General features: G+C 40.6%; 11 protein-coding genes across 13 annotated transcripts in view; 7 read left to right on the forward strand and 4 right to left on the reverse strand.

The window, feature by feature from the left end:
• LOC110975569 (uncharacterized) overlaps positions 1 to 31,227 on the forward strand; it is a 37,094-nt gene extending 5,867 nt beyond the window's left edge. Inside the window, exons 7-18 of the mRNA XM_022228152.2 lie at positions 885 to 965; positions 1,126 to 1,206; positions 3,722 to 3,793; positions 4,921 to 4,992; positions 11,961 to 12,101; positions 12,546 to 12,614; positions 18,429 to 18,503; positions 23,903 to 23,974; positions 25,404 to 25,457; positions 25,722 to 25,897; positions 26,136 to 28,025; positions 29,101 to 31,227. Coding sequence (XP_022083844.2) covers positions 885 to 965; positions 1,126 to 1,206; positions 3,722 to 3,793; positions 4,921 to 4,992; positions 11,961 to 12,101; positions 12,546 to 12,614; positions 18,429 to 18,503; positions 23,903 to 23,974; positions 25,404 to 25,457; positions 25,722 to 25,897; positions 26,136 to 28,025; positions 29,101 to 29,276 — 2,959 coding nt within the window. The 3' untranslated portion in view covers positions 29,277 to 31,227. The remainder of the gene's footprint in view (positions 1 to 884; positions 966 to 1,125; positions 1,207 to 3,721; positions 3,794 to 4,920; positions 4,993 to 11,960; positions 12,102 to 12,545; positions 12,615 to 18,428; positions 18,504 to 23,902; positions 23,975 to 25,403; positions 25,458 to 25,721; positions 25,898 to 26,135; positions 28,026 to 29,100) is intronic.
• A 6,922-nt stretch (positions 31,228 to 38,149) lies between these two features.
• LOC110975519 (lactadherin-like) lies at positions 38,150 to 46,358 on the forward strand. Its single transcript, XM_022228066.2, has 5 exons — positions 38,150 to 38,413; positions 38,614 to 38,763; positions 40,154 to 40,328; positions 42,519 to 42,687; positions 44,376 to 46,358. Exons 1-5 carry the CDS (start codon positions 38,368 to 38,370, stop codon positions 44,517 to 44,519), a joined length of 684 nt encoding a protein of 227 aa, XP_022083758.2. The 5' UTR covers positions 38,150 to 38,367; the 3' UTR covers positions 44,520 to 46,358.
• A 2,578-nt stretch (positions 46,359 to 48,936) lies between these two features.
• Positions 48,937 to 55,780, reverse strand: LOC110975491 (uncharacterized). Its single transcript, XM_022228026.2, has 3 exons — positions 54,886 to 55,780; positions 54,465 to 54,626; positions 48,937 to 53,644 (listed from the first exon to the last, which is right to left on the reverse strand). The coding sequence occupies exons 1-3, from the start codon at positions 55,199 to 55,201 to the stop codon at positions 53,388 to 53,390; spliced, it is 735 nt and encodes a 244-aa protein (XP_022083718.2). The 5' UTR covers positions 55,202 to 55,780; the 3' UTR covers positions 48,937 to 53,387.
• Positions 55,781 to 69,949: 14,169 nt separating this feature from the next.
• Positions 69,950 to 85,395, forward strand: LOC110975482 (retinoschisin-like). Its single transcript, XM_022228016.2, has 4 exons — positions 69,950 to 70,473; positions 76,069 to 76,213; positions 78,078 to 78,252; positions 82,729 to 85,395. The coding sequence occupies exons 1-4, from the start codon at positions 70,146 to 70,148 to the stop codon at positions 82,873 to 82,875; spliced, it is 795 nt and encodes a 264-aa protein (XP_022083708.2). The 5' UTR covers positions 69,950 to 70,145; the 3' UTR covers positions 82,876 to 85,395.
• Positions 85,396 to 92,321: 6,926 nt separating this feature from the next.
• On the reverse strand, positions 92,322 to 101,407 carry LOC110975598 (uncharacterized). Its single transcript, XM_022228185.2, has 3 exons — positions 100,162 to 101,407; positions 96,863 to 97,024; positions 92,322 to 95,495 (listed from the first exon to the last, which is right to left on the reverse strand). Exons 1-3 carry the CDS (start codon positions 100,475 to 100,477, stop codon positions 95,242 to 95,244), a joined length of 732 nt encoding a protein of 243 aa, XP_022083877.2. The 5' UTR covers positions 100,478 to 101,407; the 3' UTR covers positions 92,322 to 95,241.
• Positions 101,408 to 101,546: 139 nt separating this feature from the next.
• On the reverse strand, positions 101,547 to 164,184 carry LOC110975554 (uncharacterized). Its single transcript, XM_022228129.2, has 45 exons — positions 164,029 to 164,184; positions 163,336 to 163,520; positions 162,346 to 162,450; positions 154,717 to 154,827; positions 151,827 to 151,961; positions 151,264 to 151,368; positions 150,230 to 150,502; positions 148,692 to 148,730; positions 148,402 to 148,595; positions 147,799 to 147,975; positions 146,739 to 146,883; positions 145,712 to 146,025; positions 144,760 to 144,907; positions 144,078 to 144,418; positions 143,296 to 143,443; positions 142,043 to 142,444; positions 139,918 to 140,040; positions 139,440 to 139,600; positions 138,206 to 138,407; positions 136,661 to 136,808; positions 135,779 to 136,020; positions 134,496 to 134,682; positions 132,671 to 132,885; positions 131,514 to 132,022; positions 129,897 to 130,035; positions 129,059 to 129,143; positions 128,553 to 128,725; positions 128,273 to 128,314; positions 125,842 to 125,970; positions 124,837 to 124,947; positions 123,808 to 123,936; positions 122,880 to 122,993; positions 121,898 to 122,047; positions 121,253 to 121,369; positions 113,245 to 113,379; positions 112,812 to 112,920; positions 111,982 to 112,122; positions 111,160 to 111,231; positions 110,512 to 110,583; positions 109,270 to 109,341; positions 108,885 to 108,953; positions 107,723 to 108,287; positions 106,212 to 106,767; positions 105,521 to 105,804; positions 101,547 to 103,647 (listed from the first exon to the last, which is right to left on the reverse strand). The coding sequence occupies exons 2-45, from the start codon at positions 163,409 to 163,411 to the stop codon at positions 103,423 to 103,425; spliced, it is 7,989 nt and encodes a 2,662-aa protein (XP_022083821.2). The 5' UTR covers positions 163,412 to 163,520; positions 164,029 to 164,184; the 3' UTR covers positions 101,547 to 103,422.
• A 2,793-nt stretch (positions 164,185 to 166,977) lies between these two features.
• On the forward strand, positions 166,978 to 189,449 carry LOC110975580 (uncharacterized). The gene is made up of 24 exons (XM_087130259.1): positions 166,978 to 167,355; positions 167,740 to 167,785; positions 170,502 to 170,670; positions 173,176 to 173,336; positions 174,012 to 174,287; positions 174,918 to 175,208; positions 176,053 to 176,186; positions 176,723 to 177,989; positions 178,284 to 178,366; positions 178,461 to 178,662; positions 179,777 to 179,893; positions 180,625 to 180,706; positions 182,176 to 182,287; positions 182,623 to 182,669; positions 182,795 to 182,930; positions 183,146 to 183,249; positions 183,621 to 183,720; positions 184,548 to 184,698; positions 185,303 to 185,369; positions 185,494 to 185,560; positions 186,493 to 186,581; positions 186,934 to 187,060; positions 187,343 to 187,384; positions 188,598 to 189,449. Exons 1-24 carry the CDS (start codon positions 167,284 to 167,286, stop codon positions 188,769 to 188,771), a joined length of 4,116 nt encoding a protein of 1,371 aa, XP_086986385.1. The 5' UTR covers positions 166,978 to 167,283; the 3' UTR covers positions 188,772 to 189,449.
• A 2,901-nt stretch (positions 189,450 to 192,350) lies between these two features.
• Positions 192,351 to 242,613, reverse strand: LOC110975395 (branched-chain-amino-acid aminotransferase, cytosolic-like). The gene is made up of 11 exons (XM_022227851.2): positions 242,403 to 242,613; positions 236,237 to 236,302; positions 235,258 to 235,458; positions 234,370 to 234,480; positions 227,766 to 227,885; positions 225,223 to 225,386; positions 214,477 to 214,622; positions 211,824 to 211,909; positions 210,311 to 210,379; positions 200,136 to 200,282; positions 192,351 to 196,240 (listed from the first exon to the last, which is right to left on the reverse strand). Exons 1-11 carry the CDS (start codon positions 242,457 to 242,459, stop codon positions 196,199 to 196,201), a joined length of 1,209 nt encoding a protein of 402 aa, XP_022083543.2. The 5' UTR covers positions 242,460 to 242,613; the 3' UTR covers positions 192,351 to 196,198.
• Positions 204,851 to 208,738, forward strand: LOC110975394 (uncharacterized). The gene is made up of 2 exons (XM_022227850.2): positions 204,851 to 206,077; positions 207,455 to 208,738. The coding sequence occupies exons 1-2, from the start codon at positions 205,316 to 205,318 to the stop codon at positions 208,004 to 208,006; spliced, it is 1,314 nt and encodes a 437-aa protein (XP_022083542.1). The 5' UTR covers positions 204,851 to 205,315; the 3' UTR covers positions 208,007 to 208,738.
• A 4,852-nt stretch (positions 242,614 to 247,465) lies between the features above and the next one.
• Positions 247,466 to 263,602, forward strand: LOC110975587 (prostaglandin reductase 1-like). Of its 3 annotated transcripts, none has more exons than XM_087130424.1 (10): positions 247,466 to 247,611; positions 251,645 to 251,768; positions 254,671 to 254,716; positions 255,427 to 255,483; positions 255,798 to 255,962; positions 256,982 to 257,099; positions 258,607 to 258,762; positions 259,330 to 259,435; positions 260,008 to 260,126; positions 262,274 to 263,602. In XM_087130424.1, the coding sequence occupies exons 2-10, from the start codon at positions 251,663 to 251,665 to the stop codon at positions 262,382 to 262,384; spliced, it is 984 nt and encodes a 327-aa protein (XP_086986550.1). In that variant the 5' UTR covers positions 247,466 to 247,611; positions 251,645 to 251,662; the 3' UTR covers positions 262,385 to 263,602. The 3 variants fall into 3 exon arrangements, with proteins under 3 accessions (XP_086986550.1, XP_086986549.1, XP_022083864.2); XM_087130423.1 differs by having other exon boundaries at positions 247,471 to 247,611; positions 251,622 to 251,768; XM_022228172.2 differs by lacking the exon at positions 247,466 to 247,611 and having other exon boundaries at positions 251,567 to 251,768.
• Positions 263,603 to 263,744: 142 nt separating this feature from the next.
• Positions 263,745 to 270,987, forward strand: part of LOC110975517 (prostaglandin reductase 1-like) — an 18,510-nt gene continuing 11,267 nt past the window's right edge. Inside the window, exons 1-2 of the mRNA XM_022228065.2 lie at positions 263,745 to 264,716; positions 270,102 to 270,147. Of these exons, the coding sequence (XP_022083757.2) occupies positions 264,611 to 264,716; positions 270,102 to 270,147 (152 nt within the window). The 5' untranslated portion in view covers positions 263,745 to 264,610. The remainder of the gene's footprint in view (positions 264,717 to 270,101; positions 270,148 to 270,987) is intronic.

A 270,987-nucleotide genomic window follows, 5' to 3' on the forward strand; every position in this document is an offset into this window, starting at 1 on the left:
AGAGTTGAAAACAAACGGCAATTCTACTATTTCAGGGTACCGTGCACAATTCTCCAGCGCTGGGTTGCCGGTCAGGTTGCAGAATAAAGTAGAGTCCAAAAGATTCCAACATGTTGGTGTAGAAGTGAAATGCCTTTTCTGAAAATTCGACCCCGTTTTTTACATCTGATGTTATTAAAGTTTTAAAATATCAAAATGCATTTCCAACACTGAAGAAAAAGTTACAGAACTAACATATTTTTGAGATTCCAATACATTTTTTGCTGACCAAATTCGAATGACATTCTCCAGACATAACGCGTGCTTCAGATTATAATAATTTTACAGACCTAATGTGTTTTGAAAACGCATTTGCCTTGCATTTAGCTATTCCGAAAGTGCATTTCATCAAACTTTGGAGAGCATCCGAATTTATTTTGTTCTGTTCGGCCCGACATAATCCAAGGGTCTGAACCGTTTCTGACCCCAAACTCTAGCCTGGTTCCCGCTACATAAACCGTTGCGTAGTGCCCTTTGCCCCAAACTTGAAGTGAAACAAGCGACGAGAGAGCAGTGTTTTGTCATGTCGGTTTCCCTATTACTCACCACGTAGATATGAACAACAGGCATCGGGCGGCATTCACGATGGGTGCAGTCCACTATTTCTACATTGTTTAGCGTAAAAAAATAGCTTCAAGATGTTTGGTCTGCAGATTGGTGAGGTTGTGAAAATCTTCGCCAGGATCAATTCCCTGGTTCTTCAGGCCTTCATCTCATCTGTTGTCATATAAAAAAACTGCATACACACTTCCCTAAAAAGGGAATAATTTTCTGTATATAAATTACCTCGTTCATCATTGCTACTTTACCATAATGTGTTTTATTTACAACATTTCTTCCAATAGCTGTGAAATTCAGCTCTCCTCTAACAAGTTGAAGAGCTTGAGCCCTCTAACATTCAGTGGACTTGCAACACCTTCGATAATGTAAGACCTACATAAAGCACTTGGATGTGATTTGTTTGTTTTAAAGCTATACCCCTTTATCCCAGTATTTTATCACTTTAAGGCCGCAAACGTGATGTCTGTGTCATATTTTGTGATGCATGCAAAACATAAAACATTGTCTTCTTCTCCCTTTTTGCAGTGCCGTTAGCAATAATAGTATCGAAAAGATTCCACCACGGTTGATATATCAGAGAAACAAAGAGCTCATCTTGCATATAATGTAAGTTTTAATTGTGCCCTATAAATGTACTTTTTAGGCTGCAATATCGTTTACCATAACGACGTAATTGTTCGTACAACCCCGCCTTCAACGTGTGCTTTTTGTGTGTGGGTCAGAAATGTTGGCGCCAAACAAAATGGCTAGACGTAGCACTAGTCGTCAATCTAGTCATTATGCTTTCGTCAGATACATTCACACAAACGCGTATGCGCTCATTGCCATAAATGGGCAAATGGATCAGTGCAGTTGTGGCTACATAACTAGCCTCTGGGAACCCTTTGACAGGAGCTTCTGAACGGAACTGGTCTATCATTCAGCAATCATGGTGGAAATGTATTGACGCATTTCGACCCTTCTTCTTTCTGCAGTTCTGTAGGCCCCTTGTTTTCTTAGACTTGAAGCGGAGTATTCACTGTGCCTACTGAATAATATCGCTCTGAAAATGAAAACATTTAAATAGAGCCCTCCTATTTGAACTGTTAGGACTATTTTGTTCGCTAAAAATCTTGTCAAAGTATTTCTGACCACATTTCCCCCAAATTAGCATAAAGCGACAAAATCTCCAGTGATATTTAATTGTTAATTTCACAGGTTATTTTAAACACGTTTGTTTCCGCATGCAGAGATTTCACAATACAATACAACCAGGAAGTGATTTTTGTGATATTATGTGCTGTATTCTTTCGGTATCCATTGACACTTACTTTAATCATGTATAAAGAAATGTGTCTCTTTGTCGTTTATGGGAAACCGTGGTTTGTATGGCCGCCATCGTGCAGGCCAGTGCTTTGGTTCCATAGGGTGTGCACGGAGTTTTCCTTTAGTAAAGAACTACCCTGCCTGAATGCTACCACGCAAAACCTCTCTGCCATTATTATTATTATTTATTTTGTTATTTACAAAACAGGTCAGTATTCCCAGATGGGCCAGGGGTAGCAAAAGCAATAACATTACCGTGATCCGTAGACCTGCTGCCCCACATCTGGCTGTGGACCAGTAAAAAACCTTAACATTAACTATTTAAAGTTAATTGTTGACTATTTAAAATATATAGGAGATCAGAATGAGATAGATACTTCCGGGCATGATACAGACATTAAAAACAGGAGATCATACCTACAAATTGCAAGAGAAAGTTTTAAAATCATATTATGAAAAGGGATAAATTAAATATTAAAAACGGCAGATTAGTGTACAACTACATCTAAAAACACTAATGGGCATACTTTAGAGTACATTAAAAACCAGCAAAAGCTGCCTCGTATTTCAGCGATCGAAAAAAACGAGGGAGGATATAAGGAGTTGATATTTATTAACTTGTGGATTTCTGTTGCCAAATTTGACCAGAGAGTTTTTACACATTCAAGAGATTCGAGAGGAAAATGTGTTTATGAAGAATTCAAAACAGTTACACAGTAAGGATAATGTAGCCCACGGCACTCCAATGCCGGGTAATCCTTGGAAACATACACCACCTCTTGGTTGGTTTACTCGAGCCTCATGAGTTTCGAGTGTTTAGAACTGATGACCACGCCTTGTCTATTCTCATTCATCTGAGCACCCAATCCGACTACCCACCGCTACTTATAAGTGGGGCTTTCACACCAAATACGCCATGTTATAAGCAGGATAGTATCATAGGACCGTAGTATGGACTAGGTCGGCACACTAGTTTAAGCTTGTGCACCACAGCAGCGGCTCTCTGTTGTGTGGCAAGTGGGGGCGCTTTTCATGCTATGCTTACATAGCGCCCTCTAAAACATACTAAAGGAAGGATTTTCTAGGAATGGAGGAGCTACTACCTTCTTTTCACATACAACGAAACGACCATTTAGATTAAATTTGTAAAACAGTATAAGAACAGGTTGAGCTCAGTGCCCACTGCATGTTTCCTTTAACAAATAAGCGTATTTTAGTATGGTATCGTGGTTTTTGTGTTTACCCATTTATAAAAGTTGAGGTTAGCTTCCACTCAGTCAGATGTTTATACATTTAGGGTGGAATTTTTTTGGGGGGGGGGGGTTGAGTGGTTGGCTGTTTATCATACCTTATGTGAATTGAAAGCAAAGGAAAATATATTACAGGATTTTAAGCATGGGCAGTAATCTCCGGGGGATGCTTCGCATCGTAAAAAAAGATCTGCAAAGGTAACCCCATTCCGGCACGTAGAGGCCATTGAAACCGCTGGACAGACATGTGACTGTGCTACACATGCTACAATGATAGTGCAAACGCTTGTTCGTTACGACGGCAAGCATGCCAACCATCACCTTTGTATTCGGCCTGGTAAAAATGGCCTCCAGTGGCTTCCTTCGGTACAATAAAGGCCTTGCAAATCCAGATTTTTTTAATATAATGACGTCCGTTTGACAGCGAGTTTGTTTTAAGGCTAATATACCTAAACTTTCACCCAAAATGAACGCGTATCTAGCCGACTAAAGGCATTTTGTTCTGCCGATAATGCACTTTTGTTCTGTTCTGCAAATGTTAATGATGTGTCTGTTTTTTCCAACAGGGACTTTAGCAGTAACCGAATCCAGAGCGTGGCAACTGACGCATTTGAAGGAGTAAAATATATAAGTGAATTGTAAGTGGCTTCACATAAAGCTTACAATTAAGGCTACAGTTAACATGAGTTAAACTTACCTTGAAATGACATACCAATCTTATTATGCAAAAGTAGCATGCTGCTTTTTTAAAGTCATTTGTTTTGCGCTTATTAGAACATCCAAATTATCTAACTAAATGTTTAAAGTTCCCAATAATTGCCAAGTTCATTTCGGTTGCACCTATTTGGTTTAGAGTTTTTACTGTTGTAGACCGTTAGCTATATATTATACCTATCGCGTTCCTCTTAACATTCACATTAGTCGCAACGTTTGTACGCAGCCCGGTTTTGAGGTTGTAGGCCAATCGTATGTCCTGTAACTTTAAAATTGCATTTCATGAGAAAATTGAGTTCAAGCTGTGTGCCTCTGCCAGCATTAGAGAAACGAGAATTGAAATTAACCACGACCTAGTGCCACTGCAGCAGCGTTGTAATAACGCAGCATGTGGGCACATTGTTACTGCATACTGCACTCAAAAGCACTTAGGGTAAGTTGCGCTTGTCACAACACTGAGCCTAAAAAGTACAGGGCAAGCCTAGTGAGAAAGATCTTACGATCAGAAATTCAACTGTTGGGGAAAAAACATCGCGGTGAAAAAAAAAGCCTGTCTGATCACAACAAACCAAACCCGAATACATATAGTGCAAATTGCACTTGGTTCACAGAATATAAGAACATAACATGAAATAGACTGGAGTCAGAATTGGGTTGCATTTCAGTGAGGCAGAGACTGAAGTTCGTGTCACTACATTGTGCTATAGTAGTCTATATTACAAAAGATTTTTGGCACAAAATCTGTTCGCATGCTTGACATTTACCTTTTCAAAATGTAATGCTAAAGACGTCTAACAATTTCCATTTTTAAAAATTATATATCTTACATCGCAGTAATAGTATGCTTTATCATTCAACAAAGATCTGGTATATGACACTGCCAAGTTCATTGGGACTGTGCGATGGTCCAGAGAACCTAGAAGCTTCAGTGAACCTTATCTTTGGCTCGAGTGGATTGCGAGCTTGCTGTATATACTGGCCAGTCACTTATTCAATACATTGGTATATGTAACACGTTCATAACATGCAAATACTTTATTATTTTTTGCAGATATCTTTCCTCGAACAGCATAGCATATCTCCCCGAAACTGTTTTTATCAATACAACGATAGGGAGAACTTTGTAAGTAAAACGTTTTTCTAAATAGTTAATCCGTAGAATGTTCAAGAAATAATTGCGTTGTCAGAATTAAAGTTTGAAATACCTTTGGATGTGAAAGTGGGGTAATTTCTGCTGAATATTCTACAGAGTTAATGTACTGTTCTGAAGTACTGCCCCAGCCCCCACTCCCTCAAAATCGCAAGAACGTTGCAGCGACGTTATGTTTCTATTGTGGCGACGTTGTGGTGTAATGTTGTGGCCACGTTATCGAGTAGACTCCATTGTATGTTGTGGCATGCCTGTTCCAAAGCTGCAAACACTCTACAAACGTTCGTCAGACGTTTTGAACCATGCACTGTATAACGTAAACTAACGTTCCAACAATCTCACAACAGATTTGAAACTAACCTTCCGAAAACGTTCATCATTTGTTAAAAAAATTCAACGTTCAACATCCATGCAAATAACTGTAAAATAATCACCGTGAATTAAACACCTGTTAACCAAAAGAGGCCAAACAAACTGGAATGGAACGGTTGCGCGATAAGAGTTCATTAATTCAAAATATCATTATTTTTCTCTTTATTTCACACATGGCAATATAAGAAGAACAAACAACTGTGTGTAACACATTAAACAAATATGGTATGTCAAAACGTACTTTGATATAAAATGGCCGGTTAGAACTGTCCTTAACGGAGAAAATGTTTATTATGCCAAGATGAAAAGTTTCCATCAGAGAGTTAACACCGATGCCACGAATTGTTCTCCAACATCAATCGGACAACACTGAATGTAAAGTGTTTTGATTAACCTTGGCGTAAAGGCAGAAGTTGGTAAATTTTTCATCATCCACAGAAATTCAAACAAACTTAATGATGGCATTCCTGAAACGTTAAAACAAGGAAATAAGTAGATCTATCAAAATAGTTGCATGCCTTTTACAAAAAGAGAACAACAAAAAAACAAAAAACAAATGTTCACCCTTTGAACAGGACTTGACCTTTAAGCCTAGTTTGTACATGTGACATTGGCATGGGCTAGTTGTAGGACATTTCTTTTTAATGCCGTTGTTCCGGTAACTGGTCACTCTTGCTTTCAACAATGTAGCTATGCGTATTGTGCAAATAGTTAATGTGTTGTCAAGAAACTCAGAACCACTTTTTCTCCAAAGAGAGACATATTCACGTTGGCACTCGAAATCTATTATCAATCTTTGTTTGTTATAGGCCTACCTTGCAAAAGTTCAGTCGTACATGATGTATGTGTTGTAACAATTAAAAGCCTCCCCCACATTAAGTGTGTTTCGAGTATACTAGAGAATACCTACCACAACAGTCACTGCATACGCAAATTTATCATGCGCCGATTATTATTCACTGAAAATATTCAATCACCCGTGTTGCACCCGACCTCCCACAACGCAATGCGGTCTTGCCGCCACGATCGTCTTTCTTTTCGAAAGCGACCCAACTCGTTGGAGCTAAAGTTGGGAAGACGGACTGGAGAGGACTGTTTTGGTAGGTATTCTGTAGTAGTTTCGACCAATACTTAATGTTAATGTGGGGGAAGATTCTACGTTCTACCTATGCAAACAGTCACTACATACGCAGAGTGCCACTGCCGGGGGGGGGCGGCTACGATATAAATGCGATAGCCATTAGCACAAGAAGTAAATGGTACCATATGTATGCATTGGATGTAATAAAGGCAAGCCTAAACAGAAAGAGATACCAATTCAGCATACTTCCCCGGCACCACAGTCTGTCTGCTTTGTTTACAGTATGCAAAGCAATCGTTGATACAAAATGTCTAGTGGATTAAAAAATGGAGTCTGGTTTTTGGTCAGAAAGCCAATGGATGGAATGAGGCACACGCCGTCAGGCTCCCAACGTAGATGTCCCTCAGTGACGGAGAGGGGTTGAAGTTCACCACCCCTTCTAGAGTTGACCTTGGTTAGAGAGAAAGCCAGTTTAACATTGACGCGTATCAGGGATACGCTACCTAGAGGTATGAAGGGGCCATCAGGGAGCATCCGTAGCACTTTGTTTAGGTCCCACGACATGACCAGACGCTTACTGCGCGGGTTTTCAATAAACATATACAAGGAAATGTTTAAGGGAAGTGTTGTCGGAAATTGTGGAACCGTCCCTGAAGCTGGAATATATGACAAGAAGAGCCCGTAGTTGTGGATCGTGGAGATTTGCATACTGGAATTGAAAACGTACATGAAAAAGTCAGCAATGATACCTAAAGGTGCATGTTCGTTGCTTCACGTAGCGAAATGTCATACTCTGCTGTCGTACATATTTCCGGTGGAAGAGCGTCGTCCCAGTGCGCCCATGACCGCCTTGTCGCTAGAAAGTCCCGTCCAAGCAGAGGGATAGTTGGACAAAGTCCTGCACGTTAAGTAAAGGTCTTCCGGTGTTGGATTGAGAATCCCCAACTTTGGTCGACGGAGGATGCCTGGTCTTGCTGGAAGGACGAACGGCTGGTGAACCAAAAGTCTGGTCAGCCTGGGAAACCACGGCAGACGCGGCTAGAAAAGAGCAATTAGCACAATCTTTGAGATGACGTTTTATAAGAGAGATGGGGTAAAGGCATTACGCCAGCAGGCCGGTACAATCGGTTGACAGGGCATCAGTGACATGGGTGAGGTGTCCCTGGGGCAAAACAGAAAGATTTTTGTCTACGTCTGATAAAGGGTCCATTCCGTCGGACAAACTTTGCCCCGGGAGAGGGCGTCCGTTATCGTGTTGCCGGGCCCAGTGATGTGGATGGCTTTCATGTTGATTGAGTGACTCATTGACCAGCAGAGGATCTCCCAAGTCAGAACGCACAGCCTAGGGGGAGCGTGTACCACCTTGATGAAAGATGTATGCTACCGCCGTGGAGTGGTCCATTTTTCCCCTTGATGTGCGCGAAAGGTATCGCAGAGCGTTGAAAATAGTATGCAGTTCCACGACATTGATGCAATTTTGCTGGCACTGGGTGTTCCAGTTCCCTGACGCTGCCTTGATATGGAGGATGGGAGGGCCCCATCTGAGAGATGACGCATCAGTCGATATAACTACTTCGGGTTTCGCTCGACGGAAGGGAGCCTGGAAAGGAAGTGGTCCTTTCTTAGCAACTAGAATAGGTATTGATGAACATCCTCGGAATTGTGGACTGGCAGGTTGATCGGTCCGTACGCGTCTTGGGCTGATAGCAAGAAAGTAGATGGATCTGGAGTGGTCTCATGTGGAGTTTGCAGCACGGTACGAGGTCCACAATACTGGCCATTAAGCCGAGAAAATCGAGCCAGGCAAGGGCGGGAGGAGACTACGATGAGCGGAAAAAGGGAAACGCAGTTTGGAAGATTTGCGTTTTGGAGCGATCTGTCGGTGCGATCATGCCCTTGCAGAGATGGAGTATTGCCCCCAGATAGGAAGCTGGGATGTATGTTGCTTAAAAGAACCGTGGCCGGTGTTTTCTCCGGGGGGGGGCAGCTGATGGCAAGGTGAGCATTTGAATCATGATCCACTGAAGTAGGCGGATGCGACCTTTGAATGAGATGAGGATGCCAATGGAATCAGCCTCGTTCTTATCGGAGGACCATACCGGATGTCCTGCAGTTCCACGGGGAGAGATATGCTCCGGCAAGGGAACGCCTGGATGGTGTGATTAAGGTTGGGAACATTGCATGTCCGGTGTCTTGGAAGCTCGCAGGGGAGGAAGGTTACCAAAGGTGTCAAACTGGATAGTTTAAAGTAATCTGAATCTTCCTCTTTGGCATGCAGCAATACTATGTCGAATTTCGCATTTATATTTAGTGATAAGTGGCTCTGAACACGCAAAAGTTTGTTTCCTCAACGTTAAATAACGTTGCAAATCATGTTGGTCCAGCAGATTTCAGTCACCCCAAAGACCCCTTCCCTGCACATGTTCATTGCCAGCACTGTAAATTATGAAAACAACCAAGGACCGGTGCACGGTCAACTTGCAGTAAAAAAAAAAACAAACAAACAAACAAAAAAAAAACAATCGCTTAGGCCCCCGAAAAGTATGTTATTCATTGTTAGCATCCGAATATGAAATTAGTGGATGTTGTGGTACGATTTGTCGATAATTCCGTGATCAATTCAGTCAATTGGCTTTTGTTTCATAATTCACTATCAGTAATTTATGGTTGTGAAAAACCGTTTCGAAAGAGGGAACTTAAGTTAAGATAACACGGACGTTATACCAGCCGCGTAGAGAAATCGTTGGTTAGTTGATATTTACCCTATTAAAAAGTATGGCAGACACAACAGGAGGGCATTATTTGAAGTAGTAAGTTTGGAGCAAAGGTAAACGATTTTGCCAAAACCGAATGGCACCTGCCCACTGTGTCCGCTATTGCTCTAAAAGGCTAATGACAGCTCGCTAACCACAACATGCATGACTAATGGCAAGTTCATACTTCAGGCGCATTCGAAAGTGAAGCAAATTTGACGTCACGACAACTTTTTTGGCGAAATATGGCTCGAGTTGAAATGTGTTCAACTGTTAAAAATTCGCAACGCTTACATCTGATTCGCGCGAAGTATGAACCGGCCTTTATGCGTGACTGGGACCGCCGTGGCCACGGTGATTGCATATAATTTCTACGGGCAACTCCAACCACGTACTGGCGCACATGCGAACGCTGCATTCTTGACTGGTTTATCTTGAATAAGTAGATTACCATCGGATGGAATTTTAGGCTATTCATGGTGAAAGACATATTCATGAGAGAATTCGATCGGACCTCCATCGTCACCGCAGACCATCGTCCCATAATCTGGCTCCGGTATGTGGATGACACATTTGTCATCTGGCAGCACCTGCAAGACAACCCCTGACACTTCTTGGATCACCACAACGGGCTTCACAGCAGCATCCAGTTCACCATTGAACAAGAAAGAAATGACAGCATTTCCTTTCTTGATGTTGAGCTGTCCAGATGTCAAGATCGCCTCCTCACCTGCAAGGTGTACCCCAAAATCAAGTCGCCTTTCAACCGAGCCCTTTTTCGCAGGGATTACAACATCTGCGACAAGGAACACCTCACCGAAGAACTGTACTACATCACCACGGCACCTCAACACAACATCTCCAGCAGATCAAGACCCAAGACCCCCTCCCGACCGAAGGATCTCCCATACCCAAAGCCAATTAAATAAGGTCCTTAGTTCTGTTACTCTCCCCTACCTAGGTTGTGCTTCCCACCAGCGTATATATCCAGCGTATCCTGAGCAGGCATGACATCAAGGTATTCCACACAGCCCCCTTCAAGATCCACGGCATACTAATCCCACAAAAACAGGCGAACCAGGGGTGCACAAGATCACCTGCTAATGCTGCAAAGTGTACATTGGCGAGACTGGTGGGGACCTCCTCACCAGACTCAAAGAAAACCAAGCCCATTACAGAAAAGGAGAGTATGAGAAGTCAGCGATAGTCAAGCATTCCCACTATGAAGGCCACCGCATCAACTGGGACGAAGCCCACCTCATCACCACCTTTGAGCACTGGAACCCAAGACGCACCCGAGAAGCCTTGGAGGTTCTTAAGCACTACACTGTTCCTTCTCCATTTTCTTAGTCAGTGACATCTGGCAACCCCTGCTCACTTTCCGATCCACGGACCCTGGGTCTCTTATAGCCCCGGCTACCTCACCCAACCCCAACCACTGCCCAACCGACACGCCTCACTGATCTGCTGGACCCGTCCCGAATACGTGCCAAACTGAATCCACCACTAGCATCCTCGTCACACCCCACTGCGTCCAGTCACTGTATGTAAACAGCTCCATCATCAGCATCTCTTCAGTCTCCTGGCGGTGGACTGAGCATGCAGTTCGAAACGGCAAGCATACTCCTAGTTCTTTTCAGAACCACACATACTCAAAAGGGATATATTCCTTTGCATGGTGCTACTGCAAACCTTTCCACTTACAGATTGCCATCGCAACACTAAGCCCTCATTACTATCACAAAGCCTCGAGGTCCAGCACGGTTATGACATCACAGGAAAAAGGTCCACACAATATTTGTATTCTCGGATTCTTTAAGTAAATAGTTATTTCCTTTGTGTATTTTCAAACTTAAATATTGGAAGCAGCCATTGTTTTCCGTGTGCTTTCATTTGCTGTTTGTTAAGTGAATGATCCCGTGGCCTGGCCTACTCTGCCCCTTACAATACCACTAGTTGATACAAACACGTTGTTATAAAACATTATAAATCTGTAACGTTGTAGGCATGTAACGTAAAAAATACTATAATGAAAAACAACGACGCTGCAGTAATTAGGCAACACACAATGGAATCTTTAGTCGATGTAACATTGTTACTAAGTTATGTGTATGCTGGCATATTGAAACAACTTTCATCCAATATTGGGATAGAACGTTCGCACAGTCTTGTGATATAACGTCAAAGCGTTGCATAGTTCAAACGTTGAGTGCTTGTGAAACTAAGTAGGTAGCATGACGGGACTACAACCTTTAGACAAGGTTGTGGTAAAATGTGATAAAACGTTTGTGCGGTGTTAAGATTGAACACTGTTTCAATGTTGTGTTAAGGGTAGGTGTCAAAGCTAGAGCACGTTCAGGCAGCGTTATAATAAAAAGTACATTCAGCGTTATGACACAGTGTCAGCGTGTGACGTTGTTGCAACGTTAAAGTCACGTTACTGTGCAATGCGGCAAAAATAGAACTTTCCGGCAACCGTTGCACTAACGTCGTGTGCTTGCTAGGTTATTATTCAGTTAATATCCAGAACATCTCGCTCTGCGTAGGTAGACGAAATAGTCCTCAAAAAGTCAAACATCATACGAAGGTGTTTTCCCCCTCGACCTCAAATTTGTGGTCTTTTGAGTTTTGTTAGAGGGAAAAGCTGTGGAAAATAATGCCGTTTTCGAGCTTGGCTTTAAACTCTTAATTTCTGTTTGGTTATACATATTGAAACATTTTGTCTTTTTTTTCAGGGACTTGTCTTCAAATTTGCTCAAAACTATTCCACGTGGTCTGCGGTATTTGAGAAGACTGCGTAATTTGTACATCCTTAGTAATAGCTTGTCGGTGCTCTCGATGGAGATGTTCGACGGGATGCAATCTTTGGAAGAATTGTAAGACACGTTAAGATTCACAACCCTTAAAATAATTATTGCTTTTTTGGTTTAACCAGTTAAAATAACCTCAAGCACAGTACACACCAATATTCTCTGCCCCCAATTACACCTGGATCCCCGACATACACGCCGCCTCGTCACCTACAACAACCCAATCATGAACCCGGCATCCTAACAATTTTGCCTGAGGTTGTTGCAAGTAAAACGTTGTCATTGATGTTTTGACCATCATGTCCAATATACATATTGCTCTCTAACAATCTTACCACAAAGTCTTGTCAGTGTTGCCATTTCAAATTTGCACAGGTATCCCGGCCAAGCAAATCATTTCGTTACCCCATATCCCTATCATGAACCCACCATATCAACCACTTCCATGAAAGCTGTAATAAACACAACAGAGCGTCAATCAGGTGTCAATTCTATCTGTTTGTTCTACAGGATCATCTCGGGCAATCCAATCACCAAACTGGATGACAGGGTTTTCTCTGACACTCAGCTTGTCAACCTGTAGGTATCTTGATACTACCATTGAAGGAAAACAAATTGACGTTACTGAAAGTAGTAAATGTGTTATACATTACAGCCTACACGCCGTCCACAACGCTGGGATTTTCTGCGCGCTGTTTCTGCTTTGAAACTCTGAAAGTGTTATGTTTCCTGTAAAAAAAATTACAAACTCAATAAATAACGACATTAACCCTGATCGAAGATGGACTTTCAGCAAATGTTGCCTCGTAGTTAACTGTTGTGTTTAAAACGATTTTTTAGTACAGAATGTTAGTTCCAGTAGCCACCACGGTAACATACTCTGTAAAATCTTCATCTTCCAAAAAGTTCCAAAGCTTGCTGACATTGTATATCGATGTTATTTAAGGGGTGATTCAATTCAGGGTGTATGAAGCCTGTAAATTGACCATTTAAGGCAAGTCCAAACCCTTGGTCCATTCATTCGATTCTTTAAAAACTAAATATGAAAAGGAATTTGTAAAATGTGTATAGAGATATGCATATATGGACATTGACTCATTTTCCAAAGTGAAAAAGAAATCCGGTACGACAGGGCCTCTCTCTTCCAAAAATATTAAAAAAAAAATTCTACCAGTGTCGCTTAGTGTACTCGTGCAACGACGAAATGTCCCAAAACCATTTAATGGTGGTATTTACATTAAACACAGGAGTTAAAACAGGAAACAAGGTGAAGTCAGTAGAACGAGTAGAATTTAGTACAATTTTTTAAAGAAATATACCTCAAGAAATAATCATCTGCATTCACGACAACTTCATAAGTCTAATAACATCTTAGTGACAAGACCTGAATCAAGCCTAGCAATGGAGGCCTCTTTGGTGGGAACTGCACTTCTCTGGTTCACAAACGACCACACATTACGGTATATCAATACTAAGAAAGCGAACTCTCCCCACGAACATGGCTTTTTCAACCGATGAGGGGAGGTTTCTGCTCAAGGCGGACAGGGAGGAAAATCTTTTCATTCTGGTTCTCACATACGTTTTGTAGACCATCGTGTCCAACGATTTAAGTTGCTGTGCAGTCTTGTCGGTGGGTCTAGGTATGACTGACTAACCCAATCCTTGAGTCGCAAACTCAGCGCTACCAGGGAAACTGAAATGTTGCCATATCGGAAAGGGTTTTGTTGGTCCTTCTTGCGTTGTATGGCCGTGTAATGCGGCTATTTTAGCTGTCGTCTAAATCCACGCAGGCTTTAGATGTTAGAGAATGCCATTTTGTTCGGTCATGAGAGCACTACTCCAGTTGTTTCGCTGGAATACTACTGCCATTCTTGAACCTGTCTTTGATGCGTTCCTTTAGGCGATCCCTGTTTCTACGTTCCCCTTGCAAGTACACCATAGACTAGTTACTGAAGCATGCAAGTACTTTCTATGCATGCGAGCTATGAGGCCGGTCCAATTAAGCTTGGCCGTGAGAAGCATGACCTTGATACTACACACTTGTGCTCAAACGTATATGAATACGTTTGGAAAATAATACCCTTTGGAAAATAACACACTTTTCTAAATTCTTCATTTCTAAAATCCATTTTGTTGGCACTTCCATCTTTCGTCTGTTTGTTGCAATTCCCAAATCCATAAGAGTATTGGCTCAACTTCATTTGCATAATAATAGGTATGGCTCGGGTTTCGTTTTTGCTCCTGTTCAAAAATATTCATACCCCAGGTTTACATAGTCCATTGTCCTTTCTTATTAGTCACTATTACAGCCTTTGTTCTTGATGACTAACTCAAGACGGTTCCTATAAGTGTCCACAAGCTTTCTGCATGTCTCCTGTGAGATGTTGGTCCACTTTTCCTTGGCGAAAGCCTCCAGCTGGGTCAGGTTGGATAGTCTTGTGGCCATTACTCCGGTCTCTGGCTCCCTATACAGAATTTATATTTGATTTACATATAGGTAGGATTGCCCTATACAGAACGTCTAGACTAAACGCCCTGTCTTACCACGTAATGCTCATAGGTGAACGCAGAAACCTGATGTTGAAGTGCTCAAGAAATCTGATGCGTTTCCTGAAGAAGAATCGCGAGAAAGACAACCTCGTACCCCTGGTATTGGTCTGAACTGAAGCGACGCGTGTGCGTCGGTTCGGGGTTCGAGGGCCCAGAGCCCACGTTGGTTGAGGTGCTATCCTCTGGTAAGGAAGACCAGTTTCAGAAACGGACATAAGCTTTGTTTTGATGATACGATCTCTTTAATTCGTCGAGAAAAATCCTAGCGCAGACAAATCCCAGCGAAGAAAAACCCAGGCACCTTGTCTTCAAAAGACTAGTGGAAGGTTACATGTACATGTGCTACCTAGCACTCTTTGAATACAAGGATGAGCCAACGCACGGCGGAAAACCTTCCACCGGACAAGGCTAAATCCAACAAAATAGGCAGAGCTTTGGCTGACTGGCGCTTGGACGCCCATGTCTTCCGACAGAGCGAGAAGGCGGAGCGTCTAAAGACGCTAATTGATATTTATGACCCCTACAGGTCGATAACTTGATGTTATTATTGTTTAACACCTGAGACTTAAGAAGGACCAACGTGTGGCTGACCTTGCAGATTCCTGCAGCTGTGTCCTTGTCAGTGGAGCGATCTAAATAGAAAATTCTTCCCAGGTAGTTAATTTGGTTGACTGTTTTCTGCAATGTGGCTTAAGTGCTTGTGGATTTCTGAAGCAGGTTTGTGTAGGACCTCTGTTTTGCTGAGACTGATTGTAAGTCCAAAGAGCAGGGAGGCTTAAATGAGTTTGTCAAAAATAGCCAGGTTGTTATCATCAGCAAACAACGCTTCAATGAAGAGTTACCGGAGTGTTTGGGCTCTATGATTCGGCTTTGGACGGTGGAAAAGAAGCTGCCCAGTCGGTACTACGAGTAAACGCCTTGCGCGAGGGGGGGGGGCATTATTCATGACACAGGTAAAGACGAAGTTGAACATAGCTGGTGCCAACATAGAACCTTATTGTATGCCATTGGATATGTTGAAGGATAATACCCGCCGTGCCATCATGGAAGAAGTGGTTTTTTGCATAATTGTTCGGGACAGCATAGCTTTGACAGTGCTTTCCTACAGGTCAACGAAGACAGCATGACAGTGAATGGGTTTTCAATGCATTTTTCATAGACTTGTCTCACTGAGAAAATTATACCAACAGTACCCACCTCGTCTAAAGCCGCACTGAGTTTCTGGCAATATTTGCTCCTATTATAGAATTGATATGACAGCTGAGGATAACTAGTGCAAGAGTTTTCGTAGTAACAATTAATGGAGAAAGTTGCTTCTGTAGTTGCCACTGTCTACTTGCTACCTTTGATTTTGGCGAGGTAGACAGTTAACGTGTCTGTAAAATCATGTTGCACAGGCACATTTTCCAAAATGCCAGGTAAGATGTCATGGAATGCATCAAAAGTCACCTGGCATGCTGCTTTGAAGAGCTCAGTGGTGAAAGCATCCATGTGGGATACTTTTCCAGAACTGGCACGATTGGTTGCTCTCTTCACCTCATCCACGACAGGTTGGATGTCAAAGACATCCTATATTTGTTTCTGGGGATATGGCTACAGGGCTGCTGAGTCAACGGTGGACGATATATTGAGAAGGATGGAGAACTGCTACTTCAAAGAATGCTACCTTCGTCTTTGAATAGGGGAGTAATATCATTAGCGGGGAGTGAAGTGGTGCTGGGCTTTTTGTAGGCAATGCTGAACACCCATTAATGTCTTGCATAATTGAAAGCTCTATTTGTGCGCGTTTCACCTCCAGAACCTGTCTTGGGGAGGTGGCTTTCTAGACCCAATGATTGTATTAGTTGACTTGGTCGCCATTTCCTCTAGTTTGTCCCAGTTAACAGTTGGGTCTAGAGTAAGTGGTCGCCAGCAACCAAGGCATCATCAAGGTGAGACTGGAACTTCAATCGGATATCCAGGCGAAGTAGTTTGGCCATGTCGAATATTGTTAAGTTTTGCGGTGCACTGGGACTATAAGGAGGCCGAGCACCCAATCTGATCAAGCAAAGATCTGTCCAACAACGACGCAGTCCAAGGGATGCCATTGCCTCCATGTGAGACAAATCCAAGTGGTCCTGCGTTTTCTCCGTTGGAAGGGGTGTGTTGGTGATAGCAACTCCATTCCCAGCATAAACAGACAGTAGAAACAGCCATTACTCTTTAATTTCCCCAAATAGTGAGGCCCACATTATATTAAAGCTCGTCTGGTCTTTCCCACTCTAGTGCTAAAATTAACAAGAACTATCAGCCTTTTATCCGTAGGATTAAACTTCCAAGGAAGGCAATATTCTTGCTAAACACCTCCCTGTCTTCAATGTAACTATTCAGGGTGGCAGCATAGGCGCTAAAAATGGTAATGTGACAAAATGACGCACTGAGAAAACGGAATTTCATTAGCTACTCATTTTCATCAGTGGGAAAGTCGGGAAGCTGTTTGAGAGGTTAGTGTAGATGACATATCCAACGCTATTTATCCTATCCCCTGCTTCTGCTTTGCCCTTCAATAAGAAATTGTGACCACCCTCGGGTTCAAATATTGATCCTTCATCGGAGAGCTGTGTTGCGCTTAAAAAAGCGATGTTGGCGAAATCCCTGGCTTGGTATCTGGCAACGAGTGTTATTTGCCTCTCCCCCTTTGCTGTGTTTTCCCAATTTAAGAGCACGCATACATTGCTTGTACGTAAGAGGAGTTAACTTCGCTTGACTGGGAAGCTTATTAGGTGCGAACTGCGGTCTGTAGTCTGCACACTAGTTGCTTGCAGGTGCAGGCAATTATGGGATATTTCTTTCTAGTCCCCTCCGTTACCAGACTGAGCAGCGCTGGCCCTGAAGAGGGACGCTCAGTCGCTTATACTTATCATGCCGCTATCCGCCTACGTACTGGTTTAAAACCATGAGTGCCAGTTGTAACCTCTGCCTCTCCCTTTCAGAGTGAGCGAAGGTATACACAACTCCTGTTTGTAATGGACATTTTATGTGGAGAAACTGTGCACGGAAGCAACATCGGCCTCTCTTGGCCGTGAAAGTTGAGGTCCAGTGGCATGACAAGTTGTTACGACTCTGGCCTCCGTTGATTGCATTGGATGACGAGGATTCTTTGCGTCTCCGCCCCTTTGCGCTCCACAGCGCTGTTGGGACTACCCAATTGGCGGTTGGACTTTAATTAGATCTCTTCCACCAGGTCCTTGAGAGTCAGCGTTCACATGCTGGAATAAATATTTATCTTGGTTGTCCAGACCCGATACATTGATAACATCGCATCCTAAAAGTACCAGGGTCTGTCCACACCCCTGTTGGCCTGTATACAACATTTTTGAGGGCCAAGCGCTACTTTCAGCCTGGGGTTGCAAGATGCCCGGTTACTGCGTGTTGCCACGACTCCTCATAGGATCGAGTCTTTATAGTTTGGAAGCTATGTACTGACAGGGAAGATTTCCACACAAGTCTCCCCTCTTCACTCCTGGCGGGATGTGCAATACATGTATTAGCCACGCCTACCCTATTGCACTAGACGCATCACACCCTACGACAAAGCAACCAACACACTTGGAAAAACGAATATAAAGTCCAAATTTGTGTTTCTGGGGGTGGCTTCAATTACATACCATTCTTTTCAAATAAATACATAGAACAGGCTGCCCCAAATGCTGGCCGCGCTAGGATCCCTGAAGCTCGGTGCATGACATTTTAGATTCGGGCTCGATAAGGTAAAGACTGATTTTTACCTTTGAAAGATTTTTAAACCAATAAGAGACTAATTACAGACGAAAGTTGACTATTCACTGTTTCTCCTTTTTTCAGGTACATTTACAACACCCACCTGAGGTCAATTGACGGCAGGCCCTTTGTAACAAGAAACAATTCCATAATATTTGTGTAAGTATCAAAGTAGGAGATTTACACACTATCATAAAAACTGAACTATCACGGTGAAATCAATCTAAAATAGGTGGATTCAATAAGAAGTGTTATTATGTGGAAGCATTTTGCGTGGTATTTGTTGGGTTTCAGTGGGAAATCACAAGAGTTATTTGCACTTAGCGTACTGTGGGATACGTACGCGTGGTACGTTGCTGAAGCTGACACATAAAGCCGGCAGTTTGCGAGGTGATATGTAGGAGTATAATAGCTATACAACATTTGCATTGCTGTACCTCAGGGTGTGGTGAATTAAAAAAAAAATAGTTCTGAATGGGGTAGAATGCTTGCCCAACCTAAAAATGGACTGAAAATGTCCTTACAAAGTGCTAAGTCGTGATGTATTTGCACTTCATTGCCTGACTTGTTACATGGTATATTTGTCTTTTCTTCTTTTTTTTAGTATTAAAACAGTCATATAAACAATTTATATCATTTATTTAGCACCCAATCCGACAACCCACTGCTACTTATAAGCGAGGTCTGTGCAGCGAAATACCCTGCCAGAGCTGTAACTGCTTGCAAATTTTCGTGACGCTGACCAGCCTCACTTATAAGTTTGCCTACTGTCTTGCATCATAAGATAATATATATGCATTCCAGTTCTTGCAGGCTATTTTGATGCACAAGCATCACTTATAAGTAGCGGTGGGTAGTCGGATCGGTTGAATTTAGTTAGATGTAAAACTTATTTAGTTTTGGCATCTAGGGCCTGATTTCCTAGTGACTGGTTTTTAAAAATGTGGTATTTTGGTTGGTTCTGTTGAGTCCACATGTTCCTTTTAAATATGTTAAACATTACCATATACATTCTGTTGATAAGCAAGCCCAGAGTCCAGCTAAGGTGGATTTGATACCTGAGATATTTTCTGGTCAGTAGCCTCCATTTATTATGGCGATTTAGCAGTACATTCAAGGCCGCACAACAACATGACATCTACAAGTACATGCAATGTACACATGCATTCTGTGTAAACTGAAAAGACAGTGCCGTCATTACACTAGTTGCACAGCTCATTATGGCCTTACCTTCAGAGAGAACCTGGTGTGCTACAAGCCATGATGTCTTGGGGATGTCCTTCAGAGTTTGAGGGAAATGTTCTTCCCAACAGATTGGACTCCTGCTGTAGAGTGACTGAGCTTGGGTGAAGTGAAACGTCCCCCAGAGGTCAACTTTTGTAATGAGTGAGATTTATACTGAGGTGGCAACTGAAGTTGTGACGACTTGGCAGTACGCTTTTCTGAAAACATCCAATTCTGATGCAGTTGCGAAGAACATTAGAAAGTGGTACGAACTGGGATTGAAAATCAGCCATATGTCTGGTGAGCCCAATCTTCAAAATCTTTGGGATATCTGTATAGCTTTCAATTTCTCCAGACAACTGTATCACAATCCTTTACAAAGATGGCTGCAAAGCATACTGCAGTTTTACCCATTTGAACTGTGATTGTCGTGAAAATAAGGTTCCAGAAAGAGAAGTTCGGTATTTGTTGCCACAGAGGAAAAATCGTATTCCTCAAACCTGCGCTCATGGTATCTCCAGCAGTTGAAAAGAACCATCGAAGCAAACAAAGAGGGAAGAAGAGAACAATCTCAAGACTGCAAAAATGGCTCACAAAACAACCACTGAAGGAACCGAGAGTATGCCACTTATTTCATATCAAACGGGCTTTTCACCCACACCAGGGAGTGAGATGATTGAGCCTGAGAGCAGTGATATTGAATTTGAGCCCCATCGTCATCTAAAAACACAACAAACAAACACAACTCCTCTGCTTAAGTTTGTGACCGATATGGACTCATTATTAGAGCTGTAGAAGCTGCTGCAACCGCAACACTTATTAATTTCCACTTTGTATCAAAAGATGACAATACAACAATAATTAATCACCACAAAACTGGCAACAGAAAAGAAATGTTTTCGAGGGCAAATACAGAAGGAAGAAAAGGCCAATTGGAGGGAGAACGTCAGTAGCATATACTTTGACGGAAAAAGAGATGCAACGCTTTACCCATCAAGTTTGGTGACAAAGTCTACCCAAGTTCAGTTATAGAAGACCATTATGTGATTATTGCAGAGCCTAATGGACATTTCTTGCAGCATTATACCCCAAAGTCAGGACATGTAATGCAATATTGCCAAGAGAATTTTCTAATTTCTTCTTTCAAATATTTACAGGACAAAATAATGGTTGCTGAAGGAGATGGCTGTAATGTCAATGTTGGATGGAAGTCAGGTGCTGTCTATCAGCTTGAAATGTTCCTAGGTAGACCATAACAGATATGCATGTTGCATGGCAGTGGACTACCATTCAGGGTCCTCTTTACTTTCTATGATGGTCGTACTACAGTACAGAAGACTTTCAGTGGAAAATTAGGAAAAAAAAAAACATCGGCGGAAGAGCTGTGCAAATAGGAGGTTGAAACGTGTAGAGAAATACCAGCTCCATACTTTCCTTTTCTTCCAGATGAAATAGTGGAAGACGTTAGTTGGGATCAACATATTCTGTATAGGATGTGTCAGGCATTCATCTCTGGGAACATGGAAGATGGCCTTTCACTCTTGGGGCCTGGCCCTTTGTCCCATTCACCATGACTGACCTTAGCTCGGAGAATTTGTGCCTTTATGTGCGAAACGAGCATCTCAACACTTTCTACGATGACTTGCTTTCATTGTGGTCAAGTTCCAAGCCCCAAGCTGGCTCACGATCGAACATCATTTACTTTGTACTGATGGGCTCAAGAACACGAACGCAATGCTTTCTATACTCATCCAGAGAACCTGCTGCTGTCTCTTTTGTCTGACAAGGAACCTGAGATTCGAGACAAGAGATGGCCATACTCCACGTCCTGGAAACTCGTTATGAAGTAGGGTCCTAGTTAACAAGTAGCACAACACGGGCCAGATGCAAGGAGAGGAGACCCTTGATGACATGGATATTGAGAGATACAGTGATGATGAAACAAGTGGAGATGTGATAGGGAATAATGAATTTTCACAAGATACATGTATTCGGTCCTTCAGAGTACCCATACTACGATTCCATGCAACCTTGTATGATCAAAGGATTGACTGGGACAAGGAAGCACTGACCGAACCACCATTGATAACAAACAAATCAAACGAAGAAGTTCAGCAAATAAAGTTCCAACCCCTTGTAATGCCATGATATCCCTGTCACACGCAGTCAGTAGAGCGGGCAGTCAAAGTTGTATCAGAGACCAGTCAGGCGGTGTGTGGAACGGATCAACGGGATGGATTCATCAGATAAAGATTCTCTTGAAGATTGCGAATGAAATTTTTAATCAAAACAGGACCTTGAGGCAGACTTGTGAAGGGAGTGTAATGCAGTGGCATCTGCTCCCATTGATATAAACTATGCTGTTCTCTTTGCGGATGGAAGCATATGTTCTGTGTGTCCGGGCAGCCAGGAAATAATTAATGTTTCATTGGTTGTTGTAAGTGGTGAAACTGGTTTAAAGTATTTTTTTAATTACTTTTTTTAATTACTTAATTAATTAATTCAAAATACATATGAAACCAGTGAAAACTAAAAAAAAAATATATAAAATAAAGTTGAGTTAAAAATCTAGAGAAAACAATACGAGTTGGTTTACCATTATTCAGCACTTTTTAAGAGACATATCAATCCATTTATTTTAGGTTGGGCAAAGTGTTTTTTTAATTTTTGTTCGATATTGTAGGTTTTAATAAATATTGCAAAAACATCATACCACCCTATTCAGAACTAAAAATTAAACCATTTTTTTTTAAAGCCATTACACTTTACTGTACAATATACACTAATTGAAAAGTTTACCTACACGAGTATCGTTGAAGATCTCATGAAATGACAAAAACCTGCAATATCGACATTTTCCAATCTGGAGATTGTTGCTATTTGGGTTCACTTGAGTCAAGAAATGGAATGGCAAAGTATTACAGTCAAATGTTTTTAATCATTTTAAACACATTTGACCAAAAAAAGTTGCTTTCTAGGATTTTTTGGTCTCGCCAAGTGACAAAAAACTTCCTCAGTACCCGGGCAAAAAGAGAGACCGAACAAAGCTCTGGTCCCGTCAAGTTGCCATGTGCATGCGTGCTAACAATATTGAACCTGAAAACCTGGGGGGTGTTGAATATAACAAAATGTAATATTTTTTCTTGCACGTATAATCTCATGAAGTGACACAAACTATGTGCAATGTAAATTTTGCAAAATAATATCGTAAGAACTCCAGGTTTCACAATCACAAATGTAAACAACGAATGTTGTTAATGACTTACTGTTTTAATTAAAACAACAAATCTACAGATTGGTGTGGATGAGCATTTTCAAAACTACCTTACTTTTCATGACCTTGCAAAAAGAAATCTCCAATTCGTAAAACAAAAAATGGTCGAAAATGTACGACAAAAAGGGTCATTTTGTGAAACACGTTTTTTTTTTGGTTGTCTGTTTTCCTCTATAGGGAGGCTTTGTCACTTCGTGCGATCATCAACGATATTGCTAAATAGATTGTATATTTTAGCTCTTCTCTAATAGGTAACATGCTTTTAGTACACTAGAGGAAACAGCCTTTTGCCAAAGCTTTAGGGCAAACTGCGAAACACAAATGGATGTGTGTTTTAGCATTAAAGGTTGGAACGTACAAATTTTATGTCACGATTTTTAGCACTTACCAAATAAAACAGCAACTTCTAGGCACATAGTGGAGGATTTATTCATAACTTGTGCTTATAACGTTTTACATTTGCTCTATCGGGAAAAAAAAATGTTTCCCAAATTTGTTGTCGGCGTTTCACTCGTGAACATAACGTTTTAAAATAAAACGTCCAATTTCCAACCCTTCAATTTATATTTCACGGTATATTTGCTTTGGGGGGTTCTGTATTCAACAATCTGAACATAATTGGTGGAATATGCGCACAGAAGGCACCTGCATCCCTGGCCTTTTAGTCATGTGTCGCTAAGACTGTTTCTGCCTGGGGGAGTTCCAGAGATCAAAATTCTTATTGGGTAGCTTGTCTGATTTTTTTTAATAGGTGATTTCCATCCCCTTTCACTTCTAATTGTTCAGTTTGTTTGCGTTTATCCCTCATTCTTCTCGTGTTTTTATTTTTCAACTTCTTCCAAGGGTAAGAACAAGCTCCTTTTTCATCTCCCCTCGCGACGCCTTTGTTTTAGGTAACTCTGCAAGGGTTCTTATTACGAAGGAACCAGGGGTTGTGAATTAAAATCGTCGTTACCACAGATGCTGCCAGGCGTGATCTTCAAAAGGGTAGGCTCTGGAGATCAGCTACAGTAATGCACTTTTGAGCCCATAACGAGTAATTGTTTATTCATTATTTCAGGGCAATGTATGGAAACAGCATCGAAAGCATCTCGGATTCTGTTTGGCAAGATATGGGAATGAATTGCAGAGTGTGAGTATGATATCCAATAAGCCTTTTGTGAATTAAATTTGAATAAAATCTGGTAAACTGGGTTCTTTGAATTCACATGAACATGAGTTGAATTCTTCACACTTAAGTCACTGTTGCTATATCTCGTGATTCGGGGCAAGCTATTCTTAGTCATAATCAGAGACACCTTGCACTAATACACTGTTTTTAAATTAATGGATATTTAGGGCATAAATTAACATTCCTGAGATGGTGGTCACTATGCAAAAGCTTGCCCCAGATGACAAGGAAAAGCCTTTAAATGACAAACAAATCGTGCAGGCCCTACATTTCACTCATCTAAGTTAAAGAACAACGAATAAGGTAAATTATTAACAGAAGGGGGCACAGTTCCGTAAAGGTTGAGCAATTAGCTGATTAAAAAACTGTCTCTTTAATGGTAAGAGTTTCTGTTTAAGAAGCACAAACTACATGGCAGTAGTGTCTGAGCTTGAAATCAGTTTTCCAACCAACCAACCAACCAACCAACCAACCAACCAACCAACCAACCAACCAACCAACCAACCAACCAACCAACAAAAACTGAATCTTTTGGCTATCTGATTTTCTGCCAGGGCTGAAATATTGTTGGCGTGGCCGAAAATGTCATAGATGTATGTTATAGCCGGAATAATGACCCATGATTCGTTGTCTTTCGATCACAGACCATTTACACACGAAATGTGGACCTAATATAAACCGATTGTGATCGAAAGAAGGGTTTCAGTTTTGCTGTGAAAACACGTGTGAAAACATGGGAACATATTATAAATTCACCTTAAATCAGGTGATGACGTCATTATGACGCCATGTTTCGGTAGACACCTTTGCTATAAATTACTTGAGTAACCTTTTAAAGTCAAATGACTCTGTTAATTCCCAAGGAGGTTTCGAGAAAGAGGACTGGAAGTTTCAGTCACTCTGTGTGGCTCTTGAAAAAAACGAGTGCAAAACATAGGGGAAAATAAACATCATGACGTCGTGTTTCGCAAAAGACCTCTGCTATAAATAACTTAAGAATGTAAAGTTTCAAAGTCATATTACTTTGCTTAATGCTCAAAGCGGTGAAGCTAGTCCGTCAGAGAAAGATGAGTAAGAACAACACGTGTCACATGGTCAAACGGAATCTCAAAAAACGTTGCAAACAATCCGTAAGTGACCGAGGTCGTACGTGTTTTTTCACTAGAACGGCTTGTAGTGCAGATTATCCGTGTGTCGATCAAGGGTCACAAAATTCTGGTGAAGTTGATTTGATGAGAGGCAAAAATATATGGTTGTACTTAATGTCTGGTCAAATATTACCCGTGAAGAATCTCCTTCCTTTGAACCACCATTTAACCCCTTATCCGCTCAAGCAAGAATGAAAACTTCACCAAGAAGTACGGTCTTCATGTTATGCTTGATCCCACAGATTCGTAGGCCCTACTTTACGAAGAGCTCCTCACACAAGATCCGACCTCGAAATGTAAGACGCATAACAGAGAAAAGAAATTCCGTGGCTTGCCATTCATTCTCTTCATAGAAATGGATTACACTGCAGCCAATGTTTGCTGACTTGACTTTATAGTTTTCATTGTTCTGAACAGTGCACGAAAACATTCTTACGTCTTAATACTCTTCGTTAATTTTCCTATCTATAGATATTTTCACATGCCCATCTATCATGTTTATTTCTTTAATTTTATTCTGCTTGCTTGCAACTTACTTAAAGTTTTTCATTCCACGACAGTGGCTTCGCTGGAAGTGGATTCGTCCAGTCAGTCACCGTTTCAAAAGCTACAAGCAAAGCCTTAGGATATTCTGGATTTAGCTGTTCAAAATTGACCCATTTCAAGAGGAATTGCACACCATGTCTCCAAGGTACCTACGGTGGCCCTTTTAGGACATGCAGGGCCTGTTCACCTGGTAAGGTTTTCGCGTCAACTAAAAGAGTTGCTACAGTGACACTAACAGACGCATTTTTAAGTAAAACTCTTTTTATCTTGTGTGGGAGGGGCTTCAGAATAAGGATCAATTGTTTGTGAAAATTTTGGCGTACAAGAACTTCGAAACACCGAAACATTTATTCTCATTGATTCAACATTTATCTAATACTAAAATATGTTTAAACGTCTGAACTGCTACAATCTTTCATATCTTGCAGGAGGTTTTTTTCAAAATCGGACTGGACAATTCATAAAAACAGAAGTTGGCATGAACTGCCTTTCATGCAACAACGGCACTTACGTTACACCGGAGACTCACCCTGGAAGAAATATCGGCGATTGTGTGGTTTGTCCATCAGGCACGGATAAAAGTCGCCACGCTGGATTTCGCGCGTGCCCTTGTGTATCCAATTACTACCGCCGAGACCGGTTTGGTGAATGCTTCCCTTGCCCCTTGGAAGGTGTCAACTGCTCAGGAGAATACCAACACCTCCTTCCTGGATTCTGGTGGACTTGGGATTGGAATTCAACAGATAATTTCCAATCCTACAACAACTTTGTGAAGAATATTCTCATGGAGAACGACTACTACAACAGATTTACTCGCAAGTTCCACGGAGTTCTTCCTAAAGCTCACCCATGCCCGAGGAACAAATCGTGTCTAAATCTAGGTGTAGGAATAAATGCGACCTGCCAACATGGTTATGAAGATTTCTTGTGTTCTCAGTGCATAACAGGTTACTATTCTTGGCTTGGACAATGTTTTAAATGCCCGAGGTGGTGGGTGTTTCTTCTTGAAGTCCTTGCGTCAATTATTGTCATTATTGTAGTGGTCCTCGTTGTTGCGTGGGACCTTCGGAGGCATCGCCAAAGAGGCCGCTCCGTGGTCAGTGTGCTATTCTCACGATTTAAAATTTTGCTTGGCTTCTATCAGATCCTAGGCGAGATCTTCGACGCACTTCATGACCTTCCCTGGCCAAGGTCGCTTATAAAGTTTGGTTCATTCTGCAAAGTGTTGGAGGTGAACATCATGCAGCTGATCGTGAGTCCTCGCTGTTACTTCCCAAACTTCACCTACCCAACAATTTACTTAGAGTTTATAGCTGGTCTGAGCTTTTCAGTTCTCGTCATTATGTTGGCGTTGAGTGCTTACAACCTTAAACGATTTTATTTACACCTTAAGGAAACACCACGTGATGTTTGCAACGATGTGCTGACTAAAATGAAACAAAATTGCTACTTGGCTGTTGTAATTCTGCTCTTTATTACGTACCCAAGCCTGTCAAGTGCCATCCTGGCCCTTCTGCCATCTGGATGTGATGAATTCTACCTGGATGAAGCTGAAAAAGTCAAAGTTCTTCTTCTTCGATCAAACTACTCCATTGACTGTGAGACAGATCAACATTTAATGTATAACTACGCCGCCGAGGCCTCCTTGTGCTACATTGTTGGTTTTCCGTCAGTGTTACTGATTACGCTGTGGATGAGTCGTCGGCGGAGAATGAAGAATGAGAGTGATCCTTCTTACATGTTAGGGTCAATAAATTACCTAGATCAAATGTCACTGTTCGTTGCAGATAACACGGCTGATCAGGATGCTGGGGCTCAAGTTAATGAGATCCCACCCGACGATTTTTCCGGTATGGGTTCTCCAGATGACACACACAGTTTGAATGATGCTGCAACAAGCAACAATCAACCCTTGCTCATTCCATCGATTACCTCTCCAGCTGGAAGCATTACTTGGGAAACATTCCTGTGTGAAAATTACAAAGAAAAGTTCTGGTATTGGGAAATCGTAGAGCTTGCGCGCAAAATCTTCCAAGTCCTCTTCGTTCTATTGTTCGGTGCCGAGGATCACTTCACCCTCTTCGCGACCATTGTTCTCTCTGTTGGCTTTCTCGTCATCCATGCCTATGTGAAACCAATGAAGCATGCTGCTGAACATCGCCTGCAGATGTGCTCCCTGGCAAGCATCTGTCTGAATCTGTTGACAGCTTCACTGTTGTTGTTGCCTAATGAGGGAGCTTTCACCAGCGAAACGAGGAAGGAGGTTTTAGCGGTATTTCTGGTTCTGCTCAATCTCACCCTCGTTGCTTTTGTGGCAGGTAGGTTGCAGGGTTTTTGTCAACAGACAGCATCTTACGTTATTGAAAGGACCGACTTTCAAACTAAGAGCTTGTTGCCCCTTCAAAAATTTAACACAGCGACAAACTGTATCCTCAACGGAAACATTTTAAAACCCTAATAAGGTTACACCCGACCAACTTTGAGTAACCATACTAAAAAAAAATGGACAGAAAATGTGCCTGCACAAGCGCACGGACACGGGTGAAGGCAGACCTGTTTTTAGAAAGCTCTTGGAAGTTCCTGGACAATCACTGAGTATAAAGTATTGATAAGTATGTACGTTGGGTAAGGGCAGAAAAACGGAAATTTAATGACATTTCCCTTACGCAGTGTACATCTTGAAAAAAATGCATTCACAACTTCTACCAAGAAGACGATATATGTCACAAAATTATGTCGAAGATGTATTGACATAACTCCATTAGTAGTCCACAAACACCTACATATGGCTTAGTGAGGTGTAAACTGCACTGTTTGGTGTCAAAGGCTCACCTTCGAATTGACAAAAACAACATCTTAGATACTTAGCTTCTTTATCTTTCTAAGGTCGTAGGTAAGGAAACAAACCCGATTTCTTTATTACTGGGAGACAACATACGAAACTGTGCATGTTTTACACGGCAGCCATTTTAAAGTAAAGTTAATCCCGAAGAGGAGCCGCAAACTATGAGAGCATCGAATCTTTTACCTGTTGAATTTGCAAAAGGAATTCAATGCCATTTTTGGGCAGAAGCCGTAGGCATAATAGTCCCGGACGGAAGACCGATTAGCTTGTTTAAATTGAACTATGGGAGCGGACACCTTACCGACGCTTTATGTTGCAGCAAAGTCAGCAAGTTTGCACACCTTCAAACGCAATGGAAGCCGTCAAAACTGTTGTTTTAAGAAATCACAATTAATGATTTTTACCCCATTATAATATACACTCAGCGACGTTTATGGGGTACTTTTGTAATGAGGGCACTGGAGAAAGCCATATTACTTTTTAAAGATGTACTCTTTGCAATTGAAAATATTATGACTTTTAAAGTGTTTCTCGTGTCGTATTTACAGGGAGCGCGATTTGGACATTTTTAAAGATGATTTTTAAGACTGCGTGTTGCCGTCGTGCTGTCTTGTCCACCACTCACGTCTACCGCCAGCTCCGGCCACCCCGACAGTACTCCACACAGAGACGCTGTCCCGGTCTTGATACCAACGGCGAGACGCAAGCTTTGTTAAGCGATTGAATGGAAGCCCTGATCATTCGTGAACGAAAGGACGGCGTGATTGGCTTGGTGAACGGAGCGGAACTGGCAAACAGGTTTTGCTCCTGTGCCACTATTGTTAGAGAGTACTTTGGTTTAATCTCAGTAACTTTTAGTTGAATTTATATACATATGTATTTGTTTTGTTTTTGCTTGTTTTGTTGCTTTTTTGGGGGGGAATGGGGTTCTCTTTAGTCTAGTTTGGAAAACTTCAAAAATTGTTGGATGTGTTTTTACGGTTATCCAATCTCTCACTTGCACGCTGTCACACACACAAACAAATTCTGTTGCATAGGTGATTACGAAATTTCTACCTTCAATCATCCCGCAAAAGACGTGTGTTTAGTAGTGTATGGGTTTTAACTGCAGTGTTATCTAATTGTGCAGTGCTTGTAACTATTATGTACACTTAGTAATAGTTATGTTATGTTTATGGTACCATGCACCGGGGGTTGCTACAGAGTCTGGGTTTGGTCACGTTTTGCACGCGCAGTTTAATTAGATTAACTAGCTTGCGTAAAGGGGTACCGATATTTTGCTGCAGTTTGCATTTTTTGAGCGGGTGGCAGATTCCTCTCGAAAGAACTCTGTGTCCTAGACCTGATATTTGATAAATATTTCAAGTATATAATAAAGGTTGCCACTGAGTCTCCAAAACATTTGCAAGTGATGATGTTTAACCTTTTATGGGCAGGTTCGCACTTGGCACTCCTGCCTTTAATCAAGTACAAGTTTTCACTTTGATGATATTAATCACATAGTAGAGGGCCACAAGTTGTGTTTAAGGTCATGTTAACATTGTATTGCTAAGATATAACACAAAGACATTAATATCGTTTAATACACACATTTAATGTAACCTTTAATGAAAAAAAAGAAATGTGTGTTTTGCGGTTAAATTGTTATATGCAAAATACATTGACAGTCGAATGAGATGATTACTATAATCTATTAGGTTTAAGCTAAAGGTACGTGTATAGTTGAAGAGAACATACATGTGAATAGAGAACACCTCTGCACTGTTTATCGTCCAAGGGAAATCTAAAGACGAGGTTGAACTTGGTGCTGTATATGATACAGATTAAGAGTTACTAGATGTGGTTGCTTGCCACCTTTTGAACAAAGAACGTTCGGATTCATTGCCGACTGTGTTGTGATTCAAAATGCTTTGTTTCATTTTGTATTTGAAGATTCGTATTATTGAGCTCGTTTACTGCTTGTTACCGTTAGTGTTTTTGGTGAGTTTTTCTTATACCATTTTTGTTGTCGGCCAAAAATTTACATGCTGTGCATACAACAAAATTTGTGGTGGGAATTATATGCCTGCTGAGAAAATTTGCAGGAGTAAAGACTGAGCGGCAGGATTTTTGTCCTGTTAACCAGAGCCAAAGCTGGATCCAGAACAATATTTTCGGAGGCGGGATAAAATTGGGGGGGGGGTTCCAAACTGTGCAATTTAGTTTTACTCTCCTGGATTTTCTATCGAAGGAGGCAATATTTGGCGGCATCTCTTCTCGTTTAAAGCGAGAAACAGAAATGAAACAATCACTAAAAACCTTTTCTCTTCATGTTTCATGTTTAAAATTCTCCTTTTGGGGCCTGGCACCCTTGCTCCACCCTCATTTTTCTGAAGTTAGAGGTTGATGTTGTCACACGTTTTAGTCGCTTAGGCAAGTAAAGAAAGAAAGTCGGGACTGTGGAGACGATTAGACAGAGTGCCTAAACCCGCAGTTCAGATTGTGGTCACCAGCGCCTTATCCGGTACGATTTTGAAGAGAGAGTAAACGTAGACGCCTTTTATTCCACTACGAGTAGCCGAAATTAATGCTAGCTATTTGTTTAGACTGTAAATTCACAGGACTTACAAACAAATTTCCTTGACTGTTTCTAATGTATTGATTTAATGCAATATATACAGTACAACTGAATGCTGTGTTGACTCCCGTCACTTAATTCTTTGATGAACCTGCAAACACCTTAACATCGTATTTTGTTTACTAAACCTCCCCTTCTCCCCGAACTCAATTACCTGCATTTGAGTTTTTTTAATAGAGCGATTTGAAACTTACTTTACGATCCTCTTGTTATACTGATCGCCACACCGGTCAATGAATTGGGACTGGGATCTTATTCATTTGTTATCATGCATAACGTAAACAACGACGGTCATGTTGGGAGTTAATCAGGGGTGGAGCATACTTGGCAAGCAAAACCTCTCATTGGCACGACACTGCGAGAGGACAGGCGGCAGAACAAGGGGGCGTTCAGGTATTCTGCAAAATGAAAAAATAAAACAAAGCAAAAAAAAAAAACACACACACACACAAAACGAACAAACAATCAGACCACACGACGGGCGACGACACAACGCGGCCCACGACGCAGCGCGTTTTGTGTATACACAAATTATGACAACGGAGATACGACAAAGGAAGGAAGCCGCCGTGCCGTCGCGTCGCACAATTGCGTCGCCCATAGAACAGGCGAGGATGTGTGTCTGTCACCGCTTCTCTAAACTGAATTGTCGTCAATTTCAAGCAGTATACCATAAAACTAAATATTCAATCACCCATTTTCCATTATTTGTCAAACCATTTAGTAGGTTAATTCTAACCCTTAGGTTGTGGTTTTCTGCTTATTGGCCGACATTGGCATCGCTTTTCAGAGAGTCTGTGAAGATGATAGACGAGCAACCGCACCAAGGCAGTATATGAATCAACTGCCTAAGGCCTGCAGTATTATACGTATGTACGGGAAGCATCTAAAGCTGCTAGGCCTAGGGACTTCAATGGGCGCAAGTACTATTTCCAGCCGCAGTCACAACTTCTAGGCACGTATTCCGGCTGCTCGTATATTCCGAGGGGAAGCCAATGGAAAAGTAACGCTTCATGCAGCCTTTTTATCACCTTAGCACTACTCTGTCTGAAATTCTGCAAAGTTCTCCAAAGTTCCACTGTCGTGCTGCTTTCAGACGTTTCTACAGGTCAAGACTTTGGTAGATTGTAATGCAGAATATCTAATAGGTCAATATATTACCCTCACACGGTAAACCAAAACCAATCAGATGAAAACGGCCAGCATATTCCAATTAATAGGATGTTTCGTTATATCAAACCAACAAAGCCTTGGACATTCCTTTGGTAAACGAATAAAACTATAAAGAAATAAATAAATAGAGAGCCTACTGGTGAAATTATACATTCAAGTAGGGTAACAATTTGGGATTTTTTTAATGAAAGAATTCTTATATTTTGTTGTCTCTATAAAGATAATGAGGTTTGCCTTCTCTGCCAATACAGGTTTTTCATTTGATCAGTAGTCTCTGTTGTGTTTAATTCATTCAAAAAAATAAGAAAAAAAAGATTGAAAGCTTTATCCTTTTCCAGAAATGTCCAGTCTGGAGCATTTGGTTCTGCTGATTGCCCTCCCTCCTTATGTTTGGGTAGAGCTAAAATTTCCGCCCCTGTTGTCTCTGCCATATACGAAAAGGCTAGGTGTACTCTTTGGTTTAACGAAATGTTGGCGATACATGAGGCTAATGCTTACGAGGAATAAATAATTCACCAAGGTTACTTTTTAACACAGGTCTTTAACTGGTCCACAATTAATCTTTAACCAAAAAGGGGGGGGGGGTCGAGGCGTGCAGTTGGCAATTATTAGCCGTGTCCTAATGAGTTCCTTTCACTGTTACTGCATTATAAATGATGGAGCTCATTCCATCTTCGTTACAGAAGAAAGACATAATGCTATCACTGCAATGATTGGAGATACCTAACTGATGAAGCGGTTTGGAAACATAAGGTGAGGTAAAATGGTAAAAGACTGTCAGACTGTCAGTTCTTGATTATCTTCCTTTGCTTTCCTTCCAGTAGTAAGTAATCAGTGCCATTGACTTAATAAGTCTAACTTCTTGAAACCAACTCACATCCTGACTTGCTTCATTTACATTGATCATTAATTGTTACAATTACAAGATTAACGTAGTGAGAACACGACTTTATCTTTTATAGTATTAAACTACATGTATACGTATTTGTTGCTTTTGAGCCTGTATCTTGCAAAAACTGTGGTATTATAACAACATTACCTCGAAATGGCAAAATTATGGATACTTGCAGGGTTCGAAATTTCAAACCGTATTTTTTAGCACACAAAGAGTATTGTCTTCCCGTTATTGTATTTCAAGAACACTTTTTTACTCATTTTGAAAGGATTATTAGTGCACATGGTCCTCCTGGATCTTTATTCAACAGAGCCAACTGAGCTCCAAAACCGTACGGTTCCCTCGATCGCTACGAGAAGCAAAACTTCCAGTATGCTTAAACTAGGAAAGGCTTGACCCAGAGTCTGGATGCAAGCCAAGGGTGCGCAGTGGCTTATATCTCTGCCAGCACGCCCAATCTCAACGCGGCATCTTATGATTTCATCTTAATGGCTAAAGAGAGATTAGGAACCGTGACCTTCCACCTTAAATGTGAGCCTGTAAAACATTTCCCTCGTATACGGTTACTGTTCACGGTGTGTGCATGTACGTGTACGTGTACCAGCCCTGCTTTGTGGTATTATCACGTGCGCAATAATTGAACTCGCTGCTAGGCGACCGAAGGTTTGATATTAAGTATATTATGAAATAAATTATAGCCCATTTGTTGAATGATAATACGGTTGTTCTTTGAATTATGACTATACTTGCACGCGTTTGTAATTCAGGCGGAAAGCCCGGATAACGCCGGAAGCGGCTCCATCATCGCAACCGTGTACATCATGATCGAGGGACAGCAGGAAACCAACGACATCTTGTTGACGGTATCTGAGGGCGATGTCGCCTACCCCTCTACCCATCCACGACCAAGGCACCAACCACGTTGGAGGTGGTCCCTATTACAACGCAGGCCGTCCCCACCAAGCCTGAATCAACCATTGGCTGCAACCTTGGGGCTGCTGCCACGACATAAGTATCCCTGTACGCCCTCTTTCGGGCTCGGCTGGCAAGAAGATGACTGTACTAAGGAAGCGTTCAATAGCTTACACGGGACAACCCTGACCTGGGGACGGCCGTGTACGTGCTGTGTGAAACGAAGTAAGCTTTGGGGACGAGGGTATATCCCAGTCTACTCTTGCAAGCCCACCAAGCACAACCTTTGAAAGTTTTTGGACTGGTGACACGTGGCTCAAGGCTTATTAAGAATCTTTTGTGCTGTTATTCCAACTTTGGGTTATTTGATTTCACCCATCACTTCAGTCAGATCATATGCAGAATTAATACATATTTGTTTTGAGCATACACATTTCTGGTAAAAACAACCAGACACAGACACACGGAATTGCAGTGCATGCATCCCGTCGTCATGCAGGAATCATTTCCTTTGAACATATTCGATAACCGCAGTCTGTTACGTCACAATTCGTTGACACTTCAAGCTAGGCATACTGAAGTGTCACAGCAACAGTCGCTTGTGCTTGCTATGATCTGCTAGTGCAGTTTTATTAGATGGCTAATTTAATACCATAAGCTTTGCTGCCTCATTTATCCAGACGTTTAAAACCCTCCAAGGAGGCATCTAGGTCAATTTGTTTTACGCAATTCAGCACGTTGTGACCAAATTGCCTCAGAATTAGTTGTATTTCAACGATCCCATGATTCAACGTCTTTTTCTGTTTCTTTCAAAATAAATCAGACAGAGGCCTTCCTAGGCAGACCTCTCAGTATATTTTGAGAGGGGTGTGTCCTTTTGGGGGGGCGTGGTCTGGCTTGAGGCATCTACGTCAATTTTAGACACAATCCTGCGCTCTGTGATCAGGTTTTCACCGATTTAGTTGTAGTTAATTAAACGAGTCATATTCAATGTTTCTTTTTATGTTTCTTTCGAAATAAATCAGACGGAGGCCTTCCTAGTATGTTTTATGAACGAAGTGTCCTTTTTGGACCGTAGTCTGCAGTGGGGGGGGGCGGAATCCAACAAACTAAAAAGCAATATTAAAATACACGGGAAATTCCCACTTCACGTTCTTGAAACACCGTGACTCACTCATCCAAGGCCAACCCTTGCATTTGTGTTCGGGCTCGGTAAAATGACCGCTGGTTGGCTCCTTTTTTATACTGAGACGTTGCATGTCCAGGGTTTTTTGTTTTTTTTTTGGTTTTGTTTTGTTGTGTTTTTTTATATATATATACGTCAGTGGTTTCAGTCACCGCCAGGGCAATCCGATGATTGACACCCCTCTCAAAAGGTAGGTGGCGGAAAAGTCAGGAGAAGTCACAGGAGTTCGATCAGGTGATGCGTGGCAGTTGGTAGAACAATCAGATCACATGATTTCTTAGGTTGTTTGGTCACGTGCTGTCTCGCCAGAGGGTCTTAAATACTTAAATTACTGATGTCCATATTTGTGACCAAATTCACAATTTGCTCTCTGGTCGTTAGTATGCTGTCAATATTCTCCACCAAATTTGCAACTCGCTCTCTGGTCGGAAATATTGCCACGATTTTTTTTACAGCAAGCTAGCCGGAAATGAAGAGTTCACACGTATGCGCACTTTTTTGGAATGACCTCAAGTCATTATTCGGCTTGGCAGATTTGACACAACGCAGGGGGCACAATGTTAAAAACCAATTGCTGTGTCTATAGCCGTGCAGCTTCTCTCTCCACCTGGCTTGCTGAGAAAAAAAATGCGGCAATATTTTCGCCCGGAGAAACAAGTCGTGCATTTGATCGCACATATTGACGCTAACATTGACGATTGGCGATGTCCCTCTAGGGCCACCATACTTCGCGGAAGTTCCCTATTTCAAAGTTTCAATTATCAAAACCTTAGCAACAATCAAACTGCGCTCACCTGTCGCTTTTGGACGTCACCGTGGTTCATCTCTACCGAGAGGTTGCCCTTATTCAAGAATTGAAGACTTCCACCCTGCCCTGCCCCCGTCACCTCCAGGCGGTCGTCGTGAAACGCCTTATTGGGGTTGGGTGTGGTGTGGAGACGTACATGACCACATTGCCCTGATCAGCTTCAATGGCCAGGGTAACTCCTTCCTCGGGGGCGGTCCGCTGCAGGAATTGGGTGTTCCCCTGGAGCAGCGCGTTGTTGACTACCGGTCCACAGATGGGGCAGGATTGGGCTTCAAGAAAATTTATTCAGATAAATGAAAAGATCCCAGTTAGGTTAAAGGATAGAAATGAATTTCAACGATAAAAACATAAGCGAAAAAGAAAACTGGAAAGAGAAGGGGAAATCCTTGCCCACGTCATAGTGGTGATGGAGATAACGTTTTTAAGGAAATGTGCCGCGTTGCAGTTCTTAAAATTCCTGTACACAGCCCAACGTGTGACAAAAGTGACTGTTTTCTAACTGTGTAACCAACGTTGATGTTTTGCATGTTGTGCATTTAAAAAGGGATCCTAAAAGTGACATTTCAGATAATTTTAGCACCAGAGCATTACATCCTACATTTCTTAAAAGTAGTTTTCTATTTTAAAAAGTAGCATTTATTTAAAATATCTTTTAAATATCATTTTTTTAAACTGCCAGTAGGATTTTGTTTTCTAAAAAGCATTTGTACTTTTCCCCTATTGAGTCATTTATGGCCCCTGTGAATACGTGTAATATGGAATTAATTAAGAAAATATCAAAAAGTGCCATTGTTATTAAATTCTTCCACTATTACTCTTCAATGAAACTTTGAAAAGTAATTGAAAAACAGTTTTCGTACTTAGAAAAATTGTGTTTTATCAGTATTTTATCACTATTTTCTATAAAGCTATTTTTCCCTAGTTATTTTTTCCCTGTTTTTTAGAGGGGAGAAATCCAAATAGGAAAATGTTTTTAGTAATTTAATAAAGTAATTTTGCCGTTATAGTAATCATTATCTAGGTGTACTTTTTTATAAAATTACTTTTCTAATGTTTGAAATCCTGTTCGATATTTACGATATTTTAACTTCTTTGTTGAAAAAGGTGTATCAGTCGGATTCTTGTGTAAACATTTCAAAATTATGCTCATCTCCACGGGTGAACTGTGCAATTTATTGATGAGCACTAATAAAACTCGTTCTACATCACTGAAAAAAACCCATTAAGATTCCAAAAAGAGACCAAACAGAAAGCAGACCAAGTAGTTAATGGAAGGTTTCGCTGATGTATATTCGCGTTGCCACTTTATTATTAACCGGTAATTAGCTTTACTGATGAATAAAACATGTTACCGTACGTTATGATACCGTAAAATAAAATACGTAATCTTGTCTAGATGGCTTAGCCCCTCTAGCGTTTAAGGTCATACAAAACGCTAAAAACTTTTTTGGAAATATACTTATTGGCATTTCATTTCTTTCCCGTTTGCTTGGTTTGTACAAAATCAAGAATTGAAAAAATTGTAACGAGTGATACCTGGTTATAGTCTGTCCCAACTAGGGGCATTTCGATTTAGGTGGACGATAAAAATGGATTGTGTTCAACATATTTGTAAAGAATTTAAGAGAAAACCCTTAGAGGCTCTGGCCGACCTTGAAATATCGAAAACCGATTGTATGGACCAGGTTTAGTGTAGTTGGGCCTTTGCCCACACCCCGAAACTTTGTCCACTTCCGACAATGGGGATATAAGAAGAAAACGGCCTTGACAAGGTGATGGGAACATATCACTCTTGCCAATTTTTGTTTTTAAGATGATGCTTCTAAGTGATTTTATAGATGAGTGTGTAACGTAGGGACGTGTGTCTTTGAAAGGTTTCATCGAAAGCTTTCAAGATGGAGTCTGGTGGACCAGTGCGTGCATTGCACTGACACTCCTTTGTCTATTAATGAAGACTCAAAAAATATATCACATAACTTGCCTACCACTCAGGACCGCGATGGAGCGGAGCACTGTTTTACAACCACAGTGCCTGGGGCGGAATACGCCCCGGCCGCTCCAGCTTTGAGATGATCAGAAATATTCACTCATGCAGCAATTGGACCGCCCTTAGACGTCAGACCGTTCAATTGTCCATGCGGGCGGGGTAAGCTGGTTTGACTTTCATTGATAAACAGGAACCCTCACAGGCCTAGCAGAAAATTCAGTCACAGCATTTTCGAAAATGGATGGAGCTGCAATTCTCACTGTGATTGGTTCCACAATGGCAGGTATACCTCTTTTCTTCCATTTTATAGTCTTATTCTCGTTCCTCTTTGTTGTGAATCTTTTGAGATCGTCAGCCATTCCATCAAATTTCTTTTAATCCTATTAAATAACGTCCGGAAAGCAAGTACCATTCCCAGCATAGGAGGCATCTCTGTAGATTTTGTTGATCATTATTTGATCATTATTTGTCTTTGAATTCAAGTGCTGTTGAGTGGAGCGGAGAGCACAGCAAGGACATGTTACTTTGGTCCCCCACCCAAACCTGATCCAAGTAATTTGGACAACTGGAAGAAGCAAGTCCTGCAAAACATACGTGGTGGTTGTCCAGAGAGGAGGCTGTGTATCCTTGCTGGTAAGCTACCTAACAACCGGCAAAATAAGTGCAGTTTTTGAATAACCTTAACCATTGGTTTTTATATTAATCAATCTAAATAGGCAGTGGTTTGAAATCAGAAGTATTTTATCAAATTTCTTAATGTTTAAATTATGATTACATTTCTAATTCCGGCTTTTGGTTTTAAAATCATGTGCAGGCAATTTAGGTAATAGAGTCCTCAACCGTTTCACCCATTCAAACCAAAAACCTGCAACTGGCTATTTTTGTAAATGGATTTATCATTTTGTTATACTTTTTTCGGCAAAAAAAATATATGAAAATAAATATCTTAATTCTTTGGGGCGAGGAATTCGGGAATGGCCAGTAACGCAAAAAAGATTCTAAATATATCAGGAATAATATCTTTAGAGAAAAATTGTTAGAACTGGATATTGAAGCGGAAAAACTAATTTCCGGAGAGTGGCAGTAAACAAGCCTTGATCGTACGAAATGTCAAGTCTTCAACGTTTTTGGTTTATATCTATTTGTGAGTCAGAGACAGACAAATTTTTTCCAATAATATTTTGTATGGCAATTAGCATCTTATCATGGAAAAAAGCCTTTTATTTGAACTTGTAGTTTACACTTCAAAAAGGAGCAATGACACTCGGTAATTAAGGCAGTACAATTGTTATCCAATAAGGAATAATTGTCATCGCTTAACCAAATACTAAAATAAATAACGAAACATAAATAAATCAGACTTGTGATACTTGATCGTGTACTATCTTAGCACGAAATAATAACTTTTCCAGGAAAATTCCATAACTTAAATAATGCCTTGTGTTAAAATCGAGCCTCGTGATTGCAGACGCCGCTATTTGAACGCGCAGCTCAGTAACGAACGACACAAACGCACATAAAATTGGACACTTATCACAATATAGAAACGATCAATATCATGCCCATTCAAGATCCTGCAATTATTGGAGAGCACGCGCTCTGCAACAACTGATTCTTTGCTATTTAAGTGTCTGCAATGTACAATCAAATGCATTGACGAATCTGCCCTTCCTAGGAAAATTTGTGGAAAAACTACTTCATTCCTTTTCCAGCTATATATTAGAGCCTTCCTCACAAAACACCTGGGCGGTCCCATAGAGAAATCCCAATAATTTGGTGCCCGAGCAACAGGATAACGCCTGGAAAATCTTGTTCTGGATCTGCCTTTGCCTTGATGAAAAGCACTTTACAGGCCACAGAAGAAATAATTGAATGGCATTGTTGTGTCTAAAGGAAAACATTTATTCAGATGCATCTCGATCCCCCACACACACATATATAAGTTTTGTGTTGATATTATCGTACTTGTTAGGAGTCTTCTGAACGTTTCTCAACTGAAAACTGTGTGGTTGTCTTCCCCCAGAGGAAAGACCTACCGAGCCTGGACTCACGACGGTGGATTGTTCAACCCCAAGGCCTTTAGGGATGGAGGACAAGACCATTCCAGATAGAAGTATCAGCGCGTCGAGTACTTGGGGTTCGTCCTACCCTGCTCGGAAGGCTCGACTCAACGGTGCGGGCATGTGGGCAGCCGACAGGTATAAATATAGGTATAGGGAAAGACAGAAACAAAACGGACATTGTAAGCGGATGAAACCTTTCCATGGGGGGAGCAAATGGCAAAAAGCCCTAGCCGCAGCCACAAAGCACACGGTTTACACATGGCCCCATCGAAAAGCGGAGACATAGATTTTGGTCTACAACAGGCAGGTGACTGGAAGATGATGAGTTTTTTTTTTCCTTTTTGAAAATAGACATTCAGAAGAGCCTGGGTGGGAAACTGTACGTTAAGTCCCGAAGCACTTTTTAGTTGCATATACATGCACGTACTATGACCACATAATGTGGCCATAATAGCTAATATTAGTAGCTTCGTCCTGACCATTCGACATGTCCCCTTACTTCGTTTATAATAGTTGACCTTTCAATAACCCATTGATACAAAAACCGAAAAGAGGTGATTTTCCTTAGTCGAAAGCTGGGACAGGGGGGTACATTTTGACAGGATCGTTCAAACGGTGGTCTGTGATTAAAAAGAAGCCCTAGGATTTGTCGATGACGGCAATGTCATATGAAAAATGGGAAATTTCTAGGCCCTAGGCCTACAGGGTCATGTCCCACCGGTTAAGCCGTTTGAAATCTGGAACGAAAGTTTACAGCCAAAGCGTATAAACCAATCGCATTTAGAGGAATACTGCGGTTTCTAGAAATAATAAACATTGAACAAGCATTCAAACAATTACAAGAATGAGCTACAAGTGTAGAAGGGTAACCTCTGGAGAACCATAACAGATAATGCTCTGAACAGTGGAGAGGAAGAAATAATTGTTTCCAAATGACTCTCCACAGTAATACTCGTGAGTATCCTCTAAAATAAAGCAAGGCAGCTATATTTTTTCAAAATAAACAAATGATTAATAAATGGAGAGAGAAGTACTTCACGAATTCTTCACCATTCAACTAAAGAACTCACAAAATTTATTACTTTGTCTCTCAAAATATCACCACTAGTGGTACTGATGAGTATCCCCTAAAGTAAAGCACACATTCAAATATAAAGTTGATAAATATATGTAGAGAGAAAAACTACACAAATTCTTCACAGCTCCACTGAAGAACATACACAATTTATTAATTTGCCTCTCAAAATATAACCAACAGTGATACTCATAAGTATCCTCTAAAGTAAAGCAAGGCAACCATATATTCAAAAATAAAATTGATAAATATATGGAGAGAGAAGTACTACACGAATTCTTCACCACTCAACTGAAAAACTCACACATTTTTTTACTTTGACTCTTAGAATATCACCGGACTTTCATGTCCTTAAAACTTCCTAAAGGTTTCCCAAGGCCTAATACGGATATACAAACAGTATTATAAAATTCCTTGGCACAAAAAGATAATTTGACTATTTTAATTGTCAAATCTGATATTAAGTGACCGACAGACGTTTCCATACCAATAAGTTCCTCATACCCCCAGAGATCTGAGCTCCCGAAAGCCTGTCAACCCTTTATCGTTCGCCGGGACTTAAAAGCGTCTCGAATATTCCCTTGTTATCTGCTTCCTCTTTTCACCTTACTATTTCAATAGAAATGTTCCAATCAAATTGCTCATATGTAGCATTGCACTCGCTCCTTAGCTTTCGTCATTTTGTGCCATTGACATTGAGCACCATAAACACACACCCTGCAGTAGTATTCAGTTCACACCAAAGAGTTAGATTGATTGTACTTCTTGAATCAATATTTCATATTATCTACTCGCAATTCCGAGTGAGTATCTGTATTTGGAACTTACAATGCAGTTTTATTTCAGAAATATTCAAGATAATCGCCTGAACTGTTCAGGAATGTAGGCCTACGTAACATGTTATGAATAAAGGTAAACGCACCCAAGATTCACTTACAAAAATAACTGACGTCATATTTACTACAAATATCCATAGTCACCTGATAATCTGCTTGAAAGATATGGAAAAAAAATCAACTACAAACCGATTTTCCCGTCGGTTCTTTGTCTGAAGAGTATAACTGAAGAATTTGTAATCACATCTCAATTTTACAATCTCAATAAGAATCGACTTACACATTTCACCACTAGAGATAGTTGCAGTACGTATAGTTGCAGTTGCAATTTTTGGACAACCTCTTTTTTACAGATGAGTTTATTGGAGGAGTGTCGTTATCCCATTATTTCTTTTCCCCTTTCATTCAATATAGTGGCGATGCAAACGCCTGGATTGAGGTGGACCTCGGGGAGAGTACAGAGGTGAATGGCGTGGTCACACAAGGAAAAGACGCTTGGTATGTGACGAATTATAAAGTGGCATATCAGGAGCAGCCGTCGTCCGAACGTGTACACGTAGCAGGGGAAAGTGGAAATGCCAAGGTATAAACTGTAAACGCCCACAGTGTATATACTGTAAAACAGGTGAACACATAAAGCGTTTAGGCCTGCCCTCAGACTCGAATAAATATCTACTGTATCGCAGAAAAAGAACGGTTTAGGTTATGTCAGAGCCGCGTGTTACTTTTATCCCTTTTAGCCATGATGACACTGGTATATGCTCTCAGCCTCATGTTGCTTTTAATCACTTCCACTCATTTTGCCAAAGCCATATGTTGTTTAAATTCACCTGTTAACATTTTGTCGGACACCAGGGGTTGGGCAGACCGGCCACCTTAAATTCCAAACTAGGTTCAGATCCATTCACAAAACGAAAATGATCTAAAGCTACAAATTGTACAAATGCTTTATATACCTAATTATATTGTGGTAAACAAAAACAGTTGTATTTCCACTTTATTGAACAATTTGGTCAGAAAAAAAATAATACAAAGTAAGAAGAGCCCAGTGGAAGTTGCGAAAAGTACTGCAACTATACGAGCTTCACTCCCCGAAATTACATTTAAGAATTGCAGCTGTATATGCATATTCAACACTGAACATACTACTCTTATAACAATAAGAGCATGGATAACGCTCCCTCTGTTATACAAGTGCAGTAATGAAGGAATGCAATGACGCAGATTATCAAAAAAGTCTTTTCCCAAGATTTGACATGTGTATCCTGTCATAGTTGAAAGGGGATCCCAGACCACACAGACTGTGCATGATGAATGCAGGGGCCTGACATGCATTGCGCTCACTAAGTCGTGTGGTAGACTGATAGTGCATGGGCATAAACATAACAAACGTGGCTTCCTCCCACGGCAAAGTGTATCTTAAGTGTTATTTACCAACAAATAAAGCCGGTTGGCAAAGTACTCAGACTATGGCTGAGTACCATACCGAAAATCGGCTTTATGTATGGTAAACAACACTAAAGACATATTATGTTACGGGAGGACACCAGGTTTTGTTGAAGTTCATGAGACCTTTGCAGGTGCAATCGGTTTATTGCATGACATTTCCCCTCTATTAGTGATTGGGAACGGACACCTGTATACTAAAAGCAATGAAGCGTCGGGATGTAATTGTAAACAGTAACGTAAAAGAACTGCATTTTTTTAAATGCAGGATCTCTCGTAATCACAGAAAACCAGATCATTTGTGCTGCTGCGAGTTAGCAATGCTGACGTAGCTGTTAAAGTACGTTGAATTCTACCACCTGTCGTTCAGAAGTATCCTGGCTTGGAAAATACTTTCCCATTTCCAATATTAAAACAAAACTCATCTGGAGTTTTAAAAACAGAGGTTTTGTCTTATCTGCTTGGCTATACAAATGTTAATTTCAGCAGGAAGAAATACTTTGATTTTTTAACTATTTTAATAAATGAACTTCCATTTCATATGTAGTTTGTACTCACCAGTTTTGTGGTTTTAGGAGAGGTCCAACTTCCTGATGTCTGACCGATAAGAACCTGGACACGTGTGTTGCACGCAGTATATGGTTTTACTGCGCTGTTATTCCACAGGGTGCGTAATTGCGTAAATACGGCGTGCACTGCTCTCCCTTCCGCCTGATCTTACGCAAGGACGGCAAAACTTATCTGTTTAACTTATAAAAAGTCGCGCAAATCTACTTAATAAAGCAAATAATTAATGTAAACCGTAAATATTTTGTTTCGTTCCAGATATTCATCGGTAACAGTAACGGCAACACCCCAGTCACTAATATGTTTAATGAGAGAGTAGACGCCGTAACAGTGCGCATTGAGCCTACTGGATGGCAACGTGGAGTTGCTTTACGATTGGAGTTGCTTGGATGTCGCCGTTAATAACTCGAACATACCGTGTTTAATGCCTTTCTTGGTAAAAGTTTAATATAAATGCAGACAAAATTGCTTCAACAAACAAATATTGACGGATCTGTGCCTTTTGAGAGACTCTAGATTGTGCGTGTTGCTACTAACGCGAGAAAATACATATACAGTGTATAAATACATCTTTCATCTTGCTTTAAACAAATTATATCATATACATGTATTTGACTGCTTAATTGAACGGACTTATGCAGACTGCGCTAAAGAAATATTAGCATATTGGAAGTTTTCAGGACATTAGTTTTATAGGCTAAATGGTTGTTTTGTGGCTTTACCCTTTCTTAATCATGTTTTAGTATCACATTCACTAATAGATTATTTGATGTAAAGAGTTAAGGTAAAACACTATCTTGTATAAACATTAACAACTCAGACCACCCCTTTAAGAGATACGTTACCTTTTTAGGTTCAAAATTCTAACGCGACCGTTGGCTTAGCCTATGATTCTCATCATTGCAAATGTGGGCCCTAGGTTTTTTTCTAACCAAAATCAGATTAGACTTTATAGCAAACATTTTTTTCAAACGTATTCTTTCACAGTGACATTTAATTTAACATATCAATGATACTGCTGTTCTCCAGCTGCCTTTAAATTTGCACTCGTTTCAGAACACAAGCGATTCAAAAAAGTGCCTCCCCAAGAGTCTGCATTGCGTTGGCAAATCACAGCGCGTAAAATCTGAAAACCCTTTCCAAAAGCGCCCTGGGTCGAACGATTTGGCGCATCATGATTGACCAATGCGTTTCAAACTCTTCGAAGACCGCTATTGTGAAACGCCCGTATTTAGTTCAAACTTTAAGTGCTTTCAGAAGGCAGTAGAGTCATCAAATCAATTCAGGACTAGTCATCAACTGGTACATTGAAAATACCCAGGTATTATTAAATCAATCCCTGCGATTCTCCAATCAACGCTTACAAACTCCGAACTTCGCTAAAATTGCAACTCAAATTATAAGTCATTTAGGTCCTCAATTCGAAGCAGAGAAAACGGAGTAAAAGCTAGGAGACATCAATAGAAGAGGTTTTGTCAATGGCTGAGCAACCACCGTTAGAATATTACATAAATATATTTGTCGCTGATATCGTGGAGTCTTTTTCCTTCTTGTTGTTTTTTGTGGGCCAATCGACTCCACATTGTTAAATCATTTTTGAAGCAAAATGCTGTTTCCTTCTCAGTACAATTGTAATATAACCATTATCAATGCAAATTGTTTTTTGAAAAAGCAATCCTTGTTGACTACTTTTCAACAACAGTCGAGGACAAAAAATGCACTCATTAATATTTTAAATTACTGCCTGACTTTACGCGGTAACGAACGAAGTGTCAGCGCTGATTAGAAAGGAGCCATGCTTCAAGTTTCGCTGTCCATTGTTCTGGATGCCATGGGCCAATAGATTCTGAATACTGTGTCTGCTCTAAAAACCCCATAAAAATTAAATAAATAACAGACCCAATAAGAAAAAGTTCCAATATTGAAGTCCCTGAAAGCAGCTCCATATCTACTTCCCAAAGACATGGGTATTATTCGCAGGTGCAGCCATTCAGAGACGGCCTTTGTAAGGTTGGTCTCCAATCATCCATACGCAAGCAACACGAAAACAACTACACGGAGTGTGCTTTTCATAAATAAGACTGCCTGATTTCGTCGATGCCCACGCTAACCGTGGGATCCTTTTATTTCTTAGTCGGTTTTTGTTCGTTTGTTTCTTTGTGTATCTTCAAAGCTCAGCTGTGCAGCTCGACTTTTTGGTCCAAAAGAGAGGTGCCAGTGCTCTTGCAACTTTCCTTCAAAAGAAATACTGGGGTATTTTTAAAGGCAAACGAGCGCCTTTATAAAAGAGAGAGAGAACAAAAATTTAAATCGATGCCACGCATGTACATCGTTTCTATATATGGAATCACCAAAATTGTCAAACAGAGTACAGAAAAAAAGCAGAGCCCAGCCCCTCCACGTAAACAAAATGAAAGTAATTGCTTCCGTGGAAATTGCAAGTGACCAGTTTCATATTACAACTGGAGTGCTGGCAAAAATTAAACGCGTCCGAGGCCATTTGGAAAAAGCAGTGCGTGTCTTGAGTGACCTAGCTTGTTTAAAAAAAGGACCCTTTTTCCCATTTCCACTCTTTGTCGAATGTTGCATGGGAATAAGGCTGAACAACCTGCATAATGATACCGTGACAATTTTAGTAACCCGGATGCCCTTGACAATTGCCAAAGTAAAAGTTGTCCTTAAAGAACCACGTTGTCTCTTCTGTAATTTACAGCGATTTCAACATTTTCGTATATTGCTCGCTCCCTTAAACCCCTACAGTCGATTGTAAGGTATATGTGTATTTGGGGTATTTTGTTGACTGCCTCTTTTCCCGAGAAAAGCCCCGTGACTAATTTATAAGTTGTTGCTTTTTTCAAGCTTAACGCTTATTTTAGTGCTCCCACCAAATGTTACGAAACAGAAGGCTATCAAATAGAAAGCGACACCACGAGAGCGTACGAGCGACAGGTCATGCGGTGAGCTTCTGGAATCCTTGCACAACCCAAATATGGAGATTTAACATGGCACTGCTCCTTCTAACAATATATATTTTGGGGGAAATGACTCATGTTACCGAAACCACCTGAGGAAATACCAATATCAGGATTGGTAATCTTAAGTTAAGAGCACTAATTCTGACATGAGTATTTTAGAAATGTGACCGAAGACAGACATAACACTACCTTTATCAACAACCTCCGACTTCAGGCGTTAATGTTTTAAATGTAAAACCCTGTTATGTTTCGACCTAAGCCATTATAAACACGGCATTGCCTGCTTTAACAAAAAGGGGAATATCGACACAGGTATCCCCTAACTAAACCAATTGAGTGATGATTCTTTGGAGATACGAGTTCCTCTATCTGCAAGCTGAACGGTTTCTTACCTGCTGACCTGCAGATATCATTTCTCCCTACGTTTGCCATTATTTTCATTGAAGAAACATTCAATGAAGATACAATAATAGCTATAGAAAGGACTCTGTTGTCAGTGATTTTGCAGAAAACAGTCTTTTTCTCCTGTTCCACATCAAAGATCCTAGAATCAGTGGCGAAGCTAGGATTGTACTGCTGGGGGCACAAAGGGGCACCAGGTGTGGGTTTTTGGTTCAGGTTAGCTTTGTTCAATATCCATTCCTCCATTTGTTTGTTTTTTTAATTTTTTTGGGGGGGGGGACCTAAGGGACATGCCCCGTGGTTACGCCACTGCCTAGAACACTTGTCACAGGAAAACACAGTTAGTGGACCTGCCGAAGCCTGTGGCTTGCCTCTAACACCATCAGTAAATGGTACAACAAAATGGGGCTGCAAACATTTCCCGGATCTGCCACTCACCTGCCATCGCTTGCAGTGACGTCAAAATGACCATCGTAAGCCTCCCAAAAAGAGGATGGGAAATTTTCAAAAGGCTAGCTGGAAAAAGTTCTTTAAACTCATTAGACAGCTAATACCAAGGGTATCTGAATATCACCAGACCTCAATGAAGCCTACTCAGCTGTCTTTACAGTGCTGAACATACAATTGTGCTCAAAATTAGCCACAACCTTTAGAAAATAACATACTTTTCTAAATTCTTTATTTGTTAAAGCTATTATGTTAGTACTTCCACTACATCTGTTGCAATACACAAACCCACATGAGAGTCGACTAAACTCCAGTTTGCATACTAACATATAAGGATTTTTTTGCTCCTAGTCAAAATTTTTCATACCCCAGACAAAATCCACAGAAAAAAAGTCATTTCATTCATACTGATCATTTCACTAAGACTACAAGAATCTTTGGCATGAAGTTATTTCAAGATGTTCCGATAGAATAAAATTTAATACTTTCTTTTGATGCAATGATCTGGACAATGTGTACTTAAGTACTACTGAAGTACCATGATGAGATCCACCTTAACCATGCACTGTCTCTCTAAACGTAGTTGCAACTGTTCTAGTCAATTATTAACCCTACGTAGAGGCCACCACGTAAAAAAAAATCATACCGCGTCCCAGGGTTAAGACTGAGGCGAAAAAATCCGTCAAAGCAGGCAACTAGAAATTAAGAAACTCAACAGCATACTCCCTTAGTCCAGCTTTTTGCTGGAGTCAACGGCACTGAAAGAGATAATTGTAGCGCTTAAATCTCTGGGAAAGCATAAGGCTCCAGGATACGACAGATCCCATACAGTGTTACTGAGAGTCATAAGTCATGATTCACAGTCGTGGGTCTAACTGCTTATAAAATCTGACTGTTCATTACATTACATTGCATTGAGCTATTACATTATTCCTCACATTACGACTGTTGAAGAGACTGGCTAGTACGAGATGGGCGTTAACCTCACACATCCTAACGCCCCTGTCCACTTGTTCTTGCTTATTTCAAGCCGATTTGGCGGTACCTGTTCTGATCTACAGCAGCTACAATGTAAAACCCAAGCGTTTAACTTCTAAACGCAAATCTTACTCGTTTACACATTTTGACACGTTTTAAATGAACACGTGACACGTTCATGCACTTAACATACCATTTTATTTATTAAAAACAACGTCTGTTTATTGTTAAATATCTTGATGTGTTTGGAATTATTTGTGAACACTTTTTAATTATAAATCCGTTTGTGTTAATTACACAAAGGACAAATCGTGTGTACAGGCTGTAACACTCTTTATACACTTTGACACGTTTATAAATGGTGCAGTGTTTATGAACTGCACGTTATTTGGTAATGAGAATACACGTGGGCAGGTATACACAGTGATGTGAGGAGTGGCAAGCCAACGGGCACAGCTTAACACGGGGGAAATGGGTGTCAGACTGTTGACAGACTTTATTTTTCTTCAGAAAATTATCACCCCCCGAGATCCTGAAATATCTATGCATGTTATATGCAAGATCATATGGAGGGAACGAGTAGATGTAATCTGAATGGTCGGCTCTCTCTATATTTGAAACCAATAACAGCCAGCAGACGTGCAGGGAACGCGGAAAGCGATTGAAGCACGCATGCACGAGTGTGTCGTGTCTCAAACGTTGTGCGGTACAACTGAACTGTTTTAACACAGTGTATATTTTTTAGCATAAAAATTAGGTGATAATCCTTCTACATCCATATATAACACTTACACCGGGAGCTTTGAATTTCATAGGCACTGAAGAGTCCTGACGGAAAAAAATAACGTTTAATAAGCTCTAAACAGGCGTTTAATGTCCCGATGATAAACACTTTTTGTGTTTAACACTTCACGTCTCAACGCACTAAGTGTTCAATTGTAACGGGTTTAGTTTATAAACGCTGGGGAGTTGCCGAAGACCGAACCCAACACTGTCTGCAGAAGATTAGAGCCTGTCCGCTGATTTTTGTTTGAAGTCCACCAACCTTCCCAGAAACCTAACCCACAGGCATCCCATCCAACCAGCAGCCTACGAGACTGTTTTAAGGTTTGGATTTAGTTTGGAATAGGTTCGGTTGCCGTTATGGGCTGACAAGTCCAGAGTGGTTGATTGCCAACAATAACAGCAGAGGGAAGGTTGCTGAAGAAAAGGGATTACTTCTCTGCACACTTCAATGAGGATTTTTTGGAATGTTAGGATTCTCAGAATTGGTAGGGTTTTTTGGATGTGCCCCAGATACATAGAGGCTCAAAATAGGAGGTTGCAGGAGGACTACATTTGGTTGTAGCCCTATCGGTTCTATAACTTTGTAGTAATAATAGAAATACATCCTTCTGAAAAGCAGCCAACTGCGCACGTAATCTGTTCGTACGCATTCTTCTGGCAGGCCCCCAAACAGTAAAGGTAATGACAAAGTTAGCAACCAAGACTTTTAGATTAGAAACCACTGTATATTTTAGCAGACGTTTAGGAAACCAGTGAAAAACGATGGTAATTGCTTGTGAAAAACGATGGTAATTGCTTTCAAGCATTAGGAGATTATACATATATAGTTGAGAAAAATTCAGTCTGGCTAAGAAGTCCAATCAAATTGTGCCACAACACAGTCCTACACAGTTAATGAAATAACTGACCAATCGATTAATAAGAAATGTCAGTGGTCACATGAACACAACGATCAATAATATTCACACGTTTCTTGAGTACGACATAACGATCAATATATTCACACACTACTTGAGTACGAACTCATTGATTTCAAATTTTGATTAAGAACAACAAGAATGCAGTCGATGTATTTACCAAAACACTACGCTCTACTGCAAAAACATAACCACACCTTTCCACAAATTTTTTCTCTCCAGGCTATATGACCTACTACAATTTGTCATACTTAGAGCCCAAAAACTACTACCCATAAGTACCAGAGAGATAATTCTTCAGTTCAACATAAATTTCAATGTCAAACAGAATGGGTGTTCAAGGACAAACAAATCAAATTACATGCAGGGTTTTTTTCACATAAATTTCCCTTGAACGTCCAAATTCGAAAAAGTGCTAAAAGAGAAAAGACGTATCCTCGAAACCCTTGGATAATTATATTGAAGCTAAAGGCTGACCTTAGAGAGTATCTTGTCGCAGTTCTTTAATTTATTTTATTTTTTATTTCAGCGATATTTTATTTGTAGCGACACTTTAACTGTGCACCCTTGTATTCCCTTCAAAATACTGTTCATGTGAGATCAGTACCATTAAACTGCGTCAACTGCTGGAGCTACCCCATAGCTAGCAAGTACTGTCCCAACAGTGTTGCCACCGACCAATGTCGGGAAAAATTTAGTTTGTTCAGATTGACTTCAGGCCTTCGATTTCAATGCATTTTTTTAATGTGGGGACAAAATTAAGGAAACAAAGTTTGGAGACACTAGTCAAGCTTAGGTGCCATTTCCTGGCGACAGCTTGTCTGCTGTGGTAATTAAATCGAGAGCGAACATGGGTGCTCACACAGCATTCCTAATGTTGATGTTGGTGGCGGGGTGCGTGCTCTTTTTTCAAAGCAGTTTTTTTTTCTGGAAAGGATGCTTTGATAGCCGTGGTATTTCCTGTCATATTTCTCGTGTCATATCTCCTCAAGGCATTAAGTTACACGCAGTTATCTGGTATCACAAGAGAACCCGTTTCCTACTCGTTCTTCCCATGTACATATCTTGACAGGTCCTAATCGGGGGTTATTACTCTTTCTGCCTTAGCAGGTAAGAAGTTACTTTTCTCCAAATGGACCAATGTATAATTCATTCAAAACATTGAAAGGCGGGGGGAGTACTTTCATTGCTGTCCACCTGTTGCAGGGTGTTTCATTATCAAGGCATATTGACATATATTTATTCGGCAAGCCCAAAAAGTAAAGGTAACAATATCAAACACGGACTTTCATTCTGGAAAACTATAAACCAAAAAGGTACAGTACACGTTTACCTCTGGATGTGGATATATGTTCTACCTAATATTAAAAACCAAACGATTAAATGTCACTTTTTTCCTGCAACACTTTCATGAAATTTCATAAGATGTGGACAAGTTAGGCATTTGGGTTAAACGTTCATCCACTGGACGTTTGAGCAGTCTTTTAACAAGCCAGTGGACAACAACGGTGATTAAAATAAACCCCAGTCACATGATCTTACTACGCCTTCAAAAGAAATCAGGATGGGTGGCCAATCGTGGTGATGTCTTGTGTCTCGTTGTTAGAACTCATTTAGCAACTGATAGCGACGTAATACGGTAGGGTCGTAATACACGGGACGTTGGTGCCAAAGTATTAAGCATGTTCAAGGCTTACGTTGGACGGTTGTAATATGGTTTCAAATCGCCTTGACAGCGTATTAACAACCTAGTCAAGACGGCAGCGTCGTGTTTCGATCCATAGACATGGTACCAATGCATCTTCAGCGGAAACAACTTTTGCCGTTCCCACAACGCTCTGCTAGGGTGCACCCTTCCATCTAACATATACATGTATTGGAAATGTTCGGTAACGTGACAGCAGATTGCTTATTGGAGCGTACCGTACACATTTTTTGCAGCAACATTGTATTACCATTATCATATCATATCGAACTCTTTTACATCGCAGAACGATCTGATCGGATCTTAGCAGAGTTGGGACTCACGTTCAGCTTGATCGTGCCCAGATTGTAAGCAAACTTCAAGCAATTGCCGACAAAGCAGGAAAAACATAATACAACCTTATTCAAAAAATGATTTTTGCCAAACCGTAGTTTTACCCAGTCTTAGCTACGTCTTACTGTAGTTTTACAGCAAAATGGTTTCTTTGTGGTCGTCGTCGGAGTGTTTTATTGGAGGCATCTTGGCAGATATTAATTTTGCCTATTAAAACATGCATATATATATACATGTAGATGAGAATAAAATCTAAGTCTAGCTCAAACATCCCTTCAAATCGTGGTATAACACAGTCCAGCGATGTTAATAATTTCTATAATGCAATTGGACGTGAAGGCCGATGAAACAGGTGGAACTTGGGACCAATGGGACAATACACAATGGGACGTATCACCATTAGGGTGTAGGTCCAATGTGACATGGGACTAACTGCATATATCATAAGTTGGGAAGTAGGACAAATGGGACTTAACGACCAGTGGGACAAAGAAACAATGAAACGTAGTTGGACGCTGGATCAATGGGACGAAGGTTCAGCTTTGGGTAGGACCAGAGGGATGTAGGTCCAGTTGGACATAAAAAAAAACCGATGAGACAACGAAACAGGCGGACGTATGAACCTACGGGACGTACGCGTAGAGGCCGATGGAACCAAAAATGGAACATGAGACCAATACGAGGACGTAAGACTTTCGAGATGTAAACGACTTAACGGTGCAGGCCTTCACTCACAGGTATGATGGGCTACCCAGGTCGCGGGCTTACCCCAGTTAGAGAAGCCGACGAACTGGGCAGCCACAGGTGTCGGGTCAGTCCACTGCAAGAATGGTGCATCATTGTGTCTGCCCAAGATGAAGGTACCGTGGTTGTACCTCATCCAAAGGCGTCGCATCTCATACTGACTCACTAGACCTGGGGTCTGTACACTTTTCAACACGGAGCACTGAGTGCATCTGCGGATCTTGGTAGTCCCACCAAGTACTGTAAATTCAAACCGGGAAAACAAACAAATTTGTATTTTTCCCTCAACGAAAGATATTGAACTAACCTCATGGATTTTCTTGACGTTGTTTATGTTATTCCAAGCTAAAGAACCATCTGGTACAAAGTAGTTATCGGATGATGTATCAGCAACCGATAATAGCATGTTGGCCAACAATGTAATAACGTATCAAGTGTAATAAATCACTCTAATTAGAGCAGATGGATTCTTATTCCAAAAAAAATGTAGCCGAGAAAGAAGGGAGTTAAACTTGTAAATGAACTGTACACTTCGCTTACATTAAAGACGTGTGTAAATATCAATGGAAATTGGTGTATATATCCTTCCGATGTTTGAGGCTGGGAGAATAAACTGTCGAAATACCCCCACACTTTCAGTGGTAAGCAAAACGTAATGTGGATTTTAATTAAAGAACTGTTCGGACTTCCCCAAGACTAAAATGTATTCAATACTACTCAAAACGGAAAGCCCCAGATATGCCATTCTGGTGTAAGATTTTGCACGACTCTAATACGTATTACAGATGTACATTAATATCATGAATTTTGACCTCTATATTAAGTCATATGGGGTTATGCCCCTACCCAGTTTTTCACATTTCCATGGCCAGGCATGTTGCCCTCTCCGCCTTTACCTTGTTCCCCACCCTCCAAAATGTCTGGCACACATTTGCGCTTCTGATTATAAAGATGTATCTAAGCTTTCGACCACTGCTGCATGTTAAATGCATCTTCTAGATGAAAGTATGAGACGATCTTTTTTTCTGCTAGGATTTGATCAGAGCCATATTTGTCATACTTATTTGGTACTTGGTGCCCGCCTTGGTGCCATCTTCAGACAAGATGATCATAGGGAAAGCCTGGCACTGTACGGAAGCGTCTAGCACAAACTCCTCATTGAAAGCCGGGAATGGGAATACGTGCTGGTGAAATGAAGTCAGCCTGTACGAGCTGTTGCACACTGTGGAAAAAGCGAAACCCATCGATGAATCATTTTACATAAAAATACCACTTCTATTACATTGGTTAAATTGAAGGGAGCCGTAACCATAAGGCCTATGTGAACTTATAACTTATTGGACCACCCTTATTTTGAACATTGGCATGGTAAAAATTAAAATTGCATGCTTTAGTAAGAGATGGCTTAACATTTTGGAAGAAGTGATGCTCCTCCATTACGACAACTGGAAAATGAATGCAATTTACAGTACTATTCCTACCTCGTCTGCTGTAGTAGGTGCAGTTGTCAGTTCCACGTCCAGACAGTGACATGAAGGAGGCATCCTCCAGGATGCATTGCCCTGTGGAAGGCCCGTAGCAGAACTGCCAGCATCGATCTTCCTGCAGACAGGCTGCCGCGCAATGCCGCCTCGTTTCCTGGACCAAGGAGGCGATAGCACGGTGTTGTACCGTCTTGTACTTCCCGTGCTCCGCCAGCACAAAATAACTCGAATATGCTGCTGTCCCCGTTGCGTATACTTTGCAGACCTCGCTGCACCACACCATAGCAATAAGAATCCCGTATTCAAATGTCATATCTCAGGCAATCTTTTTGGTATCACCGGTGACACAATTTTCTTCTTCTTCGCTTTCTTTTTCGGTGCTTTTTCTCACTTGATGGTTTAAACGTGCAAATATTCTGGATTACTCATACCTTGTTTTGACCATATAAAATAAGGGTGTCCATTGTATGACAAGTGTGTCTATAGGTTCGTCAGAGCACAATGTCTGTGACTGGTAAAATGCGGCTGAATGCCAGTGCACATCCTAAATATAAACAAGCGAAACGCTTTCTATCAAGGTCTCTTTTCTAATCGGCCGATAATTGCACAGTGAGTTCTTTGCTTATGCGAGAGCGGTCAATAATTTTTGTAGGACCTTGAGGCTATTTGATGTCTCTGCTTCTGTTGCTCTTACCACTGGAGATATTTTTCATGCAACACACCACATATTTCATATCTTGTTTTCGAGCCTTTGGAAAACAAGCATTGGTGAGCATTTTATTTGTAGGCTTGAAGTGCGACCGCTCAATTCTTTGACTCAGTGAAATGGAATAAAACTCTTCCTGGTTGATTCGGGCTTGTCCCCAGTCCATAAAGAAACCTACCACGATTCTGATATGCGAAAACTACCTGTATACCGTCTTTACTCTGTCGTTAAGATGCCTTCACTGCAATCTCAAGCAGCTGGGAGCCTACTACATAAAGATTGAGCATATTCAATTTTTACATGACTGTTGCGAAAAGTTAACTTTATCGGAAGAGCGCCACCGGACATTTTTGGTATCCCACCACTTCGTTCCGCAACATGGCCATGAAGACAGTACCACCTTGCAATCAGTTTCCACTAAGTTCTTACTACGATAAACATAATGTCACCACGACGGGCCACACTCCCGATTTTTTGAGGACGCAGTAAGATCTTGTTTGGGTGTGATGGGTTTTGGAATAGATTTATAACCATTCAAGAATTTTGTGGCATAACAGTTACGAATCAAGCTGAAAAATAAACTAGCTAAAATATATCACAGTGTATACTTGCTTGCGATCAAGTATTGGAACATGAGAGACGCTGCAGCAGAAAGATTAGCAATATGAATCAGAAGTTCATAAAACTGCATACTTTTGACCATATTGATATCTGATTTGCATGTATTAGTTTTTGTCAGCTTTTGCAGTGTGGCTTTAGGTATAACCTCTAGTTATTTTTTGGGGGGGCAGGTATACAGCATGACTTTTTCTTCATTAAATTCCAGCTAATAACTTGCACAAATGTCTCCAAAATTGTTTCTAAATGGTTTGTTTATATTGGTTGAAAATGTGAAATTGCTTATTGGAAATGGGTGTTATAGTAGTCCAAATGATCATTTCGTCGATCAAATAACCAGATTAACCAAACTGTGCTTTATAGCCGCAGTGTGTGTCGACCGTAAACTTCAAAAGTGGCTTCGGCAAAGCCTTAGTGGTGCGCTGTGAATCGCCCGCATTGATATGTCTCCGAATTTGTAATGACTTGCAATATTGACTGCTGTTGTTTCAAGACACTTAGCCTGTTAGGAAGCCAGACGAGAATTTCTTCTTACCCTTTTTCAAGAAATGGTTGAAAAAATGAGGTAGTTGATCAGGGTGGTGACGGGTGAATTCAATAGTTTACCCCTTTCTTGCCCGCACGATAGCACCTGCCTAAGACAACTAATATATGTGGACCCACCTTGTCCACTGTGAGTCTCTGTCACTTGGTGGACCTACGCAGCAGGCAATGGGTAAACGCTCTAGAGACTATTCAAGGCTACATAAGCAGCACGTCTAACCTCAATTGTTGGACGGATCGATAGCGTGATAAGGAACACGGTTTCCATAAGTGTTTCCAATGTTGGTAGCAAAAAATATTTTGCGTTATGGTATATTGTGTGCTCACCAACCTAATAATGAGGGTTAGTGATTCTAACAAATTTATAAATCGTATTTTTAAAAATACAATCAGATTTGTCTTATTTTAATCGGATTTTGTTTTATTATTATACGAATTGGACTCAAGTTCAGCTTAGTTATTATTCCCAACCACGACAATTTCCTGCAAATGTGTTAAGGCTTTTGTTAAAAAAGCTAAGTAAATTCAGATTTAAGACGTGACGTAAGACGTGAAAGTTGACACTTTGATTTAAAAAGCTGCGTACAATATTTGCCAGCAGTATAGCGGGGCTTTACAACCATAATTACCAATTAAATAGCATGCTATTCATTAATATGATCAAATTTAGCATATCCTTTAAATCACCAACACTCGGGTCAGTAGCTCATATGTTCAACTGGGTGCAGTAAAGTTGAATAATTGGCAAGGGTGTCAAGGAATAATGGTGGGCTGTTGATGCCAAGTTTGACAAGCAGCAGGCATACCCGGCTGTTGCAGTGGCGTGCCGAAGATTTGAAAACGTTTGTTTGAGACAAATTGTTAGAAAAATTTAAATCATCCGTATACGTAGCAGTTTTTCAAAGTTTAAGCATTTGTTAATCAAGTTTAAAATTTGTCACGAAAATATGAACTAGGGGCCCAAATGGTTTTTAAAAATGTAATTATCGCTGCATGCATTTTTGCATTATCTGTAAAATAACTATAAATTATAATCAAACATTAATACAGGAGGATATCATTAACATTTAATTGTGAAAATGAATAAGAATATCACTTGTAGTTTAAACAAACGATGGGCAGTGAGTATAAAAAAACAATGTACATTGTTTATGCTTTATTATGCTCAGCTATGGCAAAGGACTCAAATTTGAGGCTGTAGAGTATTTTGTTGTTTTGTTTGTCTTTAATAATAGCTTCAGGAACCAACTATCGTTATGTCACGGGTCAGGACAGGGTAGTGCAGTTTTGCACTTCGTTGTGGTGAGTCCGCCAGTGTTTTATGACCGGATGCTCCAAGGGAAACAGACAACAGACCAGAAATAATCAATCGTCAATCACACTAGTATCCAGTTTTAACTTCACTGTAATATTTGTTAACTTATCTCCAGATCACAAAAAAAAGATGACAAAGTTACCCCAATAAGGTTCTGATACAAAAGACAATTCCCCAAAGATAGGTTTCTCTAATAAATTCCCCGGACTTAGTAAATTCCTAATCTAAATTCCCCGGACGCCGGTCGGGACCGCCCTCGCTCTACACAATGGCTGCGTACACAAGAAAAAGCACAACATGACATGAGCATGCAGTACGGTACACATATGGTCGCACATGTAACGAACGGTCGATCACATGTGATGAACACACATGTGATCGCTAGAATTGTTGACAGGATTTTTGGGCACAAAATATCTCATTTAGGAGACGTCCAATTGGCTGGACAGTCAACCAGCAATCGTAGGGAGGGTGAATGCACTCTCCCAACCTCAAGATTACAACAACAATGGCATATGTGAGAAACAAAAAGCAGAAAAATAGGCCCAATTAGAAACGCTTGTCTCACCATTCGGTGTCAGCCAGAAAAGGAGCGAGCGTTCGTCCGGCGTACCCGGAAGACACATTTCCCTATAATATTCATACGCTAGAACAATACCAAAAATGTTGCAAAATGAAGACACGCAAGTTTAGACCCAATATTAATTACTGAAAATTTTTGTAGGTTAATTACCTTTACATTGGCACGTAAATGATAGATTCCAACGAGACTTTATTACAATATAATTGGACTAAATTGCGTAAGGGCGACAGGCCCTTGGGCGGTAATTCGCCTTCCAGAAGTTTCCAGAAGACAACACTACGGTGTCCCTGAAAAGGCTACCGACCCTCACAGTTATAATGTGCAAATTAAAACATGTCACCTGATCGACTACCACAGCTGCTGCCGTTAAGGAAACATAAGTGAAAATAATGGTTTTCAAATCAGTTACCCCTCTTCCCTTCAGATACCTCTCAGAGAAGAAAAATACGAATTATTTTAGGTTTCTCGAGCTGCGTTGGTCAACTAAATAATTCGGTTTCTTCCAAATTTTAGGTATTTTTTTTCTGGGTAATCTTCGGTGTTTGCAGAAATGTTGGTACAAAGCTTTTGGAGTTCCCATAAGCAAATCAGTCTCGTCAGTTACAAAATGGATAGATAGATTTCATAGTGAAGGGCTGACAGGTTGCGTAAAAGACCGTGAAGGTTGTTACGCTGCACAAAAAGCCTCCGTTTACCAAGATCCAACAGCCCCTCAGGAGAAGTTAACCAAGGAGTTCTGCATTGAGGAAAATAGCTTGGTAGAAACTTCGTATGCCGCAGTTAAGGACTTTCCAAATAATTCCAATTTTGAAAAAAAGGTTTCACTCAAGCCTGTAATTTTTAATATCCCGTGCCTTTAATTGAACCGAATTCGTTAGAAAGCACATGCATTTTAGCAAAGATTTGAGTTAATTTCTGTAAACATTTCTGATTACCATCTGCACTGCACTGTACAATGTTTCATTTCAATTTGTTGTTTCTTGTTGACAACTAACAATTCGAAAACATAATGTCTTGATTACAATAAGTCACTTTCCAAAATGAAAACTGCTCTTTCTGCAGACAACATATGACATGGTAACAAGCTGTAAGAACTAGATCAGTGTAAAACAAACACACAAACCATTCTCACAAAAATAATTTATTATCTATTTACAAGCAGTCCCCAGTTTCTTCTGTTCACAGTTATGTAAAGTTAAACAATGTCACGCATGTTAATTAATACCACAAAGGTTCAATAATGACACAAAAGCTAAATAATACCACACTGCCTGGCGTGTCACAAAATTAAGTATAAAACAAGGTCTTGTAATCAAGTTCAGAATTAATAGTCCATCTTGGTCCGAAATGGCCTCTGACCTCCACTGGCAGAAGTTAGAGCGCTCGGCCAACGTAGGGGAGCACGCCCTCACTAGACACAGCGCAGAGGAGTCAGCTTGGCCGGACCCAAAGGTAGTAAAGTGAGAAAGGGCTCTTACGAAGCAGAATTGGGGAAAAAAGATTTGAGTATGTTTTTGCTAAACGGAATGTCTTTATTCAAAATCGAGCCTAATTTTATTTTTTTATTATCATTTTTAACATATCTTTAAACCTAATGTTATTTTTAAAAAGATAGTATTTTTTACTTTTGGAAAGCATTTTTAGAGACCGAGCTACGTTTTACATATGCAATGCATGTCTTGCGATTCGAATTAATTAAACAGCAGATAAATTAGTATCGACGGAACATGTTTACTGGATTGGAACAAATGTTCAAAGCATGAACATGTTTTCAAAATTCGAATAAGATTTTACATTACATTAGTATCACATTTTCTCAAGATCGGAGCGAATTTCAAATTACAAACATTCTTTAATTAGGACTGGCATACATTTAATGACTCCGAATATATTTTTATATTGGAAAACGTTCCCTCACGTAAAGCAGTCATTCAAAGCAAGCATTTTACCAGGAATCTCATTTTAGCTGAATTGAGAAAGTATCCATATTGAAAACGCAACCTAAAGCAGCCAAATTCTTAAATTAAAGAATGCGCGTTTAAAAAGCCTCCCATCTTTTTGATGGTGTTCAACCCGAAGTTTCGAACCCGAAGTTTTGGACCATTCGATTATTTTTGGCATGTGCTTGCACATTTCTAGAGCGGTGTCCAATACCTTTTACGGACATTGCCTTTGGGGACTAATGAACGTTCATCGCTTCCACTTAGTTTAAAATTTCTAAATCAAAATTCTCCAGTTTTTCCACACATTCAATTTAAGGCCTTTGCAGCTTCGAATATTTTATTGACACTGGACAGTGTGTTTGGTTGTGCCGTTTTAGGTTGGCCTGCTGGAAATGAGTTTTCCAGGATGTGGTCTCCACGGAGAAAGTTAAATAACCCGCTAATGCGGCCAGCCTTTTGGCGTGTAGAGAGGGCACAAATGGTTTCAGGTTCACTTTCTTTGGAGCAGTCGAGCTGGTCGGATCATTGTTCATCGAGCTTCTGGTATTAAATTTTCTAACGAACCCACCCCCTTCCTTTTCAAGCACCTGTTGGAAATACAATTTAGAGCGTCTTTATTTCGGGCTAAACGTAGAACACACAGTTTGGTTGCTAACTTGGCTTGGTACCGTCTGCTTTAGGGCTGGGAGGGCATCTCCTCCTATTCCCTCGTTACACAAAAGTCAGAGCAAACAATTTTGAGGTTTTGGGGTATTTTTCCCTCCCCAGAATTGAGTCCTTGCGTTTTGTGGAATTTCATTACACCACCAGAGACCACCTTTGCGGCGAGAATTTAATATAATCTCTAGAGGGTTTCTCATGCTATCTCTGTACGGGGACTATCAGTTAATTTATCAACAAATTGTGCTGTTCAATCGATAGCTATACAGGTAATTGTAAGTCTTGAAAAAGTAACGATATTCCGCGGGGGGGGGGCTTAACGACCGGGAGCACGCTATAAGCAGTTTGTTAATTGGAATAATTTGGGATGTTATTCCGCGAGGGGAGGGGGCTTAATGACCGAGAACACGCTTGGCAACAGGTTGGATAATGTGGGCGTTGTTGTTCTGCGGAGGGCATAAGGACCGGGAGCACGCTATAAGCATGTTGTTAATTGGAATCGTTTCAGCTTGTTGTTCCACGAGAGCGGGAGGTTACGACTGGGAACACGAATTGCATGCATCAACCCCAGACTGTGGAACGACCTGGCAATAAAAACTGCTCTGGCCATACGTAGATAAACTTAATATCTGGTGTCCAAGTGCTATTATACTTCATACTGTCCTTGTGTATGTGGCAATATGCTGTACTCATCTTGGAAATTGAAAGAGTTTTTGGAAAAAAACACTGTGTTATGTTTAAGATATTGCGAATTTGCAGTTAACATTTTTATTCCAATCTCAAAAAATGTTTGGACTTTTAAAAACTTTGTTCTAATCTTGAGAAAATGTTAGTTTTGTAAAATCTTATTCGAATTTTGTAAATATGTTCACTCTTCTGAAATTTCTTCTGATCTAGAAAATATGTTCTGTCAATACAAACTCATCCGCTCTTTAAAACATCATTTAACCAAAACAAAAACACAAAAAACAGGTATTGCATCTTTAAATTGTCATAGGTTTTTTTAATGCATTTAAGTCAAACATAGGATCCTTTGAAAATGACATTCCTTTTAAGATACATTTGATTTTCAAAAACACGTTCCATTTTGAACAAAGGCATTCCCTTATGCAAGAATATTTTCCAATCTTTATCACCCAAATTCTGCTTTGTAGCTCTATGGAGAAGTTAATAAATCATGAAAAGATGTTTATCAAAGAAGGCAACCCCACCCAGCACAGTGTCCTCCGCTGAAATTTTAGCTCGCTAAATGGAAGAGCTTGACCACAATCACTCAGTCAGTCAGTGCACCAAATCAAAAGACCACGCCCAACTGAAACATCGCATCTCTTTGTACCTACCAATAAAATGCAAAGTCCACAACCTAAAGCCCACAGTACACTGTGTTAAATGCAAATCAATGATATCAAAGAATGAAATGAATCTTTTAATCCAGATGCTTCCTTTCTATTCTGTTTGTGATAATCGCCCATTTTAATCCTTGAATTTCATCTTACAAATTCACTGCCCTGGACATTTTTTTTACAATATTGTAATATTACAATTTCTCAGCAGCCTTTAGGAATTTTAGAGTAACTCTTCTTACTCATTTGGACATTTGTTTGTGAAAACTGAACTCACTATTCTTTTATCATCTGCAGTGCTCAGTGCATTTGGCTGGCACGCATGTGATCTTTAGCCTCAAATGACAACATAACCATCAAACTATATGTTTGATTGAGTTCAAACTTCACATTTGCAGTGGAAATGATGTGTTTGCATCCGGGCAAATTTTCAAAAATTCAAGCGTGGCATAGTTGATTTGGGGGGGTTACGATTATGTTTTTTTGCGCAACTTTCAAAGTTTAACTGCATTTTTCGTTTTCACGAAGTGACAAAGCTGTTTTCCATAGCCCGTAAAAGTAAATCCAGAGGCAGAACTCGCTTTGCCGTATTTCCAAAGGACAAAGTTGACTTTAAAATGTACACAAAATTCTCAAAGTTTTACCCAGCACGTGCAATAACAAAAACACCTGCGCCAGCGATACCTTGCATGTCTTTCATAAAGACACAAAGTGACAAGATTCACTTTTCCTATCAGTATGTGCGGCAGAATAGAGTGTGGCAAGGAATGTGGAAAGCGCCAAGCAAGGCAACCTATTGGATTGGTTTTATAAATATAGGTCAAAACCCTGGTTTCGGGAAGATGAAACATGGGGTACCCAAGTTAGCAGGGGGTATGAGTTACGTTTTAAGAAATGTCTCGTTTGACTGATTTCTCAAGTGATTAGTGCTACGCGAAAAATAAGAAATAATACGGAAAGATTGACAGGAAAATTAATTTGGTGATGCGAGACAATTGATTTTTTCAATCTGACAAAGATTGCTGTGTAAAATTTATTTATCATATCCTCTTTTAAATGGCGATGCCTCTCCCCAATGTATCATTAAAATTTGTCATCCAATGATTTTTAAACTGTCCAGCATCTTTAACGATTCGCAATGCATCTATTTTAATTGGTCATTACCACCAACAAACTTGTTTATTGAGTATCAGAGCCATTTGCAGTACTAACAATTTTCTAATTTTGGATGATTTTTTCTTTAGCCCGGTTGACAAAATAAAATTTTCAGTGTAGACATACTTAAGGTAGGCTCAATGAAAAGGTTGACCAGTTATTCCATACAACTGACCTGATACTGGTTATGTATAGGATAACATCATCCCGTTTCTTCAAGTTGACCCCTTTTAGAAAAAAAATGATGTTCCTGTTATCCAAGCATGAAACTGAAAGCTGAAAACAAGATTCAGAGGTTTTGTGATCATTAACATATAATACGCCTTGGTTTGAGTGGCCGATGATGAAAGACAGTTTAATAACTGGTCCCATCGAAGCTGATGAAGCGGAGTTGCAATGTCAATTAACAAAAGTCTTCAATTTGATCTAATTCCAAGCTTAGCTGATGAACTCGAAATGCTTTATAAGTATCACACCCAACTAAAGCAATGTGTAAAAGACAGTTCCTGAGGATTGATCCCACTCAAGGTTAATGAATGGTAAGTGCAATAGGCTCAGCATGAAGCCTTTGACTACTGACAATATTGTCTTAATTAGCTCCCGCTCGAAGTTGATGACCCGGAACTGCAATGCTAAACCTCTTTCTTTTTTTCCAGTTTGAAGCTGCGTCGCAAACTGGCGGTGGTAATGAACACAAGTCTTCAGCTTGTTTACTACGAAGCAGAATTAGAGTCTAAAAGATCGGGACATGTTTTTCCGAGAAATGTAATGTTTTTTTTAAAAATCGATTTTTTTTATTAATGTAGTGTTTTTAAAACAGACCGAACTTTGAAATTTTTAATTCATTTTCCAAAACCGAATGAAATCTGTCGTACCTACAATTTCTTTCTGGCTGAAATTTTACAGACCTAGCATGTTTTAAGATTTGAATGCAGTTTCCCCGACACTGAACAGCCGAAGGCTTCGAGTTCTGCACCCGCATTTCATCCGAATTCAAAAAGCATCCGGATTTCCAAAGCATCTGACTTTATAAAGTATCCGAATTTCGAGAGCATCCAACTTTAAATTAAAAAGCATCCGAACATTGAAACAGCATCCAAATTGAGAAAGCATCCGATGTTTTGGCGGTGTTCTGCCCGATGGTAACCAAAGTTCCGAATCTTTTTCGACGATTCGGCTGTATTCGGTATGCGCATGCGCAGTCAAATTATAGCATTATTTCCGCTCTCTTAAACAATCGAGCTGTCAGTGCTATAAGCCCCAAATTTCGAATTAAGTCAAACAACTACATACGAAGTCCCTGCATGCACGTATATTCGGTCCCCGTAGATTGTGCACCCACGATCTCATTCCTTATGCGCGCATACGGCGTGGGCAAGTACATATACGAAACTGTGATCGGCACCAGCGACTGGGAGACCATTTGGGTGAATCTTAGCCCTAGGAACTGGTACACGGGTAGTTAATTTTCTCTTCTACATTATTGTGAAATTGTACTTGCAATTAATTCAGACAAATTCAGCTTTGGTCATTTTTTCCATGACAGGGAACATAATTTTCTTGTAGAGAAATACGCAGTCACAGGCGGGACGATACCCGTTTTAGGCACTCAAACAACGGAGATGTGTGGTCACCTGGGAGTTGTGCCATGGTGAATTTTATATTTGATTTTCAAAGACTGGCCAGTTTGGTCGTGGTTGCACCACTACAATACCAGCCATTTAGGACAAAACTTATATTTGTCCGTTTTTGGCAATGCAACATTATCTTAGTATGTGTCCGCAGTCCATCCATTTCCTGTCTCATTTTGATGGGACTCCTGTGACCCGTTTCAAATTCACCGCTGTGCTAAAGCGTGCCTTACAATTTATTGGCTTGAGTGATGCACGCTTTACTCCTCGTTCACTCCGCATTGGTGCCGCCAGTTGAGCAGCTGTGGTGGGCATTCACGAGGCTGACATTCAAAGAATGGACGCTGGCAGTCAAATGTTTTTGCCGATATATTCGTATTTCACACCCATTCATTGCACTGATCTGCATTTTCATACTTTGACCGCTGGGCGGCATTTCATTCTGAACACTTTTGTCGGATAATTTGTTAGATTGTTCGGCAAAGGGCATAATGACTGGGACATACGCTATGCTATAATATTTTGTATTTGGTTAGAAAAATTCGTGATATTATTCCGCGGGGGGGTCCTCAACGACCGGGAACACGCTATGCTTGAATAATTTGCTGGATACATTTTGCTTCTCTTCCTCGGGGGGCATAACGGCTAGGAATTCGCTGTTGTAATATTTTGCAGGATATTTTGAAAATTGAAAAATGAGACCCCTTAGGAAACCTGATTTTAGTCCAGTTATTCCGGGGGGGGGGCATTATGACTGGGAATACATTGAGCAAAGGTTTGGATGGAAATTCTGTGCTGCTGCTCCACAAGCCGGGGCTTAACGACCAGGAATACGAATTTCATGCATAAAACTCAGATTTTGGTCCGACCTGGCAATAAAAACTGCTTAGGTCATACTTTAATAAAGTGAATATCTATTGTCCAAGTGTTATCATAATTCCTGCTGTCTCTGTGTATGTAGCAATAATGAAATGTAGTTAGGGAACCTGAATGATGTATTAGCTACCATGAAATATCTACTGATATCACTTTGAAGTGTTTTGTGATATCATAAAAAAAATTAAACATCGAGCACAATCATGTTCTTTGATCAAAAGAGCGTATATAAAGGGGGTTTGAAAAACTGTCTTGATTTTTTAAAACGATATCTTGAAAAAACTGTTGGGACTTATCCCCGCATGCACAGGACCAGAGAACTGAAATCAGGGACAGGTGGACACTCGCATTCTAACCTTTTTCGAGTACAGGATTTACCGGATCGCTGTCAATTACTCTGGAATCGGCAAAGTGGACTACCGACGGAATGTGCATCAACTTTTTTACAGGACAAAAAAAGGTATCAAAGTAAGCTACGTCTGACAGGTGGTGGCACTGAACAGGGTGGAGGAGGGTTGCTTTTGCAAAACAGGCAAATTTTCTCATTTCCAACCAAACCTCTTGGCTGCTCAAGTAACTCTCCAGAGCTCCTAACATTTTTAAGGTCACGCCAGAAACTAGTTTGAGGCATTAAATCCCCGTGCCAGTAACTGCAAGTGAACACTACTGACCCACTTAGTGACAAGGGCCTCAAATTGATTAACTCGGTCAAAAAAAAAAAAACGTGATGACTTCTCTTCTGTTTTCATTGTAGCGCGCTGTGGTCTACGCATGTACCAAGTTTAATCTCAATCGGACCAAATGTTTGTGAGATGTAGTAGCTTAATTCACACAAAATTGTTTACGTCAAATGAGTCTGCTGACGTTAAAATGGCATCGTTTTGTTAAAATTGGTTGTATATCATTATTTTTTTTGTAATTTTGTGTCATTTTAAGATCTTTTTTTTTCTACGGGTTTTTCAATTGTATGTGCAGATTGTATGGGGATGCAAGTCTGGCCTGTCGGTTGTGCAGGGAGTCTGGGAGTCCTGTAACTTTTAACAGCCATATACCACGGTGCTTCGGCAATGATGTTTCGAGAGTTTATCGTAGCGTTAACATTAAATCGTTTACATTATGGATAAGCAGTAATCAACATTTCTCCAAAATCCAAACCACTCCAAGGGCCAACACCAATGCGGCAAAGACTCGTTTAAAATTGAGAGGTTGAAGGATTTCAACATTATGCGTTCACACTGAGAAGGTCAATATGAACATTGCAAACCTGACCAATGTACATGTCACTGCTGCCGTGGCAACTGTAAGGCATAGACCAAGGCCAATAACGTAGATTGTAATATAAATCCAGCAATTAATCAATGGTTTCTGAAAAAAAAATTCAGTTTCTATTACAAGCGCCGAGGAAGGCAATTTGGAAAGCGCTGAAGCAATTGATAGTTACGTCCCTTTTCGTCCGTCTGACATGTACAGGTGCTGCATTTAAAAAAATATGGCAGGTACTTGTTTTCTCTATTTTTGCAAGAGAAAAAGACTTAATGTAACTATTATGTTAATTACTAGATAGGCTTTGCCAAAGAAGCTTTGTGGGGACTACACTGAATTCAAATTATACTTTTCCCGTTATCAGTTTGGTATTTGACTGATAACTGTTTTATTTTATCACACAAAACAAACACAAAAGTCTACTTCGATATATATCCTTGCACAGTCCCTCCGTTGTTGTTTTTAATGTTGTTTTCTTTTTTGATTAAATGGGACTATTTCTTTTTTAGAATGCACATTCTGTTTTTGTGTCAGTGGCAATTACGCTTTATATTTTTTATCAATTTATTCGACATGTTTTTCGCATACTGTAGTTTAATTTTAGACACTGAAAATCTAAGAGTTGTTATATCTTACCCTGACGTTTTTTGCAAAACTGATATTTAAAATTTTATTTTTGCTTTTGCTGCAACGTGCACAATGCATGAAACGAAATGTTTTCAGGTAAGGAAACAAAACTTAGTTGCCTTAGTTGCCCTATTTCTCATTCCTTTGATTTTTAAACTTTTATTAAAGTATCTGGTAGAACAGAGTTCTCATTTTGACTACAACTTATGGGGTCAGCTGAATTTCTTCCTCTAAAATGCATATTTACACCATTGTTGTTGTTTTTTTAATTTAATTTGTGTCTGTTCTCGGACACATTGAAATGAATAATAGAAGGAGTTAAGTCTTCAATACTGTATCAGGTCAAGCCAAAAGGCATGGTGGTTAGTTACTGTGTTCCTTTGTGTCTGTTCTTGCATTCACTGCGTTATAAGATGTGACAGCTTATTTTGACGAAAAACAAATATATATGTTGTAAGATTCTTAGGCTTGCTCTGTTGGTGAATGGACTATCGAGAAATTTAAAAATGTCCTGAAGAGAGATCCTGCATTTTCCTTTCTGGTATGGCTGAAATGACACATTGATAAATCGGTGTATCACGATACGATATATCGACACGAAATTTCGGTATTTCGAATATCGGTTTTTTACCAGGGGGATGTTAACTCGAACATACCTGGGGCACATTTCAGTGATACATTTTCGTCCTACAAACGCTTTGGGGTACCTCGCCCTCAGAACCCCCCTACTGACATCGCTGGGCATACCTGATTTCGTCATAACGTGAAATAGTAAAATTTAGGACAGAGATTGCGGTTGAGGTTTTCAGTATTTTTGACCATGAGCTTGAAATCTGGGGAAAGACAGGATGATGATATGCACATTCAGAAGCCCCATCTTTATTTAGAGTAATTGATTATCCAGGACTGTTTCCATTCCAGATTCAAAAATAAGTAATATACAAGAAGGATTGACACAAATTTTTAAATTTAAATCGTATGGAGAAACGGCTACAATTCGTTGATGTGCCTATACGATTCAAAAGTTTATTAATCATCTCTAATGTATAATTTTACAGAAAACACACAAGAGAACGAAAGTTAACACACCGTATTGCCTCGGCAGCTTTTTGTTTCTTCGACTGGCCATTTATGTGGCGTCTCACATAAATTAGAATTTATTAGTGAACTGGTTTGTGATTGGGTGAAATATATCAAGGTAGTTCCCCACGGTCAGCCGACTGAATCCCAGTTACATATAACGTCACAGTGTGGTGCTTCATCCACGAACCCGATTACGATTCCACAAGACATCCTGACTAACAACAACAATCGTCTTTCATCATTACCGACAATTTTGCCCAAAACGATTATGTTGACCCTATTGATACCCTTAAATGTCTCAATCGTAAATAATAATCCTTTGAAGATACATTTTACAAATACGCAAATATTGAACTGGCGTTTCTAGAAAAAAATGATCTTGTTCAGGAAGTTTAAGGATAAGACTGATGAGGCGACAACATGGGTGGGTGCATTCTGCACAGGTGTTCACGGGGAAGAATCGTCGCGGATTAAGGATACTCAACTGAAATTTCATTTTGTAAACAGCATATTCGTGAACATGTTTGAGACAGTATAAACCAAAATAAATGGAAAATGTGGAAATCGGAAAATGTGGCAATAGTGTGTATTTTTTTCTGTTACAGTTTTGCACAAACACCCTTGTTTACGAATGGAAGGGGATCACGAACCGACGCACAGACTCGGCTCTCACCTTTGTCCATGAATTAATATTACAAGCAGATTCCTATCCTGCAGCCAAATCGACAATTTGGGCAGCTTTGCAGCTATTGCAAGCTGTTTGTGGTTGGATTCAAGTTTATGAAATTGCACCTCCTTCCAACTGCCTTTTGCGGATGACATACACAAATTCAAAGAGGCCATTTAAGGTTGCAGTTCAGCATTTAATGCTGTTGTCGTCTACTGAACTCTTTTAGTGGAAAAACTCCGGAATGAGACTATTGTGCACTGTGTTTTTCTTTGGCCTTTTAGTAATGGCCAGTGAAGTTCTTGAAACATGTGCCATGTTGACAGGCCAGGTCCCACAGGTATTATCCTATTCCTTGGACAAGCTTGGTGTTAGCTTGCAAATGCACAAGGTTGTCGCCTCGTCGGTACAGACATCCAAGATGCGGTGTGCAGCTACCTGCATGGCAACTGCCAGTTGCACACATTTCTGCTACGAGCCAACAACTAAGCGTTGCCTGCTAGAGAACGCTGACTCGGACATTGTGTCCAAAAGTCTGGAGAACACAGGAATTTGCTACCAAACATGCTCAGGTAGGTTTCTTGATTCCAAATTGTCAAGGATTCTTTTTCGAACGAAAAGGAGTACGTAAAAGCAGACGTTTTTAATGAGCTGCGCACGTTCGAAATAATTATAAGAGAAATTTCCTCCATTTCAAAATCGTGAGAATGTTTCTCTTTATGAAGCTCAGTTTGTGGTATTTTTAATTTTGTTGTGTTTTAACTTCAAACGCAACTAATATTACGCTCCCTTCATTAACATATATACCACATATTTTCGTAATTGTCTTTATTGCACATTTTCCTACTTTGTTGTATTTGTTTTTCAAATTGCTGATTGGTTTCTAATTGAATGTCAGAATTGTGCATGGTGTACTACCATATTAAGACTGCAGCACTCATTATTTTGTCCGATAACAAGCATACACTTAACACTCTACCTGTAAATTTCAAAAATGCTTTACTTGAAGATATGCACACCGCACCTTCTTGGCAAAAGTGAACAAATAAATTTAAGCAGCACCTTGCGTCAAAATAACCCCAAGTTTATCCAATTTAATTGACTTCATTTGATCCAAATGCGTTTCGGCTGTAGCGTGTAGAAATTTCACATTTCAAAGACTCCTTTCCGTGTCCTAGGGCCCTTCAAGGGCCAGTTACGTGTGCACTTACGCCATTCTAGTAAAATATTGAAGACAAATTACGTATTATAATTACGTACGCACGTATGCCTTGCAACGGAGGGGACCTTTCCTTGATTCCTGACTCTGGCAAAATGTTGCTGAAGATGTTCCGGTACTCTCATGTAATAGAAGACTTACCTCCCTGCAAACAAACGTTTTTTTTTTTTTTTTATTTTTTTTTTTATCTCTAGCTATATTCCTTCAGCATCTCTGGGCTAATTAATTACCAGCTCCCTAAGGCCCCTTTAAGGCTTTATTACACTGTTGGGAATGATCCATCGACCTTAGCAATCATTCGATGACTGCTCGATCACTGTTCGATCACTAATTCTGGCCTTGCGATCAACTAAAAATGTGTATAAGATTACAATTCATTAAAAAATAAATAAAAATAAAAAGTGTGCAGCTTAGTTAAATAATATAATTGTGGTATTATGCATTTTGTAAACAAATGAGTTATTCACAAAATCGTTGACAAATTAGGGGGATAGTTGTATCATTTGTTTTAGCTTAGAATAACTACACTCATATATTTGAGTTAGAGTGTGTATACAACACTCCCAATACTGTGTAGTAAAGTGTGCATAAGATTATCTCAATTTATGATGCCTTGAAAATCAGGGATAAGTGAAAATAACATGATTGTACTATCAGTTACCAAGGGGGACATTCTGCTTTACAAATTATTTATTTTTTTCTGAGTATATTCAGTGGAACATTTTATAAACACAAAATACCTAAACTCAAACCCTACTTACTCAGAACCTGGATTGGGTTCACATCCTTTACATTTACATATAAAAATGCTGAACGAAAACAAACAAAACAGAACCAGGTTATCAAAAATTGCACCATTTTCTAGTAAGGGTGAACTAGAGGTTAATTCTAAGGTTGCTTGAAATCATGCTTGAAGAGTTTATTCACATACTCCAACTAGGTTGTTTCTGGGTTTGGGTAATCTTAATGTCCCTGACATACTGAATAATATCTGTGGCCAAACTATGCTGATGTGAGTTTTTGTCCAATTAACCATACAAGTTTGAAACACTGGACCGAAAGGAAATGGAATGACCATAGGTTGGTATGTTTAACACTGTACTGGAATATGCACTACCCACGTACATGTACCTGTACAGTGCACAAAGAGTGTAAAATAATTTACATGAACAATAAAGAGTTCCTATGCAATAATTGCATGAGTGATTATTGTATGAACGGAAAGCCTATGTTCTGTCTTACGTGACCCAATTTCAAACATCTTGGCGTCGGAATCAGAAAAACAATACATGCAAGACCATGTACAAACGCATGTACAAATGTATGTGGATGTACATGTACGTGCACAAACACTTATGTACACAAACATGCATGTCACATGCTCCTCTGTGTCTATAGTTTCATATAACTGTACGTGACTCCTGTGCTGCCATTTCGATCATGTAATGCATATATCTCAGCTAATGCAATTACAAATTTCCACTGGAATGGAAGGCCGTTTCGAAATTAAGATGCGTTTAGTCAGATCACAGATTTCGTCGAGGAATGGCGCAACTGGAACGGTGCTGCACCCTATGGCTCCACCTAGGGGATGGACACTGTCCAAATGGCACGAAAATGTACTCAAAAGTGAACTCAAGTGTCATGGAAACATACATTTGCATTTATATGCAGCATTTACAGCGGCCGTAGAAGTACATAACGTCAAGGAATATTGATGTGAAAAATTGATTTTGGCATAAAAATTTAAGAAAAATTTGGGATTTCTTTTTGATGAAACTTAACAAAATCGTAAAAATAGGGGTGTCTCTAAGTCTGAAGTGTTCTTAGGAAGAAATGAAAAATATGCAACAATAAGGCCAGGCTCTGCTCAAAAAGATGTATGTACTGTGTCAGTAGATACTCTATCTCCAGATTTCATAAAATTGGCTCTAGAGGTTTGTTATCAATTTGAAAGAAACTGTGCGAAACTTCAGCTCTCTTGTTGCTATGTGTAACTACGCGAATCTTAGGCGTATGCGCCTTAACTAAAAAGCCACTGTGAACTGAAGTGGGAACCGTCCATGAGAAGTGCCAAGAAACTCCTCAAATCGCGCCAAAATGTTATACATTGTAAGTGACTACCCGTCAAAGGGCGTGACTTTGAGATGACGTATTATGTATGCACATTGATAGCGTCACTTATAACAACCTATTGGCCTTGTGCTAGACACCGGTAGGTCAGAGTTCACTGTTGCATTGAAAATTAATGATCTCACCGGGTGATCCCTGGATCCGTTCTGGCTTGGTACACGTACCTCAATTCTGTGCCTTCACTGCGTACGCTATGGGTTGCCAGTAGGGTTCTTTGTAGCCCCCAAATAGGGCTCTCTGTTACAACCTGTCTCTTATCTGTCGCTACCACAGCCCTACTTCTAGGCATGTCTTAAATGCCTGAAATCCAAACTGCAGGATTGTCACAAACTTTAAATCGTTATATCTTCCGAAATGAGAATGACTCGACAATTTTACTTACATCGGCGTATTTCTCAGAGTTTGGACTTTCATACGAGCACCCTAAAACTTTCCAGAATCGTAAATTTTCCGATGTATGGTGCCTTGAAAAACCCGGCCTGAACTATTCAATGCTGACCACGGATGGCGCCTTTTTGAAAAACGAAGGCAGCGCTTTGTACGTGGATTTCAAGGTACCCGACAGGTGCTCTGTATACGTTTACCATCCAATATACCATACTGTAGCGCTGGTAAAGAATGCAACTCGGGCGCAACTCACTGTTTTGGTCACGAAACCTCTGTTTTATTGCTGTCGCGTACACCACAATGTGCTCTTCAGACCAACTCTTAACATGGCGCCTGTCGGCAGGGACTGCACATGCGCGAGGCGGGAAAACCGCGGGCCGTTTGCATACCAGCGCGGGCAGCCAGCCAACTCCATGCGGGTCCGGGCTGGCGCCCCCACCGGCCGGACCCGCCGGCGCTACAATACAATATGCATGTTCTGTATGGGCGCATGTTCACTAGCAAAGTGCGTTCGCAACTTATGCTAAGCAATACTGTGACATGAATTATGCATCAACGCTCGAAGCACTGCCTTCCTTTTTCAAAATTGCACCGCCCGTGGTCAGCATTTATTTGCGTGTAGTTTCGTTGTGAAAATTGAAGTAAACTGCGGGCGACTTTTAGTTTGGCCTTTTTTTCTTTCAATTATTTTGTAATTACATTTACTGTTTTCATTTTGGGAACTTTTTTGAGCATATTGTTTTCGAATGTTGGTTATTTCTTTTTAAAAAATTATTTCTGTTATAAATGTTTTACAGTTTATTTTGTGTTTTATCATTTACATTTTGATATGAAAATGTTGTTCGCCAGCGACTATTTATTTTTGGTGAAATTGATTTTTGTGACATATAACTGCTATTTCTTTTAATTGAATTTTTCAATAATTTGTTTCTCAGATTTTTTGGTGAAATTGATTTTTGTGACATATAACTGTTATTTCTTTTAATTGAATGTTTCAATAAATTGTTTCTCAGATGGTTTTTTATGTTTGTTTTGTGTTTTATTACTTAGATTTTTGAATAAGAAGAGTTTGTTTGCTGGTAATTGTTTATTTTTGTTAATAAAATTAATTTTTGGCTGTTTTGGCCGCCCATATTTATTGGTTCTTGTTTGTAGCCTGTTTGGTCAACACTTCCAATTAAGTTCTTAATTTTTGCCAAATCAACACAAAGACACTTCTCGTTCCGTCTGGACTTGACTGAGAAGCAAGGTTCATACTGTTTTACATACACAAGAAATATCAATACCTATGTTTACGACGTCACTTTTGAAAAATGTCTTAAAGTCGTTGTTGATTTTATAGGCCTATGGTTTTTCAAGAATATCAACTCTAAGTGTGCAAACGTTTGTAATTTGACACATGGTGACTTAATTATAACTTCATTATTTTTGGTAATTTTGCATCTATGGCTTTGCCTTGCCCATTGATCATTGTCAATTTGGCCAACTAAGGTCAAATGCTGCAATCGCGCATGCGCGTTGATGAAAGCAACTGACTTCTGTTTGTATCATATTTTTGAGCGAAACTTGACCTTCTCGCAAGGGGGTCTTGCTTAAGGCAACTTTGATGAAGACACGTGCATCCAAAAGGACTCAAGTCAAGTATAAAAATATGAAGAAATTGAGCTGTTATTTATCTGTTTTCTAACAGAAACTTTTTTTTTGGTGTTCGTACGATTGTAAAATAAATACACTCACCACAAACACATGTACTACAAAAGACTTTTAGCAATTGTATTTATAGACCGCCCCGGTGTCAACCGTAACCAGAGGCCATTTGATTTCAAGTTTCATCCCGTTGGGATAATTATTAGAATCTATTTTGAGTGGTTGAATTATACTAAATATTGGACACACAAGCAGAATTCTACAATGCGAGTTTAATTTTCAAGCAAAAAAATTAGGCCTTTGTTATTGACGGGTCGTGTGCATGATCACTACAAGCCAAATATTTCTTACAATTGTCACCAATTCTTATTCTATTATTTGATTGGTAATTTAAAAGCGGCATCTTATTTTATTTTTTAAGTTTATTTTTAGATTTTGGAAAATTTGAGGGGTGTGTTTGTTGTTACTCAGGTCTCCTTCTACATACGTTTTTAACCAAAGATTCAACTATCATGATACTAGATTTCAAGCGGCATCAAAAACATTCGCTAGCAAAATAAACTGAAAGTGCATTGTTGACTGTTTCCAGAAACCTCTAAGACGATTTCTAATTTGCAATTAAAGTAAAACATAATTGAAACAAGAGCTTGCCTGAAACAGAACAGTTTCGTAACTGCTTATTAGGTATGCTCTCATCCCATTCCAACACAAACGTACAAATCTTAGTACTCCCGTTGTGTTGTTTTTGTTGTTTAAGAAAACGGTATTTTTCCTACCACAGTCAAGTGTTCAACCCCGAGGCCGTTGGGAATGGAAGACTATACCATCACCAATGCACAAATCTCAGCGTCCAGTAATTACTACACAGGATGCTGTCGTGCCCATTATGCACGGCTCAATAGACTTATCCGATGGTCACCATTAAGGTAGGTATCAAAACCCTCGGGGCAGCCAAGCCCCAAAACGAAGACTGTTGTCACCACGTGGAGATTCTAACGCAGTTCCAAGTCATGCCTGAACCTGTGTGACTGTTTTATGGTTGCTATTACATCCCTTGGGTCCCCTCTAACTATATTCCATTATGCTGCTGTGGAAGTACAAGTGATACCAGGTCACAACCCAAACAGCCTGACCAAGTCATTTTTTTTCTCGAAAACTACAGCATTCTGGGTGGAAATATTCTACCGACTCATTGAGACGTTTATGTACTTTCTTTCAAGTAGGACATTTCAGGATTATGTGGTAGTCCGATTTTCGAGGGTTTACCAACGGCTTACACCACCTTTAATTAAACCTCTTGTTCTGATTAAGTTAAATCCCCATAATTCACGGTCCAAGTCTTTAAGACACCCCCTCCGAATCCTGGGTGTCCGAGTGACCACATCTAAAATCCGCATGAGAATAGTTGTATGTATAAAAATGCTGCATGATGAAAAAGATGCTTAATATGGGACAGATATGAAATGCACGGAGATCTTTATGGACCAGTTTCTTAATTAATATGCAAATTGTATGTACAGGAACTCAAAACGAGGCTGCGAGGAACTTCGAGCTGTTGGCGAACATGGTGAAGCATTGCTCAGCGCCGTTTTGTAGCGATCACCGTATACGAACGAAGAAATTAGCTTTCATTGATTCCCAAAGAACAAGATCCTGCAGAAAAAGTGGATTGTTCAATTTAGATCAAATGAGACTACTAAGGTAGTTTGTGACTTCCAAACGACTTCCTTGGGCGGTTAAAATGTTTGTGTAAAAATCGAAATCTCAGGCCCTACACGTTATTACTTTGGGTTCAGTTCGATTGATCCTGTCTTTTCCTTTCTCCATAATTGATGGCGCTCAACAGAATGAAATAACGTCTTTAATTTTCAAATTAGAAACTGTACAATTCTGAAATTGGAAAGGAAATAGCCCAGTCATTAAAGGTACCCCGCTGAATGACAAAAAAGGTTCCAACTGCTAAATCGTGGTGAAAACCGGCCCTTTAGACCTGGACACAAACGGTGCGTGCACGCAACGTCAACAAATGTCCCAGATAAAATCCCGTTACTAAACAGCTTAATCTTCAGATTATGAATGAAATTAAGCTTCTGAAAAATACTTGTAGCCTTTACCAAGTTGTTGCTCTTCACTGCTTTGGGGCCCTTTTTGACTTACAAACCCGAAGGTTATCTCCAGAACCACAGTCATCGTCGCACGCGAGTCCCCAAGAGCCTTGCTTTTAGTTGAAGTGAATAAAATTTGCAAAAATATTAAGAAAGGTCCATGAATGGCAGGTTAAGCCAAATAAGTTGAAGGGGCCAGTTGAAAAAATACAGGTGTACACATTTCAACGTCGATTTCTCTGAGCTTCCGCACTTTTTTATATTTGTCTACGGCAAATCTTGTTAAATCTTCTGCCTCTCTGAAATATTCTGCCAAGGCGCATTAATTCCTTCAATGGAAGCAATTGCAAAATACGCTGTGTCTGAAACAGCCAGTGTCAGCGAGTGCAACAATTGCTCACTTCCTCAGCCACCCTAAAGAATTTTAACCCGTCTTCTTCATTCGTATTTCGTCACTCTGAAATTTTAATTACAACGATTCCGGAAAACATTTGATTCTCACCAATTAGAAAGGTGGACAGGGGTATCCAAGTACACCCCATCTCCCTTTTGCTCTACGCCCTTTTATAAGTCTGTCTCGAAACGGTCTGATTGGTATTTATTCTTTTGAGGCACTCTGTCTTCACTTGAACGTCTGTTAGAAGAGTGTTGTGGTTTCATTTTGCCCTTATCCCGTTCTGTGTAGTGGTGACTCTTATCCCTGGATCGAGGTGGACCTTATGGAGAGAACAGTAGTGTCCGGTGCCAGTACGCAGGGAAGTCCGTTCGACTACTGGTACGTTAAGAAGTACAAAGTGGCATACCAGAGGCAACCCTCGTCTGAGCGCGTATACGTGACAGATGGAAAGGGACACGTCGCGGTATGTGTAAACTGCAATTAATTACAGATGTCGACGGCCATATACATCTACGTTGTGGACAGGAAGGAGTTTCCTTACACCCCCATCTGATAGCAACTTTATCTTTATGCACCCAACAATTACATTATGTTAAAAGGGGGGTGTTCTGTTGGAGCCAATTGATTTTTCATTGTAATTCGCTAGGCTCATATGCATGAAAAATACATTATTTTGCGGAGACTCAAATATCACAAATGCAAAAGGAGGCATTTGCAAATCAGAATGTTTTTAATAAAGTCCTGATCTTAGGCTATGGATCTGTACACCACGCAAAGGCCTTATAATCCAACCTATAAAGTACCTCTGCCGATGCTGAATACCCTAGTTTAGTCGCCTTTGAGGTAGGGATTTCCCCTTGGCTGGTATAAGTTTCACCAGAGCCAGCCTCTTGCTAAGTCCCATAGGAATACGTATTAATCTCTCTGCCACGTGGCCCTTATGGGATTATTTATACAAAGGCTGCCTTGGCCAGCCAGGGTCTTTCGTATATCAATTGTCGGTCTCTCTGGTGTGTCTCTGAGCTGTCCCGACAGCTGTCTGAGTTGTTTCATGTTATGTCATAAAAAAAATCTATAATTTATCAAAGAGAGCTTCATTACTAAAAGAAATAGAGTGATCTTCTTGAGATATTGGGAACATACAAGATGCACTCACCGCAAAGTGCTAGACCTGAAGTGTTCAGGCTTGGCTGAATGACTCTATTTATAGAGGTACACGTACTTGATACGGGTCACATGACGAAAAGAGGCGGGAAGCGGGCCCAAGCCCCATGACTATATAAGAGGCGCGGGAAATACCAGTATTCTCATAGTCAAATCTAATAAATTAGTTTTTCATGCTACTTCGCTGCGCTCCTACGCATGAAAAACAGTTTATTTCTTAAACAGTCAAAGATCATAACTGTAAAAAGAGACATATTTGCGAATCAGAATGTTTTTTAATAAAGCCTGGGAAAGGGGGTCATCACAAGGCGGCCCCCAAATGAAGATTGCCAAAGAACACATGGCGGCAAAATAGAGTGAACTTGCCTTCAGAATTGTTATTTACCTTGAAAAAGGCGATCAGAAGAACGGAGGATCTGCCTAACTGCACCATATTGGAGAAAATAAATTCTTGATCTCTGAGTGTCGAGACGCAAGTTCTTTCCGGGCTGCTTCTTCGGCTACCTGGACTCGTTTTCTTTGCCCTATTGAAAGATCTTCCGAACCGGACCTGCCTTTTCCTCATGCTACACGACAGTCCATCCAGCTTTACCACTGTCAGCAGTCTTATGTTTTTGTTTTTGTTTTGTTTCCAGTCCTTCATGAGGCCTTCTCCTGTCTTGACGATCACTATATTGTCAAAATAAACCACAGGCTGCTAGCAGAATTCGTATTGAACTGTGTTTCCTGGCGTATTCAGAACTTAAGCCACTAGCTTGTTCTTGATTACTTTCAGATCTTGGTCCTCTGATTTTCATTTGAAATACGTTTAACTTTATCAAAATAAATCTTGAATTCAAATAGAGCTTCAGTACTAAAAGAACTAGATGGATCTTCTTGAGACACTATGGACATACAAGATGCACTCAGCGCAAAGTTTTAGACCTGAAGTGTTCAAGCTTGACTGGATGACTGTTTATAATGGTACAGTTCGTGAGGTTTTAATGAATGGATATAGGTCATATAATGGAAAGAGGCGGGAAGACACGCCCAAACCCCATGACTAAGAGGCACTTGAAAAAAAAAAACCAGTAGTCTCATCGTCATATCGAGTTAAACTAACTTTTCTTCCTAAACCCTTGTACAATAAAAAGCAAGCAAACAACCCTAAAAAGAACAATTTATTTTCGTGCATCCCACAGCCGTGCGAGGGGATTCTGCCACCCACCACCTAAGAACTTGGCTGTGCCCAGCCTTAGTTTTTTTTTTTTTTTGACACTTGGTATGCATGTACAGACACCAATTATTTGAAACGTGAAGCTTGAACTCAATCGGACTTACATGTTTTGTTGTTACGGTCATTTGAAGTTTATGGCTACATGCGTGTCAATACGTGGGTATTGGGCAATGCAGTGGAAAAAAGTCTACATTTTTTGCTTTTTTTCTCTTGGGAAATGTGCTCCATGCGACAACGGAATATTTAACTTTTGCAAAGTGATGTCAAGATAATCACAGAGACTTATTCCAAAATTTATGAAGTTTCGACTCCTAACAAATGCATTGTGGGATATTGGGAAACAACTTGTGGGGGGACGTAGCGTATCTCTGTTGCTGAGAGCATCTGGAGGATGCACTGCAACCCGTAGTAGTGGGAGAGGGGCAGTCTGGACCAGTTTGACCTTTGACCGAGAAAGAGAAAAACATGTCACATGAATATGGATAGTAATACTATGACAGTGATATGAATAACAGTCCCACCCGAGTTAGCTTGTGAATTTTTTCGCAAGCTCTCGGACTGGCACTGAGCATACAGTGTTTATCAATATAACTGTTAGGTAAGGGCAAAACCCGGTACATGAACTAACATCTCTCCAACGCAAAAATACATCTTGAAATATTGGAAATATTCATCCTAGTATAAGCACTGGATTGTTCAAAATCCGCTGACGACAGTTGACCTTGTGAGGTTCAGCAACAGCGCTACCCTCCAATATGCCCAATCTCTAAATACACTATTGTTACCTAGCACATCCCCCAAATATCTGAAAAGAATTCATTCCTCAGAGTCAGTGAAACAATGACCAACACAAAGTAGGGGAGGGTTCTCTCCCTCAATTATCTTGCTTCTATACCCAGCAAAAAATCAGACTGAGGGGTACCCCCCAACATGTCCAATTCCTATACACATTCCAGACTATTGTTACTTGACACATCCCCCCCAGATGTCTGAAAGGAATTCCCCAGATTCCTGCGAGACAATGACCAACACAAAGCAGGGGGGGGGGGGTTCTCTCCGTCTCATACCTTGCTGCATATGATCCAGGCAGGAAAGCCTTCATTAATGTTGGGTAATCTTTAGGACAAAGGGCTGTGCACGGGGCTGGGTAGTGGGGGTAATCTCTCGGACAATGGACTGCACGTGGCGTCGGGGAATACCGTGTTAATGATCTGACAATGGCTTGGCTTGGCCAATGAACGAGAGAGGGCATGAACTAATGGTCCTGCGTTGGAATTAAGGAGTCAATCTGATCATGTACATAGCCAGGGCGCAGCGAACACTTGCTGCGCTGCACCTGTTTCACAATTATAAGCCCCTTATGATCAAATTTTTGCTGTTAATCTGCACCCTGAAAATGTTGTGCACTGCAATATAGGAAGTTCAATAATCATTCCATCGTTGGTGCTTGGTATGATCTGACAACATCTAATTTAATGCTTGTGCAATTACTTTTATTAGGCTGTGTACCCAAAGTGTTCATGTGCAGTTATTACCCTTAGCAAACGCTTCCTTCTGGACTTATTTTGGGAATAAATAGTCAAGTTGTTCAAAAGATTTTGTTTTATTTGAGTTATTTGTTATTAATTAAGGAATTTACATAACAAGGTATTTTATATGACTTCATAATCACTTCTTGTGATGAAACAACGCATTTTGTTTTTCGTGAACTTAACTGTCCTATGGTGGTCAACTTGTTGTTGGCCAGTCTTAGCCAAATTCGCACAAAAACTTTGAAAACTGATGGTTTCGAGTGAAAAAAATTAAATATTAAAACAGTGCATATATAAGGGAGAAGTGCATGAAAATCTTTTTTAAAATTCATGAAGGCAGAGGTAAATCTGATGTTACACATGATTTGTTTCCATTTCCTGGTCAATGCAATAAGTTGTAGTTAATTATTTAGTCAAATTATTTCTGTGACATCACTCCTTTGTTCAAAGTGTAGTTATTTTTTACGAAACTACAACAAACTTTAGAATTGGACATTCTAATTTTTGAGATCTTACAAATCCTATACACTGCCTTTAATACCGTATAGATTCCCTCCTTCCAGTGATATGTCATTTATTCGCACAGGCTCATGAACAGTCCCAGTTCACTTTGTCCCAGTGTTCCCCGCCCCAAAAAAATGATTGTTCAGCTATACATGGTCGTGTGTAATTAAATAACATATCGTTGGAAAGAGGGAACCTGTGGCTTTACTGTGCTAGTAGTCATTTCGGTGTGAAACTAACACAATCTCCACAAAATTGAAAATAAATTTTGTTGCTTTTTTATACGCTTTGTATAGTCTACAATGAATGTGTGACATTAGGTACTTCTACCACTGTGATAGCTGACTGAAATAGATTTAGGCAATGCACGCAGTCTGTGGTTTCGCTGCAAACATGTCATTTGGCGTATATGAATTTGCCTTGCACTTTTACCCTTTACATATGATTTTTTTAAACGACGCCTATTGTACAAAATGACAATTTCACCTGAAAATAATGTTGTATTTATTGGGTTTTGTTGCAGACATTCACTGGTAACACTAATCGCCACGCTCCGGTCACTAACCTGTTTGATGAGAGTGTGGTGGCCACGTCGGTGCGCATCGAGCCTACCAGTTGGAATGGTTGGATTGGACTCCGGTTTGAGTTGCTTGGGTGTCCTCGTGATTAATTCAGAACTAATTTGCAGCCCCGACAAATACAAATTAAGATTATTTTGATTTCCAGCAGACAATGATATTTTACGAGGTTGCAATTGATGATACTCAATGTATATCACAGAGAAGCAATACACTGATCACTTATATATTCCTCTGAATAATTTATTCCTACTCTGTTATGTACATGTATACACACAATTTCTGTGTGTCAGCTTGTGTAACGTTACCGCACACAATGCTGTGTTCGACCCGTGTTTTAACTCAAACCACGATGGATTGACCTCGCGGTAGTCCAGACTATTCTACTGTAGTTGTACATTCCTGAAGTATACTGTATGATATCGTTATTTCTAGCTGTCTGAAAGTTTCTTGTAAGATTAAACAATGCTAAAATGTGTATTTGAAAAAACACAAGTAGTAGAAAGAAATTTTGGGAAGAGTTGTAAATTATAAAAGACGGGCTCTAGTGGGCAAAGTCAGAAGGAGACTAAAGGAGGGAAAGAGACGCGCATGCGCACCAAGAGAGGATATGGAATTCAATTCTACCGTGGGCGTGTTGTAAGAAGTCGTTGACTTATTTACTTTTCCACTATTTCAGTTCGTGATGACGAGTTGTCTGCGCAGCGACACTTGTAAAAAACATTCGTTCAGACCAAGTGAAGTGCAATGCTGAATTTTGTTCCGGAAGAGACAGTTTGTGAACTGAACCCAGTTCCAGTTTGGAGTAGCAAAGTTCCTGTATTTGCAAGGGTCATCACGCCCTCGCCATTTCGTCTCGAGCCCGGTCATTCTTATTGAACGTGGTCTTTGTTCCCATTCCAGCTCATTTTTGCACCTTCAAGGAATAAACTGTTTTTCGCCATCTATTGAGTCCATCATTCTTTGCTGTAGTGTGTACCAAGCTCTAGGTCCGTTAGATCATCTTGTTTATATAGGATTTTTTGTCTTGATTCCTTATCCTTATCATTGTAAACTAGTTCCAATTACCTTTTTTTTCGTTTTCTTTTATACTTGCTAAGCGTAACATTCTCCTTAAATCATAATTTTTATTTGTTCATTAAATCAGTATGATCGTGTTTGACTTCTTTACTGCATTGGGGACAATTCATTTTGCAAGAAGGACTTTCTTTTTGTCAAATGTTTTTAATTTTCTTTTGATTTGCGCAATATGCGGGACAGGCATGCCGTTTCATGGCTTTTAAGTTTTATGGCTTTTTACTGATAAAAAAACCCTTGCAACTTTGGATCTTCATCAAACTTACACCACCAATGGATCCTTGTGATTAGATGTGTCTATAGAAACGACGTCATTGAAAGATTTCTTAATATTCGGTTTAAAATGGGTGGGTGGGCGGCTGGTTGGTTGGTTGGTTGATATCCCTCCTTCCATCAATTCATTCATTTAGATGCCCTGCCTTACGTTTGCAGTTGCATAAATGGTATGGGTTTGTTCGTGTAGTTATAAAATTCAGAGGAGAAAACACGAAATCCAAAAGGCAAGCGTACAGAAAAATAGATGCAAATTATTTTTAAATGGGATCTAGCAATGAGGCAGAGAGCAGTAAGTCGAGCAATCCGTACCAAACCACATATTTTCCATACCAACCGAACGTTCTCTCTGCAATTTTGTTGATCTCATTTTATATTGATTTCAACCGCCATTTCAAATTGAAAGTATTCAAAAATCCATATTCCCTGCAAGATGAAATACACTATTTTTTACCAAATCCCTTTAAACCAGTGTATAACGTTCAGGTTGAGAAAGAGTGAACGTTGTCGATGTCTTTGCGCCTGCTGGACGCCCTTGCAGGCACAGAGCCGCAGCATGTGGTTGGTCAGGAGAGACAACATAACTTGCCTGCCTGCAGCATCAAAACACCAAATGCATTACGGCAGGAAACGCGTATTTTTATCAAAAGTAAAAAACTGCCTGTCTTTGACCAGTTCCTATCACCTTTTGTTACCTGTTTTGTTTTATTTGTTTTGTGTTTTTTTCTTTAGTACAGCCTCTTTTATTAATTAATTTATCTTATCGTCAGGGTGATTTCTGAACAAAAAAAAGACATTTCATAGCGTGCACAATGTATCTTGTCATGCTTGAGCCATGAGTAATCTATGGCGTCAAATGGAACAACATTAATTTGCCTGGGTCAAGTAAACCAAAAAGTTGAATGTAGGTTGAACGGCCACTGATATAATGTCTCCATACTCCTTCAGTGTAAGAATGAGCCAACATTTAATTTTAGCCTTTGCAGGAAGATTTTTGAGCTGAATTCTGACTCGGAGGTTCAATTGAACTTTGTTTTTTGGACGTTTAATTAACATGCAAGATTTGCTTGTAGAATGTCAGAGCACTTATCCGCCTGCTGAGACGACAGAAGGGAATTTTCCCAACTTCCCCACACAAATGGGTTTTACTGTATTTTCATGCTTCCTAAAAGCAATGAGAAAAAAGACAGTCTGTCATAATGATGACTCCTCATTAAATATTGAAATGATTGTAAATTTGTGCGCTGAGTTTATTAATTATTTTTTTAATAATTAATTAAGTATTATTTATTTATTAATGTTGATATTGATGTTAACGACAATAGTTGAGATATAACGGCCATTACAATAAATAGTAACTGTACTATGGCATATTGTGAGTAGAGAATTGATAAGCAGCTTATGACAAAAAAACAAACGTCACAGTTCTGTAATGCAAGCGTCCACATTTGCAGAGAAGACAATTGGATCAAATTGGATACAGTCAAATATTGAACTGCAGAGGGTAACTTTGTCACGCAGGAAATTATCATTTAGTTGTTTGGTTTTGTGAGTTTAGTGAAAATAAATTAATTAAAGTGTATATAAATCCAAAATTAAAGTCAATGAGGTTTTACTTAATGTATTCACCAAAGGTAACTATGTAGCAAAAGCAGTGCTTTCTTTTTCTGGTCAAAAATCCAATCATGGAAAAAGAAAGTGAGTACACAACTAGACAGCCATGCCCCGTTGTGTATGTTTTCGCCATTGCTGCAATACATGATCGTATTCCCGTCCCTATTAGCAATGGGAGGGAGAGAAAAATGATCATGTTATCAGACAAGCTTAACTTTTGGTGATGAAACCCTTTCGAATTTCAAAATTCTGCTCCATCAATCAGCATTTTTAAGACCCGCAGAAATATTAGGGTCATTTTTGGTCGGCATACCGAGACATCTAGTTTGGGATAAAAATACAATTAAAATCCACTCAACAATAATGACACAGTCACTGAGTGGGCCATTGTAAATTGAAAAGGTGTTGATAGCCTTTAAAGATTAGGTGTCAGATTGAAGAATCAGAAAATTATACAAGTAGAAAATAACTTCACCGTGTCGGTCAAGAGCCGAAGACAGGAGGGTTAAGATTTATTTTAGGGGTGTTTAGGGTTAGGTTTATGCAGGCGGGGTGATGTGGCCGAACTCCCCACGGTTGAAACGTCGCACGGACACGGTGGACAGGAATACACGGTAGTCCACTCCGGTGTACAAAAATATTCATGTGGTCTGGGGGTTATATTGTCATTGATCAGGTCTTGGACGTAACAACGTAAGGACATGATGTGAGATGATATGAGCTGTAACGCCATTGTGCCTGGAGACGTTCTTGAATGGCTTGTCACCAGATACGATCAGTTTGGTAGGAGAGGACGCTCTTTAGGTTGACGTAGCCTAAACAGAAGGCCCCGATGGACTTGCAATAGTGGCCAGCCAACACATTGCAATCTACACAGGACTGATACGAAAAATGAACTTAAAAATACAGGAAAATGATTAAACTGGACTGGCTAGAAATGGTTCTACGGAATCTATATCTACACACAAACAGGCGGTAAGAAATTTGGAATCAAACAAATGCTAAATACCACCAAAATCACAAGAAGAAGAGGCGGCGGTGGCATACGAGTTGTAGTCTGTTTCGACAAAAAGAATGCCTTTTTTCGCAAAATGCAAAAAAGCCAATAATTGGAAACTCGTGCTGGGGATGGAACGCAATTGTTTACCCCCTTACCGACTCGCACCATTGGGCCTGCCCCTGTGTGGGCTGGCCCAGCTAGCAATGGATTAACGCTGCATAGCCTATACTGTACATCAGTACACAAACTGCGTCTTACCTATTGTTAGATGGATCAAGATTGTGATCGGGAACATAGTTTCCCTGAATGTTTCCAGCGTTCTTAAGAGCACCTACCTAGCGTTTGTTTTGAGCAAGTTGGTGGTGGAAATGATGGTTAGCGATTTTAAGTTTAAAAAAGAATTTAAAACTTAGACGTGACTAACTGATGTGTTTGCATGGCATTGGCTGGCCCAACCCGCTCACAAAACCTTATGTTTGTATCCATATGGGGAATTTCAAGTTCCTTTCATTCTCTTGTAGTACAAAAATAATGTGCGAAGCAGAATTGCCTCTATTCAAGGTACTGTTTTAGTACACCACAGGAACAAAGAATGTTCTTTGTTGGGTACTTTTTTATGTTCTGGTACCCCACAAGGCATCATGAACACTTGCACGGAGACAGATAGCCAAGAATGGATCAATAGAACAAGAATGGAAAATGTCTCAACCAAGGTTGGTCTAATTTAGTAATGCCTTGACCCCCAAGATTAAACACTGACACTTTTTTTAAGAACTGGCGCCAATGCGTCTAATTGGCTATGCCCATAACTTAGTGTAGTTGTCTTTGATTATTAACATATATTTGCCCTAATGGTTTGAATGGCCGTTGATGAAGACAGTCTCATAATTGGTTCCACCGAAGCTGATGAAACAGTCACAATTAACAAGAAATATTACAGTTCCCAAGGATTGTTCCCACTCAATTCTCAGCATAAAACCTTCAATTAGTGACTATATTGTCTCAATTAGCTCCTGTTCAAAGTTGACGACCTGAAACCGCAATGCCAAACAGCAAAATACTTGTTTGGTTCCTGATTGAAGCGGGTGTCGCAGACTCACGATGACAATGAACACAAGTCTTCAGCTTGTTCACACTCAAAGCTGATGAGTGGAGCTAAAATGCCAGCAAGGGGATGACTTCATTTACCCTGAAATGCTGATTCTTCTGCCCTCACTGTAATGAGCATAAACAGATATGCAGAGGCCTAAACATCTTTCCAAGTGGGCGCCTTGACCGGAGCCGTTTAATGGAAAACGATGTAAAATTGTGAACAAACAGATATACAGAATGTTTGAGTCACAAGGACAAATATTAGTAAGTTGCATAACGATACACAGCAAATGTAGGAAATGCAGGAATTCTAAGGACTAGGACAAGTATATTCTAGGTAAGATACATCCATGCACAAGTGGATTACTGCAAGAGGACACAAGTAGATGTAACTACATACTCATGTACATGTAGAAAGAATCCATGTATGAATTCACGGGTAAAAAACAATGTGTGGAGAGTATCACTATGAAACCTAATAAATATGAACAGTCCTGTGCACAGACACATGTAGATAAAAGTGTAACAGGCACAGTCATAAAAATGCGTAAAAACACAGGACATGTATGCGTGTACTAAAAATCTTCACTAAAAACATTCAGGAAAAGGTACATATACATGTCAGACTACATGAACAAGGCAGTAATCTATAACAGGCTTTTACATGTACAATGAAGATGAACCATAAGAATAAATGAAAGCCAGACAATTACGAACTGAGAGTTCCCCAAAACAGAGCCTGTGGTAAAAACATTACAGGAATTGGCACGGCACTATATTTGTATACAAAGTACTATTCACGTGAGTTGCAGAGATGAGCGTGACACTGACAGGGACTTTTTTACCAGAAATAAACCCTGAATCAGACTTACATTAAGCTATCGAAGACTATAAATTAAAGGAAGCATGGAAAAGGGTAAACTTAAGGATTGTGCTCCAACAAGGGCTTGGAAATAAAGGTGGGAAGTTGTAAATGTACCATCAAGGTAGCGTGGATGACATGGAGCGGCAAAGGGAAAACTAATGGTAGAGGGCGCTATACTAAATTATTGTGGTTGAGCAGCCCGAAGCGGAGCAATGACAGAACTGCAATGACAAACTAACAAAAGTTGTCGGTCTGATTGCATTTTTTTCTTTCAATATTGGGATCAAACAAAGTGGCTACCGATCCAGTGAGTAACGCAATTGATGTGGCTCCTGTATATACCACAATCACTCATGGGGAGTCTTTTGGACTCTCTTGGCGGTTTTCAGAAACAATCTGGATGCACGGGCAAAATAAGACCCTTACGTCACTTTAAGTCACTGCAGCCCTTCCTTATTAGCACGACCTTGTCATGTCAAAAATTTATAATTGAAATGATTAAAATCTATACATATGACGATGTTCATAGTTAAGTTCCCGTCGAAAATGCACCGTCTTTAACGGTCACAAGCCGATTAAAACATATACAAGTACCGACCACTCTTACGCACGATGTAAAATAATATTGTGGTGGGTAACTCTCGTGATTGCTCCAAATGGACTACACGTAGTTTCCGTATCAATATCGCACGATAACATAGAATTGTTAGGATGCATTATAAAATGCTGACAATAAAACTTATAGGAGATGAGGGGTGGGGCTCAACGTTCTATCCTGAGGGGCACTCTTCATTATAGGTCACAAAATGATTTCCAATTGGATTTGATTCACTTCTATCTATTACACTGGTTTAAAGGAAGCAGTTAAATAAATAGCACAGGTGCACAGGGTGGAACATGGAGGATGACATGACAGAAATAAAACCTCACGTGTTGCCGCGTCCCTGAACACAAAAAGGTTAAAAAGACAAAAAACACACACTTTTTAATTACGTTGTGTACTCGAACATTTTGAAATACGAACCGGTGCTTCTTCAAGTGATACCGGTAAAAAAGGAATGATCATGCAGCCATACAGAAAAAAATACTGGACCCGGCCTGAGCAAACACGGGAATGTGTGTATCGCACCGCGGTGTGTACCGAACGAAAGAACTGTCGCATAGCATAGCACACTTTGCGTACGAAAGTGTGCCATTTCAGCAAACTGGTGACGTTTAGAATGAAGTTTTTCTTGGATATTAGGAGATATAGCCACGTAGGGCTTCATTGCTTGTACACCGTGCGTGTGGGCAGGAGTCAAGAACTTTCATGAGCTCGAAATTCAGATAACTCGATTTTTTTGTCCATTGCTTTGAGGTTCGAGTTACCAAGAGTTTATGTGAACGTTTCAAATTAACTTAACCCTTAAAGATCCGGGTTATTTTGGCCAATCTCGCAGCCGAAGGGGGGGGTTCCACCCCCATAAGAACTCATCTATGCTACTCCCGATGTTTTTTTCAACTTGGCTTGCATGTACTCTTTTATCATAACAAATGCGAAGTACAAACTCAATCACACGTACGCGTTTTTTTACGGTCATTTGAGGTTCATGGATACATGCCCTTCACCACGTGCGCATTGAGCACCGCAGTGTAAATCATAAAATGGCGATTGACTCCACAAGATAGAAAAGCTCCAGTGCCTTCCCCGTTCGCTCCAGTGAGCTTTTTGTCCGTCGTTCTTTTTACTGCGCATTGACTAGGCCTAAATGTAATTTATTTCACGAGATTAATTTTAGAAATGCATAGATTATGGTTATACCACGGATTACAACACAACCTCTTGAGCATGACATTGATCTCGCTATGCCATGTTGGTTTTCAGAGTATATGCAAAACTGTAAATTGGAACTTTGTAAGCTTAACACACGATGTTTTGAAGATCTGAATCATTACTGCATTCAATGAGCAGTAACAAATATAGCAGTGCTTTCAATGAATATATTATTTATAAAATACTGAAAAATGGGTCACGAAGGAGACATTCCCATAGGAACGTGCGCTTTTTTCAAACTTTACCGTCCCATAATTCAGTATTCCCTAACCTGATCTTAACCAAGCTTTGCATGTTTTCCTTTCAGACCCTAATCTATCCTCTCTCAAAATGTGGACATTTTTCATTAGGGAGACATTGAATTGTCTGAATTGAATGACCTATGTCTCCCTTATGTTGAAAACTTTACCACAAAACGTCTCCAAAGTGACCTATTTGGAAATATTATGGTTATTATAAAAGGCAACTCAAGTGTCAGGAATCACTGGCCAAAAACGAGGTTTTAACTTGGACATTTCAGTCTGAAAACGTATACACGGCAGTACGTTCAAGAATTAAGGCCATCACATGTATGTAGTGCACAGTGATTTCAATGTATAGAATATGCCCAAAGTACAATTTAAATTTAAGCACATTATTTATTATAACTAGCCAGAACACTGGTGACAGAACACTACATCAGCAATACAGACCTTTACAGGTCTTCGAAAAACTTCCAACATAACCTTATCCGCCTAAATTGTACTGCAATCTCATTGGAATAGCAGTCTCAGTGGCATAGAAAACCCAACTGGATTTTAGCGTGTATCGGGTTTCCCTCACCAAATACGCTTTAATCCAAGCACAAACACATTGAGTTTCAATCAAAGTACAGTCGTTTCTATGAACAACAATGCACGTAAGGAAGGACTAAAAATAAAAGGAAATAAACAATCATAAAGCCCGCTCTTGGTACCGCTCAGGGGCAGGCATAGGCCTATGGGTTATAAATATGTCCTCCAATATTGTGTAAAAAGTGCCGTTTTCAAAAGAGTGCGAAATGAATAAAAAAACATAAAGCAGAAAACCTTGTGTTTTCCCAAAAGATGGACACGTTTTTTTGTTTTGTTTTTTGTTTTTGTTTTTTTGTTTTTGTTTTTTTGCTGCTTATAATGTATAGTTGGAGCCGAAAATAGTCCAGGGCCACGTTGATTACGTCAAGCAGCACTGTTTTCCTTTGTGTTTTTATGTCTTCCGATGCACAAAGAAGAAAAAGAAAACACAATGTAGCTCGATTTGTTTTGCCCGAACTAAAGGCAGCAATATTCAAGCAGTGCTGATGAGCTGCCTTTGTTCACGAGCGAAATGTTTTCGTCATCACTAAAAGCAGAAAGGCGCCTTCAGTGACAACAAAAAGTAAAAAAAAACAAATCGATACCGTATACATACGAATGCTGTTTTTTTTTAATATGTCACCATACTAATAGTAAAACAGAGTGAAGACGGTGACAGAACCGAGTCTTTCCATGAAATATTGACGGAAACATGCTGCAAGTACTTTGTGTCCGTGGAAATTGCAATTCACCAGGTTCTTATTCCAGCTAGAAAAAAAGCCCCAAATTAATGAAGTGCGTGGTCTACCATGCAGGCACTATCATAGGAGTATCCGACTGCTTGTATTATTCTCAATATGAAAACCTATGAGTGGGAGAAAAACACGAAATCACTCACCTTTCCGATACAGCTCTTTGTCGAAAAATAGAATGGAAGAAAAACTCCTATCAAATAGGTGATTAGGGTAACGGGGACATTTCAAAGTCATCTCTTCATTTGACACCAATTAAACGTTTTATTGCTACTTGTGTTAATAGCTTTAAGCATCTGTCTTAGTAAGGTTTGTGGTAAGCGGCTGAAAATAAAAGAACGGAAATAACCAAAATTGGTTGAACTCGTTACGGAGAAACTGTGTACCGCGGGATACTAACAATGCAATGGGGGAGTCTGGGATATCACCCTCCAAATATGATGTCATGAATGTTCCTTTTAACGTGTCCCTCGACCCCTAAATGTTTTGGGAGCTAGGTATTCTACCCAGGGCTTTGAAAGTATGCAGTAAACGTCACAGATTGTACGGCTATATCAGAGGCAACTTGGTACCAACAGAGCCTAAGGGTGGAAGGCCCTTACAAGGCTCGCCTGTGAGGATTTTACACAGGGTCACCCTGTAAAGTTTCATAATGTTGCAGAATAATGATTCCTGAGACCACCTCAAAAAGCAGTCGTGCTGGGTTTGTGCTCTTCGATTACGTGTAATGTTGTGGGAAGGTTACCTTGAGATGGGTAGAGTGACTTCATTTATGATATTTCTTTTCTGGCGTTACCGTTCCTAGGGCTCCTTAATAATGCACGTTCGCTTTCTTTTCACGTTTGCAAGAAGGACAATGTATAATATTGTAAAGATTTACCTATGCACAGTCGGTGAGCCATATATTCAGTTGTCTATTCGGTATCAAACCTGCAGACTTGCAAGTTGCATCTGGTCCGTACAGACTGTTAACGTTAATAAACAATTCATCAACACACATCAATGTGCAAGTTAATGTGATTAATCTGGGACTTTACGTCTAAAAACCTCTTTAAAAAGGTAAACTGCACTTTTAAAGTTGCATGCGTATCTTTAAGTAAACTGTACAGCCAACAAGAAAACAAAAAAAGTTAAAACTCTATGCAAATGTCACTTATTTTGCCCAACATTTTTCAACAGTTCCTAAGATTTTGAAAAGTCAGGCTTCATTTTTGTTCACTTTTCTGGACTTCGATAAACCTTTAGTCACTGAATATTTCAACTGGCATGCAGCAAGCCAGAGAACAGTAATGGCGTTAGTCGCAAAGTAGGAAGTACTTTTACCAATAAAACAAGCACATGGAGAAAAGCCAGTACCTTGGTCAAACGTGCAATCAAGTAGTTGGGCAATACAGCACTACAAAGCTAATGTCACATCACTGAAAAAGATACTTGATATGTTAAAATAACGATAAATCATATTCAAACAATAGTTAAGGAACAAGAGGTCAATTGATGTAATTAATTATAAACGTGTAGTTCGTGTCAAAAAGATTAAAATGCTTTGATATGAATTTCTCTCCTGGTCTTGTTTACATAGTTTGAAACGTGTTTTCGCCTTCTGTCCATTGAAAAATTGAAAAAAAATATTCCACAAGTACCAAACCGATAAATCTTCTGGTTCAGCAAATATTGGAATTTCAAATATATAGGGGATGAGGTGTGAAGAGTATAAATTCCCAATAGGCATTCAAGTGTGGAACAGTGCCACTCAGAGTCCTTAGGGCATCTTTCAAAGCGTTTGGCTAGTTTCTTTGAAGCCGAAATATTTTAGTTGGAGCCCTGCTGTTTGGTGGTGTATTGGGTTGTTTGTATGTTTCTTTTTGACAACTGCAGGGGCCAACTATCCTTATATAAACATGTGGTAGAGATGCCTAGCATACCCTTCGACATAAAGAATTAAAAATTCAATTGTTGTTCTTGAACACAGAGCAAGTTGGTGGTGGAATTTTAATCAAAAACTAACTCCATCAATTTTATTTAAAACCTCCAAACGTGCCAACCTAGTGTACTTAGAGCTTGTTTTCGTGCATGTGCATTGATAAAAGCTATAGTTACCAGTAACGATCAACTTGTCTGTGCTATCCAAATGTCAAATTAACCTCTTGCTTACATCCACTACACCAAGGACACTGGAAAATTGCTGGAAAATATAGATATCTCATTCTATCGCATGAGAGCTCAAAGATATAAAGTCATGTATTCCAACGAAATGGTTCTCTGCCAAGTGTGCTTGGATAGGGCGGAGTGTAGCCTGCAATCAACCAGGGACGTCTGTATAACCCTACGTCTCATTGGTTCGCCATCATGTTGGTACCACACCCAATGGTCTCATGTCCCATTCCCCGACAAGAAAAACGAGCAAAGCTTGGAATATGGTGACATCTCGATCAAAACTCCCCTTGTCACTATCATACAAATAATGATTTTTTTTATTAGTGCCATGGCAAGATTAATTCTATGAGGTGACACATTGTACAAGGCGGAGCCCAATGGAGAAAAAAATTATCCTTCACTAAACATTTATTCTTTGTTTTAATAGTATACCTGCTTAAATCCCCATCATCTGATTGGAGGGTGGTTGATAATATGTCACTGAATTTTCGTTCTACTCTACGCTACCCTTTGTATAGAACTTCTAATCATTTGACTGGTTTGCACCCCCATTGCATCCACAATATATATCTCATTCCAAAGTATTGTTTTTTTAATACGAAAATGCAGGGACTGGAACCATTCTAACTTTATAATGAATTACCAGTGGCTAATGATTCAGACAAGAGTCTGTTTTGCAAAACAGTGTATGTAATTTGCAAACACTTTTTCCCTGAACAAAAAAAAGGTACCGTAAAATACAAGGGACAGTTCTGTGACATCATATCAACAATTCCCCAATCAGTCCACCGGGATTTATTGTAGGTATTAAAGAATCTTTACCTAATCATCAGTAGATCGACTTGAATCAGTTTATCCAAGCTACAAAATGTTATAGAAATGAGGCTCATAGGACGAATGGCTGGTGGACGTGAAATGAATGGGACGCAAGATTAAAGGCGTGAGACAAATAGGACGTAGCACTTCATAAGAGGTAACCAGTTTAGCCCTTCAGTTGGGTCTTCATTTAACAAATATGATGGACTACCCACGTCGCAGGAAAATCCCAGTTAGAGAAGCCGACGAACAGAGGAGCCTGGGGCGTCGAATCAGTCCACTGTAAGAACGGCGCCTCATTATGTTTGCCCAGAGTGAAGGTGCCTTGGTTGTACCTCAGCCAAAAGCGTTGCATCTCATACTTACTCAACACATCTGGAGTTTGCACAGAAATCAACTGGGAGCATTGCGTGCATCGGCGCATCCTGGTGGCCTGATCAAATACTGTAATTGAAGAAGACAAGAAAACGTTAGAAAATAAGCCTCTTTCCATATATTTCTTTCAGTGAAAAACAACTTATTCAGAACTAACTTGGTGGAATTCTATTGTTCATGCTATCAACAGGTATTGAACCCTAAGGTAGAATGCAATCACTGACCGCTGCTTACATATTGATGGTGTTCTGTACGACCAAAAATAGAGATAACGCCGTCGCCCCCCATACCTGTGCCCCTATTTGAAATCTGTCAATATCTCCCTTGAAATGTTCCTGCAGCTAATTTTCTGTGGTGTCCCCCTTAAACAAATGTGTTCAACGGGGTGCCCCTGTCAAAACAGTTGTTTTGTTCGACCTAAGAATTTAAGGAATCAAAGTGAACTTCATTCTGCATCGCGGTGCATTTTATTTCACTGAAATTGATTTCACTAACAAAATGTTTGAGCAAATTCAATTAAATTGAACAATTAGTAGGGAGTACCATCTTTTGTCATACATATTAAACATTTTCTAGAAAATCATATAATTTTATTTGAATCTCTAAAACGGAAAAAATTCCGTTATGGCAATTTTGGTAATTTTGCACAAGCACAGAATGTTCTGCATGTTTGTTTGTGCTGATGCTGTTCTGCAGAAAATCCAAATTTATGATATCGGTTTTCGAACTGGAGGAAAACCTCTTCTTAAAAACCAACCTACTGCCTTTGTCTTGGTGAACTTTGGGCGGAATTGGTCCGGTTAAAAGACGAACAATGTAAAGCAATACGGCAGCCGTAGGGTAAATTGTGCTTCATTGTCCCTCACATGCAGCATACACATACATGATTTAGTTTAATGCCAGCAAAGCACTAAAACCCCTTACCCAAGGTCATACCAGTACCACGCCGTAAAAACGAGCGCCTTAAGCTGAGGGAATAATCAAGGAATAATGTACCCTATGGGCTACTGTCACTCCCATAGTACGGCAAACCTCGCTCTTATGTTCTTGCAATCAAGTACATGCGTGATAAGTCAAATGTTAGTCATATTTGACCAAAGTCAGTCACCGCAGTGTTGACTAAATGTTAGTCCCACTCTTAATTTAATGATGAACCGACTTACCTACACGTATATCAGTCTATTTGAGCACAAAATGACTAACTTTTGTTGCAACTTTATAACAACCGTGCTTTTTAAGCTGAAAAAAGTGGACAAGAATATATGAAGTCTTAATTTGTGATTAAACACTTTCGGTATACTTGGTCAAGTACATGTTAACTCCTTTTTTAGAGCAATTACACGATAAGGACGGGAACAGTACACCGTGATTCCGAAGAAGGCCAGACACGTCCGTTGTCTTCTAAGATTTGGTCGATAATGCTTTGTTTTCCTTACTTATTTGGTACTTGGTGCCTGCTTTGGTGCCATCCCCAGAAAAGATGATCATCGCACGAGCCCGGCACAGCACAGAGGCGTCTAGCACCAACTCCCCATTAAAGGCCGGAAATGGGAACATGTGCTCGTGGAATGAAGTCAGGTGGTAGGAACTGTTACACACTGCGAGAGAAAAGAACCAATCGATGCGGCATTTTACATGCCAACACAAAGTCTGCCATCTGAGCCTCTGAGCCGAACACCAACCACAAGGTTTGTCTGAGTATAAGAACATTGGGGCCCCCTTATCTTGAACAAAGGTAAATTTTAAACTATATTATATATAATTGAATTAATTTACCAGTTTTGCAATGGTAAAAGATAAACCGGGATCCCATTGAAAATGGAATCGAAAGGGGCGTGCAGCATTATTATGATTTCCTGTCTTTAACTCTCGTACTTGTATAAAGTGTACTCTCTTTTGTCCCTGCACGACTTTTAGTCGGTAGCGACGCTCGTGAACCAGCGAAAAGTGGTACTCAGAAAATTGCACCATCTCTTGGTTGCGCTTGGGGCCCTTTGCTGCCATTGCTTACAAGAATTGCAAACAAACAGTTCATTTAGTATGTCTTTGTGAAATTAAAATGAACCGAATTAATCCAAACTAATTTTCAGTGAGTCTCGTTTGTATTTTGCAGATTGCCTCCCAAATACAGAACTCGACAGCTAACACAGGACCCTATTGAGCAGTGTGCTCAATTCATAACGTGGGCGGGGGTATCAAGAGGAGGCGAGGCACTAGGTGCACTTAGCTTGAAACTGGGCCTTGGGTTTTTGCCCACGACTGACTAGCTCAACTTTTCATTTAGACCCTAATGTATCATCAAAGCGATGGTGATGCTTGCATGAAGGAACGATGTCCATAACTGTAAGTGCGAGTGACCGGTGTATTGAGCAGCAATGTTGAGCTAGACTACGACTTAGCTTTAGAACAACTCGCTCAATCTGAACAACAGTGGGAGCAACTTCTCGTCCAGTATCTCAGTCCCCTAAACGAACACATGAGAAAGCTGTTGAAACCGACCTCTGCAAATGTACAAACTTCACGCGTGTACAACGAAGCGAGCCTGAGACACGAACCACAACGAAGGCCACTGCGCCAGAGAACTGTTGTGGATTTGAAGAGGAACCCTAGTAGGGGATGTCTTGTGTATAGGTTTGGATAGTATGCATTAAGAACTTACAGCGACATATCGATACCTACAACGATGATTCAAAGGGTGGAGCACCAAGAACATGCATCGGATGGACGTGTTCTACCTTCACTGTTACAGGTTTTAATTAGTACGCGTTAACTGTGGTCGACGTGGCCAGTCGATACAATAAGCAGAGTCTGTGACCTAAAAATAGCGTTCAAAGGCGAGGTTAGAAAGATTATAGGGCGATCGCTTTAGAGCTATCCTCGCGTGTTCGAGTAGACAATGGTGCAGAGTTTAAAGGCGAATTTAATTATTCAAGGTGTCACCATTCACCAATTCAAGAGGACGCTAGCCGGAAGATTGTTTCACAGAGTGGACAAATGTACGTGATTAAAGTAGAATCCATCGTTGTGCAAATACTGCTCTCAGACACCGTCTGCACATTTTTTTATTCTGAATGTTAATTATGGCTTGCCTTTTTGGGGGGTTGTGATGGCAAATCGATGCACGAACTACCACGCAAAGATTGGCATCTGCTCATGTTGTTGCAAAGCGCCGTTATTATATAAACCACCCACCTTATGCTTGTGATATTCATAAATCTGTTTTCCAGTATCTTTTGTTGTTGTTTTCTTTACATTTGTTTGATACTTGCGTTTGTCTGCTTGCTTGCTTGTGTGTTCTTTTAAAAGGATACATTTTGTATGACGTAAATTCGTCCAAGACCCATTAGTCTCCAGCTATATACGGTTCCCAACTCTGACGCTACTTTAGCTTCGGTGATTTGCTCTTGAGTACTGGGAAATCGCACAGGGTCTGTGTTATGTAACAATAGCATGACTCCCAAATTTCTAAATTTCCCTTTAAGCCTTCTACTTTTGGAATTAAAGTCGGCTTCTCTAAATAATGCTGATGTGGTATACGCTTTAATTGCCTCGATCTCAATAACTGGCCCTTTTGCTAATTGCCACTAATCTTCATTTCCACTTCTGCACAATTCTCTGTAACTCGAAACAATTATCAGTCACCAAACTTTTATCGCAGAATTTGGCTCTTCGACAATCGACAAATAAAATATCAAATTCTCACATAATTTAGGCGTGCATCGATTGCAAAAGGACTTGTGTAAACTGTGTTTACAAAATACACTCGTTACAGTTTACTTTTCTCACACCATGTGGCTGAGGAGGTTAACAGTGCATACATTTGTATGTACCTCAACTGTCTTCACACGTTGACAGGCATCTGCGCCTCGCTAAACATGACGCGTAGCAAGAGCTGATCAATGTGTCTTTCCGACCTTAACAACGGTTTTGTCTGTGATAGCCGCTACACATTTGTTCGCCCCTGCTGTCACTCTGTTATTCATTTGTCATCATTTTTCTTCCTATGGCGCCGCAAAGTCTTTTGTTTGTTTTAAGGGGATTACTTAAACCTCTTTTTTGTTATTTGTGGACAGAGAGAAGACATATGCAGCAATGTATGAGACGAAGAGAACCCCCTCCCTGCTGTGTTGGTCATTGTCTTGCAGGAATCTGGGGAATTCCTTTCATACATCTTGGGGGGGGGATGCGTTAAGCATCAATAGTCTGGAATGTGTATAGGGATTGGACATGTTGGCGGGGGGGTACCCCTTGGTCTCATTTCTTGCTGGGTATAAGAGAAGAAGGAATCAGGGAAAGAAAGATTGTATTCATAGGTTCCATGTCTAGAGTTTAATGATGGTCCAGGAACGGTACAGGAGAAAGAGACGGAAAAACTCTTAGGGTCTGTATCTCTATCCACAGCATAGAGATGGTCAGGAGACGGCCAGTCCCATCATTAACCTGATTTGGGCCCGTGGACATGGCATTTCTAAAGAAGGAAACGTGACATTGGTTTGTTCGAAAGGCACGCTGTACACACCTTAAGAGAAAATTTGTATCGTTTCGACTTCTAGGGTATGCGATTTCCCACACAAGTGAACAAATGCATGCAGTTTTGTAGTCTGAGTGGACTCCTACCTGGTTGCTGTAAGGAATACTTTTTTTTTCCAAGGGACACAGTGGGAAAGACTTGAGGTGGCCACCTCCTGTCGTACGTGTAATTGTTGGATAGAGTGGCAGAAAATGTTATTCCTACCTCGTCTGCTGTAGTAGGTGCAGTTGTCAGTTCCACGTCCAGACAGTGACATGAAGGAGGCATCCTCCAGCACGCATTGCCCTGTGGAAGGCCCGTAGCAGAACTGCTGGCACAGATCTTCCTGCAGACACTCTGCCGCGCAATGCCGCCTGGTTTCCTGGACCGAGGAGGCGATAGCACGGTGTTGTACCGTCTTGTACTTGCCGTGCTCCGCCAGGACAAAATAACTGGATGATGTTGCTGTCCCTGTTGCTAATGCTATAAAGATCTCGCTGCAGCACACCACGGCGATAATAATCACATACACGTATTTCATATCGGAGGCAATCCTATTGGTATCTAGTATCTACAACGCAACTGAGGGTTTCTTATCGTTTTCAAAAGCAAATGTATTTTCCAAATTTCACATACACGTCTAGTTTTTGACCACACCAAATAGAGTTGATTGCAGGAAATGATTGTATCATAACAGCACTCCCGGAAGAATTGGCGGGGGCCCTCAGCACTGCGTTGGATAAGCTTTCATTCACAAGAAGAAGCTGCAGATACAGCACGCAATATCTTCATGCATTGAACATGACGTGCATATCGCCCACTGACCAATGGAATCCCGTTGGGGGGGTGTCGACATTATAATAACTAGTTTCGCTGGCGATGCGCAGAAATATCAAGGCGTATAGCTTAAGCCGCTTTCACGTACTGCTAATAGGCGCGGATCCAGGAATTTTTTTTTCAGGGAGGGGGTCGGGCCTTAGACTTTTTTATGTATCTTTTTTTTCTGGACATGCGGAAACGATGATGGAACATAATACATGACATACCTTGTTTACAATGGTATGGACGCATTTACTGTAGTAAAGTTTTACCCTTTTTTTGTTTAAAAGCAGGGGGCGTTCTACCCCCCCCCGCAAATCTGTTCCTGGCTAACATTGCGTTGCAGCCGAATAAGGGAGAAATTTGCAAAAATTCGTAGAACTGTAGATGCAGTCATTAGAAAAGGTCCATGATTTTAGTCTTTGGAGTTGTAGATCAAACGGCCGGGGGCCGTTGGGCTTTACGCCATTGCTCATCGTTTGAAGCACGAGACATACCTACGGTTTGACCCAAGCCGCTGCAGCATAGGCGACTGGAGCCACGTACAGCATAAACCCCAACAGTCCCAAATCCTCCCATTTCAATATGATTTTACATACACCCTTGGGAGTTAGGGTTAATGACTGCAGCAGTTGCTCCTTCGATCGCTGCCATCAGGCGGTAGACAGCGTCTGATGGCGAGAAGATGTAATGAAAACGACACCCGTGACTGTTCATTTACGACAGCGTACATCTCTGGCGATAAAAGTGGCATCTTCAGAAATTAATATCCAATGCCTACAACACTGAAATCACGTATTTGGGGTTTATTTAACCGGACATAAAAATCAATACAAGTATAAATCAGAAAAAAAGAGTCGTCTACTTATTCCCTATTCAACAGCTGCATTAACTGTTAAAAAGATTGCTGGATCTACTAATTTTATAACACTTTCTTCCGGAATAATTCACGTGGCTGTCCCAGAGTTGAAGGAAACAGAAGGGTTAACTTAGAGCCTGAATGCCATTATCGAAAGTATCAAGCCTTTTAGTTATTCATTGACGTTATAAATGATGCCGTGCAAGCATATTGAAGACCAGAAAGGCCAGTGTTTGCCCTCTCATGTGCTAGATTTGCTTTGGGGCCGTCCATAGAGTACGAAATTCCACAAGATTTTTAGAACCCCCCTCCCCCGTTGAGTGCCGTGGCCTTGTGGTTTAAGAGCATTATAATAATAATAATAATTCTCCCAAGCGCTGTACAACAAAATATAAACCAATAAATAAAACCTCCACCTCCCCCAAGATGCTGCCGGTCTTTGTGTCATGATTAATGTCGCAGTAATACTAAAAATTGGCGCTGGCACAGGAGGATAAATAATGGGGTGGACGGTTGAGGATACCGTTTGAATTTCTACGCACAAAAGCTTATTCTGGTATGAGAAAGTGTATTGACAGGATGGAGATTCAATAAAGGTAAATTTATGGCGTGTACTGGCTGGACCCCCGCATGGTGCGTGCAACGGCACAACCCCCCCCCATGGTGCGTGCAACGGCACAACCCCCCCCCATGGTGCGTGCAACGGCAGAACCACCCCCCCCCCCATTGTGTACGTAGTCATGCATGCAGTCATGCACATGCATCATAATACAGGGAAAAAGTCACACCACACCGCTCGAGAATTCGAAGTGCCCACAGGTGTATGGTTTCGCGGAAGACTTTGGAATCAGGATGGATTCTAATCTGAAGATGTCGCCGGCCTTTCATAAGGTTGTGGCTCCCCGCCCCTGCCTTGTCCAAGGACACTGGTGTTCTCTGCTTTCTTTGAGCTTATTAGAAAGCCTTTTCAACCAGGCAAAACACACGGGTGCGTTAAGACTCCATTATACACACACGGTAACGGTGAGCGGTAATACCACACCATATTTACGTCTATGCAGAAGTGGAATCATGCTCAGTATTTGTGTAAACGGTTCCCACAACACAGCGACGTCTAGCCAGCAGAGAATGAGGCTATACAAAATCACTAATTTTCTATTGAATACGCAGTATCTTGGGCATCGAGTTTGTCCACCGAGAAAATGTAAACAACCTCATAAATACTAACAAGTCTTCAATATTGTGACAGCACGGAACTTGTTACCATGCGCGTGTAAAATGGCCGCTACGACCGTCACACCAAACGCTCTCGGCTTTCTACAAAAATTCTGCGGTGGATATTCAAAGTCGCCAACGCTCTAAAAAGTAAAAAAAAACAAATACTCTTTTACATAATCACAGCAAGCTATTAGATCTTAGCAATCTACTACCATAACCATGCTTATTTCTTCTTCAAAATTATCTTTTAAAACTCAAACCCGTCTCTAGATATTATTTTTCTAAACAGGAAAATTAGAATGAAACAAACTGTCGTTTTAAAAACAGAATTTTAAAATGTTTGGTAACGCTCAAGAGTCAATTATCACCTAAACTAAACACCTAAGTGTTTACTAGAAAAGGCCAAAGTCGTTTTAAACGAATAAGATATATATTATATTAACTTATTAAGACGTAGGGCATACCTTTCCTCCAACAGACATGGAATAACTAATTAATCATTTTACACAATCCAATAACTGTTGGTTTCGCTCGTTCCTTATTAGCTCGCACAGGTGTCCTGGTTCGTCACACACCACATCCTAGTAGGTCTACAGGCGTGACATGGCGCACATTGAGCCGTTTTCGGTTTGAGCCTTTTCGTCGAGACCCAAGCCAACGTGTTTTCGGAGTCGCCGCTTTAGATTTTCCCAAGCCTTGTTGTCTAATTCGACACCGATGTCATCCGCATCGTCCCGTTGTTTGCAGTTGGGCATCTCTGCAGTAACAATGCTTTGTGGTAACTTCAAGTACGCCCTCTGACAACCACGCGATTCCTAGCAAAAGGCACGGAATAAAGAGAGAAACAGTTGGAATTTTCTGTATGTGAAAATATGCTCGTGTGCACTTGAGATTGACTTGAAATTGCACGAACTTTATGAAAACTGGCTGCAGCCTCTACCATATTCTCGTGTGTAATTGCCAAGCTGCAGCCAAATATGGGCACGGCCTATATTACATTCATTTTATTCCTAGTAAATGTCACTTTGCATGAATCACCTTCTTTGGTGCAACTCCTTCTGTCATTTCATTGTCTATGTGCATTACTTTCATGGATAACAGACTCTATGGTTTAATTGCTGTGATGATGAGTCAGTAACCTGACTCAAGCTCGACTCGAGTCAAATTTCAGCGACTTGACTCGACTAGAGTCCTAACAGGTAATGACTTGTCTCGAGTAACTGCCAGCAAATGACTCTCTCCTCAAGTCCCTCAAGAAAATACCCAACTCTAGGGAATAGAAATAAGACTCCTTTTCTAAAGAAATGCAATTACTGGAAGTGCTCGTTTATAATGTTCATGTTGTATGCCATCATCAGAAGGTAAGACTTGGTGTGATCACACGTAGAAGCCACGAAATACACGGTGTAAAAAAGTGACTTTCGAGTCAAAATCTTTATCTCTTGATTTACTTATCATATTAAGTTTAAATGATGGTTCGAACAACTCGAGCTTAATGCTTGGCTCGACTTTTCCAGTGCTCAAAAACCAACAAGCCACTTTTTTTAAATTCAAAATAATAAAATTACCACTCAGTTTAAGTGCAAGGCGGTGAGTAAACATGTTGTTCTTATTTCCAGTGGCAAAAAAATCTCAAAATGGTTATTTAATTTATTTCTTCCCAAAGAACCATAGATGGACAACGTGGAGTGGTTTGCCGTTCATTAGTTGAAATTAAAAAGCGCAAGTTGTTGACTTCACGTGGCGTGGAAATAACAACATTATGATGTTGCCCATATTCTTCAATATTTCGACAAAGTATAACCTTTCAGTTTTAAAATGATATCAAAGGCCTCCCCTTTTCCCAACCAAAAAATAAGACGTTTATACCTTGGAGCATTTCCTGCAAGAATATCCGAACTGAACAGAAATGGTTGAAGTGATCTGTCATTTCTATTGCTAATGATATTCGTGTACTCTGAAGAATAAACATGTCATTTAAAGGCATATAGAATGCGCGAAGGCATGTCATTTTAAAACATATAGTTAAACCTAAAGTTCCACCAATGTCCTAATGTAGTACATTTATACCATCTAACATCACAACGCGCCATAACCTCTGCTGACTAATGAAGAGTATTTACGTTTTGCATTTGATGGTTCTTCCTAAAGTTGTACGATAGGCGTGAAATCTCAAAAATAAGACCTTCTTCCAGCATATCTCGGCTAACCCACAGCATAAAATATCTTAAACCCTTGAACAGACATATGGGCTTCTATTTTTCAAAAGGAGGGGGATATTTCGAGCTTTTGTTCTAAAGTGTTGAAGATATTTGTTAAATATCTATAATTAACGTGGTTTGTCGATTTCTGTATTGAGCAGGCTACTGTCGTGCTTGGTGGATGGGGTGCGTCACGAGGCTCTGTAAACCTCCATTCGATCACTGGACTAGATAGAATTATGTTAATCAAATCGACGCATCACATCACTTGAAAACCATACTCTATACAGGCTTTGCATGGTAGCCATGTTGCAGAGCAGTTCTTTTATTCCGAAGGGAAACCTTCTTTGTACATACCCTGTGGAACAAAAGCTCTAGTCTGCAAGTTGTCAAACATGCAAACCCTCTTTAGGCAATAAAACAAAAATTTTTAAGGCATCAATAACAGTGTTTAGAGCGAGGTTTGGAAGGGTCTTTTTTCCCTCACCCTGTGTAAGAGAATGCTGTCCTTGTTCAGCTGGATTCCTGCAATACCGTTTGCATGTAACCAGGACAGGGCCTCGCTGATGTCTTCCTCAACTCTCTTAAGTTCCTCCTCAGTGAAGTTCCACACCGTCAGATTGGTTCCAAGGTTTTGGTCGGAGCCGGGGATGCTGCTGTTGGCGGAATCTTTGGTGTTTGAGAATGCCTTTAGAGCCTCTGCATTAAGCAAGGGCACGATACGATGTTGCTCAAGCTGAGAGAATACAGTTGCCAGTACTGGTTTCAGCTCTGGAAAGAAAGGGCCAAGTTTAAACATGATTGCATTCTCTACTCCGCCCTTTTCCAAACTACTTCTAATCTAATTCAACAGCACATATGCACAAATACAGAACTCCAATCAAAACTTTGATCGTAAGCAGTTTGTACGCTTTCACAGTCCTTCTGGCATAGGGCTAGCAACTGTTGTAGGCATGGAATGAGCTATTCCATGGCTGTAGTTGCTCGTGCGTACCCTAAAATTTCAGAATTCCAACTAAGCAACGAATGATTTGGCCTCTAAGTAAAGAATCATTAACCGTGTCAAAGACATGGAAAGGGGTGTTTTCGCGACAAAAGTGAAAGATTAAGTTTGTGCAACAAATTCAGACGCATTTTCAGCATAAAGTGAGGTGAAGCTTCTACCTGTATGTGCGTACCGAAATCAATGGAGTGACTATCACTGAAGCTCTCCATTCCAACAGTTGAGGACCGGGTTCTGCTCATCGGAGAGGCTGAGGCTGAGTGGTCCTGGTTTTGAATCAAGGAGCTCAATCTCTTACTCTTTTTGTTCTTCCTCTTGCCCCAAAAGTTGGACAGCGTGTACAGGTAGGGGTTGATGGAGGAGTTCAGCGGCAGAATGAAGATGGCGATCCAGGCGTAGACGCCCTGGGGGACGTCCACCTTGGCGAAGCTGGCCAGCAGGGCCAGGAGGATGATGGGCATCCAGCAGGCGAAGTCGGTGCCCACGATCAGCGACATCTTGGCGGCCACTCGGACCTCGGCCGCCCGCTGGGCGCTCTGGCCTTGGGCCTCGCGCGAGGAGCGCTTGACGGCCACGAAGATGGCAGCATAGCAGACGAACATGCCCAGGAAGCAGATCAAATTGACCGACAGGAGGAAGAACATGTACCTCCAGCCATTGGGGAGAACAGGAACAAGTGGTAAAGCCAAGCAAACACTGGAACTGCCATAGTAAGCATCTGAGAATCGGTCCTGCATCAATTATACACACATGCAAGCAGTTACTGCATTGTTAATAGTGTGATGCAAAGCTTAATGGCAGATGAGGCTCCTACGCTCTTTGGGGGAAAAATGCTTATTGTGTACAGTTCAATTATAAAACCTTCAGGAGTTTCGTATTTTGCGTTTTCACAGAGGTATTTTTTAAAACAAATATGGACTGACATGATAAGCCACGTCCAAGTCCATCTGAATGGACAGGCACTATAAACCAAATCATGCCGATCCACATATGGAATATATTGATAGAGTAGTTCCGTCGTAGGACGTTGGTGTACTCGAATCTCACCAGATAGACCCTTCTGTCCTTTTTTTTTTTCAAACAAATCTTTATACTTCCGGGTCGGATTGGGGCGGAATAAGTATCTCGTATATGTTCTGTAGACCCCGAACACCAGTCCCCCGTAGGTCTACCGCCTGGATACAAACATATATTGTATTTCATTATGTACAAATATGAACTGGTGGACTAGTGCGCGGCTATGCGCCCCGATGGACTGTGAGTCACTAAAAGAGGCAATCGCTTCTCGAGGTCAAAGGCCTCTAACTGAAATGTAAAATAAAAAAATGAAGTTTTCAGGGCAGCGATTTGACTAATTATTTTAACTCAATCAATACTTTTACTCAATAGAACGAGCGATTCAACAGTTTAAGGAACGTTGCTAGTTTTCATAGATTTAGTTGATTTGTTTCTGTTGACAGTTCCGATCCTCTTTGGATGCTTTGACAAGTCAAATATTTAAATGCACGTCCAGTGAAATGTCTGGACGTGCACAAAGTGTCTTGTCGCTGGCAAGGTCGACCCGACAAAAATTTCATGTGCAATAGGCCGGTCTGCAAAAGTGAACAGTGAACCCATGTGACCATATTTCAGCCAACCGGCGATGAAGAGCCTACAAAAAGGTTTTGATATGACATTTACAATTACCGATACTACTGCTGGAAGCAGGCTCATCAGTAGCCCTACAGCCCAAGATGCAACGACCAGAATACGGGTCCTATTCAAAGTCATGTGAAGGCCGAACCGGAAGGGAAAGACAATCTTGAGAAACCTGTCCAAGCTCAGCAGCATGACGATGAACACGGACACTTCACTAGACAGGACAGCGAGTAGGCCAGTGACTGTGCAGGCCAGACTGGCCCGCCAGCCCTCGGACCTAAACGCATAGACCCCCCGGAAGTGCATGTCCGCCCCCGCAATGGTGAGCATGTACACGCCCATCAAGAAGTCGGAGGCGGCCAGGTTGGTGATCAAGAAGTCCTGCACCGTTGCGATTTGCCGCTGCGTCCGACCGCGGCCAGGCCGGTAGCGCCTCACCATCCTTAGGCCAAAGACCAGCACGTTCCCGACCAGGGCACTGAGTCCCAGAAGCCAGATGAAGAACCTCAGAGCGCCATTGCTGATCAGATCGTCACAGTCGGAAAACTGGTCTCGGGGAGCGAAGCATTCTTGAACGTCTCTAACGCAGCAATAGTGGTATTTGCTGGCAATTCTATTACAAAGGGATACATTTTTAGTGTTCATTTATCAACGAAAGTCCTGGATTAGACCATCTTTAGTTTAATATCACCTCATTCAACTTTTGTTCTCAAGATGCCGCTGCAAAGTCTCTTAGCCTTACACGTACGGTCATGTATATGCCCCAGTCGTTAATTCATTTCAGAGCGGCAATAGAGTCTGCCACAAGTCAGTTTTTAGTTGCTTCACAACCTTTTTCAATGAAGAGCAGATAAGGCAGTCCTTCGTCAGTGTTTGTCTCTCAGGTCCTAGCTGATATGTGACTTAACTTGAAGTATCAAATGACTTCTGACTAACTTGATTCCAACTCCAACACACTTGACATTCCCTTTGAAGCCGTTCAAAGGCATTATCCAGAACATCTTTACATTTGCGCTCAAAGGCTAGTGCTTACATGCAAAAAAAATTAGAAAAACAAACTTTCCTTTAATCTTTGTAAGTCTCTGTAATCTTCGAAGAAGCGCGGCAAATACTGACAAGTGCAAAAAAAATAATTACAAAAAAACCTTCAACGCTTCCATTGTTTGAAATATATGAGTTGGTCAATGTTTGTATTGTTACGTTATCTTACATGGTTTGGAGGCTTTCTAGGTCTTCAAACCCTTCTTTTGATTTGAACTGGCCGACCCCTTCAACCTCTCTGCAAAAGTGAAAGAGTGAAAATTAAAATCCAGGTGGAGCATATCTTTCAAATGCTTTTTTTTCGACAGTTGCAACACACAATTGTTGTCTACTATGTTCTACGTGCAACTGTCGATACCTATTTTCCGTTTCTCTTGTCTGGCTCTATAAATGCCAACTTGCTTATCAAGTTATTTCATTACAAAGTGACCAAAACCAAGAATGCGCCGTATTCTGTATGTAAAATGGTAGCACTTCCCTCTTGCCAAAGTCAGTAAGGGTTAAATTGAAAAATTTCAGCCACTTCAAATAAGGAAATATAGTGAGGAACTCACAAGGTTTTAAGATTGTTGAGACCTGCAAATGCTCCAATTTCGATGGTGCTTAGTGGATTGAACGAAAGCGTCCTGTAACGAAAGAGCCATACTTAAGCCACGTATAGAGAGCATGTGTGAAAAACACCCCCCCCCAAAAAAACACAAAAAGAGACGTTGTGCCTCAGAAATGGTAGAAAAAGCACAACGTTTAAACGGAAAAGCTGAGAACCACACCAGTTTGCTGTTTCAAACTAAAATAGTGCATACTTAAAGTTCAATGTTGCTAGAAAATACAGAAATTGTATCATTGGTCCTTCAGTCTAGGGTAACATCGCAGACATAAAACATATATTTAAATCAACGCTCAGCCAATCAAGGCACCCGATCCGACTACCCACCGCTACTTACAAGCTACGCCTGTGCATCAAAATAGTCATGCTCTAACTGTGATGCTAATATATTATCGTATGATGCAATGTAGTAGGCAAACCTATAAGTGAGGCTTGTTGGAACCTTCTGCTTGCAAGGTTTAGTGACGCTTACTAGCCTCACTTAAGTTGGTCTACTGTATTGCATCATACGAAAATATTTTAGCATCACAGCTCTTACAGGCTAATTTGCTACACTGGCCTTACTTATAAGTAGCGGTGGGCAGATGGGTCGGGAGTTCAGGATGCAAGGTGGAGCTGAAGTCATTAAGTGACAAAATCCATTCACAATGTTCAATTTGTAAAGACGCTGTTACAAAGTTTAAGTACTCTTTTACCGAAATGTGATTCGAAACAATTTTAATAATATGGCTGTCCTTTCTTTTCAATTTCGAATCAATCAGAGAATCTGAAAATCTTAATCAGAAAACAATAGCTATAAATAGATATCAAAAAATTATCAGCAGAGGATTCAAAATTACAGTTACATGCTTTCAGTCCAAGCGTATTTGTAAATCCTCGATTGCAACAGTACAGTTATATTTTAGACATGCAGTTATGTGATCACACACAGAGGAAGCCAGTTTTACAAATATTTCATTGTCAATGCGCCTTGAACAGAGGGGCCCTCATTGGTTGGAAAGAGCCATATTGGTCGGGAGTGTTCATTTTGTTGGTTGCAGTGCGACCGTGACGCGTGCATTTCTTAGCCGTTCATGAACCAGCGAAGTTTAGTTCTGACCAAAGGAGTCTCCGTTGCTAAGAAAATTACGTCCTCTATTGGTCCACCTCGAGGTTCATACATTCATTTTTTTTTAATTTGCCAACTTACAAATGCTCCAATGAGGAAAGTCCCTCAAAGGTTCCACTTTGTAAGACATCAATGTTGTTAAAGGAAAGGTTGCTGTAAAATACAAAAAGAGGGGAAAAAAGGAAGACAGAGACTTGGGAATGAAAATGGTATCAAGAGCAAACAATTACAAAAATCAGTAAACAATATGTTTAAATATTCGTAGCCGCATGCGGAAAAAGGATTGGCATCACAGCATCCATCAACTTAGACTGTGACTTCTTCCCTGGTTACTGCATATAGCCTGCACAGCTTTCCTTTGATCTGCAAACACCTCTGATACCTTAACCTAACTCCACGTGTAATAAGGGATGCATCAGAAATGTAAGCTTCATGCTTTTGTTAATGCAAAATTTTATCTTGTGTCATTAAGGCCGTTTTCCAATACTCAACTTCGTCTCCCTCTCAGGCTTTGTCCTCGAAACCAATCCCTATTGTGGGCCTGAGGCGTTTAAATAAAATTGAACGTTTCGTGGCACGATTAGACTAATTATTGCGCTCCCAGCTTTACAGTCAGGAATTTAAAACCAACTGAAGCCTGAGACGGAGCAGAAGTTTAGTATTGGAAAACGGCCTTAGTCTTTCCGCTTTCGTAAGCAGTCTAAAAATGCCACACATTATGGTACTCACAGATGTCGCAGGTTGCGACTTTCGTTGAACATGCCGGGAACCAATTCATCAATACTGTTCTTAGTCAACTCCCTGCAAAGGATCAGGGTTAAAAGTAAAAAAGTGTGAAAGTTCTTAGTATAGTTTGGAAGCGCCTCAAACGATAACAATCATAATGCAAAACCAATATTAGAATGTTTAAAACATAAAACAGATGTCTTACTTAGACCACCTGTCAAATCTGTCATATGATTTTGCAAGTTCAAACCACATGTTCTAATGTCCAAAGGTGATGAATTAATGCAAATTACTTGCCTAACAAATATTTTTTTTTGAAATTTGAAATCAATTTCAGTGATATTTCCATGTAAATAGGCAAAGGAAAGATGTAACACAAAACTGCCACACCTTTTGACCCCACACTGTGGAAAGATTGGTCAACTTTGGGTTGATATTTTGCCCAATGTTAGTAAAAAATGTGAACTTAGCAACCTTGGGCAAATTCTTCCAGATGTTGGTCAATGTTTGACCGGTAGTAAATTTAACCAAGGTTGGGTGGATAACAAATGCTCAGCACTATTACAGTGGATATTTAGAGAATAATCAAGTTACTTTATTAATTAACAGCCACAGTAAATCAATTTAAATCTTCCCAAGTATTCAGAGTATTGACGAGTTCCTACAAATCTCAACCCCCGTAATAGGTCGTATATCCCAGCAGATAAACCACATACTTTCAGAAGTGAGGAGATTTATTATAAAACTAAACATTTAAAAGTTTGAAACAAATTCAGAAAGAGGCAATTTATTTTGGCTCTCAACTTCAGCGACAATGATGCTTACAGTTCTACCAAGAAGGGGAATTCTTTCAGATCAAGGTGCAATGAGTTCATCACGGTCCACGGACCAGAAATTTGGTCTCTTTTTGCTCGTACAAAACCATCTACTTCTGGAGCACCGGTCGAACCAACAGCTGTCAAAAACCTACAGCGATCACACAAAATTGTTTGAATCTCACACGCAGAATGTCAAATTAGCAATACGAATCAGTTGTGTTATGATGTCCCGCAAGATTTATTGAACAAACGTTTGTATACTGATATCCGATGATGCAGTTGCATGAATTATGTGTAAACATGAATCTGTAAGTTAAGTTGGTATAGTTTCTATATCAAAGTAAAGAGACAAAGAGAGCACTGCTAAACAGTCTTGAGACTGTCAAATTGTCTTTCGCCAGTAACGCAAACAGTGGCGCAGACAGTCGAATCATGCTTAAGTTTACCGACCACTTGTCTTGCCTAGAGTTGTCAAAGTAGGGCCTATGCCCAAACGAATGTGCACGCAAACGTGACGGCCATATTCTCAACATTACTATGAATCTCAAATTGTCAGCTAAATATCCAACCATAAATGAACTGCATCGAATCGGTGTAGACATTTCGCTTTACAAATTGCATAATCACCTGCAAAGGACATTTCATACTTTTCATTTCATTTTAGTGTTCCACAAGCCATTTTGTTTCAATAATTTACTTGAGTGACGTCACACAGCGTCTTCACCGCATATGTACGCGTTGTAATCGTGCGTGCTGTTTGCAAATATTCAGAATAATATTCTTGCACCTCAGTCACTCGTCTTCAAGTCTATAGTGCCTGGGTTTTTAATATCTTACAGCTGACGTGTAGAGGGCGAAATCATGCTTGCTGATCGTTGTTCCCATTTAACGTTTTCACAAAGGTAGGAAAAGCCAACACATTCACAACCATTGGGACAGGTAACGTCTGTTGTGAAATAAATAAAATACAAACCAAATACCTCATATCACATCAATCCTAATATGGATTACTAACAGTGAAGGCGTTGGTTCGGTTGTGGCATGATTTGGCAAAGTGCGTCACTGGGCTTGGTATGCAGTTGGTGCTCAATGTGTAACACCATAGCAAGGACCGGTTGCCGATTAAGATCCAGTTCAGAGGAGGATGGACTAGGGACACACTAGTGATGCCATGTTAATTGCTAATTATGACCTTGATTTTGGCCGTGTAGCATCATGCCCAATTATCAATAATCGACTTGACGCTTCCATCTGAGTTCTCAGGACTTACTGCAAAACAGTTCATCATCACCGCCTGGATCGTCTTCCATCTCAGGGCAATCTGGCTTCCCGTCACAGAGCTCCTCCAGGGTTACACAGGTTCGATTGTTTCGGCATCTGTAGGCTCCTGGACACACGAACTGACCTGTAAGTCACAAAAGAAATAATTAAGCATAATTTTATTTAACCGATTGTTTCATTTTCAAATCGAATCCTTCACCAAAGAACTCAGCTTTTAGGACTTATCTAAACCATGTTTTTTTTTTGTTAATTCACTTTGGGGTAAGCTACATGGCTTCAGTTTAGCAGGCAAGTGTTCTGAAGAGATTTGTCAGCCTTGACGCCCTACAAGAATTAAAAAAAAAAATTCGCGCGATTTACTAAAAAAAAAAAATAAAAAAAATAAATTCGTGTTTTTATATTCAAGCAGATTTTTGGATTTCAATTTTTTTAAATCAAATCAGATTTTATTTTTTCATTAAAATTCGAGACATTTGGCTAGATTATTTTTTCAAAAGCGAGCAAATTAGCTGCATGCGTTTTAATTTTCATAAATTTTTCTGCTTTGCTATACAATTTAAAAAAACAGTGTGATTTGAACTTTTAAACAAAGTAATTGACTCAATCACAAATCACCTTAAATATAGTCTAAACCCAGTGAAATGCATGCAGTGTGCTATCTACCGCCACGTGTACCCTCAATGACGATACTTCCTTACAAAGACATGTATGGTACATGTACCAAGGATAAAGTGCGTACCGGGTTTTAAACCGAACTCAAAGTTTTGACAAAATTAAAGTTCACAAGAACTTGTTAACAGGGCTCTTCTACCTGTATCAAATACTTTATGAGTGAAAAATCTGCCATCAACCACATTCAAATGTATTCACATGCATTCGACATACTATAAGTACACAGATCTATAGACTGGTATTTTATTTTGCTCTAGTATTCACAAAAAGTAGTCTCGTTTTGTTTTATGATCCAGCTCCTTTTTGATTAATAGAGCAATGCTTTAAGCTTGATTAAAAATCACTTTATTATTGAGAGCATATTCTTATAGGTTTTAGAGTCATTGTACAGTGGCCAAACATTTCTAATCTCAATAAAATAAATGTGTACTTGTAGAGACAAACGGTTGATGTACACTGATATTTCACCATGTCAAACTCTGCAGCGGAAGATTAAATGAAGTACAATTAAATCATGCTTATAAATCCTTCATATCAAATTCATTCACTGAATCCAAAACGCTGTTTTAAATCGAAACACGTGGATTGAATTTAATGAAAAAAGCCTCAAGCCCAGATTGTGTGAAACACATGTGCTGTCATACTTTTTATTAATGCAGAAAACTGAAAGATTCTCAGAGAGAGATTTGTTGTCTAAAATGTGCCAAACCTGCAAAAATAAAAACTAGTTAGTTGAAACTAATTTAAAATTTGAAACAATGTTGCCTTAAATAATCATACAGGCCCACTATGTTGATTTAAATCGGTGATTTAAAAAAATCATTTGATTTAAATCGCAATTTAAATTGGTGGTTTTAATCAAGGTGATTTAAATCATCAAACCCTTCTCAAAACGGGAGAATATACAGGGTACACATCCGCTTGAAGTATTTTAAAAGTCCAAAACAGTTTCCAGTTTCTGGTCAGGAAATGGCTCCAAAAGTGGTTCGGACACGTGGCTTTTTTAGACTCATAATTGTTGGGAAATGATGTGCGTATAGCGCGCGAAAACCGTCAAGACTGTATGTGAGCGCAAGGCCGGCCGCCACCAACACTACATTAAAGCATTCTCAGCTTGTTTGTGTACACAGGACTTAAGATCACCTCGTCTGTCTGGTTCACAGACGTGAATGTATACAACAGAAATGACGTCAACTGAAAAAGAGTGCCCGACTAAATGTATGGTGACCTAGAGGGACACTACTCTACATATTATTCAACCGTACCCATCAAAACGCGTTATAATTACGCTATAGCAGGATTCCAGTCAAATAAGCAGGTTTGGCAGCTTTTGGACGTCGTTTATACCAAATAAAAGACGTTTCGCTGACGCACAAGTCTACCGTGACACACGCGCTGATCAGCAACATCAGACGTTTGGGCCTAATGAGGAAATCAGTCCAGGAAAGTAATCAATCACTTCATATGGGAACAATTTGTACATTACACTTCTGACGATAATTTTTTTATTGAAAAGAACAAAGGAATAACCCACAAGCATACACTGTAAAAATTGCACGCACTTCGTGCACTTGCATGTGCTTGTGACTTAGTACTTATTGCACTTGAGGCGATTAAGTGAGAACATGCGGACAGCTGACTCATGTGAGGTGAAAGTAAACATTTCAACCAAAACACTTCAAATGCTTGAAGCATACTTTTAGTGCCTGAAGTGCATTTGATCTCATCTCATGCACCTGTTTTTGCGCACCAATATAAACTAAGTGCACGTGAATCGTTCAAGTGGCAATCTATTGACACCTGAGGTTCATTCAATGGCACCTAACATGCTTGAATCACACTTTTAGGTACCTGAAGTGCATTTGACCTCACCTCATGCACCTGCATTAGGGCACAAACATAAACTCATTGCACCTCAATCGTTCAAGTGGCAATATATTGACACCTGAGGTTCATTCAATGGCACCTAACGTGCTTGAAGCACATTTTTAGTTACCTGAAGTGCATTTGATCTAATCTCATGCACCTGTATTTGCGCACCAATATAAACTTGCTGCACCTGAATCGTTCAAGTGGCAATATGTTGACACCTGAGGTTTATTCAATGGCACCTAACGTGCTTGAAGCACATTTTTGGTTACCTGAAGTGCATTTGATCTAATCTCATGCACCTGTATTTGCGCACCAATATAAACTTGCTGCACCTGAATCGTTCAAGTGACAATATGTTGACACCTGAGGTTCATTCAATGGCACATAACATGCTTGAAGCACTCTTGTAGGTACCAGAAGTGCACCAGTATAAACTCGCTGCACCTGAAAAGTAGCAATTGACACATGATGGGATTCATATGCTTGAAGCACTGCAGCACCAACGTACTTGAAGCATATTAGTTACCTGTAGTGAATTTGATCTAACATGAGGCACCAGTATATGTTCATACATGTACGTAATGCGTAGGCCTACCTGGTAAACAGAATATGTTTTATAACTCGACGTGCCGACGTCCCTGCCTGTGGCTTTGGCTTTGCATGTGTTGGAAACAATAGGATTTAGAACCTTAAGTGAATATGCCACCCATACATCCACGATGCTCTTAAATTGTCTAAGTAATAAGACAAGGTACGTGATACTTAACAGCTACAAGACTTGGTTTACTGCACATGAAGCAGTGGTTCGATGCCTGTAGCTATAGTGAGTCTGCTCTTACCTAATGGGGCACGTATTTCCAGCTCTTGAATGGTTAATTATGCACCGGAATTGATAAAGAATAATATTGTGCAAGTAACACTACATATTTCTCCACTGCGGCGATCGCAGCCTGTGAACCCTAATTTATTAGCCCACCGAAGAAAAGCTGAGCTGTATTTTGGCAAGCCATCTTCATTATGAGCAGCGATTAGCCCAAGCCTAACCTCGGCAGCAGGGCACATCATCAAAGGCTAAAGTGGGGGAATTTCATCACCTGAGACGCCTAATGTATCACTTGCCGCCCTTTTGATCACGTGACAGGAAACACTTCGCGTATTAATTTATACTTTTTTCCCCTTTTATTAGTACTTTCTAGTCCAGTATTTTTGTAAAAATCCATCTTGCATTGGTCACGTGAGGGAGGCTCTAGACTGTTCGTTTCTTTTGCCAAGTAACAAAGTGCCGTTTTGTATTTCAAGAGTATAGCCTTTAACCGGATTATTTTTCCTGCCGTGTATGAAAAACAGTCCTGGCATGAAATATGACACAGGTACGCGGGCGCGTATGTACACGTACGTACATGTACGTTATAGCATACTACATGCACCGGCGGCCGTTTGTATGTTGTTGACACGATTGCATCATGGCGTCGTTGATCGGAGAACTGAAGACGAAGACAACAGAAGAATTGTGTGCTTTCCGTCGGGAACAGGACATGTCCGATGATGTCATCGAGAAATTTGAGAGTAAGTATTCAAGCAGTTTGCATTAGTTTCAACTGTTTCTTACTGTGGGAGAAACAGATTTTACTTGCTGGGATTCACTGTGACCCTAACGTTAGGTCTTATGACCGATCCCAAGGCTGTTTACCCGTGCACGGCCGCACGTATGCAAAGGCCATGCAAGGAAGGAATGGCACTGTTCCCATGTATAGGCCTAGCCTAGATCAGATATTGGTAGGTATGGGCCCAAACGTTAGTTAAACACCTTCTGTCGAAGGATAAACGACACAGGTCGTTTATAAACAAGTATATGTAGGCTAGGTTGCCCAGGGTGAGGCCCCCTCCATTGTATGTGGCCACCGCTGTAGAAAGTGGGTTTTTTTGGGGGGGGGCTTATAATTGTTTCCTGTAACAACTTATTCATTATAGATCCCGCGCTGAATTTCTCAGGAAGCTGTTCAAATACAGAGTGGCACAGAATGAAATAGGACAGCTATTATTACAAGTTTACATTTGTAATTTTGTGAGCCATCCCCCTTTATTTTAGTGTTCCATTTCCTTTTAAGTTCCTCGAAATTCTCTGCATATGTTCATTGTCATTACGCACGCATTTTCCTTGACAAGCAGGGGGATTTCAAACAGAAGGAACTGGAAAAGTCTAGATTTTTTCTTGCAATCTAAATTTTCCTCCGATTTCATGATTTAAAGCCACTTGATATTTGTTACATGAAATACAGATCTTTACAGATCTTTAGATTAAATCTAAATCAAGTGCGACAGTTTCTCTTTTGAGTAAACTGTTTTATACCTATGATTAGCAACACAATTTGCATAGGATGGAAAAAATCCCACACCTTCTTGTTCCATAGTTGAGGAAGCAATATGGGTGTCTATACAGGTGTTTGTTTGCTGAAACCAAAGTGGCTGTGCTGACAACAGTGGACAGTAAAAAAGTTCCCTGTAAACTGCCTGACAATCCAAATGCACATTTCATAAATTAATTTTCTTGGTAATAACGCAGGTTGGTGAGAAAATTGACAACACACAAAATTCCCCGACCCTCGTGATCAGCATGGACGACAAGGTACCAACTGGAGCACACGTTGTCAGCTTTCAAAGAACCATGGTTGAAGTGTATGGACAAAAACCAGTCAAGCGGAGGATACTCACTTTACTGGGTGGATACTACATCCTTGACTTCGAATATCCACATGGATACTCCGTCATGCTCAAATTCCTGCAGCATTTTCTGCTGGGCAGAATGGTGAAAGACATGCCAAAGTCTGGAGTAACCTATACTGTTAATTAGGATTGACCATACAGGTAGCAGGGTCGGATCTTTATCATTAGATAAACGACTTTCCAAAGTTGCATGTCAATCAGGAGAGACTCAGTGCATGACTTTTACTATTTTTTCGTGTTGGCAAATTGTGATTACAACATTTGTTTCTTTATTAAGTATGAGGATTTCATGCAATATGAAACTGAATTGGACACAGAAAAATCAACATTGAAATGCAGAGATTTTTTTCAGGGGAATGGATGTTAGGTGTATTTCTCATCTGTGACAAATGCATTTCCATGAACACGAAACAAGATACTTAAAACCTGTTTTGGATTTCTGTGCAGTGGTTTGCTTTATGGTTAACGTGACATTTAAACAGCCACAACTTGTCAGTTGAATGTTTGGTGGGGATGGTGGACACTATTATGAGACATATCCCTACCCTTTTGTGACACTGACAAACCCTCAAATTATACTGACCCTCATTTTGGTTTCAATTCAGTTTTAATTTGCCAGAAAGACTCACTACCTTGATCTCTTCTAATTCATAATTCATGTCTGTCATAACGCATTTAGAAAACAAGAACAAGTTAACTGGACAAATCAAAATTCTCTTATAAATAATGTAATGAAAGGGTGTATAACATTTAAAAATATTTTAGAGGGTCTTCCAAACAAAGAGGAAGGCATCCATATTCAGTAATGAGAAAATATTAACCAATGCCAACTATAGTTTTTTAATAAGTGTTTCATGAAAAGTTAAGTGTTGAAAAGTTTCAAAGTTTTTGAGAAGTTTTGTAATATTTTATATCGAATACGTCCGGTGAAACTGATAATTTCAACTGTTAATTTAACTGGGAGTGTTAAGGGAATGTACATGGGCAAGCAAAACTACAAACAAAACTACAGTCATTTCACGTAGTACCTCATTGAAATGTTGGAAATTTACATTCAAAATTTGATCCTGTAAAATAATAGCACCAGAAAAGTATAGTATTTTTTGTCAGTTTCCAACACTGGTCGGCCGACTTTTGTTTGAAAAACCTGATTGTTTCAACTTTAACCTCTCAGTCACCCAATTTATTCAGTCAAATTTGCTTGTGTTTCAACCCATTTGTGACCGAATGCAATCCAGCTAAGTGCGTTTACCTACAGCCTTACATTTGATTCATGTCTTCTGGGATTGAAACACTACAGGAAAATAATCCATTATCTTGGATTCTTCAGGCATTTTGGAGCATTTTGTGCCAAGTTTGTTTTTTAAAGTCTGTAATTGAGATACAAAGTGGTAGTTATATCAATCAATCATGTTCTGTACCATTTCAAATACCACATTTTATCCAGATCTTTTATAGCTACTACATGCATAAATAAGAAATAAATCATGTGATTGAATGTATATTAGAAATGTTCCTAACACTGCTTTTAATATACTCACATTCTATGCTTGCAACTGCCATCCAGTGATAATAATCATGTCAATGCATAAAATGTATAATCTTTATGTGAATGGAAGCCAACTAAGATTTACTTTATGTGGTCCGTGCGCATCGCATACATGTCAAACATTGCGGTGTTAGGCGTTAGTCTGCTGGTGCCTAAACTTTTCCTAAGAATGTCACCTCTGTCACTTGTTTCGTTGCTTGATGTACATGAAGTAATGGAAATACCGTGTCATCTCAGGTGCATGTATGTAAATGCATCAATGCTTGAAATACAGGAGGTAATGGACGTGCCTCAGGTAAATGCTGTGCTGCAAGTAGCGCGTTAACTAGCACCTGAGGCACAAAGTGTCTCAGGTGCAATTGGTGCTAGTAAGTGCTATTTGAGAAACTGGCACCTGAAGTGCAATGGTGCCTCAGGTGTTCATGATTCTGGGACAAATACGTGCTAGTCGTTATGTGCTAGGAAAATAGCACCTGAAGTGCATAGGTGCCTCAGGTGTTCATGATTCTGGGACAAATACGTGCTAGTCGTTATGTGCTAGGAAAATAGCACCTGAAGTGCAATGGTGCCTCAGGTGTTCATGATTCTGGGACAAATACGTGCTAGTCGTTATGTGCTAGGAAAATAGCACCTGAAGTGCAATAGTGCCTCAGGTGTTCATGATTCTGGGACAAATACGTGCTAGTCAGTATGTGCTAGTAAACGTGCACTAGTTGGCCGTCTAACACCTAAGGTGCATAAAACTAAGTGCATGAGGTGTTCATGATTCTGGGACAAATAGCCGCTAGTCTACAAGTGCATCATGTGCAGCGCATTTTTACAGTGTATAAAAGAAAAAGCGCTGTGTTGCCTTAAAGTGGCTTTGATCACTTGGGCAAAACGATTAAAGGTGACACTATTGGCCAAGAATTCCCTCGCAGAATGGATTTTTATTTCCCAGAAACAATTATAAAAAAGAAAAAAATATTCCTGCAGACTTTGAACCAAGGTCGTCCTTGGCATTATTTCTTGTTTAAGCTACGGTACCTTATTTCAATTAATTGACCTCTTCCTTCTTTTGCAGGTTTCGTAAAGTGGCAATTCACTGCACCTTGTTGAAAAACAGAGGATCGGATGCATTCAAAATTCAATCTCAAGCCCAAAGAATTGTGATCACATTTCTTTTAAAGCTCTTGCTTACCGCAGTTGTTTTCGTCTTCTTTGTCAGGACAATCTCCAACGCCATTGCACCGAAAACGCAGAGGAATGCAGTAGGAGTCTGGGCACTTGAACATCATCACGGGACACTGGAAATCTTCTACAAGAAGACAGGGTAAGAAAACAATTTATTTTGGTTATGAGTAAAACAAGAAGAACGGACCAACCGACATCGAGAGATGTCCTGAGTGGTATACATTCATATCGTACAATTATCTCAGTTACAGTAAACATTTCCCTACACGTCAAAAAAGGGATTCAAAACAACCAGTAGTGGAAAAGAACATCTTTTCAATTTGTATTTCAATGGGAGCATTTGCATTGTCGGTTTGCATATGTTATTCATGTATTAACCCAGATATTTACAGTCTTTCGACCCTACTCTTCTTCAAAACTGTAAACAAAAAGGTAAGAAACGATGTTCATAGGTTGAATTGTCGGTTTTGAACAACCCAAGAAGATAATAGCTTAATACTGAAGCACAATTGCGAGGCCTGGCGTTTAGCAAAAGCGCTCCATAGTGTTTTTTTTTCAGGAAATCACAGGGTTAGACAAGAATAAACAGGGTCTTAAATGTGATTCTTCTAGCTTGAGACTTGGTTCGTGTGGACGACGTATTGAACATTACCGCAGTTTCGTAGGTGAGTGACGTCACGACAACCTTTAATGTAACCATGTTGGTCGACATCGTAAAGACAGGTGTGGCTGTCATCCACGCAAATACCGCTCCGGCATCGCGTGACGTTAGGTGACATACATGAGTTTTTATACTCTATGCCTACATAACACACAAAAACAATACACATAAGTTAACTTCGTGGTATACCAGTACAAATATGAATGAATGAATGGATGAATCATAGTACAAGATGATCTATTCCACAAGAACATTTCCAAAGGTTTTCTTTAATTTAACGACTGTAAATTCATTGTGCCAAAAAAATCTTATCCATGAACAGACCTTTTTGCTCCGCAGGTTAAAGAGTGTATTTTCTCTTATACATTTGAGTTATCAACCACAAACGTACAGTTTTAGATATATGCAATGACTTTATACAAGAGATCTTTAAAACAAGCTACAAGTGTCACCGTTTAGCTAAAAGACTGATATTTTACTGTTCGTAATATTAATATTTCATTTAACCCTTGCCCTTTCTTTTCGTAATTAAACTGTAGAGAGGTTTTTGGGTCTGCAGAAGGGGGTGTAAGTGATAGTAGTAAATTGTGGACGTATCATCTTTTGCCACTCTTTCAATAAATTGTGTATATGATTCAGTACTTTGTTTAATTTTTGATTTGCTTTGTTCTTTTGTTTTGTTCGGTTTATTTGATTCCCTTGCTGTGTTGTGCTGTGCTGCTACATTGCGTTGCATTGCGTTGAGGTTTTCGTTTTGTACTGGATGTCCACTTAATTTGGTTCCCTAGGATATATCTCTTCCCTTTTCTTCAAACGTTCTATATTTTGCTTCAGGTCGCCTTGCTAATGAAGCAATGCGTTTACACCGACCACTACAAACCCTAGCTCCGCTGTGGCGTCCCAAACTCTCAGGGAAAACAGTTTAAAGGTTAGGGGTCATGTTTAAGCAAAACGAGGGGTCGTATCACCTTACCACACGGTACTTCATCCTCGTAATGAAGACCTCCACAGTCGGGATACGTGTCACACGTATACTCGATCGGTATCCACCGCGTGCTGTAACACTGGAATCCTCCACTCCTGACCTCTAAGTATAACAAAAGAATGACACATGTTTAGCCGTGGCAACAATATTTAGCACTTAATACGGAACATTTTATTGTTACGGTATGAAACTATGTTGGCTGCAAATTGATATTTACTGTTGTAAATTGTTTTCCTTGCCTGACTTTTTTGTAGTTAGTGAGAATCGTATTATGAATGTTAATGATAGTGTTTTAATATGGACTGGATTTACAATAACTAGATAAAAACTGATATTTGTCAGTAAACAATTCGTCGGTAAAACCCTGAAATTCATTTTTTCTTCAAATCTGGTCTTTTATGCCATGATGTCTGTTTAGCAATTTGTCAGTCTCATCAGAGACTGTTGAAAAGCGTTAAAGTGATATGGTCTCTATATGGTGCAATGTTAGTAAAGCAACCAAGAGGCCATTTACTGGTCATTCCTGAACTCACGGTACAAGGATGAAAACCGTTTATTTCATGTGGGTTTCAAAGAAAATGCAAAACGTGTTCTCGTTCTTTCATGCTGTGCAGTGTCAGCTTTGCGGCTCTGCTATGGGAATGTTCCTTCTGCCACATGTTTGATCACAACGTCTGTGCGGGTAAATTACTTTTATCTGCTGCGTAGCTAACTTGCACATAATTTTCACATACTGGGGAGTGTTGGATTTCGTTTTGGATTCAAAGTCTGCTACCGGTCTCTGTACCTTCGCAGACGAAGAACAGAGAAAATGGGACCCACTGTCAGGCAGCGCTCAGATCGACAAATTGATTTCACGACAAAGAACGACCAGTGAGATTTGGTGGCTTGTAAAATCTACTCTCTAAGTACCTACCACATCCGACTTCATCACTAGCAGTACCTTGGGAACCATCACAATCGTCAATCATATCACAGCGCTTGCTCTTGTCAATGCATTTGCCGTTAGGGCACTGAAATTCCGACTCACTGCATTTTGGCCGAACTGCAAGAAAAAAAGGAAACATCAAAGAAACATATAAACACTGACCGTTGTGGGCAATCAAGAAAAAAAAGGTTCGTATCCGCGTATTTAGATTTATAGCTGGTGCATGTCTAACAAAGACGTAATGTTTTAAGTGTGCGTGTATTCATCGAAACTGCAAACTCTAAAATGGACAATAGAATGCGTGGTTACAAAGCCAGTATAGAAAAAAACAAGTAACTTTGTCAACCTTGTTAATGTTCTGCTCATTACTGTGGTATGTTGTACTACTTACAGCCCAAATGAAAAACTCTAAGCTGAACGAGATGAACATTGCTTTAACTCTGATGCAGTGCACGCAATGCACTGTGTGGAATCCATTTTCATAGGTAAGAAAAGAGTGAAAAACACTCAGACAGAGGAATCATATGAATACCAACTCTTTTTGAGTCTCCATTGTAGTTCCTTGAAGAGTGGAAATGTTGCTTTTTTGAGTAATTTAAAATCATTTCTGAATTGATTTTCGTTATTTCATATGTAGTGTTTTCTCCTTTCAGATTTTTTTTTCACTTTTTGGAGATGTTTTCAAGAAAAACATTTTTGGCGATTGAATTGTTCACTCTTACATTTATAAATGCAAACAACTACGTTTGGCATCATAATAATTTTACAAAAATAAATACAGTAATAAATATAACAGTTTTCGACTAGTTTATTACATTTTCAATACTGAACAACCTAGTTTATTACAGTTTCAATACTGAACCGCCTAGATAATGGAATTTTCCAGCGCAATCAGTATTCCATCAAATATTGGAAGAAAACTAATCGAATAATTGGCATATATATCCCTGCAGGTACTCTCTCAACAAAAGTTTGCCTGAAATCTAGATCGATCACCTAGATCTACCATGTACTTACCACAGGTTAACTCATCCCATGCGTCAAGACAGTCGTCATGAAAGTCACAAAAGGAAGACGCTGAAATCTCGAAACCGTCGCATTGAAACCTAAACTTTGAATAGTCCGTATCTACAACAGCCAGAGCGATAAGAAGAGAAAAATAGGCGTCAGTGCAGATAGCACTTTCATTGAGGTGGAGGCACACTGTAAACCGACGAACAGTTTGAAGTAGACTTTTCTCTTTGGAATGCTATTTCAAATTAACGTTCCAAGCTAATGCCACATGGAAGAGATTGAGAATACCAGAAATTGCAGACTGATCAAACTACATAAATTGAGAATTAAATGAGCCGCAAGTTAAGCTTTCAAGACCACAATCTTTAAGGTCTGCTTACCTCTGATTCCGCCAAAAACATCCCCCCGTCAAAAAATTCAAATTTTTAAATATCCAGTGCATGTAGTTTGGATTTTATTCCAAGAAATGTGAAGGGAAACCAGATTCGTTTTGCGGTATCAGGGTTATTAGTTACCAATTTTATTGTTATTATTAAACAAAGCAAAAGGGAAAATGTGATTCATTTAATTTTGTATACAACATTGGGATTATATCTGAGGCAAATCATATCCTGAGGTTTTTTTTCCTATGTACTACACTACCATTGTCAAAGCGCCTAGACCGTTGTCAAAGCGCCTAGACCACCAGAATGCATCATGATCACTTTCTAACAGGCCACGGTAAGTATCAAACTTACAAAGACATTCCTGACAGACTGACACACAAGCAGACAGTTGAACTTTGAGCACAACTAAATGGTGGGATTTCACGGTGAGTGAATACTGCAGATTTCAATTCGTTAGCAGTTTGCTTCACAACCACAGCATTCTACAGGTCCTTGTATACGCACTGTGATAGTGCCACTCCAGGGCCGCAGTCACGGTAGGTCTAACATGACTTGGGTTCAAGGGGCGTCCGAAAGCATAACAGACATTGGACACACAGTGGTAGATCATTAGGTATCTCACCCACTGAGCAGACCTCTCCCTCGTCGCTACCGTCAGAACACTCATCCACCGAGTTGCAAACCAAGATCTTCTGTATGCACTCCCCGTTGGCACACTGGAACAAGTAGGATGGGCACTGCCGCTGGGTTTCTACAGAAACAAAGTGGAATTAAATGGGTCATGCAACAGCCCCCTAATTAAAACTACCCTTCCAGTTTGAACAGAGATGATTACAAACGAAAGTAGGCTAAAGGAATTAAAAATTAAGAACGTTTCAACAAGTCAAACGGCGAATAAGCCTTTTTGAGAGTTAAATTTGGTACACTGGGTCCTCATAAGAACTTGAATTCTCCATACTAAAGCCACAGTTGTTGCACCTCATAACTCGGGGCAAGCTTGTGCTTAATTACATTACATAAGAGACGCCTTACCAGCACAATGTTTTCAATGGATAATAAGGGCAAAATGGAATCAGTGAATTCTAGAGATGTCGGTTGCTATTCAAAGGTTTTCCCCAGATTACAAAGTATTGTAACACTGTCTTTACTCCGGGAAATTATATTTTTCAGTTAGATAACTTGATATGCGAGATCTTAATCCAATTTAACTCATAAAAGGTTTGTTGGTTGATTTTCTGCTAAAACATAATACATCATCTCCATCAAAACAGAACAAACGTACAATTTGGCTGGTAAAGACAACGCGGCTTGATCATTGCGAAAGCTACAAAATACAGCCAATGCTGGTCTCATCTCATACTACTGTGCGACACAAACAAAGATACACCCATAGCAATTCCTTCTGGACTGGCAAATGTACGAAGTGAAAGGGCTATAACCAGAGTCTTGTATAGAAAGAATAACGCCATTAGTGTCGCTATTATCGGAAAAAAAACTTGCAGGTATATAGCATAGTGTATATCCACCTAGCATTGATACGTTGGACCGACGTCAGCAATCGTCGGATCCCTCGCAGTCGTATTTCTGGCGTTGGTCTGACCTTAGTAAATGGTCAAAATTTGGACGTTGGCCTGCCAACTTTCAGTCGACGTGGCAGTTGGTTTGCATATATGACGTTGAGTTGCCGATGCTGCGCCGACGTTTAGCGTCCAGTATGCACTTTGACGTCGGCATGCCAACTCCGTGCCGAGCTTGGCTATTGGTTTGCATATTTGACGTTGAGTTGCCGATGCTGCGCCGACGTTTAGCGTCCAGTATGCACTTTGACGTCAGCATGCCAACTGGGTGCCGCACTTGGCTATTGGTTTGTATATTTGACGTTGAGTTGCCGATGTTGCGCCGACGTTTAGCGTCCAGTATGCACTTTGACGTTGGCATGGCAAGTGTATGCTAACGTTGGTGATTGGTTGTATGTTTGACGCTACGTTGTCGACGTTGCGCTGACGTAAGCATACAATATGCACTTTGACGTCGGCATGCCAACTCCGAGATGTGCCAACGTTTGCTACTGATTTGCATAACTTCGGGGGTTTGCCGTCATGCTGATGTTGGTGAATTGTTGTATATTTCACGAGGTTTTACATGCCAACGGCAAATACAATTCTATGATTTTGTGAGTTAAAAAAGAAAACAACTAGTTAACATGGCAAAAAAATAAACGTACACTTTGAAGGAATGATTATGAAAACCTTTCGTAAGACTTAGAGTGCTTTAATTCGACATGAACAGTTGAGCAACGATGTCAAGAGATAACACTTGATTGTTTGTGAACTTTGAATGTACAATCATGGCACACATGACCCGCTAACAACTTGAGCAAGCAACAAATACTACACGACTCTATGGGGACGCATATGGTGTGCATCAATCATGCCACCACTTAAGTGACCTAAGGGGTGACCCTGCATTCCAAAACAGTCTGCCTGTACTGAGTGGGACAATTTGAATTTTATAGCACAGAACCGTTACAGTTCGAAAAACAATTGGTGAACTGTAGCCGTAGTCATGGTGTTTTGCAGAAAAATCCATCAATTCTGCTTTTTTGGGTGGAGAAGAAATTGCAGGAACATACTTACGTAACATACCTATTGTGGACATTCATTGTTTTTTTGCAACTCAGTAAACTGGGTGAAATACTCATTTCCCTTGAACGCGTGTATGATTTCAGCTAGATTTTTGTAAAACGTTTCCTTCGCTGTTCCTCTTCCTTTTTTGACACATAACCTTAACCCCAAACGTGCCTCTAAACATCTTTTCAAGAAAAGGGCAAATGTCCTATGGCCGTGGGTAAGTCCAAAGAACGTCTTCCCTTCCTGCATCGTGTGGACATCTTTTGTTCACAAGTCCACACTCTCTATATATGAACAGCCAGCCATTTACTTTCCAACATCTGAAGCTGGTATATCTCTCAATATGAAGCACTCTGAATAAACCTCAGATATCAACCCTTAAAGAAGAATAACAAGTAACTAATATTGATTTCAGTTTCCTACCTGATCCAACAAAATCACTGATATCCGGAAGCCTTGTGTAATCTGATAACAGATAAGATGCAAATTTTCAGTTCTGTTACAAACGGTTCGAATTTTTTTTCGAATTCGAATGAATTCAGCATCCGTGAAATAATAATGTGATTGGTTGTCACAAAATGGAGCTGTATCTGGACTGGAGGGTCTTAGTGACTCACCAAAGAGACTTAAAAGACTGGTGATAAAAGCTGAAGACTAAAGCTGAAACAGAAAAAAAAACGTTGTTTAAGGGGGTCGACCTGACCTTCTGCCGTTTTCTTGCATACGTATTGCTTGGCTTCCCTCGCTGCACACGCAACATCCACCCAGTTTGACGTCCTGGCAAAATCATTCAGCGTGATCATGGTGCAACCTTCCAACATCCCACCGTTAGGGTTATTGTATTCGAAACGTTCATCCTCTTCCTCGTCCTCCTCCCTAGAAGACAAAAGAATCATTTTTCATTAGCGACTGGTATTTACAAAGACCCTGTCAAATATACACTACACTTTATTTGTCGATCCTAACGATAAGCACCAGAAGATCAGATGGTGGGTTTTTCCATCAGTAGTCAAACGGACATCCACAAGCCTTTTAAACTTCTTTTTCGTCGGTCAAAATGGAATATTGGTTCCGACAATCTATGTGCCCTGAAACGGCTAAAACCATTAGCCGGAGGGTTTCTATAAGGACATTTTTTTTCCTATTCACACCAAACCAGCTTGACCATTGCCTTACATCATAAATGCAATTATTAACTATGAGACTTACGTGAAATCCAATGCCCAATCTGTGAAAGTCATTGGGCTTCTGTCTGACCACAAGAACACACCTTCGACTCTTCTATTAGTTAAACCTATAGAAAAATGATAACCACTCTTAGACGTAGTGCAAAGCAAGCAAACAGCCCGAAATTCGGGGCAACGAAATGCCTGTATACCAATTTCCCTAAGAAAGCCTTCAGCTGTTCTTGGAAAAAAAGGTGATGTCCACCAAAAATATTTTTCTTAGGCTGTCAAAGACAACATAGAATAGTAGAACGTTTGCACACCTACTCTCGGACAGAAAGTGCTTTATTAAGATTTCCAAGACTGTTGGTTCTTGGCGGCCATCTTTTTTTTCTGTAGCGGACCACCACCGCACCCATTTCCTTTAAATGACCTCGTAAATGAGTTTTTAGCAGAATGTTCTGATTGATCATCCTCAGAGGATGAAATGTTGCCAAGAAGGCATAAAACTCTAAAACGTATAATTGCTTCCAGTTCAGGTGTATGTAAACGTAGATCAAAACTGGACATTTAAGACAATCTGGAGGGTACTAGACAACGCAATTGAGGCAATTAAGGCACCCTATGATTCGGGCATACATGCCCTAAGATATGATTTAACAAGGAATTTGTAATATACAAATGATTGAATTGAAGTATGAGAGATGGTTACGATTTCCTTTCTTGGTGTACACTTTATTTATTTAACATGTTTTCAGACCTTATCTTAAGGTTTGAAGTTGTCTCTTTGCATTTTGTGTGAAAAACGGCGCAAAACTATACCACGCAAAACCTAAGCAAAATTTGCAAAAGGAAAAAAAAAAACCTGAAATACACTTTACCTATGTAGGTGTTTTGAGATTCGGTGGTCCATACGGTTGTAAGCATAAAATGTACATAGTCCGCTTCGTCCCTATCTTTAATACTGACCAAAGTCGCTTGTTGATCCTCACAAATGCTACTTGCGTCATCCCAACGGATCTGTTAGTGAGTAAACAATTACAGAAAGAATAACCAGACGAATGTCTCTCATCATTTAACAGAAATGAATAATTATGTATCACCCTCTTTTTTAGAAAACCTCAGTAATTACCCATCAAAGGCCTGTACATTTAACAATTAGAGATCGACACTGATCAAATTTGCCCAATATTAATAACAGATAAATAGATGCTAATCACGATACGTCACATATCAACATTCGTCAATGTTATTCACAAAACGCATCACGGTCATCACAATGTATGGAACCTGACAGGTAGTGGTGTCAGACAGGTGCTGGCCAACGACACAAAAAAACTAGCAGGCACTGCACACACTGAAAAGATGTCTTTTCTGTGTGTAAACTAACCCTTTGCCAAACTAAACGAGCACACACCACCTGTCCATGAGCGTGGTGGCATCACAGTCGAAGGTTCTAATTCCGAATTACACGGTGTGTCATCGCTAACGTTCCTTTTCTAGGCCACGGAGCCAGTTTTTGTGTCTAGTTTTGTATTAATTTTAAGTAGCGTTATTCAATTATTACGAGGTAAATTTCATTAAAAACAAAGCAACAAAACCAACGGCATTACCGTTCTCAAGAAACATGCATTAGAGTTTGTTTTTGTTTTTGGTTTTTTGGCTTTTTTATGTTGACTGTAGTGTTGTTCCCCGTTGACGTCTTTCATGAAACGCGCGTTGCACGCATGGGGCTATTAGTTAAAAGTTACAGAAAAAGCCCCTAGCATAATTAAATTTATCCCAGCTGTTATAGACAAAGCAAAGCTCTGGGCCAAGGTGGAATCGTTCACATTTTATGAATTATGGTACACCAAATCATGTGGGTTGGATGTAAACGGCTATATCACAACAAGCAGTTCAGATGTACAGTTGGGGCAAAATGTTTACACACACTTTGAAGAAAACAGCTTTCCTTAGTGTTTCGCAGTTCGAAATAGTTTTTATCAATTTTTGTATGATGTCAGACAAATTGTATCTCAAATTGTACTCATTCAAATCAATATTCAGTATTTTCAATTGATTATACTCAGATATATTTATTATGGTAGTAAAATATTAATATTTCTAAAATTAATTTTGTGACAAATGCACAACTATCTAATGCGGTTCAAAAGTACTTCAGAAAGTGGTCCATTGTGACTTTGAGGTGTGGCCAAAATACCGACAGTGGCACTAATTATTAGGGTTTGAGTATGTAGAGTTGTGATGTTTTAAGTATAAAATTAATATGAATAATATAGACCGTCTCAAGGTGTTTTTATTTGACACATACACCATGTATATCAAGTAGAGACCCTTCTTGTCTGTCATCATGAAAAGGAAAGTTGGTAAGAATGAGTGAGGTTGTAAATTTGAGGAAAACTAGTTTTGTTCTACCAGGTGCAACTTTTAAACCGAACTGTTAGTGTAGCTTGTGTATTCGTTGTTTAGATAAACGTTACTCTGTGTGTTCTTACCGACGATTTCTCTTTGGCAAATCGATAGCAGTGCTTATTGTAATAAAACCAGCCGTCTGCACAGTTGTCGCTGGTCACGGTGACCTCACGTCTTGGCTGATAATACAAGCCTTGGTACCTCGCCAGGAATCTGCCGGCCTCCTGCTCGTGGCCTTGGTAGAACTCAAGCGAGACATGGTTTCGTGGACTCCTGAGCGGCCCAGTCGGTGGACGTGAGTCGCAGAGACGACCCCCGATCTCATCGTCCTCGTTGTCGGACCATTGGAGCAGCTGCAAGTAGCCGGCAGTGCATTCGGACCGTGAGGCGCTGGTGATGTTTAGCAAGTCGAAGACCAACTCCACAAAGGTACCTGGAAGGGTGGTAATCGTCCACCTCCATTTCCCGATCCCTTGGTGAAGCTCAGGGTAACCTTTTGAAGCTACATAGGCACTGGAGTAGTTGCACTGTATTGAGCAGAACTGCCCAGAATTGATGCAAACAAATTGCCCAACAGAACAACCTGGTGCATCTGTTGACGAAGAATTGGCCAGCAATGTAAACGACAAATTCATTTTTTTTATTTTTTTCACAATGTTGTGAAACAATGATGCTTATTAGAACTTAGTATTCACTGGCACTAGCAAAATCTTAGCTAAAAATTAGACTAATATTTTTTCCACAAGGCGAAAATTCAATTTCTCTTTGAATGAAGTAATTCGTTCAAATGCACGCAATGTCGCCGCATGCTGTTACATCCCCCATTAGTGAACACAACGACTTTTCTACTTGTCTAACAAATGTCTTTTTCTCTTTAGCAACATATTTTTATTTGTTCCACAATAAGTGTCAGCCTCCCCAACGAGTAGAATTATTAAATCCTCTGTTTTAAAAAACGAACGGTACCTTTTTTCGTCAATTGGGATCAATTTGTCTAATTGTATAAAGAGCCGCTGTTGTGCCCAACTGGTAAATAATTCAACGCACTTGATCAACAACCCACCACTCAGACAGCCAAAATAACTAGCTAAGGTGTTTTCAAGTGAAGATTAATGATAGTAGTGATTGACAATATTCTCTAACCAGACACATTATTCATTATAAACGTCTTATGCTTCGGACATTGGTCCTATGATACATTTTTTAAATGCAGAAATGAAGTAGCCGATCAAGCGCTCACCTACTGATTCGTAGTCGATCAAAAATCCAAACTGCTCCCCTAACCATCCAGTCGTTAAAAAAATTGTGACTTCGTTTGAGTCAGCGATATACAGAGACGGTGTGTTATCCGTACCACTCTGAAGACTTCCGGGTGTGGAGTCTTTTACGATCGAGATACCGTGGTCCGTGGTGTCCATGTCGCTCTCTTGAACATTTCCGTAGAAAACAGTGACTCTTCAAAGAAAGCAAAAGAAGAAGGAACAAAGCTCATTAAAAAATCCCTAAAATCATCTTGAGCCTCAGATAGGTTAGGGTGAAATTTGTTACATGCATTATCCAATGCACATCCTTTTTCTCTCCTTTACAAACCAAGCCTTAAAAATTCTGCAAACTTCTCAATGTATGTTTCAACAAAGAATCTTTCGGGCAATCTCGTGCTCAGAAAACGCTGAGACGTCGCATTGTTTCCAGGCCCAGATGTGGGATTGCTGACTGGCTCTTGGAGAATTTGAACGAGTTTGCTACCTTTTATACACTTTGGATGGTAGGTCACGGTAGGACACCCAGTCAAATAGTTGCATTCAATATTACCTAATCACCTTGTCTGTTTCCCTTAACCTCAAATATGCACCACGTTTGGGGGATTCCCCTGCTGTTTATTTGACGCCATGGTTCAAAGGTCAATTTTAACTCCCTTCGGCTTAACTCCTAAAGGTAACAATAGCTCCTACTTAACTTAAATAACGTATTCGAACGAATCAATTCTGCAAGGCTGAAAACAAAAGAGTCTCTGACCTAGTTGGAGCAGTCGGTTGTATTATCGGCATATCTGTAACCTCATTTTGTGGACACAATGCCAGTGTAATAGCTTGAACTGGTTTAAATGCAGCTTCCCTTGGCCAGTGGCTTAAATCAGTGCTGGTAGTTTTTCGGGGGGATGAGGAGTGATTAATTGTTTACCATGGAAATTCGAAAAGTGTGGGAGGGGGGCTAACCCGTATAAACTGTATAAGGTTGATGTTCATGGTCAAGGTTGTATTATGAAGAATCGTATATCAGAAAGGCATATTTTTGGCTTTGTAATTTTCCCCCTTTTCAGTGACATTTTAAACATTTTAGCCGTTGGGAAATCCGAAAAATATTTCACAATCCAAATAAAGTCTTTTGCTCATCACAAAAAGCGGGGGACTCAATAGTCCATCCCCCACCGCAAAAATGGGATGATTCCCCTCATCTCCCCCCTCCAAATTTACACCCATACCCTTGACGCACAGTGAGCAAAGTGAAGCACTCAGGTAATTTACAGGTTGGTGTACCATAGATTTACTAACAATAAATACATGTTCAAATTTGATCCCAACAAAGTGACCCCTCAATATCCCCGCCCATTGCTGAACAGTGCCAGACAACCAGCAACCCCTGAGGGTATATAAAGGGGCACGGATTAGTTGTTTGCCTTCAGGGGTTGAGGTGGCGCGGCACTAATTGTGAAACAAAAAGGGACCAAGCGTGTACGTACTTGAATAGGGCTCCCACGCATTCTCAGACTTGGAGGTTATCTGGGTGAATCCCAGATTAACTTTGTCTGTGCAGGTTTAAAAAGGTTGGTTGAATGAGCCTTCGGCTGTATAACGCTTTCAACTAGTAACAAAAAGCCGCAGTCCATTGTCTTCCAGCCTTCTCTTTAATGCCTTGAGATCATTCCTTTCTTGATGCCTCAAAAATTCATTGTGTCCCTCCAAAACAAGAGGAAAATTGCATAATTCTGGGCGTGCAAATACATTACTCGATCAAGGGTGTATATTTGAACGATGGGAGATAAAGCTCATTTACAAACTTCACACCTTGCATTGTCGGAAAGGAGATTTGAACGGAGGGATAGTTTGACATATTTGCCTTTCTCCACACTGATTAACCATCTGCATCGTGTGTGCCCGTCGATGTTGGCGTTTAGGATATCCAGCGAGCCTGTCGCCTTTGTCAGAACCGACGGTGATGGACCGCAATAAGGCATGCAGTTGGTACCACAACCTGCCAAGAAAATGAAACACTCAGGATAATGTACCTATATACTTCACGGTACTGGTGCCTTGCAGTATCACCTGTTCATTTGGTCGTGATTTAAGTCATTACTATTGTCTTCCAACTAAACAGACAGCAAAAATTGATTGATTCGAGTCGCAGAGCAAGGTTAGATTTGCGAGTTAAACCATGGAAAATAAATCATCAAGCAAGTATAAGGATGGTTTTACTATACCGTAAGATAAAGAACTCGGTGTATGTTTGATTTACACCTCGTCCACAGATTTTGCAGATTCAAACTTTCAAAATCTGAAAAGATTTTGAAAGTTTCATTCCGAAAAATAATTCAAAGGCAATTCTGCATATTGGATAATAAGAAGAGTTTCTCAGCCTCTTCTGAAAGTTTAGGCTTTGGTTACGTTTATTACAATTCAAATATAGCCACTTCAGTGGAGTGTGAGCAGCTAGCAGCCCTAGTGGTGTAATCGTAAGCGACCCTCATGAAATCATGTCTTGAGATAAAATGATCGATGTCGTTATCTGAAAAGTTACCGACAGGAAAATAAAGATAGACGTTCCGACTCGCAAGTGTTCTATTTTTCGATCTGTGACCTGCTCTTTGAAAAAAAGCCGCAAGTTGCCAGAGTCACTTTGAGTTAAGGGCCTGGATATCAATCTTGAAACAACAGAAAGCAACAGTAACCCTCTATACGTGTATGTTTATTTTCATTAGGTTGCCAAACTGGGAAATACATCAACACGAAAAGCTCCGGTTGCTCTTTCTTGTGCACTCTAAAACAAAATTACTGCTAATACTGCTCTTTGACTCGTTTTCGCGGAGCAAGACGTACTTTTAAATTTTAAAGTGTTAAGATTTACTCCTTTCAAGTGGAAATGCAACCCCTCCGATTGAAACTTGTAACCAGACGAATCCGAATGAAATTAAGTCTCTCTAATAGATCGAGATGGAAGGGGTTATTTTCAAACTATTTCAGAGTGATTTACATTGCTAACACAAAGACTACCAAGAGTAGTCATGTCAATTATTTTGTTTTAATGACAATTGTTTATTTTCTAGAATTTTTGGCAAAGGTTCCCAACCTACCAATGACCTTGAATACGGTCTCCAATCCTACCACTGACGGGTAGACGGAGTCCAGGGTCAGGGTCACTTGAAGTACGGCCTCAATGTCGGAGAACCAGCCAGTTGCAGTCACATTTCGCAAATCGTTCCCGCACAGCAGCCTTCTCTGCGTGGTTTTGTTTTCAGAAAGGACATCAAAGATGCCGAAAAAGCTCGATTCGCAGCCATTGGTTGGAGGTAAAGAGAGCCTCAAAACATCAAACCTATAAAAACATATGAAAACAATAGAAAATTTCCAGAGGTATATAAAGAAGAATGTTTGTTTCTGTTTTTTTTCCAATACCCGATACTCTGGCTTCATCTCTGAAGTTAAAGCTTACTTTTGGCTGGCACGTTTAAAAATTATTGTTAGGTCGATGACATATTTTACGTTCTATCGGCAGTATTTGATAAAGCATTTAGTGCACCTTTATATTCAGGGGTAAAAAGTAAGGCGAAGACGAAGATGCATCATGGACAGATAATACGAACTCGCTGAGTGTTATCAACAAAGCAAACCGAATGAATCTACATGATCAAATGCTGCAGTGGTTATTCCACTGTGGTTCAAGTATCGCGGTTCCACACAGAGCCTTGTGATTGACGTGACTTTCGATAACCTACGACACGACCGGTCTCGGTGCGCCGACCAGCCAAGTCCAAACAATCGCTGACCATAGCAAGGTGTTACAAACTGTGACCATAATTTTTGATCGAACATGCTTTCATCAGTTGGAGGACCGAATAGAACTTTTGTGCCTGGAGGAAAAAATCCAAAATTTCCTTATTTTTCCAAGATAATCTTTCAATTTGTCCAGAAAATGTCTGGCTAAGCTCGCCTGTCTTGAAGAGCATTTTATTTACATTACTGTGTAGTTTGTCGGTACACTGAATCGTAATGTTGCCAACATGACGTCAGAGTGCAGATGGGGAGGATAGATCCACTTGCGAAATAAACCAAACGGGGCATCAACGGTGATTGGTGCAGACGTATCTTCAATTGATGCAAATTCTAGGAGAAGAAAACAGATTTTGGTATGAACTTATTCCTAAGAGTCATTAATTAAATCGCATGTAGATAAACAACTTGTGATAATGCACTGCTGGACCAACTTCAAGCTGCGATGAAGCGATCACGAGTGCAAATTTGTGACGTTGGATCAAGTATTTGCGCTTTTAAGGGGTAACAGAAATTGAAAGCATTTATTTCACGTCAAGTATTTAAACATATACCTAACCTATTCAAAACACCATACATTTAATGTTTTCCCCATTAATTGTGACCCAAAGACAAACGAACAGATCCTGTGTTTCCCCACACACAAAAGATCCCCTTTTGGCCGTTCGTGCCCCAAGCCTGATTGGATGACATAATCGCCTGTTACCCTTTAAAAGAATTCTCAGCTGTTGAACGAATTCCCTGTAAACAATTCGTGCGTCCAAATTAATTTGTGTTGAAATTTGCTTACTTGAAATAATTACATATAAATTTAGTTGAGCTGACCCAACACAGTGCTTGTCAACAAATAAATGGGTTAATTTTTGTTTGAAAATTCCAGCTGTACTTGCATTTTTAAATATTTTTTTATGCTACGCTACACAACTCACCAATCTTTCCTATTTCAATTTAATTTTCTTTTTAAGCTAAAGACCACCGTTAAATAAGTTTGTTAACTTTCAGTTGCAAACAAGACAACAAATTGCACCAGCTGCCTTGCATTTTAGATTTTCCGAAGGGGTAGGCACGATATTTCTTTGCCATGTCAGGCAAGTTTTAACTTCATTAAAAAGAGTATGGGGAGGGAGCGTACGCACCCCCTGCCATTATGGTAAACCAAAAGGATGCGAAAACGATATCCGTGATCCGGCAAAAATGAACTATGGAATTAGAAGGCCCGGGCAAACAATTTTTTAGACACACTAGTTTGTTAGACACTTGTTTTGACTGTAAGTGTATTGAAAGTGTATTTTGTCAACATTTACAATTGTCCACGCTCCATAACACAATAGAAGGCACTGTTTGTGATTCCATTCAGTGAAGACACTGTTCAGTGTATGTGGTTCTTTTCGTTCCAAATCAATCACAAATGTATTCACTGGCAGAGAAAATTTGGGAAAGGGCTTCTCGTTGGCTTATTTCCGTGTTTTGCCATAATAGTGTATCCAAAAAGAAAAAGAAACTTACAATTAAAAGGAATCAGCAGTGTGTGTGCACATATTATTAAGCCTTTTTGCCAGAATGACATAAAGGTTTTATCCATAAATCTGAATATGTTTTAGATTTAAAAATAAAAAGACACCTAAATACCTTATGCCAGAAATTGAAAACGAGTTTAATAGAAACACAAAGATGCAAAGTGGTTGTAACAGAATATATTGCATCGTATAGATTAAGAAAGTCACATTTACCTATAATGCAAACAAATGGCAGGGATATGTTACAATTCAGAAGCCATTCGGAGTCCATATGTGTACTTGTTGAGAGGTCTTTCGCTGTGCAGTTCGTCGCCAAGGGGTTCCGATACACCTGCGGCGGACTCTGGGTGAAACAGGAGCTGTTTTCAGTTCCATGCGACACCCATGTCAAGTTCCATGGCTGGAAGAACCCGTCCTGTGAAAAAATAAAATAAAGCGCATAATGCCAGGGGTAGAGAGGGTGTAATAACCCCCCGGGCAAATATGATTTTTAAAATATGAGATGAAGGCTCCTTGAGAAGGAATATACCGTCTCATTTTTTTTCAAAGAGCACATATTATGTCATAAAATGTAGCTTCACTATTTAGAAAGCCAAAAAAAGTTACATAAAAGAATTCCCAAATGCTTTTCCCCCATCTGCGAAAAAAAATGGCGCCTGAAAATTTGGTCTAGATTCACCTTTGAAGGCACACACGCAATTCATGACTTTAGTCTTTATACATGTTCAAGTGGTGGGCGAAAGCTTTAGTCAAAGTAGTTGAGCAGTACAGCTGCAGTGCTGACACCCAAAGTCCTGCTTGAGACACCTTAGGCAAGTCACCGAAGAGCCAAAGTTTTTACAGCAAAATGCTTGTGTTCAAAACGTCCAAGCAATAATTTACATCATCATAATATATAATAAAATGTGCTTCGCTAATAAGAAAGGTACAACGTTAATGACACTTTGGAGAGCATTTTGCAATTGAAAAAACGAACTTTAATTTGGATAAAAACTAAAGAAACATTCAGATTTTTTTCCAAAAACAGGAAACAAACTTTGAGAGACAGGAGAACGGAAATTTTCATCCATTAGGTGGAAGACGATATGTGTAGGCCTATTCAGTTCGGCGTTTGATGCCATTTAAATCTGGATTCACAATTTGATTCACATTATTGTCAATGCAGAAATCGTTCCACTGTGATATGATTGTAATGCCTTCAATGAAAAATCCAGTCATAAAATGTTTATGCACTAACTTTTAACAGTATGTGATATTGATTGATGTTTAATTAAAGGAGGTTTCTTTATAACTTTGATGAAAGGTTTCGATATGGCCTTGTGTGGCCAGAATTCATTCTTCCCATCAAGCTCCAGTCACCCATGCTGAGGTATAGTGCACCAATCTAATATTCATGTTCCAACGACAACGAGTCGTTGCAAGGGTGTTATCGAGACATCAGACCTACCCAAAAAGCATCATCTTTTTGCGGAAGGTGGCTTCCCAGACCGAGCGACAGGCAGGCTGAATTGGCTTCATGCCAAGTCACGTGGTCATAACCCAGCGTATAGCACCAGCTTTGGTGTTGTCCCCAAGCCTCGCCGTTAGACTGGAAGTGCGAGCACACGGCTGACGCAGAAGGAAAGAGAAAGAAAGAAAATTCCACGTACTCTGACTCCTACGTTGAGTTCTAATGCAATGGTAGCCGCCATGGTCACGTGACTAAAATAATTTTTCGAATATGGAGATAAATTCCATAAGTACTGTAGCAAGTACACACAAAGTAAGACTTGGTGAAAAGGAATATTTTATATTTTCGATTTTTACTGAAGAATTATTATAAAGATTAAAGTTCAAGAAACCCCTGTATGTTGCTACAATTCCCGTTAGGTAAGTGAAATTCTAAAATGAAATATAACAATGGTAGAGTATTTTTTTTAACTTACGAACACAGCCTTTGCCCTCCGCAGAGTCCAACACGTAGCCGGTTGGGCACTGACACTGGTAACCACCAGGGTAGTTGATGCACTCGTGAGAGCACCCATGGTTCCCGGCACACTCGTCCAAATCTTCATAAATAGACGACAACGTTATAAGGCTAAGAGAGGCTGTAACATAGATTATGCCCAGCGGGACCGCTTTTATAAGGTTATATACTGACACCCACATCTGTTTCCGATCTCAACCAGCAGCATATCCAACTTGGGGGGGGATTCGAAAGCGAATGCGGCTTTGGGTTTTCCCCACATGATGTTGGGGGAGAAAATTACAAAAAGCCTTACAGTCCCGACATTCTTGTTCATAGTTCGTGATGTTATTTTCTTAGGGTTTGATGCTAGTATTTGATAAATAAAATATTATTATCAACAAATATGTAGGTCTTTTTAACGAATCTGTGAGGGGAGAGGGCAAGTTTCCCCCACACCCCACGCTAGATAAGCCATTGATTTCAAGTCCACACTCAAGGGCAGATCGAGAGCCGAATTGCCAAAGGTTGAACACTTTTTATGTTATCCGTGTGACCCTTCCAGGAGTATGTAAATCGGCTGTTTTCACGCTCTTGAAGGCTTTATCGGTATTACGGTCCATAAAATCATTTTTTTCGAACTTAACAATGATCGGCACGAGCTGGTGTAAATACGCAATATCCGCTTAACAAGACTGTCATAGTTATACTTATGTCAGTCACACATAGCAACTGTGGACATGTCCCGGAGGCCAACACCTTGCGTGGACTACCCCGGGTCCAAACAAGGTTATGCTTCCTCCATTTCTGCAAAAGTTGGAAACGCATTTTGGGATCAGTCTGGGAAACCATTATTAACAAACATCCGGATTATAAGAGTGCTCTAGACGCCAACTGTGGACAAACTCATTTTGGGTTCAATCTGGGAAACCATTATTAACAAACATCCGGATTATAAGAGTGCTCTAGACGCCAAGTATACAAAGGAGTGATCACACTAAATAGTTAATAAAACAGCTGTGCCTATACGGTGTTCAACCTTAAGGCTGCGCTTAAACCGAGGAGGGTGCTTCCAAGCTATCCACTGAGGGCTAGGGCTGTATTTCAATCAACTGGCTATGGGGAGGGCCTAACACACAAATCTGTTAGGAAGTGGAAGCCTCTTCCTGGAAGCCCCAAACCGGGAACATCACCCAATGCACGTTTTGGGAACGGGTCCTGTTCGGCTGCTCTGTCGGGTAGCACTCAGTAGTTTAAATGTTCAGATTAACTAGCTGATATATTTTCGGAATAACGGCCCCCTTCCCGATACCGAGAGTGTGCTCAGCCTTTGACTATGCAGCTCTGAGACTAACTGAACGTTTAAGCTGCTGAGCTAATCCCACTTTACAAAGGTCCATGTAGCTCACTGACTCACAATATAAACCTAACCAATTTAACTTATGCGCATGAGAAGATCCCGGAATATATACTCCCAATGTATCAATTCTTCTCACCGGTCTGAAATTTTGTTTTCTCATCTGTTCGATGTGGAGTTCCTGGTGCTATTTGGATGTCAGCTAAATGGCAATTAAACACTGTACAGTTTTCGCGATTGATTCTTTTCTAAGAACCCTAAACTGCAGAGAGACAGGGCTTTGGACATTTGCAATTGTAGGGGAGGCTGTGACGTGTCCTTTATCCCTTGTGAGGAGATATTCTAACACTGTCATAATGACAAATTACACAATTCTTTATGTTAAGGAATTTATTTAAAATAAATTTATTTGCTTCAAATACTGATACACCATAAATATATCCAATGTGCCCTAAAGACACCCCCTGAGTGAGGGCTCTTCAAATTCGAAGAAATTTGGCCCATATTACTGAGGAACCCCACTGAGTCCCAATATTTGATCTGTTGATCGCCCATTTCTAAAATTTCGATTGGCGTATTGCCCTTCGGCTCCACACAATTAGTTTTAGGCATTCACCACAAAACCAGTCTTTGGCACAATTTTACGCTCTTTTCATTTTCATATCTGTTTTCTGAAAAAGCCAAATAAAAGAGTTGTACTGCGCAAAAGGGCTTCACATTAACAGACTCCAATTATAAATATGCTTACCATACTGGCAAACAGTGCCCCTGCTATGTAGATGTTGAGGATCACATGATGCAGACCTCCAGTGAGAAAAAATGGCATCAATTTCTACGCACAGTCCCGTGCCATAACTCGGTCCCCAGAGGTCAAACCTGGTGAAAGTTGGTTTTGTGCCGTCCGCCCATGTATATGAGTACACTTCTGTCGTCTCGTTGAGGCTTGCTCGCAGGCCAATCAGGTACACCGTCGAGCCGGCTCCTCGGAGAACGTCTCCAACCGCCGTCTGCATCTCTTCCGTGCGGATAATAACCTGGGTGGCCCGGTGACCGAAAATTGCCTCACAGGCGCCCGGACTGTCCGTCTCGATTGCACCCAGGCAAAATCCCTGGTAATAAGTCGAATCCTCGCTGCAGAAGTCGCCATGCTCTGTAAAGCAGTGAAACAAACGCCACGCTGTAACTGATTTTACTTTGCAGTTTATGTGTGTGTGCAACAAATCCAACCAACTTGAGAACTTCTTTTTTTTTCTTGGGATATAAAGATCTATTATGTAATTCTCTTGTTTAGTATAGGGTATTCCTTTTGGGCGAGAATTTTTTTGGTGCCCTCAAAATGAAGAAAATCCCTACCTTTGGGATCAATTCGCTAGACGGTGTAACGCCAAGTAATATGATACAGGTTAATAGTTCATAGATTTCGTAGAGACATAGCTTTATAGGTTTTCCCAGCCAAATTAATGTAAACAGCATTCAAATTCGTGAACGTGCATTCACATTCGAGCGATTTCGCGAAGCTCGTGGTCTCATTTTCGAAATTTTGCGGATTCAATTTCGTTAGTAGACGTCGAATCGTGGACTTTCAAGGACTCAATTTAATAACACTATCATTCAACTTCACGATGCACAAGCGTCACTCAATTTCGCTCTCGGTGACTGGGAGGCGGATTCCTACCCGAATTTTAATTTCGTTTTAATCAATGGGCACTCATATTTGCAATGTAAGCTTTGAAAAGACAATATAACAGTTTCTGTTTAATTTATGATAGGTGTACAGTTTTAGAATCTTCTTGATCACTGGCGATATTTGCTGGGGAACCTTTTCATTTAACTTCATTAATATATACTTTTCTTTTGTCAATTAAATGCTTACCTTAGGATAATATCAAGTTTTATTTTTTGCTTGAAAGTAGAAAATTTCGGTTTACACGAACCATTTATTTTTCTTTTCATAAATCTTCATTATTCCAAGGGTAACTGCCAATCTTTTTTTTTACTTACCTGCGAGCTCACACCCGATAACTTCCATCCTTAGTCCCGGAAAGAGCGACCCCCAGGAGAGAGGTGCAATGCGAACTTTCCTCGTGACGAAAGCCCGGCTCAGCACATGATAAGATACCGTGTACGGTGAAAACCGCCCTTTGAAAATCTGTGAGGCGAGTCCAAAGGGAAATGCTATTAACATCAACAGTCAAGGTATAACGCCATCATTCCTCTTACGCACCTGGCATATGAAGTATTTTGTGCTAGACTCACCACCTCTCACCTCTTCTTTGTATGTGATGAAAGTCATAAGCGAAACGCTGTTACGTAAGAACAACTTTTACATAAACCGACAGGTAAACCTCTAAATAACCACGTGTCATTAACTTCAATCATAACCAAGCGTTTGCTGCTGGAATGAAAATGGTGAATGTTTTGCTGCTATGGATGTGGGAATTCAATCTGACTCGAACAGAAGCACCCCCTCATCGGTTGAAAAGAGTCATGTTGGTCGGGAGTATTCATTTTGTTAGTAGCGATGCGACCGTGACGCGTGCATTATTCTCCTAGTCGTTTTTGAACCAGTGAAGTTCACTGCCCCGTATGACCAAAGGAGCCTCCATTGATAAGAAAATGGCACCTTTCTTTGCCCAGCTAGAGGCCCATAGCACACTTGCCAGTGTATTTTGTAGGCACTAAATTATATGAAGGAACCCCAATATTTCGTAAGACTCCGTGGTAGGATCTAGGCGCAGTGCCTCTGCCTTTGGTAGGATGGTCTGGCCCTGATTGCAACGTACCATTTTATTTCCATGGTTGTCCCTATAAACCTGCCACGTCTCCCTATTCTGACTGTCCTCCACTGCGAAAAGTATAAGGTACGTGTCCACCCAGAGCGAGTACTGATGGTCCCGTCCCGCCTGAACCATGACCCCGCTGACCGTGTGTAAGGTCAACAGGTCAATCTGCAGCCAGTCCCCGCCGCCGTTTTCCCCAAGGATCCACCCGCTGGATAGGCCAACCCACTGGTGGAGGCGGGGCGTTGCCGTGGCCGCCTGACCGGCCTCGCTCCTGTTCCGCTGAGTGGATAATTGATGGTCCGCAATGCGGCCGGTCTCCATGCCCAGTCGTTTTCGGCAGCCTGTACATGTATTTCAAAACAGGCAATTATGAAAGTGATGGACGTATTGCCATTTGTTAGCGTATCATTTAGGGCTTTTCAGCGATGGAGCGTCTCCTTTCGTCGACCTGAAAACCAATCTTCAAAATATGACGCCTATTAACGTTTAACTAAACGTCAAAATATTAGTGCATGTACATAAAGGCTTAACTTATCATACTAAATGAGGCAAATGCTATTGTTTACATCACGGTCACGTCGTGGGTTAACATGAGATTGCATTATAGATGAAGGTGCCAAGACCTATGTACTCGTTAACCGCATCTCGATAAACCACTCCAAAACAGACAGTACCGAGTTACCTGATAACGACAAACAACCAACAAGTTCCACTTTCAAGCAAGACAATTCATCCGGCTCAAGTAACGTTATGATGACACTGGTGCATGTAACAGGTGCCAACAGAGTGTGTCTGTACAGGTAGGAAGTACCGCTGTTGCCACCAATTATCTGGAAATTAAATTGAGAAAACATAAACTTTACTTACTATTGCGATATATTTTTACGATGGTAATTGAAAGAGCATTGCAAAGATTTCGTGATGTTTATCTCAAGATGGCACGTTTGGCGTAGAGGGTTTGTCATTTTAAATTATTGCCAAATGATTAACTACTTTTTGTTTTCATAGGCCAATTTTTATAGGCCGCAAATGCTTCAGTCGGCTTTTATGGCGTCAATTTTTAACAGAAGAGTACCCCACTTAATGATTTCCGGACCCGTTAAGATGACGTGTTTGACATTTGAAACCAGTGAACATAGGTACAAATCCAAACACTTAGAGGAAATTACGTTTTGATCAAATAAAAGGAGCTTCGTTCGAGAACGATGGTGCTGGGATCCCAGAGTCAGTGATAAACATGCATGGTACCCGTCAAATCTGTAACAGGTTAACCACAGCATTCAAAAAGTGTAGGACATGATGTAGGAAAGCACACACATTTTTTGTTTACTTGCAGTGTTAGTTTGTCTGTTAGCTTCTGAAGAGTCAACATTTTCACAGAAGTAGGGCAAAACTGGCAAAACATTTTAAAAAGAGGGAAATTTTTCCGAAACTGTGTGGAACATGGGGACATTGGAGAAGGCGATTTGTACCCATTCGACATTACTTCTTAATATAACAGCAACATCTGAATATTAAACTAGTCCACGGAAATTGGGCAATTACAGATATTTCTGGGAACGGGTGGAATTCTGCCAATTTGAAAGTGGGCTGGTCAGACAGTCACAGACGTGTTTGAACTGAGTAATCGTCACCTCCAATCTGCTAATCTCATCCTGCACTGGTGACAAGACCACGGTACGGTTCACGTGACTGATTCGCAGTGACGTCGCCCCTCGTGCCACGCAGCCCTGCGTGATGATGGATGTCAACACATGAGGGCGGTCCAGCTGTATCTTAACAGTCGGCTCCGGGTCAGAATGGGCCGGAATCCAACCAATGCCGGACCGCCCGTTGAAGGGAGTGAGACGCGCAGCCCGTCCGTCTTCGGTCAAGGAACGATAGCTGGACACTGCAATCTGGCTGTCTGTTATCTTACCGTTGATCATCCCCAGGGTGTTGTCACAGTCTGGCCAGATAAGCACAAACAGGTAACCACGTCTTGAGTGTATACTTCACATTTTGTGAGCAAAATAACAAGGAGCGTATTCTTAAAGGTCCCACTTGTGTTCCCATTCAACCAAACATAAACAGCTTCGAACAAGAAAACAACGCTCGCACATCTCTAAACTTCTGGGAAGGTTGACATCATTTAGGTCAAACTCTTTTCTGAAAATAGACATTGTCATTATGCAAGAATTCTGTCTCCTATTTTTAATACACAAGCATTCGGCATAACTATGAGAAGAGCGGGATCAATCCCCTCAACTATTAAAAAAAAGCAATGTGTATTTCTTATTCAGTTGCCATGGCTGTGGCTTAAGTTACCCCCAAACAAATCATATTGGGTAATCGCTTAAGCCAGGCTTGACGATGGGAATTGTCTGTCGTCTCTGCTAACTGTGGATCGTCTCGAATCAGAAGGTGAAATCATTTTCTGGTTTACAAGCACAAGAAACGTCGAGGCCAGCCAACATTTAATCACAACTGTTCAACATAAAGCAACTTGGCTGATTGTCTGCAGTGGTGTTTTGCGTCAGTTAAGATAGGACGTTTCCATCGTGATTGCGTCGTTTTACGTCGTTATGGGAAGAAATGCCTTAGTTAGTCATCGACTGTTTTGTGTGGTTATGAGGTCAACGTGAAGGAAACACGATTAACGACATCTTTTTAAAGGCCTACCGGTATCTCTGCATCCAATAACCTCTAAACGCAAGGCTACCTGCCCGTGCCACTGAGTCGGGTTGATTCGGAGATAACGAGTGTAGATGGCCTCCTCAAAGAACATTGATCGAACACAGTTTGGTTCCTTATTGGCTTCAAATATCTGTAGATATAAACAAAGGTTGGCATCTTCCACACTGGTGATAAATTTCCCCAGGAAAAACAAATGCCGGAATACTGTTACACATAACTATCCATTCATCTGGGCTCTAGTTCGAGGATAATTTATAATGTTGTGTGCGTGAAGAAATACTGGCAAGCATCGACATTCGAAGTGCTGGAATCATGTTAATTTAATTAATTACGTTGATATGGGAAAAAAAACGGTTTAAACAGAAATTGCATGTGATTACTAAATGGGAGACCTTCCACTCTAACACAAGTGACAGTTTTAAAGAACAAATTGTACTGTGCGTGCTGAGCGCGTGCACAACCGGAAATGGATTGCTCTAAATATTAATTGGCCCCTGTGCGGCTAGCTTCTACTGGACGGTATTGTGATAAAATCGTTCTGTCTGAAAGTGTGCCTCCATTGACCAACCAATTTGAAAACCAATACAGAGTACACCAGTCCTATAGCAGTGAAACATGCGAAATCAAGGAGCAAAATGAATGCTCGTAGGTCTACATGTATGGCTGAAGTAAACGCGTATCAATGGACGCAAAAAAGACACTCACACATCACATCCACGAATTCGTTTACTTTGGGTTTGCGCACGTTACTGGCAGTCCATGCATTTGTAATTTATGCCGTCGAACCAATGTGACCTAGCACACTGTAAATGGACACGAAAACCCTGCTGGAATGGGGAAGAGGGGGCTTGTACCGCGTTTAGCATGCGCAGGTGCCGCCGGCTATGATTTCAACAGACTGGTTGAGCGTGCATGCACAACCCAGCTTGCGTCAAGCACACATAAACCTTTGCGCCCGCACAGTGAATCTTTCACCAAGCGGATGGCGACGTTTTGAAAAGCACCGTGTGTACTGTTCCTGAACGAAGCTAATTCCTTGACCTACCTTCGGAAGAGCCGGCCCGTACTGGGATACCGTGTCTTTGTACAGTCCCACCTTGTCCCATGCCCCACCCACCGGGTCATGGGCGATCAGGACTGTGAACTCCTCTACCCAGTTGCCACTAAGTGTGTCGGCCCCGCCCCCTCCTTGGACAACCAGTCCCGTGACTTTTACTCTTTCCTACGAGAAAGCAAATTCAAGTATTACTTATTTCAAATCAAATGGTCAACCAAATACAAGAATCAACCAACCAGCGATCACCAGCACAAGCAACTTGTCATACGCCACCATGGCATATCGTAGCAACCTTCTCACACAAACCGCAAAAGACTGGAGCAAGAGATAAACCAAATATTGGACATATTGGAACAAAGAGAAAAGGGTTTTCCTACAAAACAGGCAAAAATGTGTCAACCCTATAACCTCCTATGATAATTCTTACCATCTGTCAAAAGATGAGGAAAATATCTCGAGAATATCTCAAAAGGTTCTCTCTTTGATCCCCTTTTTACAATATACTTCAAAAAGTAAGATCTCGACGAGTGTAAGATAAGTTTTTTTTAATAGAAACAAATCACTGAGTATCGTGTGGTAAAGTCCCCTTACCAGAAAATCGATTTGCAGATAAGGACGAGCATCCGCCGGCGCTGACTGGTTGAACTCTGCTGGATCGGGCATCCAGGAAGAGTTCCCGTTCAGACGGCCTTCCCAAGGGGCGTGGTCGAGATTTGCGTACGAGGAGGCGGTGAGCTGCCCGTCTGTGATGAGGCCCACCTCCAAGCCAAGAGGTAGAAGGCATTCTGCTTGTCCAGACAGGGAAAGAATTGCAGAGTCTGTTAATCCCATGGTTGGAATTGTATAAAGGCGTCATATTGATATAGCGTAGTTAAAGTTACCTTCATTGGTGAGTCCGTTGTCTTCAAAGACATCGCAAACTGAAACAAACACAGATAGTTTGTATAAGATTATCAAACAAATCTGGGACAAAATACCAATCAAAAACAAGTGATCTCAATCAGTAGTGCTTGATAAAAGTATAGCATACATTACAACAAGTGCAAATCATTTATATAGTGATACCATTACGAATCCCAGCCCAAACCTGCAGATCTTAGTATTCAATGAGTGAATCCTATACTGTCCCAGTCCTTTGTAGCCACAAGTGTCTCTTTGTTCAAGTGTACGCCTCAGAAATAGGTGTTGTGTTTTCTGTAGGTCTCGTTTAATTAATTTTTAAACTATTGTGTTGAGTATCAACGGGCATTTATGAAGTATAATTCTGAGTACAATCGACGACAAAGGAGAAGGGGACGGCATGTCATCTGTAGCTTTGAAAGCTAACTCTATCGTCGATGCATTCCGTTCCCCCTCCTGTAAACTGAAACATCTACCTGCAGGGGACGTTTTACTTTAATCGGGTCAACTGGCCCTCCTCGCCGACTGGCCCTTACCGACTCGCCCTCTTGCTAACTGGTTAAAGGGAAAATGTTGATAAATTCGGAGAAGTGTAGGCCTAAATAAACTTGCGTTTATTATGATAAACACTTACGACTGGAAAAATTAGGAATCGCAAATTGATACCCCACAAATTAAAGAGCTGTAGTGAGAGGTAAAAGATGACATCAAGGTAATTCTCTGTGATTTGAGTAGTGTCATTCTTTTTCATTACGGTGGAAGTCATTTTCGACCCTGTGTCCTTTCGCCACGGTAGGATGGTTTTGTGTATTTGTGACTCATGCGTAATACACTGACCTTCAGTTCAATGATTGTGTTTTTAATGACCTTATTGAAACGAGTTTGAATTGTGATGTTCGAGTACATGTTTTGTCAATGTATAGATTTTTCAAACCACGTACACTGATTCTGCTTCTTACTTCGTTATTCGGTGTATAATTTACGTCGTTGTTCGTTGTCACGTTTGAAAAGCGCTGTATAAATGTTGAAATTTCTTTTGCCTTAAAAAAGCTATGCAAGTATTTTTGGTCAATCACTTACACATAGGCAATTGAAATTGGTAATTTTTTTGGAATATGCTCATTAAACTTAAATAAGACTCCATTTTATAAAAACAAACAAATATTTTTTTTACATTACAAATCTCCGAAAGAAGTGCTGAGAACCACGTCATGAATATTTTTGGCGAGCTGATACGCGGTTCCAACACTTACTTCACACACGCGTACTGACGCCTTATATAGGTTTTTTGAGAATTTGGGGTTCTGAAAAGAACCGGTGGTGTTCACAGCAAGGCATGTGGAGGACACAACAATGCTGGGAAATGCTTTGAAAGACTTGAATTTTAATCCATACTATCCTTAACCTCTTAATCTTGGAAATTCAGATAAATTGAGGTTCTTAGGAGAACAATTTATGTCCTCCTTGATAACAATAAACAACTTCCATCCCGGTTAACACTTCTGATTTCGGTACTTACCTCTATCTCTCATTACGTACAAATCCTCCCGTTCCGAGTCTCCCAGAGATATGTAAAACTGATTGACATCAGTCAGTGAGCACCGACGGCGCAAGGTGTCGACCATGACTGAGCGACAAACGAAATCCTTGCGGTTCAAACATTCTTCGAGGCATTGCTCGACCGTGAAGTTTGCCGGTTTGAAGGACACCAATTGCACAGCTGTCTTGTCGGTGTCTAAGATAAGCGTATGGTGTGGCAACTGGTCAAAATGAGTGGAGGAGGATCCTGTACCTAATGAATGAAGGAAAACGACAGTTCCTCTGTGTCAACAGTTGTTCTTTCCTAAAAAGTCTGATTTTGAAGGTGCAACAAACCTTACCAAAAAAGTTAGACCCGGCTGTAATTGCCTGTTTATGAGTTCGTGTTATTGTTCACCAATCATTCCCCTTTTTCACTAACCATTTAAAACCCCCCAATGTACAGCAACAATATCACTTTTTCCCTCCATTCTCCAAAAAGTATCTTTTATCAAGTTATCAATCTATTTGTTAATTAGGGTATGGTGAGACACCAAGAGGATGCCCTTTCATTTGGACAAAAAAGTGTCTCGCGTTAACTCTAAATTAAAACACTTCAAAAAGCTCATTTCTTTGCTTCAGCTATGTTTTAAAAAGTTAATATGCCCGGGGAGAAGATAATATGCGTCATCACAGATGAAGCTGGATACAATAAATATTTTCAATTCAATATTTTAGGAACACGTACAGGTAAAAACCTTGATTAGGTAAAGAAATCTTGCAAGAACTTATACGCTTTCTTTACTCCTAGGCTAGGTGAAAGAATTCATGACAACAATGTATTGCCTAATTACATACAAACTGCGATCATTAGTACTGGACTTCAACCGAAATGTGCAAAATTACATCCACTGAACACAGGAGCCTTACCTAACTGTGGTTAAAGTCAATTAAAATCTTAAGGCGAACACTGTCTACCACAAAGACAGAAATGCTATCCTGCAGAAAGAGATATTTAACAAAAGATGACCTTACATTCTGGAATTGGACAGAATCCTTTCTGCACTCTGCCATTTGCAAAGAAGTAGCACCAAGGTCGACTTTCACCATTTGGGTTCCTGCACAAGTTCTCTCTCAGATCTGTTCCAGTGAAATGTCAGAAAATATCAGTCGCATAATGTTCCATGGACACAGCCACTTTTAAAATACGTTGATGCTCAACAGTTCAGAAAAATTCAGTTAGTCGCCCTTCCACACGCCACATTGCTTCCAAACGCTGCCCAGAGAAAACAGACAAGTTTAATAAGAGGAGACAGGTGCTACAAACTCAGCCAGCAAAAAGTGGGAACAAGAGGAAACCAGGCAACGAAACTAGAGTAGATTTGTGGGGCCTTTCAAAGAAGGTAAGATATAGACTTAGAGAGATACATAGTGTTCAAGTGTTGTTTTAAAATGCCGTGAATGTTGTTCGCTGCGGCACGGTAAGACCTGTTTCAATGTGCGGCAAGAGTGGTTTGGATGCGTGATGAGAGTTGGTTGGACGCGCCGTAAACTACCAAATGATTTAAAGTACAAGCAAAAGACCCGAACGTGCATACCTGCTGATGGGTACACTGTGCCATTTACCCCAAGATGCTGAACAGCATCCCATTGGAGGCACTGGTAACCACTCTCAGTAAACCGGCCCCCGTCCTGATAGTCGGAGCCGTCACCATGGTAGCAAGTTGTGTGACCTCCAAATGCGAGCAAACAGAAGGAAAAAAGTCACATGTAAATCTTACACATTTCGTAAGTGGAAAATGCATCCAAAATTTGTTGCTGCACTACCAGTGTACCAGCTTAACTTCCTCAAGGATAAGAATTATTTAATAAGGTTCCATTTTTGTTGTATCAGAACGAACGAATAAATAGAGTAAAAAAGCATAAAACTCTATGACATTGTAGGTCAGCAATTAAGTGAAAGAGAGCAAAGAAAAATCACCTATTTATGTCCATGACTTATGAGCCTTCAAATATTGCTGGTTGAAGACTTAAACATCTCAATCGACCATATACGTCTGACCTTTTAGGCTGTTTTGGTTATTATGTTTTTATGCGGGCTGGAGAGGAATTGGGTTATGACTTTAAAAATCTGCTAAGGCCAACTGAAAAAAAATCATGGTAGTTAGGCACTTGAGACCAAACAATTGACTTTTATGGCCCTGTTCGGTTCGAGTCATTCAAGTGTTAGAAGCGATCACAGGAGCTTATTCGTTATTGTTTTATTTCTTTTTTTCCCTCTCTAACCTTCAATTTTGACAACCTCCTTCCTCAGCAAAGTGCACTAGCCTGCATTAAAATAAATTAGTCATCTTGGTAGGAAAGACGGCGAACACTACGCCTTTCGGGCAGAGACAACGATTAACGAACTGAAGTTCCTTACAGCAACATTTGATTTCAATAAGCCTTGGCAACGTATACATTTGTTCGGAATTAAAGAACACAAAAGTATGAAAATTGGTTAGTTGAGGCTTTAATTAAAAAGTAGCTGAATGGAAAAAACACGTATTCCAAACTTTTGTCCTATTAGGCTCTAATTTGTTGGTCCTAAGTAAAACACGGTAGTTTCTAGATCCTCTTCAAAAAGGTCCACTGCCGAAATATGCAAAGCAGTTATAGAGTACAACCAGCAGTGAAATTCATATAAAATGATAAACGAAATGTCTCCTTATCAAATTCAGATATAATAAGGATATCTTTTAAAAGTTGTTATTACGAGCTCAGGAATCTGCAAAGGTGATAAATGGATTGTTTCTCTGCATTTAATTGAGTTTTCTCCGTTAACCAAATCTCCTTTACAACTGCATTAAAGAACTGAATCAATTCCACTGAATTATTAATAGAAAATGTACCCATATAATTGTATTACATGCCGCTATTCTACACCAGAGGCAGTTTTCATTAGTTCAATTTTATTTTATTTTGTGTCATTTAGGAAATCAGCAGCAGTTGTTCTGAAATCCTTTGTGGACATCGTTGCTTGTTTTCTTATGGTTTGCCCACGAGTATGTGAATGATGGAGCAGTTATTCTGCAGACTTCTGTCACTGCACAACCCCCTGTCCTAGTGTAGGCGTTACTTGCATATGTCGGTTTGGCGGAATAATAAGTGCACTTATGAGAGGGTATGCTTGTTTGGTTGTTTGTTTATATTTTATGCTTTCCTATTTGTTTGTTCATTCTTTTAAAAAAATCTGCAATACATGATATATGCTTAAAATTTTGTATTTGATTTTTGTTTTACTTTTACCTTTATTAGACCATGATATTTCAAATGTATATTATGTGTCTTAACAAAAGGGGAGAAATAAGCCTTGGCTGAGAGGTAGTTATAGAGAGATTATGTTTAGTTTATACCTACTACAATTTTAATAAAAATCCTGTTTGCAAATTTGAAGAGGGAATGAAATCCAAGTTTGTTCACTGGACAGTCCGTCACGACCAGATGCACTTAGAAAAAAAGGGGAGGAAATGAACAGCATCAATTCAGCCTTCTGCTTCATTAACAAAATTAATGGATTCCTGGCTCTCACGCCATATTTGATGGCTTAATACGCCTGACCGCTGCTGTGGACTAAAAGGCTTTGCATGAAGGCAAATTAAACTGCATTTGCCATTCTGCAGTAACTGTTGTTTGTTCATAAGCAATAATTGAAATTGGTCTGCAATGTTTGCGTTTTGAAGGATTTTGAAGGAGGCTTTATAGCTTGTGTGAAATACACCGTGCAAAAATCATGAAATTAGGGGACTTTAACCCCCCCCCGAAAAAAATACGTCTCCGATTTCTCGTCAGGAGCTGGTTCCAAAAACTGTTGCGGCGGCGCGCCTTTTTTTTTATACCCTCATCTTTTTTTTCTGGAAATGTATAACGAGCGATGTCCATTGCGACTGCATGTGCACATAGGCCTAACGCCGGACACTAAAACACCTGCACTGTTTAAAAGCCCTTTCAGTTTGTACATGCACACGTGACATAAGATGGCTTCGTTTGTATGGTTCCCGGATGTAAATACAAAAATGACGTCATCTGAAAAAGAATGCCAGACTGAATGTATGGGGATCTAGAGAGACCCCTTCACTGTACATAACCCTCAACCGTACGCAATCCAAAACACATTAAAATTACGCAGCAGCAGATTTCCAGTCGATTAGACAAGTTTGTCAACTTCTGATCATCGTTTCTTACCGTATAAGAAATATTTCTTTTTCTATTTTGCCGACATGCAAGTCTACGGCGCTGCACGCGCTGATGACCAGAAATCGATAATTTTATTTGGCCTTGATGAATGCTTTTTTTTTTTTTTGGCTGTTGGGTCCCAAAATAGTAATTTAAAAAAATATTATTTAGAATTAGATGTTAATTCCCCCGTTAACGTTCTGGCCCTGACTGTATATATTATACACCGTTGGTTATTACCAACTCTGAGTGCAATGTGGGTATTCTACTTACCATCACACGAAGGAACGTTGCAGTCCTCAAGATGGACTCCTAAGTAGTTATCCACCAAACAACGAGGAACGTCCACACCATCTACAAACCGACAATAATTCTCCGTGAACCCTACAAAAAAAAACAAACAAACAAACCCATTGTAGTATTGGGTGCCTCACGCATATAGCAGAAACTGCCCTTAAGCATTACCAACTTCGCAAGACATTTGAAGCCAAATACGGGATGGAGAGACCCCCCCCGCCTTTGTGTTGGTCATTGTTTGATCGGAATCTCAGGAATTCTTTACAGACTTCTGTGGTAATGTGCTAGGTAACAATAGTCTAGAGTGTGTATATGGATCAGACAGGTAAGGGGGGTACCCCTCCGTCCCGTATCTTGCTTGGTACATGTATATCGCAAGAGTCGAAGTTTAGAGATGATTTCTTCTGGTGACAAAATAAAACGTTACTATTACACTTAGCGTATTTGGAAAACACTGCAGCAGTTTTGTTTTGGGTTTGTTGTTGTTGTACCTGTCCTGTTGACTAAAAGTGCCACAAAATTAAAAGTGCCAGTTTTAAAGTGGCAAATGAGGGGGCCATACATTTCCTTTTTTTTATTTATTGATATCAGGGAGTGCCATCGGGTAGTAAACTGGAAAACAGAAAGATCCCACCAAACCACAACAAAGGAAATAAATAGAATGAAGTAACTGGTCATTGCATGTCACGATCGAAGACAATGACATATAAAAGAACGTCCACGCCTTCTTTTGCCGTTATCTGAAAGATTTATTATATTAAAATCCCAAAACAACACCTCAAGATTGAGTGTGCACTTGCAAGAGAAATTACGTATCAGCAAAGTATTAAAGCAAAGTTAATCCATGACTAAAATTAAAGTAAACGTTACATCAAACGAAACGATTTAATCTACTCAAGAATTGCAACTTGTTCACAATATTTCAAATTAAATGTGAATAAAACATTTTCAACTTTACTGTATTAATGGAATCAATCAAAATCTAGGACACCAATAGAACAACATACTACAACAATTATCTGTAGCTTCGCTCCCCGAGGGTCTGTTCATGGAACTCACTCAAACCTCTTATGGCACTTTATCACACTTAAATCAAGCTAATTAATTCACTTTTACAATGCATAATCTGAAATAAACAGGTTCAATACGCCACTGTCTACAGCATCAAATGTTTCTCAGCACAAATACAGGCATAAAAGTGGTCGAGGCACCAACTCCAATTTGAACATTCTGCCAAAACTTTGAGCTGCATTCCTCATTTACAAGCCCGCTTTCGTCTCTCCAGAGCCTGTAGAGATACCTCCATACGCCGCGCTTCATCAACAAGGAATCCCATCTAGGATAGAACACCTGTAAATATTCGATTTCAATAAACTCTTGCAATAATGTTGAGTCATTTTTCAAATACATGTATACCTAAATCAACGATTCGATTCTTATATCATTACTCCACAAAATGTAACAAATCTAGCTTGGTATGCCTACGGACTCAACGCCTATGATCTCAAGTGAGGCTAACTTCTCTAAATCGTACAGCAGGTATTAAAACAACATATTAGACAATCTAAATAATCCCAAACAGTCAAAGTTTTAGATTCAGTCCTCAATCCTGGTGAATCTCAGAATAAAAAGTACAATGATAGGGTAAATAATATACTCTTCTTGTGTAATTAAAGTATCGAAATAATTTCGTCACTTACGGTTGATGATCTGAGTCACTGACTTGTCTCCCTCACGCCAAAGTTAAAACAGAATCAATTTGTACTTTACTTGGGAAAACCAGCCTGGAGATCTATCCAAACACTACTGCAATTGTCCACAAGTCTGATCTTGGAGAAAAAACCTCTTGAGGCCTGAATTGCCATAGTAAAAAAACCAAATGTCGCTGCAGCAGAGAAGACTGACGGCATGTCCACTCAGGTTGGAATCATGGGGACAACTCCCATACCTTTCACTCTCCTTTCAGCACCCTTTTCAGCACTTTCCAACTCATTGACTCATACTTATTTCCAGTCCCATTCTCATTTAAATATAAACTAATGAATATACAAAGCGCTTCCCTAAAGGTTAAATTGCTGGGGAATGTGTATTGTGCGTGGAGGTGTGAGGACGATGCTGTTTGAAGTATTGTGTCGAGGTTGCTTTTACTGTCGTCATTATCATTCAACCACTGTTGGGGTTCTGGGCCACTCTTGTATGTTATATAAGAGTACAAAAGTAACAGAAGACAATAGAGAAAGGAATATCACAAGTATCCACAGGAACTATTTCATAGCCACGATTATAAGAGAATGGCGATTTTATTGTGACAGACCTCATGAAATAGTTATTTTTATTGTACATATTTACAAATTTGCCTTGAGGAATTATTATTTAAAAGTAGCCGGTTAAGAAGGTTTTTAGGTATTTTTCTTCTTCTTTGAACCACGTTTTAAGGTCGTGAATATCAGTAAGCTAGTGCTGGTCACTCAGGATCAGGATTTGAAGCTCGTTTTTTCTACGTCGACCCATCAAGCTTACATTTAAGCCTACCGACTATTGCTCTGTAAACAAAATATTGTTATAGGCAATTTATATATCTTCTGGCACGTTTTCATGGTTCAGTTTATATCTTTCATAGTCGTCCATCTGGTACATGATGAACTTGTACTTGTCTCTATTGAATAACCTCCAGCATACTTCTCTGAGCATTGGTTTTTTTGTGTGTGTTGCACATTATGTAAATTACATGTGATCTGAAGTTCACCAATTGTTTAGACTGGACTGTACTGATTAGAAAACAGTGGCCAAAGTAATTGAGGCGATGGAGTGCGCGTCACAGAAAACTAAAACTAAATTTAACTAGATCATGTCTGACAAAGCGCCCTTTTGTAACACATTAGACAAAGCGCATCCTTTAGAAGAGCGAAAAACAGTGCTGGTCATGTTGCGTAGGACACTGCCCTATCTTGAAAGCTCGCTCACCACAGATTGGCGAGTTGTATATTAAACGTTTGTATCCAGTGGTACGAGTGCTTCAAATTGATTGGGCGCATTAACGGTAGTGGTTCAGGTACAAACATACATGTTCCTTCACATTAAACATGTACGCAAGATTTTGTAGCTGTGAACAGTAATTCTATAAATTCGATTGGACTAATCAAACTCTTGCATTCGTCATTTGCAGCATAACTATTGATTTTCCTGCCGTCGATAGGAAAATTATGTCAATGTCTGATTCTCTTCGACACTATATCTAGGAGGATGCATTGCAGTGCAGCCATATCCATAATAATTGTCCAAATACTAAATTATGCATAAGGGTTTTTAATTCATTTGTGTTTTAAAAGTATTGTAATTTCTTTGTATTTTAAAAGTATAAAACAAGGCAGATAAAATGCTAAACTTTCTAAAGATTCTAGGAATTGTTACAGTTTTAATGAAGCAATTCCGTTTAATTAATGAACTTTTCCCGGAAACCACCTAAATTTTTAATTTCCCCATATTTTAATTAATATGCTCTATTAGAACCTGTACCTACATAATTCTTGCCAGTTTTAGAGCATCCCTCAAAAATAAGGATACTAATCTGAGTCAGTGAATGTTCTCTGGCCCCGGGGCCCAATGTCCAAGCTGCTCTCTACTGGAACCTCTGACAAGGAACTGCAAAACAATTTTAATTTATTTACCATGTGCCGGAACCAAAACACAGAACAAAAAATGTTGACTGACATACAAAGGAGATTCGAAGTCTCTACAAGACAGTAAAATCGTGCCGACAGAGTTTCCTTGGACAACAAATATGGATGCAGTTATAATCCAAACAGCGCCTTTCCCCGGGGAAATTCCAAACTAATTGTAGAAAAATTAATACAATTTTAACTATACGCTTTGGAAAAGTGGAATTAGTGGGCAGGGGGTTAAAAATGACACCTCAGGTAAATTAAAGTCACGCTGTGGTATAATGCATCCTTGTAAAGTGTTTGTGGTTACAGCGCCAGTGCCGTAATTACAAAGAGGTATCAAGGAGAGGTCACGCTCTTCACTGTTCAACTATAACAATGCGAAACAAGTACGTGTTGTATACGCAAACAGGGTTTTAAAGTGTCTAGAGTATGGGATACTTTGTCTCTGCATGAGAAGGCTTTTTAATGCAGGAATTGTTCCACCTGGCATCAGTCTTCGCGGCCGTGTCTTTGGGACGATTAAGTAATTCATTGATATCATTCACCATGTACGTATCGAAAAGGTAAAAAGTCTGGAATCGTTGAAAAGATGATGAAGAAAATACTTCAAGCTGTCCAAGGGACAATGTACTCCGTGGCTGACTTCGCGCTTCGTTGAAGTTTTCATTATAGGCATTAAAGTGAAATACTTAAACCATTTTTTTTAGGGAATTCTTGTAAAATCATTTTTCCATATCATTGTTCTCAACAAAATGAATGTAAATGAAAGGGTGTTCTTTTGTGCAGGAAGTACTTGATTTTGCTTTCTTCTCAAAGCCAAAACGGCCATTAAACGATTTCATGCTAGAATTCCCCTACTGAGAAATTTTTAAAATAAAAAAAATGTCCCCTCCAAAAATTTCTCATAGATTGATCCTCCATCTCAGATTACTTGAACTACACCCGCTAACCTCCCCCTACCAAAAAACAGGCACATTAACATAATGCACAGGAACCATATTAAAGTAAATATACAGAGATTAAATTCTGCATGGCCACTTTATCGTAAAATAGTCCAGGTATCAAGAGGATAATCATGAAATCTCTACATATCTAGGATAGGGTTAAATTATTTCAGCTTTGGCCAGCTGTCGATTGTTCTATGACACATTGAAGATTTTGGTAAAAGTTCAGCGGCATACAGTTACAGTGCACAACACCTTACACGAATTTTAATTGGACTCAATCTTGTCACGTCTATTTTTTTCAGGAAGAACGTGCGCTTCGCTTGCGGCTTTTGTACGTTTTCTAATAAGGGTGATCACTGTTAAATTATATTTTAAATCTGTCAGAATTAATTTCAGTTACCTCGGTTATGATTAGCTATCTGTATATCGAGATAAAACATTTTTGTCAAATGATTGATGCTTTGGTAAACGCAGGGCAACATGGTGTGGGACGACAGAAATGCTTTTTGCTTAATGGAAGCCTTGTGCTGTCTCTTTAATGTATATGTGTTGTGATATTTCATTAGAAACGCCTGTTGAAATAGTGTCTGCCAGTCGCAAATGTCATTGGTTGATAATCAAGCAGTCATCTTCCTCCCATGTCAGGGAACTGGCAAGATGAAACAAACAAGGTCACACTATATCAATATTCCTCAGTAGCTAGGGACGATTTTAGAGAAACAAAAAAGTTTCAAAGCAAAATCACCGGTCACTGTCCATATTAGATTAGATATTTTTGGGAAAGACAGATCAGGTTTGTATCATAAAAAGTGCGAAAATACTGAAAGAGGTTTTCCTACAATGAAGCACAACCTTGGTCGAAGCTTTTTTAAAAAAAAATGATACTTCAAATGGTTTTCTGTGGTTAACTTAGCCAGATTATGCGGTCTTCTTTTATAAAATAAATACGTTTCGGCGGCTCACTTTGTTTTAACGAAAGAAATAAGAATGGATACTTATTAACGAAGAACAAGTAAATATAACCACCTGGGTTATGGCCCAAAATATGTAAATCATAGATCAATTTAAGGTCCCCGTAGCAAACCCATTAGCTGTATACTATTGCCAAATCTGGTTGGCCATGAGAAAGAAATGTGTAGTAATACAAAAGAAAAGACTGAGTATTATTTCGTTAATTCAATGGTCTTTATAAGAAAATGACTACTCTCGTTGCGTTTATACAGCTGCTTATATCTAATAAACCGAACTCCAAGCTATACTACAAAGCCAAACATTTACACACACGTACGCAGTATTGAAATTGATATATTTTCAGGGGGGCAACGGATTCTGTCGAAAACACCGGGAGAAGATTGCTCGTAATAGCTGTATGCTGTTTCAGGTTAATTTGCTGTTGTGTTACAACACCTGTAATTTCTACAAGAATGCAATAATGGTCATGCTTAACATTTCCACATTATTGACGTTACATTCTGCGTAGCAGTTTCTGAAAGAGGGTGAAGATTCCCAAGATATAACAATGAGAATAGTTAGCTGCTAAGAAATGTTATTCCTAAAGCAATTACTGAAGATAAACTCAAGGGGTATTAAGAGGGTGTCAAACAAATGAATCTGTTGAAAGTGCATAACATTATTAACAACCTGCCGGTTGTTGTTGCTGCTGCTGCTGCTGTTGTTGTTGTTGTTGATACAAAATGCTAACTGAAGTGAATTAATCTGAAATAAATTAGTTTTTAGTTCTTTATCTACGGCACAACCGCGTTTCTGCATCTTGTGGATAACACACCTATATTTCCTGCATTTGCAGATACGTGCTGTAACAATATTTGTTTTTTACCTTTATGGCCCTGCGACCTCTCAGTTTTAAATGTTGAAGTAGTAATGCTTTGCACAAAGGACAAGATTTATGGGAACTTGAGTGTCGCGCATGTGTACTTGTAAGCTTGAACACAAGCTGGCTGTCTGTGCATCTGTCACCCAGTTCAGACCGAGACGGACACTCGAAGGGGGAAGAACTCGAATACTGCGTTTTCTGAGGGATTTCTCTTCTTTTTCATTCTATCGTTCACTAATAAACTTTTTAAAATTAGCTCCAACATTGACCTCCAATTTCCTAAGTTTCAAACGATAATTTTAGTTGTTCGATTTCTATGTAGGAGCCGTCTTTCTATAGAAGTTCAAAATTGAAAAAAGTTCCTTTCGATTAGTCTAGAAAAGCAGGCCGTAAAAAATCCAATAAGCAAACTTCTAACAATTATTTCATCATACCTACCCTCAAGCTCGCTTCTCTAGCTTTTCTTATGAGTTTGTATTTGCAAATAAAAGATGATCTTTCAGGAAGGGACAACAGACCAGACTTGTGAATGAATGCATCAGAAAACGAAACGAAAACTTTTGTCTTTGTGTTAAAATATATCCCTATTTTGGCTTCTACGATTTGGTTAACTTGTCGGTTGAAATGCTCAGAATGAATGTAGACATAGGTATAGATAGCTATCAACGCAAATTCTCTACGGAAAGTTGTATCTAAATTTTGAAATGTCTTTTTTTTTTTCAAAATAGAATAATTTATACTAAATGCACTCTTGGCGACGGGGAAACGAAATGCAGCCCTATGTTAACCAGATTGGATTATAATGAATTGAACCGAATGTGTGGTCATGAAATTGAATTTTGCTGAAATTGGCAAAAAAAACTAGAGTTGCGCAACGATGGCTGCACAGCCTAAAAAAGAATCGCCAAGCAGTAAGGATTGTTTTGCTTTTTGTTGTTAAGCTAACACTGACGTAAACTCCCACTTGCAATTATTAGTGATACGAAAAGGTTCTCTCGTATCTTCTTTTTTTCGATTCTATTCAAATAATAAAGTGTAAAGCTCTGGATCGATGATATCAGTGATAGGTCAATAAAACCTACTGAAATGAGTCAGGTTTGTTTCAAGGGAAATACGAACATGTTATCTGATGCATATTGTATAAATATCTCAACCTTACCGTATTCCTCAGGCCAAGGTAGACATTCACAGTCCACACAGAAAGCCAATTCGGTCGAATTTCCCAAGTACTCTTTCCTCTGAGGGTCGTAACAGTCGTAAATAGCTAAAAGGGAACAATTTTTAAAATATCATGAGAAAGTCTTAAAATCGTGACGGAAAAGCACAGACAAGGAAATTGGGCAAGTCGAGTATGGGTCAAAAATGGCTCTTTAGAACTACAGATTTACGCGGAATAAAAAAAACTAGCATCTGCTGAGAAAAGGAAAGACTAAAAAGAAACTTCTACATGAAATACATTTACAGGTATTTATATTTTTAGCATGTTTATTGCTCGCTAGTCCTAAATTACCAACAGCTAAGGATAAAATGGACTCTAAACCATTGCAAAACGTTGCAAAAACTATCCTGTCGCAAAAATAAAGATGCAAAGAGTAATGTTTAGCCCAAGACATTATAGACTGCATGTATTACACTACAACATGGAAAAGGTAGAGGAGTAGAGAAAGAAAGTTGGGTTTTTAAAATTGACTTTGGGCTGTTAAGGGAGAGTTGTTTCCTTAAAAAAATCCCTATTCATTTTCCTTATGTCTTTTCATTTGATCATCAGTTTACTGTTAAGCGCACATCTCAACGCGCATGCGTGCTAGTTACCAAAGCCTTTGACCTCATTCTTTACTTTCGTTTGTATTTAATTTTAGCATCAACGGTATGGAAACTAGACGTTCCAAAGTCACATTTTGAGGACAGGAAGGACAAAAATATCAACCTTTCCCATAACGGGTTAACCCGCGTAAATGTTAACAATAAGGGAACGTGATATTTAAGGTCAGAGACTGTCGCACTGAACTGAAGCCTAAAAGATCTACGCGAGGTGAATACCTTTGCATGCCAAGTTTAAAATAAACAAAGAGCCTCCTCTTTTCCGGTTGAAAACCCGCAGAATCCGGCCCTTTGTCTTAAACTGCGGTTATATTTCAATTCACCTTACCTGAAACGAAGCGTAAAGAGATCAAAAGAACTACGAATCCAACAGCGCGCTGGACCAGAGTTGCCGCCGGCTCCATAACCACTTACTCCCCACGGTAAACGACGTCTGTGCCCGCTGCTGTCAGTCTCCACCTGAGCCTTTTATTAACGGCAGTGATTTTTACGAGGTTGTTCGTCCGATGTGACCTGGGTTGAAGTGAGGGTACTTTGTTAATGATTTAGGAGGTGTTTTATGGTTTATTTCAGCACAGGTGAGGCCAGGTACTTTCATCATAGTCCAGGAGGGTAGTTGATTACTTCTCTCCGAGTCATGTTCATTTACTCGATTTTTTTCTAATGTAAAGTTCGCATGTATTCAAAGGTAATCTATTGAACAAGGGCAATTCCCAGTCCATTAGAGAAAAAATATGAAACAAACGGTTTAGAGGACGGACGTGGTCCGAGTGGCTTAAAGTAGAAGGTGAAAGTTTGTTTAAAATGATACTGCAGTAATTTTTGAAGGCCAAATGAAAAAGGTCATAGGTTGAAGAACAGTGTCAAATAGTCTAGACGAGTGGTTTTCTGCGTGTCAACGTTCTCGAAAGTAGTGCTCTATAGTCATAATTGCATCTGACTTCACTCTGACCAGTGGAGTTAAATTCCGCCACTAGTCCGTGTGCAAGAAAGAAGACTACCAAATCACGGTCAACCTTACCTACAAACATTCGATGATTTGACTCAGCATAGGACGAGTTGTTATGCACAGCCGATGAATGAAAGTGTCTGCATGACGCACAGAAATGGATATTAGATTTGACTCAGCAAATCGGTTGGTGCTGTCATGACGCGGCCATTATATTCAACAGTGAGTGTCAAGGACTTCGGCAAGTTCTGGGTCAAGAAACTCAACAGGTTCGTTGTGTTCAAATCAGTGGAGCGTTGGGTGCACGGTTACGTTGCACGATGTAAAATCGCGTTTTCGCAAATAAAACCAAATACAGCTGTTTACGATCGCTTTCATGGAGCATACAAAACAAGGGCAGCCTTAATTGTCTTTGCGTCTTTGTATGCGCTTAAACTAGTTGGAGATTTTATTCAATGCGTTACTGTTTTCGGGCCATTATGCATTTTTGGGAGAGTTGGTGTCCACTTTTCGGCTTTTGAAATTGCAATTTGAAACAAAATTCGACATACATTTGTAGATTTTTTTTCAAAAATATTAAAAACTGTGTCAGAGAGAAGTTCATTATTCTCTGATATTTGCATTCAAGGCGGCATCAGGAATTCAAAGGAAGGCTAGCTCCAAACAATGCGATAAATGGGGACTGAGTTTTTGGTTTCTTTGAACGAGTCATAAACTGGCTACACCTGTGCCAGGAAGATGTGCACGTAAGCCGAACTGGGGTCTCCACAGCCTAACATTCAACCATTCGCTGTATTCGCCACAGCACACCATTCACCCAAAATGTCTGTACCACGGGACCGGTGTGGCGGTCTCAGCTATCTTCCGGTCTCAGCGGTCCCCCTTACCAAATATGGTAAAATACGTCACGCCATCTCTGCGAACAACAACGGGAAAGTCGTCCGTTTAAAGTGGCGTGCTGAGCAGTGCAGTCCATGCGTGCTTCACGTTGTAGGCCTACGTGACGTGTACTGTACACAGGCCTACACCAAAGATAATAGCACCGCTCAGCACGGAAGACCAACGAGACCATGCTTGTGTCGTGCTGAAATGTCCGGCTACGTCAGACGGGACCGCTGAGACCGGGAGACACCTCAGACCGCCACACTGGTAGTCTTGGAGTTAGTAAAAGAGCTAGTATAAAGACATTTCATCTGCATGGATAATTTGTGCATTAGCCCCGGCTTTGATTTCCAAGGATATCAACCGTGGGAAAGGTCATCATCAACTGATTTGATACACGGATAGTAGCTGCTATTCCGGAAGTTATGAGGGCGTTGCACTTATCTGCCAAGACAGTTGACATTTTCAAGATGTACATGTACTTTGTGTCAGGGCAGATTCTAATTTTAAGAACGGGTCTTGACATTACACCGTCGTGTATTTATACCAAATATACAGTATTATGAATATTGGCCTACGTCGTGGTAAGGGCAAAACCCGTCATTAAAACAGTGCGATCTGTCTGGTATACGGTCTATTTGCTATAACTTTACCTTGGAAATCGTTGAGGGGGTAGTTCTGCTGGAGAGAATACTGTGTATACAAATTCACTGAATAGGCCACTCCAAGAGTGGCAAGTGAGGGCGCTGTGGAATCCCTAAGGATGAATAAAGCCAAGAACTTGTTTTCCGTTGAATGTCGTTTTATGAAAAAGAACGTTTTATCTTAGTGAGTTTTACACTATTCTGAATTCATTTCCAGCTAGGGATGAAAGTATGTTTCAAATGTACAATGACTGTTTTTCACTACGGTTATAGAGAAACGAAACGAGGTGTTAGTTGGAAATCATGTCACTTTTGTGGTACCGTAAAAAAGTTGACTACTGCCATCAACATTACAGTCGCTGTCAAAATACATAACTCTTCTAACACTGCTCCAGTTTCCTTTCGAAATAATAGGCGCTTCCTCCCCAACCCATCGGCAATAATTCTTAACATTTTATTATCTCTAGGGCTCCTTTTCGAAATGGGTACTATTTGGGGCTTTACGTATTGCGCAGGCCAATACAGGATAGGCAGCTCCTGAAGTGTACCCATTTAAACATGGCTTTGAATAAACCAAGACAATGAGACGTGAGTGCAGCGTTATTTGTGCCGTGTTAGAATACCAGTTGTACATAAACTGTCACTTTGAATGACCTGCCATCCTGGCAAACATGAAATTCCGTTGTCCTTAATGGCTTATTAATGTTTATAATCACCATTATTTTAATGAGTGTGTTTTTTTTTTCAAATTTCTTCAAAGAAGTAATATGCACACGTTACCGTTGAATGCGTTCCATTTTATTTCGTGTCTGTCTGCACTTTCTATACAGGTCCAAAGGGCTACAATAGAACCAAAAAATACCCAAAATGTTGCTATTATCCAAGGTAATGGATGTTGGTTTTTCCCCATACAGAAACCTTATACAATTACGGCGTGGTTAATTACTTCCCTTCGAATTATTTGTCCCAACTAAAGCACGTCACACGTGGACGGGCCAGATAAGTATTCTGTAGGCCCTCCTGGCACCAGCAGCGATTCCACAAAGCACTGGCAAGCGCCGGACCCTTACATCTTAATGTTGATGGAAGTTGTACAACATAATCATATATCATAAAGCTGGGTACTGACTAATTAAAAACTTTTTTTCATATTTGAAAAGTTAAGAGAACCTATAAATGTATTTGTCGATATTCTTGTTGTAACATGCGCGTCTTTCTGATAGGCATTTCATCTCAACCTGCAGTGTGTGCACGACACAAACTTCCTGCCTAATTAACCAGTTTGTGATGAGTATGGTGATTACTGGCATGTCAACAGATGTAATTAAACACTCTCTATTTTGCTTTGACTTGTCAGTCACACCTCGTATCCTGCGGCCACTACTGCCATTTTTGTTTAAATAGCAACGGAGACTGAGAAAACATGAGACTGAAGTTTCACAAGCATGATCGTGTCGTCACAGATCATGTGACATCCGATGTATACATTATGATTGACGTATTCAAGTTTAGACGTGGGCTCTCCACAATATCGCTTGGGGATCATACTCATAACACGCAGTGATTTAAACCCTAAATAACTTGCATCGACCACTGCATGAAGCTCCACGTCGCTCCCGCCGTTAATGAGTATATCCCTTTCGCGCAAACCTGCACATAATCCGCATCAGAGCTCGTACATTAAAAGGCATCAGTTCATTTTTAGACGTTCTGGGAATGACGTGCTGAAAAGAATCCAGTCCAATTTGTGTACGCCGACCGCAAACATTTTCGGCTACTTGCCAAGACGGCCTCTCGGCACATGCTACCGTACAGCCTGTTAATTAACCAATGCAGTATGGCTAACGTCTGCCTACCTGGGCTGAGTTTTTGGGTAAGTGAAACTCTTATCTCGTAAATCCTCCAAACCGCACGGCTCCATGTCTTGCTATACGGGATATTTTGAGCAGCACTTTCGTTAAATGAGGTAGAAGTTATTCTCTTCTACTATTAACCCGCGATTTTAATTTTAAAAGACTTTTGAATGAACCATTGAAGTGACCCGATTCTGTTGTTAAACTATTGGCAATTTGAGCCCCTTCAAACAGAGTTCTGGGACCGGTAAGACGACACGAGACCCAACGCTACGGGTGTATACGGTATCTTACTGCTCCAACATGGCCAGTGGTTCTTTCTGTTGCAATGTTTGACTCAGGGCTTGACATTTTCATGAATTAGTACTTTCCGTTACACCGTTTCTCTCATTCCCTCCTTTCAGGTTGTTAATTTCCTGCTGACCTTTTGGGCTTGCCGACCTGCTGAAGGTAAGCAGTATTACATGTTTTGCTTCAATCAAACTGTCTTGTTCATTTATAAGGTGGTAATCTGCTTTTGTATCGAAAGGGGATATGAATCATAAAGTCCAACAATAGCAATGATGACTGTTGTGTCGTAATTTGGTTGCGGAAATATTACCCCAAAGGAGTGTCGGTGAATGTTTCTTACAGCTGAAGGCTGTTTCTGTCAACTTAACATCCTAGCTGTCTCGTGACAGATTAATAGAAATTACATACCGGTACGATTTACAAGAAGGGAGGTTCGTACATTTTACTGTGATCGCATCAAAGTAATTATAGCTAGTTTTACAGAGCATTCTAAATAATAGTCATCCGTAACCGTTCCCGAACGTGCAGTTACGTTTCTCGCGATATGTCTGTTCTTATGGCATCGAAGTTTCCCAGTATTTATGAATAGGGTGTCCAACCATGTACGCAAGACATCTAAAGACAAATGCATTCTTTTCGGCACCATTAACAAGAAAGTCAATAATGAACAATAAAATGCATTGTGTTGATGTACCAGGGGGATTTTTTTCCCCGCGAACTGACAAAAAAAGAACATGTCTTGCAAAACAGACATTCAAGATAGACGCGTTTAAAAATACTCCCTAGTTCATAACACATATTTAGCTACTTTGTTGTTACACATTGAGCAGTTTTTCGCACAGTCATAAAATGTAAGAGTTTTAAAATGCTACTCAATACTGGCACAAATGTTGTTTTAATTTGAAGGTTTTTCATTGATTTTTTTTCCACTTTGTGAAACAACAAAACCTGGATGTCTTATTTTTTCCTGTTATACATTGAATACTCTGTCACTTCGTAAATACAATACTCGCGTAAAACGTATTACATTTTGTTACAGTTCAGGACTTGCGATTATATTTATGTTCAACTTCGTTTGCGCCCATGCATACACTCCTATCCTGATTCGTACTGAATATGCTATTCCTATTGTTTCTATTTTGTCCTGCTAACAGAGTGACTTTTGGACACTTCTTGAAAACAGATAAACACAGAGAGCCTGCTTTTTATCAAACGTTTAATTACGATTAATATGAAAGTTAACAACATTTTGCTTTGAACTTTGCCAAGTTGTTCCTTGAACCAACTGTAGGCTCCCCTATTTATATGGCAGGAAAAACTCAAGATCAAAATTTTTTCTAGGGTTTTTATTTCGTGAAACACCAACGAAATAGTATGGAATCTGGATAGCGCTAAGTGAACAGATTTTTTTGTTTTTGATAGCACATGGATTTTTTGTATTTTGTTACCATTTTGTGGCGTTTGTCGCTGATTATGTAGAAACACATCTTATAATTCGCCATTAATCCGTTGGCACAATGTGTCTTCCGTAAAATAGGAATAATTTAAATAATATAATAAAAATACAATAATTAAACTTAGCAACAAAATTACGTGACTTTTTAACAACGGTCTGATAACATTTAAGCCTGTTACAACCCAAGCGTACGTCCACCTCAGTTCAGTACGCCTTTTTTTTAATTAAAATTGCATTATAATTATGTTGGATGTAACGCAGCAAAATTGTCAATATTAGCTGACTACATTAGATGCCCCCTGGTGGAAAAGATTCAATGTTTATTCTGGGACTGTTTTCAGCAATCTGTGTCTGTGCAGCTAGGTCTTCGGTTATTGCAAACAAGCAGACATGTCCGGAAGATGGCAGAATGTCTCAAACGATGTTTGAAGGGAATGTATTCATTGCTTGACTAACGCCGGATGGAGAATCGATTCCGTGGATCGATTCTTACTGTTTGCCCACCCCGTCTCCACTCGCTAAAAAAAAAAAACAATAGGCAGTTGGCAATATTTATTCACCCGCATCAATTAATTACCCGGCTGACGACTGTCACAAGGTTTCGTTTGCTCAATCTCTTTGTCGATGAACACGTTTGAGTTTCGGGTCCATTCAAGTCCATACAGTGATGTATCCAGGTTTTGGTCCCGACGGTCCACTTTTTCCTGAAAAGAATTCTCAACAATGACGTTTCAAAATTCCCTTCCTTTAAAAAAAACAAAGTACCGCCAGTCCCCCTCCGTTTTGGATTCGCAACTGCTGGGAAAGGATGCATGCAATAGAAAGGCGTATTTTTTATGATCATTAATCGCCACCATGATGGCAAATGCTTTTATCGTTTTATTTGTTAATTCTTTTCGCTTCTAAAAGTCTCTCACCCATGCACAAGCACCGCAGCTTGGCGTTAAAAGATGAAGGGTTGAGACAAAGCAGGAGAGGCCCCCGATGAAATTATTTGAAATCCAGGACGGACACTTCTTTACAAAATTAATGTACGATTTACAAACATTTTTCTCTGAGGTAACTATTGAAACCAGGAACAGTTTCAATTTGAAAGGTCTAGAAGCTTTTCGATTACATGTGAATATGAATAAAGTACTTGCTTTGATTTTTATCAGCTGGAAAAAGGAAATGATAGTTTGAAATAGGTGGAGTCTTAACAGCTGTAATATAATACTTAAGTTTATCTAAAATTTCGATCCCAACTGTGAGTACAGTATCCCCTGGGCGTACTCGAATGGTTCGTACTGTTCCCCCACGAATTATCACTGCTTTCGAAATGCAAAGAATATGATTGACGCTGAAAACTTCCCCCTAATGCGAAAAAAGGGTCAATTTTGGGTAGATATTAACAAAATGGAATTGGTATATCGGAAACAGCTGACTGTCCGCACGGATGGGTTCCACATGGGTTGTCCTGTTACGTCTCGATATCGACAGAAAAAGTGCCCTCCCAGGCAGAGGAAGAATGCAGCGCCCTTTACAATGAATCCCAGCTAGCCGTTTTTGAGAGTGATTCGGAAAGGTTTGAAGTTTACAGGGAACTAAGGTAAGATGCTAACGCAACCGTATTTTTCATTTGTTTTGTCTGTAGGGCCTATGTTTAAAGACGTTCACCTTACAACGAGCACTTCAGCAGGTTGTTGACTGCTACGCAAATGTTGACTTGTTTTGAAGATTGTAACAAATCAAAAGTAGTAAATAAAAACGATACTCTAGGCCCTATCACCTTTGCAAAGCAGCAGTTTTCCTCGCTTATTACAGCACACTTTAATTCCTGGATTGTTCAGGTAGCGTTCACATTGCACTGTGGACACTGAACAATTTCCGGCAATTGGTCCCTGATCAGTTGAAAATCCCCGACAGGGAGATTTAGTACAGATTCCATGGGAACAAAAAAAAGAGTCTCTATGAACAAAAAAAAGGAGAAAAACCAAACCTGCGTACACGACCGCATTGTGATCACGGGGTTGCTTAAGCTCATGTCTGCGTGTGGCAAGGTGGGTACGGTAGCTCCAGGATACCACGTATATAATGCAGCTTATACTTAATTGTGGGGAATTGCTCTCTTATCCACAAAGGTAATACCCGATAACTGTAGAAATCGACAGTGATTTCACGAAGAGACAAAAGTCTCGCCAGAGAGAAGAAACATGCATGGTTTCGAGAAAATCCCATTTAAAGTTAGTCTCTTCCTCAGACGCCCATTTCCCCTTTACTTAGCACCTGTCTCATTTAAATAATGCTACTTCATACGAAAGAATGGATATTAAATTACACAAAGCTACAAAATAATATTTAAAGAAGTAAATAAAAAAATGAAAAACAGTTTTTCTAGTTTTGAAAACGCTAAACATCGTGTGACTTTTGCCTTTTCAAAGCTTCCTGAAAAGGGAACGAAGGGTACACACTTTTACCACGACCATGCCAGGTCAAATTGTATATATTTCTGGGGTCTACCTTGAATCTTCGTGAGAACGGCAGATCAAATTTCGCCCACGATGTTGCCCTTCATTGCTATAGCTATACCTACAGAAGACAAATGCGTATCTTCGTGAAAATGAAAATTACAGTCTGTTGAAACTTTGCCACAGATATCATTGTGATTTGATGAAATGGTTACACCAACATCTAGGCATCACGTAGCCTAAATGGTTTTGGAAAAAATGAGAGACAAAATCATGATTTGGACCACTTTGTCTCTGCGTAAAAACTTTGGAACATCGCACACGTAGGCTGCCTTGTAAGGTGATGGATGCGCCCAGCAAATAATGAGCATCTTTGGAAACCAATGGAGTAGACTGCAACTATAACAAAAGCCACACCCCCGTCGTCGTAGCTGGCCATGGACAGCTACATGACTTCTCCCAACATTTTCAGATGGATTTGATAGACAATCTTATTAAACACTCTCTGTAAACAGGGAGAGAGATCCCATCTACTATTTTGAATCCCAACACGGTACGTCTTGTATTTGTCACTCATGCCGTCCAATCCAAGAAGACGTCATTACTCAGAAAATGTACTAGTCCCTAATATTTTCTAATTTATATGGAGGCAACGGGCTTTAGCAGCCCATTGAGAAAGTACAGGGGCATAAATTTCAATGTGACTTTTCTCTTGGCGTCCGCGCCTTTTCCACTTTTGTCTTCAAAAACCCCTCTGAAATCATTATAGCTATTACTTTCTGGTCTCAAATGATTTTACAATGCACTAAATAAAAAAGTCTTTGTTTTCTCTCCGAACGCATGAGGTAAAAAGAAATTAACAAGGCTCCTATCTGACCATGTCCAATTAAATAGGTGTGTACTCTAGGGTACGATGCACCACTCGTAAAGCTAAACTGAATCGCGAGTTGGAGGCTACCTTCAGAACTGGTTGTCACAGTTTGTTTCGTGGTTTTGCCCCTTACGTCGTTGACCAAGAATGATGGATGGCACCCAATGCGTATCGCACATCGAGCTTTTTTTTTTTTGTTCTAAAAAAATTCCTGCCACGCCAGAAAGTAATAGCTGTAATGATTTTAGAGGGTTTTCTAAAAAATAAAAGTGAAAGAAAGCGCAGAAGTTGAGAGTAAATAATGTTGAAATTTGTGCTCCTGTGAATTTTTAATGGGCCGCTAAATCTAGAATTTATTAGTGGACTGATCTATGGCGCCACAATGTCGCACGCATTTTGGAATCTTGAGGCAATTGTGCACAATAGTCCCAACACTCGTCAGTAGAAAAGGGCGGTTCTCACACGCATACCAGTTACCTACGAGCGTGGAGCCTTTGCTGAAACAAGTTCTTATCGGGGACACGATTTCATGCAGCTGTTGGGCAGGGAAAGGTGTCAAACACAGCCACTGCACGTACTTGCTTCGCAGGACAGGTCATCTTCTAGGAATTTACGTTGCGCCTAGTTAACAGCTGATTGTTATTGAGCAGAAAACTTTATTAAGCAAAAATTTCCGCTATGTAGCTTTTTGAAATTAATCGTTGATAGTCTGAAAGTAAGTTTTGAAAAAGGTGTCACTTATTTATATTTTTTCTCTTATATCCTGCCTATCCAGCCTCACGGAGGGGATGCGGTACGCGATAGGTCCATTCCCACCATGCCAGGAGCTCTGTTACTTTCTTATTGGTGAAATAGGTAGCACCTCCCCCAGCATAGGGTCCGTGGCATGTGATATACCCCTCCCATTTGTCTGCGAGGGGGAACTGATTTATGAAGGTAAACAGTGCTTAAACCAAAAGAATAAATCGACTTAATCCTAATGAGACTAGAATCATCTGTGATAAGTCAATATGACATGTCGCCTACGCAGTGAAACGATTGAGTTGTTAGTCAGTCAGTAATTAGGGAGTATGAAAAAGGGTTATCTGATTCGCAATTTAAAAAAAAATTGCATACACGGGCGATTCACAGTACAGTGAGCCACCAAGAGGTTGACATAGAAGGCCTTTTTGCAGTGCATTGTGGGAAATTGGTCTACGAATTCTCTTTACTGGCTGTGCACGGGAAAACTTGAATTATTTCTGATGTTTGTCCGGGAAGAAAACTCGTAAGTGTATTTCAAGTAACGATTTTAATTAGTCCTATCTTCTTCTGTGGTGGCGCCCCAGGCCTCTCCTCACTGCTAAATTCAGCCAATTTCAGTCATCGACCACAAATCAAACACTTGTCAATTTTTACGGCACATTGGCTGACAGAATTATCGCCAACCTTAGGACCACCTTCTTTGCCCGCTTTCCTGCGGAGAGGTGCGTGGCACTGAAAAGCACCCACTTCGAACTTGTATTCGACATTTTGGTTGCACTACTGGCATAGCTATTACTGTTGAAAACATTTCGGTGGACGGTGGATTTCTTCGTGTAACGACAGAGGATTTGGTTTTTGTCATATCAGATCCACACCCCACCGTCAACGTGACTACATCTGCTCTCTCCCCTGATTCCATCACCGTATCTTGGTCAAGACCAGCCACAGGCGACCTCACTGGGTTTCGAGTGACTCTTGACGCTGCTGCAAGTGTACATCGGGCTGGACAAGCTGACGTCAACGCCAGTGGCACATTGGAAGCAGTGTTTACTGGGCTCAGTGGCGGGACGCGGTATACAGCTGCTGTAATCACAGTCAATGGACCGAAGGAAAGCGACTCTGTCGTAGTGTCTGCTTCAACATGTGAGCCAAACAGCTGTTCCACTATTCCTTGTGGCTAAAATGCTCCCCTGTGAAGAATACAATCTGATTATAATTCTTAGGAAACAACATAGACAGTCCGTGCCTTAAATCAAAATCTAACAAAACATTCCGGGTTTGTTTGTTTGTTTGTTTGTTGGGGTGTTGGGGTGTTGGGGTGTTTGTTTGTTTGTTGGGGTGTTGGGCTGTTTGTTGGGGTGTTGGGGTGTTTGTTTGTTTGTTTGTTTGTTTGTTTGTTTGTTGGGGTGTTGGGGTGTTTGTTTGTTTGTTTGTTTGTTCAAAATTAAAAGGTTTCTGCATGAGCAAATTCCTAATAATAGGCTTTTAACTGCGGTGTCCACTGCCTCATTCGAACCAAATATTTGACCCGTTGGTCGATTAGTTAGATTCTTACATTACCTTAGCCAGTTCCAAATCCCATCAGAGCTGAGGTGTTTGGGTTAAACAGTTCCTGGAAAGCACTGACAACTTGCCTTCTTGACAAGTGAATCTTGTCTTTAGAGACACTCGAGAAAAACAAGTTTTATCTTTTCAACGTGACAATCTTTTCCTGTGAGTTGCATCGGCAACTGAGCCTGACGATAAAACGGCAGCTTTATTTTGCTTCCTAAGTTCCAAACCAGATCCCGTGTCTTCAGACCGTGGCCGGAGACAAAGAGATCGCTGTGTCCTGGGTCCAACCCACCGGGGGAGTTGACGGGTACACGCTGGAGCTGAGCGGCATGGGTAGCAGGAGTCAGCAGGAAGTCAGCGAGGCAGCAGACATCAACGACGGAGAGGCCCTTGAGTACGAGTTCCGAGAATTGAGGAAGGACTCTACCTACGACTTGGTGGCCTACGCTTGGGTACGGTACAACGGGATAAAACTGTACTCTGCTACGGTTGAATACCAAGTGACAACGAGTGAGTTGACTGTTAGAATCCAAAGAGAATAATAGGCAATGGCAATTTCTGGAGGCTCATTCGTGGCAAAAATTAAGTTGTCACAAATGGGTTGAACCGAATATGGGAGCAATTTGAACCTTCTAATAAAGGACTTTTAAAAATTAATATAGCGATTGTTTGCCGGTGACCAACCGTATTCATTCAAAGTCACTAGTTAAGCAGCAATGCCAAACAGCTTTCGTAGCAAGACATATGACAGGTTTAACAATATTGCCTGACATCTCGAAATATTAGCGTCTTGTTTGTGAGACAGCAAATTTTGACGAAATGCAAACTATTACCCTAAGTCCCTCTTGTTTTCTACTCACAATACCAACATTAAAAATCGTCGCATTATAAAGAAGTTTGCTTTAGCACTATCGATATTATTTCATATCATTAATCCATATACCTTCACTATTAAACTGTTCATTTGTAACATGTATCGAATTGCACAATTTCATACATCAATCCAAGAAATTAGGAAGGTCATGTTTTGTCATGGTCACTCAGTCTGGTGCTCTGAGCCTTCGCGCGTCCAGATCGCTCTTATGGAAGCTACATGTAATTTCTACACATAACATCTTCGAGCCCTTGGTGGTTAAATTCGTTTGGGTAATCACGAGACTCAACGCTTTCGTTGCTCGTAACGCATGCACAATGAATGCACGTGCTTTCGGAAGACCCACAAAGCTTTACGCGCCTCAGTTGTGACGTATTTCCTTCACAAAACACAATGTAAGGGCGCTGGGGACAGCTGAAGTTGTTGCCTGTTTATTTTGGCGTAAAACCAACTGTTATTCCCATCTTCGAATCAATCCAGCGTCTAAAAACAGTCAGGAGGAAGCCTCAGCGCCTTGTGATCTAATTGTATCCACTGCTGAAGCATATCCCCCCGGCACCACCGAGGTTCATACCCACGCAGACTACACCACACCTGCTACATTCTGTCCAGAGGTCAGTCAAAGTGATTGCAATACATGAACGTTGGAAGCGGTTTAAAAACGGACATAGGAAATAATCCATCCCAGTGTATGTAACCGGGGCCAGATAAATTGTTTGATTGGCACTAGACACCTATATTCTGTATAGGATACTGAGTTTTCTGTCAATTTGTGAAAATGCCGTCGACTTATTAATTTCCTTAGCCTCAGTTATATTTAACCATTAGTGTGGTTGTAAGAAAAATTCATGTGAAGATGGAACAACGCGAAACTGCCTGACAGAAAAAAAGTAACGCCTTAGCTTTCACCATACCAATTGAAGTCAAAGTCTGCGAACGGAACACTCGTAAATATTATGCATGAAAGTACAACTTGAAGCCAACTTTATGTATAAAAACAAAGGACAAAACCATAATTGCTTATTAAGAGGCGGAAAACATTGATTCTGTTTTCGTAATGAACAAGGCTTCTTTGCCTCATGTGCCCAGTTCCATTCGCCATATTCTTTGTTCCGTATCACTCTTATTGGGGCTTATTTAATCTTCGTAGGTTGATTTTGACGAACCAACAACTGTGCCACGTACCACGCTCGACGCTTCAACCCCCGCAAGTACAACTTCAACAACGATGGGTCAATCTGGCAGAGCAAATGGGCAACAGTCAGGTGCAACTACATTGGCACCCTCCACAACGTCAGAACATCCTCAAACAGTTGAGTCAACAACTGAAGGACAAATTACCCTCTCGTTTTCATCAACGGAAGGCATTCAAGCAGCACCATCAGTGAGCGCCACCATCCCTACTCTGCCAATCATGCCAACTTCAGGACAAGTACAGACAGCTGGATCAACTGACGGAGAAGCAACTTCCAAAGTGTCCACAACAAAACGTCACATGACATCTGCCATGGCCTCAACCCAGCCGCCATTGCACGCAGCATCTCTTGTGACTTTTGAATCAATGCCTACAGAGGCGTCAACAGAATCGACCACATTTCAACAGACAACACAACAGAAAATGTCTACCATACTCCACTCCAACCACGTTAAACATTCAAAAAGTGTAGGAGTCACAGTGGATTTATCAACAACGCCATCCACACAATCTATCGTCAATCAACAAACAGAGGAAACAAAAGCAAGCACCGTTGCTGTGCTCACGTTGCCCATAACACCCCATTTTGCAATTGAAACAACCACAAAAATATCCAGCCCAGAAAGTGACATGCAAAAAGTAACACCAGTCGTGGAGTCGCTGGAATCAACCGCAGACGCACATACTGCATCGGAAACAATCAGCACAGCTCATGTATCGTTGGAACCTCAAATGGTTTTACCAATTTTTGCATTCCGTACCTCATCTCAAACTACTAGAACCACGACAGACATAGTTTCCACCGAGAGTTACAACTCCCTTGATCCTTCATCTTCAGCAGAACACATTTCTGCATCCGAACTCTCCGTCACAACCTCTTCCTCAATGCTGCGCACAAGTACGAGCGTTGAGTCATCAACAGAATTCGTCGATGACGGCCTTTCCTTGGCGCTACCTACAGGATTATCGACGCCTAATCCCACTTCTGCAGCCAATCGTAGGCCCGATCGTCCGCCTGGTCTTGATTTACCGACTGTAAAACTAACTGATCAACCGTTCAAACTCACAACTGCTATGGACATTATAACAGAACTATTTAAAAGCACGGGTGATGACGAAGGGATAAGCACTACAGTGATGTACGACGTCCAAAACTGGACTAAAATATCAATTTTCGATTTGCAAAGATGTCTTGTGTCTACTTCATCGTCAGGGACCAAAGGTACGTTTAAACTGCGACAAAAGAGCAGACACAGTACTTGCTCAATGAAACTATCCGGTTTAAAATGAAGGAAAAATGATGCTCTAGTATTAGACGTCTCACAGGCAGTTAATACCATGCATTTAAATTTTCGTACGAATACTTTCCCTAATTTTTACAGAGTGTCATGTACCATCTCACCCTATTCCTCCAGAGAAACTTAATGACTAGTTTGTCATTCGTCTCTTTTCCTCCCCAATTCCCATTCAATTAAAAGCTTTATAACCTAATCTTATAAGAATCTTGTTTTTCCAGGTCATAATTCAATGTTTACAACGAGAAATGGCGACACAGTAACCGAACTCATTGTCTCTATTTTGGACGTCTTCCTGAATAAGGTTTGTCTTTTTCTCGAACGAATGGGTCCATTAATTGTTTTTGGCACTCCTCTGCCATTCCTGGTTAATCAGATTGACTTTTGTTTCATTTCAGTCTAAAGCCATAACCCCATTAGCTGACATTACCGCCCTCTTGGATTGCGTCTACGATATGGATGTGTCCCTGACCATGCAGAAGTTACCGTGGCCAAGTATTATCGAAGCACTACTGGAAACTGCGGTGCAAAGTCTTTTGCCAACCTTTGAAGCGACTACCACAATTCGGATCAACAATCATCGGCTAGCTGGTGGCACAGGTGTGTGCAAGGGTCATGGAGGATTTCGGGATAAGAACACCGTAAATCGCGTAAACACACCCTTTGTTGTATCATGTCGAAAAGTCCACAATTTTTGTTAGACGGGAATTCCGAATCATGAGACAATGCAAACCATCGTAACCTTTGTCGGACAGTATGGTCCGTGGGATGGGACGGGTCTGGTGCAACCCACTTTGGAATCGATAGCAACCACTATTGTTTAATTCGAATCCTTCGGGCGTGCCCCTCAAGGTGTCTTTTCATATGTGCGTGTCTTGGGTGCGTTGCGTACCTGATGCTTCATGCGTTTCACTTTCACGCACACAAAAATCAACTCCATTAACATTACACATGTGTGCGTTGCTTTTGGAAGTCAAAATCGCCCCAGGAGCGATTTTGATGGATACGCAAGTTTTGACACACATATGGAAAGGCGCCATAACGGGGAAAAAAGATGGTAAAAAAAATTGTGGATACCTCTTTTGGAAATCCCGTTGAAGTGTATGTATTTATGCAAAGCTACAATCACCTTTTTCGTTGTCCATGTTCTGAACAACTTAAGAAGTGACGCAAACATGCGGTGGGGTTACATGGATCATCCCGGTATTGCGACTTGTGCAGGGGGAGGTGCACTGAATCCCCTCCCACCCAAAAGGCTGCCTATTTTGTTTGTCGGTAGTGTAATTCGACAGCTATAATTAGAGGTTGTGATTTGGTTGGCGCAACGCTCGTGGACAGGATGTAGACGCGCGTTACATGCCTCTTCGTCCGCTCCGCCTCGAGCAGAAGCACCCTCTCATTGGCTGAAAAAGAGCCATGTTGGTCGGAAGTGTTTATTTTGTTGGTAGCGATGTGCGACCGTAATGCGTGCATTTCACAGTTGTGTGTGAACCAGCGGGGTTCAGTTCTGACCAAAGGAGAACCCCGTTGCTAGGAAAATTGCGTCTTCTCTTGATCCAGCTCGAGCCTCATAGCGTGTCGTGATTTGCCAAATGCACACGCGCTCGTCGAGCTGCAGAATGTACGTGTAAGTGCGATGCCACCGCTGCAGTTATGGCGTGTAAACAGATTAGGCCATATATACGTGATTAGTTCCTCCTTAATTTCTCAACAGAAATAGAAGTTGTGTTCACAAGCTCAGAGAACGGTAGCTGTGCTGGTTATCAGACCAACAGAACACATCTGGCCAAACCGTCTGTACATTTACCGGCTTCTGTCATCGACAACAATGGTAATAAGCCCTGTAAATAACAAGATCGATACATACTACCTGCAGCCACTAGATAGGAATTTGTCAGTTGCATTATTAGAATTATAGCGAGATTAATTACTGCAATACGGACAAGCACAATGAGAAGTTTTTTATTTTGTTCCCTCGAAATATTATTTCGTTCTCTCAAAATCGTTTTGTTCCCTCAATATATTGATTTCATTCCCTCGAAATATTGTTTTGTGTACTTGGCGCCATTGTCGTCACTCGTGGGACAGGAAAACGAGGGATCTCGAAATTAGTCGAGAAAGCGAAATAATAATTGAGGGAACGAACTAAAGAAAAAAAGCTTCTCATTGTGCCTGTCCCCTTAGGGGCTCCGTACTGAGACAACATACGCCTTTCGAAAAAGACAAATAGGCCTAATAAATATTGGTTAGGCATCATTCCAAAATCTTAGCATCCTGCTGGACAATTTGCTTAGCACTTTGCTATGGGCAAGCATATTTAGGCTTTATTTATGTGTATATGTAATAATTTTACTCAACAAATCTAGCCTTTGCTCGAAGATACTTAAAAAGTATAGTCAATCAGAATAATACAATTAACCTTACCTTTAGTATCTTGAGATTTTGTTTCACAAACCAACCCCCAAGAATTTCTCCAGTGCATTCACTAGTGATTACAGAATACACCCAAACCTCTGCTGGTGGTGAGCGTTTTTTTAATCTTGGATGCACTTAAACATACAGGAAAGCAATGCCGCTCTCTGCTTGTGTTCAACATGGAGAGTTTGCACAGCATCATGCCACCTGAAAATTGCGTCGATAACAGGTAATTTTTCTTGGTCATCATTGGGTCCAGTGGCGTAAATGTTTGCCGGAAATTTGGGGGGATGGGGATTTGTGGGGGGGCGGGGCTTGCCCAGCCATGGATATTTGAAAAACGGGGGGGTGACACTAAATACGATGTTCATTATACGGATGTACATCTTTGTATTACATTTATGCCAAATTTTACATCAGAACGGCATTTTTAAGGTTTTTAATAGTTTTACTTTTTGAGTGATATTGAAAATATTTCAGTCAGGAAGTCCAAACATTCCTCACAAACCACTTTATCTTCTTGTTCCCCACGCTAAAGGTTAGGTGGCGATTCAATAGCCCATCCCCCACCTCAAAAAGCTGGGGATATATACGTGTATACCCGTAGCCCAGGGATTTCCGCCTATGACTGGGTCTGTGTCGTTTGCTCGCTTGAGCAATCAGCAAACAGCTTCTAGTTACAAGCAGTCTTCGTTTTTACTTGAAGCAAATCGACGCTACCCTTGCTGGTCTTTCTGCTTAGAATTAAAGGGGGTGAGGAAAGTGAAATTAACAAATGTCATTAAAACTCTTACTACTGGTGTAAGGGTGCATATGTGTAATTCGAATGAGGCAAAACCCCTTTTCCTCACTGACCCAATGGGCAACATTTCCGCAGGTGGGGCATAGGGATGGGGCTCGAACAAAGTCAGACCTAAATTTTCGGGGGAGGGGCAAACTTGTTTTTTTGAAGGGTCATTAACTGGGAAAATGTTCATGTACCCTTTTAGAGCCTTCCTGAGGGGTCTGGGATTTTTTACACGCTTTTTGAAGGAAGGGGATTGAAAATAGATTAGTTCAGCTGTCTTCTACAAGTATCTTTGGCCTGTTTTTTGTTTTGTTTTGTTTTTTTGGGGGGGAGGTGCCGGCGTTGTCCCCTGCATCGGCTACGGGATTTACTTTCCTGAATACTTTTGCCCCTGATTGGAGACCTTCTGACTCAAAGCACTGAAAACAGTCAAAAGAAATGCCAGACGGTACAACGCTTGGTAAATCCGTATAACAAGGGAGTGGTCACAGATGTATGATATATAGGACTCCCGGATCGCTTCCGGATCAGCTTCCGGATAAGCTTCCAAATTTGCAAACCTGTGGATGGCTCATAAACAGTATGCTAGCAACTGCGAAATGCTTACTGTGCGTTTTGATTACCTAAACTTCATATGAAAGGATATATTTGGAATGCCTAACTGGGGTTGGATTATCCAATGAGGCACTATAGACACCGTGCCAAGGAGATACGAAAATACTTGCCATGGTTTACGTTGATACTGCGGTGCGATTCCTTCTTTTTTTCTTGGAAGGGGGTTCCACCGCTTACCAGCGCCATTACAATCAGTGCTGGTGTATATACACTGGTGCACAGGGCCTATGGAGAAAACTTATTCAGGCACTGCCCTAACTTGATACCGATGTTTTGTTTTTTTTGTTTGTTTTTAGTGCGTTCATTTGCGAGGAGCTATCGACGCCATTCCCGCTTATAACTGTGGCACTTATTCCTCCAACATCGCTCCCCTTCGCGGAATCCATGAATATCGAGTTCTTTCTGCCAGTAAGTTCACAGTTTCATTCATCAGCCAATATTCAGAAAAAATGATGTATTCAGAGAACTCAATGAACTTCTACGCGTGCATATTACAATCTTTTCATTTCGTTGTTTTGTTTTGTTTGTTTTTCTTATTACACGTGCATCTTAATCCGATTTCAAGATATGTGGGTGCAATGTAACATGATTATTTGCAAGTAAGTCGCCGTTAACTCCAGCTTCACAGTGGTCTGGTGATATCATCGTACCATTCCCATCCATTTTATGAATTCTAGCCGCAGTACTTCACAAAATTGCCCTCAGCGTGGCATTATTTCATACGTACTTGTTTGATTGTATAGGTAACTAAATTTACTCCAGTGTGCGTCTGGGCAGAAGCCATCAGTAGGTAAGTATAAGAAACAAGATAACATGTATGTCTTTACCTTACGTGTTCTGTATGGCTTGCAAAAATATAGTTAATTTGCTAAAGTCAACTTATAGTTCCACAGCAAATTCCTTGTGCGTTTGCAGAGATGGGCAGCCAGGAAGTTACTCGTGGAATACCAGTGGCTGTGACACACTCATTGACACAAAGACATTCTCCATAATTTGTCGGTGCTCCCATCTTACGAGCTTCACTGTCGTGATGAAGGTGACCGACTTTGAGGTATGCCGATTATTTCCACAAGATGTATATTCCTTGTTAGTCGATGAAAAAACAAAATTTTTGAGATGCATGTGTTGCAGTCCCTCGGCAAACTTCGCCCCAATCCCCCAGCATAGCATTGCACATTCCATATTGGGTAAATTTCGTTGCCAAGGACTTTGCACACTCCTATGAATTACACTAGCAAAAAATGTCCTACTTGACTCTTCTTCCAGAATGATGAAAAACATGAGAGGGCACTTCATCTAATCACCATGGCTGGGTGTATTGTGAGCATCCTGTCTGCTTGTCTGACAATCATGATCTACCTTTGTTTGAGGTAAAAATAAAAATAGGGCAAACCCAAGTTATCACTTCAGTGTGTTAGAAATTGGCATGAACTTAATGTAATTTCTCCTCTATGTACCCCCTTGACTGGCTTTCGTAAATATTAAGATCGTTATACAGTATCCATCACATCACCATTTTAGCTCTATGGCCATGCAATATGCGTATTATGTGCCACGTGTACAGAGTTGGACTGATGATTAAAAATTCAGCCTTCTGTGCACGTACTTATGGACTGTCCCTGGTATTTTTGGAAGCTGGCAATTGGGCGTATCAGCGAACTATATAGCCTACACTTGCAGTGGCATTTCTGCATTCCTTTTATTGTTTGAAAGTGATTGTGCGTATTTCTTTCCTCACCAGAATCCTGAAGGAAGAGAAAGTGATTCATGTCCAATTGCTCCTTGCGATCGCCGTAGCACAGCTCATATTTCTCTTTGGTATTGACCAAACTGAAAACCAGGTGGGTTAATTTGGCTCAGAATGTCACAAAGTTCGCCAAAGGTTATGGCTTTTAGCCCGCTGGGTCGTCTCTCTGAGATCGTCACATAAACGCTTTGGAACTGTCTCTCCTGACGTGTGGACTCATCAAGGCATGGCATCTGTAACGATAACCGTGACTTTTATAAGGTAGTTTGGCGTCTTTGAAACGAGCCATGGCTTACTGCGACTCCGTCCAGACTATGGCATGTATTGACATTGTGACCCAACATGGCCCGGGACGTAAAATCTGTGACGCGAATCTTAACAGTGCATCAGCCTTGAGCAGAAGCATCCCCTCTCATCGGTTGAAAAGAGTTGGAGGGGGCGTTCATCTTGTTGCACGCGTTTCAAAGTCGTTTGTGAACCAGCAAAGTACAGTAGTCCAAAAAGTGCAAAAGGAGCCTTCGTTGCCATGAAAATTGCGCCCGCTGTTGTCCTGCTTAGGTTGTACACAGGTAGTCTTGGCATTTCTGACGTGAGCCTTCAAGCGTGTGTAAAGTCTTAACATCGGTGAACCTTTTCTGGATGTCCTGTACTCTAATCTCGGTAGCTGTGACTTGATTTCAAAACTTCTGTGACTCTAGCAGCGCCGACCTGGATCAAGAGAGGCCGGGTTTTCCTAGCAACGGAGGCTCCTTTGGTAGGAAATACACCTCACTGGTTCACAAACGACTATGAAATGCACTCGTTACGGGCGCATCGCCAATAAAAATGAATACTCCCAATAACCCAAATAAATTACTCTGTTCAACCGATGAGGGGGTGCTTCTACCCAAGGCAGATTCTTCTTACATCTGTTCTTTGCAGGTATTGTGCACCATCATAGCCGTTTCTCTCTTCTACTTTATGAGTTCCACCTTCACCTGGATGTTAATGGAGGTTACCAATCTTTACATGAACGTGGTCAAAGTATTTACTTCTGGGACAAACATGAAAGTTTACTTCCTGGCAGGATGGGGTGAGGACATTAGATTATACAGCCTGGTTCCTGGTATTCTCTTCCTTATCATCACCATTTTCCTGAAGAGATACATTTTGCTCAAAATCATCACTTTATCATATTTGTGGGGTGGGGGTGGCGCAATATCTGATGCCAACAATTTGGGCAAATCCTTTGACCGATTCTGAAGAAATTAGCTGGTTCACGATTATCTCTATGGGCCAAAAATTCAGTAACCGCATTTTTAATTTTCCACAGAGACAAATTTTAACTTCTAGAGTCTATATAGAGTGTACGATTAACATTGAAATTATGGCTTTGAGAGTACAATTTCTAGCATTACGTGGCACTTTAAAGAAATACGCGTAAACTTTCACGCAGAGTACTAGGTTGATCAACTGCTTAAGCTGTCCCTCTCTACGAGACCTGTTTTGAAAAGTAATCCGTTTCACAGTTTTGTCAACAGGTCTGTTTCGTGCTACATAGCGGTGACGATGTGTTCACAGAGATTTGCCTTTGTCGTAATTGCAACCCCCCCCCTTTTTTAAGTAGAAGATTGATAAATAAGAATCTCCCTTGTTGAAAGAAATTGAACAGGCATCTGTTCGTTTATTTCCTTCAGGCTTACCTTTGATTCAAGTTTCAGTTTCGTATGGCGTGTCTGCAAGCAAGCTGCTCAGCACTCAATAGTAAGTTCCTACACCTTGCTCTCAATGCTCTTAAGTACAATGAAGACTAAAGATTTTTCCTCGTTTGCAATGTGTAAAAGCGTTCACGGTTTCACCTTTTTCCTTTTTGGTTATTATTATGCAGTTGTTGGCTATCGGTACAAAGTGGCGTTATTTGGGCATTCGTGGGACCGGCTCTGATCATCGTTGCGGTAAGAACTACAGAGTCAAATTTTGAAGCAAGCCAGTTTGACAGCTATGCTGCATGAGCACAGTATGCAAATCAAAATCTTGTGATACTGTGGTATCCACCTATCTGGGGTTCTTGTCTAATGTGGCAAAGCGACCAACTAACAAAGAAGTGTTTTGTCACAGTTCATTTGAATACCCTGTAACTCGGCTTAAGACTTAACAACTTGTGCTGGACTTGTGATTAGCCTATTTGAGGTATGGCAGACACAATAGGAGGGCGCTATTTGGTTTGGGCTTTTTTCGTTTGTGTTTACTCCAAATTACTCCACTTCTTATAGCGTACTGATATCGTGCCCACCATGCTTCAAAGCGGTTAATGGATCTTCAGGGGCTTGAGATTGGCTCAATTGCAAAACTACCCAACACTACTATAACAAAAGTTCACGTGTAGGGAACTTTCAATTATTATGTCACTGATAAAAAATCACTCAATAACCTTCGGACCAATTTGCATGATTTTTCTTACATGCGTACATGCCGAAAAAGTTACAATGTATGCCCAAGCAGAAATCTATAGTTGTTCATTTGCACAGGCGTTGAAATATTCAACTGGCTGAAGGCCAGTTCATACTTGACGTCACGGAATATTTGCAGCAAATTTTCGCTGGAGTTGAATTGGATCCAACTGTTGCAAATTCGTAGCGCAAATACTTGACTGACGTCACACACTCGCGTCTGTGTTCGCTTTCACGCCAAGTATGAACCAGTCTTTACTCGGGTGGACTCCAAGTCTGATAAGCTAAAGTTTAATTTAAGGAAATCGAAAAAGACTCCATAATCCGCCAAATGAACTGATGCGGAAAAAAATGAAGTAATGATAAGCTTCTGGGTCTTGTCATCTTGTCAGTGTGTCTTGTTTCAGATATTCAAATAATTTATTTGCATTTTGCAGATCAATACGGTGATGTTGGTGGCCGTTTTATGGGAGATCAGTCGGATTCTTAAACGCGATATCACCAATTTGAAGGCAGGGAAATTCAGGTAAGGATATGTGGTGAAGAAATCTCTCCTACGTTCGCCGAACACCCTAATTTACTGGTTCTTATGGCTTAGAACAGCTTCTCAGGGGCTGGGGCCAAAATGAACGTTTCCAGATTTGGTGCAAAGGAATCCGGTTCATGCGCAGGTCCATGTCACCCTACAAGGAAATAACTCATTCTCTACCAATTCCAATTTTATTTCATTTCATTGGTTCTTTATTTCTGAGAGATGTAACCCGTTTCCTGCTCCCAACTCTGTCCTCACCACGACTAAAATCCAAGTTAAGATTACAGATGGAATCATATTCCCCGATTAGTTTTACAAAGAGCACCATATTCTGCTCCCTTGTCAGGACATTGGCCAAGGCGCTGTTGGTCTTCACTCCTATGGTCGGTCTACCATGGTTGTTCGGCCTTCTTGCTTTCAACACCCATCTTATCGTCTTTGATTACATCTTCACTGTACTTAACAGTTTCCAGGTAACGATTTCAAATCAAACCCTTAACCAGTGTGGCCTCCTCAGCCAACTGAAATTAAGAAATCCTACATTTTGGATTTTTAATCGCCAAATTGGGAAGGGCCAAGAGAAAATGAAGAGTTCAGCTCATTTAATTAAAAACACCAAAGACCGATTAATTCAAGTGAACAATACATTTAGATTCTTCATCGATTCTTCCAGCGGGGCGCTGACGTCGCATCAATTATGTGGTAATGCAACCGCCGGGTAAAGACAAATTTCGTTTCTTTCTACACATTTTCAGGGTTTGGTGCTTTTTTCAATCTTCATTCTTGGCAACAGAGAGGTAAGTCATGGAATTTTAAATTCCTCCTCAGAACACCCAACCCCAGCAAAAGTAATACAGGCGAATTTCTACTAAGCTGCCTACATGTATATCTATGCATCCTGTCGTATTCGACCGATACCCCTCCACCAAACCCATGCTCCGCCCCACGGACGTCTTATAAAAGAAAATTCTGGACTTGGGATGGATTTTACCGTCTGAAAGAATCAGCGTTCATCTTCTCGTGCCGAATACAAAGGCGATGCATACTGTGTTACTCTCAACCACCTGCCCGTGTTGCGCTATATCCAGCAAGAAATGAGACTGTGACCAACACAAAGCAGGTTTGGGGATTTCTCTCCGTCTCATATCTTGCTTCGTCTGTGTTGCGCACTTATAAGCACACTCAGTGCAGTTGTACCCACATTATGCGCAAGAGGAAGAGACGCGAGTATGTATCCAGCACTGAGGGTGTGGACTGCACAAATTTCACGTGGCCCAAACCCGTGCACGTTAATGAATAGAACAAAGGTGTGCACTCAGGCGTAGGTTAACAGCAAGAGCGTCATAGACTCGGGACTCCAGGTTCGGTGTAACAATGGGAAATAGACTCACAACTGTAGATTCGTGCAAGAATGTAGATTCTTAGCACGAATCTACAGTTCCTCGTCCATTCTCCTTGAATTATCTTGTACAGAGGTCCACATTATGTAAGCCGCGCCTGCACATTGCACCGTGCCGCCTACGTCTGATCGAGCATGGTAATTTCCACGGTCATAACGGCGAAATGGGTTCTGTACTTTTGACAAGCGTCAAGAGATCTACGTCTTCAGGAAGATCGAGTTCTTTTCTGAGGAACAAATAAGGCCAGCTCATAACATGTTCAATGCCAGCAAATCCGCCAATGTAACTGTCATCTATAGCGTGCAACGTTAACATTAATTCGCGTATAAAGATATATTTATTCCTAGGCGTGCCAAATTAACATTTACTCCCGAAATTATTAACAGAGATATCTCTATAGATACTATAGATCGAAATATCTGTATACGCGGATTAAATGTTAACTTTGCAAGCCCTAGTCATCCTCAGTAACCGTGTTGCTAAAATAGGACTACTGGTTTTGACTCTAGTTAGTGTCAGCATATTATTATTTCCAAGTGTTACCAGCCACAAAAATAACCATTTATATCCCACAAAGTTCACGCTTTTCACTCCTTTCCTGCTTATTCAGGTGCGAGGAAAAATCCGCGGTCGGGTAGCCGATGCCTACAGTACAAGTGCCGGCACAAGGACTATGCATGGCGTCGGCCGTGGAACTAGAGCTGGCGGCATGCAGCTGACATCACATGGGGCGACGCCGCGCATGCTCGCGATCTCAAACACAACTCCCTCTCAACAATTTTAAGAGCAAAATATGATGGAAAAGAGCAGTGAGTGGTAATGACTCGAGTCAATGACTCTACTCAAGTCCAACTCGAGTCACAATTCCTGGCGATCCGAGTTCCAACGGGCGACTCAGTCGTAATGATCAAATAACTCGACTCGAGCCCCCCCCATCAAAAGACTGGACTCGAATGAAAGCTTATACGACTCGAGTCCTGGTAAAGAAAACAGCTCTGCGAAAAGCATGTTCAATAATTTACGGTGCCAATTTATCGTTATCGTGTCATGTCGCGAATTCATGTACGGTATTCTAAATGCTTTCTTTAAAGAGTGGCCGTCGACTCCTCTTGTCCTCCCTCCATGGTACAACAAACATACATCATGTCATGGACTCCCACCTTGTGGTTGTGTAGCATGTAATGCCAACCCGGAACCAGACTTAAATATCCATTTTTCAATTTGTGGTTTCATTATTGCCTTAGCGATATCTCATTAAGTGGGGCTGTCGTTGGGACACCTGGTAAGTTTATGCCTTGATTAAAAAAAAGCGTTTCGATTTAAAAACACAAATAGCCGAAAGCCCACATTTACATAAATTATTTTGTTTGGACTCAATTTTGCCTCCTTCATTGGATGACATTTACTGGAACCCTTTTTATTTTTAGGAATAAAAGTAGCTAATAAAACCTATGTGATTTAAACAAGGCCCAAAGTAGCTCTTTCTATTGTGTATATTTTGTTGTATTGTTAAATTATTTGTAAATCGACCTGAGCTAATCATTTGACTCGACTGCACACTGTGACTCGACTCAACCTGTTTACCTAATGACTTGACTCGAGTCACTACATGAAAATGACTCTACTTGACTCACAACTCTGAGAGAACACCATCTCTAAAACCAGTGCAAGCTGCACCCTTGCGATTTTCCTGACAGTCATCGTGAGAATGTGTGCAGGCGTGGCATAAAGTAGCCTACATAGTGTGGACCTCTGCACAAAAGAAGTCGAAATAATGTAGGGTGCGATGGCGTAGTGGGGACTCACACACGTCCACACAATGTTTCCCCCTCTCTGAAAAACAGTTTCAGTTGCATTTTGGGGTCAAGGTTATCGGTAGCAAAATGAAGAGAAAGAGCCCAGGAAATCATCATCAAAATCCAGCTCGAAGGAGTCATTCTAGTTGGACAAAAAGGAACATTTTCCTCAAGACCTTGGGTGAGACAACTTGGCCAACGTTCAGTGGGTACTTGCGTTGGCAATAAAACGATAGTCTCTTTTCGGTTTTTTTAGGGGGGTTCACTAATTCATCAAGTTCAACGGGTTTTTTTCTTCATTTTGGCAAGTCCTCTAAAAGAGGGTTGTTTTAAGGTCAGGAATCGCATCCAGTTTGCAGGAGAAAGTAGTGCATGTGTTTCTCCATTCGAGAAAAGCACAAAAATGCTAACACGTTTTGATCAGGGAATTGGTCATGGAATCACCGCTTCCTGAATTCGGACTGCAATCCCATAAACGGCGATTTCGCACTACCAACTGAAATACTCGAAAGAGTAGAATTTAAAGTGAATGGGGAGGAGTTCTCAGAACATGTGTGGTCAAATATTCTACTGGCCCATGCCCATGTCCAAATAAGTGTCAACAAACAGCGACTTACTCTATACACTACGCCCCAAGGCTGCTTGTGTAAAACAAAAAACAAAAAAAAAAGTTCAGTGGAATATACAGGGTATCTACATAAAAAGTATATCGAGATAAAAATTACTGTGTAATAGCAAAACTATTTTTATATATGGGAAAGGGAAATATATCTCTAGAAAGGGCAGAATGCCCTTTTTGCAGAGGTATACAGCTTGTGATGTTATTGACACAGATGAGTGAACAAACTAGACCGGTGTGAAGGGTACTGAAATCGGCACTGACAAGTTTGCATATGCGATTAACAAGGCTTTAAGAACGCATTCTTTAACACAAGGAATGTACCTAAATCAATCTTATCTGTACTTTGGAAATATGTAATTTCATTATTTATTTTGAGGAACAATGACACAAACTTTTTCGTGCACGTTGAAACTCCTCTTCTATGTATCAAACTATTTTAGTTAAGTGACCTACCAATTTTTCCAGACGAGTGAGGGCGCTGTTCGGGGTGAGATTGACAAATGATAAAAATAGCTGAAAAAAGCTGGAAAAGGCATAAAGAAGCTGAACTGTGAAAATCTCCTGCACTTAAATTTGTACACAGCCGGGGGGGAGCTGAAATCCAAAACAAAACAAAAAAAGCCGAAATCAGCTAAAAAGCTGGGACATCTCACTCCTGGCTGTTAGTGTGATGTAAATCCAGTAGGATACAGTTGTTTTCATGTTTGCACGTTCACGGTTACAACCCCACAAATGCTCTTGAAATCAATTATATGAGAGAATATTGCTAGCTGACTTGTTGCCACGTACTTACGTAACAATAAATTGTCCAAGGAAATGGAAATCTTCGATATAAAACACTAGCATTTTTTTGTGCACACATCAATGCAACATGGAGGTTCAGTGCCTCAGATGACATCACAAGTTTGCTCATGAACACGCACTTCAAGTATAAAAAGCAGAAAAAAAAAACCAAGAAAAAATAGCAAAGCAAACCTAAATTTAAAAACAAGGCTGATTGAAAAACAAACGTGCAGTGTTGAGGATTTCAGTAAAATATTTATATTGCATGGTCCTTTAACAACATACAGGTATATCGATATTAAACAGAACTGAGGCGTCACTACGAGGTGTCAAAACCCCACTCCCCATTCGCCCGTTATGTTGGCAAAATCTTTTCTGCAAATTGTACTCCAATTTCCTACAACAAAAGGGGATGCACGCCATGCTGCCAAATTCTTTCCACTGGCTGGCACATCCCAACAAATGTTTCCTGGATCTATGGTTCGTGCCTTTGGGAATTTTGAACCCGTAATACATTCAAATTGGCGCCCCTGGTTGGAATTGAAAAGATCTGTTTATAAAATCGACAAGAGCAGTGTACTAAAAGAGCTCCATCATGAGTGTCACTGTAGGAAAAAAAACTGTGGCAGGTGTATGCCCCACCTGCTATGGCCACACGCTCTACTTTCCACGTTTCCAAAATCTATAAGCTGGCGCATACACCTACAATATACAGCTTTGGAACTGACTGCAGCACACGTGTGAAAAAAACACAAACAATCTTACACAGGCGAATGTGAACACGAAGCCAATCTGACGTCCCAAAGTCTTAGCAACAACATTTCACATAGTTGAAATTTGTTCAACTTTTTCAAATTCGCAGCGCGTTTGTTTGATCCGACGTCACAAATTCGCGTTTGTGTCAGCGTTCGCGACAAGTACATTTATGAACCAGCCTTGACAATCACTCCACGCAGACCTTTTTTGAAGGGGTTTCTCTCTGACCTCACGGTCATTTAACTCTACAGACAAGCTGGGATTATTCCTTTCATTCTGAACAAGAAACGTCCCCAACGTAACTAAGTAAGTGACTGACCGACAGGTAAATCAATAAATGCCAAATTAAATAAATTAATGAATAAATCAATCGATTACACCAATCAGTAAGTCAGTCAAACCAATGTCAAATACCCAGTTTTTGTTAATACGGAAGTATTCCTGAAGGCGACAAATGAAACAGATTGAAGCAACCAGGCAAACAACAAACTGTCGGATGAAAGAAGAGGATAATGGCAGAAATAATGACCACGCTTATACATTCATGAATAGCCTAAATTACACAGCATTATAAAACTTATTAAATAAAACGAATGCTGAAATAAACACCCAAAGCCGCCCCATTAAATTCAGAGCACCGTGTGGATTGGAAGTAAACCTTCCCAAAAAAGAGGGGAACCCATTTTAGATCCGCATTTGCATTGATAAAGTCCAAACTCGTCACCACTTGTCTGAATACAAAAACCACACTATGAATGTCTAGCCCTTTCCTTATACTATTTCATACATCGGTAAGTATTTATACTTTTATAATTTACAAAGTGAAGCACAATATCCCTTGAACACTGACATATTTTTGTTCTATTCCTTTAGCAAGTTACTGGCCTTCCTCGTTTGGGAACTAAACGTATGATTAAAGGTTATTGAATTATTATTATTTAGTTTTGTTTGTATTTCCTTTTTTTTTTTGGTTTGCTTCACATTTTACACATTATTGCAAGTCCCAATAACACAGTAAGCCTAGATGCCAATATCTTTAATTTTTTGGAGGTTACATTTCTTAAATGAACGACCACCTGCAAAGCTCTACCCTGTAGGTTCATCATCTAAGATCATACCAAAGTTGTACCCCCCCCCAGCCCAACCTCCCCCGACAGCGACTCTCAGCTACATTGCTTAAGCCCTCCGACTTGAGACGCTACGAGCTGGTTCATTTCCTGCCTACGAACTATGCTTTCACCTGCTTTCATCTTTAAAAATATTCTCAAGATTACCGGGTCCTCGGAATTCATCTTCAACGTTCAGATTCTGGACATGGCCGCAGTATGAGCATCATAAGTGACAGCTGACACAAAGACACATCATTTTATTTCCCAATGGAAATTGGAGTCTATGGGACTGACAGTTAACGGCCAAAAGGGGGCTCTGAAAAGGAAAGGAATAATTCTAAATTCAACATTTGGCCCCAAACAGCTGATAATCAAGCTAGTTTGGCTACGAATCTACAAAATCGATTTTAAAATTGCATCTAAAATGTTTTACTTCAATTCATGGAGATAAAAAGTCTAAACCGTATATTTACGTTGCGGTTTGTAACATATCCATTGACTTTACATTCATTTACCATTAACGGATACATACAATTAAACACATCATGTTTATATCAAGCAGGTCCCAAGTCTTTGTTTCTGTTTGTTTGCCATTACTGCGAAGTACATGTACCTGTTTAACAAGGTAATTTGTAAAGTCCCGAAGGACCTTGTTATATCAGTATTCCATTGTAACCGGTAATGACTAGGAAGTTATACATTAGGTACAATATAGTACATACTGTACATGTATGTACTTGTAAACACATATATAAAACTCCACATTAAGCTGACGAACAAACCAATCACGGTCCAACGTCGGTAAGAAAAAAATGAAGGACAACGTTCACTGCTGTATTTACCATGATTCCACAAGAACTTTCCACTGTCCCGTATACTCTAAAAACGCTGCTGAGCATTAAAATATTTAAACATATTTAAAACGTTGATAGCAAGAAAGTATTTACGAAGTACTAAATCACTGAACAGTTTGGAGGGTTAATCTTGACCCCTTTCCAACAATTGGTAAGTTAAGCGTGGTCGCCATGTGGTCAACTGTAACGCAGGTGGTCCGCAAGACGTCAACATAAGACAGTCGCTGGAGAGACGCCGCGCGACGTCATTCCATCAGAAAATTGAACAAAATGACGCCCGAAACTCGGAAAATCGAGGCAAAACAATGCCCTTTTCAGGTGGCAGTGTTGCTTCTTGAAATCAAAACGATACTCCACTTTGATGCAATTTGTTAAAGGTCAGCTATTTTGTTGACGATTGGGGCTGCATATGCAAGTAATAAGGAGAAAATGGACAAAATGAGTGGTGCTCAGCGAGAGAAACATCGTGGTACGCCCGCCATGCCAGCGTGCGTGTTTTTATAGGCCTACTCAGACAGTCGGGCTCAACCTCGCCGATCCATCTGGGGCTGGTTTGCCTTACGTCTTGGTTATCGGCGACACTTCCCTTTGACATGTTTCCATTTGTCTGCGTTGCATTTTGCGTCTTGATTGCGTTGCTCTTTGCATTTCTTACGTCGATATGGAAACCAGGCTTTACTGGAGTAACTCTGAGGCTGTGAAGTATATACCCAGCCGAAATGCTATATACATGTAGGTTCGCTTCATATATTACTCTCCACTACATGGAATACAGAAAACGCTATTTTAAGAAAAATGAAAAAATATAGTGTAATGCACATTTTTATAGCCAGGGGCAAAAAGTGTCAGCATAACAAAAATATTTCAATGGTCTGTCTACTTTAGGAATGCATGTATTTCAAACCCAGACAAAGTCTTTATAACCAATTCGCCAGGACGTGTAACAATCTAGTAACCTGGTAGACGTTCTCAATATTTTCAGTTGTGCTCGGATGAAAAAAAAAATTAAAGGAATAAAGAAACTTCTTTCAAACTGTTTCGAAGATGCCATACAAACGGTTTCAAATTATGACAATAAAAAAGGTTCACGAAACAAAAAACAAAAAATAAATAAAAACAAAAACAGTTAAACAAAGATTTTTTTTGCGAGGGGATCAAAATTTCAGATTTACATGCATTTGAAAAGTTGACTTTGAACTTCCCCGTATCGGCGCAGGGACAAATACCCTGAATCGCAGCTTTATGGCAAAGTGGGGATTAAATACTATAATTCTTGTCTTCTTTTTGAATCAATACTTTCAGGGGAGGGTGGGTTTGGAGAGGAAGTAAGGGAGGGACTTGTCTGAACGCTGAAAGTGTCATGCGTTTAGGTAAACATCAGAAATAAATAAAAGCCGCAGAGAGCGACCATGCAAGTAAACTGCTTTTCTTGTATTTCCCTGAGTTTGCGCAAAAGAATTTCTGACATTTCTAGGTAATTCTTCAGACTTCTTTCCACCTTATTGAATGAAGTAATTCCACGCACCATCGGGTGTTAGCGTTTACGACTACAGAGATATCTTAGGTCCCAATCCTTTGCTCTTAATTGTTTCCATTTCTGATAATAAATAGATCCACTAGATGATAAAACAATGTGATCTGTTAATAGGTTTGACTGTTCGATGTATACAAAATGTGCCATGCGACAGTTCTATACATAAGACATCTTAGTTGCATTGGAGTGATCTTGACCATTATGGGGAAAAGATGCTACCCGTTGAGAGTTAAGTTTCCTTCCGTGTCGGGATATTTACCGAGGAAATGTGCAGCAGCCAATTTTCGCCGATTTCACACGAAAGGATGGAAGTGTTGTTAACTACCGCCCAAAATTCGAAATGGCCGATTTTACTGATCGTAGTCAAGATTAATTCCGCGCGCGTCTAATATCGAGATTTATATGGCAAATTCAATGTTTCACTTCAAATAGTTTAAAATACTGCTTCACAATTTTAAAAACAAATGTGTTTTTTCTTTTAACGGTATAAAAGGAACAACTTCTGTTGGGAACTTGATCATCCTTATCCATGACGTTCAGGATGTTTAAAAAATTGTAAAACTTAACACTATGTTGTGAAGTCAATCCCACGTGAAGTCAATCGCAAGTACACCAAAACTTTGCCGCGCAAAGTCGAAGCCAGGTGATGCCGAGTCTTGTGAAATCGGCTGCAAGAGGGTCAAGGAATTTGGATGTAGCAAACAATGATGCATGTTTGAATTATTTCAGAGAGACGACACAGCGTGCTGCTGAGGAATCATTCAATTTCGTACACCCAGTCGCTCTCCGTTCTGCCAAACTGTTGACAAAAAGAAATACAGAGAATTCCACAATCGGAAACGTGTGGATAAAAAAAAAGAAAGACATCTGGGAAATAAAATGCTGACATGACTGAAAATGCCATCGTAAGAAAAAGTTGACAATTCTACTTAACACAATAAATACCCCAATTGAGTGAAGTAGTAAAATACGATCATGATTCTACAAAAACGAAGACCCACATGAGATCGCTTTGTGCCACGCAGTCATGGAACAATTTTGAAACACCAAAAAGCTGGAGAAAATGCGTCTATAAATTTACAGGCGGGGGTTAGGTGACCAATCGTTTCGGTTACAGAAGGGGCAGAATCTCTACATCGAACTTCCCACTAACATTCGTTCAATACCGTCAATTCATAATAGTGCGCCTCCAAGAGTTTGCAACGCGTTGACAAATCACTGCGCGCGAAATCTGTCAGCTCTTTCCAAACGCGCATCGTGTCGATAGATTTCGTGCACTGTAATTGGTGAACGCATCACAAACTCTTGGAGGCGCACTATTGTGAATCGCCCACATTCGGCACTTCTATTTACCATTCCCTTTGTTCAGAATCACGTGACTTCGAAATGAGCCACTGTAATGGCCACAATATACAAAGAAACATCAATTGCACAGTTGAAGAACTGATAAAAACCTATTGAAACACAACCTTGCCTCCTTTTACAAATAAATCTTACAAACCAATCTTAAATTTTGTTCTTAGCAAAAGCTGACACGCTCGCAGAACAGCGGTCGTCAGAATTAGGTCAACCGGCATGCCCTTTGATTCGCTGCCATCAAGGTATCCGCCCGAACTGCGGTTTATTCAAGCGACAAAACCCCAAGGGACCACGTATACAGGAAAAGTACATATATCACTAAAAGAGGCAACGTTCATGACTTGTCAGTGCGCTGACTATACACTGTGTCTCAAAGCAAAAATGGACAAGCGAAAGTAATGTCTTTTTTTAACCGCCAACTGGATATATTCGTAACTTACAAGGGGACAGTATTTATTTCCAAGGAAAATGTATTTACTTCCAGTATTTGCTTGCACGGTTTTTCTGGGAGTTGGGTTGGGGTGTCATTATTCCAAAGATCGAAAAAATCCTTTTTAAGACGACCGACAACAAACAAGTCACGATCAGTACAAACAACTGCAATCTCTGGCGAGCAGTTGAACCGTGGGAACCATCATTCGCGTCTGACAGACCGACGGAGAATCTCCCAAGTTTGAGCAGAGTTAAGGGGTTTCTCTTTTGATAATGGACGTGCGAAATATATGACACTTTTGCAAAAAGAAAAAGGTCACAGTATCATGAAAACACACTTCCTTAAAGAAACGAGGTTGAATTGGGCATTTTCCATATCAACAATGATCTCCATTCGACGAAGTCAGTCAAGTCAGCAGCGAATTTCAATAAAATCCGGATGTGCTTTTCTCTCCTAATTCGGTTTTAGCTTTGGTCAGATTTTGGAAAGCCATTTGAAACAGTCACTGTACGTGTTTCCAGCAGCTGTGAAGGGTAACACGTTCTTCTTCATAAATAGATATCTCACAAGGATAGCAAGGGAAAACTGCAGAGCATGGTCCGGCCATGGAGGTAGCTAGGTAATAGTCCGACACATGCGCACGAACCTGACGCACCTATGAGGCATCTCAAGCATAGTGCGTTACCCTTGCTGATGGTAACCTGCCTGACAGAAAAACTGCGACCGAAACCACGTCTGTGACCAGGGTCTGCCCTTGCTCTGTGGTGAGAGAACCGCAAGCTTTGGGAGCCTACTTGTTTGTTTACTGCGTGGCCTTTCAAAGCTTGAATGAGATCATTGCCAAACAAAAGGTCTGCGGCAAGGGGGTTGTGCACGCACGTCGGTGTATATCCAAGCAAGTATTTCACAAACGACCTTGGGCCCAGATAAAACGATAACTCGCCCATACACACGTACAATTATTCAACTGAGCTACACTAATAGCCGGGCCGCACGGCACACATTCTGGTGAGCTCAGTCGTGTCGAGCTCCCAAACATTTTCGGGATTTGAAGAATCCGTCAGCTTAGAATTTAGATTGTATCTGCGGGCCACTGTGTAATTCTGTAGCTTTTTCATTCCACGTCTCGCCATGGATTTCTGTTTTCAAAAGCCGAAATGTATGGATTTTCCTTTTAATGAAATTAAAGTAGTTCTTGCCTTTCCGATTGTGGTTTTACAGAATAGTTCGTCAGTCACCCATTCAGGCGTATTCTGCCACTTTCCACCGAGGTTATCACATACTTTTCAGGCCAACTTACACTATCATCTTCGAGGGTGGTCATTGCATTGCAGACAGCAAATCGCCAATATGTTTCATGCACATTAGTGCAATCTATGTCCCAATCAAAGACAGTCGCACAACTGTGTGGCAATGCACCAAAGTATGCCCACTATATACCAACAATAACACATGAAAACATTGGGGCCAGCACGGAGAGGAGTTCTCTATCTGGTTCGTAACTTCGTCACAAAGGCAGACGCGCCACAGTTTGCAGCCTCCCATTGGACGATCGCTGAAGTTCCATGTAAACGGCAATCAACGCATTTCACTGCAGTGGAGTGGGTGTGGTTTAAACTGAAGTGACGTCACACTTGCGAACCGGATTTAGATAAAACCACTTAAGCTTCACTGGTCATCCCGATGGCCCCTTTCCATTGTGGAAAGCACTGTGCTGGGTTTTGTACAGAGCGTCTGTCACCGAACAATGGTTCCAGGCAGTAGTAACAGCAATGCCTGCCGCCATTGGTGAGGGTCACCGCATAACTAGGTGACAAAGCAACCCATGGTCACCAGATTCATCTTTAGACAGGTCTTCTATTACTTGCTTTTGGTTTTTAAATATAATACATCCGTATACCTCGCTATAGACAGATATGGTGACAGTGGAAACACTGCCAATGGTCAGTTCTTGTGGTCCCTGTGCCAGTGATCACCAGGGTTACTGTACGCATCCACCGTCGGAATTTCTCCATAATGGTTTCCACCATTAAAGCGTGCGCCGGGAGTGTCCAGTGAAACGTCGCCATGATTCGTTTCGAACCAAACAATTCAATCTCACGTCATTCCACGCGAAGCCAATGGCGGGGACGTATTGAAAACGAAGGCTCGGAGATTACTTGCAATGGCTTTTGGATGTGTGTGCTTCATGCACGATTTTCTCCCTTTTTTAAGGTTTTGGTATAGCCTTTTTTGCGATTTGAAAAGGATGTCTCTTTTCAAAGAACACTACCACACACGAAAATGTAATGCTGAACAATAAATTCACAGCGATATTGTAAAGAGGTCTTTTGGGGGCAAACAGTTAATGGAAGATTATAATAATTCCATCAACTGCGACGTTATTTTCAAGAAACTAATAGACCTAAAACATAATGACGTAGTGAAATGTTTACCGCAATGTATTGTGAGTAAAAGTAAAACGCGGGGATAGAAATCAAAGATGGCGGACACGATCATCAGCCATGCGAGCCTTCGCCTGACTTTAGACGGAGCGAACTTGCGGGTTCGTGGAAGCTTGAAAAAAAAATGCAGCTCTGGCGTTCGCCACGTGCTTGATACACACAATGGCAAACAACAATTAACACGAACCATTTTGGAAATACAGGTATTCTCAATCCCAGGATCTTTTCTGACAATTGTCGATGCGCACGATGTTCTAGCAATGGCGTGCGTACGGTACTCACGCTACTGCTAGCACATCCCTTCCTTTCACTCGTAATGCAACACGGTAAGCATAGCGTTACGTCATTGGGTTTTAGATTTTTTCACAGAAACGGCCTACGTCTTGTGTTCTCACCAACTTAAGTCCAATTTTCGACTGCACCTAAAACAGCAATGAAGAGGAGTCAAGGCTCTGTACCTGTATATCATTGAGCTCATTGTACAGTCTGACGGCTAGGTTGGCACCGTCGTCCTTCGTTGGGATCTGCAAATCCTCACCTTGGTAGAGTATGCTGGAGACAGGGCACACGACACAAGCTGTGCCAGCACCAAACATCTCATAGATCTACAGCAACACAGGGGAAATACACAGTAATCATGGACAACAGTGTATATAATTTTTCCAACTTTACTTTCCCATAATTCAATATTCCCTAATCTGATCTGAACCAAACTTTGTATGTTTTCATTTTAGGCCCTAAACTACCATCTCTCAAAATATGGACATTAAAATTCGGCCTCCTGGTAGTTTGAAAATAGGGAGACACTGAAATGTCTCCCTAAAAGCCAATGTCTCCCTAATGCTGAAAAATTTACCACAAAATGTCTCCCAAATGACCTATTTGTAAATATACTACCATTTATTCCGAAACATAACACTCCCCCGTGGGGGACAGAGACTTAGTCCAGAGGACATTTACAACAAAACTCTACTACTGAGGACCAAAAAAAAAAGTTCGTAATCTTCTTCGTGTGTCCCGTCATGAATGGTTTTGCAATACAACATGACTGTACAGGTTCAGATGGGCCTTCACAAGTGTATTGCTCTAGTGTGGACATTCCGTTGTTTTGATGTGGTTACGAAAACTCGGAGTAAATGCTGCTTTGCCTATCACCCCTGTCTTTCATTCAAACGACATCTTGGATAATTTCTTCGACGGTTTCTCTTTATTTAAACATCAACAATACTGAGCCCTAAATGCCTCGGAAAGTGTTTTTGATAAAGGGGCAAATATATATCTGTGGTATCCAATGGCATTATACATTGAGGGCACACCAAAGACATTCGACTTTTCAAATGTGGGGACAGAAATGAGTTGGAAGACATGCACTTAACAAACCATTTGAGGTCAGGACCTTTGCTTTGGGTGAGATTTCTGTCTCGAAAATAGGGATCGCTGGAGCGGTTTGTGCTAATCGTATTCCCAATTCAACAGGCCAAACGTCGGTCGATACAGTAAAGGTATTGGGTATTTTACGAGAAAAGGACCAAATTAGGTTCATAAATAGACTACTAAATAAAAAACCGTAACTGGATATTGACCAATCGCAGATCCGGTTGGTAACATTTTACAAACGTGCTAAAGAATGTTGAGTCCGGACCTTCTGTTAAGTTTTCTTATGTGATGAGGGATGAGATACACATTTTTTAGAGCTTTGTACGCAAGCGTATCTTTACACTTATGTGAATGGATGCAAAATAATGTATAGGCCTATGTGTTAAATGAATTGATTAAAACCCGTTTAAAGTACCAGTCAGCACAAACAGTACTGTGAATGTTCAGCTCCATTCTGACGCACGAAAGTGGGGATCATAATATAAGTGGCATAATGTCATTTCAGAACCGACGCCATTCCAAAGTCGACTATGCAGCAAGTCAACTTGGCGTGTGTCAACTTTTGACCCAGTTCACGTTTTTCTGTCACATCACGTAAAAGTGAATGAAGTCACCCACACATTCTAAAAACACCTGGGTCAGACTGATCCGGAATCTGGGTCCCATGGGGGCCTGACCCTTTTCCCGGTCAAATTGAGCCGTTTTGGGTCATATTTGACCCAGAGAGGGTCAAATATGACCAAAAAGGGCTCATTATTTTTTGGGTTAAATTTTTGTCACTGCACTTTAAAAACACCTGGGTCAGACTGACCCGGAATCTGGGTCCCATGGGGCCTGACCCGTTTCAGGGTTGCAAAAACCTTTAATGAAGTAAAGGGGAATGATTGAAGTAATTATTACATGGATGGAAAGAATAGGATTATAGGAGTTTTAAGTGCAAGCCATCTATTCTGCTGATGGAGATCGATCGGTTTTGAGCTTGTCTTTTTGAAGACTTTTTAAACCTACTTTTTTGTACGCAAAGTTTTCACCTTGGGTAAAGGTGTTATGCAGAGAAATCTTTCTTTATATTCTGCTCTTAACTTTTCCACACGTTTTTGGCGATCATGCATGTGACTTTTTTCTCATGGACTTAAATCCACTATTTGAAGCAGGAAAATATCTGTTGAACGCCACGGTTATGCATGAGAGAAGTCCCGTGGCAACCGACAAAACGCAGTCAGTGAAGAAAAAAATATATTGCAAACAAAGGTGATATGTCACACTAAATAGCGCCCACTTTAGCCGGACTTTTTCCATTGTAAGGTTTTCTTTTTGTCTGAAATTTGAATGTTCCAATAATTGGTACCAGGAGATATCCCCAACCACGCATTCACAATATACAGAAAACCAAATGGGAACCAGCGCAGCACATGCAACCCACACGAGCGATACCAGCGGACTCTCGGGATACAGAAGCTCGCAAGAGTTGCAAAAATGCAGGAATCAATCTGGCATTTGTGACTGATCTCGGAGAGTGCAGGATCAGACCTGGAACAGATCCTTCTCGAAAATGGAAAGAGAAAATATAGGCCTATAGGATCAAATCAGGTTTACCCTAGCCATCGATCCCCATTGAAATGATCCTCACTGCGAAATACACCGATTGCGCACGATGAGACCATGTACAACCTTTCGGATTCGTCGAGCGCCACGGAGTTCAGTAAACATCAGCGAGAGCTGAGAGTTTAAAACTAGTCAGCAACAAATACCCCCCCCGAACACCGATGAAGGACCCCAAATGACACGAGGCTTCATAACACTTCTTGCTGGCTCATTAAGACGGGCCAATAGGGCAGAATATGTCAGTGTGAGTGGACACCACCAAGAAATTGCATACGCAGCTACACTAGCTATGCCCGGTAATGCACTATAATAACAAAAAATCCCCAAATATGGAGAGACTGAGGTTTCCATCCTGGCAGAATCTTTCCAGAAGTCAACATGGGAAGTGGACTGGAAAAAACAAGCAAACAGGAAATCAACCAAGCGTGGATGAATGCAAGAGGACAAAAGGAAAGGTCAAGAAAGCTCCAGGCTGGAAAAAAAGGGCAAGGGGTAAAACTAAAGGGGTCTGGACGCAAACTTCTTTCCAAGGGTCTGAAGTTCTGTCCCATTCACCCCACAGTGAACCGGGTAGAACTCAGCCAAGTTCTCACTGAATACTTCCGCAGGATACGACTTGAAGGATTTTTCTTTGTCTCTGCTCCGTGCGACCAGGAGCCACCCCGTGTCAAAAGCACCTGGGTACCCCCTTGAGAATCGTGTACCGGCCCTTGAGACCTATGCACCGGCTGTTCATTCACAAGTGAATGACCCTGACCATTTTCGTCACAGTCCTCATGATAATCTTTCTCCAGGGATGAGCGTTCAGCACGTCCTTCGCTCCCGCAATGACATCATCATCAAGCTGGCGGATAAAGGTTCGGCTATGGTAATTATGGACCGACATGTCGCAACAGCAATACATTGATGAAGCCCATCACCAACTGAACAATCATACTTACTACATGTATATCTCCCTCGATTGTGGTTCTGATGGAGACAGATTCTACTGGGATCAAACGTCAGTTCCTCCATATTTTGTGATTCAAATTTGTATCAAGGCAGACACCAACAACCATCGTTTTGCCCGGGTGATTTCCATTTGCATGTAAACCCCGGTAATGGCTTATCCAATGAAAACAAGGGGGTTTTCGCCTCTGAAAAGAGGTCTAATACACGTACCTTTACCCACCGCTGCTGGTGCACCGCTAAATTAATACACAGGTTTGCTCGTACGCACGACGGGCGAGTCGTGTTTTGGTTGCGTCTCCTACAACTACATGTACGGCTTCGAATTTTTATCAAATTGTGAAGAGCCATGCATAGCCAGTGTTCGACGTTCTAGCGGATGTTGTAGTCTCACATGGAGACGCCTCATGGTTTATGCTGCCAGCATAGCACGCACAGCCTGCAACATAAATCGTTGAAAATACTTTTTCAGGATTTTTTTTTTTTCGGGAGATATTATACCCCACAAGTATATTGACATATGTACACATGATATACACGATAAAGCCAACAGTGCTACATTTTGTTTTTAAAGTGATTGAACGTCTTTTATGCAACATCATTATTTAGTATCCACAGAAGCCAGTACTGGTCGTTGATTATCATGAAGCAATTTTTATTAATACCATTTAACTCCTGTTCATTCTATACTATTCAAATCCAACTCGACTTTCGGTTACGTAATGACTTGTGACGGAACAAAATCACACCGTGAATCAAAGTTGTTGAATCTTGCTTCAACAAAAAAAAAGTTACAGGCTGTAAGCATCAGGATGGCCTTTAGTTCAGCGATGGCTTCACCTTTACGTGTTTCAATTTTTGGGAAAACTCCGGATGCAAGTATATGTTTTTTTTTTGTTTTGTTTTTTTAAGGAAAGGAGGAAATCAACGAATTTCACTGCTCGAAAAAGGCAGACAGCCAACATGCCCTACTCCTTCCCGAGGTCAGGCAAACACAATTTGAGCGAAATGAAGTATGATTTCAATACCTTTTAATCTATTGTGTGGTAATGCCTGACCCCAGGAGGGGGTACGGCGAGGTTGGCAGGCTTGAAAAGGCCACTGCTGCATTGCATGACTGAATAACAAAAGAATCACATGAGACGTCTCCTTTCCACCACAAAAGATGAAGCGGCGTTCAGTTTCCAGCCCTAAACAAGTAGCAGAAACCTCTCTTGCGATGATCTCGAAGACCTGTTTTCATTCAATACCCACGTGTGTGTCTCTTCGCGAAACGGGGACAACATGGTGAGAAAAGTTAACAGTGCTTCAACAACTGGATCTTAGGGAAGTAACAGCAATCCATCAGTTGTTGCATTACTTGTGAGTTAATCAAAACCCCAAGTTTTATTTCTTATTTTACATATTATTTTATAATATACATGTATTTATGGACCAGCAAAATTTGGTCATCCGTGCATATGATATCCGCCCTTCGGGCCTGTGAGTGACCTCATCCATATCTCTATGACGTCAGACGCCACCGACAAACGTTTTGCTCGGGTGATTACATATGACGTTTCCATTCACATGTAAATCCCGGTAAATGCCTTATCCAATGAAAAGGGGTTGACATTGGCCAATACACAATTTCATTTTCGCCTCTGAAAAGAGATCACATACATTACCGGTGCAACCGACAGTGAATGGAACCCTTCCTAATTTCGACATGGCGACAACACGAGCTCTGGCAAATACATATGGTGCTTTTCTGATCCTGTTGGTAGTAATTTTCACAGCCTTAAACTATTTCGATCTAAACAATGGCGTTGTAAGAGTCAGGTCAATTGAAGATCGGGTACCTTACCCGAATCGCTCTATTGGCGTTGTAGACGGAACCGATTTGGCTTTTACAAAGGGTCATACTCTCACCCTGACCGTCCGCATGGAAACCATACCGAAACTTCTGACACGTTTCTACTGTGACCTTTTACGATCTGCTGTTCTGTTTTGGTCGCCAAAGCTGGGTCGCATTAGTGTGATACTAAATAAGGAGTCGGAGTCAGATCATCTGTTTGCTCTTAGATTGCGAGGACGAGAACGAGAACTCGGCCTCAAATTTGACTTCTTCTACGAGCCTCTCCCCAACGACACAACCATCCTGAAAAAGGGACGTGTCCCTACAGGGTATACCCGTCAACTGTGGAGTAGTTTCTGGATGGATGTGTTCATCGACGCGTCGATCGTTGCCTGGGCTGACACGGATGCCATATTTATAACGCCCGTAACGCCTGAAAACATCTTCAACGGTCAGAGATTACGAGTAGTCGCTTTTACCGACTGGAGGAGGCCAAAAACTTGTGGATGGTACAGGACAACACAAAGTGCACTTGGCAGAAAGATGGTGGCGGACTTCATGACGTATTTCCCCACCTACGTCTGGAGAGATACTATAACCAACTGCAGGAATTTTGTCCTGAAGCAGATGAAAGTAAGTCATTGCTTTGACAAAAGTAAAATATGGACTACAGGCAACCCTGGGCTGAAGAGACAGAAAGGGAATTATCCAATGTTCCTTAAAGAACCCAACATTCCCAGAAGGAAAAAAAAGCAAATGGAGGGGTCTTCGTTTTAATGTCAATTGCACAAGTTTTTCCTTGTTTTAGTTCATTATTTTTTGCACTTGAATCGCGTCTAGAATTGAGAGGAAAAAAAAGTCAACAGCCCCAATCCAGTATACACCACCATCCAAACACAGAACGATAATGCTTGGATATATTTGGATTTGTGCACGATATAGTTAGTAAAATGGACAGGTCTTTACTTTCAAAACCGGAAGCGTTGCATATGGTTATTGCTGTTCCACAGATAGGTACAGGTTTGGTTCTAGGACATGAGGAGCTAATCAACACGCTGAGCAAAGCTAGTTCCAATCCATTCAGACGTCAAAAGCCAGCAATGCAGAGTTTTTTTATACATACAGACGAGCATCATAATATTTGATTCGTAAATATCCGACACCGATGCCAAATTTTCGTTTATGTTCTGTGCTAGTTTTGTGTCCGAATGTCCACCGATGTCCCAAACCCCAACAGACACAATACATGACCACTAACGATAAACAATTGGTTGTATGATTACAAAATAACAAATGCTACGAAGTTCAAGCAAACAGCAAAAGCATTTACTGAGAGGAAAAAGCATTAAGAATAAGCAATTGCTTGAATTTGTATGAATAAAATGTTTCTCTTACTGTTCAGAATCTGCTTGTACCAATAGTAGCAAATGCTTAATACTTGTGGCTGACTTCACAGCCGAACGGTTTTGCACAATAGGGCTTCCGTTGTCTAAACGTACACACACACAGTGCGGCACGGTGCTGTATCTTGAGACATCAGCATGGCAGATAAGCACGATGGCAGTAATTTTGATCGCAAAAACCTTGAAGAAAAATTGCTCTGCCACTCTCAAATCGGTACAGCTGTCTGTATCTGGTTTCTTGAAATTCCCTCCTTAAGGCATACAGCTTTTCCCTTCGAATGGCATTCATGAACGTTGCTATTTAGAACATTAGTAAATGCTCCTCGTTTGCAAGCCTGCCCTGACCCAGTCTAGAAAAATGTCAAGTAAGTAAATATTCCAATTCTGTAGAACTTACTCGTTTTTATTCATACAAAATGAAGCAACTGCTTATTGTCAAGCACAAACTTAAAGAGTAAAAAGTAAATACTTTTACTTTTTAGCAACTGCACTAAAGTAAAAGCGTTTGCTTCGTTATTATTCATACAAACACGAGTGAATGCTTCACAAATGGTAGTAAAAGCAAATGCTACTTTTATTCATACGACCAAATATTTCTCCCCTTCAGGTAAATAGCTTTGCGGAGGCCTTTCGAAAACTGGGAATCGGCATTAGTCCTGTTAACATCATCATGAACTACGCCTACTACTTTGAACACGATCGTTATGACTGGCATCTAGACGTCAGTAACAATTTGAAAGGCTATAATGCTAAGTATGTACCGCGTGGATTTGAAATCCAGCCCAATGAGACTGTGTCGGAGGTACACGTCACCGTACACGACGGCTACTTCAAGCTATCTCCACACCCTTTGCTGCAAGGATACTGCATCGCCAAACGGTACACCGGTCAGCTACCCGTGGGCTGCAAACAGTTTGAAAACACCACCAATTTTTTCCTGTTCGAGTTCGAGACCAAGCCATATGTGGGTCACATGAAGGCGTGGTGTTCGCCAGGCGCAGGCCGCGAAAGCTGCGCCCAACGTATAGAGGCCCACTACAACAACACTTTGAAGTATTACAATGCCGGGAATGACCTGAATTTGAAACGGGTTGGCGATATTGAGGAAGCAGCAAGACAGGAGAACATTTCCTGCCCGAACGTATTCAACTTCGGCTAAAGTTGGACGGGTGCAATACTTGGAGATCACTGTTTTAAGAGCAAACTGCGCCACCAGAACAGTGAATGTGAATCGGGGTCGTCAAAAGATGGGTTTTCATACAGGGTCAGAGAGAATGCCAAAATGTACGACACATTTGGTTACCTTCCAGCATGCATCACGGTATCACAGATGTGTCCGTTAACATGTCAGCATTACCCGATTATTCGGTATCACTTTAGAATCGAAGGCGCCAGTATCACATCTTCAGTTATATCAAAATGGGAAGTTAATCGTGCATTTTCAGTTGAAAATTGTATTTCCTCACTTCTATATCGGTCTTGCCTTAATATGTCTCATCATCGTTGGATAAAACTATATCAATAAAATGCATCGCACTTTGTGTGGTCAATCTTCAGCCTATATCTTGCACCATAAGCACTCGCTGCCCAACACGAACCATGAACTCTATCTGGGACAGCAAGCCAGTGCAATCACTCTCAGTGGCGTCATCCACAAAGTCGGCCATATTGACCAATTTTATTTAGGAAAACTGAGAATAAAAATAAAAGCCTTAAACAAAAAAATGATCAAAGATTAATTTCATTCACGATGACGAATACAAATGACAGCTATGAACAAAATCCATTAAAGATTAATTTTATTTACGATGATGAATAATTTAAAATGTGTGATTTACATTATCTAAATGTTGTAAGCAACATTAAAACAACTCAAATTGAGGCAAATGAACCAAAATAGTCTGGTACCATTCCATTTACGAGATTTCATTGAATGAGACAGATTCAGGGAATGTCATCAAATATGACTTGCCAGTGAATAAGGCCAACTGGAAAGCCAGATTTCCAATGCAGTCACGTCAGACGTCACCTCAGAGAGCAGCGATTTCACTGTTTGTGCGCAGGGCTACACTACCGGTGAGCTACGTAGCAATACGGCGACTTGTCCAATCAAAATGGCGAAATATATATAGCCTATGTGGGCACATCATACTCCTGCACGACAGGAAGAAGTGCGTTATGACTCCCAAAAATGTCTGGCGATCTGTTTACATTTGTAACATTTTTCGGAAACGTTTTCTCTCACGTTGGTTGTACAAAACGAAAGTACCGTCGGTGTTGTCCACAGACCTCGGAGAATCCGGTTAAAAATATATATATCACCTGCCGGTTTCGAAGAGGTCTCAGTGAGCGCGAAGCGCGAAACCGAGCAGCATAGGGTCCAGGACCCGCTCAAGAGCCTTGGAAAATTTAGAATTCTCGAAATGTATGTGGCCCAATCTAAGCCACTTTTTTTTACCACTTTGGCCACATTCGAGGGGAATTTTCTTACTAGATCTACACGCATTCACAGTTTAAAATGAACAATCCAATCATACTTCAATTAATTCCTTTTAGTATCTTAATAAGCATCTTATTGTAAAGATTGATGGTTTTATTTCTGTACGTAGGGTTTGACAAGAAAATTGCTGGAACTAAAACATTAACCCAGGTTGGCTGTATTTTATTTATCAAGCTCCATGCTGACAGTGTCATGCCAGGCGCAAAGCAGCTGCTTACAGCTCACGAGGCAGCCCAAGATCGTATGCCAAATTTTCAGTCCCGTTTAAAGTCTTAATTTTAAATGATACAAATAGTATCTAAGGGTAGGCCCACAAGCCAACAGAACAAAATTCTTTAATTAAAAAAAAGCAAAGAAAAGACAGAGATTTTCATTCAACCTTTCAGAAGAAGCATGTAACCACCGTGGGGCATCCAGGTTGACTTAGGCCTAAATATACATCTAACATGCGTTTAGAGGGCAAGTTGCTTTCCTGTTTGAGTGATTTCTAGTCTACGGAGGTCTAAAAACGTCTTTACAATCCGCTTCAAGTTTTTGCTCACCGCAAAACAGTGGGGCTGGGGTATGATTCAATAGCCCATCCCCCACCTCAAAGAGTAGGGGTGGGGGTTATACCCGCATTCCCCATGGTAAAATTTAAGAAAACGAAAAACAAATACAGTAATCAATACAACATTCATCAATGGACCAATCCGTCAGCTATCGACAAATCAATCTATTCATCCTCCATCATGCACTCCATTTTCAATCCACAAACAGTCTTCCGTCATCTAATCAACCAAACGAGTACTCCATCACCCATCACAAGTCAATCTATCATACCCATCCAATATCAGTCAGCATAAAAACTAACCAATCCAAAATTGCCCAATCATCATAAGCAGTGCATAAACGGTCATAATGTCGCGAATTCGAACCGTGTTACCAAAAGACACCAAAGTCGAAAATGGCGCACGAACTTACCCTTTTTTCCTGGACTGCTCTCATTACTTCCTTCATGGTGAACGTTCGCTCAGTAACTTTAAACTCTCCCTGCAAAATTACAGTCACGGGTATGCATTATCCTTTGCTGTGTCGGTCAAGAAGCCAATTAGTTGGTTAACATTTGCAACTCGCAACAGTTTATCTTAGACAATATGCAAAAAATAAAGGTGCAACTGCTGTTGCTTTGATAAAAAGATCTATCGAATCCGACATCTCCAAGTAGAAATCTGACTCTGGTCAGTATAGCTTGGTTCCAAACAATCCAATGGCTACATGGGCCAATCCAATGAATTGATATGAAGTGACTTAATGTTGTAAGGACTACCGGTAGCTTTCATCTTGGTCATACGTGTACCTCCTTTTCCCTCAGAAACCTGTTGCACCTTGTACATGTTGTGGTCTTTAATAGTTTATCACCACATATACATGCCACAGGCTGTCTGCTCTTGCAATTCAGCTACTCCACAAATCAAAGTGTTTTGTGCACTGCATGATGTAAGAGTACAACCCAAAATGCATCAAGTCCCATTTCTATGTCAAAGGCTTGGCTGCATCTTTATTCACTCCTCACTTGAACCTCTTTGTAAATTTTTGAATGGCAAAGAGCAAGTCCAGACTTTCTGTAAATGCAGTCAAGCTCATGGTAATACATGTATTCCGTTAAGGTTAAAGCAGACGAAGAACCTATTCAGGGAGAAGCAGGCCTACATTTTTTAAGGGCCCAAAATAATATTTGAGATATTTTCAACATACATAACCTTTCACAGCTTTTCGGCGCGGTTCAGCTAAATTGGGGGGGGGGGCTTTTTACAACTTCTGGGAAGTTATTACAGGTATTAACCGGTTCTAAAACATTGCCTTTTGTCATGCCAAAACAAATAAAACAAGCAAAAAAATGACATCCATTCATGTCTTTCAAGTAAACTACAGTGGTGAAGTCTCAGCCCCGTGTACCACTGTAGAACATCTCATTAGAACTGACTGAGCCCTTGTGTTGAGCAAAACACCTCTCACTAGGCCTCATTACCAAATTAATACAGTATAATGCAAGTAAGTATTAACCCGTGACTGGGAAATCCTCTTCACACTCCTCTCTTTCCAGGGGATTCATTTTCATTTCATAAAATGCGATGGACCTTTCCTATTGTGAGAAAATATTGTCATAGACTTTCCCCCAAGTGGGAATTAAAAAGAGTTGTCACAGAACTTTCTAACAAGGGGAAAAAAACTACCACACATTTTCCCACAAGTGGGAAAATATTTCCAAGCCTTTCACACAACTGGGAAATTATTTTCACGCCCTGTGAAAGGTGAAAGTGAATTCCTTTCACAAAATTGCCCCCTCCAATATACAGTGTTAACTTTAAAATGCGATATGCCTGGACGAATATTTCACAACATCAAGTCATCAGCATCGGGAGAGCTTCCAAGCAAACAAAACCACCACACAAACATTTCCACGGTTTCAAACGGTTTGGTTCACTGCACTCACCCATTTGCGAGTCAGTTCAAGCAGGCTTTTCCTCGTGACGCCGGGCAGGATTGTTCCATCCAGCTCGGGGGTGATCAGCTCTTTTTCTACAAGAGGGTAAAATTGAAGCAAACGTTGGGGGATTAATTGGCCATCTATTTTGGCCCACTTTGGACTGGGACATTTCCAATTGGACAAGGAGCGTGAAGGTTGTATTGGCTGAACTGGTATTCTTTGGACATAACACAATCATCAAACTGCCGATTGGTATCTTTCAATCACCTTGTGTTTGCACCTGAGGCATTTCTGTAAGGACAGTATAGATTTCATCAATAAAAAGTAAAATTTCAAGAGAACCTGGTTGTTGGTTCCACTGGTATGTGTGTGACACAATTCTTCATGTTTCTAGGACATTTACCAAGAATTTTCCACCATCTGAAAGCATGATTAAGATGTCATCGTGTGAATGAGGTTCCTCAAAACCTGTGGTAAAGTGTCGTTTTGTACAATTATTCTGGCAAACTTTTGTGATGGGTTGATGCTTTCCTTGCTGAGTTTGGAGCTTTATGTTGACACAAAGTTAAATAACGCCACAGTGTTGGGGCCAGATCCAGCAATAGGCACACTGGGTATGTGCCAAGGGCCGAAATAAAGGGCAACCACAAGGAAATTCTACCGGCTTTACACAAGCGCCCAATAAGCTTGTCTCTAAAATTGTCTGAGTTTAAAACTTTCATGTTTAAAAGAAGTCTGATGTGATGAAGTGGTCTTTTTATACACGCACAGCATCCTACTTCCCTTTCGACCAAGAATTGTGCCACAAACATGTACTCTTTCTGCAAGGTCGCATGAGTTTGACTACAGCTGTACATGTACATAAGTAAGCACAGGCCAAAAGTACTCTCTCTCCCTCTCTCTCTCTCATGCAGAAGCTCCCACTAGTGTTTTGTTTTCTTTCTGGTTTCGTCTTGGTGTCGCTTTTGGAGTTGGTTTTTGGTGTTGGCTTTAGGCTTAACTATGGGTCAGGTTTGAGGCATGGGATGGGTTGCGTTGGGCTGGGGCTGAGTTGGGTGGGCTGGTTTATTTATTTTTGCATGCGGGTCTTTTGTGCTGTTGTAGTTTTCCGGTTTTTACATATATCTATCTGCTCCACGGTCAAAGTTGGATACATTTAGTGCAGTCAAGACTGGATTCCGCCAAACTGGCCTAAGGTATATGGTTTCCTTTTTCACTGCTCACTGTATGTACATTCACATGTAAGGCATGCATGCATGACTTCTGATGGAAAGGTCACACGTTTTGCTGCTCTGAAATTTAACTTTTGTTCAGCTGTGTAAACAACATCCTGTTGGAAGCACAGACCAGATTGTGCACAGCATACAACAGAAACATGCACTTGTACATGTACTTTGTATACTAGTATGTAGTTGGAATTCAAGGACTTTTCGTCCACTTTCTCTTCACTTTATGAAAAGAAAGGAACGTCCACAGAACGTCCGTGAACTCATGTTAATGTGTGTGTGTTCATAACCATTTTCAAGACAATGGCGTTCAGTCATGCATGACAGGAGGGATACCATCAAGGTGTCATCAGAAAGAATACTGCTTCTACTTTTCTGAGATCCTTATACATTATAATCATATTTCATGGTTTGGGCATATCAACCCCTTTCCTCAGGGTTGGTTTTTTTCTGGGACACCCCGTACAATTCTGATGGGAAAAGGTCACAAGACCGGGGGGTGTCAATAGGAAGATGACTCATTTTGTTACCACACAGATTCAGGATTTGGAACCTTTTGATTGAATGTGCATGCCCCTTTAATTACCTCCCTGAGAATGTCAAATAAAGGGGAAAACGTCAAAGCTGCATTTTCAGCAGATTTTTTTGTCCACAGTTTGTGTGTGGGGGGGTAGGGACAGGTGTAGAGTAGTAAATTGCAACAGACTGACAGTGTTTTTACTACACGTATATACTGTAAGGCTTAGCCACTTTGAAAAATTGAATATTCAAGTATTTGACGCTCTACTGGAGAAAAGTTTCAAACATTCAGTCATATCAAATTCCCCACAAAAGAAAAACAAAATATGCACTGGTTTCTTGGATAGTCCACCTTGTTCTTGAGCTTCAAGACAGTAACAATTGATAAGTTACTATCCCATCATGTAGTTGAAATTCACATTGGGACTTTTTGTCCACTCTCCCATCAAGATTGGGTTTTCAGTCCAGACCTAATGCCGTGGGTTTTACCCAGAATATTCCTCTGGGGTTTTCCCCCCACCTCTAAAACTGTAATTGCTTCTCTTTGTCTCCTCTCGACAGGTTTCTTCAGGCTTGCGAGCTACAGTGCTAAGGGCACTTTTCAGGAATCTTTGGTGTCATTACCAGAAATTAGTAATAATAACAATAAAGATTACATATAAGAACAAGTAAAAAGGGATAAAAATGGATGGAAGAGTAACTTTCTGGCCTTAATGGTCAGCACATGCATCAGTTGCCTTCATGTTCACTCACAGCACCTTGCAATGCCTGAATCACCTCCCTTTTCATTTCACTAATTTTCACTTCTGAATATTTGCAATGGTACATGTAAATTTGCTATTCTCCCGATAAACATTTGAATATTCAAGTATTTGGCACAGCCCCACTGTACATGCACGTGTCTACCAACATACCTCCCTGTTCGTTCTGCCAGTACATCATAATGTTCATGGTGCCCACTTCGGTGACGTAATGCTCCTCTCCGTACAGCCACAGTATCTGTTGGCAATGCTTTTTGGTCACAGCCTCCACCTGCGGCATGACGGTCGGCCCATAATTGCTTCAAAGACACAATATCAGTTCAAAACAACTTTGAAAGGTTGCATGCATTGATGAAGTACAAAGTGGCCATACAGGTACATGTAGCAATGTTATGAAGTTGAAGGTCGAACGGTCAGGGGTGGATCCAGGAAAGCCACTCCCTCCTATAAGTCAAAGATACTTCACATAATACAACTATACAAACTTCATTACAGGGAAAACTAATCAGCAAATGGAGAACAAATAATCAAATTGTTTGTCTTATTACCAAAATCATTTTGTATTGATTTATTGTTACAAGCCCAGGAAGGTTATAAGAAGCAGAAACTCTTACGGTTGGTTGTGGGTGAAAAAGGAAAATACATATAGTTGAACAATAGCGTAAACACAAAATTATTCAAACACCTGTAAATTCAGTTAACGTAATGGTAAAATAGATTTTGTTAGATCTGCTGTCATATGAATGAGTTGAAGTACTAAAATACTGATCACAGTTGCTGGTTATTACAGTAAACTCTGGCTAAGACGGTACTATATCTATATATATCTTTATGCAATTTGGAGGTTCATAATCTCCAATTATTGCATGTACATATATATATGTACCGTGCACATCGTTAGTCATGGTGCTGTTTCCTCACAACCAGCGGCAAAAAGTCAATTTTTTTACATTTCTGACATGTTATTTTCAATTCATGTTGACCTAGAAAACATTTTTTCACTTTTCAATCCCCTTTGTGAGTAAGCTATTGGCTTTACTTGAAATCCTTTCTTTCGTTTTGGCTTTAATGGATTTTGATGGTTGGGAATTTTTGTTTGGGATGTTTTTGAAGCCCCTCACATAAGCGAGTACCTTTGACACTCTGACATTGTATCGTCAGTGTTTCACAAAATGACAAAAGCCTCAAAATCCTGCCAAACGGACAATTTTAGATAAACACGTTTGAAAATACCACTGTCTCAATACACATTTTTGATCACTTTTATGCTACGAATTGAGGAATTTTTTTTACAAAGTCATGGAACCTAAGACTTAGAGAATGCTATTATCCATACTTAATTGCAGATATACTGTCTTAATCAAAGAATAATTCATAAAATTAACTAATAAAAGATTTTTGTTTACTTCGTGGAAACACAAAAACCCGGAAGTCTTTATTTTTTTTTCTTTTCTTGTGGCATTATATACACTTTTGTCACTTCGTAAAAAAATACGCGCTTGAAGAAAATTGCTAGATTTCATTAAATTTTCACGCAAGCAGGTGTTCATGTACAACATCATTCACACACGTGTACGCACACAGAATTGTGCGGGCATTGTGTGAAATTGTAGGAAAACCTCCAGATCAAAAAATTATTGATTTTCGGGGTTTTGTCACTTCATGAAAACACCGGTATTATTGACTAAATGTCCTATTTGAATCGTGCATATCTTGCACATTGTCAGTACCAGTACGGTGTACCTTTGTACTCCACAACTGATCCCTTTCACCTCATTGGTACCAATGTGTACTATTCCTGTGGGAAGCCAAAGTTGTTTTAACATCAAAATTTATATTTGCCCAATGAATTTTAAACAGGGTGAACGTTGCATATTCGTACCAGGTAATATTTAGCGGTTGTGTCTACAGCTGTATATAATTTAGTACATGTATTTTTGAGTGAGATTTTTTTGACATGTAGTGAATTACTCAATTTACTAAGTTTCCTGTACAGGTGATCAGCCATGTACATGAAGTTACCCCAGCCCGACAGCAAAACCACGACTGTGATGTGAAAAGAGCAAAAACTGTGAACACTTCAGGCACATAAACATTGAACTGTTGCCAGGCAATCAAGTACATGTAATAGAAAGGAAATGCCTTTTTGAAACTAAGCAAATATTTATTTTTGTATGCTTGTGAGGTTCAGCATTATGGCATGTACTGGTTCATGTACACGCAGGCCTACATGTACAAAATTTGACTCTTACATGGACATGTGCACGTACATGTACATCAAGAACTACATGTAAGTTTTGGGTAATTACCAGGGAATATACCAGTAAGTCACGGGATAAGGAGGAAATGTAAATATATCTACATTGTAAGTGGATGCCAAACAACCCCTTATGTTGTTGACCCTCATGGTGAATTTCAGGGTCAAGGTTTTTGTATTTGGTGTTTTTTTAGTTTTGTTGCACACAGACATTTTTTCATGTATATGGAGAAATATCTGGGAACTTTCTCATGCACATGCACGTAGACATGTAGAAAAGCTCTCCCAATTGGCACTATCAATGCATCTTACATGTACATGTACCTTGCCATTGTCAGAAGTAGACATGATTTGCAAGTTGAATACTGACATGTCAGAAATTGGTTATGCAGCAAAACCACACAGAAAATGTCTTCATACATGCATAATGTTCCCTTGAATGAGATGGAACACAAAAAAAATATTATTTTTGAGTCTTTGATTAATGTAACTGACTAATTTTCTGACATGTACATATGTCCTTCCTTAATTTCTTTAATCACCACTTCATCAGTGTCAAAGCACTGAACAAACACCTGATTTTCAATTTCTCTGCCCACGTTTGTCAAAAGTACAACAAATTTATGGAACAAATAACCAAATCAAAAGCTTTTGGCATTGTACATGTATTTCACTACTCTTCTCTCTTACTGAAAAAAAAACCAGAGCAATGTATTTTCACGTGGAAGGATAGTTACTACAAAGTTACAGTACATTGCAAAGTATACCTGGGACTCGGAAATTCCCTTCACATTTTTCTCTTCCAAGGAAATTCACTTTCTGTTTATGAAACATAAAATCGTGAATGAACATTTTCATATAAGTTCTATCAAATTTGTTTCCACAATTGAAAAGAGATTTTTACACTTCACGAAAATCCACCCAAGTCTTTTCTCACCTGTGGGATTGCATGTACAATGTATCTGTGAGACTCTTTGCTCACTTGTAGGTTATCTCACGTGGGAAAGATTTTGACAGATTTCCCCTTGAGTAAAAAAGAATTGTCACACAGTAGGTTACCATACAGGTGGGCAGATATTTATATGCATATTCTTGGGAAAGTGAATCCTTGTCACATCCATGTATTTGTCTATTTCACTTCAGAAAGTACAGTATGCAATCTATTGTGTGCATGTAAACCCATGTGTGCAGGCTTGGCATACATACAGTAGTGGGGACCTCTGCACAAAAGAAGTCCACGTAATCTCGGGCGCGATGGCGTTGTGTGGACTCCCACACGTCCACACAATGTTTTCCCCTCTCTGAAAAACAGTTTCAGAGGCATTTTGGGGTCAAGGTTATCCGTGGCAAAATGAAAAGGAACAGTCCAGGAAATCATCATCAAAAATCCAGCTCGAGGGAGTTATCCTGATTGGAGAAAAAGGAGCATTTTCCTCACGTTTCCTTGACCATAGGAAAACAAAGGAATGTCCACACTTTGTATATGTAAAAAGTCATGTGTGCAGTACAATGTACATGTATGCATGTGGAGGGAGGAGAACCTCAGTGCTTCCATACACAGAGTTTGCCTTTGAGCACAATGGTCCATGGCAAGGTACATGTAAACTATTACTGTTGTTTTCTGAAAGGAGAGTGGCTAGTGAATGTGCACTGCTGATCTCCAGCATTACACACGATTTATGTACTTTATATTGCAGTTGCTGCACAGATTTAATTGACCATCGTCCCATCCTGAGTTACATCTGATATATGTAAACGCCACTACAATATTAAGTATGAAAAAATCTAGTGACCAGGTACTCCATGGGAACGTAACAAATTTGCCGCTTCAGTTCACTTAGCCTGTTATTTTCACACATGGCAGCAAGGCCAACAACAAATTCTGCTTTTAAAGGAAATAGGGTGGGGTGCGAATTGGCCTATTTGTGCCAGATATTGAAGAAACTATTATTACTTTGTTGGGGGGTCTTCAGTTTACATAAACAAGGCAATGGGGACAGGTTATAAACCCACACAAGTACACAATAACAAACACAAAAACGTACAAGTCTGGTTTCCAGTCAGTTTGTTTATGAATTTCATGGCATGGTGGAAACATGTACATGCTCTCTCCACAGCACTAGAGGGTTCCCAACTCAGAATGCTGTAACTCAGAAAAAGCACTGTCTTTTTGGATTTATTACTTTGCACTATTCACCTTGTGTCAACAGGCATAAGGAGCTCTAAAGTTTCATCTTGATTTGACCTGAATTCTCATCCTTCTAGGGAGGCTCTGTCCGGTGATCATCTTCAAGAAATATGAGTCTAAATTGTAATGACACTACTTACATCAAGGCATTTTGTGTTACAACTTCGTTAACTTCCAACAATACAAGTAGCAAAGCCAAGAATAAAACTACAATTGTATGCCTCTGTGCCTGAACTTGAAGCAGTGGAGTGCAAACCCAGCCTAACTCTCCACATGTACATGTTTTTGAGTCTTGTGTATATTGCTTTGTTATTAGCACTTTCATTATTAAAAGGAAGAGCATGGGTACATCATGGACTGGTTTTTTTTGTCCGTATTTTATTCTGCTAGTCACTGTCTTTTCCTCTTTCCAGTATAACTTTTTCTACAATTCCCAGAAGTGTTCCGTCAAAGTCAAAGTGAAAAGCACAAAACGTATACTGGCTTCAATGAAACTATGTCTTTTAACATGTTTAACCAACAATCACCACTGAATACCAAAACGACTTTCAGGAAAAACTATTAACATAACATGACATCTGCTCATAAATGCACCATTAACGGTGCATATAAAACTCAGTTTTATCTGGGAACCCTCCCCAAATACAAAGTGGAAAGCATACTTTCTTGCATTTAGAAGCATAATTTTCTATTGTTTGGTTTCTTTTGAAACAGTCATGTTTTACAGAAGACGAAGATTCACGTATACATGTACATGTCATATGCACCTCATCAAAAACAACCAAAAAACAAACCTAACATTTAAACTGGAGATCACTCCTAAAAGAAGTCAACAACTTATTCTGTCATCTACTTCTCCAAGTTCTCTCCAAATGGCCCCCCTGAGAAAAACGACCTAGCATTTCTGAAGAAAAACAGCTAAAAGAACTACATGTATCCTCAAACAACAAAACTGGACGGAACTGGACTGCATGGGTGTGTTTTTGTTTCTTGCAAACATATGGTGGGGGGGCAGGTACAGTAGGGGAAAAGGATGGAAACTTTAATGGGGATGGTACCTGATATATGTATTCAGAATTCCACATTTACAGTACATGTACTTCCCTCATGCCAATTACTTCATATATACAGTCATTTGCAGAAGTTCAAGACCAACTGGAATTTTATTGGCATTTCTGTCGCTGGGCCTGCATGACATTGTCCCATTGAATGATTACTTTTAACACGTTTTTAACAAGCACATAACACCAATGTAGTGTACCCATTTGAATGGAATTTTTTGCAAAGGGAGGTCTTGTATGACATTTCCTCAGTAAGGCAGATGGGTAAAAACAAACCTGTCTAAGTAATTAGAAATAAAGAAGAGACTAGACTATTAACATTTCAAATCATGGAAATGCAGTCAAATAGCGGTTAAATCAAGATACAGTACATGTACCAGTACAGGTACATGCACTGAGGTTACACATTGGAAGTAAACATACATGTAAGTTGCCATGATTGATTGGTTTAAGTTTGGCTTCTCTTCAGGTTAATATATTTTGGGTGGTCATTAACTTTTGCAAATGACTGTACATTATACACATGTACGTGTATACAGGCTTCGATTAACGGTTGGTATTGCATATTAAACTACATGAACCTGTGCATACAAGTACTCGCTCATTTTATAATTTATGTGCACATATGCAGGTCAAGGGTTGACCGTGAATAATCCCAAATTGAGGTATTAATGTGGTTGTACTTTCATGGCCATTTTTTCAGCTTATCGGGCTGATGGGCCCCTGACAAATTTGTTTCTGACTGTCCTGTTGTCCTTTACCGCATTAAAATCCACCACAGTGGCAAATTGTTTTTACATGTAAGTGGCAGAATCTTTAAGGCGGAACGCTCGGATTGGCACCGTGCCTTTCAAAACGATTCAGGTACATGTGGCAGACCCGCACTCTTTTTGTGAGCGTCAAGGTCTCACTTTTTTTTCTCCAATCAATCATGGAGCAATACAAGTACAGTACTGCCCATTTCTGATGGCCTACTTTCTTTGGACAATAGGCTGGCTGGTCAGATTTGTACAGGAAAAATAAACACCTACTGTACCTGTACACATGGTACATGTACATGTACCAGCACCAAGCATTATCAACAAAACAAACAATTTAAGAAAGGACTTTGATAGGAGTAACTTGACAAGGATATATATCTAATGTCAAGGACCACATAATTACAGCATGTTCATTCGGATGTGCATTACCAAACAACAGTATCATCCTTATCAAGGACAATTTAAGCTGATACATAAAATTAATGTAGTCTACTGCAGAAGTAAGGTGTCTGTTGGTTCATTATTTCTGAGTTATCCCTTTGGTTGATCCAAATGGCAATCTTCACATTTCCTTGACACGAGCCTGGATGCAGTAGCGATTTGTTCTTATGAAATTCTCTGTCTGACCATGTACATGAGTACATCTCAAAAAGTCAATTTGCAACTTAGTCCTTATTTCGATGTGCTAGGTCACATGTACATGTACATGTAGCTCTGGAACCACAAGTGAGGTTTATTACTCGGCTCAATGACAGATAAGTTGACAGCAATTCTTAGAGGCAAGTGGTGATTACAAATTTAATGACCTTTACATGATTAAACAGTCGAAATTAAGCTTCTCTGTTTTGAGTTCTTTCATTTCAATTACAGATGACATGAGTTTGAATCTTTGCCTGAAATCAAACGTATATTCAGAACATGGCTGTTATAATTTTCTTTTTGTAATTTTCATCATTTAATTTCCTGAATCAAAAACATGTTCATTTTTTTTCCATTTTTTTATACCTCTCTGAGATCATCCAAGTACATGTGGGTGATGCATGTTACTTGAGTTGGATAAATCAGGCCAGTGTCTCTTGGAGCAATAACATCCCCCAGTGGCCCAGTCCATCACAGGTCCCTTTCCATGACGATACCGTGCACAATATGGGGCCAATGGGGACCCCCCACATGTCCAATCCCTATGCACACTCTCAACTATTGTTACCTAAAACATCCGTCCCCCCTAGAAGTCTGTTTAGAATTCATATGCCCATGACCAGTCACCCCATAACAGGGTGAACAATGACAACGGAATTCTTTTGTCACAGTTAAAAGCCGGTGACCACACTTTTTGTACAGGGACCGACTCAATACTTGCCTGGGGCAAGATACACATGTAAACCATGCAGTGGTCTAGGGTCGGGTTGCTCAATACAAGACGTCTAATTTGTGCACCGTACATGTATGCATGGTCTCCCACGTCACCCCCTTCAGTCATGGTCCGAGCGGTGAACAATTTCAATAAATGCTATTAGTGGACCTATAGACCCCAAAATTTGGCACACCAACTCCAGTTTTCTTGGCACAATTGAGTTGGGAAAAGCCCGCAAAAAATATTCACTTGAGGGACATTTCATACTGTGCAGGTCCTTACAAGGTCCAATGCACAATGAGTGTGTGGTTGATACACGTATGGTACTCTCTCTGTCTCCAACCTTATCATTCACATACATGTACATGTACGTATACGTACACATACACTGTTACATGCCTTGAGTATTTTTATTTCTGGTTCACTTTATATTCCTGCTTTTATTCAGTTAGTTCTAATTTTTTCCTAGTCTAAATAATGCAAACCAGGCTCTGAAAAGTCTGTCTTGGTCAGTGTTCAAAGTCATGGCGTCCAAGATACAAGTTGGGAAGTAAATTGACTTCACAAACAGGGAAGTGTGAATAGTGATGCAATGGTTCGACACTGACAAGAAGACAAAGCAAAAGTAGACAGCAACAAGCCACTTGCAAGTTAAATTTGAATACAAATCTGGTACACTGTGTTATCCGACTGCACAGAGACTAACAATTTGAATTCCCCAGAATAAAGACACTGTTGCTATGCCTTGTGATTCGGGACAAGCTTTTGCATAGCGGTCATCATCTCTGGAATGGACTGGTACCTTTGTACCCTTCTAATCTTCTGTGAGTCAAGTAACAAATGCTAGCGTCTATCTGTACATTTATTTCCTGTTTGTTGGTGTTTGAGCTGAAATCTCCCATCTTTGTAGTGATTACTATGCAAGGTTCCGTACCAGAGAAGCCAGTATTGCATAGCACACACGCATACAGTAACATTTATGTACGTATACTCGGCAGCTGGTCTACGTGGCTGCCTGTGGAAACAAGCACATGAGGCCTACATGCTGTTCAGTACGCCATCCGCTAACGAAATAGACCGTGCCACGTGTTGGCCACTTCTTCATCGTGAGAGCGATTTACCTAAACTTAGAGTTACACGTACATGTATCATTACCAGTTCTAAATATGTAATCGTTTTCCTCCAAGAAGTCGATGCACACATGAGCCACCTGGGGACGACTGTTGTCCTACTGAAACACTGCACGACCCTAAACTCGCACCATTACGCGCAGTACAATTGGGTCCAGGATCTCGTCACGGTAGCGGGCAGCACTGAGATTTCCTTCGATGAAAACCAAGTCAATGAACCATCCCGCTTGGGCCACCCGAGCCCAGCAGGGGTTGAAATTAACCTTTTTTCCTGGTAGCCAGCAAGACCTGTACTTCAAAATTTTCATTGGTCCTGCTGAAAGTTTGGTAGATCCAGAACCGCATGCGCAGCTGCTTGAGCAATCCTTGCAAGGGCGCAGGCCAGGCCGCAACAAACTTTCTTTTTTTCTAGTTTGCCCGATCGGGCAGGCCATACCATATATTTGTTTGAATGGCATCAATGGGGACGACAGCTTCCAAAATTATCTACAAATTACACCTGTCTTAATCTATGTACAAATTTCTACATTCGACAATTCACAAGAAAATTATAGACAATTCACACAGTGTTACTCAGGCGATCGCGACAGTAAACTAGACAACAATGTCCATGTATCGCGTGATAAGCGTGCATGGTGCATCCAGACCAGTGGGCGATAAACCTTGAACTGGAGCCACGAGCAGAACAACCTCAAATTAAACTCATGAATGCAGAAAATACATACATACATGTAAATAAGAGACCAAGTTCTGTGAATTAACTTGCAGAAAACCTCGAGCAACATTGATGTCTTTTGGACCTGCAGCCTTAAGTTAGGGTTGCATTCGTGATGTGTTTACAGCCGATGAAGAGTGTTTATGGAAATGTACAGTACATGTACAGTCCAGACTGGTGCTGGTTGCCACATTTCCATCACGCATTCTTTTGCATGGGCACGGTGTGGCGGGTACCAAAGCAGCTTCGTTTAATTGCACTGAGCTTTGTGCACGCACTTTCACCACTGCGACAGCAAACGCGAATGGGGTACTCATAAAAATGAGGGTTTTTTTGTTTTTTTCAAAAATTGCAAGTGTAAGTACATGTACTCACTCTTGCACTCACTTGCCTGTGGTGTGTCCCTATGGTTTCAGCGGCAGTGCGTGTAGCGTGCCGGAACCTGTCACGGAGGTGGGACAGCCCGTTGGCACGGTCTTGTGCAGTGGTCGTGACCCGTGGCCTGCTAGCTCAGGGACGATCTGCGGAGGTGTCAGTAGTGTTGTAGCGCTGTTCAAGACGCACAATCGTTGAGTGGTGGACCCTAAACAGCCTGGCAACGGTTCATTGGTTCCTTCCAGCTTGGAACATGCCAATGGCTCGGTCTCTCTCAGGTTGTGACAGTCGTGGCATCGTGGATACAAGTGTTTTTGGCGTCATTTTGGTGTCTTTTTATAGGCGAGGGTTGTGTTCAGGACATGAATGGTCAAATGCATATCTGGGAGTCACTCATGTGTTAGCATAAAATGCAAAAACACAGTTTTTGGCACTCACCCAACTCACTCAACTGGAACGCGATAATTACACATTGACGTTTATCTCTAAATGCTCAATCTAGAACATGCACCAATTTTTACAGTGCCAGTCCTACTTCCTAAAATATGAGAATTTCTACGTGGTGCATTTCTTTTTTCCTTGAGTGTATTAGGCTGCATCCGAATCTCTTGTCTAGAGCTAGGTCTAGGTCTTCGCTCCATTGGAAATGCGTGGAGACGTGCAGACAATAGACCTAGCCGTAGCTCTGGAGGCCCGTTTCGGACACGGCCTGAGCTGAGCTACCACATAGATACCGGTATATAGTCAGGTGCACAGCTTTAAAGGCAGACCCCATAACACAGCACTTCTAAACTAGAAACCAAGGCCAAGGGGTGACAATGGGGCATGACTGGCCAACCGTTCATGTACATACTTGTACATTGTACGCTGCCAATTTCTTGCTCCTGGGACAACCACTTTTTGGTCAGTTCGTTTTCTTAGATGTGCTCTAGCCACCCCCCTGGGCAGCATTTGATAGCACAACACACGTCCCATTCCTGCGCACTCCCACAGAAGGTGAGGGGTAAGTCACAAGTGTGGTGAGCTACTGACGGCAGCCTACAATTTTCATAACTCACCATCCCAGTTTGGCGTAGCCGACGCCACCCTTCCACGCACGGACATGCTTGGTGTCGGCGTACAACCGGACAGGATTGAACGCTCCGGTTGCAAAGTAGGGACCCACAGGCCCGATGATTACGAACAGTTTAGCGTGACCAGGAGGGCTGACACCCAGCGACGGCTGGTTAAAAGAGAGAAAAATAAATTGAGTCAAGATAACAAAAAAAATCAACAAAAGTCAATCATAAACCCTGCCTTACATTTATGTAGCTTCTAATCAAGTCCTTTCAGTGTATATGTACAGATGATCCTGGCAGAGTTTTTGAAAACTACAAGCACTTACATCCAGTGCATTTGACAAACCTGAAGCTATCCAGCAAAATGACAAAAGCAACTTTAGAAACACAAGTGCAGTGTTTTTTTGGATGAATTTCAATTTATTGGTGTTTGTAAGCTTTGACACATCTGCTACACAGTTTAAACTCAGAGAATAAAAAATGAATTAAGGGACATGCAATTGGCATAACAGTTCCCTATATACAACTTCAGAATTTACAGGCTTTTTCTCGGCAAATCAACTTCTGTTAACTCTTATTCAAACTTAATTTATGTTCATCTAACAGTGCATTTAGCACCAATTACAGGATAAAGAGACAGTTAAGAAGACACTGGAGAAATATTCAGTGTTAGAGGTGGGAAGTTTTCCTCATTGCTCTTTCTTCACCTTCCACCTCTGCAACCCAGGTTCGAATCCCGTCTAAGCCAGTCCCTGTCTGATTCATTTTCCCCAGATAATCATTCCAGGGAAAACCCACGGAATCAGGCAAGGACTGGCTTACGTGGGATTCGAACCTGGGTCGCAGAGGTGGAAGGTGAAGAAAGAGTCACTACATCAGCCCGACTCCCCTTAAGACAGCCATGCCAATAACTTGTCAATGCAAAACCGATGAGGAAATGTACATGTACCATAGTGCAAGTAAACCAGCCAGTTCTTGGTGATGCATTGTACAGTCGAGTTCGGGCAGCCTGTTCTTGACACGGGTTTTTTGTTCTTGCGCTCGAACGGCAGGAACATGACTCAAGAACACTGTTCTCAGAACAGGATCACACACCACCTCCTCGTCAGGGTTTTACAGGAACACACGGAAAAACTCGTGAGATTTGATTTTTGAACAGCTGAAAAAAGTAGAAAGATGGCTTCCAAAGCCATAGACAATGGGAAGTTTTGCAAAATTAACATTAATTTTTTTCCGTAACACAGAAATGAATGTTCCTGTTTATATTGAAAAGAGTTCAGCCCATCCAGACATTAACTCTCGAATAACGTAGCCTACATGGGTGCCGCCATGTTGCATGTTGCTTGTCACTAACTACCAGCGATAACCAGTTGTTTGTTCCCAGCATTCGAGCGGCCAACCCACGAACAACAAATTAAGCTGTTCATGAACATACGGGAACAAGCCGCCCAAACTCGGCCTACACGTATTCGCCTGAATGGAAGTGCACCCTCACTGGCCAAGACAAGACAAGCTGGTGGAAAGGTTTTCAACTGAGCTCATGTATAGATCTGATACACAAGTGGAGACAGTACAGTTCCAACACAAATCGGTTGGCGTGGTCAGTAAGTCACAGGCAACATGGGGAGACAACTGTGGATGCATACGGTGAGTTCCAACCCAAACACCATTCACTGCTGTGTTGAAACACGTCATCACAAGTCCTAAATCAGAGCAAATTGTGAACTTTATATCATCGTGTCAGTGTCACAAGGTCGCATCTTCCAATCGTTGTGTACACGAGACATGACCTTGTTGCACTGACATGACGATATTAAACTGACCACTTGCTGGTTCTTATTATACAGGTTGGCTGAAATACAGTGTACATGAACATGTACATGTATACCCTGGTACATACATACACATGTACCATCAAGTGGGGTTAACTTTACAAGCTAGAAAGAAGCGTGCATTAGCCTAAACTAGACAGACACCCAGACATTGTCTGCATGTAAATTCCTGTGCAAAACCTCGGACTGGTTGCAGCAACCTCACTAGTTAATCAGCACCTGCATAGTGCATGGCCAGGAGAGGACCCTATTGCCCTTGGTATTCTTCTAGTCACTCACAGTCCCTCAGCGCATATAGATGTGCACTCGTGACCTCATTACCGGTCTATATGTACCGTGATAATCGTTGCTGCCTGGAGCCTACTCAAGCTTACCCTCAGCATTTGTCACATCTCAACTCAATGGCAGTCAGGTTGGCACTGCGATTCTTTCCTCACCTTTCCTGGCTTGGTCCAAATGTAGATAGGTTTTTCAGTCCCTAATATGTGTAAACCTGTGGGATCTACTCAGAAAATTCTCCCGGGCATTTTCCTCCCACTTCTAAAACTGCAACTGCTTTTCATTGACTCTTCTCTGCAGATGTGGGCCATTTGGCAGCTGCCTGAGGCACCCCTGGTAAGCCTTTGACCTACCCTGTAAACCTCAGGACCTCCTGTGCACAGATCCTAGTTCATCTTCGTTAAAAGATGACCTCAACGAAACTGAACTTACCTCTGTTGCAATCATGGTTGGTCTGATATACAGTGTGCTAGTCGTGGAGTGGGGCACCCATTCTCGGTCCAGGCTGATCAATTTGGACATACACTTCAGCAGCTCCTCTTTGTCAAATACCTGTGTTGTGTGAACATGAACCACTGACAGTGTTATTACACATGCCCGTTCCTACCACGGCATATTTGGACTGAGAACATAGATGTGCACACACGAACAGTGATCTCGTTGGGGCTGATCAATGTTTAAAACCCCCAGTGTTTCCGTCATCAAAATGGTGGGATCGAAAGATACCATGCTGCACATGTACCCAGTCATGTGTTTCATGGAGTAAAAAAGCTTTTGCCTGCAGGTACAAATAGGATCTGGTTATGGAACAAAATGAACATGTACATATACGACTCAATGTATGCGCTATGCCTAGTCTACACATAGCGGTACCGTACATGTACAGTAATGTGCATGTACTGTAGGTGTACTGGCACAATATGGACATGAGGGCAATATTTCAGTATGAAGTAAAAGCTTGATCAAATTCAATCACTGAAGTAAGAATACATCAGTATGCGAGGATATCTTGAAAGTCGGAACGCTCGGATTCTTGTCACTGGAGTGGCATGCTCCCACGGTGGAAAGCTTTAGCGTTTCATGAGGAACGTGCTGTTCCGCTGGAATGGTCCAGTGGAATGTTCAGGAGCATCTGCATCAGTTGAGAGTAGGTTTCGCTTATATTTGGAGTGTTAACTGATAACATTTTGCTTTGATTAGATACGACTTGGTTACAAATCATGATGGAGTTTATTTGGGTGGCAGTGTTGACAGATCTGATGATGTACATATGTATGCATGTAAGTTGTTGTAGTGAGAGAGAATTTTGCAAGTTATGTTTAGGCTTAATACCCATTTAAATTGAGTACATGTAGTACACGAAATCTTTTACTCTCGTTGCCGCGTCATCATGGAGGCTAAGAGGGGAAACAGACAGGACTAACCCACCGAAACACTGTACGAGCTCACCACTTCCTCGCAGCTTTATCTGGAAATGAAAGGGAGAAGTATCAAACTCCTTAATGAGGACATTTTTAAGCCTCTCCAAAACTCTTGGGGCATCCGCATGATTGAGCTGTCATCAGTTGGCAAGAAGGCACCACGTAAGCAAGCCATCACAAGCCGTGAAGTCATCACTGACAACGAAGAAGCTGAGCTATGGTCCAGAGGAATTCTTGGCACTGACACACCCAAAGAACTGGTGGACACTACGCTGAATATGATTGGTCTGCACTTTGCCCTCCGATGCTGGAAAGGAGCACCATGCACTCCGCTTTGTTAACTCCCAACTGTCTCTCCACACCAACAATCATGGGAACAGGTTGCTAACATATAAAGAAGATGTTTCGAAAAACCACTATGGAGGTCTAAACCAAAAGTTGTGGATGCAATAATTTCTGAGATCTACATGTAAATAAAACATCAAAATTACTGGTACTCATACCCCTTATAAATTTTAGGTTGTTGTGTTTTTTTCAAAGAATGAAAGGTGGGCACATAATATTTAGGCCATCGTTAAATACTTTTAGCTGTCAGGTATAAATGATTAATGCATTTGGTTTTACCTCATTTGCATTACAAAGAGAATGCTACACGGTTTAAATTCTGACATGTTCAGAATTATTTATACCGTTTACCTATAAGAGTTAATATCACCATTAATAGTCAATTGCAAACCCTGTGGCCAAACAGCTCCATTTTCATCTCGTCTGACTATCGAACTGATGACCAGAAACTTTGGTCCTTATCTCGGTGCCCTCTGGCAAATGTACGTCAAGCTTTTCGATGCCTGTGAGTGAGGAGAGGGGTCTTTCTTGGACGACGCCCATGTAGCCCTTCCTTGTGCAGTGTACTGCGGATTTTCTGTCTTGAAACCTTGGTGCCCATCTCACCCAAGTCTGTTGTCATGAAGTGCCTTCATTGTTGTTCTGAGGATGGAAAGGGCCTCGCAGCACACTTCCTAACCAGACAAGGAGACACCTTCGGCTTCCGTCCACACTTGCCGATGTTTTCACAGAACTGAACTTCTTGTACTTCTAGACAATGGACTGTACACTGGAAATTGGTACTCTGAAGAGCTTGGAAATGGCTTTATAGCCTTTCCCATCTTTTGAGGGCATTCACGTGCTCATGTTGAGATCTTTGCTGAGTTCCGTAGTTTTTGCCATGTTCACAAAAACTGAGGACGACTCCACGATTGCACTTTCATTTGTACTCTAGAAGCAAAGTACCGACAATGACAGTCCACAAATCAAAGGCAAAAGATGACATTCACAACAGATTCCTAGAGAATGCATGCATTGTTGAATATATACATGTACAGGTATATATTTAAACAACATGCAGAATCTTAGGAATGTCTGGAGCATGTGCATTTCTGAGGAATCTGGCCAAATATCCCGAAAAGCAGGAGGGTATGAATAATTCTGAGCATGTCAGAATTTACAATGTACATGTACCGGTAGCATTCTGCAAATGAGGCAAAAATAATATTAACCGATGTCTGCTAAATGCTCCACTGCATTTTAACTCCCGCATTAGCAAATCCCACTAATGATGTGGTACTTATGCCAACCGAGAGGACAGCATGAGTCGGCAAGGCTACACGTATGTACATCTATGTGAATAACCTCTCTTACAGTTTTTTATATGCTGGTAAAAATGTGGTCAGGAAAAAAACAGGTTTAGATCCCATCTGACATGTCTGGGTCCCAGAAACACAGGCACTTATTGTCTGCTGAAATTCACCAGTTTCGACCTTATTTGGAAAATAATTTAGTTTTACGTTTATTACTCCCTCCCCATATTTTCCGTCATAAAATAGATCAGGGTTTGAAATTCACTGGCGCAGGTAGCTAAAATGCACCCGTTTGTCTCAGACATGCGGCCGTAAATCATAAAAGACGGGCGCAAGAGCTTACGCCGGTTTGATTCCATTATTGTAATGAAAATACATTTACCTGGACATTTTTACTGTTTGTTTCTACTTCTGTCATGAAAAATGCCTGTACTTTTTGACTCCACTTCGGATCAGCCTTGTTACAGAACCATAACATGGTACAATTTTTTTTACGATGTCACTGAGCCCACGCCGCAGTCTCTGATGCGATGCATGCACACACATGAACGTATGCACGCATACTCGCGGACAGTGTCAAAATCTCACTGAATGGTCTGCACAGTGGCCGTGTCTGAATTGAAACAGCTGGAATTTACGCACGATTGTATGGAAACTGGCCCCTTGTGCATAAATTCAAGCCAAACAAGTGGATTCGGCTTAAGACTTCAGTTTCGCTGATTCCACTCATGGCTTGAACATGTGGTTTTGAAAGATGCTCCAAAATAGCTGGAACCAGCGAAACCAAGGCCTCATCCACTCGTTTCGAAAATGCTTGATTGCTGCACTTAGTTCCCTCTTACGTTTGTGTGCATATGCACGTTATAAAGGCCCGGTGTCCAACAGTTGGCGTCGCGTTGCTAAGCAACGGCAAGCACCAGGGTCTTTGCTTTTTTCTCTTAAACATATGTCTTTAATATTGTACGGGAGCTCCGGTACTTGCTCCAGTAAACTGACAGATTCAGCTGTCTCGGGAGTAAGTAATTGCTGCCGTGAGGATTAGCCCAATTTCAAGCCCTGTAGATTAGAGCCATTTCCACTATCTGACCCAGTTTTCGCCCCCTGCTGTAGCATCACTATAAATGCTACATATTTTTAAATAATGCATTAATCCTTAATTTTGCCAAATTAATAACATATTGTGTTAATATCCCAGGTTGTACAAAAGCTGTGCAAGGAGGCTGGGTTTTCAAGGCTTTTACTCGAACCACTCCCTCCAAGCGGTGTGTAGTACAAGTATCTCACCTCAACAACAAGGGCTTCGAGAAGCAGCTCATCGGTGAGACAACAGGTCACAGGTCAAACACCATAGGAGTATACAAGAGAACCAGCAAGGACCACAAGAAAGCCATCAGTGGGGCTCTGTACTGAGACGGCAAAAACTACAGTTGAAGGCTCTAAAGAGACTGTCAACATAGCTCTTACCGATGCTCTAAATATCAACTGTTAGAATGCTCAGCCAGAATTTAAACACAGAGACCTGAAACAACACTAGTGTAGGAAGATAAATTTTAGGTCCATAAGGTACATGTATATCCCTTCGTTTCCAGAACCAGAGCTTTCTAGTTACAGTCTTGTTTTAACAGCTCTGTGTTATACAAAGATATTTGTGAAGCCAACATTTTTATGAATGACCTGGTTATAAATGTGTTCAATTGTACAATGTACAATGTATATAGTCAATTTTTCAACACATATGAAGTTGTATTAAGTGTTAAAATCGTGTTTCCTGTTTCGTCGAGTCTTTTTCAGTCTACCTAATTTTAAATAATGCACGGTTTACGGTATATTCTTAAGAAGAATCTACATGTATACGTTAATGAATACCAGTAGAGTGATGTCACAAGACTAGTTTAACCCTAACTGCCCAAGGGTTGCTGGACCTAACCTCCCCCATTCACACAAAGTGCACAGAGGCTGTTGGACTTAGTTTTTCTGAGGTACGCCACACCCAACGCAAAAGCCGGCTGTTTGGGACTACCAGAACTATCCCCACAGAATGAAACACTTTACTACTGTTTAATTCTGTGTGGTTGGGGAAGGTTAGGGTTAATAGATGCTATCGTAATATGAGATTTTCTGATATTGTTCTCATGCGAAGCGTTTCTTAATTTCTGATTAACTTCATGTATGTTTGAAGTGTTTGTACCGCTGGATGAGACTTCACCGCAGTTTTTCTGAAATAAAGTGAAATACCAATTACTGAGTCAAAATATTTACTGGATACCGGTATATTCCATTCAAACTGTTTTCAACTTCAAGTATAACCACAGAAATTATTTGTTCATGGTAGTAAATAGGTTTGTAGAAGGCTACACTTTCTGCCGGATTTACAATTAAGACGGACGGTAAGCACAGAGTTGATGGATCTGGAGAGTGACTTTCAAACAGTGAATCATGACCTCAATGTCAGTGTTGCAATACCAGACAGCATATTTTTTCAAGGCAGAATTAGACACACATCACAACGATTACTCCTGCAGAGTTCATCCATGGGTGAATACCACTGCCATTTGCTCAACAAACAACTGTACAACTGTTCTTCCGTTGATATCAGAAGCCTTGGCCCTAATAGTTTTATTGTTTTGAAATACTTTCAAGTTCTGTAGTACAACGATCAACAAAAGAAATCAGGGGAGACGACCGAATGGGATACAAACCACAAAGGGTGAAAATCATCGGATGTGTATTGGTACATAATCTACAGGGTGTCCACATAAAAAGTATACTGAGATAAAAATTACGGTAATAGCAAAACTACTTTATATATGGGAAAGAGAAATATATCTCTAGAAAGGGCAGAATGTCCTCTTTGCAATGGTAGACAGCTTGTGATGTTATGAGTGAACAAACTAGACCAGTGTTAAGGGTACTGAAATCGGCACTGTGACAAGTTTGCATATTTCATAAACAAGGCTCCACCATGCAAGTGTGCAGAATACCAAATTATATTTTGCTTTCCCATATATAAAGTAGTTTTGCTATTACAGTAATTTTTATCTCGGTACACTTTTTATGTGAACACCGTGTATAAGCGACAATACACTAACACAAAGTGCTACCGGTCCATGTATAGCCCAAGGTACATGTGGGTGTACATACATGTATTGGAGTGCCTCCAAGTACTGGACTACAACGCTTGTCTACGAACAAAAGTGCACCCCGGAAAACCTGTTTTGTAACCGTGGGTCACCTGCACTGGATAAAACAGTGTAGATCCATTCACTAAACTTTCCCTCAAGGTAGTTTAAAATCACCATTTTAGCATCAAGACAAATCCAATTCGGTGCAACTTTAACAGCTTTCAGACACTGTTTCCATGTTTCAGCAGAAAAGTTACACCAAATGGAGTTCAAGTAAAAGTACGGCAGTGTTATGGTTATACATGTAAGTACACAGTAATACCCCATGCCCAATGTGAACTGTCACCACAAAATGAGCCAGAAGTTGGAATTTTCAAAAATTGAGATATTAGTAGTTTTGAATTAAGCAAGAAAAGAGCTTTCCAGTGGTATGCACATGGAAAAGTTAAAAGTGTAAGGTGGCCATGTGACATTACTCTGGCAGCTTTGCATTTTTGTTCCCAACATTGTTTCAACATTCCAGACCAGGCACAAATAATGCAAATTGCCAAGAAAAATGACACTTGTAAATATGTGATCCTGCAAAATATTTGGAATTAAATAGATGGGCTACTCTTTTCAAATATTACAAAACCCACAGAGTGACCTCCCCTTCAATATGACTTTGAACCCATAAAACAGGAAAGAACGGGGTGTGACCTTACACTCATTTCGTCATGACAGGTCACACATGCACTACCTGCAGCTGGGAGTGTAAAGCATTACTGCCTCTAAACCAGTATCTTCCATAGACACCAGTGTTATGGGCATTTCATACTACAGTCATACATGCTCTTCAGTCACAGCGCACACTTACTGGCAGAGCGCATCTTTCTGCGGAGTTGACCATCCTCTGCATGTTCTCACGTGGACGGAAGAGGCGAATCTTGTTGTCCACTCCCCTGTAGGCTTTCATGCCTTCAAACAGCTGTGGAAATTACAAACTGACTGGTGAATATGGATCAACTTGTATTCATTTTCTAACTTGAACAGTTTAGCATCTTCAAGAACCCATCAAGTGGCTGGTTTTCAATGACTGAAAAAGCACCAGCTTGCTGTCCTAATTGCCACATAAAGAGGTGAGTCTACATGTACTTGAGAACATGCAATGTCATGTGGCTAGAGGGGTGTATAAAAGAAAATGAAGTATACACTAACTGTTGGAAATTTTTAATTGACTTAACCCGTTTTGAATCCGTGATTCACCAGGGGGGTTAACTGTGCTTGGACAGATTTAAAAGTTCATTCAAGATTGGTTCACGAGAGCTGATGCCGGTACAGTAATGTCCCCTGCCTTTGGCTCCGGCGTCGTCAGCATCCATGCTCCTGATCTGGTCTGACCAGCCAAGTGCAGAGTTATTCCCTTTTAAATAGCAAAAGGTTGCTTGTTTGGGTAACTGTTGCAGGCAATTGTTGACACACTGCAAGTATCTAACACCACAAATACCGAGTCACAATCATTTGAGTCCCTTGAATAGTATCCGTCTGATACACGTATGTCTTTCTGCAACCTCATATTTTTCAACGCTTTCAGCCTAGCCAACACAGCCACATTTGCTATCACAACAGGACCTGCACACTGGCCAAGTTCAAACTCAACACACCATCTTCTCAGACTTTGTGTTTATGTGTACGCATACAAAACAAACGTGGGATTAACACATGTAGGTTTAGAGGTCAGTCTGAAGAGATTTTTTGGACCAACCTCCAGAGCATAATGCAGAGACGAAGAGGCGGGGTGTAAGGACAGATTGCCAAATGGGACAATCTTTGGTGCCTGCCAGCCAGCATCCTTGGACCAATCAATGACCAGCATGTGATCCGTGAATTCCTTGCCAAAGATGAGGTTTTCAGAGTCCGGCTTGGGCTTCAGATTAGTGGAGCGCTCAATTTGCAGATCGCTGGCCTGTTGAGAAACAATAAAACAACATGTACACATATCCTACATGAACGTACATGTACATTCTAAACTAAAAGATTTCTCGCAACAGAATTTTGCAACCCCGGATTTGCTTAGCTTCATATTGGAACTTTAGCTGATAACAAGTTTGAACAAAGGTTACTGGCACATTACTTAGTGTCTACTGAAGATTATGAGGCCTAACAATTGAATCCTTTCAATTGGTCCTTACGGTACATACACGTACAGTGTACAATGTACATGAACCGCCGGCCTTAGAATAGCCCTTAGAGGGCTTCATGTACACGTAGAGCCAACTTGAAGAATAATAACCAGGGGGGGAGTCATTTGTGTGGAATTTCGTACCTGAGCATTCCTTGAAATCTGAACAATTTGAGACAAAGTAGTGCAGTGAATGTCACAATACAATGATGATATGTAATGCCATATTACCTACATGTATGACTCTTTCAAGGGCAATGTTGAAAATCATGTAAATATTGTTGTTGTTGAACCAATGGCATGTAAATGGAACACTCAGGGTAAAAGTATAAAGTGATAATAATGCTACAATACGGTATGTCTGGGCACATGGATGCTTTGATCCATGCACAATTAACAGATTAAAGTGACAGTTTTTTAGTTCAGCGTAGGACCGAGTAGTGGGGACATTTCTCTGTCCTCACACATTTAGTCCCCATAGCATGAAGGTCATTTTTTTAAAAATTAATTTCGGTTTCAAAACTTTTTCTTACGTGTAAGATCTGGTAACTTAGAGGTTTACCTTAAAGCTCTGCAAAGATGCCATACACCTCCTCACACAATGCCGATGCCAGGGATGGCAGGATACCTGCATTCAAATAAAACATACAAAATACAAAAAAATGAGACATGTGACCTGTCACCGCAAATGAGCTGAAAGATGGAATTTCAAAAACTGAGATATCAGTATTCTCGAATTTAGCAGAAAGAGAGCTTTCATTCCTGTAGATCTAATGTTATGTATAGTCCTCGTCCTTGTCAGTCCGAGGTCGGGGTACAAAAGCTTTTAGCTTCACCCACGCACATGTACGTCAATGTTGCCCTCTGTGTTTGTGTTCAGTGAGTGTCAATATCATTTGTCAATCATAATTTAATTGCTTTACCTACATGTATGGCTCCTTCAAGGGCAACGTTGAAAAACATGTAAATGTTGTTGTTGAACCAATGGCATGTACATGGAACACTCGGGGTAAAAGTATAAAGTGATAATGTGACATTATTCTGGCAGCTTTGCGTCTTTGTTTCCGACACTATTTCAACATTTCAGATCAGGCCCGAATAATGCTATTGTCAAACTTGCTGAGAAAATGGCACTTTTAAATATGTGGTTCTGCAAAATATTTGGAATTACATGCAAGTTAGGAGACAGGCTATTCTTTCCAAATACCCCCAGTATTAAAAAACACAGAAATTGACCTCCACTTCAATATGACTCTGAACCCTCAAAACAAGAGAGTGGGATGCGACTTTACTCTCATTTTGTCCTGACAGGTCACGTATTGTTTTACGAATACAATCAATCATTTATGCATGGTATACACTTCATGCATTACAACCCTCCTTTGGTTTTACAGCACAAATATGCACAAGTACCCACAGTCACTCTCTTGCATGTGTTTTCTATGTCAGTGTATGTGGAACACAAACATGCACAGGTTCAGTGTGTACACAGTTGCTTGCCAGCACAAAATGACCCAGGGTCTTTTGTGCAGTCCTCTTCACTACATTTGGTTTACTGCACAATTATGCTCTTGAAACAGAGAAGCACAGTTGTTGGGCAGCACAAAAGTGCACTCTGATATTCCTGTGAGGGACTGTTGGTGCAGTGCACAACAGGACACAGCTGTGCTTCTTTGAGGTGTTTACCAAGTGACCCAAAGAGTGACTTCCGGTCAGGACAAAATGAGAGTAAAGTCCCATCCCACTCTTTCTTATTTTGAGGGTTGAGAGTCATATTGAAGTGGAGGTCAGTTTTTGTTTAGCCTTTTAAAGGCCCATCAGTCGAAATTCATCATGTACATTGTACAGTACATGTACACCATGCTTATTGTACATGTGGGGCCGTGTCACACATTGAGGTTTCATTGAAATCATATGTACATGTACATACATGTGTACGTGTACATTGTCCACATACACTGTACCAGTACGTGTCTTAAATACAGTATTTAGTTTGGAGTCGAATATTCGGAAGTACATGTGGTTCAATAGTTCAGAAAATTGTCCCTGGAAAACCTTTTAACCGAAAGAAGACTCGCATTGACATTGTTGGTGCATGTATGCATGCTAGGAAATTCATGTACATTGTACATTTATTATAAAACCAATTTAATTGAAGTAACAAACAATTCATTAGAAAATGTTGGTTCATTGTTCTGAATGAATGTGAGAAAACTGTCTGTTGCAAGGTTTATGATATGTGACAAGCATTACATGTATGTCTGTCCATGTGACAAAAGTTACCCACTGAGAAAAACTTACCTGTAGTGTTCATTTTAGCTGAAGTTCAACAGCCTTTTTGACAAAACATGATTTTGAAAACTGAAAACAAACAAGTTTGGTTAACAAACAATTCTGTTTTTATTTGCTAATTCAAACACCAAAAAAATGTCTGTCAATGTAGCATAGCATACATGTACTCAGGGATCTGCCGCTGCCGGTCGGCGCCGGTCGGGCCCGACCGGCACGCAGAATTGCCGACCGCCACAATCTGCCAAATCAACTTTTCCGACCGGCACGTATTCCCGATAAGAACCCAAAAAAAATAGCATCTTGGTCGAGGGATCGATCGTGAAGATATGAAGATCGTGAAGAAACCGTAAAATTTCTTCGTAAATTTCACTTTGCACTGCCATGCATATCGTCTGCGCGCACCCACGTACGTGCATATGCAACATATCTGGACCAAATATTAACATGAACCAATAGGAGGCTTTGTTACGCGCAATGCATGTGTACATAATGCGTAACGAATCTTTCCATTGGTTGGAAAGCCACACATAGGCTTGCATATGCAACGCTCTCAGTGCGCGAAGATCGGAAAACCCCCTCTCCATGATGTACAGCGTTGTTTGTCCAGTTCCACATTTTACCCAGTTCCACAACTTGAAAAGAAAATTTGGCTTAACTTTCAGAAAGACAAAATTGCAAATGACCCCATTCACACTTCGTTTAAACACTTAAAAATCTGGCAGAAAAATAATTTTACATGTACATGCAAAACTGACAATCGACCGTGACTGTTTTTCGCCGCGCCGACCACGGTTAGCAACATTCGGTGCATGTATTTTCTGCTCGATGTTGCATAAAACGATCACTGCGATCGTTTTTTAAACCAACGATCGCACCGCATTCGTTAATTGTTGTTTATCCCACATTGAAAATATTAACTCCGCAATTTTTTTATTCAAAAGTAACAGCATGATTTTGCCTTTTCCGTAAACGAGTTCCATATGGCAAGATACACGCGCTCAGTGTGCACGTGACACATGGCCAGATGTGTCAGAAAAGCAAATGGCCAATCTACATTATGTTCATGTAGACTTTAAAATGACTGTTCAGAAAATCCCTGCACACATTTATGAATGTCGTTATCCCATATGCATACTGTACGAACTTTCGTACAAAGAAAATAAGGAAAATATTCCGCCAAGATTTTGCATGTTTCGCCTTATTTTCAACACACACAAAAAAATGAAAAATGATTTGAATAGCAATGAAAAATTATGGGCATCATAGAGATAGAAATTAATTCAATATTTAAGGGATTTACAGAATAAAATCAATATTTATTTCTACTCTTTTTTTTCTAATTCAATTGCCCGTCTAAAATTATCACCTCATCCTAGTTGACCAAAATTACAAATTTTCAATTTTTTTATTAAATTTCAGACATGAGATCCCTAATTCTAGGCTGTGTATACACAGCTGAAAACACCCAGAAAGTGCTGTTTCCGGCCATCTGGGGGCTTTTAGATTCCAAAAATTTTCTGGTACGCTCCGCGCCAACCGATGGTGGCGCTCTGCTTAGATAGTCCTGCCGGCACTAAAACCATCCTTGGCAGAACCCTGTGTACTGTATGTTATCTGGCCATGTGACAAATGTCATTTCTTCAGAATAAACTTCTGTAATTTCTTAAATACTGCTCAACTCACATGTATCTTTACCTTTCTGTGGCAACAATCAGAAACTGTGAAGACATACATGTACACACATGTATGTAAGCAAAAAAATAATAGCAAAATTTTACAGTTGGAAATTTGTACTGAACGTCATGCAAATGTGTCTTATACATGTACTGTGGACAGACCCTTATACTATGGGTGTTTTATCAGGTCTTAATCCACAAGACACTTTATTTCATTTGTTTAGATAAACCGGAGAAGTTTTAAAATGGAAATGACCCGTATTTTCTTTCAAATTTGATTGTGTTAATTTTTTGGAAAAATCACTTTCTCTGAATTTCTTTCAAATTTTGTGCAACTGGGTTCATGACAAACGGGAGTCAAATGTTTTCTGATCAATTTTTAGTTATTGGGTTATCTCTGTGAACTTCATTTGTTTGTATTTTGTTAAAAATACATAATGGTCTCCATCCGAGGAAGAAGTGTTGGAACCTTGTCCAACATCGCCTGCCTTAAAATCCACAGTAAAGTGATCGAGTTTGGATGCGCTAGCTCTCAACTAAGTGGTGCACGTACAAGGGCATGGGGGTGAACATTCGTGGAGGGTGCACCCACATACTGTACAAGTAAATAGGCCAGACATAGTAAGCCGATCTCATTAATATTCAAAATATTCTATATTAGAGTGTCCGGAGAGCCATGGAATTGGGGAATTGAAGAAATACATGTATGACACTGAATCTCTGGCCATGCAATGTACATTTACACAGTTACGCTGGTGACAAAATGTAGATATATGTAAAAATCTGTACGTACCAGTCTGGTACCAAGTGTGCACGTACCAGTACACATACAGTACATGTACGGTCTACAGGTGTACACCGTAAATTTGTGGATGATAGTAAACTGTGAATGGGTTTAGATTTTTGTTGTTGTTCAAATCTGTGTAAACATCACACCGTGCATGTCCAGGTACCCGGTACATGTACAGTGTACATGTATGCACTTGTACACATGTACAGGAACCTGTACCACACATGTACATGTACACTGGTACATGTATACATGTACATGTTTGCACTCTGTGCATGTACATCAACATGTCATAGATTGTCGGTAGTACTGTCAAGATCAAAGTGCAAAAAGCGGAAATAACGTGTAATCTTATCAGGAACACTTTGAGTTTGAGATTAAGATCTAATTCAAGAGTCTTACGTGCATATATTTACACTACGAATATTTGTGTGATCATATCACAGCGACCACTGTGACAGTGCAGATTCCACTAGGTGATTACATGTACAATGTACATGGTGCCCTTTAAGCAGTTGGGACACACCCACTCATTCCAACTGCTGATTGGCTGAAAATGGGGGCTTGGAACAGGAATTAAAGGTGAACGACCAAGTTGTGCATATTTACATAGTAAGGGCACTGAGTGTAGGATGTATGGTGCCACTGCATTGTGCACACAAACAAATCTAAGCAGAGCCCAATCCCCATTTGCAGTTTTTGTTTTGTTGAGTTTATCCATGAAAGCTCTTTTGCCCGTCCCTACGAAGTCATGCTTTGGGTCAGTCATTCCGCACCACACTACAGAAATACCAGTAGGGCTGTATCACATCATGCATTATGACCCCACAGAGATTATACATCTGGATGTACCAATGTGTTTCTGATTATGGAATCGTTGTACAGGAAACCAACTGGAGTGACAAAGACCAGCACCAAAGACCTTGAGTCATTTCTGTTGGCAAACTGCCACTGAAAGCTGTGCCAAACTGTGCTCCATACACTGTGCATCATGTACATGTGCCAAAGACTGGCCTGCTGATATTTATGGTTACATGTAGGCTCAAACAACCCTTTTTGCTTCATTTCTTTTTCTCCTAACAAGGTAAAAGTAAAAAATTACTGAGCCTCAGGGAGCCTACTTTGCAATAAAGGATAACTGAGTCATGTTTGGTACATGTGCATGTAGCAATAGGGCTTTTCTAGAAAATTGGAAATTCTTAGTAGTACATTCCAATGTTACGGCGTTCTGGTCTCCAAGTCTATCAGATGTAGGGCACCAAAAATGAAGCACAACAAAATTTGAATACTTGGCCAAGCTGGCAGCCAGATTTTGAAGCTTGGTGGCCAATATGGTAGGAGATATACCGGGTACAAGTTGGTTGGAGAAAACTGATGCGCAGTTGGTATGGTTGGGGGATGGAATTTTTTTATCGCACAACTGTTCAAGCTGATACCAGCAGGATTTGCGACTTGTGCTTCACTGTATACATACATGTACATGTACACACATGTGCCAGGTTAAACAATATTCGTAAGATTTATAACCACAACATCGCTCGTAAGTTAATTAAACATATTTTTTTCCAAGCTAACGTAAGACTGGTTAATTAATGGTTAGACCATGGTCAGATATAAGGCCCTTTTCGCGTTTCATGTGTGCATGCTGAGAAGATTTAACAGTGGGGAACAAATTCCTGACAACACCGTTGCGAAACAATGAACATTTGGTGAATGGATGCTCGTGATTGTTATTGTTTTGACAATTTGCTCCCCTCCAGCTTTGTTCACTTACTCGCGCGAAGGCGCTCAAATCAACCTGGCGACGGAACGGGAAAGTAACTTAGGCCTACGGTTAGAATTAAGGCCAAGGAGGCCTGACAAAGCGCAATTTCTAACCCGGGTTTTATAGGGCCTAATAGTAATAGCCATGGTGTCAGAAATTGAAATTGTCAAACTGAACTCCGAACTGGAACCCCAAAAATACTCACCCGTCGGCCACATTTTGTCAACCGATGAAAGAAATTCGTCACATGCACAGCAGCCATAGTTGCCAAAGTGATTTTATATAGGGCCTACCTATCAAGTCCCAACTGTTCGAGATAATGTGACACGTGTGACACACGCGCGACGATGATATTCGACCGATATAACTGCACATCCGTTCATGCAATTGACACCGCTTTGCTCAGTAACTTTCCACTACGGGACTCTTGCCACAGGTAACACGATTACGATCTTATCGACGTCTAGGAATCAGTCTCTCTCCACCAGCTGAGGGCGCTAGATTTTCGGGCAAGCGTGCTGAGCTAGCTGAGTACATGTGTATGATGTTTTTAGCTGGCCCATCTCAAGACCTGGTGTTTTTCGCCTTTTTGCTTACGTTGGCAATCGGCATGGTAGCCGAATAAATGTACACGCAGATAACAGAGACCTGGTGTTTTTCGCCTTTTTACTTACGTTGGCAATCGGCATGGTAGCCGAATAAATGTACACGCAGATAACAGAGTTCATCGGATAGATGCACGAGTTGAAGCTAAGGCATACTCCTAGTACAGGTGTCGTCCATACTTTAGTTCATTGCATCCGACTGCGATCTATGAAACCAGGCTACCTATGATACGTGTGTGCATTTGCCTGTAAAAACACTTCTCACTTCGCCTTGAAATTTGACATAATTTTGTCTCGTGTAATAAGGAAAAAGTCGGTAGACTTGAATCTATGTCGATATCAATCATAAAATTCCCGATTTGCGCATGTAAGCTCCTGCGTGCAGAAAGTAGCCGCGACAAAATTAATGGTTGGCTACGGCCGGCCCGGCCAGCGTGGCAAAGCGTCAAATTTCAGCGTCCCAAGATGACGTAGTCCTTCGGCCGTAAACTTCAAACAATTCCCCAAATCTCTAGATATAGTTCGGATGATGGTGAATCAACCCACTTGATTAGAATAGTAGAAAAAAGAACCGTCACAGCAGCAAGTCTCACGATTAATGCAGGTTACAATCCTAAATGATGATACCCGACACCGTCCTAGGCGTAATTCGTATACGGTATGCGTTTGTGTACGTAAAGTGCCTATGGGCTATACTGACTTTATTGCACGCGCATTACCGCAATCCTGTTACCGCTGCCTTGAGTTTTAGTTGCTTCTCTAACGTACTGTTATGCTTTCCTGTCTACTGGCATAAAGGGCACTAGACTGCTGTACATGCCATTAAACCCAAGATAACTACTACCACGCATTTTGGGTAGCTGCCGGTGACGACCACTGTGGTCAACTGTTGAAGTATCCCCACTTTTTTATTTGGCACAGGCAGGAACCCAGGCAATATCCAAAGATTTCGTGACATTTTGATACAAATTCCGAAGTTCCCAAGGTCTTGCCTAACTTTCCAAGCTCGTGGAAAAAAATACCAAGTATTGCTCACGCTGGTAAGGCTCAACTATTGATACACACGGGAATTTGAACACAGCTCTTTCCATGTGCGCTAACCTTACATATAGTGTGGACTTGTGAATAAATTTAGAGATGTCCGCACGATGCAGGAATGGAAGACGTTCAGTGGACTAAACATATGTCCACAGGACGTTTCCTCTTCTTTGAAAAAGAAGTTTACAGGCATTTTGGGGTTGGGGTCATCCATCGTAAAAGGAAAAGGAATAGTCAAGGAAACCTTTTACAAAAAGCCAGCTGATTCCCAGTTCAAGAATAACGAGCATTTTCACTGATTTTTTTTAATTGCTGAAAAAGAAAGGAACGGTCTACGCCAGGTACGTGTAAGTGTGTGTGTGTGTGTAATTCTTAGATGCACTGGCCTGACTGGTTGAAATTGAAAACAGTTGGCCAAGGCGTGCTGAGGGGTCACACGCAGAAAATCAAACGGCTTCTCATTGTTTTGAAGAGCGACAACTGAAGCAATGGCCTCCGAGTCCTCTTTCGTTTGAGGCAGCGGAAGTAAGATGATGCCCTCCATGTCGCGCCGCAATCAGACCTCTGCAGTGCCGTCGAAGGTTGCATGATGTGAAGTCTGCCACATAAATGGAGAGTAGGAGACTTTAAAGGGTTACAGAAATAGAAAAGTTTTAGTTCGCGTGAAGTATTTCAAAATAACAATAAACTCATAACCTTTTCAAAAAATCATAAATTTAATGTTTACCCCATTAATTGTGATCGCAAAATGAATAAAAAGATCGTGCGTTTCCCCACCCACCCAAAAAAAAAAACACCCAGGCTGATTAGATGACATGCACTGCACAGGTAGCTCATTCGTGCAGCTGCCATGTATATGTTGGCGTTGAACCAACCCTCCCCCTTGCAAAGCCGGTTCAGGGTGACCCGCTTCTCGTTGGGCAGGTCTCAGTGAGCATTGTCAGAGCCAGGTGAGGTGAACTTGAAGGTTTCCAGAGTGACTATCAACTGATGGGCAGGTTGCATGATACTGTTCCCAACTACCAAAGAGGGTTGCTCCCTGAGCACAGGCGCTGTAGCCCAGTTGCTGTGACTCCAGGTCGGGGTAGAATAGTGTCTGACGAAGCCTGACATATCAGCCTGTCAGTAAAATGATAATTACGGGCGCAGAGGAAATTATATCTGGAAACAGGCGGATTTTAATTTCTGGAAATCGTAGTTTTGTTGACGAAACTCTTCTCGCCGCAGCTCAGAAACGGCAGCAATGTTGGCCTAGCACAACCATATCAATTATGCTTCGGGCTACGGTGAGCGTGAAATCGCAACATTTTCGTGTTCAGAAACATTTTTCTTCAAGAAAAAATAACTTAAAACCGATCCAATTCCTCTTTACATGTACCCTACAGTTAGTTTCCTCTTCTTACAGTTTGTATTGTGGTAATTTCCGCCGTGTTTTTGCTACTTTCAGTATTCACTTTTCAAAGAGATCTTGACATGTAAGCTTGACAGGCCTATAACAAAGTTCGCACGTGGGGTGAGGCGCAGAAACTGACGCGGGAGGGAACACACCCATGTAGACATTCTTTTGTTTGTGTAGGGAAGAAATACTAGATGAAAATAACCATTCTTAAACCGTGCATGATATTTTGAGCAAATGATGATTTCCTTTGGACTGATCCTCTTGAAATAAACCTTACCCCAAAATGCCTCCAAAGCTTTTTTCCCCAGAAACGGGGTATCCTTGTGGTCCCCGCTTAGTCCACACAAGGCCGCGTAGCCTACTTTTCTTGGACCTCTTTTGTTCCTGGGTCAAACTAGTTTTGTAAGGTTTCAACAACACCAATGTTTTAAATGATACAAGGCGCAAGCTTACTTCTAATTGTATGATATGATGCAATTGTGGTGATGTTAAGCGCATAAAATTACCTTCCAAAAATGAATTCTGTAGAGTAGAGTGTAATCGCAAAAAGTTTCCCTAAATGTATGCAGGAGGAATAAATGACCCAAAACTGACGTTATCAGTCTATATTGAAGTGCATGAGTGAAGTGTAAGAAGTTATTGTATCGAAAAACTATCAGTGATTAATCTTACGTTGAAATTTCAGCCGTTGAATTAATGGAAATCGTTACAAAACAGGAAACGATTGAACATTCTCGTAAACCTGCAAGCTCCTGGTGAAAATGCCAAAAGATTATTCAAAAGGTCATAAACTAAAAAAGCCTAATTTTTACAGATAATGTTGCCTTTAAAGTCTTCAATCAAAGTAACACAGTAACTAACAGATTTAAAACAGAGATGGCATCCGTTGTCGCGCATTTTTGAGTTGCAGTCCTCTGCCAGTGCACGTGAGGCACCACCGTATAATTTCTTTTTATTTCCAGGCACGATGTAGATTATTTGTGTTTTGAAAACCCTTTATGGTGTTACTCCTGCCATTGATTCTTAATTTAACGTGCTGTGCCGTGCCCTTCCATTTAACGATATTACTAATGCAAATCACTGACCAACTTGAACGGGAATGACAGACGACACACCTACCGAAGTACAATATGATCGCGCAGTATAATCACTCAAAAGTTGTCAAGGTCGTGCACTGATCCAACGGCTGTTGCTTGTTGTTCTTGTAAGTTGATTCGGCGTGATGACCTAGCGAAGCAAAAACGAGCATATGGGTGCAGACCACTAATTCAAGTGAGAATTTCTGACCAGCTCATTAGCATTAAAAGTGCCCCCCACAGTATCTTTTGAAAAAAGAGATTGTTTGGCCCTCAAAATGGTGAGATTGTGTAAATCGTCGCCAGGATCAACTCCCTGGGTCTTTGAGCTTTCATATAAGGGCAGAAGGGCTGAAAACTACGGTTGAAAAATGGTCCTAAAAGCCCGAGAAAGTTGAGGGTTGCCACTTGAAAAATGGCTGCAATCAGACTTCGGAAAAATCACTTTTTGGGGGGTGATTTTGTTTTGTGGGAATAATTAAAAATGTAATTGGTTAACCCACAAAAAATTGAAAAGAAATTGAAAGATAAGTGACCAGACAAGAATTTCATTTGTGTTTCAGAAATCTCAGGGATGTTGGCGTGCATGCTATTGGGCCCTGAACGGTGCTGATTTTACACTGTTTTCAATGGGGCTTGAATTAGTGGACTGGACCCATATTCATGAATAACCTCTGATCTCTAGCGGTGGAGTGTGGAGCGCCGGGATTCGCTGGTTGTGTGACTCAGCGTGTGCGTTTAAGAACGGCACCTCGCCCAAAAAAGATTGATTCCATCATAGAGCAAGGCTCTATAATTCCATGGTGTACCCGCCAATCCATTCTCACTGTTCTCTTTACTCTGGATAGGCAGCTCTGCTCTGCGACTTAGAGCGACTAGCAGTGTGCGCCCGACCATTTAGGCTGTTCAATACAACGGTCATTTCCAAGTCACCGGCTTTAGCGCCGTGCATGAATTCACCATACTGTATGGACTGAAGTTAGAGGCCATAGTTTGAATAGCCTATATGGCCGCGCAGTCACTTCAAATTCACACATAAGCAGTTGCTGCTGACCTGTCCCTCCACTGTGAATAACCAGCAGCCCTGAAATCTGTTTTTAAATACATGTACATGTAGGCCATTCTCCACACCACAGCCTACTGCTGTCGCACCCAGCAGTCGGGTCAGTTGGGAGAAAAACACACTTAAGGGAAGCAGCGCCAGCGAAATTCCACCTGTGTATCAATTGTGAATTCGTGGCCCCATCATTTTCGTTAAATCGACATAGATTCGACCCAGTTCCTTCTTGATAAAAAGTACGTAAGTACATTGGCCACATGTGTGACTTTGTTGCAAGCTGATACATTTTGGGGTGTTTCACAAGAAAGGACTTTCCGTCCGATTTCAGAGAGCATGAGCGCCATGGATGAACCAATACAACAGCCGGGATATAGCTTGGGTGTACGGGCATGAATTGTCATTGGTCTGCATGGGTTATTTCGGTCTATACGGTCGAACCTCGTTAATAAGAGGTCCTTTGGACTAAGCAAACTACCTTGTTATAACAGAAACCTTGTATTATCAGGAATGAAAACAATGAAAAAGAAAGGATTGGGACCCAACAATGTCCTTGTCTTAAGCAGGATCTTGTATTAATTAGCAGTGCTCTTATTAACGAGGTTCAACTGTGTTTAGAGTGCGGTTTGCAATCGACACTGTACCTCTATCAACTACGGTATCTTTGAGACGTGGGATACTGCGGCACGGTCGTGGAGAATCAAATATAGTAATATAAGTGCAACCATGGTTCCTTGCTCTATGGTGCAACATTATAATATTGTGCATGGCTGACTTATTCTTTACGTTGTAGGTTAATCAAGCAAGTGGCGTAACTCTGTGTTGGAAATGGGGGGGGGGTCAGGAAAGGTGGGGGAGGACTTGCCCAGCCATGAAAATTTAAAGGGGGGGGAGACACCAGACACTATATTCTAGGGGGCGATGTTCATGATAAAGGTGTACATCTGCAATATTTATTAAATTCATGCAGCATACCCTGCATCAGAATGCTATATTTGTAGTTTTTTTTAATTGATTTCCTTTTTTAGAGATATTGCAAACATTTTAGTCATTGGGAAATCCCGAAAATTCCTCACAATCCGCTTTAATCTCTGGCTCATCACAAAAAAGTGGAGGGGATGATCCAATAGCCCCCCGACCCCGCGCCTGAAGAAGTGTGGGGGTACCGGGTATATGGCCCACCCCACCCAGGGGATATACTCCCATTGGTTAAGCATAAATAAACTTCCCCACAATTTACATTTTACACACGTATAAAGCACTTCCACCGATCAGCCATCGATCTTAGATTCCAAGTCATGGGCAGGGTTTCGACGGAAGTACCGTGTGCAAAAGGCCTACAGCACTGAGCGATATTCCGTTTACATGTGTATGTCCCACGTGTCCGTCCTCCACGGTGTTGCAGATGGGGCAATGACTTTACGAGAAATACGACGCTGGTTGAATTTCTCTAACATTTGCAATTAAGTTAAAGTGAACAGCAGTGGGTATTTGGTGAAGCTTACAATAAAGACGGTATTGTTTGAAACTACAGGGTCGTCGATGCACAAACTGTAGGGAGTTTGTGTAGGCAAAAGAAACTTAGAAATACCGGTATTTTTGGAAGAAGGTATTAGACGTTTCAACCAGGGAATTCTGCTCATCCTCGTGAAAAAAATGGTGCAAGGACGATACGCTGAAGAACTTGAAGAAAGACAATTTTTCTTAATGATGGCCACTGAGAGGAAATCTTCTATGGCTGCCATTCTGTCTATCGTCGTACTAAAAAGAAATTACTGCACGTTTCAAGGCTCAATGATGAGAAATAGACGCGGTCTCAATTTTCTTAAAATAACCGATGCAAAGGATGACCTTTATATTCCACTGCCAATGTTCCTACATGTGCAGTATATTAGGATTTACGGCACCTGATTAATTTCTAGGATTCGAGATTTAATATTGTAGTAGAGGCCTAAAGGATAAACAACATGCTCTGTAGTACCTTGCCGCACCGACATGCGTGGTCCAGCATGTGGTTCAGTTTGAGAGCTATGTATGCTTTGTGGACAGTGCTGTTTCTTGATTACGGTGGCAAAGTTGTGGACCATGGAGTACATGGTGCCAACGACAACTTTTGAAAACAAATAATCCAGTTAGAACAATAGTTTTTTTTTCATAAACATCGAATTTAAGCTAATGAGTTTTCCAAGTCTTTAATTTTCCGTGTTAAGTTAGTTGACAGATGAATATATTTGAGAATTTTCCATCAAAAGATGACCATGCACGCAAGCTCTACTTAACACGTTGAAACCCGCCACGTCGCCATTTTGAACTCTGATGAATGTCACTGGAAAATAGAGCTACATGTATTTGGGAGTGCTTGTTTCAATTTGTCTCGCCCCAAACGTAAGCCAGCAGTCCCATTAATGGCTTTCAAACTCTCAAAAACAAATTTCCCAAGTTGAACCATTCAAAACCAACACACCTATCGTATAGGCCTGTGCACGTATTGATAGGCCTATATACAAGCACATGCATGTACAAGTATAATGCCCACGAATATGTTTGATCCAGCTTTACAGTGTGGTCTGCCGCGGTGCGTACATATAGGCCTACACCACGTAGGCTTATACACTTCCATTTCGTGTATACTGACACATGTCAAGGGCACAGCGCTTATGAAAAAAAACAAAACAACCCCCCCCCCAAAAAAACAAAACAAAACAAAAAAAAACACCAAAACAAAAAACAAAAACCACCGAAAAGCACAATACCCAGTAAAGGGCGGCGTATTTCTCAGTTACCCTGCCATTCAGTTTAGGAAATGGCACAGTGAGCATTCTGCGGGCACTTTAGCGTCCCCCAAGCGACAAGAGCCTCGGCGAAAGACTGAAGCTTCCTTTGTCCTGGCATGGATCGAATGATTAGGCCTATAGTTCATAATCACAGTGGCCTATCAACAAAACACAATCACGAGACTAAAATAGATCTGGAAAGAATCTCCCTCACATAATTGATTGTACCGTTGAGGTTATTTTTAATCTTGTCAACATGATGGTGGTAGCGCTAGTAAATGACACTGCATTTTTAAAAACTTTCTTATGGGTTAACTAAATGCTGAATCATTGTCACCTCCAATAGTACTTGATTGATAGTTGTGAACTTTGTAACATCGCCATTGAGCTCATCAACTTGAAAGGGAAGTCGATGCTGAAAAAAAAAAAAAATGAGCTCCTTGCTTAATACTTACGGAGCTATGGAAATGCCACCCAACTTGTTCAAATCAAGCAAGATGTCAAAATCCTCATATAATTTATCGCGGAATGACAACATCCTGAGACTAAAGGAAGTCGACATTCTAATTGTTGTAAGACTCAAGACGGACTGTCAACATGCTAAAAATAAGTGGACAAATATCCTGAGATTTTCATCACAGGATGGCGACATTCGCTGTATGGATCACAACATTCGGGGCATTATTATCCTAAAATGGTTGTCGTACTGCAAAGAGGAGGATTCTTCGGGGGGGGGCACTAATAGCAGTAAACGGACAAACCAGCGGCGGTGGGCCGATTTCATAGAGCTGCTTAAGCACAACACTTGCTTAAGCGTGAAAAAACCTTGCTTGACAAATGAGGTTACCAGCCAAGATCCATGTGATGTATATTCGTTGGGATCCGGGTACTCGCCTGCCGTTTGGTTAGCATGACAATCACGTAGATTTTGAGCCGATAACCTTTGTCGTTTTAAGCAAGTTTTTTTTTTGCGCTTAAAGCAAATTTTGTGCTTAAGCAGCTCTATGAAATTGGTTCCTGCAGCCTGGTGCGTTCTGTGTTTACTTGATTTGTTATGTTTTGCATTTAAATTTGTTATTTTCACCGCCTTTCCTCATTTTGGCGTTCTTTTCACATTTCCCCTTTATTTTCCATTTTCTTGTTCTTTCTTGCGATGCTCATCTATACTGGGGGTGCTGCCATTTTAGTTTCAGAAAGTCTTTATCCCGTGATAAGTCAACTAAGAATGTCGGCATTTTACTTGTAATAAGACCGTGCACTATGTAATGATGTCGATTTGTATCATGGCACTTAAAGAGCCCCGTAGGGTGCTGCCTGGATCGTGGAGATCCCGAGGGTCATGGCGCATTTGCACAACAGTGATATGTTTGTCTTGATTTAACAAAGGCTGACGTATCGAGGGTATTTATTAGAAGCATCATATAAAGTCAGCGTCAAGGCTGATTTTGCATGTCATTTGCTGTTGACGAGGCCAGCTGCAGGTGTGTTTATCGCGCAGATCTGCAAACTGAGCAACATGACGAAGGGAAGGAAGTGGGTTTTGGAGCAGCATTTCCAGGGAACGCCAAAGAGGAGTGACTTGAAGATCGTTGAGTTCGACTTGCCGCCAATCACAGATGGATGTAAGTTCGTATTATTTTGACATTGTTGGCCCCCACCCTTGAAGGACCAGAAACACCTCTGAGAAACACAATTAAATTTCCCCATTGTGCAAGAATATTCCGAAAGATGTCAAGTGAGATGTCTATTTTGTGACATCATTTTTGGGCAGCCTGCTGAAGAGATCTTTTTTTACCCTTCTTGTTTTGATTTTGTCTCCCTCCCATTTTTGTACGTTTCATTCTTGTTACTGTCCGTCACCAGAAAATGTCGCATGTCAAATTCTTTAGTTTGTTTAAAGATCAGTTTTCGAGTGGGAACACTTTAAAGCAAAACTACTTTCAATTCCTTGTATATGAACATGCCCGTGCTCCAAAACTGAGTGAATAATAGATCTATTAAGAGAAATGTATTCTACAACGTTTTGAATGACCTGATTTTTTCTTTACTAACTTGAGCAATAGAAAGCGCCAATTTAGCACCTGTAGTTTCAAGATTAGACGGGTAAGGATTTGAACAAAAAACTTTTTATGGTAGGACTTCAATATGAACGTCGAGGGTTTTTCTTTGTGTGTTTTTGTTGTTTTGTATACTATGCGGTATATATGTATTTTGTTTTGATTTCAGTTTGCGTGAACAAAAACGGTATCTGCACCATGCATCTACATTTCAGAAACTAGAAATGTGCCCGCTCAAAATACATAAAAAACGACGTATACGAGATGTGACTCTAATATGCCGACTATAATGCCCCGCTATGGTTTGCCCAGGTTTCTTAAGGAGAAAATAAACGAAATATGCAGTAAACCTTTGTTACAACTGATAATGTAGTAGCGAATGGATATATTTGTCACTGACAATGTAGTCCCATCCGATCACCAAACTCACCAACCTACAATGTATACACTCTAAAAACACTAGGGTACGCCAGACTGGCTGGAGCCCAGATTCCGGGTCAGTCTGACCTTGGTGTTTGTAGAGTGTATCATCTTTTGACCTATCGTGTAGTATTTTCTAACCGACAGTGCATCAACAGTTGACTGATAATGTTGTAATATTAACTTATAACGTGCAAACAGGTGATGTAGTTCTACATATATATATTCCAATAATGCATCACCTGTCGACGAATATTGTATCAACTCACAACTTTTGAAAACTATATCCAGTAATGTATCAGAATGGATAAAAATGTGCACGTCGCATAAGTTGATAAAGTTTAATTACAGGTTTTTCCATATAATCATGAACATCATATTATGTTGTCTCGCCACATGGATTTAGTACTGATGTCCCAAAGCAGTATGGTGGTTAAATCATGTGACCAAAGGCAGAGAAGAACATAAAAAACTCAATGGGACTATTAATTAATTGTTTTTTCCCCTTTTTGCTGTGGTGTGTGTAACCCGGCAATCCCCCCCCAACCGAATTTTGCGCACAGCGAATCTGTTAGGTGACGTACACCGAGGACCATTTACCCAGGAATGTGCAACCGCAAGCGGCCCCAGTGCAAACACATTGTGACCTTGGTTCCATGCGCATTACGGATTGTTATTACCCCCGCAGGCGCTCTCGACTTTCTCGAAAAAAAACTCGCGACCACGTGACACGCGTTGCAGCATGCAGCATGTGCAGTGCAGCCGTGGTTATGCCGAGACGACGCGGTGCTTAAATCTATTTGTTTTGACGAATAAATCTTCTTCATTTATCGATTTCAAGGAGAAACGAAGTTTTAATGAGGCAAAATTCCCCAATTTCCTGGTACACTTTTCTCAGAATGTATAGGATGAAATATCTTGAACAGCATATTTTTAGAGAGGGTGTACCCGGACTTAAAATATTACAAGAAAACAAAGTGGTAGACAGGAATATATGTTTTATTATTGGAGAAAGTGCTACATAATCCAACTTAATTTCTGCTTTGATATTGTGCCCGCCGTAACACGCACAGAACCAGCCCTGAGCTTATGTTGCACATTCCTGGGTAAATGGTCCGTGCGTACACGTACTGCCCCGCATATAATAGGAATTTCTTCTTACATAGCCTGGACAAACTGTGTATTGTCGAAGCCAAACCAAGCATGCGCAGGTTAGTGCGTGGTGCAGCGCCAAATTCAAGACAGCCATTCCTGCACATGCCGTCGAGAGAGGAGTCCTGTTCTCTCTTCGTGTTTCGCGTTTCTTTAATTTTTCTCTCTTCGTGTTGGCGTTTCTTTAATTTATAGCCATATTGCTTTCCTCCTTGGTCATTTTTCTGAAGTAAAAGCTATTGCTCTCGACTTCTGGAGCAACATGACGTGCGGTGATATTAGGTTATAATTCATAAACGAAAGGCGTTTACCAAACAAACCAAATAAATGAAAGGGTGCCCTCTTGTGCGAGGTTTTTTTACATTTTACATTTTGTTTAACATGCATTAGTGGAAGTAGATGAAAATCACTTGTTGGGCTCAAACCAAATATTTAGTTAAATTATAAAATATGACACCGTCGTTCCCGAAGTTGCGGAAGGGGCGCTTTTGAGATTATTAATTTGCTCTTTATTTAACTTTATAATATGCACGTACCTCTGAGATGTTTTCTGTTACAAATGATTAGACAGAGCAGACTGGATTTTCCGATGGCATTTATCAAGTTAAGTGATGCTATCAAACCAGAAATCGATATTTCCCAATCACGTATATAGTGTTTATAATTAAAACATGCACTTCCCGTCTTGTTATACTGTATTTGTTTCATCATACGACCAGCTGGTATAAATCCAAGTTGGATCTTGTACTTGGCACTACCTGACTGCATATACTATTGGCCTCCGAGATGTTTGTCGCTGTTAAGTCTTTGACAAAAATTCAACCTTTACCTCTTTTATGAGTGTGCGACATGAAAATAGCCTGGGAATAAAGCGTATTATCGTTTCAACCCACAGCGGTTCTATTGGAAGCGGTGTACCTCAGTGTTGATCCGTACATGAGGTAAGTTTGGAAACGTCCCCTTTCCCTTGCCTATACAGGTATTCATCGTCCCTTGTCCCTGATTGAACGAATACGTGTTGAACTATGAAAGCATTTAGTTTACTTTATGCTTGGCAGGATGTTTTTGGTCCATCTTTGATAGTCGAGAATGTTAGAAGAATCTTCCAAATCCCCGCAGCTTATATTTTATGATCAGCTTGCATGTAAACCTATAACTAAGTATTGGTTTTATTATTTTGAGCCTTTGCATCATACCAACCCCCCTTGCTACGCTGCAGGACCAAAACAAAAGGCACACTGATGTCAATATAAATATAACTCTTTTCAAAGTATTTGTGTACAACTGCATTGGCCTCATGCTGCGGGTTTTCGTGGGATATCATTTTTCATTTGAATTCTCCCACCTTTCTTACTGTTGTCTTTGTCGCTCATGTTCTACTGTCTAGCTTTCCCTGGCCTTCCAAGTTAGTGATCTTGTGCTCATCTTTTGAGCACCCTCGTAAACAGAGTCGCGTTTCCTTAAATTATTGTTAAGATCGCATTATTGCGCTCAATGACATCTGTGTACATTGACTGGCGATCTGAGCAACATGATCCTGACTTCCCTGTTTCTCAGTATACGTGTGGCTTAAATACCCAAATGAGATATTGTTACTTAATTAATGTTATATTTTGAATCGTGTAATCCATTTTTGTTTACTTACTAATAGGCCATTTTCAGCTTCGTTACCCAAAGGTTCCACCATGATCGGTGAACAGGTAGCAAGGTAGGTTTGTTAAGAAAGATAGAAGACGAAGAAAGAAAGACTGTCACTTGCCAGAGACAAAGTGAAATCTCGTTTAATAGTTCGACCTCAGCTGGTACAAATCCATGTATAATCACTTCGGGGGCCAGCTTCATGTAAATGTTCGAAATGGTCGACTTTGAGTTCGACAAGAATCATTGTAACATGAAGTTGATGAGTTCATAGGTGAAAGTGACGCATATGGGTGTTTGAATCTGACTTGCCCACAAGAGCCAGTTATTTTGCGTGCGGTGATCCTGTCTTACAATTAACATTTGAATTAATGTTGGATTTAGGGTCACTCAAAGCAAGAACCCCAAGTTCCCTGTGGGTACCAACGTGCTTGTCAACGCTGGCTGGGTAAGCCACTCCGTTTCCGACGGCAAAGATCTGACCAAGATCCCACCATACCCAAAAGGGGTGCCGCTCTCTCTGGCCTTGGGAACCCTGGGTATGCCTGGGTAAGTTGAACTGAGAACGATGGTTAGGCCTGTTGCTTTATAAACTAGTCTGGTCCTATCATTTAGTTCTCATATACGGCAATTGCTAAATCACATGTTGTGATTTATGCACTCTAACGGGGACATAGGAGGTGACAGAAAATGCGGCAAAAACTCTTTCCACCGTAAGTTGTTAAGCTCATGAGCAACGAAGCGAAAAATCATGAACGAACATCATTGGAAGGGGTCGATTCTTTGGTATTTCCACGCACGTTGGTGATTCCCAATCCTCATTTTATGTCCCCTTTTTATTAATGCGTGTTTTCTTCCGCTAGAGCGCCTCCCCACCGCCACCTCCTCTTGAGGTTGGACCTATCTAAGATACATGGTTTATTATAATAAACTCACTGGTTTAAATAAAAATCAAATAAAAATCATTGAATGTAGTACGTGCATGTACCTCCGATTGAATGGAATCCAACAAAATATTTTAATGGCCTCTTTGTTTCACAAGAATCCAGATCTGGATCAGTGTATCCTTCGCTAGTTCACTGCCACCAGAATCCACCCGATGAAGGGAGCGAACCAGCGTTGGGAACACTGATCCAGATCCCAGGTGAAACAAACAGGCCCCGAGACGGCCCGTCCGTAATGTCCATAATCAAACTGAGCAAATTAGTGTCACATATTGCTACTTTTTCATGACTTTGGCGATTGCTGGTAACTGGTCTTTATACCATAGCCTACAATGTAAAACCAGCGTTCATTACTGATGCGTCTTTGCTTTAATATTGTGTCTTGTCATTAACACCCGTGTGACTTTGTGTGTAAATGAATGAACACATCAACACGTCTTTGTTTACTTTAATTTAAAAAAGCAACGTGTTTAACTTTGGATTATTAACACCACAACACATGTAGACAGTGTTACCAGGAAGGTTTGCGTTAAACACTTGTTTTTGCAGTGCAGGTGGCTTAATAATAATATAATTACTTGAGCTAATGAATAAAAGTATTACCTTTTATTGGCAATTTCATAGCATGACGGCCAACTACGGTTTGGTTGACATCTGTGAAGCTAAGGCTGGCGAGGTAGTGGTAGTCAGCGGTGCAGCTGGGGCAGTCGGTAACATTGTGGGACAAATTGGCAAGGTCAAGGTTAGTCCTGTTCAGAAAAAAAAGAGAATTCATTTGGGATTGGTAATTAATTATGTATGGAATAATTAATTAGGCCTTTACTTTCCTGTGAGCGGATTGGCTCGTAAGCCTGTCAGGCGGTGGCAATGGAAAGTTTCTAGAAAGTTGCCAACGTGCATAACCACTGGCTGGGAAAATCTTCAAACCGTATTCCCCTGCAAAACTCGCCTTCCCTGGGGCTTCTGAGGTAGCCCGCAGACTGATGACCTTAGACTGACAGTTGATGTCGGTGTGTTTGACCATCGTTTTGGCCTTCATTGAAGTTGGTACTGGATGAGTTCTTCTGTAAAATACCAAACTGTAATCCTTTGTAGTTATTGCTAAGCTGCACATGATAATGGTTTTCATAGAAATATGAAACAGTAATTTACTGGTTTCATTGCTTTCTGTTGCATTCCCAGGTTTCTTTTTTCCTCTATTTAAATTGCTCAATGACACACGGCTGAGATAAACAACTGAAGCAGCTCAACCGGGGTGATTGTGTCATATCATCACAATAAATTACATAAATTCGCTATGCTTACTCAGTGTGCTCCGCGTCAAACTCGCCTTTCATCTCCACTATTAACGTGCTCCTCTGTGGTGAGTACTAAATTAAAAAAAGAAAAAAAATGGCCCTCTATTGTTCCGCTCGGAGCGGATAGACACAGCAATTGCTTCTTAACGTTGTGCCTTCTGCGTTGTACCAAAACTGCCCTGCCGAATAACGACTTGAGATCAAGCCGAAATGTAGGTCATTGCGCGTGTGCGTGAACACCTGGCTTGCTGATAAAAATTCGCTGCAATATTTGCGACCACAGATACAACACGTCTTGAATTTGGTCGTGAATATTGACGGCAATATTTACGACCAGAGAGCGAGTCGTGAATATATTGTTTGAAGCCCGAATATAAAGACGAATTCCCGTAGAGCCACAAATCAGACAGATAGAGACTAAACTCACAAGTGATTCCGGTGACCGAACCCATTCTTCTTGTATAAAACAGACGCCTATTGTCTGCTCGATTCCAAATGATAATTCTTTATACAATTGTAACACTAAGAAAACCTTGCACACAAGTGCCTTGTGATATATTCTTGTTTATACCAACGAGGCTATCATTAACTGGCAGTCTAATATTAAACTTCAATTATTCCTAGTATTTGCGTTTCCAGGTATTTGGTTCAAAAGTGTATTTTGAGTTTGTTTTATTTCATTTTCGTTAATGCCCAGATCTATCACAAAATTTCTCATTGGTTTTCACTGACGTTTGCTCAAATTCAAATGAGATACTGCAAACATTTTTTTCTTTCTTGCAGGCTTACCATCCAGTGTTAGTTTCTTCTTAATGTTTTCAATTTCTAATTGTATTTTAAATGGTTTTTAACATTCATTCACGCAATCCAGGTATTGCAACTTCCTTTGATTGTTTTTATTCTGTGTTGAATACATCAATCAATCTATCGACCTCTTTTTATTGACTTCAGGGTTGCAAAGTCATTGGATTTGCCGGATCAGACGCAAAGGTGGCCTGGTTGAAGGAGCTAGGATTCGATGAAGCCTTCAACTACAAGAAAATCAAGGACCTGGGCGCTACTTTGAAGTCTGTCGCTCCTGATGGCGTTAACTGCTTCTTTGACAATGTGAGTTGAGCGTTCAACCTCGGCAATACTGAGTAGCCTCGTGTCACTGTAGCTGCAGTTGCCCCTCCTCCAATCTGATCAAATTATGTGAAACTGAAATAATAAAAAAAATCCCCGGTTTAATAGAAATCAAAACAGTTATGAAATCAGTTTACTTAGGATCCGTGATAACGACGCCAACCATTGCTGAATTTGCAGTGGGGGAATTTTTAAGACACCTAATGGCGGCAAACATACCATTCCCATAAGGGCCACGTCGTTTTGAGAATTTTAACATCAGCGGTTGGCAAATTGTGCCACCCAGTCATATAAAATGTTAGAAAGAAAAAAAAGTAGGCTAAACACTCAAGCAACAAAGTAAGCAGTAAATAGAATGTTAATGAACAATGAATTCTAAGAAATAGCAAACCTCACGAAGAAGAAAACAAATAAGGAAATCTACATTTTGAGGCAAAAGCTGACCAGCCATGCCATTGTCCAAACAAAATAACGATCAATGTTTATAAAGAAGAGAAAGATGTCTGAAGACTTCGGTTCAGAAATTTTGCATTCCATGTAATCCTCTAGGTGGGAGGAGAGTTTTCCAGCACCGTTCTCGAGAACATGGCATTATTTGGACGCATAGCTTGCTGTGGCTCCATTTCGACATACAACAACACGAAACCACTGATGTGTAAGGCACCCTTTTGTTTCTGTTTTGAGATGTTTTGTGGAATCTGTGTTTCAAGACTTGTTATGAATGTTGCTTTTGGTACATTTAATTGGAAATAACTATGGCCCCAACGTTTCTGTGCGTGAATATAATAACCAGATAAAATACAAAGTCTGTTTAATTCTGAAATGAAAATAAGCAGACCTCCTTGAAACAAGATGAAATGCTATCCGGGATATTTTTGCGCCACGTTGCGATTGCAGATCGTACCAGTAGCTTGTCTTTGAGTAGTTGTTGTGCCTTATGTAGTCTGTTGTTGATGTTGTTGTTAGTATTGTTGTTATTGTCGTTATTTTTTGAGGGTCCACGTGATAAATGTCCCTTAGGCCGCCGTTTATTTTTTACTACATATCTGTGTTCAAGCGACCACGCAGTTTGACATCCTTTGCTTACTTTTAGAAATAGTTCATGCATTGTTGAACACCGAGAGGACTGTTTTGTAAATCGGAGAGGATACTGCTCGATTTATTGGGCTATTTTGCTCTTCAGATTGCAACCCAGAATTTACTCAAACATTTTTCTCTCCTTGGCAGTGCCTGCTACTCACATTCATCTGATCACAAAGCAGATCAAAATGCAGGGATTCGTTATATTCTCCCAACGTGACCGCTACCCAGAATGGGTCCAACGTAATATCCAGTGGATTAAAGAGGTACGTTTAACCCGTCACCCATTGCGCATGTCTGCTCTTCATGATTAGACCTATGACTTTTTGTGATTTTTTGCTAGTATGTAAATCCAAGGAAGACCTCAAGGGGAATAAATTAAACTCCCCGCCGGCTGCACATGCAGACCAACACAATTTGTACTCTAGATCTGTTGAAGGAAAGTGCCTGCTGAGGGCGTGCTGGTTTTGCTCAAACGTGGGTGCAGAAGTTGCCTATTTCATATTCAGTGGACGGTCGCTTGTATAAACGCTGTCTTACTAATGTCCTTTTTGTACATTTTGACAATTATGCAAGAACAGCTCCTCATGACTAAATTTGAGCTACTAGCAGCCATGCACAGTGTTAGCATTCAGTGGAACCCATTTGCGTGTGCGTATCCATCATTTAATTGGAGGTCCATGGTCTCCGATGAAGAAAAACCAACATGTTTTCTAGGTAACAAACACGATGCTGTTGAGGTTGCTAAAGATGATCAGCGCTGATGATCAGCTGATTTATTATGATCACCTGATATCTATCAAGCATTACACAACCTTTGGCATATTTCACGTCAGAATTTCTGAAGTCGAATCTTTTTGGCAAGCAAGTGTGTTAGTAGTGCGCCCCCACGTCCAGCCCAAACACCCGTGTTGAATTATTCAAAAACATTCCGCACGTAGCCTATGCTGTAATTACAGGTAGTCTAGTACCTTGCTTTGCATCCACATTAACGTTGACATTATAGTGTGCGGTGTCGTAAATAACATTAGATCACTTTGTTTCATAAAAACAAGATTTTTTTTAAAGAGTAAAATGTTACAGTTTTCTAGTCAATTTGCAGGATGACATTCTATGCACAGAAAGAACAGGTATGGTATAGGTGATGCATATGACGTGGATAGTAACAACGATCATTAAAACATGCATTTTGGAAATAACGCAAAGTACACAGTGTAGAGTAAATAGTACCTACAGCTGTAAGGAATCGATTGGGACGAAGTCACGAAGGCGTAAAATCAGCTCGCTTACAGTGTCACTGCAACCACTGTGTCGAAGATCTACTCCTGGCTAACATTTTCTGTGTGCTGGTGGGAAACTGCCGCCTAACCGTACTGCAAAATCTGGGGTATTGAATTTAACCCCCCCCCCGTGTTATCAGAGGACTACACCAACACTTTTCACTGAAGCTAAAATTTTGGTGTTTTGTAACACTTATAGGTGTGCAAGGTAACACTAGCGGTCTTAAAGTAAAACCCGATAGTGTAGTCATCTGATAACACCAAAAGTGTTGATTTTACACCACAGTTTTTGCAGTGTGGAAGCGTGCCTGAAGTACCCAGCTTTGACGTAAAATAGTTAAAAACAACTGAAAAAAGAATCATGAGCAATTTCAAATTGCAGCCGAAAACTCGGACACGACCCATTCCGTGTTTACTGAAAGCGGAGGGGGGAATGGGCTGCTCTCTTTCCCTCAACTAATATTCAGAGTGATATTATAGATGACGAAACCAAACAGTGTCTTCAGTCTTTTGGTATTCCAGTGGTGATGAGGTAATTGTGCACCGAGGTTAAACCTGTAAAAGAGTCTTCATCACTTGACTGACGCGACTGCTCCAATTGCAATACAGAATGCATTCGTAAACAAATTTGTATTTAGACGTCACAGGACCCGCCATCCAGTGGCGTCTCAAGCTAGATGGGGGATTTTTTCCACAGAATACTTCACACGAACGAAAGTAATTGGCATATTTATTTATCATATATTATCACCAACCCTGAGAAAACAACACCATGAAGTAAATGCAAGGATATCGGGACCACGAGTAAGGCTTCTGATATTTGTTCTTATGTTGCATAAGCCCAAAGCTGATTTCGCTGTTGAACCCCCCCCCGTCACCAAAGCTGGATATGCCGCTGCCGCCATACCAACACACTAGCCTCGATACCAACGCAGACTTCTACTCCGAATTCAAGTCATAGTGCGAGCTATAAATAATTAACTACAAGAGAAACATCCTCTTTGTAGTTGTCCACCCTGTTTAATTACAAACTTATTTCTGATTTCGTGTCCGGTATTCTGCCTGTAGCGTTGTAGTGATCTCACCTACATTGTTTCTGTCCAATCCCTTTTATCTGGTTCTTTTTCTTACAGGGAAAATTGAAATACAAGGAACATGTCACCAAGGGATTCGACAAGATGTTTGACGCTTTCATGGAGCTGTTCTCTGGAGAAAATACCGGCAAAGCCGTGGTAGAAGTTTAATTTCTGTGTTTCAGTCAAAATGTCCTTTACGTACCCAAGCAAGTAGTGCTATCTTTTGTTACCTTTGTTATTAAATCAAAATCCAAAGAAATGAATACGTTTTGCGTTTGAATCTCAATAACAAACATACACACAATACGAAACTTAGAAAAACGGATGTTTTGACTTAACACTTAACACTCCTAGTGACCTTAAGTTTTGAAAAATCTTTTTGAACAATATTTTGTCGTTCGTCTTTCACCAAGAATTTGCCAAGGGCATACGTTTTTCAGAGTTCCTTGATTGTTAGCGAAGAAATACTTTCTTCCATTTCTTGAAAATCGAATTTGATAGTGTGGTGGATTAAATCAGGTAATTGCCAAAAATATCGCTAAAATAAACTCAAAGTTTATTCGTTGGTTTTGAATAGATTTTCGACTTTATAAATTATACAAATGTAGAGCTATAGATATTATATTCATTAATCTAGTTAGCTATGAACATTAGTGATCTAACTAGTAATGAAACTTGGTGTTAAAACATAATCGATTGTGCGATAGGTTTAGAATTATAGGAATTAAAACTTGAGTCACTTATCTGTTTTTTAAACTTCTTCTGTGATATCACCTCTTTGTTCAAAATGTAGATTAATTTTTTTTGCAAGACCACAGCAAGTTACAAATATACAATTATTGTAACAAAACAATGACATGTATTGTACATTAGTTTGTATCGACGAGAGAGAAATTCTCACGTCCACACCTCTCCTCGTTTCGATCATTTAAGGTGTGACGGGAGGGCTGGGTTGGTAAGAGTGGTATATGTTGTTGTTGCGAGATTAATGGCACCTTTGGCACTATAGTGCCCTTTGTGCCAACTTCAATACAGTAGCTGAGTCACGAAGAAATCTTCCTCACAATGAAGACATCAGGCTTGAACTTTGAGAACCATGACGGATAAGAAGAAAAGTAAGGACAAGTCCGAAAACCCAAGAACTGAGAAATGACTCTGTAAAAGGAGGCATGTACTGTAGAGTGGTATACGGTTGTGCTGCCGTGACACTGAATCTACTGGGCCTCGTAACAGCTACAGTTAGCAACTTTAAGAGTACCGGGAACGCCCACACCCCGGCCTCATTGTGTATGTTTGCTTTTCTCCACAGAAAATGGCACAGGTTGTCATCCCTCGTGTTTCCAGGATCAATGATTTATAAAATAAAATTGTCAATAAGGATTTGAATTATCTCTTCACCTTTCAATAATGAATTAACTTGATGTGTTTTTTGGGCTGCTTTTCTGTATCTACGTTTTGCCACTCTTTTTTTTTATAATGTTGGATTAAAAGCTTAATTAAATTAACACAAACTCGGGTAAATCTTCTAGTTGTTCCAAGATCATACCTGAGGTCCTGAGGTGACCGATCTGTCGGTGTACGGTCCAGCACATATATATATAATCTTGCCTGAAGAGTTAGCCCGTAAATTTTCTTGAATTGCTGATATTTGTAGCGCTATGAAGCAATTTTAGGTGGAAATGTGCGCTTTAGAAATTCTTAAATGTTATATTTAACTCCAAAATTGGCATCGTAATTTCAATCTAAAGTTTCTCATTCTCCAAATGAAAAAGCAATCTGTAGTGCATTTCGGAATGATTCATTGATAAGAACGTGTAAACATCAGTGAGCGAGATAAGCGAGTATGTAGCCAGCACTGACGGTGTTGACTGCTCGGACACTGTCGATGTTTCACCATAGAGGAACACGTTGTCTAAACCCCGAACGTTAGTGAGTGGTGTGCACTCAGCCGAAGGGTATTAATTTCATGCTTTCATGGTTATTTGTAATTTTTTTCACGTACTTTTATTCTGCTTATCTCCTTTCCCCCTTAATTTCTATATTTCAAGAAGAGCATTCAGCCTTCTTCCCCCTTGCAATACCTATCTACAATGAAGGTGCTGCCATCGTATTTCAGGAGGTCTTCATCCCATCGTAAGTAATCCTGACAGGATCTTGACACATCGGATGGCATTTAAAGAGCTCCGTATGACACGGGATGTTTCATTTGTTTCATGGATTTGAGGGTCAAATGCCACTGCATGTTACAAGGCCTACACAGTACATGGCGTATCGAGGGCTTGTGTTACATGCATGCATGCAGACGTAACATTGAACATTATTCAGTGTTTAGGCTGAATGTGCGTTTCGTTTGCGTTGTTTACGCACTGGCTGTAGAGTTGCAAACCGAGCAAAATGACGAAGGGAAAGAAGTGGATTCTTGAGCAGCATTTTGAAGGCATGCCGAAGAAGAGTGACTTGAAGATCGTTGAGTTCGATTTGCCGCCAATCAAAGATGGATGTAAGTTAGTGTAGCTGGGCCTACTCTATCATTGTTGCCTCCAAGTTTCCAGAATCACCGATACACAGTCTAACGTTCACCCAATTCGGCAAGAATTATTCCAAAGAATGTCAGACTTATAAATGTTGTGACAGAACCCTTTTCTAGTATGCTGAGGAGTTTCTCACTATTCTTTACTCAATTTCGTCTCTCTGATTTTCACCACATTTCACTTTTGTTACATGTACTCTCTGTCATCTTATTGGGTGTAAATAGGCCTACTTGAAACAAAACAGCCTTCAATTCCTCGGGTTAACAACATAGGCCTGTGCCCAATTACTCACAAATACTGAACTGAGTGTATGTACAGGGTTGGACATATAGGGGGTATCCCTCCGTCCTACAATCATGTTGCCGAGTATCTTGGAGGCACCGCCCAGACTTGGCTGAATGGGACATAAAAACTGTGGCCCGGTAATGCCTGGTATCAGCTGTGTGTGTGTGTTTGGGTGTTTCGGAGGAGACTGAGCACGGGGCAAGTTTCCACTGTTGCCATTGTCGTGAAATACCAACAACGGTGTTTTTTGTGCTCAGTTGCAACAGGTATTGGCATTTGAACAAATCAATGCGAAGTGTTAAAGGGGTAAATTCAACTTTCGACGGGAAGGAATGTATGTAAAACTTTTCTGTCAATGGTATGAAGGCCGACTTTTTTTCTCTCTCTTTTATGTATTTTTAAGGGGGTGGGCTATTTTATAATTCTCAGCGGGCGTAAGCGACTATACTTTATTTGCATCATTATGGTGCAACGCAGGTACTGCAGTAGTTGCGAGACATGTATAAGGATATTCGGTACATATAGGCCTAACCGGGTAATAGCAATGCAAGGAATAAAACCTGTTCCCTTCTGTAAAAAAGGTCTAATTTGACTCAGCATATATGTCAAGGCCGAGTACCGTGACAAAGCCCCCTTTAGAAATCCCATAAGCAAACTAGCAATGAAACGTTGTTACCATTGATAATGTAGCCAGCAGACAGTGGCGTGCGCAAAAGAAATTCTTTTTGGCACTTTTTTCTTTAGATCCTGCTGCTCAAAGCCCATTCACTTTGAACACAGTTTCGTAGGTGCTACGTTTGGTCACTTTGCAATTTTCAATATTCATCAGAGTTACATGTACACCTACCAAAGACCCGAAAATGCATACGTGGTCTTGATCGAGTGACTTATGTTTATGTCAACACGGTTTTTTTTATTAAGTTGACTCAATTTACACTAGGGGAAGGCTGTAATGTAGAAATGGTCATAGAAGAATGACGTCATCTTAACGTCACCAGTTGTTTAATTCAAAGGAGTTTGATCAGCATTTGATAAGTTTTATTCTTCACAAACTCCATACAAAATCAATCTTGATTTTCCCCACCTTGCTTCTTGCAGCAAGCGATTTCCTAAATATCATTTGACCCTTGCTCCTGGTCGAGACCGGAAATGGAAGTATTATTTGAAATTTGTCAACAAGATTTGAGCTTTGTTTTAATGGTGTTAGCCCCTGGGCCAGATTACCTAATACTCTGGTAATGTCAGAAAAACCTCGAGCTCGCCTCCCTTTGGCGGCAGGCTGAGACAACTAAATATATTTTCAGTTGATATCAGGGCGACGTTTGCTAAGATCAATAAAACTAATTGATAAAAACAATGACTTAAATGCGTGTGCCAAGCCTCAGATTTGTGACGTCATCACAGCGGAAGTTATGATGAAAATTCTTTTTATTTGTCACTTATTACTGTGAAGTCATAGCCTATGAAATAAAATTGTTGAATTTTGCGTTTGTTGTCAGAGGCCCGCTAGTAGTGCACAACCAAATTTAGTCCCAAGTGACAGCCGTTGACATAAAATGAGGAATAGGAATATTCCATTAGTATAGAGGTGTGTTTGGTAATTTTATGAGGGTTCGTACAAATGTAAATAAAGGAACGTTCAGATATGATTTGGATTTAATGTACGTTTCCACGTGTAGTTATCAAGTAGTTGAAAGAAAACTATTGTTTTCTCAGGATTAATATTTTTATAGTAAGGTTTTCTCTAAGTATGTTTGCATGTAGGCCTAGGGTAAAATACCGTGGCTGGGTTTATGTGGAAGTATGAACGTCTGTATAATACAAAGCAAAGGAATACCACACAAACACAACTTGATTGGTTAAATCATTTTCGATTGACAGGATTGTTCTGCCGTCATTCATGTCCCCTGTCTTGCCCGTATTGTCTTTGTACGCCGTCCGGGACTCTATTACGTCAAAGCGCCGAGTCATATTTAAGAGGGGCAAACAACACGTGGACGGAGATGTTATGAGTAGTGCTGCTTCATCAGACGTCCAAAGTTCGGTGGTGAATTTAAACATTGATCTCCCGTATTTTATTATTATGAGCGCATTTTAATACAGTCTAGACTGAAGAAAACATTGGCGTTGAACAAACAAACTGTGTACATATAACCTCAATAGTAAGAGTACAATACACTGTTTAATTCACTTGCGATCTCACTAATCCTCGGTACTCAAGGCTCTGTTAGGTAGTGTTTGATATTATTGATAAAAACAGTGTAGCTCTCACTGAATCAATTATCGTTAGGCTACCTAAAATAGTTTAGCATCAGTTGTATTTGCAAACAACGAGGAGGGGGACGTTTTTTCAATACTTTGGTGATTTGGATTGCCGCAAGCACAGAACGAAAGTGCTAGTACGTTCACTTTAAACTCGTGCACACAAGTGCACATGACATTGTACTCAGGTCGCATGTTGTGCGTGCACAAGGTTGTGTAGGCGTTGTAGAAAAAGAAATCACGCAGCAAGATTTTTTTGAGGTGGGCGCTGATGCTGAACAAATTATTGTTTTATGTGGCCTTTTGTGCAGCCTATAAAATGGATTAGCATTCATATCTGAATGGTCTGAAGATAGCTTCAAAGTCCAAGAGAGTCCTTTTAATCTGGCAAAATTGAAACCTCTTTGAATCATGAGACCCCTGTAAGATAATTCAAAACTTGTTAACTATAATTATCAGCAAATTAGATGATGTGATTGCGTGCTGTCGTTCGACTCTATGGTTGAAGGGCGCGACAGTTGTGTGCAAAACCCTAAGAACTTTTCAATGCTCGGGAAACGAAAGAAGCTAAAATTTTACGAGAGCGTCAACTACTTATTTCGAATTACCTTTCCATGCTTTATGTTGACACAAGACAAATCGTGGAATCTTCAAAACTGATCAAGATCTTCATGGTACACATGTCAAGCACAATTCCTTAAGACACATTAGAACAAACTGATTGACTTATAGCTCTAACAGTCGAAACAAAGGGTGTTGATTTGCCTTTTTCTGCTTGGTTTTTCGTGTTCACGAGTATTCTTCATCACAGATGAATTAGCAACTTCCTGAATGTGACGTCATGGTGGGAAAGTAATCACACTGGAAAATTGGCTTTTTCCCCACCTTGATCTTCACCCATACCCCTGTCGATGTACCTTTCATATTTTTGCACTGCGAATTTCCTCGATGGCCTTCTAACTTTTGTAACCAATCTAAATAGGCGACATTGATTTCCAAATCTTAAGTAGAATAATCTTTATCCAAAGATCCGTCATCCTCTCTCCCTGTTTCGACTTCCGAATCATCGTCTTCGCCATTCGAAGTCTTCCTTTTCACCATGCGTACATTTCAGTTCCACAGATTTCTGCTCCCCATTCTTCAAATCTGCACCTTTTGAAATAAAACACACACCTGTCGGGTATTCAGGCTGAATATCCTCAGGATCCTTGTCAACTTCATCCCCTTTGTGTGATGTGCATTTCCACATGTCTCTGTGGGTAACTTATCTCCGTCCAAACTTTTTGTCATACCAGGCATATGGTTTGGCTGCAGAAATATCGTTCAGGTCGACCCTTAGAAGGACAATATTTAAATGACAAGAAACAGATGAAATAGTTCAGTGTATAAGTACTCATTTTATTGCTCATTTGCTCTTTCAGTCGGTCATTTGCTCTTTCAGTCGGTCATTTGCTCTTTCCAATGCTCATTTGGACGTTCCTTGCCCTTTGCATTGTTTTACATGCACGTACTAAACAAGCCCTGTCTAACATATTCTTACAGGGTACGCCAGTCTAATCTTGTCATTGCATATGAAGTGACTTCATGGCGGCTTCAACCTGGGAATTGTTTTGTAGAATTTAACATTTGGGTACTATGTGCTCGGAGGGTTCAATGCAGTGTACGATCATTCGTTGTAAACCTAAACTGAAGCTTGTACACTCGGCGGTAGTTGATTCCATAATGTTGTGATCATGGATTCCAAACTTCAATGGAATGAACATTCGGAACATATTGAGCCTCCTGTATCAAAAAGAATCCGGATCTTGCTGCGTGTTCGGAAATTTTGCCAATTAGGACACTTAACCTTTTTGTCAAGTCGTTCTCTTTACACAGTTCGATTATTGTGACGCTGTTTGGGGCAAAAGTTAAGTTAGACTGGCGTGTTCGTTTGGAGGTGCCTCGAAGAACATCAAGCTCATTGGTTGATAACAAATTTGGATGGGAAAACCTACAAGTTAGACGTGAATGCCATCTGAATTTAATGCAATGCTGTACAAATACTTTAGTGGCATGGGTCTAGAATACCTCTGTTTGACTGTTTTCTTATTCTAACCAACACTCCTACCGAACTAGACATTGTGCTGCAGTGAATCTTTACCTCCCTTGCCCAAAAACAGAAATTAGTGGAAGGACAGGTAATCATGGAACAAACTGGTTTTGTCCTTTAAGCATCCTCTTCCAGCAGGTTGGATCATTTTTCAGAAGTATCCCTCCTAAAGTCTCTAAGTGTATTCTATTATTGTTTCAATGTATATCTACGTGTACTTAATCATTCATATCTCTTTTATTTATGTCGTTGTTTTTATCATGCCTCTTGTCTTAATTAAGTTGGTTCAGTCTTTTTTTAGTAGTCATGTTTTAGTGTGTATTATTATTTTTTCTGTATCTGTGACCGCTTGATCAGTAGCTTTTATATATTCGATCATTTTGATGTTAGATGTTTTTAATTTAATTCCTTCAGTACGTCTGTCTTAATGGATATTTCATTGCTTTAAAAACTGAAAACTGGGACCTATGAGAGTACACTTTTTATAAACTGAATGGGCTCCCCAGTATACATAAGACATAAATACATTTAAAAAAATGAATGAAATAATTAATGTTACTGGTTCCGCAGATGTTTGCCGATCTAAAGTCCTTGACAAAATGTAGCCTTCCACTCCTTTTATGAATATATATAAATAATATATATAAATAATTGTGCGACAAATTACCCACTATGAAAACAGTCTGGAAATAAAGCCTAATATTGTTTCAACCCACAGCGGTTTTGTTGGAAGCAGTGCACCTCAGTGTTGATCCGTACATGAGGTAAGTATGGAAACGACGTCCTTTTCCAATACAGGTGTTCACTGCCCCTAGTCCCGATCCCTGCTGTGAAAGTTCAGATTCTGAGCCAACGAAAAGCTGAGTTTGTATTGTTTTTGAGGAATCACATGTACATGCAACAGCCAAAGTGCGGTCATCTGGAGATCCCAACGCGCAATTGAGATTAAAGATGTCATTGTGGTTGTTATTGCTGCTGCTGTTGTAATCGTTATTAGAGAAAGAGAGAAAGAGGGTTTTTAGTTTTTCTGTTTCCCCAAGCCTAGAAAATGCCCCCAAATATGCCTTTACCCTCTGAAAACATAGAAAGATTACACACAAACGTTTCATATTTCCCCCTTAACAATTTGGTTCCACATCCACCTGTGAGCCCTTGGACGTTCGTGCTAAAGTAGGTAGATTTTTTTCTCTCCCTTCATGGATTTCAAGCCCCTCTTGCCTGTTTCTGTTGCCAATGTTTTCTGCATTTAGGCCATGAGATGGTAATTGGGTTTATATTTTTTTCAAAAACAGATAAAAGAACGACTTGGGTCTTGCTTTTACCAGAGAGTCGCACGAGATGTTACCTGCTAACAACTTTTACGTTTGAACCACATTTACGAGACATCTCGCTTTGGCATTTATATACCTGTATGCAGAAAAAAATGTGAATAAAAAAATTTGGTAGTTGATCATGCGGTAGCGAAGAGACAATCCCTTTAAGGAAATTACTTTATTTCGTGCTATATCATTGGGTTTGCCAACAGACGTTTAAAGGCAAATATGCCCACAGAATGGTTACATTAAGCTCTTTAACCATAAACAGTGGAACCTTTTCGGTCCATT

Source organism: Acanthaster planci, linkage group LG20, assembly GCF_054643075.1.
Source record: "Acanthaster planci isolate LZ-2023a linkage group LG20, COTS_SCS, whole genome shotgun sequence".
In the NCBI taxonomy this organism is placed as follows: domain Eukaryota; kingdom Metazoa; phylum Echinodermata; class Asteroidea; order Valvatida; family Acanthasteridae; genus Acanthaster; species Acanthaster planci.

Excerpts from the sequence above, each read along its gene's own strand:
- LOC110975482 (XM_022228016.2), top strand. The coding sequence starts at position 70,146 with ATGAGACTATTGTGCACTGTGTTTTTCTTTGGCCTTTTAGTAATGGCC. Across the intron at positions 76,214-78,077 it reads ATCCGATGGTCACCATTAAG|TGGTGACTCTTATCCCTGGA; the intron begins GTAGGTATCAAA and ends CGTTCTGTGTAG. Across the intron at positions 78,253-82,728 it reads ATGGAAAGGGACACGTCGCG|ACATTCACTGGTAACACTAA; the intron begins GTATGTGTAAAC and ends GTTTTGTTGCAG.
- LOC110975554 (XM_022228129.2), bottom strand. The coding sequence starts at position 163,411 with ATGGAGCCGGCGGCAACTCTGGTCCAGCGCGCTGTTGGATTCGTAGTT. Across the intron at positions 150,503-151,263 it reads ATTCTGTCCAATTCCAGAAT|GTACAGGATCCTCCTCCACT; the intron begins GTAAGGTCATCT and ends TTCATTCATTAG. Across the intron at positions 125,971-128,272 it reads CAGTGATTTTGTTGGATCAG|AAACCCAGCGGCAGTGCCCA; the intron begins GTAGGAAACTGA and ends TTGTTTCTGTAG.
- LOC110975491 (XM_022228026.2), bottom strand. The coding sequence starts at position 55,201 with ATGACATTTGAATACGGGATTCTTATTGCTATGGTGTGGTGCAGCGAG. Across the intron at positions 54,627-54,885 it reads CACCTACTACAGCAGACGAG|TGTGCAACAGCTCGTACAGG; the intron begins GTAGGAATAGTA and ends CTTTTTCCACAG. Across the intron at positions 53,645-54,464 it reads GGGCACCAAGTACCAAATAA|TACTTGGTGGGACTACCAAG; the intron begins GTATGACAAATA and ends TTGAATTTACAG.
- LOC110975598 (XM_022228185.2), bottom strand. The coding sequence starts at position 100,477 with ATGAAATACGTGTATGTGATTATTATCGCCGTGGTGTGCTGCAGCGAG. Across the intron at positions 97,025-100,161 it reads CACCTACTACAGCAGACGAG|TGTGTAACAGTTCCTACCAC; the intron begins GTAGGAATAACA and ends TTTCTCTCGCAG. Across the intron at positions 95,496-96,862 it reads AGGCACCAAGTACCAAATAA|TATTTGATCAGGCCACCAGG; the intron begins GTAAGGAAAACA and ends CTTCAATTACAG.
- LOC110975587 (XM_087130424.1), top strand. The coding sequence starts at position 251,663 with ATGACGAAGGGAAGGAAGTGGGTTTTGGAGCAGCATTTCCAGGGAACG. Across the intron at positions 251,769-254,670 it reads GCCGCCAATCACAGATGGAT|CGGTTCTATTGGAAGCGGTG; the intron begins GTAAGTTCGTAT and ends TTCAACCCACAG. Across the intron at positions 259,436-260,007 it reads CAACACGAAACCACTGATGT|TGCCTGCTACTCACATTCAT; the intron begins GTAAGGCACCCT and ends TCTCCTTGGCAG.
- LOC110975394 (XM_022227850.2), top strand. The coding sequence starts at position 205,316 with ATGGCGACAACACGAGCTCTGGCAAATACATATGGTGCTTTTCTGATC. Across the intron at positions 206,078-207,454 it reads TTGTCCTGAAGCAGATGAAA|GTAAATAGCTTTGCGGAGGC; the intron begins GTAAGTCATTGC and ends TCTCCCCTTCAG.
- LOC110975395 (XM_022227851.2), bottom strand. The coding sequence starts at position 242,459 with ATGGCTGCTGTGCATGTGACGAATTTCTTTCATCGGTTGACAAAATGT. Across the intron at positions 225,387-227,765 it reads CAACCATGATTGCAACAGAG|CCGTCGCTGGGTGTCAGCCC; the intron begins GTAAGTTCAGTT and ends TCTTTTAACCAG. Across the intron at positions 196,241-200,135 it reads ATGAGCTCAATGATATACAG|TTTGGCAGAACGGAGAGCGA; the intron begins GTACAGAGCCTT and ends TTTTGTCAACAG.
- LOC110975519 (XM_022228066.2), top strand. The coding sequence starts at position 38,368 with ATGGATGGAGCTGCAATTCTCACTGTGATTGGTTCCACAATGGCAG. Across the intron at positions 38,414-38,613 it reads GATTGGTTCCACAATGGCAG|TGCTGTTGAGTGGAGCGGAG; the intron begins GTATACCTCTTT and ends TTTGAATTCAAG. Across the intron at positions 42,688-44,375 it reads GGGAAAGTGGAAATGCCAAG|ATATTCATCGGTAACAGTAA; the intron begins GTATAAACTGTA and ends GTTTCGTTCCAG.
- LOC110975580 (XM_087130259.1), top strand. The coding sequence starts at position 167,284 with ATGCTACCGTACAGCCTGTTAATTAACCAATGCAGTATGGCTAACGTC. Across the intron at positions 175,209-176,052 it reads TGAATACCAAGTGACAACGA|CGTCTAAAAACAGTCAGGAG; the intron begins GTGAGTTGACTG and ends GAATCAATCCAG. Across the intron at positions 178,367-178,460 it reads TGGACGTCTTCCTGAATAAG|TCTAAAGCCATAACCCCATT; the intron begins GTTTGTCTTTTT and ends GTTTCATTTCAG.